Below are 226,627 nucleotides of genomic sequence, written 5' to 3'. Positions count from 1 at the left end.
AGTTGGTAGAACACGATTACAACTGGGTGGATCTACTGCAGCAATTTGCTAAGGAAAAAAACAGTTCTCCCGGTGATATATATAGTACATTGTAGCATTCATCAACAACAAAAAATTATAACGGTTTGGTATCATGTGTTCTTCTGAGCATGCACAGAGTAAATAATGGCTTACCATGCGGCCCGCCTAGCTATAAAAAGTAACCATAAATAGAAGAACAATTGCTAGGCTCACCTTACTTTTTAAGATTGCCAAGAAATTACTAGTACTATCTGATTGCTGCCTGCCATTACCAACTCCATTGTTGTATAATCATGCTCAACATCCTCTTGATTACAATCAAGATTTGATGTGTACAAATATTCCTTTCTACCTAAGACAATTATTCAATGGAACTCTCCACAAGTGATCAGGATCTTGAAACATTTAAGAACACTGTAACTAATATGTGATTGTATGCTAATTAGTGTGTTGCCCTTGATAATTAATAATAGCAATAATAATATATTAAGAATTCAGTAGATAGATTGACCTATCCAAAATCTATTAACTATTGGCCAGCCAGCACTAGCTATAGTAGCCTGCCATGGCTGCAATCTATTTTTTGGGTTCAGTGAGTAGCTACAAGAGCAGCAAATGATTTTCATCAGTGATATTTTACTGTAAGGAGGCTTTACCTTGATGAAAAGAAGTTTTAAGCATTAAATTAAGTCCCGTTTTATTTTACCTAGTGCTTTTTAAGTTTCCTACAAGATTAGCTGTATAGAATATCAGCACCGAGGCACGATCTTTTAACTGAACATGGTTTACTGAGCGTGAATGGATTGCATACTAGATAGAGTGTAAGTACTGAAAGTATTGTATATAACCTTTCTATGATTTGATAACTATTTTATTTCTGCATTGCAGAAGTTCCAAGAAACACTCAGAAAATGATGATATTAGTGAGGATCAGTAGACCAAAACTAAATTAAATATATATAGTAGTTTTAAACCATCATGTTTATTAAATTTCAAGCATCATAGGATTAAAACCTTGCTAGTGTCTGGGAGCACAGCCACCATACCCCTACATCTGAGTCTTACTACCACTGGAACCCCCTGTTAGAAATCCTAGATCTGTACCTGTATTGCACATATGCAATCAGTTCTACAATCGTGATTTTAGCTAGTGATGTATCATTATTGGCAGCAACCAAACTAGAAGTTATGCGTACTACTGTACTATACACCGGCACAATTTAATAGATTCTTCTGATAGACATGTAGAAAATAATGAAATCTAAAGTTACGATTGCAGTAAATTACAGCTAAAATGCTGCCATTGTTTATGATAATCACAGCATGTTGTTGTGTACTGAGGTCATTAATATCCCATTCATATATACAGTAAGCAATAATGGCTCCCTGTCTCACGATAGCAAATTATAACGTGCAGGCTGTGCAATGGCATATTCATGCAGTTTGACAGTCTATGCACATATGAATATCAACCATAATTTATGGCAAATTAACAATTAAATGAAAAACAATCCTTACAAGTTGTTAGGTGTCAGTGGGAGTGTCACAAAAGGTCATGGTCATAAGCCAGTGAGTGACATACATGGTAAAAACCATTGTACATTTACTACCTCTGGTGTTGCAAGAGAGTATGTACATTGGATTGATTTGTTTATTTTCATTGTTGTATGCATGAACTGAATGTATATTATCAACTTTACATAGACTTCTTTTCATGCATTGATATTGCAATGTGTACTATCCATGTGTTTACATATATTGTAGCTACTGGCTTTGTGACACTGATTAATTGGCTTGCTTGTAGTTGTTGTGCTTAGACGATTCACTATCAGTGTTATTCCACAAAATCATAGCTCCTATTCATAGTGGGAGTGTTGTGACAGTGCAACATTCAATGTTGTTTTTAGTAATTAGTGCAATGTATATAGCTATATTACAGCAGGCGTAAATAATTGACATGAGTCTGAGACAAAGACTGAGGACAAGTGTCAATAACTAGATATTCTACACCTGCTGTGATATAACTGTCTTATACCCAAGTAAGGACTGTTGGTTGAAGTATGCAGCTCTGTATGCAAGGTATACTAACAGTACACTGCATTTTAATTGCCAACATTGCACATTTGGTGTTTCATTGATTTTGCTGCAGGTCTGCTCTTTACTATTGACACTTATTTTTGTCAAAGGCAATAATTTAATTCCCTACTGGACTGTATGATAGTTATTTCCCTGGCAATAACAATACAGCTCCTTTGAAGTATGGCCTTACTGAGATATAGTATATCTAGCACATATAGATCACAGTATAGAGAATTATACACATTACTGGTATCTACAACTAAATTAGCAGTGCTAAATCAGTTGCAGAGACCAGTAAAAGTATGTATATAAACAATAGCAAGTAAGTACTGTATCGTACAACATGCACTTTGTCTGTGGTGCTCATGCAAGTATTGGTTATATACAAACAAGTCAACACTGTCTATTATACAGTTACTGCTATAATAATTTTTGCTTGTTTGTTAGCATCATGCATGTCATGAATATGCCATATAATTTCAGCATGTGCAGCACATTAAAAATGTGGCCGTAAATACATATATAGTTATAATAAAATATGTTACGTGCTATGTGCATGCAGCATCAACAAAAAATGGTATGTTTGATCTTTTTGATGTTGTTCATTTGGTTTATTATGATGTATGCTTTTTAGATAGAGCAGTGGATTCTTTTGCTACTAACAACACATCTTATCTCAGCCACCAAGGTATACTATGTTCTACCTGATGATATTTCTCCTGTACATTGTCCATCTCAACCATGTGCTACACTCAGTCAATACCTACAGGATAATAGTACATTATCTTTTGTGTCTGATGTTGAATATTACTTCTTACCAGGAGAACATTTAGTTACCGCTGATATAGTAATTCATCATGTTAACAAGTTTGTATTTACTGGGAGTACTGAAACATTGCCATCATTAAAATGTCATACAGGTGTATTTATTATGATCTACTCTTCCAGTAATGTCAACATAACTCATTTGTCCATTGAAAAGTGTGGAACTGAATCAAGTCGTTTAGCCAGTGTATTCCTGCATGATTGCACCTACTGCAACATCATCAAAGTTAATTTTTGTCCTCCTGTAACGTATAGTATAATAGGGATCAATTTATTAGGAGAATGTTATTTAGATCACATAGTGATCAATTTTGGCATATCATCAAGTGTTATATGTGGCAAAGGGATACTCCTTGAACAGAATGACAATGTAAGTACAAAAAACATAATGAATAGTACAACAACTATCAGCAATTTCATTGTTGAAAATGCAACAGGATGTCCACTATACGATGAAAACACCTTACCATCAGGATTTTTACTTACTGTTAAATGGCACCAAACTAAGTATTCAGCTACTGTTAAAATATACCACTCTTTATTTTACAAAGTTCATTGCTATGATGGACCTACTTTTTTTATATTTTCCTTTACTCATCATTTCAATTATCTGTGCATCGAAAATTGCACATTTTCACATAGTAATTCATACCTACACAACAATTTTGTGTGGAACAATTCAATACCAAGTGCATTATTTGCATTAGCAATTCCACTTGTAAACACAGCAGTCAAATTTAAAGGTTGCACTTTTTATTTGAATAAAGTTATCCCTACAAATTTTGCATTACTTAGAGTTAAAACCAAATATTGGAGATCATATTGTAATCATAGTATAGTATTTGCTAGTAGCATTATCATAGATACCTGCACTTTTGTTGAAAATTATGGAACTGTGTTATATGTGACTGGTATGCAAGAAGGACACCATCATTTAGTAAATGTGGTATTTAATGGGGATGTTTCCATTTTATACAATAGTGAATGCAGTTTGGTAATGGGATTTGATAACGTAGCTACTTATATCAAAGGAAAAGTCAATATAAAAAGCAATGATGCAGTGTGTATATTTATCTTCGCTTCAAGCAGCATAGTAATTAATGGAAATGTTAACTTCATTGACAATGATTGTAAAGTACTGATTGAATTTAATCCAACTACAAGTTATGCTCTAGTAGAAGAACACACTAACATAACATTTGCTAATAACGGAATGTCTCAGTTTGTCTTATTGAAACGGGATATATTTAACAAGTACTGTAACACAAGTTTAAGCAACCCCTATCATTATAACCCTAATCATTACTGTTTATTCCAGTACATTGCATCTAACAACACATCCAATTCTCCACCACCAACTGACCACTACAATATCACCTTTATTGATAACAGTGAATTTGATGAAACTACTATTTTTAATAACTATATGTCTTTATACCATTTCAATGTTCACTGCAAATGGCTGCCTAATGCAGCATATCTTGGCTACCATGCTGGAACTATAAATGAGAAGATTTTTAAAATTCCTGATCATTATGGAGCTTTTACCACTCACACCAGAATATGCTTGTGCTCATCAGATAACAAATACAATTGCAGCATTGATGAAATAGGACCTGTGTATCCTGGACAGGTGTTACAAACAAAGATGTCTTTACCTGGTATCAAAGACATGTCTTTTGTTTACATTGAAACTGCTGCTGCATCTTTACCTAAAACAGCTTGCAAAGTTGCTCATCAAACTGATATGACTAATATGTTAAATGAAGTTTGCAAAACACTAAAGTTCACAATTGTTTCAAACTCTAGCAAAGAATGTGAATTGTTCTTAACAGCACAACCTGATATGCACACTGTCTATGATGCCTTTTATGTAAAACTCATGAAATGTCCAATTGGTTTTATATTGAGTAATGGAGTATGTAACTGTGATCCACTTTTAACAAGAAGTAGTTTACACATAGACACTTGCTACATAGATCATATAGCTATCAGACGTCCTGCTAACAGTTGGATATCTAGTCTCTCATTGACGAACATCACCAAGTATTCTTTATCCACCACCTGTCCAATGGATTATTGTTTGCCACACTCATCAGCACTCAATTTGTCTAATCCTGACTCACAGTGTCAGTTTAATAGAAGTGGTATCTTGTGTTCACAATGTCAACATGGCCTTAGTATGGTATTTGGATCATCAAGGTGTATGAAGTGTACTAATGTACATATTCTCATCACTCTCATAGTAATAGTGGCAGGAATTGTTTTGGTAGTGTTACTTTATCTTCTCAACCTCACAGTTACTAATGGAACTATCAATGGAATAATATTTTATGCTAATATTGTTAGTATCAATGACTCTGTTTTCCTGGTAAATGACAATGTTTTTAAACCTCTTAAAGTGTTTATCTCTTTCATCAACTTAGATTTGGGTATTGAGACATGTTATTACAATGGGATGGACAGTTACGCTAAGATGTGGCTACAGTTATTCTTTCCATTGTATCTGATATTGATAGTTACTTTCATTATCATAGCAAGTCGTTACTCCTACAGAATACAACGACTAACATATACTAGATCTCTTCCTGTACTAGCTACATTGTTCCTATTATCCTACACAGGCATCCTCAGAGCTGTATCAACAGTGTTGTTCTCTTATTCTACCATAACTGAACTACCAAGTGGTCATCAACAGTTAGTGTGGTCTATTGATGCCAGTGTTCCATTGTTTGGTGTAAAGTTCACCATACTATTCATCACATGTCTTGTGTTGTTCTTAATATTGATTCCCTTCAATTTCATCTTGATGTTTACAAGATGGTTATCTAAATTCAAAATGATAAATCATTTTAAGTCATTGTTAGATGCATTTCATGAATCAAATAAAATTATTTATTACTATTGGATTGCAGTGCATATTGCCATTAGGAACATATTCCTTGCATTATATACAGTTAGTGCTAGTATACGATTAACTACTTCGGCCATGCTTCTGGTTTACTTTAGTGCAACAACTGGATATGTACAACCATACAACAGCAAATTTGTGAACATCCAAGAACTTGTCCTGTTAATAAATCTCACCGTATTGTATGGAGTGGGAATCAGTTATCAAAATAAAAGTAGCACATTTTCCATAACTGCTAATGTAATGATCAGTACAATGTTACTTCACTTCAATATAATTGTGTTGTATCATTTCTTCACCTACACATGTCACTGCAACATCATGATGATGTTGCTTTCTGTAAAGAAAACCCTTAAAACCTTGCTTTGCAAAAAGACATCAGATCCTTTACGCAATGTGCCATTTACTGATTTAGAATATTCCTCAATGAACTTACAACTACAGTGAGCATCGTGACTTAGCTACTAGTGGTGACTTCCATAACTTAGCAAATGTTAAAACAAACATACACACAAATACACACATTTCTTTGTCACATGTTTCATGCATTTCCAGTATTAAGTTACTATGTACATACTAATGAGTATATATGTATTTTGCTTATCTTGTTTACCCGGATACCTTGTAAGTTGATAGTATAGTAAGAACAGTTGCATGTATTCCATATTTTGAATAACAGGAACTGTTAATGTACATACTGTATTACTTCTCTAATAAACACTATAGAAGAATCATAAAAGGCCATTCACTCTGACCATGTAGAGTAATCCTCTAGTGGTAATCTAAACTTTGTAGTTACGTGTTTCTGACTTACATATCTATTTAACCAAACATCAAAGTGTCCCGTGAATCAAAAAAGACTGTAACAGTTGCATTGATTGTAACCTTATAATAATTAGTTACAATCACAGGAATTTTAGTATACGCAGATGTAACTGTTTTTGATGCACACTTTATGTACAGCAAATATTATAATTATCACATTAGAGTCTTCACTAGTAGAAGTAAACAAAAAATAATGTCACAAGCTCATTAGTTGCTGATGTTCAGTGGCCCTGTAGTAAGAGTGTCTAAGACTGTGCATAGATACGTATAAGATTGTTTATAAATGTACACACATGATAATCTTACTGGTTTTGTTAATATCCCTGCAGTAACAGCCTCAAGGTTGTGAGAGCCAAAGGGAACAGATAGAGATATCTTTGTCATTCCAAGGAGAAGTAAACTGAGTAAGTTGAACATTAAACATTTAGCTATACCTGTCCATTATGATGATGGATAATTAATCCCACACTATGGCTATACAATTTTAAAGTAGTACTATTGACAGAATTGACACTTAGCCATCATGGCAAACATCAGTTCTAATTAACTGCTAAAGCTATTGATCTTTACACGCCACTAGCTATGAGTGGTGTACCCACGTTACCACAACATGTGTATATACGTAGGTCTTATCAGTGAATTTACTTAATTAGCCAAGCCACTAGTCCACAATGACTTCAAATGCCTCTCTTCTATATTCATGTATTCATGGAATGCTGAGCATGCACATCGTAACTTGTAGGCATACACCACAATATTTAATTAAGTAATTTTAAAAGGGGTTTCTTGAAACCACTCTAAATCCCCTACTGATGAAAGTGTTTAAACCATTTGGATAAATGAAGCTCATTCATTACATTATAATGTTATAGACTTTCGTTCAACTATTTATTAGATTGTAAACTTGTTAATAAAACACTTTAATTAATCAGTCATGTAACTGTAGCACATAGATAGGGCTAAAATGAATGTTACAAAACAATTTAAAGGAACCATTATAAATGTATGTATTTAAAACTATCAAACACCTAAAATTATATTTCCATATAAAAAAATACTGCTACATCAATTTTGTGCTTATCTGTTGGTGTAACTACTGTAAGTAACTTCCATGAAAATGGCAAAACGTTTCCATAAAAGGTTTAAAGTCTGTTGTATGTATACTCTATAGAATATCAAATTAGCTCCTACAACATCGAATACTTGAATTGTCTTTTGCCACATTGAAAAATAACATAGAGAGGACAGGGTCACATATTTCAATAGATATGCCATGGCCACGAGTAATTTTCCTGATATATATGCTTGTGTATGACCTTCAGGTTTGGGAATATATACATCAGGCAACTCCCTCGTGTCTATGGTATAAGTATTACAGTATATACCACTCGTACCATTTGGTAACCCTAATAGAACAGTCACATTGTTATACACAATGTATGTAGCTCATGTCGAGTAGCTACTTGTACTTTAAGTAGCTACTTAATTTTCCTGTATAAAATAGTCTAAAATCTTGTCTCAGAAACCTGAAATTTTCCAGGGGGTATGCCCCGGACTACCAGAATTGCATTCATGTCCGTTGTATGTCTCAGACTTCACATTGCTTTCATCATTTACTGTGGACTGCTATATACCTTTTATCTATTAAAGCTTTACAGTACAAGTGCTGAAGTCCTATACTGTGCCAAATTCATATGTAAATGTCAGTGTTAAGGAACTTTTAAAATTGCTAGCTACTAGATTCATTTTCAGAATCTAAAATTTTCAGTATGTCCCCAGACACAATGATGCCCCTGGATGAATGTCAAGAATGTTTTGATATTTGCAAAGTATGCAGGATTTTTATTCAGATATCTTACGGGTAAGGCACCTACCCACAAACATTGACAAATAAATTGCATAGTTTGTGGATCCCAAACAAATTCCAATTACACAGACCATTGTCTAGCCAACTAAGACAGGATTCTTCAGTGGATAAACACCAAGAATGATATAATAATCATCTTCAGTGATTATTACATCATTCCTTCTTGTTGTTTATCGACTGAGGAATCCTTGGCTAACACTGCATGTCTCACCTCAGTATACATGTAGCAAGAGGTTTGATACCAGCTGCATGCATGCAGTCACCAATAATTCTGGAGCCACCCTTGATAATGATTGCGAATGCCAACTAGCTATTATGGCAACAGTGTTTTAATACCCGACTATGAATGAAAGTACAAGGCACTTATATTTATCTTGTGACTTTAAAACTGAAGTTGCTGTCACTCATCAAAATAGGAAACAAATGCTGGTTAAACATGTACAGGTAGCTCAGGGCTCCACTATCAAGTTTCTGATTGAAATAAAGGCCACAGGGGCACTATAATAATAATAATCAACAAATTATTCGTAACTTGTCACATGTTATCAACAATTACTTGCTACATATCAGCTATATTACTCATTACTTACTACCTTGCTATGTTTGTGTTATGTATTATATATTTCTAACATTACTCATTTCATATTAGCTACACTTTTATGTATTGTTTTACAAGTACACAGAAATATTTGGAATTTTCAACTAGAGTAGGGACCATAGCACATCGATAAAAAGTGCTGAAACAAGCTGGAGTAGTGCATGATATTAAATACTTTCATGTATTGTTTGTTATTACAAGTACACAGAAATATTTGGAATTTTCAACTAGAGTTGGGACCATAGCACATCGATAAAAAGTGCTGAAACAAGCTGGAGTAGTGCATGATATTAAATTACAGTAAAACAATAAGAAGTGTTATATCCCTACTGTGCTCAAGATACCATAATGGAAATGCACAGTAGGGATATAACACTTCTTATTGTTTTACTGTGATTTAATATTGTACACTACACCAGCTTGTTTCAGTACTTTATATCAATGTGCTATGGTCCATACTCTAGTTGAAAATTCCAAATTTTTCTGTGTACTTGTTTGTTAACAAATAATTATTATAACTGGTGAACCCACACATTCCGTATCTGAAATGGCACCGCATGCCCCAATTATCGTCTGGAAAGTAAAGTATCCATTACGCTTCGTTATCAGCTTTGTTCAACCCATTACACAGCATTTCGAATCAACAACTGTTCGAAAAGCACCTCTGCAATCCACGCATACCAAAAGAAATGGTGCCACACGTGCCCCGGTTATACCAATTATCATCTGAAAAGTGAAGTATCCATTACGCTTTGTTGTCAGCTATGTTCAACCTGTTTATTTTTATTTTCCAAAAATGTGCAGCCTCAGTTTGAGGATTAATGCACATATGAAACATGCATACAAAATGTTTTACAATATGATTGATTATGGCCCAGGGATTACTGATTGGTAGAGGAAATTAATAATAATTTCAGTTGGTATGTAATGATTGTTGTTGGATTAGGTCAGGTGGGAGTGAATTCCACAGTCTTATTGATCTAGGGAAGAATGAATTACTGTACTGATTGGTCCTTGCATAGATATGATGAAATCTTTGGTCATGTCCTCTGGTGTTAGAAGTGACAGGGATTAAATCAACAGGAGATATATCAATGAGATTATGAACAATTTTGTAGAGGAGGGTGATACTAGATACTTGTCTGCGGTGTTCTAAACTAGGAATGTTAAGGTTAATGAGCATGTTGGTTATGCTGCTGAAATGCTGCAGCATAACCAACATACTCATTGACCTTAACATTCCCAGTTTAGAACACCGCAGACAAGTATCCAGTATCACTCTCCTCTACAAAATTGTTCATAATCTCATTGATATATCTCTTGTTGATTTAATCCCTGTCACTTCTAACACCAGAGGACAAGACCAAAGATTTCATCATATCTATGCAAGGACCAATCAGTGCAGTAATTTGTTCTTCCCTAGATCAATAAGACTGTGGAATTCACTCCCACCTGACCTGATTCAGCAACAATCATTACAAATTTTTAAGTACCAAATGAAATTCTTATTACTTTCCCCTACCAATCAGTAATCCCATAATCAATCATATTGTAAAACATTTTGTATGCATGTTTCATATGTGCGGCACGGATCAAATTAAACTGTTTGAAAAGCACTTCTAACAAAATAGCCACTATGACAAATACGGACGATTTCTGTTCTTGTTTCCATTACGAAGGGAAACCATCACGTGCTAATGCCAAATTGACACTTTTCGCTGTCAGCAAAGATGAATGGGACACTAAGCAGGACACTGGTACAGAAAGTCCATAAAGAATGGATTGTACATACTGCGGTATGCCAAAAGGCACCTGTCGGGCCGAAGTGACGTTGAACAGTGAAAATATCAAGCCCTTAGCCTTAGTCGTTATCGAGTTACGTTTTGTCTGAAGGCATCAGTCAGTCACTCAGTCAGTCAGTAGAAAATTCCATTAAATAATTTTTTAAGAATTCCGTTACAACTTGTTGAAAGCATTTCGGGTTGATCTGAAAACTTGTTTGGGCTTAGTTTTACCTAACCAATACTGCCTCATCGTCGTCGTCATGGAAAATTGAGGCTGGTTTTTTGCCTACTCCTTTGTGGTCCTTATTATACACTACTATCGTAGTGTATGATTACTTTGTTAGTTACTTGTAACGAAGTACATTTTCACTAAAGTAACATAAGTTATATTACTGTGCTTGTGTATTAGACTAGTAGCTACATTAAAAATTATAAATTTAAAGGGATCCAAGCGATAAAAAGTAGTGAAACAAGAGATACACATTGGTAGCTATTACAGCATAGCTCAGTTGGAAATATCTACTTTGGCATTAAATCCCTACTTTGACATTGAACACAAAATAATTGTTATACCATGCCAAAGTAGGGGCATAGATTATCGAGAGTCTATGGTAGGGATGTCCCACTGAGCTATGCTGTAATAGCTACTATTGTTCATCTCTTGTTTCACTACTTTTTATTGCTTGGATCCTTGCTTCATTTTTAAATTTATAATTTTTAATGTAGCTACTAGTCTAATACACAGGAACAGTAATATAATCGCTTGGATCCTTACTTCATTTTTAAATTTATAATTTATAATATACTAGTTTGTTTAGTTTATTTGTTAAAGCATACAGCCAGCTATAAACATCTATATTATTATTACTGGGCAGGCAGCGTTTACTGATTATACCCAGGGTGAGGGTGGGAAATTACAGTGGGGGGTGGGTGGGGATTACAAGGGGGAAATATGTACAATTAGCTATTTACAAATGATTAGTTAGCTACAATAGAAATAAATTCTTATCAGTGATTTCAATTAATGAGGTCGATAATGAGTTCCAATCAATGATAGCTCTTGTTAATTTTTTTTTTTTTAAGTTTTTTCCCCCGGGCTGGATGGACTGCCCTTGCCTACCACCCCCAGCACAAAGAAAGTACGTGCTGGACAACTGAATAAAAAGGACCAGATTGCTAAAAGTTTAAAAGTCCCTGTGCTCATCAATGCGGCCCATCTCAGGAGAGGCATCAGAGGAGCGATGCGAGATGGACCTACTTCCACGTATGCACATTGTAGCTGACTGAAGTAGAGAAAAAGACTGTGTGCATCGGATAAAAGCCAGAGTCTGACTGTAACTAGTAGAGCCGCGGCGAGATAGATGGTCAGCCAAACGACGGTAGAAAACTATTTCCTCCCTTCCCATACCTCCAGTGGTCGCAAACACAAGGGGAGTGAAGGAGGCCTGCTCAACCTCTGACACGGTCACCATACTCACGTTTCGTCTGTGCTTCATGACCTCGATACAAAGAGGGGACACTGGTGTTGCAGTAGCTCAGTGCATTAGGATGAAACACCCTTACGTCAAAAAAGGCACTTTGCCGCTGCCCCCAGAATCCCCTAGCATATATGTCTGCCCTAGCCTCATCCTGACGGTTGGCAGTCTTAGGTGCAATGGTCTCCCCAGTAAGTGGCTGTAAAGGTGGCTCGAGGGCCACACCATGACATGTCTTGGAAAGCCACTCTGCAGTGATGTTTCGCAAAGCATTGTGGCGAACAAATGTGAGGCCTCCATGTCTGCAAATCATAGCATGATCCGCAGAAAATGGGACCCCACAAATACAGTGACTGGGTATGTTCAGGAGCTTCCGGCCGTATTTAAGATGCAAGGCATCCCAAAATTCTTGCTTCATCAGATGGAATCCCTGCTCTGCTAAAGGCAATGCTGTCAGCCAGGCAGAAGCACCCGGTTCACTGTTCAGGTCTAAAACTCTTTGGGATTGTGACGAAAGATTAGATTTGATCGTAGAAGCCCTCCCCCTCAAAGTAGAGCGACGATCCTGATGAATCTGAGCCTTGATAGAACTAACGTCGGGTAGAGGGGCTAGTAGATTCTGAGCAACAATCAAAGATCTCAGAGAGTGTGTGATTTTATAGATGCAGTAAACTGAGAATCAGCAATGTCTACAGGATTGACAATACCCAAGCCACCTAGGCGGCAGGGTAGAGAGAGCACATCACGCTCTAAGGCAGAACAAGCACCATGGCCAGTGAGGGCAGGGATCAGCTTCAAACTGATGGCATCCTCTAGAGGCTGAAACAGGGGCCCGACATTGGGGATGGTCCTCATGATGTATACCCACCGGCCTATCATCCCATGAGTGAAAGCACAAAAAGCCGCATGAGGACGATTTGTAGCAATCTCAGCCAAAGCAAGCACTTCACTAGACCAAGAACAAACCTTCTTGGCCACAAACCCCTCTGAAAATTCTCGAGAGCCCAATGCAGCCCCAAGATGGTGCTGGCCCTGATCAGTAATCTGCATACCAGTGTCAGCAAAGATAGATTTTGCAATAGTTAACAAATGAGGCTTTACAATCAACACTGTCTTAGATGCATTAGAAAAATACCCAAAATTAGGTCCCAAAGAGGATAGTATCTGCCACCATTTATGCAAAAGTTTCAGTTTCCCCACCGCAGTGGCATCATCTGCAAACCTTACCTGCCCAACACTGGGGACTGCCACACGGAGTCTTTTAATTAAGGGAACCACAGCCAGGGCATACATTGCCATTGCGAGAGGATCTCCTTGAGTTGTTCCTTCACAAGATGGGATTTCACCCTCTCCAACTACAAACAATTGGACTGGCTGAGCATAAGTGTTGTTCAGGATAGTAGAAAATGCAGGACAAAGGATGGATATATTATGTAGGAAGGCAGCTTGGCGATTCACACAATTGAATGCATTAGTAGCATCCACTAAGAGTGCAGCTTCACAATCACTGTCATCAAACATATTCTTCATAGCATGTACAGCAGCCTCAGAGCCAGCTGATTGTCCCGCACAGGTCTGTAATGGGCCAGCAGCCAGTGCAATATCATCGCCTATAACATAAAGGATCGCCTTAGCAACAATTCTACGGGGCACGTCACCAATACCTATTGGTCTCACACCTGGGCGTTTGTCGAGAGATATCAGCCTGCAAGCAACAAAAGGCATCAAAATTGCAGGTTCAACTGTAGTTATGGATAAGCAGCGGGCAACAGAGGCCAAGGCTTGGCACAGTTCAACAGAAGCCTCATTAAAAGAGGTGCACAGACGCTTCCACCCATAAGTATCCACACCAGACAAACCGGCAGCACCATGAGTATTAAGTGCTGCATGCTTGATAAGATCGCCTGTGAGAGAGTCAAAGATTATCGGATCAAACTGGGGAGTGATTGGATCACCAGTAGGATCTAGAAGAACGTCAGGGGTAGCAAACTTTGCTGATGGATGTCTCTCTAATAGAATGTCTCTAGCAGTTCGATATACAGGATTTCCCAATGGATCCACACCACAAGGAATCATTGAGTCTAGTGACAACACTCCACCTTTTGAATCCTCCGACAGTAAACGAAGAGCCATACTAACCTTGCCCTCAGACATTAAATGATCAAACAGACGAGAGCGATCATGGAGCTTCCCCCCTAGTGAATTATTCTGCCTAAGGCGGTCCTGTATACACTGACCCTCACGCAGCAGATCATCAAAAGACCCCTTGCACCATAAATCCAGTCTTCGTATCAAATGAGATGAATGACCTTTAGCCTTGCTGTTCTTGTAAGGTTTTTGTAGAAGTAAAGATTGCATCACAGACACTGCTAACAGGGCAATGGAGTGAAGGGCAGAATTCTCTGCAAAACACTGATACAATCTTGCAAGTTCTTTCACAAATCGCTTTCCAGCCTTGCCAAAGGGTATCAGAAACACATTTGGCTTCCAGTGGACAACTGTTTCATACGCTGACAACATGAAGTTGCAGACAAGTTCACCATGAACATCGCCCCACTGGAAATCAGTGTAGGGTGCATACACAGGTGTTGGGCCTGATGTAGTCTCTGAAGCACATTGCTCACCATTAGTCATGTTGTATCCAGAACAATGTGGACAGACAAAATCATCCTGAGATGCTCCTATCCGGACAGCATCCGGATATGACAACCCTAAGCAGTCAAAATGGTACCACACACAACAACCCTCACACTGTTTATCACAACACAGCATCAGGCGTCCATCATCAACTCCCCCACAACAGCACCATAATCCGTCTGGATCGTCCACAGCTGAACGAGGACAGTCACCCGCTATCGCAGCAGCCTCCTGCGCACGAATGCGCGCACTCCGGCGAAGGGACATAAACTAGAAGAGCTGGTCAAGGTAGAGTCGATTTAAAGCCCACCATGACCTAGAACAACGCAAAGAGAGAAGCCCACCATGTAGGCAACGGAGATACGTACCTCTGATAAACCGTTCACAGTTCCGGCAAGTATTTCCCCGAAAAATGCTACCAGCAGCGTTTAAGCCAACAGAGGGTTCCCCTCGAGCTGCGATCACGTGAGTCAGTTTTTTACTACTCTTGTAAAGTAGCTATTTTGATATGCTGTGGTGTTTGCGCTTGGGTGGATAAAGTGAAGTGGATGGTGGTGGCGAGTATGTCTAGTTGTCCTCAGAAAATGTGGTGGTATCAATGCGGCTCAAGAAGCCGGCGCGCCACACCGTGAGTATATTTACAGGAAGAAAGTAAACGCGATTTCACACCTTTGTAGCTCCGTAATTCCTTATCCGATTGAAACCAAAGTTGCTACAGACGTGCCAGCTAGGTACGGGAGTCCACATTCCATATTTGAAGAAATCGCTCCAGCCATTTCCGAAATACGAGCGGCCAAAGTTAGGGTTTTTTTTCTTGGTTTTTTCTTCTTTTTGCACACTTCGCAAAATCCGCCATAAAACACGAATTCGTGCTCCAATCGGGCTGAAATTTGGCATACGTAAAGGGCTCATTAAGACGAATATCAGTACCAAGTTTGGTAGGAATCCGATGAACATTCACGGAGTTATTACCGATTATTTGCGTAAAATAAGGTCGAAGGTCTGTCACGCCCACAGGGTAAACCGCTTGAAGGAATGAGCTGAAAATTGCTATGTAGATGGAGTAACTATCGTAGGAGTGCCTCTTTGTGGTTTTAAAGGAATCCAGTTAAGGGCCATCGAGATATGACACAAAATCCAACCTGTGTAACAATTACGCGATCGATTTTTATGAATAAAAATCTATTAGTTTTCACGCCTACCAGGCAAACCGCTTAGAGCAATGAGCTGAAAATCGGTGTGTAGCTGGAATAATTATCATAGAAAGTCCTTGCAGTAGTACAGAAGAATCGAATAACATACCACTGAGTTATGATTCCAAAGCCAACTACGTGTAGCACATGCGAGATCGAGATACTCTAATAGAACAGTCACCCTAATAGAACATTCAGCTACGTTTATAACTTAGTCCATTTTAGAATTATATTACATTGCAAATTATTCTGTAGGGAGTTCAGCTACAACAGTTAATCTTATAGACAATTCACTACAAGCAAGTCACCCTGTAGAGAGTTCAGCTAAAAATATGTCGCTGTAGAGATTCAGAACATTATAAGTCACACTGAAGAGAATTCAGTTATAAACAAGTCATCCTGTATAGAATTCAGCTACAAACAAGTCACTGCATAGAGGATTCAGCTACAAAAAAGCTACCCAGTAGAGAGTTTATCTAGATCAGTTACAAACAAGGTACTTTATACAATGTTCAGCTACAAGTAAGTCACTCTGTAGAGAGTTCAGCTACAACCAAGTCACTCTGTAGTACAAACAAGTCACCGTGTAGCTGGAGAGTTCAGCAACCAATCAAAAAACCACTCTGTAAAGAGTTCAGCTATACAAACATGTTATAACTCTATAGAGAAAGTTATAACTCCATAGAGAGATCAGCTACAAGACATCACCTTATAGAGAGTTCAGTTACAAAGAAACCACCATGTAGAGAGTTCAGCTGCAAACAAATCACCCTGTAGAGAATTCAGCTATGAACAGATCACTCTATAGAGAGTTCAGTTAGTTAAAGTCATCCTGTAGAGAGATCAGCTAGAAGGATCACCTTGTAGAGAGTTCAACTGCAAATAAATCACCCTGCAGATAGTTCAGCTACAAACAAGTCACCCTGTAGAGAGATCAGCTAGAAGAAGTTACCTTGTAGAGAGTTCAGCTACAAAGAAACCACCATGTAGAGAGTTCAACTGCAAACAAATCATCTGTAGAGAGTTCAGCCAGAAACATGTTCACCCTGTAGAGAGATCAGCTAGAAACAAATCACCCTGTAGAGAGATCAGCTAGAAACAAGTCACCCTGTAGAGAGATCAGCTAGAAACAAGTCACCCTGTAGAGAGATCAGCTATAAAGAAACCATCCTGTAGAGAGTTCAGCTACAATCAAGTTACACTATAGAGAGATCAGCTAGAAACAAACCATCTTGTACAGAGTTCAGTTGCAAAAAATTTATCCTGTAGAGAGTTCAGCCACCCTGTAGAGAGTTAGAACAAGTTACCTTGTAGAGAATTCAGCTACAAAGAAACCACCATGTAGAGAGTTAGACTACAAACAAATCATCTGTAGGGAGTTCAGCCAGAAACAAGTTCACCCTGTAAAGAGATCAGCTAGAAATAAGTCACCCTGTAGAGAGATCAGCTACAAAGAAACCATCCTGTAGAGAGTTCAATTACAAACAGATAACCCTATAGAGAGTTCAGCTAGAAACAAGTCACCGTGTAGAGAGATCAGCTAGAAACAAGTCATCCAGAGATCAGCTAGAAACAAGTCACCTTGTAGAGAGATCAGCTAGAAACATGTCACCCTATAGAGTGATCAGCTACAAAGAAACCATCCTGTAGAGAGTTCAATTACAAACAGATAACCTTATAGAGAGTTCAGCTAGAAACAAGTCACCACGTAGAGAGATCAGCTAGAAGAAGTTACCTTGTAGAGAGTTCAGCTACAAAAAAACCCATCATATAAAGAGCTCAGCTGCAAACAAATCACCCTGTAGAGATTCCAGCTAAGAACAGATCACCCTGTAGAGAGATCAGCTAGAAGAAATCATCTGTAGAGAGTTCAGCCAGAAACAAGTTCACCCTGTAGAGAGATCAGCTAGAAATAAGTCACCCTGTAGAGAGATCAGCTACAAAGAAACCATCCTGTAGAGAGTTCAATTACAAACAGATAACCCTATAGAGAGTTCAGCTAGAAACAAGTCACCGTGTAGAGAGATCAGCTAGAAACAAGTCATCCAGAGATCAGCTAGAAACAAGTCACCTTGTAGAGAGATCAGCTAGAAACATGTCACCCTATAGAGTGATCAGCTACAAAGAAACCATCCTGTAGAGAGTTCAATTACAAACAGATAACCTTATAGAGAGTTCAGCTAGAAACAAGTCACCACGTAGAGAGATCAGCTAGAAGAAGTTACCTTGTAGAGAGTTCAGCTACAAAAAAACCCATCATACAAAGAGCTCAGCTGCAAACAAATCACCCTGTAGAGATTCCAGCTAAGAACAGATCACCCTGTAGAGAGATCAGCTAGAAGAAATCATCTGTAGAGAGTTCAGCCAGAAACAAGTTCACCCTGTAGAGAGATCAGCTAGAAATAAGTCACCCTGTAGAGAGATCAGCTACAAAGAAACCATCCTGTAGAGAGTTCAATTACAAACAGATAACCCTATAGAGAGTTCAGCTAGAAACAAGTCACTGTGTAGAGAGATCAGCTAGAAACAAGTCACTCTGTAGAGAGATCAGCTACAAAGAAACCATCCTGTAGAGAGTGCAATTACAAACAGATAACCTTACAGAGAGAAACAAGTCACCGTGTAGAGAGATCAGCTAGAAACAAGTCATCCAGAGATCAGCTAGAAACAACTCACCATGTAGAGTGATCAGCTACAAAGAAACCATCCTGTAGAGAGTTCAATTACAAACAGATAACCCTATAGAGAGATCAGCTAGAATCAAGTCACCCTGTAGAGAGATCAGCTAGAAACAAGTCACCGTGTAGAGAGATCGGCTACAAAGAAACCATCCTGTAGAGAGTTCAATTACAAACAGATGACCTTATAGAGAGTTCAGCTAGAAACAAGTCACCGCATAGAGAGATCAGCTATAGAAACAAGTTACCCTGTAGAGAGATCAGCTACACTGAAACCATCCTGTAGAGAGTTCAGAGTTACACTATAGAGAGATCAGCTAGAAACAAATCATCTTGCAGAGAGTTCAGTTACAAACAAATCACACTGTAGAGAGTTCAGCCACCCTGTAGAGAGTTCAGCTAGAACAAGATACCTTGTAGAGAGTTCAGCTACAAAGAAATCACCCTGTAGAGAGTTCAGCTAGAAACAAATCATCCTGTAGAGAGTTCAGCAAGAAATAAATCACCCAGAAAAGAGTTCAGCTACAAACAATGAGAATTTCAGCTACAGTTCAGTTATGTAAGAAGTCACCTTATTAACTACAGTATGTGATAATCATCATTCAATGTTAAATACACAAATATTTCATCAGACAAAAGCTATTCACACTCCTTTGTTCCACAATTCCTGCAGTAAAGAATAAAACAAGTTAAAAGGAAGCATCAAATCCATATGGCCAGTTTTGTGGCTTGCAATACAAAAAGAAGTGATCAAAACAGCCAAGCTGTAAAAAGAGTGCGGCCCCTAAAAAGGCCAAGGTGAAAAAAGATGTGAAATCCAAGGTGGCGGCCAAGAAATGGCTTTGATGGTAGGTTAATGGCAAAAATTTTAATTACGACAATTCAGGTGAATTTGGTGCCGAATCATAGTGGAGGAGGCAATGCAAATTCACCAGAATTTTCGTAATTAAAATTTTTGCCATTAACCTACCATCACAGCCATTTCTTGGCCGCCACCTTGGATTTCACATCTTTTTTCACCTTGGCCTTTTGGGGGGCCGCACTCTTTTTTACAGTTTGGCTTATTTGGTTTAGATCAAGACACACGATAGTGTGTCGTGCGGCCCAAGAAGCCGGCGCGCCACACCGTGAGTATATTAACAGGAAGAAAGAAAACGCAATTGTCACACCTATGTAGCTCTGTGATCCCTTATCCGATTGGAACCAAATTTGCTACAGACGTGCCGGCCATTTATGGGAGTATACATACCAAATTTGAAAAGAAAATCGGTCCAGCCATTTCCGAGATACGAGCGAACAAAATTTCGTTTAAAATTCTTCGTTTTTTCTTCTTCATCTTCTTCATTTCGCAAAATCTGTCATAAAACACGAATGCGTACTCGGATAGGGCTGAAATTTGGCACACGTGAAGGGCTCATTAAGGCGGATCTCAGTACCAACTTTGGTAGGAATCCGATGAACATACACGGAGTTATGACCAATTATGAGCGCAACTCTCTGTTTGTCTGTGGCGCCACAATTCCCGAACATTTTTACATCTATTTAGCCTGTTGCCTGGCAGTTCTTTGTGGGAGTTGAACTCTGTTTCATGCTCCCACTCCCTGCAGTTTGGTCGGTAGTCTGCTGAAGGGCTTTCTTCTTAAGGCCCCTGTCCGGGGGTTTTGCTGTGTGTATGCTGGCGGTCCATGCGGTGTTTTTGTAGGTCTGTGTAGGCTCTGTAGATTTAGCTGCTTTTTCTTTATTCTGCTTTTTGTCATTTATAAATTAAATTAGGTTTAACTTCTAGCTAGAGATCGGGGAGGATGGGAGTGCCATTAGGGCCGGTGTCACAGTGATATATGTTAGAACTATTTTGTTAGAACTATTATGTTAGAACTATTATGTTAGAACCTTCTCTTAGAACTATTTTACCATTCTTAATCCGATACAATTTATCCTGCTTGTTGAGCTCACTTAGCCTGGCACGTAGTTGTTTGTTCCGTATTTGCTCTTGTGGGGTTAAGTCAGGTGTTATAAATACTTTAGTGACACGAGTCGGGTGCTCCTTCTTATGCAAGTTCAACCTGTTGCGGAGAATTTTAAACTTTTCCTCTCTTGTTGACAAAGTAACTTTCGTGAGTCTGGGCCTTCCAGTCTGTTTACCAATCCGTGTTACATTACTGATGTGAGCATTAACTCCAATGTATTTATTAATCTAATCAAAAACAGCCAAGCTGTAAAAAAAGGTGCGGCCCCCAAAAAGGCCATGGTGAAAAAAGATGTGAAATCCAAGGTGGCGGCCAAGAAATTGCTGTGATGGTAGGTTAATGGTTACATTTTAATAACGACAATTCAGGTGAATTTGGTGCCAAGACCAAGCGGCACCAAATTTACCTGAATTGTCGTTATTAAAATGTAACCATTAACCTACCATCACAGCCATTTCTTGGCCGCCACCTTGGATTTCACATCTTTTTTCACCATGGCCTTTTTGGGGGCCGCACTTTTTTTTACAGCTTGGCTGTTTTTGATTAGATATCACTTCTTTTTGTATTTGTATACTGCAAAGCCGGCCTATGGCTGGCTTTGGGGCTTTTTTAACCCATGTGTTTTTTTCTTTACTACAGGAAGAAGAAAAGAACTTAAAAGAAGAATTTTAGTACTTAAATTATATTTGATTTTATTAGTAATTATACAAATTATATACATATATTTATTACATGCCCATTATTCCCAACAGGATATTTTTTTGCAGCTGATCTCTCTACTGGGTGACTTGAAATGTAGCTGAATTATATACAGGATGGTTTCTTTGTAGCTAAACTCTCTACAAGGTAACCTATTCTAGCTGGTCTCTCTACAGGGTATTTTGATTCTAGCTGAACTCTCTACAGGTGATTTGTTTGCAGCTAAACTCTCTACATGGTGGTGTCTTTGTAGCCGAACTCTCTACATGATGGTTTCTTTGTAGCTAAACTCTCTATAAGGTGACTTTGTCTAGCTGAACTCTCTACAGGGTGATTTTTTTGTAGCTGAACTCTCTGCAGGGTGATTTGTTTGTAGCTGAACTCTCTACATGATGGTTTCTTTGTAGCTGAACTCTCTACAAGGTGACTTCGTCCAGCTGATCTCTCTACGGGGTGATTTGTTTCTAGCTGAACTCTCTACAGGTGATTTGTTTGCAGCTAAACTCTCTACATGATGGTTTCTTTGTAGCTGAACTCCCTACATGATGGTTTCTTTGTAGCTGAACTATCTACAAGGTAACTTCTTCTCTACAGGGTGATTTGTTGTAGTTGAATTCTCTACAAGGTGGTTTGTATGAGGCTGAACTCTCTACATGGCGGTTTCTTTGTAGCTGAACTCTCTACAGAGTGATTTGTTTGCAGCTGAACTCTCTACATGATGGTTTCTTTGTAACTGAACACACTACAAGGTGACTTCTTCTAGCTGATCTTTCTACAGGGTGAATTGTTGTAGCTGAACTATCTACAAGGTAACTTCTTCTAGCTGATCTCTATACAGGGTAATTTGTTTGTAGTTGAATTCTGTACAGGTGGTTTCTTAGTAGCTGAACTCTGTACATGATGGTTTCTTTGTAGCAGAACTCTTTACAAGGTGACTTCTTCTAGCTGAACTCTCTACGGGGTAATTTCTTTGTAGCTGAACTCTCTATATAATGGTTTCTTTGTAACTGAACTCTCTACAAGGTAACTTCTTCTAGCTGATCTTTCTACTGGGTGATTTGTTTGCAGCTGAACTCTCTACATGGTGGTTTCTTTGTTGCTGAACTCTCTACAAGGTGAATTCTTCTACCTGATCTCTCTACAGGGTGATTTGTTTGTAACTGAACTCTGTACAAGTGCGTTTTTGTGGGTGATCTCACTGCAGGTTGATTTGTTTGTAGCTGAACTCACTAAAGGGTGATTTTGCTTGTAGCTGAACTCCTTGCATTGTATCTAGTTTCTAGCTGACCTCTCTACAGGGTGATTTGTTTGTAGCTGATCTCTCTACAAGTTGATTTGTGTGTAGCTGATCTCTCTGCAGGTTGATTAATTTTCAGCCGATCTCTCTACAAGGTAATTTGTTTGTAGCTGAACTGTCTGTAAAGTGATTTATTTGTAGCTGATCTCTCTGCAGGTTGATTTGTTTTAGCTGAACTCTCTACAGGGTGATTTACTTGTAGCTGAACTCCTTACATTGTGTCTAGTTTCTAGCTGATCTTTCTACAGGGTGATTTGTTTGTAGCTGGTCTCTCTACAAGTTGATTTGTGTGTAGCTGATCTTTCTACAGGTTGATTTGTTTGTAGCCAATCTCTCTACAGGGTAATTTGTTTATAGCTGAACTCTGCACAAGGTGCTCTTTTGTAGGTGATCTCACTGCAGGTTGATTTGTTTGTAGCTGAACTCACTAAAGGGTGATTTGCTTGTAGCTGAACTCCTTACATTGTGTCTAGTTTCTAGCTGATCTCTCTACAGAGTGATTTGTTTGTAGCTGAACTCTCTATAAGGTGATTTGTTTGCAGCTGAACTCTCTACATGGTGGTTTCTTTGTTGCTGAACTCTCTACAGGGTGTTTTGCTTGTAGCTACTCTCTACAGGGTGATTTGTTTCTAGCTCATCTGTCTACAGGTTGATTTGTGTGTAACTGATCTCTCTACAAGCTGATTTGTTTGTAGCTGAATTCTCTGCAAAGTGTTTTGTTTGTAGCTGACCTCTCTTCAGGGTGATTTGTTTCTAGCTGATCTCTCTACAGGGTGATTTTTTTGTAGCTGACCTCTCTTCAGGGTGATTTGTTTCTAGCTGATATCTATACAGGGTGATTTTTTGTACCTGACCTATCTTCAGGGTGATTTGTTTCTAGCTGATCGCTCTACAGGTTGGTTTGTTTGTAGCTGAACTCTCTACACGGTGATTTGCTTGTAGCTGAACTCCTTACATTGTGTCTAGTTTCTAGCTGATCTTTCTACAGGGTGATTTGTTTGTAGCTGATCTCTCTACAAGTTGAATTGTGTGTAGCTGATCTCTCTGCAGGTTGATTTGTTTGTAGCCGATCTCTCTATAGGGTAATTTGTTTGTAGCTGAACTCTCTATAAGGTGATTTGTTTGTAGTTGATCTCTCTGCAGGTTGATTTGTTTTAGCTGAACTCTCTACAGGCTGATTTGTTTGTAGCCGATCTCTCTACAGGGTAATTTGTTTGTAGCTGAACTCTCTACATGGTGGTTTCTTTGTTGCTGAACTCTCTACAGTGTGTTTTGCTTGTAGCTGATCTCTCTACAGAGCAATTTGTTTGTAGCCGATCTCTCTACAGGGTGATTTTTTTGTAGCTGACCTCTCTTCAGTGTGATTTATTTCTAGCTGATCTCTCTACAGGGTGAATTTTTGTAGCTGACCTCTCTTCAGGGTGATTTGTTTCTAGCTGATTGCTCTACAGGTTGATTTGTTTGTAGATCAACTCTCTACAGGGTAATTTACTTGTAGCTGAACTCCTTACTTTGTGTCTAGTTTGTAGCTGATCTCTCTATAGGGAGATTTGTTTGTAGCTGAACTCCTTACATTGTGTGTAGTTTCTAGCTGATCTCTCTACAGGGTGATTTGCTTGTAGCTCATCTCTCTACAAGTTGATTTGTGTGTAGCTGATCTCTCTACAGGTTGATTTGTTTGTAGCCAATCTCTCTACAGGGTAATTTGTTTGTAGCTGAACTCTCTATAATGTGATTTGTTTGTAGCTGATCTCACTGCAGGTTGATTTGTTTTAGCTGAACTCTCTACAGGGTGATTGCTTGTAGCTGAACTCCTTACATTGTGTCTAGTTTCTAGCTGATGTCTCTACAGGGTGATTTTTTGTAGCTGAACTCTCTACAGGGTGATTTGTTTCTAGCTTATCTCTCTACAGGTAGATTTGTGTTGATTTGTTCATTGCTGATCGCTCTAATGGTTGATTTGTTGTAGCTGAACACTCTGCAAAGTGTTTTGTTTGTAGCTGATCACTCTAAAGGGTAATTTGTTTGTAGCTGAACTCTCTCCACAGTGACTTGTGTGTAGCTGAGTTCTGTGTAACTGAATTCTCTAGAGAGTGACTTAATTGTAGCTGAATTCTCTACACAGTGCATGACTTTTTTATAGCTGAACTTTCTTCAGTGTGACTTGTAATGTTCTGAATCTCTATAGTGATATATTTGCTTGACTCTCCACATGGTGACTGTCTTCTTGCTGAACTGTCTATAAGATTAACTGTTTGCAGCTGAATTCCCTACAGAATAACTTGTGATGTAATAAAATTCTATAATGGAGTAAATAAATTAGCCGAATGCTCTATTAGGGTGACTGTTCTATTAGAGTATCTCGATCTCGCATTTGCTACACGGAGTTGGCTTTCGAATCATAACTCAGTGGTTTGTAATCCGATTCTTCTGTACTACTGCAAGGACTTTCTATGAAGATTATTCCAGCTATACACCAATTTTCAGCTCATTGCTCTAAGCGGTTTGCCTAGTAGGCGTGAAAACTAATACTTTTTTATTCATAAAAATCGATCGCGTAATTGTGACACAGGTTGGGTTTTGTGTCATATCTCCGTGGTCTTTATCTCGATTCCTTTCAAACCACCAAAAGGCACTCCTACGATGGTTACTCCATCTACATAGCAATTTTCAACTCATTCCATGAAGCGGTTTACCCTGTAGGCGTGACAACAAATCGATCTTGTTTTACGCGAATAATCGGTCATAACTCCTGAACCATTCATCGGATTTGTACCAAATTTGATGCTAGGATTCGCCTTTGGACTCCCTTTCTGTGTACCAAATTTCAAGGCGATCGGAGTACGCGTTTGCTTGTTATAGCAATTTTTGCAAGTGTGCGAAAAGACGAAGAAGAAGAAGAAAAAAAAAACAAAGAAAAAAAAACGAAACTTTGGCAGCTCGTATCTCGGAAATGGCTGGAGCGATTTCCTTCAAATTTGGAATGTAGACTCCCTTGGCTGGCGGGCAACTGTGTAGCAAATTTGGTTCCAATCAGATAAGTGATCACCGAGATACAAAGGTGTGAAAATGACGTTTTCCTTCTTCCTGTCAATATACTCACGGTGTGGCGCGCCGGCTTCTTGGGCCGCACGACACACTACCGTGTGTCTTGATCAAGGATGTGACATTCTGAGTATCTTCGTTCTTCCGAATACTGGCTTCCGTTGATGTGGATTCTGGAAGGTTGTGCACAATCAAATTCAGTTTCCGTTTCTCCCGTTCCTTTTCTTCAGATATGATCGCTGCAGTCATTGATGCTATTGATTCAACAGTTACTTCCTTTATAATATACTCCACGTCTTCAGGCACAATATAACACATGCTCAAAATCTAAGTTTATCCAATCGCTATGCATTGTTCACGTGCAGTGAATTAACGAGCGCGATTATTTTGTCACGTGAGGACGCATAGTTGCCATGGCACTAGTATTATTGCAAGAAACCAGCCGCTTTTGCCAAGCCTACAGCAGAAACAGCCGTGGATGAGGTAAGTTAATCTGAGTGCAATGTGAAATAGAGTCTAAAGCAGTTATATGGGCACAATGAGGAGTCTATGACATTTATATACCTTCAGGCCCTTAGGCCACTCCAATTGGTAATTATGTTTCTGGTCCTTTGAAAATGAGTCCTAGGTGCGGGCGGGCGGAATTCAGCAACAAAGCAACAATGAAGTGACTGCTCAATTAGAGTACTTTTTGTGATTTACTGACTGTTCTATTAGAGTATATCGATCTGTATTATGCACTATGTCCATTTCTTGCAGGTTTTCACTGATAAAATACAAATTATGGTTAGATTTAGCATACTTGTTGCAGCCCAATAGCTATTTGTTTCTGAAATCCAGGTTTTTCAAAAAGCTGATGCGGGCATTTTACTCATGTATCTCGTGTATTTCTGAAATTTAACATTCTCCAAAAAAGGATGCGGGCGGTTGACCAGAAACATAATTACCAATTGCAGTGGCCTTAGTATTGCCCTTGCTTCACTCGTGTGCCACAGTCCAGGCCTTCGGGTTTATAAATGATTATGATTATGATTATGATGTGATTTGGGTTGAGGCTTAGAAGCCTGTACACCCATTCAATTACATACATATACATACATAAATTAGATGCAATGAACAAAAATTAACTATGAATATAATTATTACATTAACATAAAATTAAATCTATAGTCATAAAAGTAATTATCTAGCTATAGCTGATTTAAAATTATTTAATAAATGTGACTGGGCCTACAAAAATAGGGCATGTGGGCACACGATTTTTTGCCAACTTTTCAAACTTTCATCACTCATAACTTTTTGTAGCATTATGTGAGCTACTGTATGGCACTGCACATTTTAGCTATTAAAAAGCATTTAATTGGCTTTATGTTGCAAATTACAGAATACAATTGTACCGTTCCAGTACTGAGATATGACCTGTAGAGTGATGGGGTGTAGTTAGTGCCAGCATGGTAAGTGGGTTAGTATTATTGACCCGTTTGACCCAGTGACCCGAATAGTAGTCCAGATGGGACCCGGATCTGACCCAAATGTGACCAGGTTTAATTAAAATAGAGGCGTGCCCCAAGAGCTACATTAAAAGTCCACAAGTTCCACTAGTCAGCCCTACATTTTTTTACACTATAAAAATTGTTTGCAGGAAGTGAGTAGCTACGTATTATCAAGTGGGCGTGGCTCCAAGCACGTATTATTACGTGGGGGTGGCTCCACGTAAGTTTACATGCAGCTACAGAATTTCCAGAAGTTAGTTACCTACATTTCAAGTAGCAACATGGATCTGGTGATGCATGCATGTCCACAGAGAAATGCTGGCACAATTCCGATAAGTTGCATTGGCGTGGCTCTACATACCCCGCACAGACAGCAAAACATATTCCTGAATGGTGGGTGTGGCTCCACGTAAGTTTTTTGAGTGTTTACAACTGCATTTCCATCAATACAATCGAGCTTGTTAACTTATAGTCACACGTGAGTTCATCCGGGTCAAACCCAGATATTGGATAAGACCCACTTGACGCGGTGACCCAAATAATCCGGATGACCCAGCCCACTTACTACGTTGGTTTGTGCCCACATGTCCTGTTTTCGCAGGCCCAGTCACAAATATCATAGACTCCACATTGTGCCGTATAAGTGTTATTTAGCTTGTACAGTGTATGAAGTACACAGTGGCATGATAGCTCTTGTACACATTACACACTATGCAGTGGTTAGAACAACACATAAATCAGCTCGGGAAACATAAATGATAATATTTATGAAACACAAAAGAATACAGAGACTAACTACAAGCTACCATGCAAACTATATGAGTAAAATACAAAAAACTAATTAAACTACATGCAAGCTACATAGCTACATTATGTAAATCAGGTCGGGAAACGAAATTAAACTAGCTATATGCTACTCGTAACATAACTATAATACGTAGTTTGCAAGCCATGCAGTGGTTCCTGACACCAAATATTTACGATTCTACCCTAGCTATACCCAGTGCTGTGGAATAATGATTCACTGCTGCATTAGTATACAAAGCTAGCTACACATGCTAATGACTGTGGAGTCATCTTGTAGATTTTGTGATTGCCCGGACCACTTTTGGTCAGGCTGTACCAATTTTGGATACCAAAATCGATCCAAAATTGGTCTGGACGGACTAATTTTTCCGTGACAGGTCTTCAAGCAATGTATGGTACCAATCTAAAAATGACCTTTATGTTACATACTAACTATATGAACTAAGTTTCATGCTATTATCAAAAAGTGCACAAAACTTTCCTTTTAGAAATAAAATGATCGAAATATTTTAAAGGTCAAAATGGAATCATTAGACCTTTATAAGATTTTGATCTTCATGAAATTAATAAGGTTTTCAATAATAGGGCCACTGAGTAATGGGGATAATATATTATTATTTCCAAGGTTTCAATGCTCTAGCGATAGTAACTAACAAATGCATTTTATTATGATCATGTATATGAGCAGTCTGTGTCTGTATAACATTAGTCAGTTACTAAAGTCACCAGTAACTAGTCCTTCACGATACTCATTGTAATTGTAAGCACGTTCAGGGATATTCAGCAACTGCACGTTACATAAATGATCCACCTTTTCTTTGTAAATCAAACTTTTAAGCCTTTTTTCCATGATGAGTAATGTCATGATGATATTAAAGTGACATGTGTAGGTGAAGAAATTGTATAACACATATAGACTGAACTGAAGTAATGTTGTAGTGACCATTACATTAACAGTTGTGAAAAACATGTTGCTATTAGACATACCGTACAAAATAGTGAGATTTGCTAACAGAAAAAGTTCCTGAATATTAATAAATTTGTTTTTGTATGGTTGCATATATCCACTTGCTACACAAAAGAAAACCAGAATTATTGCTGAAATATTTAGTCGTGTCCCAGCACTCACAGCATACAATGCAAAGAAAATGTTCCTCATTACCATGTGTATTGCAATCCAATAGTAGTAGCTGTCATTGTGTGATCCTTGAAATGCGTCTAGGAATGGTTTGAAGCAATTTATCATTTTGAATTGAAATAATGTTCTTGTAAATAACAAAGTGAAATTAAAAGGAATCAATATCAAGAACAATGCAAGACATGTGATGAACAGGGTGGTAAACTTTACACCAAACAATGGAACACTGGCATCAATAGACCACACTAATCGTTGATGACCACTTGGTAGTTCAGTTATGGTAGAATAAGAGAACAACACTGTTGATACAGCTCTGAGGATACCTGTGTAGGATAGTAGGAACAATGTAGCTAGTACAGGAAGAGATCTAGTATATGTTAGGCGTTGTATTCTGTAGGAGTAGCGACTTGTTATGATAATGAAAGTAGCTATCAATATCAGATACAATGGAAAGAATAACTGTAGCCACATCTTAGCGTAACTGTCCATCCCATTGTAATAACATGTCTCAATACCCAAATCTAAGTTGATGAAAGAGATAAACACTTTAAGAGGTTTAAAAACATTGTCATTTACCAGGAAAACAGAGTCATTGATACTAACAATGTTAGCATAAAATATTATTCCATTGATAGTTCCATTAGTAACTGTGAGGTTGAGAAGATAAAGTAACACTACCAAAACAATTCCTGCCACTATTACTATGAGAGTGATGAGAATATGTACATTAGTACACTTCATACACCTTGATGATCCAAATACCATACTAAGTCCATGTTGACATTGTGAACACAAGATACCACTCCTATTAAACTGACACTGTAAATCAGGATTAGACAAATTGAGCGCTGATGAGTGTGGTAAACAATAATCCATTGGACAGGTGGTGGATAAAGAATACTTGGTGATGTTCGTCAATGAGAGACTAGATATCCAACTGTTAGCAGGACGTCTGATAGCTATATGATCTATGTAGCAAGTGTCTATGTGTAAACTACTTCTTGTTAAAAGTGGATCACAGTTACATACTCCATTACTCAATATAAAACCAATTGGACATTTCATGAGTTTTACATAAAAGGCATCATAGACAGTGTGCATATCAGGTTGTGCTGTTAAGAACAATTCACATTCTTTGCTAGAGTTTGAAACAATTGTGAACTTTAGTGTCTTGCAAACTTCATTTAACATATTAGTCATATCAGTTTGATGAACAACTTTGCAAGCTGTTTTAGGTAAAGATGCAGCAGCAGTTTCAATGTAAACAAAAGACATGTCTTTGATACCAGGTAAAGACATCTTTGTTTGTAACACCTGTCCAGGATACACAGGTCCTATTTCATCAATGCTGCAATTGTATTTGTCATCTGATGAACACAAGCATATTCTGGTGTGAGTGGTAAAAGCTCCGTAATGATCAGGAATTTTAAAAATCTTCTCATTTATAGTTCCAGCATGGTAGCCAAGATATGCTGCATTAGGCAGCCATTTGCAGTGAACATTGAAATGGTATAAAGACATATAGTTGTTAAATATAGTAGTTTCATCAAATTCACTGTTACCGATAAAAGTGATGTTGTAGTGATCAGTTGGTGGTGGAGAATTGGATGTGTTGTTAGACGCAATGTACTGGAATAAACAGTAATGATTAGGATCGTAATGAATAGGGTGGCTCAAACTTGGGTAGTCATCCTTGTCAAGCATATCTTGTTTCATTAAAAAGATCTGAGACATTCCATTATCAGCAAATATTATATTAGTATATTCTTCTACTAGAGCATAACTTGTAGTTGGATTAACTTCAATCAGTACTACACAGTCATTGCTATTGAATTCAATGTTTCCTTTGATTAATAAGCTGCTTGAGGAGAAGAAAAATATACAGAATACTTTATTACTTGTTATATTGATATTTCCTTCCATAGAAGCAGCTACATTATCAAAGACCATTATAACAGCGTAATCAGTATTGTATAAAATAGGAACATGCCCAATTAACAACACATTTACTAAATCATAATTTCCTGCTTGCTCACTATTCACATGTAATAGAATTCCATAATTTTCAATAAAAGTGCAAGTATCTATAATAATGCTACTAGCAAATATTCTACTTTGATTACAATGTGATCTGCAATAACTTGCTGCAACATGAATTAATCCTTGGTGTCCAGTAGAAAATTTATTTAAATAAAAAGTACAACCTTTAAATCTGATTACTGTATTTGCAAGACGAATAACTACTAAAAATAGCGCACTAGGTATTGAATAATTCCATAGGTTGTCCTTGCTTATATAAAGGTTAATGTTTGCAAATGTGCAGTTTTCGATATGAAGATAATTTAAATTTACATTTAACGATGATATAAAAATAAAAGGTCCATCATAGCAATCAATTTTATGAAACAGAGAGTGGTGTATTTTAGTAGTAGCTGAATACTTTCTTTGACGCAATTTAATGATAACTAAAAATCCTGATAGTAAGGTGTCTTCATCATATAGTGGACAACCTGTTACATTTTCAACAATGAAATTGCTGATAGTTGTTGTACTATTCATTATGTTTTTTGTACTTACATTATCATTCTGTTCAAGGAGTATCCCTTTGCCACATATAACACTTGATGGTATTCCAAAATTGATCACTATGCGATCTAAATAACATTCTCCTAATAAATTGATCCCTGTTATACTATATGTTACAGGAGGATAAAAATTTACTTTGATGATGTTGCAGTAGGCACAATCATGTAGGAATACACTGGCTAAACGACTTGATTCAATTCCACACTTTTCAATGGACAAATGAGTTATGTTGACATTACTGGAAGAGTAGATCATAATAAATACACCTGTATGACATTTTAATGATGGCAATGTTTCAGTACTCCCAGAAAATACAAACTTGTTAACATGATGAATTACTATATCAGTGGTAACTAAATGTTCTCCTGGTAAGAAGTGATATTGAACATCAGACACAAAAGATAATGTACTATTATCCTGTAGGTATTGACTGAGTGTAGCACATGGTTGAGTTGGACAATATACAAGAGAAATATCGTCAGGTGAAACATAATATACCTTGGTGGCTGAGGTGAGATGTGTTGTTAGTAGCAAAAGAATCCACTGCTCTATCTAAAAAGCATACATCATAATGAACCAAATGAACAACATCAAAAAGATCAAACATACCATTTTTGCATGCAGGTGGCATGTAATATTATGGCTGCATAAATAATGTCATGTATTTATGGCCGAATAAACATGGGCTGCACATGCTGAAATTCTATGACATATTCATGACGTGTGTGATGCTAAACAAACAAGTGAAATATACATGTATATAGTGTTGACCTACTCATACAGTGTACACTACCAATACTTGAGTACCACTAAACAAGGCAGGCTATGCATGCTGTACAATTATAATTATGTAAGTCACAATGCTTGCCTGTTATAGTAATATTTTTACTGGTCTCTACAATTAAGTAATTTAACAGCAAATAGCAAGAGTACCTATATCACCTCAGAATCAAGTAATTAGTCAATACTTAGCCTGTAGCTGTAATCTTAACAAATGTAAAGTTTAATGATCTTCATGTAGCACAATCATGCAATAAGACTCTGAACATCACATCAACCAAATCAGCAACAGCAGTCGCTGTTTGGCAAGCTAGGTACATTGACCAGAGTAGTAGATACACAAAGCAGGGGTTGGGGAAGCTGTAGACATTAATTTATAAAAACTTTATTACAGTATGGCTTTACTATTCGATTACAAGCATAATAATGCTGCAAAATACATTTTACTGATCCAAAATCTGGATCATAGTGATGCAGTTGGAATCGCTGTCCACCACCTGTGATAGAACCAAACATTTACGGGATTTCAAAATAAAATATATATAGCCTATTACTTATAATTTCTTGTAATCTTGTCAATATACGTAGTATCTAGTAATCCTTACGTAAGTTGGATAATACAGTGCAACTCATAGATGTCACTATCCCAGCAGACCACCACCTAAAGAATATGTATGAAAAGACAAAGGAAATACCAAAATCTTAGTTGAAAGGCTTTGGTGTAAGAAAATCTCTTTTACATCAATGCTTTGTGTTGAATTGCTTGAACTACATGATCTGTCCAATTTTATTTTCATTTGCAAAGACTTAAATAAATTACATTAAACTGAGAATTCACTGTCAACAAAACTTTGATACAGAATTTGTATAATTAAGTTTTGATTGTGTGCATTGTCATTATGCAGCATTAGACCATTTCTAGTGAAAATAGTGACCAATAAAATAGATAAATGATGAAAGTTGAGAAGTTATATTACTAAGTTCTAGCTGAATGGAGAGGAAATCATGGATCGTAGAGTGTGTGGCCCTTCAGTACTTGTCCACAGATTGAAAGCCGTTTGTGAATCAGTAACCACCTGGTCTGGAATTTCTTAAGCTTTCTGCATGTTTGTGTTATTTAGTGCATGCTATCCACATGGCACATGCACTATATATTCTGCCAGCTTTGTAATTGAATTGAAATTATTTGCTGCAGATATATCCTTACAATGGTTCATTATCAATGTTGACATTATTAAACAAAATAACAGCTCCTATTCCTTGCAAGAGTGTTGTTGAAATATTTATTACTATAACATTCAATGTTAGTTACTTCATAATGATAAGTTTATTGTACACATAGATGCAATGTTGTTATTTTGTATGTATATGAAATATGAATTAACAAACTGAGATGCACACAGTAAATATGCAACTCTTTTCATGTTAAAATAATAATTACAGAATATGATTTTCAAGCACAAGATTATCAGCACTTTACACAGTTTATAATGAAAATTCGATATAACTCGTGACTGGATCTGCAAGAATCTCACATGTTAGCAATAAACACAATGCATGGGAGAAATATTTAGGAAATTCTAAAAATTCTGTAAATTTTGAGCTCTTGTTTTGAAATGAAGGAAGGTGCTAATGGTAAAAGCCTTGCAAACATCATGATCCCCAAAGCAAGAAGAGTTCCAGAAATTTCATTTTGTGTTAGTGCTCTCAAGGAGATGGAAGATATGGGCATTAGTCTGCCTTAAAGTTATATATATATATATATATATATATATGTACCACTTTCACGCCTCAGATCAAAGAAAATCCAGTGCATATATATCACCATATCGCACTGACTCAAAATGTTAACGATATATGTGACCGGATTTGCAAAAAGGGGTTTTTCACACACATCCAATTCTATGAACTTGGAAGCCCATAACTCAGTGTTCAAGGAAGGTACAAACCTGCAATTTTATACATCTTTAACCTATGTTGGTACTCACTACTCACCAAATTTCAAAGCAATTACTTTTTCCAATCTGAAGTTATGAATAGCCAAAGTTCGTAAATTAGATGTGTGTGGAAGACCCCTTTTCGCAAATCCGGTCACTTATACGCACTGTTACCAGTGCATATATCTCATTAACTTGAGACATTGCACGCCTAAAAGGAGTGCACACTATAATCTAGAAATCATCAGATTTCTTTGATGTTATACTGTTATCCTCTTCAAGCTGTGATTGTAGGATTAAATTCTGCCAAACAACCTGTGATTGTGGGATTCAATTTTAATGCATCTTTTTTTACTTTTGTAAATGTAGCAATTAAAGTAACATAGTCTCTTAAAATTGCTATATTAGCAAAATAAAATCAAACTACTGTTTGATGTATTAAAATTGAATCCCACAATCACAGTTTGTTTGGCAAAATTCAATCCCACAATCACAGCTTACTTGGTTCCCTATGTGGAGTAGGCCAAAGAGTGAGGGGGCCAGGCCAGCTGTGAGTTGAAGACAAAAAAAAGAAAAGAAAAGGTAGCAGCCTGCTTACAATAGCTGCTCTCCACCAATCATATCTCCTTATTTATAACTACACATACGTACTAAGTAGCTTCTACACTGCTCTGAATACTGTGACTGCTCTATTAGAGTATCCAGATCCTGACTGTTCTATTAGAGTCAGTATCTCGATCTTTTCTTGCAACACAGTGTCCCATAAAAGTGGGGGGGGGGGGCATGCCCCCCCTGGCCTCCTGTCTCCACCGCCTATGCCCTATATAAGAGAAGGGTATAGCAACTAAAGATTTTACCAATCAGGTGGGTCTATATGCTACAGTAGAACATTAGTTAATATACCACAGGCACTCATGCTTTGCCTGTATATACACACTTGCACTTGTGCCTGTGGCCCTCGTGCTTGTGCATATATATCAGGCAAAGCACTCGTGCCCATGGTATAACTATTACATATTTATAATCTGGTTGATGGATATGAAAATCAATGCTATGTCTCTGTCCACCTTCACAAACTCACAACTACCAAATTAAACATTTTGCTAACATTACCATGGAATTGTGACAATGTACATGGCACTGTAAAATTTAATTTACATAATTACACTTTAATGGTAGTGTACGTTGGCCATTCATAACTTTTCAGGTTTAACTTGTAAATACATATTTATAGCATTACAGCCTGTGTACACATTCTACTGTCAATTATCATTGGTAGAAGATTACAAATTTCCATTTGAGTTTACTTGCAAATTGATACTAACATTCTTTAGATAATTATTAAGAACAATAGACACTGCATGTCCATGGAATATCACTATTAACATCGGTAGCTATACAGCTGTATACTTAATATGAATTATAACAGAATTTAATTCAACAAAGTTGACAGGATCATGTAATATTCTTTTAAGTGAGGAAAGAAACACATTCTTGACAAAGCATTTTTGCCATGCTGTTGATCAAATGAAGAATGGTACGTATCTGTGTTGGTTTTACAGCTCCAAATAAAACACATAATTTTATTCAAACTATGCTACGTATGTACTAACTATAATAGTTCCAAAATTGGTAGAACTGTGTAAATTGTTCCTACTTTTAGCCCAAAACACTAAAGCAAGCCTAATTGTCAGTGTTTCTAACTGGAGATGATGGTTTTTAAGTATCAAAACCACATCGCATATAAAGGGATAGAACATAATATGAGTGGAAACCATCATTTTACATGTAAAGCCATTAATAACATGCCACCTTACATAATAATTCTTGCATTGTAAACAGGAAGGAAACAATGCTCTTGCAATATTCCCCTATAATTACTGTTTGCAATGTTTGTAATATAAATACCACAGCCAGCCATATTATTACATGGTTTTAAAAGTGACTGTATCAATCATCATGATAAAATGTATACTTCCATGATAATTACATCATAGTGCACTTTTTTCAATATTGCCTCAGAAACCATATGGGATGAAATCAAAATATCAAATGACTTGTAGTTTGTACACAAGTAGTAGTAATATTCTTTAGCTGAGTATGTATAGTAGTAAGTTAGGAACATGCATTAACTTGCATTGTTCCTTAACTGTCTACTGTACAATAAATGGATATGTTTCAGATTTCCAACCTCATTGCTCCCTCCCACATGTTTAGGTAACAATTTAGCACTGAGTATTAAACAGAACAACTTTTAATCTTTTATCATATGGTCTCCATATCATTGATGATAAGCACCACTGCAGCCTTCACCATTGGGAAAGTTTCATAGTCATATTAACTATTAACTATGCACTGTAAATTCAGGATTTCAGATAAGTACAAAGTGACCCAAATTTTTATCTGCAATTCAAACGACTGATTTTTTGGTAGGAATGACCCAAGGATGTACTTGTTCATAATATTAACTTTGTAAGATATAGTCATATCCCATGGTTACTTCAACCTCTAGCCAAGTGTTTGAAATAACCTTGCTGTCATTGTCATTTTAACCATCTGTTGTAAAAATAACTCTCCTCACAAAATATTTGTTTATTAATTTTATTAGCTTGTTTGTTTGTTTGTTTACATTAATTACTGAGTAAGTCATACTAGAAATAACATACATTAATCTATCTATGGTGCATATTCACAGTAATAATTGTTGCATACTGCATCTTAATACTTTAAACATTATTATCTTATAGAGTTTTAAAATTGGATATAAAACCTATGTTCTCCATGTTGACTTTTGATTGTGGGATGTAACATTATTAATCACAAATGTTATAATGACCAGTATACCAATGTAAATTTAACCATGTAGCAGTTCATCTAATCTTTACCATAGTAGACTTGACAATACACACTGAAATTACCTAAATACATGTAGGTTAAACCAACATCCTATGTGAACGGTTATAATCTTCCCTAGCTATTTTGACTGATGTAGTTCAAATGCTTACCCCAGTCACCTTTAGATGATCATTTTAAACAAATTTCTGAAGTTTAAATTTACCCATGGAGGTCAAACTGATCCATTTGAATTTACTGTGTAACTGTATGACCTTCAGTTATTAAACAAAATGGAAAGCACCTATTTTTAAATTGAAGACTACAACCACAATAATTATACAGTCTCAATAGTTGTGTATAATACTATTACATGATGATTTTACCGATAGCAATAACAGATACATATTTAATAGAATTGAAATTCTAAATTGGTAGTTTGTGATCCATTGAATGCAATGGATTACGTTTCTTCCTAAATAAACATGACACTACATAATTGAAAGCTTAAAATTAATTTTAGTTTTGCTACTATGTACTTAAGCCTCCACTCTTGGTACATTTACTATAATTTTCAAATATTTTGCATCAAAATCACAGATGCTCATCTACAGTATTGTATGTTATACAAAAATTGGCATTGGTAGTAGATGTTAGTAATCACAGGATGTGTGCCATTCTTCATCTTAACTGCAGCATCTACACTCACTAATACTGCAAGTATATACTGTAGGTCAAAATTTTGATGAGCAGATTTACTTTTCATTGCACATGCCGACTATAATTTTATGAAAATGTAAACTACTGTTACAGCAACAGTACTCTGCAGTTCAGATTTTTCTGATGACACTAAGTGCTTGTCAGTATAGTGTGAATCAGAAACAGTTTTAAAATACAGTATATAGTAGTAGAGCAACATAGTACATAAAAATGATTTTGTGCACTTGGTGAGAAATGCATCAAACTTGGTATTCTAATGATTTTATGGATATAAAGCCATTGTATATTATTATTTGACTTTACAATTTTTAAAATGGGAAACTCACCATTTTCCCTGAAGTCTTAGTAGTATGAAGTCACATGTACTTACCCATTAGTAGTTTACTTCACACCTCAGGAGTGCAAAGAATTATAACGACTAATAAAAGTGATCGGAGTGAAATGAATTTTTGACTTTTAACAAAAGAGTTGTTAACACTTTTATTTGGAGCCATATTTTAACAGTGTAAAATAATGCCTCAGGGAGATAAAAAGAAATGCATTTAAAGACCTCCAAAGGTCAAGTCTGTTATGGTACCTATGTATATAAAAATTTGGAATGTCATGCGTTAGATACAATTATGTGAGTCATGCAGTCTTAAATGTCACATTTGAAAACCTAAATAAGGCATTTCAATCTGTCATTCAGCATCACAGTGATCATAATTTGTAGGGTTGGTAATGAAAAGTGAACATCTCTAGATCCTCCTCAAACTCTGGGTGATTAATCCTATTCAAGTCTACCTCAAAATCTTATACAGTAATTCCCTTGCTGTTTTTGTAGCTCACGTTGTCAAGTTTCATAATTTGGCTGGGTTTTGAATAACTATAAAGATAGGCAGCGGCGGCAGCCGCAGTAGCAGGAGCACCAGCACCAGCACCACCACCAGCAGCAGCAGCAGCAGAGATACCAATCAGGGGCGGATCTAGGATTTCAGAAAGGGGGGTGCTAACATGAATGGTTGGTTGGCTAAGAAAAGTGACAACTGGTTAATACAAATAGCTATAGTGTGCAAAGCACACTCAGCATGCGGAGCATGCTCTATCTAGGGGGAGTCGGGGGCATGCCCCCACAATTTTTTTTTGCAAATTTAGCCTATTTAGTATTAAATTTAGTAATATTTTTGACTGAAAAATAATGCCACTTTGTTTAAGTGATTCACAATGCCTGTAAAGCATTGTGAGTCATCTAAGTGTAATAATGATGAAATGACACCATTATTCCAGAACAGTAATACTAGCTGTCATATAAGGGCACAGCCAGTAACTAAAACTCTATTCTTTACATAAAGAACAGGATATGAATATCAGCTATACATGATCCATTAATTTTGTGTTTGAAATACCTTAATTTAGCGGTACATTAAATTTAGCAATTTAAGCATTTTGGTTTTTGCTAATTGATTACACGAATTAATAAAATTTGTACTAGTAATAGCATGGGTAGCAGTGAAATTTGGGATAAATATCACGAGTGTTGTATTGGAAATGGGGATAAATTTCACGAGGCGAAGCCGAGTGAAATTTACCATTTCCAATACAACAAGAGTGGTATTTATCCCAAATTTCACTGCTACCCATGCTATTCCCAGTTAATACCATACTCGCTGCATATATGCATGCTGTGCATTAGCATTGCTATGTACGCAATTTGTCAGTATGTACTAAACATGCGTCAACACTAATTGGCGCTACATTGTTAACATAAATTCTAGCCAATGAAATTACAATTACAACTTTTTCACTGCTGTCAGTGAAATACGGGATAAATTTCACTGCTACTATTGAGACTTTTGTATGGGCAGTGAAACAGGTATGGTATTAATATTGTAAATTCATCAATATAAAAGATCACTAAATGTAGTGTATTGCTTGGCTTAAGGTATAGCTAGTGTGCTTTACAGTCTCATGGTTCAAACTGTAACATCCAAACAGTAGCAATGAAAAGAGGGCTTGAGAGGGCAAGTATACACTCACCATGCAGTGTGTAAAGTACACATGTGTAGAATTTTCCAGCTAGGGGGCCAGGGTCTGGAGTGATACTTCCTCTGGAAATTTTTGGAACATAGCTATCTACAAGGTTGAATCTGGAAGTTATTTTTATTGTACTGAAAGATTGTGGGTACAAGATGGATGAGTGTAGTTGTAAGCAGTTTTAGAAAAACAGAACAAGCTAGCTACACTTTCACATGCTATTGGATTATAAGGCAATACATAATAGTGGATTGTCAAAGACAGTACATAGGTCGATTGGATCTTAAGGTCATTGTAGAGATTTAAAATGCACACAAAAATAACTTCAACTTTGTATACTGTTCTGCCGCTATTTCAATCTGACTTTTTACAACCATTGTCCCATCACCATATTATTAATTTTTTACAACATGAGTCCAAAGTCACTTACATATACAACTAGTTTTTAGCCACAAATAAGCCCCTTATAACGTGACAGCATAAATGCTGCAGTATCATTTAAGCTTATAAAGTTGAGCTTCAGGGGGTTTGGGAATGCAAACCCTGTATGACATTAAATTTTATTGATGCTAGATTCAGATGGAACTTTGGTACTGATAAAGCAAAAACAAACAGTTCTCAGATGTTACAGCCTTGTTAACTGTATACATGCTAAGAAATTAACTGTTTTACTTAAGCATGTCAACCCAAGCATCAAGTTTGTAGCAACAACTGAAAATACCCACTATAATATTACACCATTTGACAGAAGTTGTTCTCAGAAAGTGATTAGTATATGGCAGGATGTTTGGAGCAATGGTAAGATAGCAGTGCACAGGTGAGTAACAACTTCTTGAAAAAAAAACATTATGATGGATGTTCTATTAGAGTAGTTGACTGTTCTATTAGAGTATTTCGATTTTTAGCAGCTTTTAGGTTAAGTGTCATACCAAAAGTATAATTTGAACCCCTCTTAGTAATTCTAAGTAAAGATTAGCTATTCTCTCTTCTCTTTCCATCTTTTCATTGCCATGCATACGTATAAGATACAATTGCATCTATACTGCAACTTCTAGAAGCTTCCTAGCTTGCACATGGTAAAAATTTGAAGGGGGTGCTTCAGCACCCCAAGCATTCCCCCTAAATCTGCCCTTGCCAATGGCAGATTCAGGATAGAGCATTTGAGGCAAATGCGCTCCCCCCCCTCCCCCAACCCCCTTCCTTTGTGGAGGAGCCATAGCTACTCCTTTTGATTTGATTGAAATACGTATTAAATCTTTTTTTCTTCTGTTACGTACAGCATTTTAAAACTTTTGTCAGGCCAAAATCACTTCAGATATAAAAACATGCATATTTTGCAAACTCACGTATAGCCAAAGTCAAGCAGCTGTCAAACTGTCCCCAGCACCTTCATGCGCATTAGCTAAGCACCTCTAACACAATTATCGTGATGCTGGTGTTAGAGATATTCATAGCCTTTTAAAGAGCTTTTAAGATTCCACAGCTATATGCAAAGGACCATTTCAATTCTATTTGTATCTCCAACTAGATGTGGAGACCAGACAGTTGAAGCATACTCAAGTGTAGGGCAGATGTAAGTAGTGTAGCAAACTGACTTGACAGACGGTTGGCACTGATTTAAGTTTCTTTGCAAGAAGGCTCTAGTTGAATTGGCTTTGTTGGTTTTCTTGTTAATGTGTTCAGACCATGAGAGATTGTGTGTAATAGTAACACCGAGGTATTTTTCACTGTTGCTTTGTTCAATAACTGAGTCACAGATTGAATATCTTGATGGTAGCGGATGTGTCTTACGGGTGATAGTTAAATGTATACATTTGGAAGGATTAAAACTCATTAGCCATTTCTTTACCCATTCAGATAAGATGTCCAAGTCTCTTTGTAACATTGTTATGTCTTCAGGTGTGTGAATAATTCTATATACTAAAGTGACATCTGCATACAGCTTAACATTGGATGAAACAGATGAAGGGAGATCATTGATATATAGTAAGAACAAGAGAGGCCCCAGGACTAGTGTAGTGGTGTGCGATATCAGGATTTTTATTTCGATATGATATTGATACGATATTGGGGTAAATATCGAAATTTCGATACAATTTTCGATAATGTTTAAATGTGTGGGTGTTGTAATTGCGTGGGCGGACGATATTTATAAATATGCTTGAAATACAATTTACACACTAAAACTATTGCATAAAACTAATAATAAGCCTAGAAAACTGGTAGACAAGTTTTTAAAGTGGCTAGATAGTACAGAACCAACCTTCATTTCTAGCGTGATTGCGCAATCACACACTAAATGCTGTAGATTTATCGAAATATTCTTCGATATTTCGATAATTATTGCAAAATATTACCTTTTCGATAAATATCGAAATCTGCTAAAGCAGTATCAAAAATCAATACGATAGCGATATCGACAAAATTATCGCGAAATCGATATTTTTTCGATATATCGCACACCACTACCCAGGACAGAGCCCTGGGGAACACCTGACAGTACATCAACTGAGCTACTAGTAACATTATTCAGTACAACCTTTTGTGTTCTACTTGTGAGAAAGTCTTTGATCCATTCAAGTACCAAGTCTCGAATTCCATAATGTGCAAGTTTTACAAACAGGTGCTGATGTGGTACTTTGTCGAAGGCTTCGGAGAAGTCTAGTAATATGACATCGATTTGTTCTCCGGAGTCAATATGGTGTGAAAAATCTTCAATAGTGGTGAGTAGTTGGCTTTCACATGAGTGGTGTTTTCTAAATCCATGCTGCTAACTAGAGAGTATGTTGTGAGTAGAGAGATGCTTAAATATGTGACTGTAAATGACATGTTCAAAAATCTTACAAGGGATACATGTCAGTGAGATCAGGCGGTAGTTAGATGGATCTGTGCGGTCCCCTTTCTTGAAGACAGGAGCAACCAGTGCCTTTTTCCATTCTGAGGGAACTTTATGCTGTTTCAGAGAAGCTTGGTACAATAGTGTAAGCATGGGAGCAACACTATGAGCGGTTTCTTTTAGCAGTCTGGGATAGATTCCATCTTTTGGCCACAGGCCTTATGCACATCTAGACCACATAGTAAGGAGGCAATTCCATTTACTGTAACATTGAGAGGATCTATGGAGGGATATGGAGAGCTATCTAAGTTTGGTAAATTGACAACATTTTCCTTAGTAAACACAGTTGAAAAGTAATTATTTAAAATATTTTCCCTAGATTCATATGAAGTATATGTTCCGTTGCTGTCCTTCAGAGTTGGTATACCAAAATTCTCTTGTCTTTTACTTTTAATGTAAGACCATAGTCTCTTGTGATTGGTATCATAGTCAGGGTTGGTGAGTTGCTGGAGATAACGATTGTGTGCCTTGCGGCATTCTTTCTGAGATAGTGTCTTAAGGGAACGATAGGCTGACCAGTGTTTTAAGGGAACGATGAAGGATAGATCGTGCATCCGGGGAACACGATCCATCCTTCATCGTTCCAACAATGCTTCCCCGGAAATGGGCCATATTGCTGGCCCTAGGTACTTTTAATTGTCCCCTTTCAGTTGTCCAGCACACTTGCTCCTTGGTGCTGGGGGTGGTAGGCAAGGGCAGTACATCCAGCCCGGGAAAAAAAAAATAGGCTGACCAGTCAGATGCTAGACCAGTGGTACGTGCTTTGTTGTATGCTCGCTTCTTTCTTATTTCGTGGCTTATTTCAGTTTCCACTGTACTAATAATGCTAGTAGCTGGCTTCTTTTAAGAAATTCATGGCTTGTACAAGGGCGGATTTAGGGGGAGTGCTTGGGGTGCTGAAGCACCCCCCTTCAAATTTTTACCATGTGCAAGCTAGGAAGCTTCTAGAAGTTGCAGTATAGATGCAATTGTATCTTATACGTATGCATGGCAATGAAAAGATGGAAAGAGAAGGGAGAATAGCTAATCTTTACTTAGAATTACTAAGAGGGGTTCAAATTATACTTTTGGTGTGACACTTAACCTAAAAGGTGCTAAAAATCGAAATACTCTAATAGAACAGTCAACTACTCTAATAGAACATCTATCATAATGTTTTTTTCTTCAAGAAGTTGTTACTCACCTGTGCACTGTTATCTTACCATTGCTCCAAACATCCTGCCATATACTAATCACTTTCTGAGAAAAACTTCTGTCAAATGGTTTAATATTATAGTGGGTATTTTCAGTTGTTGCTACAAACTTGATGCTTGGGTTGACATGCTTAAGTAAAACAGTTAATTTCTTAGCATATATACAGTTAACAAGGCTGTAACATCTGAGAACTGTTTGTTTTTGCTTTATCAGTACCAAAGTTCCATCTGAATCTAGCATCAATAAAATTTAATGTCATACAGGGTTTGCATTCCCAAACCCCCTGAAGCTCAACTTTATAAGCTTAAATGATACTGCAGCGTTTATGCTGTCACGTTATAAGGGGCTTATTTGTGGCTAAAAACTAGTTGTATATGCAACTGACTTTGGACTCATGTTGTAAAAAATTAATAATATGGTGATGGGACCATGGTTGTAAAAAGTCAGATTAAAATAGCGGCAGAACAGTATACAAAGTTGAAGTTATTTTTGTGTGCATTTTAAATCTCTACAACGACCTTAAGATCCAATCGATCTATGTACTGTCTTTGACAATCCACTATTATGTATTGCCTTATAATCCAATAGCATGTAAAAGTGTAGCTAGCTTGTTCTGTTTTTCTAAAACTGCTTACAACTGCACTCATCCATCTTGTACCCACAATCTTTCAGTACAATAGAATATTTGGTTAAAAATAACTTCCAGATTCAACCTTGTAGATAGCTATGTTCCAAAAATTTCCAGAGGAAGCATCACTCCAGACCCTGGCCCTCTAGCTGGAAAATTCTACACATGTGTACTTTACACACTGCATGGTGAGTGTATACTTGCCCCCTCAAGCCCTCTTTTCATTGTTACTGTTTGGATGTTACAGTTTGAACCATGAGACTGTAAAGCACACTAGCTATACCTTAAGCCAAGCAATGCACTAAATTTAGTGATCTTTTATATTGATGAATTTACAATATAAATTTTATCAATTCGTGAACTGATGTAATCAATTAGCAAAAACCAAAATGCTTAAATTGCTAAATTTAATGTACCGCTAAATTAAGGTATTTCAAACACAAAATTAATGGATCATGTATAGCTGATATTCATATCCTGTTCTTTATGTAAAGAATAGAGTTTTAGTTACTGGCTGTGCCCTTATATGACAGCTAGTATTACTGTTCTGGAATAATGGTATCATTTCATCATTATTACACTTAGATGAATCACAATGCTTTACAGGCATTATGAATCACTTAAACAAAGTGGCATCATTTTTCAGTCAAAACTATTACCAAATTTAATACTAAATAGGCTAAATTAGCAAAAAAATTTGTGGGGGCATGCCCCCAGACCCCCCTAGATAGAGCATGCTCTGCATGCTGAGTGTGCTTTGCACACTATAGCTATTTGTATTAACCAGTTGTCACTTTTCTTAGCCAACCAACCATTCATACGTTAGCACCCCCCTTTCTGAAATCCCAGATCCGCCCTTGTCGTATCAGCTTTTGCTCAACTCCGTTCAATGCGCTATGTACGCCGCCATCTTGATAAGTAATTAAATTACGTCATTTAAAGTATCGGTTGTTATCGGGCATTTATAGCTTTACCGATACAAGTACGATACCGCCAAAATAGGGCCGATACCAATATTAGTATCGGTATCAGTGCATCACTACTATGCACTACATGACTATCGTAATTAGTGTCCGCAAACCGAAAAATCGATATCTTCAAATTAACTTACACACTATAGCCATGTGTAGGGGTAGGTCTAATCAAGAAAACACTAGAGTGGCAGCAAATTTCGTCCATCTCTTGTAGTGAAAATAACACAAAATACCTTGAATTCGATCGATTTTTCGACATTGTAATTTGCAATGTTATTCTTTTGGGCCAAAACTCGCTCTCAAGCTTTGAGAGGTTGTCCACTCTTACTATGGAGTATAGGTAGTTTAATCCAAATTGTGTTGTGTATTTAAGGAGGTTTTAGAGTCAAGACCACCATATTTATTGATAGCTGGTGACTTTAATTTGCCTGGCATTGATTGGAGTGATGATAATTTTTCTGGCAATTCGTATGAACAGGAATTCTATGATACAGTACAAGAATGTGTTTTATTTCAGCATGTTAATGAGCCAACACGTTTCAGACCAGGTTCATTCCCCCATGTACTAGACCTAGTACTTACCAATGAAGAGAAAATAGTAAAATCCATCAAATATTCTTCTGGGCTGGGGTTGAGTGATCATTTGTGTTTGAATATTTCTCTTCATGTTCTCCAATAACTATCAACCAGTCCAGCAATGTACTATCTTACAATTTTAACAAAGGGGATTATATGAAGCTTAAAAGCCTCCTTAACGAAACTGCCTGGTTAACGGGATTACAGGATCTAAATGTATGCCAGTCTTGGAATTTTTTTATGCAACGTTTTAAGTCTGCTATGGAATGCTCTATCTCAAGGTACCATAAACCCCAATGTAGAAAATTACCATATACTAATCATAAAGTAATTGATCTTAAACATAAGAAGGAAACATTATGGAAAAGGTTCCGTAGAACTGGCAATCATTTAGGTTTACTGAAGTAAGAAATTCGCTTAGACGCCTTACACTTGACTTGAGATCTAAGTTCGAGATGAGAATTGCTAAGGAAGTGAAGACCAACCCTAAAGCTTTTTGGCGATATGTAAATTCTAAGGTCAGAGTTAAACCCTCCATTCCTACCCTGGTTGATGAGTCACTTAATGATACTGAAGCAGCAACTGATGAAGGTAAAGCGAAAATATTGAACAAGTTTTTTACCAGCACATTTACCAGAGAATCCATGGATAACATCCCTGAGTTTCAAGACCGTGACTTTGTAACTAGTCTCGATGGCATATCAATTGATGTAGGCATTGTAAAAGAAAAGTTGTGTGATTTAAATTCTAGCAAAGCTACTGGACCTGATGAGCTCCCCCCCAGAGTGTTGAAGGAAGCTGCTGCTGAAATAAGCATACCTCTGTCTATAATTTTTAGGGAAGTCATTAAGCGAGGGTAGACTACCCCCAGACTGGAAAGTAGCAACTATTATCCCAATTTTCAAGAAAGGAAACAAATCTTCACCCTGTAATTATCGTCCTGTAAGTTTAACATCTGTTGTTTCCAAAGTTTTTGAATCTATTATTTGTGAGGGAATGTTAGAGCATTTGTTTAACAACAATTTGATGTCACCATGTCAACACGGATTCCTCCCTCGCAAGTCTTGTATGACACAATTACTGTGTGTACTTAATGATTGGACAGAGACTTGGACAGTGATAATTCAGTAGATGTTTTGTACCTTGACTTTAAGAAGGCTTTTGACTCTGTTCCTCATGAAAGGTTGCTCAAAAAGATTTATGCATATGGTTTTAGAGGTGATCTGTTTAATTGGATACAAGACTTTTTGAAAGGACGCAGACAAAGAGTTTCTGTGAATGGTTCAATGTCTGGTTGGAGTGATGTAATAAGTGGAATACCTCAAGGATCAGTCTTGGGTCCTCTCTTCTTTGCAATTTTCATCAATGATCTGCCATCTTCATTAAGGAATAAAGTTCTTTTATTTGCAGATGACACAAAAATATATTCCAGCATTAGTCGTGCTAACCTAATATCCTCCCTGCAAGGTGATATTAATGCTTGCATTGAATGGTCAGTAATGTGGCAGTTGCCTTTCAACATTTCTAAATGTAAAATACTACATATAGGTCAGTTTAATCCAAGATATTGTTATAACATGGATGGGATGGACATTGTTAAGGTAAATGAGGAAAAGGATTTGGGGGTGTTGATTGATTGCAATCTCAAGTTTCATAGTCAGTGTTCGGCAGTGGTTAATAAAGCTAATAGACTTCTTGGCCTTATTAAACAGACCTTTTCAGATATTTCTGTAGATTCATTTACATGTTTATACAAATCAATAGTACGTCCTATTTTAGAATATGGTAACTTGGTTTGGGGACCTTACTATAGAACAGACATCCAAAAATTAGAAAAAATCCAACTGAAAGCAACTAGAATGATCAAATCTATAAGAAATCTTGACTACGAGGAACAATTGAAAGTACTTAACTTGCCATCATTACATTATAGACGTTATAGAGGTGACATGATTGCTGTCTACAATATGCTACATGATAAGTATGATATAGACCATTCTGATTTTTTTACTTTTTCACCCATTACCCATACCAGAGGTCATACATTTAAGCTATTTAAATATGTTTCAAGAACAGATGCCAGGAAATATTTTTTTTACAAGGAGAGTTGTTGAACCATGGAATAATTTACCCCAAGAAGTAGCAAGTGCAGCATCAGTTGATGATTTTAAGAAATTGATTGACCAATATCAAGACACACGATAGTGTGTCATGCAGCCCAAGAAGCCGGCGCGCCACACCGTGAGTATATTTACAGGAAGAAAGTAAACACGATTTTCACACCTTTGTAGCTTCGTGATTCCTTATCCTATTGAAACCAAAGTTGCTACAGATATGCCGGCTAGGTAGGGGAGTCCACATACCAAATTTGAAAAAACTCACTCCAGCCATTTCTGAGATACGAGCGGCCAAAGTTAGGGTTTTTTCTTCGTTTTTTCTTCTTCTTTTTGCACACTTTGCAAAATCCGCAGTAAAACACGAATGCGTGCTTGGATCGGACTGAAATTTGGCACACTTAAAGGGCCATTAAGGCGAATCTCAGTACCAAGTTTGGTAGGAATCCGATGAACATTCACGGAGTTATGAACAATTATTTGCGTAAAATAAGGTCGAAGGTCTGTCATGCCCACAGGGTAAACCGCTTGAAGGAATGAGCTGAAAATTGCTATGTAGATGGAGTAACTATCATAGGAGTGCCTTTTTGTGGTTTAAAAGGAATCCAGTTAAAGGCCATCGAGATATGACACAAAACCCAACCTATGTCACAATTACGCGATCGAATTTTATGAATAAAAAAAACTATTACTTTTCACGCCTACCAGGCAAACCGCTTAAAATAGTGGGCTGAAAATCGGTGTGTAGCTGGAATAATTACCATAGAAAGTCCTTGCAGTAGTACAGAAGAATCGGATTACAAACCACTGAGTTGTGATTCCAAAGCCAACTACGTGTAGCATATGCGAGATCGAGATACTCTAATAGAACAGTCACCCTAATAAAGCATTCAGCTACGTTTATAACTTACTCCATTATACAATTATATGGCATTGCAAGTTATTCTGTAGGGAGTTCAGCTACAAACAGTTAATCTTATAGACAATTCAGCTACAAGCAAGTCATCCTGTAGAGAGTTCAGCTACAAATATGTTGCTGTAGAGATTCAGAACATTATAAGTCACACTGAAGAGAATTCAACTATAAACAAGTCACCTTGTAGAGAGTTCAGCTACAACAAGTCACTCTGTAGAGAATTCAGCTACAAACAAGTCACTGTGTAAAGGGTTCAACTACAAAAAAAGCTTCCTAGTAGAGAGTTCATCTAGATCAGCTACAACAAGTTACTTTATGCAATGTTCAGCTACAAGTAAGTCACTCTGTAGAGAGTTCAGCTACAAACAAGTCACCGTGGAGAGAGAGTTCAGCAACCAATCAAAAAACCACCATGTAAAAGAGTTCAGCTATACAAACAAGATATAACTCTATAGAGAGATCAGGTAGAAACTTAACAGATCACACTATAGAGTAGTGATGTGCGATATATCGAAAAAAATATCGATTTCGCGATAATTTTGTCGATATAGTCGTATCGATTTTTGATACTGCTTTAGCAGATTTCGATATTTATCGAAAAGGTAATATTTTGCAATAATTATAGAAATATCGAAGAATATTTCGATAAATCTACAGCATTTAGTGTGTGATTGCACAATCACGCTAAAAATGAAGGTTGATTCTGTACTATCTAGCTTCTTTAAAAACTTGTCTACCAGTTTTCTAGGCTTATTATTAGTTTTATGCAATAGTTTTAGTGTGTAAATTGTATTTCAAGCATATTTATAAATATCGTCCGCCCACGCAATTACAACACCCACACATTTAAAAATTATCAAAAATCGTATCGAAATTTCGATATTTACCCCAATATCGTATCAATATCGTATCGAAATAAAAATCCTGATATCGCACACCACTAATAGAGAGTTCAGCTAGAAACAAGTCATCCAGACTGAGTAGAGAAATCAACTAGAAAACATCACCTTGTAGAGAGTTCAAATCACCCTGCAGATAGTTCAGCTCAAACAAATCACCCTATAGAGAGATCAGCTAGAAGAAGTCACCTTGTAAAGAGTTTAGCTACAAAGAAACTACCATGTAGAGAATTCAGCTATGAACAGATCGAGAGTTCAGCTACAAAGAAACAACCATGTAGAAAGTTCAGCTGCAAACAAATCAAACTGTACAGAGTTCAGCTACAAACAAATCACCTTGTAGAGAGATCAGCTAGAAACAAGTCACTGTAGAGAAATCAACTAGAAGAAGTTACCTTGTAGAGAGTTCAGCTACAAACAAACCATCATGTAGAGAGTTCAGCTGCAAACAAATCACCCTGTAGTGAGTTCAGCTACAAAAGGATCACCCTGTAGAGAGTTCAGCTACAAAGAAAGTACCATGTAGAGAGTTCAGCTGCAAACAAATCGAATTGTAGAGAGTTTAGCTACCAAGAAATCACCCTGTAGAGAGTTCAGCTAGAAACAAGTTATCCTGTAAAGAGATCAGCTAGAAGAGGTTACCTTGTAGAGTGTTCGGCTATGAACAAACCATCATGTAGAAAGTAGAATCAGCTGCAAACGAATCTCCCTACAGAGAGTTCAGCTACGAGAAGATCGCCCTATAGAGAGTTCAGCTAGAAGAAGTCACCTTGTAGAGAATTCAGCTGCAAAGGAACCACCATGTAGATAGTTCAGCTGTAAACAAATCATCCTGTACAGAGTTCAGCTATGAACAGATCACCTGGTAGAGTTCAGCTAGAAACAAGTCACCCTGCAGAGAGATCAGCTAGAAACAAGTCATCCTGTAGAGAGACCAGCTAGAACAAATCACTTTGTATGTAGAAAGTTCAGCTACAAAAAAAATCACCCTGTAGAGAGGTCAGCTACAAACAAATCTCCCTGTAGAGAGATCAGCTAGAATAAGTTACCTTGTGGAGAGTTCAGCTACAAAGAAACCATCATGTAGAGAGTTCAGCTGCAAACAAATCACCTGTAGAGAGTTCAGCTACAAGAAATTACCTTGTAGAGAGTTCAGCTACAAAGAAACCATCATGTAGAGAGTTCAGCTGCAAACAGATCACCTGTAGAGAGTTCAGCTACAAACAAATCTCCCTGTAGAAAGGTCAGCTAGAAGAAGTCACCTTGTAGAGAGTTCAGCTACAAAGAACCATCATGAAGAGAGTTCAGCTGCAAACAAATCACCTGTATAGAGTTCAGCTACAAACAAATCTCCCTGTAGAGAGATCAGCTAGAAGAAGTTTCCTTGTAGAGAGTTCAGCTACAAACAAATCACCCTGTAGAAAGATCAGCTAGAAGAAGTTACCTTGTGGAGAGTTCAGCTACAAAGAAACCATCATGCAGAGAGTTCAGCTGCAAACAAATCACCTGTAGAGAGTTCAGCTACAAACAAATCTTCCTGTAGAGAGATCAGCTAGAAGAAATTACCTTGTAGAGAGTTCAGTTACAAAGAAACCACCATGTAGAGAGTTCAGCTGCAAAGAAATCACCCTGTAGAAAATTCAGCCACAAACAAATCACCCAGTAGAGAGATCAGCTAGAAGATGTTACCTTGTAGATTGTTCAGCTACAAACAATTCACCCTGTAGAGAGAGCAGCAAGAAGTCACTTTGTAGAGTGTTCAGTTACAAAGAAACCACCATGGAGAGTTCTGTAATAAATATATGTATTAGATATCTAATCAAAAACAGCCAAGCTGTAAAAAAAGGTGCGGCCCCCAAAAAGGCCATGGTGAAAAAAGATGTGAAATCCAAGGTGGCGGCCAAGAAATGGCTGTGATGGTAGGTTAATGGTTACATTTTAATAACAACAATTCAGGTGAATTTGGTGCCAAGACCAAGCGGCACAAAATTCACCTGAATTGTCGTTATTAAAATGTAACCATTAACCTACCATCACAGCCATTTCTTGGCCGCCACCTTGGATTTCACATCTTTTTTCACCATGGCCTTTTTGGGGGCCGCACCTTTTTTTACAGCTTGGCTGTTTTTGATTAGATATCACTTCTTTTTGTATTTGTATACTGCAAAGCCGGCCTATGGCTGGCTTTGGGGCTTTTTTAACCCATGTGTTTTTTTCTTTACTACAGGAAGAAAATAACTTAAAGAAGAATTTTAGTACTTCAATTATTTTTGATTTTATTAGTAATTATACAAATTATATACATATATTTATTACATGCCCATTATTCCCCACAGGATATTTTTTTGCAGCTGATCTCTCTACTGGGTGACTTGAAATGTAGCTGAACTACAGGATGGTTTCTTTGTAGCTGAACTCTCTACAAGGTAACCTCTTCTAGCTGGTCTCTCTACAGGGTATTTTGTTTCTAGCTGAACTCTCTACAGGTGATTTGTTTGCAGCTAAACTCTCTACATGGTGGTGTCTTTGTAGCCGAACTCTCTACATGATTGTAGCTGAACTCTCTATAAGGTGACTTCGTCTAGCTGAACTCTCTACAGGGGGATTTTTTTGTAGTTGAACTCTCTGCAGGGTGATTTGTTTGTAGCTGAACTCTCTACAAGGTGACTTCATCCAGCTGATCTCTCTACGGTGTGATTTGTTTCTAGCTGAACTCTCTACAGGTGATTTGTTTGCAGCTAAACTCTCTACATGGTGGTTTCTTGTAGCTGAACTCCCTACATGATGGTTTCTTTGTAGCTGAACTCTCTACAAGGTAACTTCTTCTCTACAGGGTGATTTGTTGTAGTTGAATTCTCTACAAGGTGGTTTGTATGAGGCTGAACTCTCTACATGGCGGTTTCTTTGTAGCTGAACTCTCTACAGAGTGATTTGTTTGCAGCTGAACTCTCTACATGATGGTTTCTTTGTAACTGAACACTTTACAAGGTGACTTCTTCTAGCTGATCTTTCTACAGGGTGAATTGTTGTAGCTGAACTATCTACAAGGTAACTTCTTCTAGCTGATCTCTATACAGGGTAATTTGTTTGTAGTTGAATTCTGTACAGGTGGTTTCTTTGTAGCTGAACTCTGTACATGATGGTTTCTTTGTAGTTGAACTCTTTACAAGGTGACTTCTTCTAGCTGAACTCTCTACGGGGTAATTTCTTTGTAGCTGAACTCTCTATACGATGGTTTCTTTGTAACTGAACTCTCTACAAGGTAACTTCTTCTAGCTGATCTTTCTACTGGGTGATTTGTTTGCAGCTGAACTCTCTACATGGTGGTTTCTTTGTTGCAGAACTCTCTACAAGGTGAATTCTTCTACCTGATCTCTCTACAGGGTGATTTGTTTGTAACTGAACTATGTACAAGTGCGTTTTTGTGGGTGATCTCACTGCAGGTTGATTTGTTTGTAGCTGGACTCACTAAAGGGTGATTTTGCTTGTAGCTGAACTCCTTGCATTGTATCTAGTTTCTAGCTGATCTCTCTACAGGGTGATTTGTTTGTAGCTGATCTCTCTACAAGTTGATTTGTGTGTAGCTGATCTCTCTGCAGGTTGATTAATTTGCAGCCGATCTCTCTACAAGGTAATTTGTTTGTAGCTGAACTGTCTGTAAAGTGATTTATTTGTAGCTGATTTCTCTGCAGGTTGATTTGTTTTAGCTGAACTCTCTACAGGGTGATTTACTTGTAGCTGAACTCCTTACATTGTGTCTAGTTTCTAGCTGATCTCTCTACAGGGTGATTTGTTTGTAGCTGATCTCTCTACAAGTTGATTTGTGTGTAGCTGATCTCTCTGCAGGTTGATTAATTTGCAGCCGATCTCTCTACAAGGTAATTTGTTTGTAGCTGAACTGTCTGTAAAGTGATTTATTTGTAGCTGATTTCTCTGCAGGTTGATTTGTTTTAGCTGAACTCTCTACAGGGTGATTTACTTGTAGCTGAACTCCTTACATTGTGTCTAGTTTCTAGCTGATCTCTCTACAGGGTGATTTGTTTGTAGCTGATCTCTCTACAAGTTGATTTGTGTGTAGCTGATCTCTCTGCAGGTTGATTAATTTGCAGCCGATCTCTCTACAAGGTAATTTGTTTGTAGCTGAACTGTCTGTAAAGTGATTTATTTGTAGCTGATTTCTCTGCAGGTTGATTTGTTTTAGCTGAACTCTCTACAGGGTGATTTACTTGTAGCTGAACTCCTTACATTGTGTCTAGTTTCTAGCTGATCTCTCTACAGGGTGATTTGTTTGTAGCTGATCTCTCTACAAGTTGATTTGTGTGTAGCTGATCTTTCTACTGGTTGATTTGTTTGTAGCCGATCTCTCTACAGGGTAATTTGTTTGTAGCTGAACTCTGTACAAGGTGCTTTTTTGTAGGTGATCTCACTGCAGGTTGATTTGTTTGTAGCTGAACTCACTAAAGGGTGATTTGCTTGTAGCTAAACTCCTTACATTGTGTCTAGTTTCTAGCTGATCTCTCTACAGGGTGATTTGTTTGTAGCTGAACTCTCTATAAGGTGATTTGTTTGCAGCTGAACTCTCTACATGGTGGTTTCTTTGTTGCTGAACTCTCTACAGGGTGTTTGCTTGTAGCTACTCTCTACAGGATGATTTGTTTCTAGCTTATCTCTCTACAGGTTGATTTGTGTGTAACTGATCTCTCTACAAGCTGATTTGTTTGTAGCTGAATTCTCTGCAAAGTGTTGTGTTTGTAGCTGACCTCTCTTCAGGGTGATTTGTATCTAGCTGATCTCTCTACAGGGTGATTTTTTTGTAGCTGACCTCTCTTCAGGGTGATTTGTTTCTAGCTGATATCTCTACAGGGTGATTTTTTGTAGCTGACCTCTCTTCAGGGTGATTTGTTTCTAGCTGATCGCTCTACAGGTTGGTTTGTTTGTAGCTGAAGTCTCTACACAGTTATTTGCTTGTAGCTGAACTCCTTACATTGTGTCTAGTTTCTAGCTGATCTCTCTACAGGGTGATTTGTTTGTAGCTGATCTCTCTACAAGTTGAATTGTGTGTAGCTGATCTCTCTGCAGGTTGATTTGTTTGTAGCCGATCTCTCTACAAGGTAATTTATTTGTAGCTGAACTGTCTAAAAGGTGATTTGTTTGTAGCTGATCTCTCTGCAGGTTGATTTGTTTTAGCTGAACTCTCTACAGGGTGATTTATTTGTAGCTGAACTCCTTAAATTGTGTGTAGTTTCTAGCTGATCTCTCTACAGGGTGATTTTTTTGTAGTTGATCTCTCTACAAGCTGATTTGTTTCTAGATGATCTCTCTACAGGTTGATTTGTTTGTAGCTGAACTCTCTGCAAAGTGTTTTATTTGTAGTTGATTTCTCTACAAGGTGATTTTTTGTAGCTGACCTCTCTTCAGGGTGATTTGTTTCTAGCTGATATCTCTACAGGGTGATTTTTTGTAGCTGACCTCTCTTCAGGTTGATTTGTTTCTAGCTGATCGCTCTACAGGTTGGTTTGTTTGTAGCTGAACTCTCTATAGGGTGATTTGTTTGTAGCTGAACTCCTTACATTGTATGTAGTTTCTAGCTGATCTCTCTACAGGGTGATTTCTTTGTAACTGATCTCTCTACAAGTTGATTTGTGTGTAGCTGATCTCTCTACAGGTAATCTGTTTGTAGCTGAACTCTCTATAAGGTGATTTGTTTGTAGCTGATCTCTCTGTAGGTTGATTTGTTTTAGCTGAACTCTCTACAGGGTGATTGCTTGTAGCTGAACTCCTTACATTGTGTCTAGTTTCTAGCTGATGTCTCTACAGGGTGATTTTTTGTAGCTGAACTCTCTTCAGGGTGATTTGTTTCTAGCTGATCTCTCTACAGGTAGATTTGTGTTGATTTGTTCATTGCTGATTGCTCTAAAGGTTGATTTGTTGCAGCTGAACACCCTGCAAAGTGTTTTGTTTGTAGCTGATCACTCTAAAGGGTAATTTGTTTGTAGCTGAACTCTCTCCACAGTGACTTATGTGTAGCTGAATTCTGTGTAACTGAATTCTCTAGAGAGTGACTTGATTGTAGCTGATTTCTCTACACAGTTCATGACTTGTTTATAGCTGAACTTTCTTCAGGGTGACTTGTAATGTTCTGAATCTCTATAGTGATATATTTGCTTAACTCTCCACATGGTGACTGTCTTCTTGCTGAACTGTCTATAAGATTAACTGTTTGCAGCTGAACTCCCTACAGAATAACTTGTGATGTAATAAAATTCTATAATGGAGTAAATAAATTAGCCGAATGCTCTATTAGGGTGACTGTTCTATTAGAGTATCTCGATCTCGCATTTGCTACACGGAGTTGGCTTTCGAATCATAACTCAGTGGTTTGTAATCCGATTCTTCTGTACTACTGCAAGGACTTTCTATGAAGATTATTCCAGCTATACACCGATTTTCAGCTCATTGCTCTAAGCGGTTTGCCTAGTAGGCGTGAAAACTAATACTTTTTTATTCATAAAAATCGATCGCGTAATTGTGACACAGGTTGGGTTTTGTGTCATATCTCCGTGGTCTTTATCTCGATTCCTTTCAAACCACCAAAAGGCACTCCTACGATGGTTACTCCATCTACATAGCAATTTTCAACTCATTCCATGAAGCGGTTTACCCTGTAGGCGTGACAACAAATCGATCTTGTTTTACGCGAATAATCGGTCATAACTCCTGAACCATTCATCAGATTTGTACCAAATTTGATACTAGGATTTGCCTTTGGACTCCCTTTCTGTGTGCCAAATTTCAAGGCGATCGGAGTACGCGTTTGCTTGTTATAGCAATTTTTGCAAGTGTGCGAAAAGACGAAGAAGAAAAAAAAAAAGAAAAGAAAAAAAAACACGAAACTTTGGCAGCTCGTATCTCGGAAATGGCTGGAGCGATTTCCTTCAAATTTGGAATGTAGACTTCCTTTGCTGGCGGACAACTGTGTAGCAAATTTGGTTCCAATCAGATAAGTGATCACCGAGATACAAAGGTATGAAAATGACGTTTTAGTTCTTCCTGTCAATATACTCACGGTGTGGCGCGCCGGCTTCTTGGGCCGCACGACACACTATCGTGTGTCTTGATATAATTTGTACATTTACTGATAAAATCAGAAATATTTAAAGTACATCTGCTTCATCTTTTCTTCTTCCTGTGGTAAAGAAAAAAGGCAGGTTTAAGAAGTCCCAAAGCCGGCCTATGGCTGGCTGTGGGGTATACAAATACAAAAAGAAGTGAAATCTAACCCAAAACAGCCAAGCTGTAAAAAAAGTGTGCGGCCCTCAAAAAGGCTATGGTGAAAAAAGATGTGAAATCCAAGGTGGCGGCCAAGAAATAGCTGTGATGGTAGGTTTATGGTAAAAATTTTAATAACGGCAATTTAGGTGAATTTTTTGCCAAGACCAAGCGGCACAAAAATTCACCTGAATTGTCATTATTAAAATTTTTACCATTAACCTACCATCACAGCCATTTCTTGGCCGCCACCTTGGATTTCACATCTTTTTTCACCATAGCCTTTTTGAGGGCCGCACACTTTTTTTTACAGCTTGGCTGTTTTGGGTTAGATTCATCTAACACTATGTATAAATGTATGTAATTAGTCTACTTGTACTTTTTTTACCTGTTGATCAGGTGTAACAGGCTGTTTAGCCTTATAAATTACCTGTAATAAATAATAATAATAATAATAATAATTTAATACAGTTAATTAATATTTGGTAGTGATGTCGCTCGCATCGTCGATCGGCAAAAAAAAGGACGTTTCGTGATCTGGAGCACAGTAGACTTGCACGAAATACTGCAACATTTACTGCAGTGATCACCTCCAAGTCAAGTACCTGTGTGCAGAATATGGTGTGGATTGAAGTTTATGATGCCTTATGTTGTTGGATGTTGGATAGTAGTTGGTATATGCCATCCACGTGTATCCGGTCATACATACATAAGCGTATAATGTGAAAAAATGTCTTTATGCTTAATGAGAAGATTTTACGCCAATCTTCTCATTAAGTACTTAATGGCAAGCTTTTACGCTAAAGTCATTGGCGTAAAAAGCATTATGGAGTCACTATATGCACTACACATAAAGGGAAGATTTTACGCCAACTACTTAAAATTCACTAATTACAGGATTATCCTCACCAACACTATAATCACGTGATCCACACTACTCAAAACTATCACGTGATCTACAGCAACGTGACGTTCACATACTGTACACCTCCGTGTTCCATCAGCTTACATACGTAGCACTCCTCAGTTCTTAAGATTATCTCCCTGATATGTTGTTGGATTGTTAACCCGCTAGATGATCGCAGTCATGGCCACAGTCTCAACGTTCACAGTGTGCTTTACTAAGAATAAGTACTTCATGCGCATGCGTCACGTTTGGCGCGATACTAATTACAGATACTGTATACGCGGTTGCAGTTGTACACCGCTAGCAAAGAGGCTAGCAAGGTGTCAGGCTTTCACCTTGCGTTCATTTACTGAGCACTGTGGCAGTGACTATGGACCGAGAGTGTGATAGCTGTGGAAAAGGCAGTGAATTAATCTATTGTAATGACTGTAGTGAAGACAGGTGTGATGAGTGCCATAGCCTTTGGCACCGGTCAGGATGTCTTCTCCTTGTTAATTTCATGTATATAAGCTCAAAGTTGGTATACCCAGCTATGTGTTGTGCATCGTAACTCTTGCAATTCACTAAAGCGCCCAGGGATTTGACTAAAAGCATCTCAAAATCCAATCTTGAGATAGCCATTTCACCATTTTTTGACTTTGTCTTACAATCCAACTACGTAGTTAATACAGCCAAATATAAAATTGAATTGCCTTAAATTGCAATAAACAAGGCTTGCATTGTGTACATAATTATTTACATAGTTCTTAATTTTAAACATTAATCATTTAATAGTTATACCATGGTCACGAGGGATTTGCCTGATTTATATGCCCAAGCCCGAAGGTGCAGGCAGGCAAATCCCGAGTGGCCATGGTATAAGTAATATATACCACTCTGGTATGCTGACCTAATAAGTGAAGGAAGACAAACCTGCATTCACCACATTACTTTTATAAAGAGGCTTGCAACATCAACTGTGGGCACAAAAATGAAATGATTGTGAGTTTCACTGGTTGTAGTGATGCCATTTTAAACCGAATAACCACATTGCGGATGAATAAAGCAACTTAAGGTGCTCAAAAAACACTTAGACATATAGGTTGTGAATGTTTGAGGCATCTTTTCATGCAGTTAAAATGTACTCTGTAGAAAAACAATCCCAACGTTACAAAAATGATTATTTAGTGATGCTTAGTAACTGAGCTATGCAATACTGACTCAGACTCACTCAATTCTTTTTGCTCACAACAATGCCCCTAACTAAACCAACATGTTTAACTCAAACCCACAATACAAAACTTTAAGCAGCTGTAATTCAAGCCTACAATGCAAAACTTTAAGCATCTCTATATAAACAACCGAAGGGAACTAATGCTTTGTAGCTGTCTCAGCATCAAAGGCAGTTGTGGTCAGGGCTATTGCCCTAACTACAGGGTGATATCTAGATATCGCCCTATGGTCAGGGGAAATATGTGATATATAATCCTGTGGTTTCCTTTGATCTGAGGTATCAAAGTGGTATATAGCAATATACACCCCCCACTGCCTAGTTCGGGTGAGATATTGGAGAGTATAAAAAGCTGTATGGCTTCATATGACCCTGTATTAAATAGGTAAGGCCATTATGAAATCTCTGCCCTTCATCTAGTACTCAGTTTGTGGAGATCATGTGATTACAAGGGTTGGTGGGGATAATCCTGTAATTAGTGAATTTTAAGTGTTTGGCGTAAAATATTCCCTTTATGTGTAGTGCATATAGTGACTTCATAATGCTTTTTACACCAATGACTTTAGCATAAAAGCTTGTCATTAAGTACTTAATGGGAAGATTGACGTAAATCTTCTCTTTAGCTATAAAGAAGTGATCGTCATAAAATCTTCTCATTAAGCATAAAGACAATATTTATCAAAATACGCCAATGTCTGCATAACCGTTTTTTAGTCAGTGCCGGTCTCCAAACCTGATGGGTGGGGTGTGTACGGGTTAGGATGCGCCAAGTTGAGATGTGCTAGTTCACGTCTGAGAGTGCCCTTGGGTGGCACCACTGAATTTTTATTTCATAGCATTTTGACAAATCGATAAAAATCCTGTGAAAATTACCTATAAAACGTAATGGCAGATCCAGCATATGGTTTTTGGAGCAAATGCCCCCTGTGGAGGACTTGATCAAATACTAAACCTTATCAGGCCAATATCACTATATATATCACTGCAAACTGACTCACCCGAAACCTAAGTCGAACCAGCTGTCAAGCAATCTGGCCCCTTTTCTGTCTCACCTTATTTGCTACAAGTCATTTAAGTCTTAGTCCTTGTAATCATTGCTAGGTTAGGTAATCCTAAGGCTGCAGTACATTAGACCTTCAGTGCTGGTCATTGTAAAGTGTTAATAACAATAAATACTTTAGGTTTAAGGAAGAAAAGCCATCCATCCCTCCTGAAGGAAAACTGAGTGTGGCCCCGATTAGACATTGGGTTACCTGTAATTCGAATCCTGGGGTTGGAGGGATTTTTTTCCTTACTTTGGCCCCTTTTCTGTTACACCTTTTCAGCTGTAAGTCATAAAGTCTAAGTCCTTGAAATTAGGTTACTAGGTAATCCTAAGGCTGCAGCACATGTTGCTGTCAGACATCACTGTAAAGTGTTAATAACAATAGGCACTCAGCACCTTTCGGGAGTATTAAGCACCTCTAAATAATTATTGTTAGAGAAACATTCATAGCCTTGTGTTGCAAATAGTTTTAAAGATTTCACAGCTATCTGTAAAGCCCAAAATGGCAAAATCAACAGTAAGGCACTTAATAAGAGGTGATTATACAATAAAGCAATCAACAGGAGAATCTGTTCTTTCAACCAACCTAGCTAGCTACAGCTTAGCTTGTTTGTGCACCCCCCCCCCCCCCCCCCACTACCTCCTGGATCTGCCCCTGAAATGCTATGAAGGTTCATGAAGTGCCCAATTCATTGGTAGCAAACAAAGGTTTATTGCAATGAAATTCATATGGTTTGTTTTTAGGCCACCCAATGAAAAATCAATTGTGACTTTTCACGAGTTTTTTTTAATGAGCTTTAAGCTCCAGTATCTACTACTAAGTACTGGGTCCACAGGTGCCCCACCCTCTATTACAAGTGTGCATATTTACTGTAATACTGATTATTGATTCAGCAATTACAATCACGAGTACAATCAAGTACAACAATCAATATACAGTAGTAGTGTCCATGTTACAATAAGTGCGCATGCATATAGTTTCATGTGTACATGTGTAATAAATACATACATGTATTTTACATCTCTCCCCTCTTAAATTATAATGGTACAACCCTCATACACGTACAACTATAATAGAGTCAGTTAAAATTGTCAATTAATACTTGACTGGCATTAATATTTTGATGATGATGATGTGGATTACACCAAACTGGAGAGGAAGGGTTGTCATTCACTGGCTATTGTTCTTCTAAAGTCAAGTCATCAGACAACATTATTGATGACTCAGCTATTTTTCATAAATGATCCTATATAGTGGAGGCAGATGGTCTGTCCATGCTCAGTTTTAATCTTGTATGACACTGGGCCAGAGTACTTCACAAGTCAACCATTTTCTTCTTTGTAAAATCACTGCAACTGGCATAATACATAATACAGTGTCACTCTCCTGAAATCTCTGATGTACTAAATGAGCATCATGGGTTTGTTTTGATTGATTTTGCTCCTGATCAATCTGGCATCAATGTTAGGCTTCAACAGGTGAAATTGAGACTTCAAAGTATGGCCCATCAACAATAATTTATTGAGCAGTAGACACACTTGTGGTAGTATGTGCAGTGATGAGGTAGTAAATAACAACCGAGCCATTCATTGTGCCAGTTCCTGCTTCTTCAAACCTTGTGTCACAATCTGAACTGCTTTCTTGGCCAACCATTGCTGAATGGATGATACGGAACACTTTTCCAATGCCTGATACCATCACTGGACAGAAACTGTTAAAATTCAACACTGACAAAACAAGATCCATTTTCTGTTGCTACAGTGTCTGGCAAAATAAACCTCTCAAATGCTAGTTGATGTGGAAGTGTGCTTTGGAAAACCTTCTATCCACTTGGATCCAGCATTGATGACCACTAAGAATATGTGTTTAATAAATGGACCAGCAAAGTCCATATGTAGGGTTTAGAAGGCCATGGTAGAGGGCTCAATGGGGCCACTGCGTGGGAGGTTAGCACTAGTCATTTGGCGATCTGTGCAACTCTTCACCATTTCTTCAATGTCCTCATCTATTTTGGGCCACCAGATTACTGTACGGGCCAAAGCCTTCATTCTAGCCATACCTGAGTGTCACAAATGTATAGCTCTTGCAGCATGACCTTATCTAGGTACTAATATTCGGGTACCCCACATAATGCAACCCTCAAAACAACGTAGTTCTATTCTGCATGACCAATATGGCTTCAATTCTGATTGGGTACAATGGTTTGTCCCTGTTGAATAAACTAAACAACATGTTGTAACACTCTATCTTTGGTAGTCCATGAATGGATTTGATCACTGGTAGTTGGGGATACAGATATCTGTTCTAAGGATAGGATCAATTCTGGTGGAACTGGTAGTGTTTCAATTGACTCAGGGAGCAGCAACCTACTCAATGCATCTGCATTACCATGAACAGTAGTGCTACGAGCAGTAAATGTATACTCATACTCAGCTAGAGCTAATTCCCATCTCTGAATTCATCCAGATGCGTGACTAGGAATGTCTTTGTGCTCATTATTAATTTTGTCAGATGCAGGTGGTAAGCAGTGATATTCATTTTGTGTTTTGTAGATTTCCACAATCAGAAATTAAAGCTACTGTACGAATGGCAGTATCACAAAGCTGAAAGTTGATGCTACTAGTACTAACAAAACATTAAAACAACAAACATCAACTGCATGATGAAATGGTCATACGTAAGTTAATAACATCATTTGTATATGGCCTTAGTATTGGTTGAGACTAATGTTCACAGTGATTAACAAAATAATGTGACCAGGACTGTTATACTGCTGTAGTACACTCACTTGTGATACTAAAATTGATCAGATATTTCATGCATGCAGGCTAAGCCTTTACCATACTTAATCTTAACCATAACAATACCATACTCCTAAGGTTATTACAATAAGTCCAACTGCAACATGGTGAACTACCCAAATTAGTAAAGCTGTGTATGTGCAAGGGCTGGGAATGTGAGCATGACTGTATAATTTTATTGCCATTATGTTGTATTATAATCAAGCACCTTTAATAAAACATTGCTATTTATTGCAAGTGTTGTATTTGAGTTCTTAGATACAGTATATACCTGTGATTGTAGCACCACAATTTGCTTTGTTTTCTAATTGTCCCTTGCATATTGTGCCTTATATATAAAACTTGCTTTCAAGTAAAGTTTACATAAACTACATACAGTAGTATCATACTAAAGCCATTACACTGACCCTACTTGCTGTTTAAAAGAAATGCTTTTTTGAGATATTACTCATTCGCTACAAATTCAGTAGCATCCTAAACTACAACCACAAGTAGCTGCCATATAAAACGAGCAAAGTTTCACTGCATTAATTCCATCTTACTACAGATATAGAGTGAATTAGATTGATTTTAAAGGACTGGTGGATGGTTGGCCAAATGATTGTTAGTGCTGATTCTGCTGCATACCAAACACTAAAATTCTAGCACAGCCCTGTAGTCACATTTCTGGACTTCAATGTGATTCTTGTATGCATGTAGCAGGTGCTAAATTGTTGCATGACACTCTGAGGCTTCTGTTTTTCCTCTTTATCCAGATAACTTGTGTAAAACAATATTAATATAATTATCTATTTGCACTCTATACCTGACATTCCACTTACATGAATTGCTTCTAACTATTGTTATATGTGATTCCTCATGTTACAATAAACACATACAGTCTCATCCATGATAACCAAAATATTATTAGCAAATCAGTAAGATCACTTTGGTTATCATGTGTGTACATTTATAAACAAACTTATACATATCTATACGGTCTTATTTAGACACTCTTACTACAGGGCCACTGATCATCAGCAGCTAATGTGCTTGTGACATTATTTTTTGTTTACTTCTACTAGTGAAGACTCTAACGTGATAATTATAGTATTTGCTGCATATAAAGTGTGCATCAAAAACAGAGTTACATCTACATATACTAAAATTCCTTTGACTGTGACTAATTATTATAAGGTTACCATCAATATAACAGTGAATGGCCTTTTATGATTCTTCTACAGTGTTTATTAGTGAAGTAATACAGTATTAATTTAACAGTTCCAGTTATTCAAAATTTGGAATACATGCAACTGTTCTTACTGATATACTATCAACTTACAAGTTATCCGGGTAAACAGGATAAGCGAAATACCCTATAGCTAAATGCAACCATATGCAAATCCTACATTCGATATCCAATATCTATTGTGCAATACTAATATCACATCTTTATTTAATTGTGACCAGATCTGCAAAAAGGGGTCTTATAGCCTTTCCAAATTTCCACATTTGACAAGTCATAAGTCAACATGTGTTAAATCTATTGTCTTAAAAATTACATTCAGGAATAGTGCTATATTAGGAGCCTGAATGTCAGGCTGGTACCATACTCACAAGTTAAGATATGGATTGCCAAGTACATGCAATTGGAAAGGCCATAAGACCCCTTTTCGCAGATCCAGTTATACAGAGCATTATGTTCATAATAATCAAAAAAGAAATAATATATACAATTTATGTTCTTGTCTCTACTGAAATGTATACATGGATGTAAATATAGTAGTCATATCTACTTTCAGTTTGGTACCTCATTTGCAAATTTAGTTTACAGTCATAAAGTTGATGCAATTGGAAAATTTATAAGAGTGACTTCAATGTTGACTACATATGAGACCAGAATTTGCAAACCAATTTATACATCAGACAAAATAAAACGAAGCACCACCTGTGGATAGCAAAACTACTATACTATTAGTTATATAAACTACTCGAGGCAGGTTTGAAGAGCTGTATTTTCTGGGTGGTGTGGCAAGCTCAAATTAAAGTTATGGTGATTCCTGGCTTTGTATAAAGACCTAGCTTATTGACAATAAGTGATGCACTGGTGGAGGATGGTTTTGTGCTGACTCTGCTGTATATCATCAGTTATGTAGAATTTTAATTCTGTGAACCAAGACAGAGTAATGTTGCATCTATACTTCCACTTTTAATTCCTATGATTAAAAATTACAAAGTTACATCAATACAAATAAAGTCTTAGTTGATCCACGGAACACTGATGTTTGGCTTAGTAGAAACACATAAATACAAAGCTTAGACTACCACTAAACTAAAGGAATACTGTACATGCATGGTCAGAGTGAATGGTATTTAAATATAGCTACTGTATATTATGTTACATTAATGTTTTTCTATAGTGTTTATTAGTGAGCAGAAGTAATACAGTATGTATAACAGTTCCAGTATACAGTATTTAAGATGTGGAATGCATGCAGTTATTCTTACTAACAATATCAACTTACAAATTATATTATTTGGGTAAACAGGATAAACAAAATAGTCTAAAGATTTATGAAACCCTACAGGTGACAACATGAGCATATCTTACATGTTTGGTTTATTGTATATACCAAAGAATTTCTATTGAACAATATTGTATCATTACATATCAAAGTCTTTAGAGCATCATATTAGTAATAATAATAATGTAATTATTAAAAAAGATTGCTATTGTTTTATTATAATAAGTGTTAATTGTTGCCATGTATTATTATGGACCGAAAGCATACATAGTTAAAGTTAGATTACAATTCTACCCACTTCAAATAAGATTGGAGTCATATCTTATTTTTCTTTTAACCACACAAGCGTTTAGTGCAATATTCAAAAGTTCATTGCAATTCTATAATAATTGTATTTGTGATGACTTGACCATAGCTGTGAGGTGTATTGCACTTGTATACATCCCTACTCCAAAGTCAAAGAAACGTGTTGATAAACCCTGAGGTGAAGCAGATGGGTTATAAACAGTAACTTCTAATGACTGAGGAGGAGGCATGTATATAAGTGTAATACACTGAAGTGAGCCATGGTTCATATGATATACTGTACATGTGTCTGAATTAACCCACACTACTAACAAACCATACACATGCAACTGCACAGACTAACTTAATAACACATTGTTATTGAAGCACTTACTTTATTAGCCATGAATAAACTAAAGTAGTAAGCATGTGTACAACTCTAATGTCCAATTCAATTAAGTACCACGTCCAGTGCTATATGTGACATCATGCCAGATGCATGTCTACAATCAAACCACTAATCTGTGACGTTCTTCAAAAGCAACAAACTATATCTTCTTCTCCAAGTCCACAGGTTAGCTCTGGCTCGGCTTTACAGAACTATAACCAAAAATCAACCTTGTGAAGTGTCACTATATTAGAGTAGGTACCACAGTTTTATCAAAGAAATCTGATTGCTTCTGACTAAACAAGAAATGAAGGTACACTGTAGTATATTAAAAGTATACTCCCTTCTAGGAGGGATATAGTTTTGATACACTACCTCCATTTCTCGTTAATACATTCCTGTGCACTGATACCAGTATTTATATACACCTTCTTTTCCCTTTGAAGGGAGGCGTGAAAGTGGTATATTATCTTTATAGCTAGCTATTAAGAACCATACAAGTATTTGAATCAAATCTAATTCTATCATTTTTTCAAAGATATCAGATTAACAAAAGTATTTAAATTACACTTACTTATTTTACTTTACAAAGGTATCAGATTTACACAGGTATCTGTGAGAAGTACACCTTAATAAGTCTTTTACTTTTAATCTTTCTTGTACTGCAACTATCTTTTCTATATGTGGTTATTCATATGGATACCTCAAATCCCTATGACAATGCCAGCCAACCTGCCACTGTCACAGGGTGCTTCATTATACAGTACATACATACTACAGTACATACATACTACAGTACATACATACTACAGTACATGGTATACGTATTTGATGAATTGGTGCATACTGTATAGTGACTAACAATGTGCAACTGAGGACTTTTAGAATGAGTGGCAGTATGTACATGCAGCACTTCAGTATGTACATGCAGCACTTCACTGTTCTCACTGGTGAATTTTTTAATTGTAAGGCAATGCGCTGTCAACTGCCATGTTGTAACTGTATCAAAAGTTAACATCTCTTATTTCACACAGATCTCAAACATGCATGAGGACAACATTAAAGCAGCTGTCTTCTACTGGACATCAAGTACGACATTGTAGCAGTGTTCTTGGTATTATAATTGTATTTGACTGAAAGTTGCATCTGCATACCTGTACCTATTGGACATCCATCCATCGTATCACCTCTGGAAAATACCATGATATGGTTAAACTGGCATTTATAGTAGCTAGAAGACTAGTACTATTGAAGAACAATAATATGTATTTGTATACATGATTGTAAAGATGTCACTGACCATTACTGTCAGTGAATTTAAATCACTATAAAGCAGCAATAAAGCAATACTATAAATTACTGGTGAGATCCTTATTGTAACTAATGATTTTAAATAATCTCATTTTCCAGTGAGATTAGTGGCAAAAACTTACAGACATGATGAAGTTGTTTTACAGTTACTGGCTTTCTTGGTAACACGAAATGCCAACAGGTTTCTTGATCTGGTAATACCATTAATGTCCATACAGTATATACACCTGTAGCCACATACATATGTGTATTCAAAACTAGTGGTGTTTTATATGTATTACATTTATTAATTTTTATCACAAAACATTATTTTGACACTTCTTTTTGAGCACTTGCTTAATGCATCTATTGGCTGATGTGATGTTCAAGTTGCAATTTGGATACACATCTACAGTGTCACCAAGTATCTAATACATTACAGGGTCCCCACAAAGGTAAGTTAAAGGGATACCATCAGATGTGTAAACAAGTACACGGTGGCAGAAGAAGGAAATGTTATGATTAAAAGATACTTCTCCAATTAAGTATATGTAGGAGTTTTACAAAGAGAATTTATTTTTACATAGAATTGTCATACAGTACCATCATGGATCATGGAGGTTTGGGTTTTTCTGGCCAAAAATATCACCCAAAAAGCAACTTCACCATATCTCCCTAGTACCTTGGAAAGCCCAAAAATGCCTTCAGTATGACCCTAAATGTTTCTGATACATTACTACAAAAACTTTATTAAGTGGAATTTCTACTGACTAACTACCTGCCGGATCTAATGCCTTCAAACAAGCATAACTCGATAAAGGCTAAGGATATGGGTTGATTTTTTTACTGTTTGAGTGTTTGATGTTGCTTCAGCCTGACAGGTTCTTTTGGCATACTACAGTATGTACTATGCATGCATCATAGACTTACCTTTGTCCTCCTTTTTTACTGACAAACAGAGATGTAGCGCAATGGCTTTCCTACATTTGTAAATGGGAATTGTCCATATTTTCCGTGGTGACTGGATTGATTTCAGAGGCAATTATCCTACTAACAGTAACTGTTCTTCATTTGTGATGGCTGAACTTACAGTAGCTGAGAGTGAAGCGTAATGGCCACTTTACTTTCGAGTCAGTAACTGATAGTTGGGGCTCACCTCCAGATGAAAAAATTAACTCAGGTGCCATTCTTTCTTTTGACGTGGTATGTGCAGGTTCACCAGTAATAATAATGGTAAACAAACAAGTATAAAGAAAAATTAGGAATTTTAAGAATCATAGAAATAAAAGTAGTAAAACAAGGGAGGTCACCTACATCTGCAGCTGGACATTTAATCCTTATTTCAGCCATGGGTACAGACTGAAGTTGGGATTACATCTTCACTAGTATATTTGTAGGTGTAGACAATTTCACTACTTTTCCTGACCAAACTTAAAATCCCTAAGTTTTGTTTCTATATAGGCTCTGTATTATATATCAACCTTTAGTGAACCTGTGTGTGTGTTCCATTATCAACAAAATATTAATACCTCTGTGTCAGGTTGGTCATAGTTTATTAATTACAATAAAGCCTTAGACATTCTTACTATAGGGTTTCTGAAATACCTACAAGTTTTATTGTAATTTGTTTCTTGAGAATAGAACTTGTTTTCATGTGAATAAAACTTGCTTTCAAGCACAAAGTCTATAGAAACTACTATACATAGAGAATTATTTTGAAGCCATTACCCACCAACTTCACTTACTGTTCATTTATCATAAAAGCTGAGTTTCTGATGATGTTGATTCATTCACTATAAAATTAGTAGCTCCCTGAACTACCACATGTACAGCATATGAAGCAAGTAAGACTCCACTACCATTTCTCTCAAATTTTCTCCAGGTACTAAATTGTGAATCACAACACTTGCAAAGGATATTGAACATCCAAGTAAAATGGAGCTACATCAACGATATAAATACAGAAGTCAGATGATTGGTTTGGTTGATACATGTAAATGCAAAGTGTAGATTAATGAGGAAAATTGTAGTATATGGCCTTCAAATAGATTCATGGTTATTTTTTGTATAGTAATTATTAGCAATGCAAGCAGAAATAATACCACAGAATTATGTTAGACATTGGCATACAGAAAATTGTTAACAAAGTATGCAGGGTTTTATTCTGGTAAGAGACCTGTACAAAAGTGTCTTATTGGTGAGACACCTAGCTGGCCACAAACTTTGACAAGCTAATTGCATACTTTTGCAGGTTCCTAATAAAATTCCAGTCACACAGGGTATCATCTAATAACTAAGACATGCATTGCCATAAGATTCTTCAGTGGATATATTCCCCTCAGAAACTATGTAATAACCACATTGGCTCTGCGTCATTTCTGTCTTGGTGATTATTACATCATTCCTTTGGAGTTATTTATCCACTGCAAAATCCCAGTACTGCATATCTTACATACTGTACACAAACAGTACAATAGCACAGGTGTAGACTGTAAATGGCTTTTCTCACCATCGCATTGATTTACAAGTTATCCGGGTTAAAGGGATAAGCAAAATGCTTTGTATAATTTTTGTGAAATTCTATAACCATAACAAACTCTACATGTATGGTTTGTCATGTCTCATGCTACTGTATCAAAAATTATTGTTATCAACAAGCTCTGAATAGAGTGTTATATTTATAATATTCAAAAGATTTTTTAAGTAGTGGTTTTTAGTATGTATGTATGTATATATATATATATGTACATAATTATAATAATTGTATAGTTGAAATAACACAGTAGTTCCCATGAATTGAGATTCTGTCTGCTTCAAAGCTAAATCCATGTATGGAACAATAATGGCCTAGTACTACCATTATTGGAATTTATGTTTATGGTGCCTGCTGAATGAAAAAAAGTGACAGCAGTGTACAGATTTTAATTTAATATCAAACAGGGTAAACTCAAGTAATGAAGTAGCTATATAGCGGTATCTCAGCAATGAATTTCTTGCTAAAAATACTGCATAATGTTCCTACTATATAATCAAACAACTCTATGGTTTTCAATCTAAATTCATGCTAAGTATGTAACACTGTATTTTTTTCTTTGTGATAATACAGCTGTATACTGTTTGCATAAGACCTTATAATAATTATAGTACCGGCCTGTATGCACTTTTCCTCCTATCACAAAATTAATTACAAAGCACAATACACAATAATACAGATTGTCATCTATCACCTCATAAGAAACTAGAACCTTGTAGCATTCTTAGCTAGATCAGCATGATATTATATGGGTTACAGAACTGAACCAACTCTATGGCTTCACTCTAACGACTGAATTTATGATACCAGTAGAACACTGTACCATGCTGTAGTATTACTAGACTTAATACCATACCTGTTTCACTGCCCATACAAAAGTCTCAATAGTAGCAGTGAAATTTATCCGTATTTCACCATAGTTTTCACTGACAGCAGTGAAAAAGTTGTAATTGTAATTTCATTGGCTAGAATTTATGTTAACAAAGTAGCGCCAATTAGTGTCGACGCATGTTTAGTACGTATACATAGTGACAAATTGCGTACATAGCAATGCTAATGCACAGCATGCGTATATGCAGCGAGTATGGTATTAACTGGGAATAGCATGGGTAGCAGTGAAATTTGGGATAAATACCACTCTTGTTGTATTGGAAATGGTAAATTTCCAATACAACACTCGTGATATTTATCCCAAATTTCACTGCTACCCATGCTATTACTAGTACAAATACAGTATATATGCTGTAGATGTATAGTACTCTGGCTCCTCCCTGCACACTCATCGAAACATGCACACTATATTCAGATCTTACAGTTTTTCTGCTTGGTGCTTTACAGTCCAGTGGCAATTCTAGACCTGAGTCACCTGACCTACTGTGGGGGGCCAAGTAGGGCACAGCATAACTATTGTTGTATGGCTGTAATATAAGGCAGAATTTCAGGGGGATCTAAGGGTGCAACCCCCATCTGCAGGATTTTTGCAATTTGAAGGTATGAAAAACAACCTAACATATATGTTAAAGCATGAAAAATGCTACAGATATCAATGTAAATCTATACCAAGCCTGATCTATACTGCAACTTCTCTCCAAGGTATTTCAAAACTTATTCTTTAACACAGCCCCCCTTAGAATTGCCTATGCCTCAGTCATTTGCAAGTTGATTTATAAGTCACTTGTTGCATTAATATAATTAAGGAAAAACAAATTCTGATACGGGTTTGTAAAAGGAGTTTTCCACATACAACTCTTCCAATTTAAAAATGCATATCGTCAATTAGTGTAGCATGCACAACGCAAAAAAATCGTTTACTTTTTATAAACTGTGAACTTTACACATTAGTATAGTACTCCCCATGACATGTATTTTTGATATTCACACACATTATAATTATGTATACAGCAACACAGTTTCCGTAAACAATGCTCCTGTGAGACCCAGGTGATATCAACCATACATGAATAATGGTGGACAAGTGCATGCAATCTTGCTAGTTTTATAAGGCTTTTGATACTGTTCACATTATCTTCTTATGGTATACGTATGTGGCCGATTGTTAAATTGGATTAGTGCCTTTTAAACTGATACAAAGCAAATAGTTCTATTCAAGTCAATCACAATCAGTGTTATCTGGAGGTTCTGTCATGGGACCATTAGTCTACATTAATATTGCAACAGTATGATCAAGTTGTAATGTTTTGCCATACAGAAATATCAATTTAAAAGAACTTTGCAAGAAGATTTAAATGCTTTATTCCAGTACACAAGAAGTGGCAAATGAAGTGAATGTGAGTGCTTGAGAACATCAAACAAGTCTAACTTACCTGATAGCTACATGCTGTATATAGACAATACTACAATATAACATATTGAACATGTCATTGAACATGCTAAGTGCACCTGTATGTAGCTTGGAGAAACTATAGACCAAAACTGAACTGGCACAAACACATTAACAATATTGTCAAGAAGGGAAACTCTGTTCATGGTTTGCTGCAACAAAACTTAAGAAACTGTCCAATGACTGTGAAGGAATCATGTTATCAAGTTTAGCTACTTACAACCAGTATGCATCAGTGGTATGATCGCCACACTTACAGGTAGATATTGATAAACTAGAGATGGTATACGAAGATAATCAGCAAGATTTGTACCAAATATATAAGAGAGATATGCTATATTAAAAATTAATGATAGTTTACTTTGTAAAATAGAAGGACAGACCAGACACAAAACTGATTGTTCATTACACTTTGATGATAATACGTATACTCACACTAGTAACACGTAATATATTTTCACGTGGCCATTTGATATAGCCTTACACAAGAGTGGATACATATAAATACTACTTTATACCATTGTCAATCAGTCTCTGAAATACTCTACCAAGAAATTGATGGTTAATCAAGGCATACTAATCAAATTTCAAGACAAATTACATATATACACACACACTTGTAGTTAACTAATTAACAGTTAATGTACATGTATATACAATGATACAATCTAGATTATTATGTACAATATAATACTCCACTTAAGAATGCACATCAAACATAATATAGCTAATATTGTTCAAAGTTGGCTATAATATAGCTACGTAAGCTAGTGCATGAATGGAGAACAATTTTAGGTGCATTGTTACATAACTATTAAAAGAATACTGTACATCTTCAGAGCTATGGGAAATGCAAGCCCTGTGGCATTTTCCTGTCAATGTGTGGGAGGATCACGTTTTCATTTTCCATGTGGCATACCAATAATTGTTATTAGCTACACAATTGTACTGTATATCTACCCTAACAGTATACAGCCATGTATATAATTGGGTAGATACAATACATGACTAGATAGCTGATGCAGTAAAACAGCACCACATAAGCAGCATGATTGTGGTGATTCAGGGGCAGATCCAGGGTCTGACAAGGGGGTGCACTGGGGTAGTATGTATAATTATGGAGTAAGGTTATTTATTTATATTTATATTATTCAGCTTTGCTGATGTGCCCAGGAAAAAAAAATTACAAAGATTTACAAGTATTAGCTATAGCTAGCTAGCTACAATGATTTAGGAGTCTATTGTAATGAAAGGAGTCTCAGCCCCCCAGAAGCTGAAGCTGTTGTATATATTCCAGTACAATGTACTATAGTTTTTGAAATAGATATGTTTCAGGACTGAAGTTTTTGAGAGAAGTTTTATGCACAAAAATCTAAACCATACTACTTTCTAAGTAGACTTCATTGATCGAGAGTTGTGTATAGAGATAAGTGACAGTAACAAGTACACGAAAAAATTTGAAATTTTCGTAAGAGTAGGGACCATAATACATCAATAAAAAGTACTGAAACAAATTGGAGTAGTCCATGATTATTAAATCACTGTAAAACAATAAGAAGTGTTATATCCCTACTTTGCTCAAGATACCATAACAGAAATGCACAGTAGGGATATAACACTTCTTATTGTTTTACTGTGATTTAATATCATGGACTACTCCAACTTGTTTCAGTACTTTTTATTGATGTGTTATGGTCCCTACTGTAGTAGAAAATTCCACCCCTTTACACAGCATTTCGAATCAAGAACTGTTCGAAAAGCACCTCTACAATCCACGCATACCAAAAGAACGATCCACAAGACAGTACCATCCACTGCACTACATCTTACCACATGTATCTACCACAGCACACCAAAATAGTTATTTTTCAAAAACAATTAATGATTGGAACTCTTTACCAGTAGATCTTATTGAAGTTGCAGATGCTGACATTTTTAGAACCGGACTACAATCATTATTGTAACTGTGTTGCATGTATTTGGGCAAATCTGAGCACACCAGCAGGGCTGACTGCTCAGTAATAATAATAATAATCATAATCAAGAAATCGAGCCGCGCGCCCCAATCATATTAATTATCGTCTGAAAAGTGAAGTATCCATTACAGGAGCGGATCCAGGGGGGTTTCAAGGGTTCCATGGAACCCCCCTTTTGAAAAGCTTCTCTCACTCGAGATACTCTAATAGAGCAGTCACAGTAGTCTTTTGAGGAGCAGTGTAGCAAGCTATATATCTAGTTATAAATAAGGAAGGAAATATAGTTGGTGAGGTGGCAGCTATTGTCAGCAGGTGATGACCTTTTATTTTTGGTCTTCAACTTATACAGCTAGGCTGAAGTTGCAATTTCAAAGTGGAACCCCCTTTTTAAAAGTCTGGATCCGCCCCTGCATTATGCTTCGCTGTAGGCTATGTTCAACCCGTTACACAGCAGTACGAATCAAGAACTGTTTGAAAAGCACCTCTGCAATCAAAATAGCTACTATGCGAGCTACTATGAAAATACGGACAATTTCCGTTTCGAAGGGAAGCCATCAACATTGTGCCTGTGACACAAAGTTTTCTGTTGAACATTCCTTTACATGCCCCAAGGGTGGCTTTCCATCAATTCGTCATAACGAGCTCGAGATTCGGGATTTGACACAGCTAGTTTACTTACAGAGGTCTGTCAGGTGGGGACTATTCTACGGAACGGAACGGAACGGAACGGAATGATGGACTAAACCACGGAACGGAACGCTTTCTCAAATTGAGCTTGCAACTTACCATTGCTGAAACTTCCCTTATAAGTTAGCAGTGGCATCTCCAGTGGGTGATTAAACATAAGATAAAAAGAATTAACGGATCGATTGTGGGTTTTTGTTGGTTGTCATTAGTAACGAAGTATTATTGTGGGATGAGCTGTATCAGTGATGTTCATCCATACGGAAGGGAACTTTATTTGAGCTGTTTTTCTTATTTAGACTTTAGAAAACAGTCTGGGCCGGTCTTTCAAGTCATAAGTCAGTGTATAAATAAAGCAAGCAGGAAGATACTGGTAACAGGAAAGAACCAGCTGAATTAAAACTTGAAGAATTTTGTGCAGTGTATGAGGAGCAAATATTTTGACAGACCGCAAGGAGGGTATATTCTGCAAACATCACTGAAGTGTATGCATGGAGTTATTTATATATTAACAGCTGGTGCAGTGGACTAATGCCGTATTCAATAGTGAGCTGATTTTATCTGTTGCACCATTCAAGGATGTGTCTGACTGCTAGCCTTGAATCAGGCTAAATGCCAAAACTCCAAGATCAGCCAAATCTCTATTATAAGCCGCATGTGAAACCATGCCTGTAGCCACCAGGCAAATGTGATTTGGACCAGGATGTGTGTGTAATTTCAATGTATCTAGTCAGACCTGAAATGGAACACACATTAATTACATACCACCTAAGAATCCTAGGATTTCTTAAGTGTAACATTTCACATGCTTCACTTCAAACAAAACAGGTTAAATTTGTTCGTCTATTTTCAAGTGATTCCCAGTCCAGCTGGTCCATGAAATTACAATGGGATCACATGTATTTGTTACAGTGTGGGCTGTCCTGTGTTGGATCTACTCTAGAGTTGAAATTTCAAGGTAGACTCACTGCCAATGTACTGACACTAGTACTATTGTAGCATGTTTAAGTGGAGGACAAATGAAATAGTAATGCTAGATTATTTATGTATACAAATTTTTCATAATGAAATTGATATCCCATTTTGATTTTTACTTCCACTTTGCAACATATTCAAGAACAAGAAGCTACCACACTTAATCTCCAACCACTGTCATTAATTAACCAAGATCTCACTAGTCTGTAATTCACCTTACTGTAGTGATTTTATTGATTCATCTATATGTTTTCTTCATTTTCCTTTGAAGTTGTACCAAGAGTTCATAATAAGGTGGAGAGTGTCTAACTTGAATGCATTCACCAAACACCCTGCTTAAAGTAACACCTCGGCCTTATTTCAGAACAAAGGCTTTACCTTCTTCAGCAACACTAATCAACAGTTTTCTATCCCCCAGTAAAGGCGTTGATTTGATGAAAGGTGAACTTTACGCAGGGTGTTTGTACAGGCCATACTGAGAGTTAGACACTCTCCCCCATACAAATCAGTATTACGAACTCTTGGTTGTACAGTATAGGTAAACAAAGATAAGTTTCTCTCCCATCTTATTCTACGTTTTCTATTGACAAGGAAAATTCAATTATTTGTATACAGGCTCAAAATTGAGAAAATATAAAGTGAATTAATATTATACAGTCAGTTTGCTTTTGGATATTTAATGTCTCCAACCACAACAAAAATTCGATGAATCCATGCATCTCATCACTGGTCGTCTGAACATTCTGAAAGTGATACCTCACTCAATCAACCATATATTCTGTCTATTAGACTGAATAAAGTCATGATTACCTAAACAATCACTTAATTAATGTTTTATAATTACTCTATTCCATTTTCCTGGAGGTTCCACTGATAAAATGCAATTTCAGCAATGATAGTAGCTAGCCAAGCTGCAAGTTGATTCAGAAAGCATTCCATTCTGTAAAATAGATCCCATCCAGAATTCAACTCAGTACTCAGGCTGAGATATCTGACAATAGTCCACTACTCTGTTAATGAATCATTGATGTTCACACAATATAGCCTCCTTGAGGTATCTGAATGTTTGCTCCTCACACACTGCACAAAATTCCTTTAGATTCTGCTTAGACTGCGTTGATTCAGCTTGTCACCATACTTGTTTCCTTTGTAGTGTAGCTATACACATACTGATTTATGCCGATTAGAAAGGCTGGGCCTCAGACTGTACATTCTAAAGTCAAGTAAGTAAAAATAACTCACATACTAGTAAAAACAAGTCACGCATTAAGTTCCCTACTTGATATATCCGAAGATGAACACACTGAGTCAGCTATTCCCACAATTAGTACTTCGTTACTAATGACAACCAACAAGAACCCACAATCGATCCTTAAATTCGTTTTATCTTTCTTGGGGTACGTTTGATTACCTGCTGGAAGTGCCACTGATAACTTGTACAGCAATGGTAAGCTGCAAGCTTCAATCTGAGAAAGCATTCCGTTCCGCAGTTTAGTCCATCATTCCGTTCCATTCCGTTCCGTAGAATAGACCCCACCGGTCTGTCATGAGGTTGAAGTGGGGCCCCATTTACAACCAGTCACTGATGAGCAGTTTATTTTAGCTTCTTCAAACACCGAAGATGGAGCTCGTCTTGACATTTCAACAAAATTTAATGGTTTTTTAAGATGGTCGCTGTGAGAAAACCTACATTGACGTAAAAGTTTTCAATCCTCACGCTCCAAGTAATCGAACCACCAATGCCAAGAGCATTTACAGAAAACATGAATTGAGTAAGAAACGTTTATATGAAGCTCGTATCCGTGAAGTTGAACACAGCTCCTTTACTCCTTTAATTTTCTCAGCCACTGGAAGAATGGCTAATGAAGCAACAGTTTTTTTACAAGCACCTTGCCTCCCTGCTATCTGACAAGTGGGACACAAATTATGCAGCTGTAATGGGATGGGTGCAGTGCTGCCTATCCTTCTCACTTCTGAGGTCTACAATCAGATGATTAAGGGGATCTAGATCCTCAAAGGCCGTTTTGGTCATTTCTTAGGAACAGCACCGATTGATCTTAGGCCACTCCAAATAAATTCTCTGTTTCCCGTCCTGGACTCACGCATATTTGCATGCGGGCGGCCGGTCCATTTCCATTATTTCATTATAAGATTGGCTAGCTTTTCAAGCCATTATTTGCCTGGCACTTCCAAAAAGGTTGCATAAAAGCATGCTTAAGCTTGTACCTTCTTTGTAAGTTGCAAAAATAACTCAAACATGAAGTTTGTGCTGACTTGATAGCACTGCTGACACGTGAGCTGACACTGTTTCAAAATAGCTTTTACTGAACCTATCAGTATGCAACAATAACCGGAAAGTAATGAAAGAATACGGAATAATGGAATATTTAGAGCTGGCAGTTACCAGAAGCGGGCGGTGGACGGGAAACAGAGAATTTATTTGGAGTGGCCTTATCCAGGTTGAGACTAAATTGCCACCTTTCTAAATGGTGACTGTCATATTGTGTTTGTTCTTGTTTTTCTCTTTGTATTTGTATTGGTTTATTTGATTTACCATGCGAAATTCGTCTAGAGATACTTGGTTTATATTCACTGTATTGTAGACGTCAAAGGGGAGATCTAATTGAGACCTACAAGATGTTGAATGGTTACTATGACATCAACCCTACCTCATTTTTCACTTTGAGTAATACGGATACCATCAGAGGTCACCACCGTAAACTCTTTAAATTTCGATCTCGGCTGCTAGTGAAGCATAATTTTTCACCAACAGAGTAGTTAATTTGTGGAATTCTCTTCCAGCAGATGTTATTTCTGCACCAACCGTGGCATTGTTTAAGAAGAATCTTGATGATTTATGGAGAACAACAAGATATGGGCACTCTCAAAGGCCTGCGGCCTAGCTTGACAGTCTTGTACTGCCAAGCAATTTTTGTTCATTAATAATAATAATAATAATAATAACGTCATAATTACGCTAACTTCAGACCCCCCTCCCCCCTCTCCTTAACGTCACACTATAAAAACAATGCATTGGCAATAGAAGCACAAAACATCATATTCTTTACCTGAAAACATAGTCTACAAACAGTATAGCTGCTTAATCACGTCAATTCCTCTATTCCTAGCTGTTTACACTATAACTGCTTTAATAAAAATTTATAACGTCATGGCCTGAACCCTCCCCCCCCCTTAACGTCATTCTGACGTTAAGCGTACCAAAATCAGTTTGGAGATGCCCCCTAAGTCCATGAAGAATGCATTGTACGTAATGCGGTATGCCAAAAGGCACCTGTCGGGCCGAAGCGACGTCGAACGGTGAAAAAATCAAGCCCGTAGCCTTAGCCTTTATCGAGTTACGCTTGTCTGAAGACATCAGTCAGTTACTCAGCCAGTAGAAAATTCCGTTGGATAAAAAATTTTTCTCATCGTCGTAAGGGAAAATTGGGTCTTGCAGAAATTTACTTAAAACGCAAAAATTACCATACCCTTTACGGGAAAATTTTAAGTAACCAGCGCCATTATACTTACGGAGTAACTTTAAGTTATGTGTTCCGTCTTCATTACGGGGAAACTTTAAGTAATCATCTCCGTCATCTTTACGGGAGAATTTTAAGTCATTGCGTCACGTGATCTTAGTTATCTGCAGTTGTGACGTGTCTGCCTCCCACTGTCACGCAATCCGTCCCATAAACAGTACCGTATTTATTAGCTTATTACTGGGCTGCTCCAAATCAATTTTGGTACCATCGCGCACACCCTCTATGCACTAACATAACTAACTTAGTACTTTTGACAATCTACATAACAGTAGTAGACTACTAGAACACTAGCTTATCCGGTCTCCTTAACAATGCAATATAAACAGTGGCATATTTTGGAACACACTCACCCTCCCTTTGTAGCTCCCTACCCTAAATGAGTTTTGTACTATTAAACCTGCACATTCCGGTGCTATGATATCACCACCATGCATAACTGCATGATCACCACAATCAATTTGATTCTTTCACAGCAAATCTATTCCGTGAGCTCTCAGTGTACACCGGAACTACTGACTACTGATGACGTAGTAAATAAGGCCTGCTCGTCTACTATAAAACCGAGTAGCTATAGTTAGCTGTTTTCAGTATACAAGTGTCGGTTGATTTAATTTCGACCGTAGCTAGCTAGATACCTAGCCGAGTAGCAGCAGCGTCTTGCAGTGTAGCTAGTCAGTTGCTGCATGCTAAAGTGTATGCATGAAAATGGAACTACAAGTGGGCTTGACGATTTTATTGTGTCTAATTAATGGAATGTGCTGCATACCTCTGGCGGAGTTTTTTCCTTATACGGGAGACCAAGTAACGGAGAGAATAACTACTCTACAGGATGGGGATGACGCTACTTCTGCTACAATAGGGACTGAAGAGGCGTACATATTGTATGGAATACCCGTGGGCAGTTTAATTGTAAGTCTAATAAGGCCCCTATTTGGTTATTATTAGTTTCTCATCCAGCCTTTCTAATTATTATTATGCGGGCGGGAGGGTATTACCATTATGCCATTATTTTATAATATTAACACACTGATGTACAGACCTTGTCCAAATTGTCTTTCTTTCTATAAACATTTCCTTCACCAGCTGATTCTAGCTACTTTTCGTGATCGCCAACTGTTTTTCGACAGTCAACTGAAAGCCTGTTATGATGAAATCGATAGAACACGATTGCAACTGGCACTGCGGCAATTTGCTAAGGAAAACAATAGTTCTCCTGGCGATATATAACGCATTGTAGCGTTCATCAACAAAAAATTATAACAGTTTGGTATCACGTGTTCTTCTGAGCATGCACAGAGTAAATAATGGCTTAACATGCGGTAGCTTAAGAAGGATGCGGGCGGTGGATGAGAAACTAATAATCACCAAATAGGGGCCTAAATGGGATTTAGCCAGTGAGTGTGCATATATAGCTGAAAGCGAAGCGGCCACTTCACTTTCGAGTCAGTAATTGATTATCGGGGCGCGCAAATTGTCTGTACTTTTGTGGCAACTGGATTGATTGCAGAGGCGCTTCTCCTACTGTTTTATTCATTTGTAATGTCTTGTAAAGCCACCCGGCTTCACTTGATAGCTACAGTAATTGGGGTGCTGAAATAGTCCGTATTTTTTGTGCAGGGTGACAGAATTGACTGCAGAGGCACTTCTCTTTGTTGCGCATTGTAGCTAATGGGCTGAGCATATAGCTGAAAACGAAGCGTAATAGCCACTTCACTTTCTACTATCGGGGCGCACGAATCGTCCTTTTGTGGAAACTGGATTGATTGCAGAGGTTACTGTTCTTCACGGGTTCTTCATTTGTAGTGCTGCTGAGCATAGCTGAACAACCGGGAGTGTAGCTCAGTAAAGGCCACTTCACTTTCCAGTCAGTAAATTGATAGTTGGTGCACATGTTCAGATGACAAAAACATTAACTTATGCGCTGTTTTATAATGCAGTGTGAGTGGGTACAACAGTCACAACGATGTTACAAATAAGTACTAAGGAAAATTTATAATTTTAAGTTTGATTAGGGATTGTAGAAAAAAGTAGGGAAGCAAGGGGGGTTGCCTACACCTGCAGATATACTAGTCAACATTTTAAATCAGTCATTGGTATATTAATTTAGCTAACAATTACACATTCACTATATATCTACAGGTGTAGGCGACCTCCCTTATTTCCATAATTTTTCTATGATCCCTAATCAAACTTAAAATTCCTAATTTTTCCTTATACTTGTATGTGTTTTATACCAAATGTGTATTTTGTACCATATGCGTAAACATATACGGTACAACCATATGTGTATGGTATGGCAATCCATACCACATGAGTATACTCAGTCAGAGGCGTAGCTGAGGTGAGGACTGGTAGGGCACAGGCCCAACTAATCAGTTTCAGTGCCCTACCAACTCAGTTTGCAGAAACTAGTCAAGTGAGATTGAAATACCCTAATAGAGCAGTCACTCTACAACAGTCAAGCATACATAATTATTAGTGTTATAGTAAATGATTAACTGCTTAAATTGTTCTAAAATTCAACTTTAGAGGGTCTAACTTCAAATATTTTCCTGGGGTGCATGCCCCCAGATCCCCCGAGCATTAGCATGCAAAGCATGCTGTGTAGCTTTACACATCATGATTGCTGTAGGTGCCCAACCAATCCTTCAACGCTAGCTACATCACTGTACTCAGTATAGCCTGTCATCCATAATATAACTTAATGCTGGTAGATTTACTGCATATACATCATGATACACGGATAATAGCAGAACAGATGGGGATTCATCTGCTTAAAGGGGCCAAAGCCATGCTGCAGCCAGTCCGAGCTAAAGTCTCTGTTCAGTGTCAAGATCAAGTTACTCTAATAGAGCAGTCACTAACTCTAACAAGCAGTCATTTTAATCGGGGAAATACCGTCAGCCAAAGGGGCTGTTTCTCAGCTAGGCCCTGAGAGCACAACAAAACAATACATGCAGTAGCTATACATCTACACTATTATAATACTCAAATCAACACTAAAATAACAACCAGTTAAAATTAGAAGGTAGCTAAGATGCCTATACATAACTTATACATATAGTTAATATATTATTGATGATAATTGGAATGTCTGAAGTTTGTGAAGAGTTGGTTGGACCTCCCCTGAAATTGCACTCCTGAAACTGTTTTTCACCCGGACATCCAATCTCCCCTTTTTACCGCAGTCAGCTGAGCTGTCATACATTCTGGCTATTGAGTGGTCAGTTGACCCACTGATTGTAGAGCTGCAATATTCTGTGATAGCTAACAGTCCAGATGTGTCTCCCACTGTCCTTAGCGGTTTATCTGCTGCTAAGACTTCAGTTACCAATGTCCTCTCTGCTACATTCAAGAACCATGCACATCATGATTTATGTCGTACTCATGTTGATTATTGGGAATCAAAATTTGAGACATTAAATGTTCGAAAAAATTTTTTAGACATTGTCATTCTGGAGCAAGCGGTCCTTTATGGAAGAGATTGCTGTATATTGTATAGCCTCCCTGAGAAACAGCTGTCTTTCTTACTACATGCTGGTTGTGATACTCTACCAGCTTCTATGAACCTGGCTAGGTGGAACATCATTACTAGCCCCACAACAAACCATATCTTGACTGGATGTCCTGTTGCTCTTGATCAAGGCATGTGTACCTGAAGACATGATTCAGTCCTACAGGCTCTTGTTCACGGACTCCAACAGCACTTACCTGACAATTATAAACTCTATGCTGACCTTCCAGGATATCTTACTGGTGTCTGCCCTATGGTAATGGAGCATAACTCTTTAAGGTTACGGGATAGTGAGTGACTGTCAACAAAAACTTTTTACGTAATGAAGGTGGGCTTGGTGTTGTTGTGTTGTGTATCAGCTGGTAGCAGGCTTAAATTGTTGGAAGAATAATAGTGTGCTGACTGGACAGGTACAAGGTACAAGAAAACACACGTAACAGTACAAGATAACATAGAAACAACCCACTTCGCAACTGGCGCACCTGTAAGCGCATGCGTAGTTTTGCTGACTAATGGTGATATTTTCCTGAACCAAACATCAGGACTCTCAAACTAGTTGTTAACATTTTGCATACACAGACTGCTAGTTTGGCTTCTTGTCTAGGGCCTGATGGAGCCATTTGTTAGAAATAATGTTTCTAGTGCTTGTGATATGAATTTAAAAATTAATTTTGTGACCACAGTGTCTTGCTTTAGGCCATATTGTAGCCATATTTCAGCAACTAGACACATTATTCACAAATCTTCTTGTCAGTCCCTCACAATTGATGTTCTTCAAACCTTAGAATTGTTAGTAAGTTCTCATGGTTCTTCATTGGTCTGATTTTTGATTCATAGTTCTCACTAATTACATGGGGACAACTCATGTTTCCATAACAACATTTGAATTCCATGTCAATTAATGAGAATTTAAGAATGCATAAATATATGATAACAACGGATTAAGAAAATCAAAACCCTAAATCTTGAAAAATAATCAATAGTGTACATGTGGGTTTGCACTTGCAGTATACCGTAACCATAATATTCTTGGCCCTATTCCATCAGTTCTCACCAAGGCTGCCTTTGTGGCATCTAGACTGACATTAAATACAGGGAAGATACTGTAAAATCCAGTTCTACAAGAGGACTAGGCACATCCAAGGTAAGGTTGTCAGTATCAGTCAAATTAGTAAAACTTCAAGACAAAAAATTATTGTTAAGGTTACGGAATAATTTAAAATGCGTGGGCGGAACAAATTACAAATTAAACCTCCAAGCAGGGATAAATAATTTCAACAACTGTGTTGTGTTAGCAATACAACTAATTGTGCTTGTTTGTTTTTACTACAGAACAACGACTGTTCTTGAGTGTGTGGTCCACAATAGAGCGATGTTTTATAAAAACGTGCAGCGCCAAAAACCAGACTAACAGATTACTGAATCCTTATAATTTCAACACAAGTGACTAAACAACTAAACTATCTAGGTCCTGTGGAAGCGATTTTTTAAGTTACTGGTTGTATAGACGTTTTATTGAACTTTTAGTAGTTTTTTCGAGTGAAACAAGCTCTTTGAAGGCTTGCATCTGAGTCACTGGGAAGAAACACGACAAAAACGCTTCCACAGCACAGGACCTAATAAATTTAATATACAGTATCACTATGCCCCAGAAATACCAATAAAGCCTACAGCTTTTGCTGTATTTGGCGGCGGAAAAACATGGTAGTGATAGCTGGAGCTGAGCGATGTATGGGCTGGCTTACTTGTGTTACTACAACAAATTGTAGTGTTCCACCTGCCTCAAACTACACTGTAGCTACATAAAAACATTAAATATGAAGGGCTTCACCTTCATTTAAAACTTTTCACGCTGCTAGACTGGTTTTATGGGCTTCTCAAAAGTATCGATAGGCATTCAAAATTTTGAATGATTGCCCGTGACTATACCGTAACCTTAAACAAGTTGGCATTCTGCATGTACCCTGCTCCCATGCATCTCACACATTAAAACGTGTGACTGTTATATTAGGGTATTTGACTGCTCTATTAGAGTACCTCAATCTATCAAGGAAGTGTAAGAAGTTCCTGCTAATGTCAGTGGCCTATCCACATGCACCCTCCTTGGGAGTCCTTTTATTCCTCTGACTTAAAAAATTACTTTTAATTAGGTTACCCAGCATACCTTGGCTAGGTGGGTGAGTATCTTCCATTTGGTGTGGTGGATTGAATCCGGGACAAGCAGTCAAGAAGAAAGAAGTGTGCATGCGCGCGTGTATGTGTGTGTGTGTGTGTGTGCGTGTGTGTGTGTGTGTGTGTGTGCGCGCGCGTGTGTGTGTGTGACAGCATAGCCAAATAGCTAGAGCATCGGCCTGGTAATCGAAAGGGTATGCCAAATTGGTGTTGTTTTTTCCTTGAGCAAGAAACTTTAATCACATTGCTCCAGTCTACCCAGCTGTATATGTAAATGGGGACCTGGTGGCCTGGGAAAGAAGCCCACCCAGCTGTAACATTAATATGTAGGTACCTGCTGTAAACTGGGAAAGCAAATACCAACTGTCCATGTCTTGCACAGTGGATGAAGATCCAAGTGGCCCACACTTTTTACCTGTGTCCTGTGAGTACAGGTTACTAGTCCTGTGCCATGCCTCAGTAGAATTTGCTTGTAGCATTTAAGTAATTATAAGGTACATGCATGCATGCAGCTAAAATATAGGTCTAGGGTGCTTCTGTTCAGAGCACCTCTTGAGCTGTAATGAAAGAAACTCCAATTAAAATACATAGGAACAAGTTGATGTTATGTTAAAGGAAAACCTGAGCTATAATTTTGTCATTACCTCAGGTTCAAAGCAAACTGTTCTGTGTGGTACTATATACAGTATATAGTCCTGCCTTCAATATAAAAAATAAAGTGTACTTTGCACACAAAAGTGGGCTCTGTAACACCAAAATAGCACACTTTGCATAGGCAGCTCCAGGATTTTTGGTGACTGGTTTCTAATCAAGAGCATGCATAGCTAGACTTTTGGTGAAAACCATTAAAAAAGGTAACTGCTTGCTGAGAATAGCTGCCCTCCACTAACTATGTATTAATATCACTGATAAAGTACATAAAGGTCCCTATTTGTAGCTACATAGCTTGCTACGCTGCTGCTTTGAATACTGTGACTGCTTTATTAGGGTGATTGACTGCTCTATTAGGATATCTCGATCTGAACGCGACCAGTTTTAGGAAATCTCAGGCCCCCCTGGAGCCACCCCTGCTTTGGCATTACAGAACAAATTTTTGTGTGCAAAGTACATATTATTTTTTGGAGTGTTCAGGAGGATTACTAGTAGCTACTAATCCGTAGTAACCTGAGTATACTCGTAGTACGTAAACTGAGTAGGCATATTATGTTATTATTATTATATTATTATTATTAGCACTTTACATAACTATTTATACCGGTAGACTTTGTTATATGTGCTTTGTTTTTGAGTGTGTGTGTTTGTGTCTGTTATGAATCTTCATATTCTTGCTCTATAACTCTATAATAGGTGAGTGTCAATGGTGGAATAACTCTTTGTCCTTTAGCTAATGTCATATGCAACTCAATACCATTCACAACTAATGCTTTACCAGTAAATGGACTTCAAGATGGATTACTTGGAGTATATTGGGCTGATATAGATACAACAGGGACTGGACATGGCAATGTCTATTACCATCAGAGTGATCCACTTCGGCCTAATAATGCTGTGCTTAGCAGAATTAACGAGATTGTAAATCGAGCTTTTATGTTTGATGCATTTGCTGCAAATGACTTCCTGATAGCAACTTGGGAATCTGTTGGATATTTTGATGGAAAAAACAATAAGGTGAACTAATTTTCATGTATAATGAATATAAGTAGCTACCAGGTGTGGTGTCATGTGATAATTGTAACAATGATTTAAAATTACCAGTTGTTATGTTCAAGAGTTGATGATGATGATGATTATTATTATTTTTATTAAAAAATATCAAACAGTACAGTAGTACTGTTTAAGTAGGGATCCCCTTGAAAATTTTTCACGCCATCCAAAATTCCACATTCAAAACGTATCCTAGAGACGTTTTACATGATGAAAATCACCTTTACGGAATAGTACTAGTCTACAGTATATAATACAGAACAAAACACTTACAGGTTGCCGGATGTAGAACTTTAAATTAATCACCAAAGCTCGAATTTTAATCTCGCTGACTGCCTCACTGCCTCCTTGACCACAATCGCAAGGCTAGAGGCCAAATGAAGCAGCGTACAGCCACTATTTTATGCCACAATAACAAACTCACCATTGGGATGTGCTTTTTGGGATTCCGACGAGTGTAGGCCCTCTGCACCTTGAATTTTTTTTAATCTTCAATCAGGCTGCTCAGTGGCGGATCCAGGATGGGGCATTTGGGGCAAATGCCCCCCCCCTTCAAGAAATTGCATACAAGATCGATATACTCTAATAGAGCAGTCAATTACTCTAATAAAGCAGTCACAATGTTCATGAGGCAGTGTAGCTTACCTATGAAGCTACAAATAGGATTTTATTTTACATAACAGACGTGATATAGTAGGTAAGGATAACTAGCTATTATTGTTGTGACCTTTTTTTTTTTTTTTTTTTTGGTCTTCAACTGGTTTTCAGCAAGTTTTTTTGGTCTTCAACTGTTTTTCAGAAAGGTGCCCCCCCTCTTTCGAAACTCTGGATCCGCCCCTGCTGCTTGTCTTCTTCATCCAGGAAAGCCATATTGAGACGTTAATTTTCTGTATCAATGCTTTCTTTCAGCAGCATATTTAGATGCCATAGAATTATTTCAGAGCTTGATTTCAGTAGCGCTTTATTACCGGCGCTACTATAAGAGGTACACTTGCTAGGTATCTACAACTTCACGATTGGGATCTGGTTTGCAATAGGTTTACGACCTTGCCCACCAATAAAGATCTAGGTGGACTAATAGCGAAAGAGTACAGAGACCCCACCTCTTAACAATCTAGCTATTTTCTTAACAGTTAACAAGATGACCTCACTCCTTATTGGTGTAGCTAGCTGCACACTCCTTGACTGACTCGAGATAATATACTCTAATACAACAGTCACTCTAACACAACAGTCATGTATGAAACAAGGTACATTGTTCTGGTAGACATAGCGCTTTTTATAAGAAAAAGAAGCAAGCACAATATAAAATTAGTATATTACACTGTTGTTCTGAAGGAGACAGGTGACCCTCAGTAACAACAAGATAGACAGCTGGAGGCACACAGGGACGCTTGGATCTTATTATTATTATTATTAATACTTTACAATACACTAAATGCATTGATGGTCACCAACAACCTGTATTGGCAGCCAGAAAAAGTTAATTAAATACAAAACTTAATTACTTAATTACAAAACTAAAGTACTGAGAAATTGCTAGATAAACCTACGTTATAACAATTGCTGCATCTACAACAAAAATGATATGTACAGGAATTGTCAGCTGAAAAATGGAGTATGAAGTGTTGATGTAGATACTTGTAGATGTTGGTTTTAATGACTGACAATGACTGGATAGATGATAATTTATTCCACGGTCTTGATATTCTGTTGAAATAGAAGTTCCTAGTGTAATTGTTGGAAGTATAGACATGATTGAGTTTATTGGATCTAGAATGTAATCCCCTGGTACACATTACTGAGGAGTGCAGCAAGGAGAATCCCACCCCATACTACAGCGAAGCCTGCATGCCCATAATCACAGAATATGGGAAACTCCACTTCTCACTGAGAAAATGGGCAATATGTTTATAAGTGATGGTATTTGCCTTTCCCATACCTACAGATGTGGAAAATACAAGTGGACTACAGTAATACAAGTTACATTGTAGCTAGCTGTGCCACAACAAAAAACTAACCAAAATAGGTTTTTTTTAAAAAAACTGTTAATGTAAAATGAAGTAGGGATCTATGCAATTAAAAGAAGTGAAACAAGAGATGAATGATGATATTACAGCATAGCTCAGTGGGAAAGTCCCTACTTTGGCATGCTAGCTATTATTATTTTGTTCAATGCCAAAGTAGCAACTTCCCACTGAGCTATGCTGTAACACCATCATTCATCTCTTGTTTCACTACTTTTAATTGCATCCCTACTTCATTTTTAAATTAACAATTTACTAGTCAGAATCAACACATGCATCTTTATAAATGCAGTATATGCAATTTATAAACTAGATAAAGTCTTTAGCCAATCAACTTGGCAGCAGCTAGCTCCTGAGAGTTGAAGAGCTTGGTCTGGATCTCATACAAAGCACTACATATACCAATGTGACAACCTACCCTTAAGGCATCTTCAAACAATGTCATAGCCAGCACTCAAGAGCAGTGTGTATGCTGGCAGAAATGAAATGCATGCACACACAGGCAAGGGAGCTTAACTGACATCAGTAGTAGAGCGGCTAAGCAACAAATTTTGATGAAATCATTCACTTTGTGATAAAAGCACCAACTTTTCTGTGGAAGTCGAGTAAGGTATACTAAATCATTTGAGATACAGTGCCATGTCAAAATCTTGCCTTTAGGGCATGTTTTGAAACTTTTAAACTAGGTTATAAGCCCATTTGTAGCTGGTAAGGAAACCATACAAGTGCATTCAAAACCTTTGTTTTGGCTTAAATAATATGAATTTATCTCAAATTTATAAGTGTAATCAGAAAATCTTTCAAAATGTGGTAAAGTAAACTGTTTTTAAACACTTCTAATGGAACCAATATTTAAAAATACAGGTACGATCCAATAGAAATAATGTATTGCACATCTATAGCTTCATATACCGTGACCCTCCATGCTTCTTAACAGGGAAAGCTAGTGACCTGGATGAACACCTCACTTGATCAGCTTTTGGATATGACCATCACTTGCTTGTCTATTCAGATGCAAAGTTTCATTGCATTTACTATTGAGCCCCAGCTCAGATCATTTGTATGGCTTCCCAAATATTGACTTTACTTTTCAGGTTCTTTGAATGTGATATGATTAGTAATTTTAATGGCACCGTGTCTAATATGAAATAGTATGAAGTAAGCAAATGTTGTACTAAGTTTGGTGCTTTTATCAAAAAGTGAACGATTTTTTCGCTTAGCCACTCTACCACAGAAACAAATCACATTACTAAAACAGTTAAAATGTAACTTACACAAAACAAGTGAGCTATAATTGATCTGTTTATATTGTAAGTGTGAATGTCTCTGTAGGTGACTCAGTCAAGAAGTAAGGCAGCTAAGGCTATGCATGACAAAGTGGTGAAGGCTGCATGGCACAATCAGCATAATATGATCACAAATCAAGGCAATATATCACAGACAAAGTGCCGGTAATGTCATGTTACTGTCTACGCACTATGTGCATACACAACATACACTGTACTGAGCCATAGATGACATACTGAAGATTCACATTAAAGCAGTAGCATATGCAGCGATGTATCATTGGCAACACTGATGGTGGAAAATCATTCTACATAATTATTAGCAGTACTGTAGGCTCTGCAGCAACTTGGGACTCACTGTGCCACCTGAAACAGCACTAAACACCTGTACTAAACACTTCTACTAAACACCTGTTGGGGTAACACTCTTGTGCAAGCCTAGCCTTTTGGTGACACACCTTCCTCTTTGGATAAATTAGATAATAAACAAATAATAAATAACAAATAAAAAATTTAATTGTAAAACAATGAGACACCAGCCACAAATAATCTGTAGTCTGAATCAAAATCAGTATGGTTATTTTGCAATGTAGGTGTGACATGTCTCTGAAGAAGTGACAGCATGATGGTGAAGGCACAACTGGCTAAGAATCCCAATCAAGCCAGAATATGGCGCAATGAGCCTTATCTGCAATTATGTCATAACACAAAATGATGAAAAGACTTTAAAGAGTGGGGTCGTTTGTGTACAGAATGACATTGAAAAGGATAATGCTTCCAGATGTTCCCTGCAAAGAAAGCTAGAGAAAACTATGACGAGGCTTATTAGTAATTTTCCTATGTAGAGGAATGCATTTTTACTCTATTCAAAAAATTCTTAGGTCTGGTTGTGTTCTCAAAGCAGATCTAGGACTTATCTAGAAGCACAAAAATGCGTGCTCTACATACGATAATACCATACCTGTTTCAGTGCCCATACAAAAGTCTCAATAGTAGCAGTGAAATTTATCCCGTATTTCACTGGTAGCAGTGAAAAAGTTGTAATTGCAATTTTATTGGCTAGAATTTATGTTAACAATTAGTGTTGACACGTGCTTAGTACATAGTGACAAATTGTGTAACAACGCTAATGCACAGCATGCGTATATGCAGCGAGTATGGTATTAACTGGGAATAGCATGGGTAGCAGTGAAATTTGGGATAAATACCACTCTTGTTGTATTGGAAATGGTAAATTTCACTCGGCTTCGCCTCGTGAAATTTATCCCCATTTCCAATACAACACTCGTGGTATTTATCCCAAATTTCACTGCTACCCATGCTATTACTAGTACATATAGTTACGAGAGTTTTCTCCTGTGTTCTTCAGAGAAAACATCTTAAAACGTTATCCCATCCAATGGCTCTCTGTCCAAAGCACAACCACTTTTTTGGCCATTTTTCATTATGATGTAATTGGAGATAAGGCTTATAGCCTCTACTGTGGATGCTGGTGTGTGCCAGTACATCAGCGGTATGGTACAGTATTCGCTTAGTAATCAGTCTGTAGTATATACATACACAGCAAACAGGAGATGGTTACACATTATTGTACAGTATATGCAGCAATACATAAGTTGTTGACTGTCGATTATTGGAAATAGTATATTTTCAGAAAACAATTCTTTTTAATTAACATTCATTTTCAATTAAATGAAAGAAAGGGAAAGTCTTTTCCTTGCTCAAACAGTGAGCAGATAAGCAAATCCTCTCCAACCCTCTGAAGATGAAATTGTCATTACCAATGTAGCATTACCACGATGAACATCAATAGCAACCTTCTAAATCGAAAATCAAGTGGCCCTGTTATCCCCAGACTGCTCCATACCCTGGAACCTATCTGCTGTACCAACAAATGTGCACATGATCCCCAAGCGCCAAGGGTCTCTACACGCAGAGGGGAGAAGTAAAAAGATAGAGTTAAAGAAGAATATTTCCTGATCACAGCTGACACTGCAGTGTTTGCCAGCCAGCTGGCACTACTTGTGGAAATTAGATGGGCCAAGGATGTCAGAACAGGTAAAACCATAATCTATTCTATTGACCTTAAAAATCACTTGAAATCAAGTTTGTTTGCATTAGGTTCAGCATCTTGATTAGCCCAGCAGTCTTAGACTCTCCCTGTGATGTCACCACAGTATAAGAGACATCTACACTGGCCCAGACCACACCTGAGTAACAATTAACATAAATTATTAATATTTACAAAAGTAGTGTATTGTAAGGTTTCCTTTTTCAAAAATGAAAGCGATTTCATGGGTATTTCCATGATTTGATTTTCGATCATGTGAGTGCCTATTTCCTACACAATGCATTTACTGGGTGAGATAGCCGTATTGTTAGGTATCGTTGCTGCTGAGACAGTTTCACCAATTTATCAACTATTCTGGTATTTGTTCGCAAAAATTGCATTATTTTGGCCAATCTCAGGATATATATAGTACAACCCTGTAGATGGCTCAGCCAAATGGCCAATAAGCTTCAATTATATATTAACTGTACTCCACATGCAGTTACTTACCTAGTACTGGTCATTCATTGCTGACCCATGGTGTAGTTGCTGTTCTACTTGTCCTGTGCTCTAGAGGAAGAAACATTTTGTCTGTTGCCAAAAAGCTGAATAGATTGTGCTGCCACCAGAAACTGACAATAAAATCAAACCACCGATACTTTGAGTTGATGATAGACTACTTGAACAATGTTGTGAGAGTTAATATTGTGGCACACAAGGAGCCCTATGAACTGCTGCAACGAAAAAATAATCATGCCACACATGACAATAGTTAGGTGGTTGATTGGTGGGAGAATATCGATTTTTCACATTGTGAACCCTGGCATAGTTTAAGGTTCAGGTTTCTGATTCCCTTTACCACAGGCTAATTTGTTGCCTCCCTGCAGGTCTCTAGAGGGATAGTTGAATCATAGATGTTAAAATCATTTGTATCCAGCATATGAGCACTTACCTACAAAGTTAGCACAAACAATTAGTAGACAAGTTAATCGTCAGAGTTAGTGTAGACCTGCTAATCTTCTCCTTCACATGATCTGTATGATAGTGGGCATTATAGAGAATTACACATTCGAACAGGTGTGTAATTGTTATACATTTGTGCCTTTTGTACAGGCAAATCTATCCCCGGTTAATACATGTGTGTAAGCTACGTAGTTATTATTCTTTATGATGCATTTTTAACCACATTTCATATTATCAAACGGTACAGTCATACCGGTTAAGTAGGGATCATGATGAATGTTTTGTGCGCCGCCTAAAATTGCACCTTTAAAAGTCATCCTACAGACATTATACGTGGTGAAAATCACCTTTATGGAATAGTACTAGTCCATATAATACTTAAAACAGCATTACAAAACACTTACAGGTGGCCGGATATAAATTTTTTTAAAATTGCCAAAATCTCCAATTTTAGTCTCACTGTGTCACTCACTGCCTGACCACAATCGCAAGCTTAGATCCCAAACGAAGCAGTGCACGGTCACCATTTTATGCCACAACAACAAACTCACTGGTGGGATGTGCCTTTTGGGGTTCCAACGAGTGTACGCCCTGTGCACCTTGTCTTTCCTTTTATCTTCAATCAGGTTGGTTGTCTTCTTCTTCAAGGATCGAAACCATACCGAAGCATTAATTTTTGTATCAACACTTTTCTGTAGACACCACAAAATTATTTCAGAAAATGCTTATGCTGCTGAAAAAGTGGGATGCTTATAATTTCAAGTGTTGCACATGAAACATTAAGGCTGCTTAGTTGTCACTTCGACTTTTGCCAATGCCTGGACTGCAATTGACAAAGAGATTTGAGATGGACTGATATTCGATGGCTTGTTCCTCTGAACACATAGACCCAGCCACTCAGTGCCGGACAGCGAGTCAGTGCAGTGGAGGATCTAGGAATTTTCAGAGGGGGTTTCAGGTTCAGGAAGTTTTCAATCACTTAAGTAATTAGCTATAGTCCAACTGGGGTTGTTAACTCAGTCTTATAGCTCAGTGGTCTGTAGCTACATAAATCTATAAAAAAATCACTCTAAAACATTGTTTCATAGTTGATCCAGGTCTTTGCAGAAAGTTTTGAAGCAAAACAACACTAAAATGATAATTATTTTTAAAGGCACTAAACACGCTTCAACATCGTAATGTCATTTTTAGTGATTTCAAAGGTAAAAGTATGAACTTTGGCCAGTAGAAAAGGTCCCAATGTGATACACTATACATAACTGTTGGTGATTTTATCACTCACACAAATGGTAAATAAATATGAGGCACGCGCACTTTTCAGAGGGGGTTTCAGCTGAAACCATTGCAACCCCCTGTATCCGCCACTGCAGTGATTCATGTGATTGGATAGAACTCAAGTGGAAATTGCACTCCTTCATCCTGTTAGTTGAGACTAAGCTCCAGACAACTGAAAGGGCCTGTTTGTTTGAACAAATTCCGGCCAGGGTCGCAGTGGGGTGAATAGAATGCGGACCATCATACTGAAACAGGTCATAGATCTGAGCGCCACTGCAACTATGATCAACGGTAAGCTATGCACACTACTACGAGCCTATGTGCTTCCAGTTTTGGCACAGTACATACTTTAATAAGCTGTAACTAGCTAGCTGTGCTACAACAAAAAAATAAACAAACTAGTATTTTAAAAATTGTTAATTTAAAAATGAAGTAGAGATCTATGATGGTATTACAGCACAGCCTGATGGGAAAGTCCCTACTTTGGCATTGAGCAAAATTATAGCTAATTTGCCAAAGTAGGGACTTTTGCATTGAGTTACTGTATGCTGTAATACCATCATTCATCTCTTGTTTCACTACTTTTTATTGCATAGATCCCTACTTCATTTTTAAAATAACAATTTTTAAAATACTAGTTCTTAGTACTTGAATATTTACAGGAATGTGAATAGCAAAGCCTGTATAAATCCTGATCTTATGATCAAGACACATGGTAGTGTGTCGAGCGGCCTAAGAAGCCGGCACACTACACAATGAGTATATTGACAGAAGAAAGAAAATGAGATTTTCATGCATATGTAGCTCTGGTGATCTGTTGTTTAATGGAAACCAAATTTAGTGTAGAAGTGCCCACACAGTAGGGGAGGCAACATACAAAATTTGAAGAAAATTGCTCTAGCTATTTCCATGATACAAGCGGCCAAAGTTTTGAGGTTTTTTCTGCATTTTTTCTTCTACTTCTTTCTTCTTTTCACACACTTTGCCATAAAATACAAATGCATACTCCGATCAAACTGAAATTTGGCACACTTAAAGGTAAGGGGTTATTAAAACGAATCTCAGTACCAATTATGGTGGAATCCCAATGAACAATCACGGAGTTATGACCGATTATTCATGTAAAATAAGATCAAAATTCTGTCATGCCCACAGGGTAAGCCCTTGAAGGAATGAGCTGAAAATTGCTGTATTTATGCAGTAACCATTGTAGGAGTGCCTCCTTTTTGTGGTTTAAAAGGAATCGTGATAAAGACTATCAATATATGACACAAAACACAACCTGTGTCATGATTACGTGATCGAGTTTCATGAATAAAAATTCATGCCTACTAGACAAACCGCTAAGAAGAGTGAGCTGAAATCCAGTATGTAGACATGTACATGGAATAACCATCATAGAAAGTCCTTGCAATAGTATAGAAGAGTTGGAGCAAAAGCCACTGAGTTATAATACAAAATCCAACTAGCTACATGTAGAAAGTGTGCAATCTAGATACTTTAATAGTACAGTTGCCCTATTAGAGTATTCAGCATTGTCAGTAAGTTACTCTATTAGAGCATTTAGCTACGTAATAAGTCACCCAGTAGAGAGTTCAGCTATGCAACAAGTCACCCAGTGGAGAGTTCAGCTATGTGACAATTCACCCATTAGAGAGTTCAACTAAAAACAAGTTACCCAGTAGAGAATTCAGCTACAAAAAAGTCACCCTGTAGAGAGTTCAGCTACAAACAGGTCTCCTAGTACAGAGTTCAGGTGCAAACAAGTCACACATAGAGAGGTCAGCTACAAACAAATCACTTTGTTGAGAGTTCAACTACAAACAAGTAGCTCTGTAGAGAGTTCGGCTACAAGCTAGACACAACAGAGAATTCAGCTACAAACAAGTCACCAAATACAGAGTTCAGCTACAAAAAGTTATCCTGTGGAGAGCTCAGCTACAAACAAATCAACCTGCGGAGAGTCCAGCTACAAACAAGCCACCCTGTAGAGAGATCAGCCAAACAGAAGTCACCTGTATAGTTCACCTACAAACAGATCACCCTGCAGAGAATTAATCTACAAACAAATCACCCTTTCCATGGAGAGTTCAGCTACAAAAAAGTCATAATGTAGAGAGCTTAGCTACAAACAATTTAACTTGTGAAGTGTTCAGCTACGACAAATCACCCTGTGGAGAGGTCAACTATAAGCAATTTACCTTGTAGGCAGTTCAGCTACAAACAAGTCGTCCTGTAATAAAAGAAGTGGAGAGTTCAGTTACAAACAAATCAACCTATGGAGTTTTCAGCTACAAACAAGTAGAGAGTTCAGCTACAAACATACCACCCTGTAGAGAATTAGGCAACAAAAAATCACTTTGTGCCACAAGTAAATCACCATATAGAGAGCTCTGCTACAGCAAGTCACCCTTTAGAGAGTCAAGTTGCAAAAAAGTCATCTTGTAACTAGAGTTGAGCTCCAATAAATCACCCTATAGAGAGTCTAGCTACATTGGAATTCACTCTGTTAGAGAATTCAGCTACAGTACCAACACATTATCTTGTAGTTGTAGGGATTTCTGCTACAAGGCAGCCAACCTGTATTATGTAATAATGCAGTATTATTTTAAAATGCATCATTATAATATTATATGTATAAACAAAATACAAAAGAATTCCATTCTTGATCTCTTCCTTCTTTCTGCAGTACAGAAAAAAAGACAAGTAAAAAAGCTCCAAATAAAATACAAAAAGAAGTGATATCGATACAAAAAAAAACAAACAGAAAAACAGCCAAGCTGCAAAAATGGTACCGTCCCAAAAATCCAGGGTGTAAAATCCAAAGTGGCGGCCAAGAAATGGCTATGATGGTAGGTTAGCGCCAACAATTTTAATAATGGCAATTCAGGTGAGTTTGGTACTGAATCTTAGTGAAACTTGGAGAAGGCAACACAAATTCACCTGAATTGTTATTAAATTTTTTGCCATTAACCTACTATCACAGCCATTTCTTGGCCACCACCTTGGATTTCACATCTATTTTCACCCTGGCTTTTTGGGAGTTGCACCTTTTTTTACAGCTTAGCTGTTTTTGTATAGATTGTGAATACAAATGGCCACTTCTAGCTTCAATAACTTTCCATGCAATATAAATATAGGTTATCTGGCTTTGTTCCCATGAGTTGCAAGATTGTTACAAGACTGCAAGTGACTTGCAAGAAACTTGCTAGAAAAGGGACATTGCAAGTTTCTTGGAAGAATGGTGCAAAACTTGCAAGAATATTGCAAGTTGCTTACAAGCTAGGATTGCATTGCTTGCAAGAATCTTGTAAGACTTGCAAGAATATTGCAAGAAAAGGGACATTTTCCGTACAAGAATCTTGCCTGAGCAAGTCTTACACATGATTTCTCCCTGGGCTGTGCTCATTAGATTGAGGGTATAGTATTTATCAAGACTCACGATGGTGAGTCACGCGGCCAAGGAAAGTACTTCTGTGAGTTATTTACACAAACGACTAACTCTAATAGAATGTGCACACCTAAAACTTACCTTTAAATCATTATTTTATAAAAAAACCTCCTGATACAACAAAACCTTTGGTATATCGTTATATAAGCGTATTACTAAGTAAGTAATCCCTGTTATATTGTAGTAACACCGCATGAAATTTTGCTGAAAACATCGTATTCTTCTCCTCCTTCACATACTCGTTAGCATGAGCCGCCCTTTTATTTTTACTCTTATATCTTACACTGTGATAGTTCCACAGTCTTGGGTTTGCTATCACAAGTTCTTTGGCTAGTTAAGTTTCTTCAGCACAAATCTTGGAACTCCACCTCTCTTGCGAGAACCACCATAAGCAATTTTCTCAATGTTTGATTCATTCACTCTTGCGCTTCATGGGACAATCTTTGATATGTAATTAAACATATGGAGTAGTTTCGCTAGATTATGACCTGCCATTTTTCTGGGAAGTGGTGAGTTAATATCCATAAGTGATAATAATGTCGCCTACGCTAATTGCTGATTTCTTTTAGAACCCTATCTTAAGTTTAAGACACCTCTAACTACAGTAGCGTTTATTTACATTTGGTGAACTCAGTGTAAATTCGGCCGTAAGTGTCAATGCTAGGTAAACATGATCAGTGTAGTGAACTCAATGAACTTGCTATCGCTTGTGCTATTCTTGTAAGTGTTTGTTATTCAGTTGTTATTTAATAATGTGTCTGAAGTAGCTAACGCAGCTCACAGTACAGCTTTGTTTGTGCATTTCAAGGGACAATCCAGTATAATAAGAATTTTTGGGCACATTCTCACCTGCCGGGAAATGGCCTTTACTCAATCTGTTCACTGATGGTTTAAATGGTGCCAAGAAGCCATACCCTATTGAGGTTGCAACACCAACAAGTACCTGCCTACTTGTACCAAACTACATTCTTTGGTTTTGCTACTTTGCTTGGCAGCACCCTTTTTTTACAGCCCAGGGCTGTTTTTGTGTTAGGATTAATCTTACTTCCACTTGTAAGGAAGCGCATTCCATTCTTTGAAGCTTCTTTGAGAATAAAAATGTTGTTCCGTTACACCCTGTTCACACTACCCTCTAACCCGGGTAGGGCACGGCATGACTCGAAACAAATGCAGTGTGAATCAATTGAGTCATGCTGAACCGGGTCCAGCACAGCATGACAAGGAGAGGTGGGCTGGCACGGGATAGCGTACAGTGTGAACGGATTCCGAGCTGGTTAACAATATAACTTGCCATACAGTGAGTATATTCTACCTCTAAAACTGTTCTTCAAAATGGCTACGACGTACAGTAGTTCTGTTAGACTTTTGAGACAATTATGCTCAAATGATGCATTAATATTCCTGGCGAAAGGAACACCTAATAGCTTAAATATGGCAGCTATAACATTGTACGACTTATTTCAGCTGGTTCTACAATTCCTCACTACAATTCTAGTGCCTTTATATTAAGCGCCTAAATAATCAAAAGCTTGTGCGCTTGTCTTAGCTAACTCATTATTATTATTATTCGGCACATGCACTATCCGCGGCAAGCTCGTGTCAGATCATGGTCAGATGCAGTAGTGTGAACAAGTGCCAACCCAAGTTCAATAACCTGAGTTGAAAACACTCTGGCTAACCCGGGAGAGTGTAAACGGAGTGTTACTTTGTTTCAAAAGGAAAGGTTTGAAAAACTTACAGTAATATTCCAGCAAAAGCAATCGACTTACAGAAAATAAATGGCAGTTTTAATTTGAATTGATATTAATATAATATATATATATATAATTATGTTTATTTATTTGTTTGTGCCACTTCTTAACAGGTCAACACATTCCAGTGTATAGTAGCCACAGATGGACAATCACGTTCTTATGCTATTTACTTGTATGCTGATGATATGATAGAGTGGACTACTGGAGATAATGATGGTGGAGTTGATGGATTGGGAGGAACTCCTGCATGGGTTGGAGTAAACATTGGAAACAACTTACTTAGTATTACTGGATCACGTACTAATGACATCATTAATATTGGCAGTAGGAGTAATATTCCAACAGGGGGTAATCTTAATACGAAAGGTGTTTATGTTATTCGCATCAGTGATGGAGTAGTACCAACAAGTGAGCATTAATTAAGTTCTTCATCATTAATTTTAGTGAATTTTTGGTAGCAATATATTATGCTAAATGTATGTCATAAAACTTACCCAAAAATTGCTCAGTAGGGAAAAATCAAAGTTACATTACTACAGTGAAACCTCAGTTATTCAAACCCCTTGGAACCAGGGGTGGTCCATAAGTCTGAAAAATCCATATCTCTGAAACTGTAAATCAATGACAAATAAATAAATAAATAAATAAATCAGTATTTTCAACTACCAAATAGAACAGTCGCAACTCTAATAGAGCAGTCATTCTGCAGTGTGGTTAACCGAGAATGCGGATAAGTGGGATCCAGATAATTGTATTCACCAATGAGTATTTACACTATCAGACTAGCTATTGGTTTTGTACCTCGGCAATCCTCAATCTATGTACTGCATACAAGCCTAGTTTTGAGAGATACTGTTCTGATTGGTAAGGCAAGTTTGGATGGCATTTTCTGTAGAGTTTGCAACTACTTAAATTATCTGAGTTTCTTTTTCTTATAGATACTAGCTATGTACAAATTACTGCAAGGCAGATACAAAAGTCTTTGTTTTTGAATGGACTATAAGAGAATTTCAAATCACTTTTACAATCATAATATCAGTTGTGACCAGATATACTCCTTTTTCATGTACAAAATTTGACCCTTTTAAAAAATTTATACAGTCTCAGTGCTTCAGATTATCTGACATTTTGTACGAGTCAATGCATAGTTACATTATAATCCATGTAAAAAAAAACAAAAAACAACCAAGCTGTATAAAAGGGTGTAGCCTTCAAAAGTCTGCATGGGTAAAAAATGCTGTGAAATCAAAGATGGGCAGCCATGAAATGACTGTAATGATGTCAGTCACTATTTAATTGATTTTCTATTTCTTATCAGCTCCTGCATGCCTCACATATTTCCCCATTATTGAAGGTGTTAACCACTATTTGACCGAATAACAAAAATATTGAGCATAAACAGTTCTGTAGATTACTGCACTCATATTATAATTATTAATTGCCTTGTACACTGTAGCCAAGAGATCCTCACTGAATTACAAATTTGTACAACGAACCCTCAAATATTAGAGTTAGAAAAAATTTTCAAGTACAATAAGAAGTTAGTTGAAATGAACTGCCATGAAGGACCACCTCTAAAGTGCACATGGACCATAATCTTGTGGTGATTTAGACTTCAGTTACCCAAATAGCTGCAATACAGAGAGTGATGTATGAAAACAAGTCTAGCAGCTAGTAGAGAATAATGGATAACGGTAATGATCCACATGCCGAATTTGAGTATTTTCTGGCGAGAAACAGAAAATCATCAAAATTAGTGACCTTAATGTTAGATATGTCTTATGGGTGGTCATAAGTTATGGAATCCAGTCATAATGCATGGCTAAATTCTCCTATCGAAATTAGATAACTCAAGATCTAAGGCTTACAGAATCATGATATCCTAAAGTGCACATTCTGCACCCTAATACACAAATTTTGGCTCCTCTATACATCTATTACATTGTCTTGATCTTTTGAAACACTTCCTTTCGTTACATGTAAAGCCTTGTTACCTTCCATCAACTGAGGAATCTACTGTATAAAGACTTCTGCATACCAATAGTGACATTAAACCATATTATTTGCAATGCTTGACTGAAGACATCATTTTGGTTGTTTAATTAGTCAGATAAAAATCTGGTTAAATAAAAATAATTCATAGAAACATTCTGAATGCATTTCAAGTCACTCTGAGAACATTAATTTTTAGTATTATAATATAAATAATCAATAATTACTGCCAAGTGGGTATGAAAGAAATATTGTAGTGGTTTAATTTCAATTTTATTTAGTGGAAATATACAACCTTACACTGTTAAAACTGAGGTGGTCATAGCACATTTAATCAGCAGCACGCCCATGGGATGTAGGCACACTTTCAGTATATGGTATGTAAAGCACACATGACAAGCGGTGTGACTGTATATTGGTGTACATGGCACTAAGATTTGTTAATGAAAAGTCATTTTCTGCTATTATAAATGATCCTACTGTTAAAAATTAGGTATTTTGTGGCATCCCTTATCATTTAGAGGTAGTAGGATGGATAGCAAGTCATCAATTTTATTGAATTTATGTATTATAATTATAATTATAACTATAAATTTATTTTGTGCTAAGCCATTGCTCAGATAACTCAAATTGATGCACAAAGTTGGTATGTTTGTATCAACAAAATTAATTTCCATTAACTCATAGAATTTCCATTAGATAAAATACGTCATCAGAAACCAGACAACAGTACAGAAATGAAAATATTGTGAAAGAGATGAAAATTTGTGCACTAGTGATCAGTGGGGGCCAGAACACGTCTTAGGGTAGAACATGTAAGCCTTAGTTGAATGAAATTAAAACCCACAATCATACTCCAGGCTTGGTGGTATAGGTTTTATATACATTTTGAAAACAATGTTTAAGTAGAGATTTGAATGCAGTACGTTGCGGACTGACTAATAGTGCTGTTTGTAGATTGTTAACATTTCAGGAACGAAAGTGTAGTCTTTCACAATAATACATGATACTATGACAAGTAGTTGACTTTGATAATAAAGCTGTCACATGCTACCCTGCCGGCTGTGGGTGCCCGCACCTGGCTTACCGAAAGTGTTTTCATAAAAGCGTGTGTACACAGGTTCTAATAGTTCTTGCGTGTCGACAAATTTAAAGCGGAAGTCACATGTGGTAATTATAGTTTGAAGTTCAAAAATGAATTGATTTGATTGGTCAAAATTCTATGCATGTGATTTCGTTTGTTTTTGTTGTCACGCAAGAAATATTAGAAGCTGTGTACCTACTTATCTACCTATGTTTGTCTGTATGCACCCACGTGAGCAAAATCGTTAAATAGCAGCTTCTACGCAAGAAGTAAAAGCGAAATGAAGGCTGTACTAAACTTCCGCACAGGTGAACTTTGCTCTGAGTTTGTTTCTTTTCAGCAGTCTGAAATACGGGTTTAGCGACTCTCCTCAGACGTTGTGAATTACCTTCCCTTCGGGTTTTAGCTACAGACGTTTAACAATTGAGAAACAACAGTGCTAGCCCCGTAGACTACCAGAAATAGCCTATCTATAGGCAGTGGAAGGGGGGCTTGCCATATCACGCCGAAATTATCCTTCTTGAAGTAGGGCTGAAAACCGTGATAAAGATTGAGATACTCTAATAGAGCAGTCACTCTAATAAGGCAGTCACAGTATTAGAGCAGTGTGTAGCGAGCTATGTAAGGATTTTTGTGTAGTTTATCAGCTATAAATGCGTAGCTGGTGAACCTGAGTGAACAGCTATTGTCACTGAGCTGGCCGTGACCTTTCTTTTTTTTGGTCTCACCTTACCAAACCAGAAACAGTGTAGTGCTTCGGTTCATTTCTGCCCCTGGTCAGCCCCCCATCATATCAACTACTTCCTCCACCACTGAGCCTATCCCTTCGAGTTGGGAAGGGGGCGTATCCCTTATGTACATGAATGAAAATGAAGAGCAACTCTGAGGCTTTGTCAAGGGAAAAAACACAATAGTCCTATAAATAGTTTAGAAGATACTTCTGTGCATAATTATGTTGTTAAAAGCGGTTTGTTTACCAAACGCTTCCTTGGCAATGCATAGCAACATAATTGAAAACTTATGAAAATTTCATGAATTACGAAATCCGAGAATTACAACTATATATTATTGCATAACCAAAAACCTATTGGTTAATTCCAGATGAATTAGCTAGCTGCATGGCGCCTGGTTTTAGAAGTAGCACAACATCAACTTGTTTCAGCTACACATGTATGATTACACTATTATTAGTGTGACTAATATGGTGTGCATACTACTGTTATAAGAATGTGCCAGTTTGGACAACAGTATCACACCTGTGTTAGTGTGTTGTGACCACCATTGCATTTACAGTGTAATCTATACATAATTGTATCAGGCAACCTGTGTGATTAGGTATATATGTATGGGGTCAGTATATAGCTACCACTGCACTTACTACTACTGAAACATGATTTTGTACTTTAGCATGTGAACATAATGGAGTGTACAATGGAATTGGTGAACAAGTGCAAATCAATTGCACTACCAGGTGTACTTGTGGATCTACAGGAGATTTCAACTGCACAACACAACCCTGTACTTATGATGGACCACTTGCCCGTGCTCATAGTGACCCCCATTATGTAACCTTTGATGGAACATATTATAGTTTTCATGGAATTTGTGAATATATTCTCGCTAAACCATGTGATGGTGATGACTTTGTGATCTCTGCTAAGAATTATCGTTGTAGTTCTTGGAGTGCAATATCATGTGTACAGTTTGTGAGAATAACTATTGAAAGCCTAGAGATTTTATTGGAAAGAGTTAGCCAGTCTGAGTTAGGAAGGGTAACAATCAATGGAATGGTACAAATTAACACTGGTGATGGGTACATCTATCAATCAAGCAGTGTAGATGTTAGTCGATCTGGAGGGCATCCTTTTGTGTTTCTTAAAACACATGGAATCAGAATGTCTTGGTATGGAGGGTCACATTATTTAATGGTAAAAACATCAACATTAAATATTGGACAGTTGTGTGGATTGCTTGGAACATACAATGATAACAGTGATGATGACTTTGAAAAATCAGATAGAACTATAACTTCTACTGTAACTGATTTTGCTGCTAGTTGGGTAGTGCCAGATCTTAACACTGCAGGATGCAGTGCAACTAGTAAACGAAGTACTAGAAATGCTGAAGTCTGCTCCACCGATCCTGCTATTGTATCAGAGGCACAAACACAGTGTGCATTTATTAGGCAACATCCCTTTACTCCATGTAACAGTGTAGTAGATCCATCAGAATTTATTGCTGATTGTGAGTTTGATTACTGCTGTACTGATGAAGCAGACCGGGAAGAATTTCGTTGTGGTGCATTAGCCACTTATGCTAGTAAATGTGCTGATGTTGGGTTGGTAATATCAAGCTGGAGATTACTTTCTAACTGTAGTGAGTTAAAAGAATTGGTCATCAAAGTGTGTATGGCTATTGTACTTTACGCTGGTACACAAATGTGTAGAACAGACTTTGGGTCAAATAATAGAATATTTGTATTTAAATAGGATTTTTGTGTAATACTGTCTCACCTATCAAATCATTAAAAATGTCCTTTTCTTGGTTGGGGACTCTAACTCCTGATATTCAAATTATATTGCTTATGATCAAAAATTCATTTGATTTTTACAATTTTATTCTGATAAAAGTATTTGAAGTAATTATTATGCATATACAAATACAAATACATCCAGTTTCTAGCTACAAGTATAATATCCTCTAATATGATGAAAGAATTACTGTCACTTTGCTTATTATCCACTCAAGTTCTGGAAAACCTGTTGGCTAAACTAGCAACCCAATTTTGTGTGTTGGCTTTGCCATTAAAAGACATTTCAGTATTGCACTGAAAACATTTCAATCTGAGAGATGCAGGCTAATGGATAGAAGATTATTAGATGCAATCAGTAGTGTACCCATATACATGCATAGAGCTAGCATGTTGCCATATTATTTAATACTGTAACAGCAGTTTACAGTAAAAACAAAGATGACGACATAATGTGTATAGATTAGAAGATAATATGTGTACAGTGTAGAAAGACAGTTAAGTAGTTGGTCACTTGATATACCTCATTGTAACAAAATAGCTTGGAAACTATTTGTATGTACATTAAAATACAAATGTATTCGACAAAAGTATGTGAAATTGTATTTGTATTTGGAAAATTTCTACTATTTCTATTTGTAATTAAATACTATGCACTGTATTTGATCCCATGCCTGCTGTAAAACAACAAAAAACTTGATATAAAATGGCAACACAGAATTTAAAATTTATTAAACTAAAAGTATATAATTGTAACAGCAAATGTAGGTACTAACTGTCTCATAGTTCTGATGAATATAAAACTATGGATCCTTATTGCCGTAATATTTTGCTGCATGGAAAATTTCTTATAGTAAATAAGTGGAAAATTGCTGTGTACATACATTAACACCACAGTGTTATAATTATAGAGGTTAAAGTTTCTTGTTGTTTAAAAAGTATATATTTAGAATGCCCCAGAGTTGTAACTGTTGTGCCAACACTGCCAGTTATATATCTCCATGGCTTCTACCTTGTGATTGCTAATTGTTAGCAGCAAACTTTTCAGCTTTTAACAATGGAAGTACCCCAAACACAAGAAAACTTGATAGATTGTTTCACCCTTACCCACATCACCTTTCATTTCATCACCTCAAATTTAATAAAGGCAAAATTTAAGCAAATGCACCACAAGAGACAATAGTAAAAAATAGTAGTATTGGTGCCTGTCGGCAATTTGTACTAATTTTCATTATTTTGTATAATGCAGAAGTAGGCTTAAAATTAATGACGTAGAAGTCATGATCAGTTGCGGATCTAGAAATTTTCAGAGGGAGTTTCAGGTTTCACTCAGCCTAGGTGTAAGTCGAAGACCTAGAAAGAAAGAAAAAAAGGTCACTACCTGCTGTTGAATGCTGTAATGGTGATTTCAAATGCAAAGTATGAAGTTTCACCAGTAGAAAAATCCCACTATGTATAACTTGTGGTGATTGTTTCACCCACACAATGAATTATAAATAAATTAGGGGCACACACTACTTTCAGAGGGGTTTCAGCTGAAACCATTGCTATCTGCCAATGGAAGTACTTTCATTTTACAAGAAAGTTACATAAATGACAAACCAAGAAAGTCAAATATTTGTTTTAAGGATAACTATCTTACATGCTACTGTAGAGACAAGCTACATATATATTATATTTTATATAATTGTGACCAGATTTGCGAAAAGGTACCTTTTTCACAATCAAAATTACTCATTTTTTTAACTTTGAAGCTTTGTAACTTTTTGATCATGGCATATAATAGCCTGAAGGGGTCAAGTGTTACATCAGTTTGTTTGCCAGTATGTAAAATGTGTGGAAAAGGTACCTTTTTGCAAATCAGGTCACATAAATTATATTATGTACACTTTACGTCAATTGTATCATCTGTTTTCCAGCAATTCCATGTCCAGCTGGGATGGTATATCAACAATGTGGACCATTATGTCCTCAGATATGTGATAATCTTGATCAGCCTTGTGAAGGAGGATGTACTGAAGGCTGTTTCTGTCCTGTGGGACAAGTACTACTTGATGGAGAATGTGTTGAGCCATTACGTTGTACAGGTATCTTCCATACCAAGACATGTAGAATTTTACAGTACAATTACAAAACAGAAAATTATGATTCGACTATAAAAACTTCATTTGCTAATAATGTAGCAATCATTATTTCCATAAAAGAAAAAAATAGTTTCTATCTAAGCACTACTTAACTGTTATATATATGATAGAGTAATTCCAATGCCATTCCCATTATAGTCTTGAACATGCATGTTAGACTTACATTACTTAGACCCTTTTTGTGGTGGATTGGTGGATTTTCGAGACGGCTAAGTTATTTAGACTGTTTTCATGTTTATTACACACACCTGCACTGGTAGCATTGACAACACATCAATTTATTTTAAACTCATCATTGTTGTTATGGATGGAGTAGTGGCTTGTTTCTACTAATTGACGATAGATTTCTTTGTTAAAAGCAGCTGTCAACAGTGTTAAGGTACAACAACTACATACAGGGTCTAAATAGGTTAGGCTTCAGATCACAGGGGTCTAAGTAATTTAGTAACCCTCAGGTCCTGTAGTAGTGCCTGAGCGACTAAATTACTTAGACCCCTGTGGTCTGAAGTCTAACTATTGCTTAGATTCACTGTATAGGCCTGAGTCAAATATGCTCAAATTTTTGCCCAAAATGCTTTCAGGAATTTCCCAAAATTTTTCACATATTATGCTCTTCAAGTGTTCCCATTATGCTAGCATTATGTTCCTGGGTTAGCAATGTTTCTTACAATTAACTTCGAACATTTTAATCAGTGAATGCTCTATTAGAGTATTTCACTAGAGAGTATTAATCAAAGGAGCTATGTACAATGCATTCAAGTGCTCTATCTACTGAATGCTCTATTAGGAAGCATCGATCTATTTTCATAGAATTAAGTTTCACCTAATATGCTAGCATTATGCTGGGATAGCACTGCAACCTATTATGCTTTTATGTTATGTTGAAATACTTGACGCAGTCCTATCACTGTACTTTAAGGCTACTGTAATATCATTTGTGATATACAAATGAAAACCTGACCATACATAGACACAATAATATTATATCCTGACATCTTTGTCAATACAATAATAAATGTCAGACCACAGGGGTCCACAGTTAGACTTCAGACCACAGGGGTCTAAGTAATTTAGTCGCTCAGGCACTACTACGGGGCCTGAGGGTTACTAAATTACTTAGACCCCTGTGATCTGAAGTCTAACCTATTTAGACCCTGTATGTAGTTGTTGTACCTTAACACTGTTGACAGCTGCTTTTAACAAAGAAATCTATCGTTCCTTAGTAGAAATTAAACAAGCCACTACTCCACCCATAACAACAATGTCAGATATATAATTACTATTAAGATGCTAGCAGAAAAAATTGAATTATGGTGGCATTTTTATATCACAGTACTGTATAAAATTTATGCTGTCTTCAAACTAGAGGTCTTTTGAGGTGAAAATCAATTAATATTCAAATAATTGAAGAATTTCTATAATTATTACACAAGTATTTTAAACTAGAGTAGGGACCTATAAAAAGTACTGAGGCAAACTGTATCAGAGTAGTGTACATGTGTAACGTCCAACTACTGTAAAACAATAAGAAAGCGAATAAATATCCTTACTGTGCTGCAAAGGTTATTATAATTCAAATGCACAGTAGGGATACTTACTTCATACTGGTTTACAGTAGTTGGACATTATGCACTACTCTGATCCAACATGTTTCAGCACTTTTTATTGAGGTGCTACATTGTCCCTTTGCTTTTCTAGTTTAAAATTCCTAATGTTTACTTACACCTGTTTGTGAAATTTTAAAGTTTTGACCACTAATACCCTCGCATATACATATCACAATTCTACAAAAACAAGGCCATGATTTGCAGTGATCATGAATCTAATAATTTATTCATAGAAGTCCACTTACAGACTAATTCATTTACCACTACATGCAAGGTTGCAGCATTCTAATTAATAATAGTCCACTTTGTACATATGCTTTGTGCATACCATTCTACAAGCAGTCCATTTCCTGGTGACAGGAGGCATCTCACCTACAATGGAAACAGCTCACTAGATGAACTTCAAAACACATGTATTCCTGACAATATGTTGATGCAATAACATAAAACGTGTTACTTGTAGGCTTGAGTACATTATTCTTATTTTTTTTCACCTGTTATTCTCAAAATTATTCCTAAATATTCCTGGAGTAATTTCTGGAATTGTAATAGTCAAATGGATATTCTTCTGCAGCTGAAAATGTAACCATTTGCAAGCATAAAAACTAAACGTAAAGATTGAGATACTCTAATAGAGCAGTCACGACTAAACTTGTCTGACTGTTCTATTAGGGTAAGTGACTGCTCTATTAGAGTATCTCGATCTTTTTGTCTGTTTTGTGTTAACAATTATTGTGGATGTTCCTTTACGAATTTTGCGAAAATGTGTAAATTCTAATTAATTACAGAAGATCACCCTATCATTACGGAATTATTCCTGATTCTTTTTACCACCGATTATTCCTAAAAATTATTTCGGCATAATGTACGCATGCCTATTCACTTGAAGATGGAAGCCGCTATGGTAAAAGCAAGACAATAGCACATGTATCGTATGGCTATCAATATGCCAAAGGTTTCTTCTTAAGTGAATTCAAAGCATTTCTATTAAAGAAGTAGTGCCATAGCTGTAGCCACAGTTTTGCTACACTTTTACTGAACACATACATTTGCATGGGCAAGCAGCAGAGGGACCAAATTTCCAAAAAATCTAGTATGAGATTTCAATTGAGTAAATTTTTCAATATTTTAAAGATTTTATTTCAAGATTATAAAACAGAATGTCCAAAATATTTGACTCATGTGATGTTAGAAATTTCTGTTAAATTATTTTACAAAAAAATCTGTAGCAATATGATGAAAACATTTCAGTCAGCACTTTGGTCTTAATTTTACCCAAACAATACTGTCATTTCATCATGGAGGGAAATAGAGGCACAATTTTATCATGGGCCATGCCGAAACCTTCATCATCACTACTATACAGTACTACCATACTGTATGACAAGTGTAAAGAAATATAACAATGTCATAATAATTTTGAGTAGGGATCATAGATTCAACAGAGTGTTCATCTATGATCCCTACTCTCTTGCAACTATATACAGTATGTTAGAGTTGTCATTTAATTTCTAGTTCAGTCTTATTCAGAGCCTATAGCCATGACTGAAGAAGGTATTAAATATTCATGTAGTTGTAGATTACTATTCTTGTTTTTCTTTGCAACTCATTTATATTTTCCTTACTCAACTATAAAATTTCTAATTGTTTCCTTGTATATATTTGTTTGTGTACCTTTTTTATGACGTAATTATGACTGAACAGGTGTACCAATGTATAGTGCACCAAAGGAAGGCAGCCAGAGATACAGTAACCATTATAAATATTAATTTTGACACATCCAACTCTAAATTATCGGAAGACGATGTGGTTATTCCACTTCATTTTCAGCTTTACTACACCAGCTATGCAGCACTGTACACAAAGAACAGTACAAAGAGTGCCTCTGCAATCACTACAGTAAAATGATAGCAAGTTAATGCACACACCAACTATTAACTGCTAAGAAAAGAATTGACTATTACATTCTGTTCTATCTATTTATACAATTATACAAATGAAGAACAGTATGAGAAGTGCCTCTAGAAATTTTGATTGTTTTTCTTGATAGCTAACTCCACTGAAGCTAATCAACCCCTATATGGTAGTGGAAAAAGAAATGAGATACAAAGGAGGTAAGGTAAGTCCATGATAGCTGCTGCGGTTAATGAAATCAAGACACACGGTAGTGTGTCGTGCGGCCCAAGAAGCCGGCGCGTAACACCCGTGAGTATATTGACAGGAAGAAAGAAAACGCAATTTTCGCACCTACGTAGCTCTGTGCTTCCTTGATGAAACAAGACGATTTTTGCTGTGGACATGCCCCCCAACTGCAGCACTCTACATTCCAAATTTGAGCGAAATCGCTTCGCGCGTTCCCGAGATATGCGACTTCAAAAATTGGCTGAGTTTCTTCGTTTTTTTTTTCTTCTTCTTCTTCTTCTTCTTCTTCTTCTTATTTTTCTTTTTCTTGTCGCACACTTACAAAAACTGCTATAAAACTCGAACGCGTTATCCGATTGCCTTGAAATTTGGCACACAGAAGGGGGGTATAAAGGCACATCTCGGTACCAACTTTGGCTGGAATACCATAAACAGACAAAGAGTTATGAGCGATTATGCACGAAAAATAACACCAATATGTTGTCACGCCTACAGGGTAAACCGCGTATGGGAAGAAGCTGAAAATCGGTGGGTGAATAGGTTAACTATTGAACCTCAAACCTTTTGTGGTTTGAAAGAAATCGAGCTAAAAACCAGGAAGATACAGCGAAAAAATCAACAGTGTGTAACAATTACGCAATCGAGATTAGCTAATTTTTAATATTTTTATTTTATTATTATTATTATTATTATGCTTGCCACGCCTACCAGGTAAACCGCTTGGGGTAATGCTTTCAAAATCGCTGTACAGATGGAGTTATCATCTTAGAAAGGCTCTTCAATGGTGTAGAAGAATCAGACTTAAATCCACGGAGTTATAACACGAAATCCAACTTGGTGTAGCAAGTGCGAGATCGAGATACTCTAATAGAGCAGTCATCCTAATAGAGCAGTCACCCTGAACAGAATTAAAGAGATCAGTTAGAAATAAGTAACCTGTATAGAGATCAGCTACAAACAAATCACCCTGTAGAGAGTTCAGCTACAAACAATTCACCCTGTTAAAACATCAGTTAGAAGAAGATTTCTTGTAGAGAGTTCAAATACAAACAAATCACCCTGTTGAAAGATCAGCTAGAAGATGTCACCTTGTAGATAGTTCAGTTACAAAGAAACCACCATGTAGAGAATTCAGCTACAAACTAGTGACCCTGTAGATACATCAGCTAGAAGAAGTTACCTTGTAGAGAGTTCAGCTACAAAGAAACCATTCTGTAAAGAGCTCAGCTGCAAACAAATCACCTATACAGAATTCAGCTACAAACAAATCACCCTGTAGAGAGATCAGCTAGAAGAAGTTACCTTGTAGATAGTTCAGCTACAAACAAATCATCCTGTAGAGAGATCAGCTAGAAGAAGTTACCTTGTAGATAGTTCAGCTACAAACAATTCACCCTGTACAGAGCTCAGTTAAAAGAGGTTTCCTTGTAAAAAGTTCAGCTACAAACAAATCACCCTGTAGAGAGATAAGTAAGAAGAAGTTACCTTGTAGATCGTTCTGCTACAAACAATTCACCCTGTAAAGAGATCAGCTAGAAGAAGTTACCTTGTAGAGAGTTCAGCTACAAAGAAACCATCATGTAGAGAATTCAGCCGCAAACAAATCATGTATAGAGAGTTCAGCTACAAACAAATCTCCCTGTAGAGAGATCAGCTAGAAGAAGTTTCCTTGTAGAGAGTTCTGCTACAAACAAATCACCCTGTAGAAAGATCAGCTAGAAGAAATCACCTCGTAGAGAGTTCAGCTTCAAAGAAACAATCATGTGAGAGTTCAGGTACAAACAAATTGTCCTGTAGAGAGATCAGCTAGAAGAAGTTACCTTGTAGAGAGTTCAGCTACAAAGAAACCATCATGTAGATAGTTCAGGTACAAACAAAATCACCCTGTAGAAAGATCAGCTATAGAAGAAATCACCTTGTAGAGAGTTCAGCTACAAAGAATCTATCGTGTAGAGAGTTTAACTACAAACAAATCACCCTGTAGAAAGATCAGCTATAGAAGAAATCACCTTGTAGAGAGTTCAGCTACAAAGAAACCATCATGTAGAGAGTTCAGCTACAAACAAATCGGCCTGTAGAGAGATCAGCTAGAAGAAATTACCTTGTAGAGAGTTCAGCTACAAAGAAACAATCATGTAGAGAGTTCAGCTGCAAACAAATCACCTGTAGAGAGTTCAGCTAGAAACAAGTCACCCTGTAGAGAGATCAGCTAGAAACAAGTCACCTTGTAGAGAGTTCAGCTACAATGAAACTCCCATGTAGAGAGTTCAGCTGCAAACAAATCACCCTGTAGAGAACTCAGCTACAAACAAATATGCAGTGAAAAAGATCAGCTAGAAGAAGTTACCTTGTAGAGAGTTCAGCTACAACGAAACCACCATGTAGAGAGTTCAGCTACAAACAAATCACCTGTAGAGAGTTCAGCTAGAAACAAGTCACCCTGTAGAGAGATCAGCTAGAAACAAGTCACCTTGTAGAGAGTTCAGCTAGAAGAAGTCACATTGTAGAGAGTTCAGCTACAAAGAAACCACCATTTAGAGAGTTCAGCTGCAAACAAATCACCCAGTAGAAAGTTCAGCTATGAACAGATCACCCTGTTGAGAGTTCAGTTAGAAACAAGGAATCCTGTAGAGAAATCACCTAGAAGTATCACCTTGTAGAGTTCAGCTACAAACAAATCACCTGTAGAGAGTTCAGCTACAAACAAATCACCCTGTAGAGAGATCAGCTAGAAGAAGTTACCTTGTAGGGATTTCAGCTACAAACAAATCACCCTGTAGAGAGTTCAGCTACAAAGAAACTATTCTGTAAAGAGCTCAGCTGCAAACAAATCACTTGTACAGAATTCAGCTACAAACAAATCGCCCTGTAGAGAGATCAGCTAGAAGAAATTACCTTGTAGATAGTTCAGCTACAAACAAATCACCCTGTAGAAAGATCAGTTAGAAGAACTTACCTTGGAGAAAGTTCAGCTACAAAGAAACCATTTTGTAAAGAGCTCAGCTGCAAACAAATCACCTGTACAGAATTCAACTACGAACAAATCACCCTGTAGAGATCAGCTATAAGAAGTTACCTTGTAGATAGTTCAGCTACAAACAAATCTCCCTGTAGAGAGATCAGCTAGAAGAAATTACCTTGTAGAGAGTTCAGCTACAAAGAAACCACCATGTAGAGAGTTCAGCTGCAAAGAAATCACCCTGTAGAAAATTCTGCCAGAAACAAATTGCCCTGTAGAAAGATCAGTTAGAAGAAGTTACCTTTTAGAGAGTTCAGCTACAAAGAAACCATTCTGTAAAGAGCTCAGCTGCAAACAAATCACCTATACAAAATTCAGCTACAAACACATCACCTGTAGAGAGATCAGCTAGAAGAAGTTACCTTGTAGATCGTTCAGCTACAAACAATTCACCCTGTAGAGAGAGCAATTAGAAGAAGTCACCTTGTAGAGTGTTCAGTTACAAAGAAACCACCATGGAGATTTCTGTAATCAATATATGTGACCGGATTTGCGAAAAGGGGTCTTCCACACACATCCAATTCCGTAAATGTTGGAGACCATAACTCAGTGTTCAAGTAACATAATTATTAACCTGAACATTTCACCATGTATTCAGCTATAGTGGTGCTCACCACTGCCCAAATATCAAGGCAATAGCTCTTTCCAATCTGAAGTTATCAATTGTCAAAGTTGGCAAATTGGACCCCTTTTCGCAAATCCGGTCACATATGTATTATACAGTATATATAATTTGTACATTTACTGATAAAATATTTAAAGTACATCTACTTCATCTTTTCTTCTTCCTGTAGTAAAGAAAAAAACATAGGTTAAAAAAGTCCCAAAGCTGGCCATAGGCCGGCTTTGGGGTATACAAATACAAAAAGAAATGAAATCTAATCCAAAACAGCCAAGCTGTAAAAAAAGTGTGCGGCCCTCAGAAAGGCTATGGTGAAAAAAGATGTGAAATCCAAGGTGGCGGCCAAGAAATGGCTGTGATGGTAGGTTAGTGGTAAAAATTTTAATAACGACAATTCAGGTGAATTTTTGTGAAGCGGCACAAAAATTCACCTGAATTGTCATTATTAAAATTTTTACCACTAACCTACCATCACAGCCATTTCTTGGCCGCCACCTTGGATTTCACATCTTTTTTCACCATAGCCTTTCTGAGGGCCGCACACTTTTTTTACAGCTTGGCTGTTTTGGATTAGATAGTACTTCTCAGGCTGAAGTGATGTTATGAAATTAAGGACGTAGCCTTGCAAAACATTATTTCTAGATTGTCAGAAGCTATAATATGCATTTACAGAGATCATAACATTGATGTTATAACTTGCTTGTGAAGTGCTGTACTGTAATACTCAAGGGCAATACCACAGGAAAAGAGAGGGGTGGGACAATTTTGGCAATGAGCAGTATACAGTGGAGTTTGAAGTGCACAAAAGACATGGGTATTATATCTTTCTTTTTTTTATGTTTATCCTCCTATTCTTGGGTATGTGGGCAAGCCCGTTAAGTTCTTAGATTTGAAAATCTCTGTGACAGAAGTGGTTTCATTGTGCTGTTCAAGGAAATTTAATAGCTTGTTGTAGTTATTAAAACATTAAAGTGACAGTTCAGTTAGAATATCTTGTAAAAGTATTGACCCTTCCTCTCTATTCATTTTCTACAGCCTGTGTACTAATGGATGTGATATACCAACAAGGAGAAGCAATACAACCAAACTGTTCCACAAGATGTGTTTGTCAGAACAGAGAGTTTGTGTGTGAAACAATACCATGTGTAGCTGATGGTGCTACTTGTACAGTGTCTGGTTATTCACATTATCAAACATTTGATCTCCGATTCTTTAATTTTCAAGGAGATTGTGAATATATCCTCACTACCCCCTGTGATAGTGATGAGTTTATTATCACTGTGAAAAATGGTGCACGTGATGAGTTTGTGTCTTCTATTGATCAACTTACCATCACAATTGCTAACACTGAGATAATCCTAGGAAGAGGTGACTATGTTACAATTAATGGTGAGAATAGGACTCAGTCTAATGATGGTGTCATTAGTACTTCAAGTGAAGTACAAGTGCTAGTGATTGGTGGAAACACACATGTAATTCTTCTTGCTCAAAATATCAGGATATTCTGGGATGGAATGTATTATATGGAAGTCACTGTGTCTACAACATGGCAGAATAGACTATGTGGACTATGTGGTAACTACAATGATGACAATTCTGATGATTTCATCACTTCTGATGGTACACCAACCTTTGCTGCTAATGAGTTTGGTACTAGTTGGGTTACTGGTAACACGTCTAGTTGTGGTCTCCTTACTAGAGCACCATTTTGTCTTGGACAAACCAGAACTGATTCAATTAATACTTGTAATCAAATGACGAGGAATGAGTTTGCAGATTGCACCGCAGCAGTTAATCCAAACCCTTTCATCATTGCTTGCAGTTTTGATTACTGCAATTGTCACACAAATCAAATGGAGTGTTTCTGTGAGAGTTTTGCCACATATGCTTCTGCTTGCAGTAGAGCTGGAATCATCTTGCCTACATGGAGAGATCATTTATGTCGTAAGTTACTATTGCTGTATGTTGTGCACTTAAATTTTGGCCAGGTGAGCATAAACTACACCTCATCACAAAGAGGTTATAGTACCTGCACCAGAGCACCATCAGATATTTCTACAGTTTCTTCAAACTAAGTGCCTCTAGTAGTTGAAGTAAGAATTTTGTACCTCCTTCCTTAAATCTTTAATCTTTTTGCATAATTTAACAGTTGATTGGTGACTTGTACAATTGTATAAGCACCTGCAGAATATGTCATAATAAAATTATGTTAGAAAATAATATGTGGATAAAAGAATTAGGAATAATGGGATTATAATTAATTTTATATTAAATTTTACCTGCAGAATAATATAAATTCTCTTGCAGTCACCACTCAAACACTGCCAGCAGAATTCCTACACAAAAGATCTAGATACTGTAATGTAGCATTCGCCTACCCTAATAAAGCAGTCACCCAAATGTGTTCTATTATATCAAGAGTTCATAATACTTATATATTATGAACTCTTGATAATATCAGGAGCTTATAATATGAGCTCCTGATAAATTAATGCTACAGTTTATACTTGCTTTTAATCACCTCTACAGTTGCAGATGCAACTTGCCACATTTCAAGAGTCACTATAGGAAATTTTCAATAATACAACCAAGTACTAAGAATAATAAGAAATATGGTTAAAATTATGTCATAAATAAATTAATAATAATGTTTTCAAAAACTACAAGGCCTACAGACATGTAATAACTGGGGACAGATTTGCCTGTGAATGAAGGCACAAATATGCTTGTCTGTGCTGATAACTTGAACAGATGCAGAATTCTATATAATGCCAAGGTAATTAATGACCACATGCACCCAAATTTAGATTGCATAAAGGACAAGGAGAAGATAAGCGACCATCCACAGAGTGGATGCAGGAGAACCAGAGGCCAATCAGTGTTACACATAAACAACAACATTACAAATATATTTTGATTTCAGTATTGTTGTACTAGCATATGCACTCCAAACAAATAACCAGGGCCGCCCAGAGAAATTAAGGGGCCCAGGGCAAAGAGTTAAAGTGGGGCCCTTGACCCAAGTTGTAAGGTGAAGACCAAAAAAAAAGAAAAAAAAAAGGTCACCTCCTGCTGGCAATGACAATTACTACCCATCACCAACCATATCTCCTTATCTATAAGCTTGCTACACTGCTCCTCTGAAGAATACTGTGACTGCTCTATTAGAGTATTTAGATCTGACTGCTCTATTAGAGTATATCGATCTTTTAAACAGGTATTCAGGGGGCCCTTCATGGGGCCTCCTGGGGCCCGGGGCAAAATGCCCCAGTTGCCCCCCCTATGGGCGGCCCTGCAAATAACTGATGCCAGATGCTGTGCTCGCAAACAAGAGAAATATTTTGAATGTCTGTATTGTACATTTTGTATACTTCATCCTTCACCTGCCTTGCTAGCTGAATTATTTTCCACCTTTACTAGTGCTAATAACTTGCAATAATTGACACATTGCTGCCTACACTACAATTGGTATATAAAATTATAATTTAACAATGATGTAGGATTCCAGGAAAATCCCTACATTGGAATGTTATTTGTTTAATGCCAAAGTAAGGACTTTCCCACCAAACTATGCTATAATACCATCATTCATCTCTTGTTTTACTACTTTTTATTGCACCAATCCCTATTTTATGTAATAAAATGTACTAGTTTTTTTTTTTTTTTTGGTATGGCATACAGCTATACTTGGGTGACTGTCCTATTAGGGGTGACTGCTGTATTTAACTTGAGTCAGTCTTTCAGCTACTATTTCTTATTTTCACTATACTAGCATTACATAACTACAGCTAGACTAACAATAAGGGGTGTGTTAATTGTGATCTCATAAATAGATCAATGCTAGATCTCTATTAATCTATTTATGGGCATGGCCTCCATCTAATCATGAGAATACAGTACCTGGTGTTAGCTGGAGAAGCAAATTCCAACTGTCCATGTCTCACACGGTGGGTGAAGGTCCAGTAAGAGTTCAGGTGCCCACACCTTCATCTGTGGGATGTGCACTGTAAATTCAAATGGGTACAAATGACCCAAATTTTTGGGTTGTTTTACCTGCAATTCAAACGACCGATTTTTTGGTAGTAATGACCCAAGGATGTACTTGGTTATTTTAACTTTGTAAGATATAGTCATATTACCCAGATGCCCTAAAGTCTCTTCAACCTCTAGCCAAGTGTTTGAAATAACCTGCCATCATGGTTATTTTAACCATCTGTGGTAAAATTAACTCACGTCACAAAATAATTATTTGTTTATTTGTTTGTTTACATTAATTAACAAGTCAGTCATCATTAGTAATAACATACATTAATCTATCTATGACACATATTCACAATAATTGTTACATACTGCATCTTAATACTTTAAACATACCTGATCTTATAGAGTTTTCAAATTGTATATAAAACCTATGTTCTCCATGTTCACTTTTGATTGTGGGATGTAACACAAATGTTACAACGGCCAGTGTACTGTAAATTTAACCATGTAGCTGGTCATCTAATCTGTGCCATAGTAGACTTGACTATACACACTGAAATTACCCAAAAAAGTTATTTCAACATCCTAAGTGAACAGTTATATTGACCTACCCTAGTTATTTTGACTGAATTAGTCCAAAAGCCAACCCTAGTTATAACTACTTTTAGATGGTCATTTTAACAAAAAAGTTTGTAGTTTAAATTTACCCATGGAGGTTGAATTAATCCTTTTGAATTTACTGTGTGGTACAGCCTCCTGTGGGTTACTAGTCCTGCCCCAGGAATATTTGCCTGTGCTTACCCCTAGCACCTGACAGGTGTCACAGTGCTGGCTCACCGGGTAGGCATGATCGTGCTAGCATGGCAGCTAAAAACTTTGCTTTGCTTTTTTGAATGTAATATTACGTAGATTTATTTGTGCTCATATAGCATTTGTATAATGTTTTTTAGTACAAAGCAAAGGATTTATATGCACTAAAATTAGACCAATATGTATATAGGTGGCATCATTTATTCTCTTTGCAGCTGCTCAATGTCCACTTGGATCAAGCTACCAACAATGTGGTCCACTCTGTCCCCAATCATGTGATACCACAAATGAAACTTGTTATGGTGGATGTGCTGAAGGTTGTTTCTGTCCTGAAGGACAAGTGATGAACAATCTTCAAGAATGTGTAACTCCTGAACTATGCCCTGGTAAGTTTATTTGCTGTCATTACAGGGATGCACAAAGGGGTGAAAACCTGTATAGCACAGGCTTAAAATATTGACAGTTACCAACTGTTGAATTCATAAAAAATGTCAGGCTCAGTGGTCTCAGAAATCTTACTACTTCTGCTAGCGCTTAAGAATTCATACTGTACATGTACCACCCAAGACTTGTAATTCTCTGTGTATAACAACATGGCTAAAATTTGTGCTTGTGTGCTTGTTCCGCTACCTAGTATACATTAGTATACAGACTTTACTTTGATGTGTGATGGTCTCTTATTTATGAAAACGCCTGATATGTGGCTAGGTCTCTTTTGCTAAGACACCTGGCTCAATAATAAACCTTGTTTATACGACTAAAATGATACCCACTAACATAATAGTAATTGTAATTATTTGCATCACCTTGGATCTTTAAATCCTTGAAGTGTTTAACTACTAAATACAACACAATTGATTATACATTTAATGTATGGCTAGATCATTTGTAGTAAGCAATTTTGTAGTAATATTGAGTAGTTTCGTTCTATAGTTTGTATAATTTATTTAAGAGAACCTATAACATTAGTGAGAATGTTTACTAGTAAAGTGGCTCTCTACCAATCTTTCATTCATTAGTATTTTCAAGGCAATATTACTACAAAATTGCTTATTACAAATGATCTAGCATTAGGGAGGCACTGTCGGAGAAGATAGCACAGTAGACCTGAGAGGGACAAAGTTTTACTTTTCATAACTTAGGTTGGCTTATCGTGTTGGATAAGGGACACTTACATTCTAAGGCTCTAGCTAATATCGCCTTAAAACAGTTAGACTTGATCCCCATGTTTGAATCTAATAACATTTTTAATAGTTATTTATCTAAGCCTAGTTTGAAAAGCTTGCATTAACACAGGAAATTAGTTGTCTGAGATGAAACCTGTTACTCAGTGCTTTTAAAATAAAGTGAGAAAGTATTGTTACTAAAATGTATTTTATTAATTGAATACTCTATTACAGTAGTAACAACTGTTTATCTAGAGTTATTTAATGCTCCTTTTGATCTTGGCACCAAAAAAATCAACTTTCTTCAATTTCCTCATTAGTTTATACATGTAAAGTGCATAATATATATAACTGTTATTTTTGCATATCCATTGTCTTTCTGTGCTTCACTACAGGGTAAATAATTTCCAGCTGGCTTTTAGTATGAATATTCCTATATGTCCAAGGGGACAAGGAAAGGCCAAGGACAAATATTTCTTGGCTTGCTCTGATTTACTTACAGTTTGCTGTAAAACATGCCATTTTAGGCAATGCTTTCTTAATGGTTTTCACATTTTTGAAGCAGTCAGATAAATAATCACTGTGCAATATCTATATCTAAACACACACACACACACACACACACACACACACACACACACACACACACACACACACACACACACACACACACACACACACACACACACACACACACACACACACACACACACACACATGTATACTGTATACTTTGCACACTCACACATTAGACACACACATACAGATATATGTATGCCACACAAAAACACATACATATACAACAAGCACATCTTAAACCAGGTGCATTTTAATTTTGTAAGACACCATTAGTCATTATGCCTTTCTTCACATGCAGTATTAGGATGCCATGTTAGTCGATTCTGTAATGATGCTAGTACTACTATACAAGCTAGAAGTGCTACTGAGTGTTGTGAACTTGGAGGGAGATCTTATAATGATGGTGATGATTGTATTGCAGCATGTGGAGTAATTGGTAAGCTTAAACTTTGTATGCATAAAATTTAACTTTCTCATCAGAGGGAGATCCTCATTTCACTGTACCACTGCTAACAAAGGAAGTGCTCTGTTACTCCATCCAAGGATACTCTGGATTGGCATTCAACTTGATCTACAATAAAGATTTTGTTATCAATGCTATGTTTGTGGATACTGAAGGTGACACTAGTGAGGCTACTTGGATTGGAAAATTGGCACTCATTCCACAAAATACTAATAAAACTTATGCTGTAATTCTTGACTCTGTCAATCAGGAAGTACAAATAATTGGTGAAGGAAATTTGATGGCTGCAACGGTTAAACAAATAATTTTCACAGAAAATGGAACTTTAAAATTTACTCATGTGGTTCAGAAGCAGGGTGGTAATCCTATTATTCGTGTGATGTATACTAAGCCTCAAGCTAAATTTGATGTCACCTTCTACAAGAATCATCTCAATGTGGACTGGAGTTTGAACTATGATGAGCTCCATCATTCACATGGACTAATGGGTATGTTATACATAAGGCTGCACTTAATAATAACAATATAATTGAGGTCACCTGATTATAATACCTATTAGGCTGGCTTAATCACTGAGCATAATGCCAGTTTGATTGGTGTAACTGCTAAACTAGGAAACAGCAGATTTGCACATGTTACATTTAGTAAGTTCAAGCTACTCTTATTCACAGTCACTGAGGATGAAATATCCTAACAAAACATACATTGGGTACTTTCTATAGCAGCACTGAGCAGCCAAGTTTTAAAAGTTCAGTTTCTAAAAGTAGAATGCAGTGGAGAGTAATTGGAGAATATTTTAGTTTCTCTTACTTGAAAAGCACTCATTCAGATCATAATATACCTTGTAGCCACTCCATCCTCCAGGCTGCTTTTCTGGAGTGTTTATTTATTTATTTATTTATTTTAATACTTTACAGATCAAATTAACACATGTACAGAAAGATTGGAGAAATCAAGGGTGAAAAAAATCACAAGATCTGAGGGTCAGCTGGCAACTAGTGCCAGTTGCTCTAATAACTTACTACTTACTTACAGCGTGTTTACACTAGACGTAGAATTCGAGCTATTGTGGGATAATTCAATCCGGGCCGATTAGCGCTTCAGTGTAAACACATGCCGAATCGAGCCATGCAAATTCGAATGGGGCTACCTACCTGAGGTGGTCCAGTTCGATTCAATTCGACTCACATCTGCGTGTAAACAGTTGTGACCTTGCAGTTCGATTTAACTCTAATAAACGGAATAAAACTACGGACAGTTACAGCTAAAATGGTGACTGTAATGATGATAAGAAGCAACAGCGAAGTATTTAGGCGATGATAAGGAAACACAGCTTCAAGAACAACACAAGGGCTCAAAGCAAACATGTACGCGTGCGAATCGATAGGTAACTAACTACACGGAGTTGAGAGTAGTCGCCAACATCGAAGCCAACACTTTAGACTTTATCATGCCTACTAACCTGGCGATTCAGAGAGCACAAATCCCTTTTATCTCTATCAACAACCTTTACTTCGATGCAAATTATGATTGTGGGTTTACGTTTTTTTACAGATTGGAGCGGGCTCACCTTCATAGTATAAACAGGGCTCACAAATCGATCTGGATCGCACTGAAGCGATCTCATCCAGAGCGATCTGCAGTATAAACATGCGGTTACTTAGTGTTGTCTTTGTGAATCAGATACAAACTTCATGGGTGTATTGTTATTATTTCATAAGTACTGATGGATTTCCCAAAGCTTTTTTGTGTCTGTCTTCAATATGCATGCAGCTGTATATCCTAAAAGATCGAAGATCATGCTAGCTACTGTATGAATTAGTACTGTACACTGGTGTGCAAATAACTGGTTATTAACCAGTGTTGTCTAGGTCACCCAATAACCAGTGAAGAAACGGGTAGGTGGAAAAGGCAGATACGGTTGGACGCGGACACGGACATGGACATGGACACGGACATTTTCAAAAAGCACTTTTACATTTATGTAACAGTTACTTTTCATACCTAATGCTGTTTTTACAGCAGTCTTCGCTTCGAGACCCAGGCATCGATCCTTTCATAGCGCTTATCCATTTATAAGCGCACGTGCGAAGGACTGGACCAGTACTCCACAGCATGCCAAAGACCATAATGGTGTTGTACACATGTTCTAAAGTCTAATACAGAGTTATATAGTTGTAGAGATTAGCTTGTATGCCCCATGCAACTTAGCTTAGCAGGCCAAATCCACAATCTTATGCCTTTTAGTATAAGGCGCAGGCGCTTATACTGAGTGTTGAGGATTTCAAGGACCTGGCCTACGAGATTAAGTTGGGACATGCTAGATTAATCTCTGTGACCCTGAATTAGATTTCTAGAGCACGTATACAACACTATAATAGTCTTTAGAGTGTGCTTATAAATGGATAAGCGCTATGAAAAGATTGACGCCTGGGTCTGGAGGCAAAGACTGCTGTAAAAACAGCGTTAGGTATGAAAAATAACTGTTACATAAATGTAAATGTAAAAGTCCTTTTAGAAAATGTCGGTGTCCGTGTCCGCGTCCGACCGTATCCGCCTTTTCCAACTACCCGTGGAGAAACCATTAAACTGGATATTTCCCACCCACTTGGTAAACCATACATTACCCCTGCTGACAAGTGTTAACATCATAACATAACCTCAAAGCATGTGTAAATATGTGATTGTAATAACTGTTATTGCAAGACAGGATGTTGATGGTCACTTTGGTACCACCCTAAACCTTCCAGCAGGCTTGTTGAATACACATTATGTCTGCCCATATACACACAAACCAATTAACCAGTTATTGCCAATTATTGATAGGCAATTAACCAGTGACAAAAATTTTGTAGGTGTACAACACGAGTATGAATGCTGAAATAGGGAGTGTATAAACAGTGGAATGGACTAATGGAATGGACTAATGGAATGGTGGAATACTGGAATGGTGGAATACTGGATGAATTTTTTAAAGTTCAATATTATTTTTTACTTCCAAATAAGTACAACTCCTCCCCTTAAGTATGAAAAAAATAGGATCCCTCATTGAAGTCAGCTCATTTAGCATACTTTTCCTCACCACAATATTAGTATGACTTATAACTCGGTACTTTATTACTCATCTGGACTAACTGTCTTAATGAAGGTTCAGTGTGCAATGTGGCATTGCCACAGCTTGCAAGGTAGTCTTGTTCACTTTACCCAAAGATTTTTTTGCATAGGGTTCTAGGTTAGTGGTAAACACCTTGTACAGGTTCTGCCTTCTGTGTTCATGCCTAACTAGTAAAGAATACTTCAATATACAGTGGATGTACGTACTTTAAAGTGTATACATGTAATCAGCTAGTAGCTAGCTAACTTTTTATCACTTGGGAACAAGGATTAAGTTAGGAGTCTTCTTGGTATTCCCATTAAACTGCTATTGTGCATGTTCATAACTGAATTTACAGTACATTACATTGGTAACTTTGTCTATGGTGAGGTGAATTGTGCTAAAAGAGTTGACTTCAAGGGGAATCCTATTTATTTACTTACTTAAGGGGAGGAATTGTACTTATTTGGATGTAAAAACTGATAATGAACTTTTAAAAATTCCATTCACCATTCCTGTATTCCACCACTCCAGTAGTCCATTCCACTGTTTATACACTCCCATACTGAAATGTTAAATATAGTGGTACAAAATATTACACTACAGCATTTACACACTCTTCATTCTGCGTATTAACAAGACACATATTAATTTGTTGTTTGCTGCTGTAGTAAACACTGGTCACAAAATTAAATCTAGTAAGTGATACAGTTGGCTTGCTTATCCTACCACAGTAATTTAGCTAATGGCTACCATAATTCACCTCATTTTCATGCAAAAATCATGCTCCTTTTAGTCCTTCATGCTTCTTCAAGAAGCCCATGCATTAAAGATCAAAATTCAACTAATTATGATGTGAACATTCTGGGCAAAGTGGTCTTATTGCCATGTCAAGAAATGGTAGTTTCTTGCAGTCAGAAAGTTGTTGCTCACTGATGCGCATTTTCAAACATTTTACACAATTCCTTACTTTCCAGAGTTTCCCGCAGTACTTGAGTAATCAACTGCAATGGATTCCACAATAATTATTTTAGATAGCTTTAGATTGTCTGTAGGATGCAAGCTCTAATAGGGTGGAGGTGGAAGGTGGGACAACACAACAATGAAAGAGATATATGCATAGGGATGCCATGTTGGCAGGGTAAAACTGGCTAAAATTAAATTTACAGCACAGATCGTTCAACACCACTGAGCTATATTGTAACATATATTTTCAACAAACTCCTGGTGACTAGAACTCAATAATCTCTTGTACTCTTGCCACCGGACTTGCAATAAGCAGCAAACAGAAACAGACCACTTAACCCAGCTGATTATGATAGCAAAATGTTATAGTGATAGTGTTTTCATGTATAGCTTTGTCTTTGCAGCTAAAAATCAAGCTTGCTGCCATGGTTGATAAGATTGGTTTCTCAAACCCAGTAACATGTGCATATTTGTCATATATATGTACCGTATATGACCGTATTAAAGCCGGGCTCAAATACACGCAGGGGCTCAAATATACGCCGGGTACAGCTAGGAGACTGTCATAATAAACGCCGGGGCTCATTTAAACGCCGGGGCTCATTTACAGGATTTAAAAGCCGGGATGCTAATGATATGCACTGAAAGGGGTTCTAAACTCGTGTCAGCTGCTAACTATACAGTGATGTCTCGTCACCAGTCTTATGATGTCTTGTCTTGTTCGACTATGCCTTCTCTTCTGGTGATGGCCATAGCGTATTTATCGTGGTCATTGTCATCTTTCCACCCAACTTCCAATGTTTCACCCAGCAGAGGAGTCCAATTGGGTTTATGTACGTGATGGGCTATGGATTTCGTATTTCGTAGGTACTTGTACTGACACCTGTCATTCTCAATGAGTGGCTAGTAAGAAATAAACGCCCGGGTCCAAATTAACGCCGGTCTCGTTTAAACGCCAAGTCAAAAATGATTTATAGGAAATAAATACCCGGGCTTCTATACGGTCATATACGGTATGTTATTTTGATTGACCAACTGCAGTTTCAGCATCTTAGGTGCCAATCAGGGATGGATATAGGGTTTGGTAAAAGTAGGTGTACCTGGATTATGTGTGAGCACAGGGAACTGTGGTCATAGTCCGCTTTCTGCATGTTTTTTGTTACAGTTATGATTTTCGTAAGTAATTTACTTAATTAGTAATTTTGTTGTGGCTTTAAAACAACAGAAATTTGCAGCACCATACCATAACAACACATGTTGGCCTCCTACATAATTTTTTGCACACTTGGAGGATTCTTATTATACTGTAATCTGTGCATGTGATGACTGTTCTATTAGACTATTTCCAGCTTTAGTTTGGGACTAAAGGACAGGTGAGAAGAGGGCACACTCCCCTTATGTTTCCCCACCACAATATTATTTGAGTCACTGAATTGGTTTGATTGAGCTCTAATGTATAATTGTAAGGGAAGAGAAGAGTGCACTTGCACCTACCTAGATACGTCCCTATCAACCTACTATGCTTTTAATCTTACTGAGCTACGTATTTATGCAGTGCTAATAATCAGTTTACAGCCATAACCTCAACCCACATCTTGCCTATATATGCTATTGGATTGTAACCCAGGTGTATGCAAGAATTTTGCAAAGGGGTTTCCACTACAGCTAAGTGACTGTTATATTAGAGTAGTTTATATTGCCTGACTGCTTTATTAGAGTATCTCGATCTTTTCACCAAAACCATAATTCAGAATAATTCCAGAGATGCCAAGGTTCACAATCACTTAGGAGTGAAATTGCTCTGATCAGACATAGATTTACGATTAGTGTGCTACACAGCCCCCAATGTTATCTTAGGAAGGCTCTGCACAAAACTTGTCAAGTTATCATGCACAAAGCAACATGCAAGTAATTATCATTTACAGGATGTAATGGTGTAATGCATATTAGCTGGTAGTTCCTTATTACATAAACAACTTGATGCATCTATTATATTAGTGCAGTAGGATAGCTAAATTAGCTTCATTTACTTTTCCTCAAATTCAGCTGCGGTCACTTCATGTCTAGCTCTCAATTTTAGATACAACCCATTACACAATGAATGGTACGTACTGCCACACACTCCATCTCCTTGTAAGCCTGCCAAACTCAATCTAATGCCTACTTTAGTGCTATTTATAACTTAAATGTTTACAAATAGAAGCAAGCGCCTATAAGTATAATAATTATTACTGTATTCAGTTATAAGCGCATGTAGTTAGACTTGGCTTGTAATTGATGGAAAATGTTGAAGAAGAGTATGGCCACTCTGCAATGCGTGAGATTAGCAGTTCCATGCATGTGAGCGTGAGATTGTATGCAGTTGAGTGAGACTCACGCCCAATGAGTGAGACTCACGCCCAATGCGTGAGACTTGGTATGTCTGTTAAATGCTATAAGTGTTGCTATCATGTGGGAAACTACTATTTAACGAAGATAAAAGTTTACAATGTGTCCTATTCCATGATAGATTTTAGATTCTGGAAACCTAAAGTTTCAATTTCTTTATGTTTCAAGTAGTGTGTAAAATCCAAAGGGGTTTCCTGAAACCTCTGGAAATCCCCCTCTGTATGCCCCTGGTAAGTGTAACCAGCTGCAGTATATAAAGCCAGTCAATATAGTATGTATACATTGGACTGTGTTATGAAGCACTGATTTAATATACTCTAATATAGCATTCATGTCAGGCAACTGTATGGGGTATGCAGTTTTACAAACATCAATTTACAGTATGGCTGATATACCTAGACATCTTTTGTGCCTTAACATTATACCTACATAAATAATCAGTAGATGCTTACAACACACACACATTTAAGATATGTGGTCGTATAATTGTATCATTCATTCTGCAGGTCAGTTTATGAAGAAAGGAATGAATATTGATACTCAGAAGAAAATGTTGATATATACTCAGATGGCCGAGATCCTGTTCCAGTTACTAGGGATTCTGCTATGACTGGCAAGTTGTGCTGGAAGGCTAATAATTATGGCCACCAGGGAGAGGGTTTGATTGAGGGTAACATACTGGATTATGTGGTACCAAATATCCTTGAAGTTGCTGACAACCTCAAGAAGTTCATCCAAAATAACTAACCTGGTTATTGGACACCGAACTTATCTGCAAACAATTCTATAGGCCTACACAGTTTGATAGTTTTAGGTTTTGTTGTACTAGGTTTTGCTGTACTAGGTTTTGCTGTACTAGGTTTTGCTGTACTAGGTTTTGCTGTATTTTGCGTATTATGTTAACTGCACACAGAAATTTGTACATGCTTTATGAAATGATTTTCGTTTGCAGATAAGCTTGTAAAAGAAATTTAGATATGTAAGCACATGAATTGGGCATCTGCATGAGCACATAAATTTTACCTTTTTGAAATCCAAAGCTTGATTATACATTATGCTATGGCCATAACATCTGTGACCGGATATGCGAAAAGGGGTCTTATAGCTTTCCAAATTCCCAAGTTTGACTGATCATATAACTCATCTTATTTTCAATTTATCACCTTCAAATTATAATAGTACTATGTTAGGGGTATATAGAGACAAAAGTTCAGTGTGGTACCATATTCACAAGGAAAGTTATGGGTTGCCAAGTACATGCAATCGGAAAGGCTACAAGACCCATTTTCATAGATCCAGTCACATTTTAGCCCTCATTAATAAATTAATTCTTATAATACTAGTCAGAATGCAGATATTCTATTCTGGTTCTAGCATTCTATTCTGTTCTGGTGTTAGGTACTGTATACCTCAGAAACATGGAGGTGCAAAGAAAGAGCCAATTTGTGGAAACTGCATGGTCTTTGCAGGATTTAAACTCGCAGTAAACTGTAGAAGATTTTTGTTCAGTTTTCATACCTTTCACTTAATTGCCGTATACCATCAACCATTTTGGTCAGAGTTATTTTGTAGTGCAACATTTAATTATTAATTGTTTCACTGACCTTCCTGCTTCATCAGCTGTCAAACCAGTTAATCATATACACATCATCACCTTGATTTTTAATGATAACATTATTATAGACAGCCACATATCCTCCAAGATGGTCATTTGGTGTAAATGAAACCAGGAACCTATAAATACTGCAAAGTACTTATGAAACACATCAATGATCAATCCCCAAATACCCAATATATTTTGCCCCATCTTTTCTGGGGGGTAGGTAACTCACCCTATTTCGAATTCCTTGCACCTGGAACCTACCAAACAACTAAAAAATTTACTTACATCCCCCAAAGGTTATACTCTGTATCCAATCACTGTAGAAGAGTAGGGTAGTTAAAAGCAAAGAGCAATATGTGACCTGATCTTGGAAAACCTACCTTTTTGGCACATTGGTCAATTTTCTGTTTTTTAGCTTAAATACAGTACTGGGTATTCATCTATCTTTTGTCAAAATTTCAGCTTAATATCTTGAAACATTCCTGAGATATGGCCAATTTACTCTCCTGTACATTACAAACTAACTTTTATGGTAATGTATTGAGTTCTGTGAGTGATTAAGGGTGACAAATGGTGACAAATCACTTTGTTTACCAATAATTCCGTTTTTACCATCTAGAATACTTTAAAAGACATTTCTAATAGTTTAATGAAGTGTTCTTGGTACATTTCTGCAATTAAATCCCATGTATTATTGTCTAAGACTAAGTTTTAGCCATTCCAGCACCTGAACAAATCACCCAATTTGTAAGTTAATTGTTGTCCCATGCATGTGAAATTACTACATGGTCTGATATAATCATCCATATCTCCTAAGAAAAAGAAGCTATGGGTGTGAAACTTCACAGCAAGAAAGTTTAATAGTTGCTTTATCCAAATGTGCAAAAAAAATTAATATTGAAAAAATTGTTGAAAGTTTCAATTGAGTTTTCCCAAAAAGTTTGCTTGTGCCCAAAAGGTAGGTTTTCCAAGATCCGGTCACATATATCAATTCTCATTGACTATTTATTTTTTCTTCCATATATAGAATTGGCCTTGACAGATCTATTGTCAGTGCAATTATAGAAATAGACCCTGTGATTTGGGATTTCTGATACTCCTAATATCAGAATCACAGTATAGTAATTTATGGTTAATTAAATAAAATATCATTAATTAAATTGACCACAGTTATATTACTGCAACTACTGTAATAAGTCAGTTTTCACCTATTAGAGGTTCTCAAAAACTAATAAAATCAAAATCATCTTCTGGAATTTCTAAGCCTGGACTTTAGCTTTCCTGTTGTTGTACTTGCCTCCTGTAGGTGAAATTGCTCTGTAGCTACAGAATAGTGTCAAGTGCCTTGCTACAAGGATTTACAAAGGCAAATATAAGATGAACAGAAACTGAATAAATGATGCACCAACCAGAACATTTAACTGTAATGGTATTTAGCAATTCACTTTTGTCAAATAGCATAAACATAGCACCAAATATTTGAAAAGTAGTAGCTACTGTATTAACTCTTGAAGATTATTGATTTTTACTGCTCAGTACATACTACCTTAGTTTATGGTAGATCATGGTGCACTTTCTCACAAAAGTTATGCCTATTAATATTATAGAACTTATTATGATGTTGATGGTTTCATGCAATATTGAAAGTAGAACTACCACATTCTGATCAATAGTTGTATTTTTGAATGGTCCTTGAAAAGCATCTATTAATGGTCCAAAGTGATGGACATATTTGAACCTCATCAGTGGTCTGGTAAACAACAATGAGGTATTGAACATTAACAAGAATAGAAACAAGAAGAAGAAGCATACACTAATCAAAAGTGACTTCCATCCAAATAATGGAATAGTTGGATCAAGTAACCAAAGATTTTGGAACTGTGACTTGGTATAGTGATGATGGTAGTGTACAAAGGTGCATTAGATATGGTTTGCAGCATACTAGTATATGTAAAAGTAAGCATAAACAAGGTTGCTAGCACTGATAGTGCTCTATTAATTTTAATGTTAACCGATAAAGTTTGGTAGAGTATCTGATGACCAAAATAAAAGTGATAGCAATCATCATCAAATAAATGGGGAATTCAAATTTTATCCACATTTTAACATGCATGTTCATCCCATCATAAACAAAATAAACTGCAATTGGAACACTTTTTACACTGGTTGCAATTGGATCCAAACACTACACTGTAACTTTCAACACATTGTGAACACAAGAGACTGCTTCTGTGATGTTGACATTGAGCACCTGGATCATTTAAAGATATTATATGGTATTTTGTAGGCAATAGTCAATAGGACAGTCTGTGGACACTGTATATTTATTAGTTGAGTTGTCTATTGCAGTCCCAAATATGTAGACATCAGCTAACTATCTCACTGTTTGATTACTTATCCTACAATCATAATGTGTTTTCTAAGATCAGGATCACTGTCACACATTCTGTGTTGTAATGCAAATCCTAATGGATATGTAAGAAGGTGGACATAAAAGACATCGTAAGCAGTATATAAGTTTGGCTGTGCTATGAGAAATAACTCACAGCTTGACGAGCCTGTTGGCTGCTCTTGCAAGGTCAGTAATAGTGTACATGTTTACTTTGTGTCTGATGGAAATGTGCTTCATGCTACCATAATCCCAGAGTTTGCAATCAGAGTTTGGCAGGTTGTCATTGTATGTCTCAGCATACAAAATACCTAATTCTTCCTTGTTATTTGGCAGACACAAATTCATAGTCAAATTTTCACCAGGATATACAGGGCCTAATTGATCAACACTACAATTGTAACGTGATGATGGTGGACATTAACTAACTGTGGTGTGATCACCTAACTGATAATATAGTTTGATATTATTGTATCCAATGCCAATAATTTTACTATGCACAACTAATGGATTGATGTTGTGGATTGCTGCACTAGGAGCCCATTTGCAATGGGATATCAAATGATCTGTTGGGATAAAAATGTTGAAGAATGGAAAATATCTTACATTTACGGACAGCCCAGGTGAGGGCAAGCATCTCTAGTTCAATAATAGCGTACATAGATTCAGCATATGATAGGAAGTGAGATTCAGCCTAGTGTCCATCCATCATTTGTTTTCTGCTGGAGAATGAATAGCTACAAGGGCTTGTCTGCTAGCATCTGTGCTTAGTTAGGTTGGGTGGTCAACACTAAAGGAAGACAAGAGTGTTGGTATAGTCAGTGAGGTTTTGATTTTGAAGAAAGCTTCATCATGTGCAGCAGACCACAAGAACTCATTCTTGGTACCTAAGAAGGGTCATAGTGGTGACAATAGAGTAGCAATAGTGTCAGTGCTGGAATATGCAAATTTTACAGAGGTTGAGAGGTACGCAGGTATGAATATTATATATAGACAAATGCAGGTTTGGACAACTCAAGGTTGTGTTTGGTTGTCAGTTACATAGTCCATCTCTCAGTATCCAACAGTAAAGTTTTGTACTGACCTATGCTCCTTTATCAGATTGGCAGCTACAAACAAGTCACCAGAGAGTTCAGCTGCAAAAACGTCACAATAATAGAACTCATGATCAACTACAAATATATCACCCTGTGGAGAGTTCAGCCACTAACAAATGATCCTGTAGAGAGTTCAGTTACTTACGTACAATCCAATCATCCACTAGAGAGTTGTGCTACAAGTAGATCACCTTGTGGAAAATTCAGCTACAAGTAAGCCATCATGTAGAGAGATCAATTACCTGTAGAGTTTAGCTACAAACAGGTAGAGAGTTCAGCTACACCTAAGTCACCCAGTAGACAGTTCAGTTACAAACATTCAGCTGCAAAGAAGTCACCAGGAGGTCAGCTACAAGCCATTCACCAGATAGAGATCTCAGCTACAAACAGTTCACCCAGAACAGAATTCAGCTACAAACAAGTCATCTGATCACTAGCAACTACTTTTGTAACTAACTTGCATAATCGATTAATAATAAATAATTATTAATATAACTGGTTGCATAGTAATTTGTAATGAGGAACAACTGTCCAAAATTGTAACAAGTTAGAATTGTATCATTACATGGTTACATTCTGAAAAAGTTGTATAATTATAAACAAATGTTCAACTGCTGTAGATCCTCTTTCTCCTTCCTGTAATAAAGAAAAAAGACAGATAAAAAGTAAGGCCTAGGGCCTGCTTTGGAATATATACAAATATATACAAAAAATAGCCACACTGTAAAAAGTGTGACTCCAAAAAGAAATGTCAAAAAAGTTGTGAAATCCAAGTTGGTGGCCAAGAAATGGAAGGAAAGGACAAAAAATTTTTTTAATGACAATACAGGTGAATTTGTTTCTGAGTCCTAGTAAAACTTGGAGGAATAATTGTTGTTAGAATTTTGCCCAATTATTTACCATCACAGCCATTTCTTGGCTGCCAACTTCATTTTTTTCACCATGACTGTTCGAGGGCCACACCCCTTTTTACAACTTGGCTGCTTTGGATTAGATTGTAATGCTAATTAAGGTTCAACAGCTAATCTGTTAGTTACATACGCAGTTAGCTAGTGCATGTTCACAGTGCATTTATCTCATTAGCATCCCTCAGCCAGTGCAATAATAGTAGTACACTGGTTTTCCTTAGGTGTGAAATAAATTTGCATGTTGGGTATAGCCTTATATTATTATTATACAATAAGTCATGCATGTACAATTAATACAGCTCACTTAGATAAATTTGTGGTATATGGCATCTCACCCATATGGAATAACAGCTTAGTATACACAATAACCAAAATGAAACTAAAATCTACATGCTGTGTAAATATGTGGTGTTGCAGGGAATTTTTGTTATATAAATGGCAGCAAAAATTACTATTAGTGGACAAATTATGGGATGATAAATATTATCATGTCCTTTTTGAAAGAGAAACAGTTTATAGTGTGTGTATTCTTTATGTGGGCATGAAATAACATATGAATGCATTTCAACACTTTATTGGTCGTGCTGTTTTTTTTTTGTTTGTTTTTTGTTTTTTTCTGTAGCAAAAGTATAATCAAACATTGTTCCAGTTGTATGTGTTCAGCTTGTGGCCTTATACTTGTGCCTATAATATACTTCTTACTTCATGCCATTGGTTGACGTAATCACTGGGGTTTATTTCTATATGGACCCTGGGCAACTGATTGTATAGTTGCATGCTATTAGCTGAATGTAGAACATGCTGGTGGGACTTACAATGTACTGCCATATAGGCATTTCTAGTTTCACAACATCTAGTGTGAAAAAAATTAACATGACTACAACCAATAAAGTCATATTGTACTGGTGCACATGTCGTGTGTAACAACCAATATGATACATGTACAGTTACTTGGCTGTGAGCAGCATGTATAGCTTTGCTTTGTTATAATAATCTAGCAACAGAATGTCTTTTCTTCGGATTATGCATATAGTTTGTATGCAGTATAGCATGCACATTATCATGCACTGTTTGATACAAAATTAATGTATGTGATGATGCTAAACATTCTGTGCATGCCTACAGTATACTTTTGTGTTCTATACAGATATAGCTGTATACTAGCAGTACCCACATGATGATTGTAGTTTTTATCATGAACCACGATAGTGGGTTCATAATAGGGATCGCAGTGGAATTTTTGAAAGTCCTAATAGAGCAGTCACCTAAAACCAGCCTTAGAAAGCAGACTCGAGCATAAAACAATACTCAGATGGCTTATTATCAAACACTGAACTCAGAAAAATGGTGATATAGCAGTAAAAATGGTTTAAACGAGATTTAGAAACATTCAAAAATTGCAAATTTTACGCGAATTGTTCATCATGAAGCACGATAGTGGGTTCATAATAGGGATCGTCCATGTTTTTTGCAAAAATCCTAATAGAACGCATGCACACCTAAAAACCACCTTGAAAAGCATCCTTCAGCTCAAAACAACCCTCTGGTGTTTCTTTGCAATGAGCAGGGCCGCCCAGAGAAATTAAGGGGCCCAGGGCAAAGAGTTAAAGTGGGGCCCTTGACCCAAATTGTAAGGTGAAGACCAAAAAAAAAAAAAAAAAAAAAGGTCACAACCTGCTGGCAATGACAATAACTACCCATCACCAACCATATCTCCTTATCTATAAGCTTGCTACACTGCTCCTCTGAAGAATACTGTGACTACTCTATTAGAGTATTTAGATCTGACTGCTCTATTAGAGTATATCGATCTTTTAAACAGGTATTCAGGGGGCCCTTCATGGGGCCTCCTGGGGCCCCTTTCAGGCTGGGGCTTGGGGCAAAATGCCCCAGTTGCCCCCCCCCCCCCCCCCCCCCCCCTGTGGGCGGCCCTGGCAATGAGTATAGGTCCACTAGTAAGTAGCTATCATGTGAAAAGGAAACAGTATGTGTATTTCAGACAACACTGAAATTTGCCAGTTTGTTCATCAGTATTATTATTATTCATAATTATTCTTTCACAAGCATAGCGAAGTTTACAAGGAGAATCCTGGGATAAAAAGTAGCAAGGCTTGCTGAATGGATCATTGTGCGTGTCCATGACCTATTTTTGATTTCGTTTTCGGATGGAAACAGCCCAAACCGGGCCGTTTCTTCTTGCCAAAACGCATTACGCTCGAGAAGCCATACAAGATCACGATCAGAGTTAGTTTTTTGGTGTGCGCTACTTGTGGCCAATAGAATCCGTCTTTATTAAACTCAGTATAGGCCAGGAAGCTTAATCTGGGCTGATGACTTTGTTGTAAGGTGGTTTTTTTCGCTCCGTAATTATTGTACGTGGGCAGGTTATCCAGATTAAATACTCTAATAGAGCAGTCATGTAAATACTCTAATAATGCAGTCAAGTGTATAACACCAATCCTTGCACTGAATTTGACAGCTATTAAAGGTACCAGTAATGTAAATTGTAGCTCATATTGGGACACTCTCAGTCTGTATGCACATTGCAATTTGATCAGTTTCATGTTTGTACTGAAACGTTGACAGCGTTACTATGCAGAATGCAAAATTACACTATTCACCACAGTCTTCAAAGAAATCCATGTTAATTTGTACACATGATATTGTAATCAATAGTGTGAGAAGATATTGCTGAGGAGATGATATGTTCCAGCAACTTGCAGCAAATACTAGTCAATGATATAGGTCTATAGTTCGATGGATTAGTACACGGGCCTTTCTTGTATACTGGTGTTACATATACCCTCTTCCAGTCTGAAGGGAGTTCACCCTGATGAATAATGCAGTCAAGTTTATAACAACAATCCTTGCACTGAATTTGACAGCTATTAAAGGCACCAGTAATGTAAATTGTAGCTCATATTAGGAGACTCTCAGTCTGTATGCACATTGCAGATGATCAGTTTCAAGTGTGTACTGAAATGTTGACGGTGTTACTATGCAGAATGCAAACTTACACTATTCACCACAATCTTCTTCATAATCCATTACTGGGTTAATAAAAAGTACACAAACTAGATGAATAAAAAATTGGAACTGAATTTTAAAATGGGAATAGGGATCGCTGAAAAAAGCTACAAAACAAGAAGGGATCGCTGGGGTGGTAATGTAAACCACAAATCCCTATTTTGACTCTCTGTCGGTGGTAATGTAAACCACAAATCCCCATTTTGACTCACTTCAAAATGACAGAGCATGTAACTAAAGATTTATGACAGAGAGTCAAAATAGGGATTTGTGGTTTACATTACCACCCCAGCGATCCCTTCTTGTTTTGTAGCTTTTTTCAGCGATCCCTATACCCATTTTAAAATTTCCATTTTTTTATTCATCTTTATTATTCATAATAATATTCTTTCACAGGCATAGCTAGCGAAGTTTACAAGGAGAATCCTGGGATAAAAAGTAGCAAGGCTTGCTGAATGGATCATTGTGCGTGTCCATGACCTATTTTTAATTTCGTTTTCGGATGGAAACAGCCCAAACCTGGCCATTTCTTCTTGCCAAAACGCCATTACGCCCGAGAAGCCATACAAGACACGCTCAGAGTTAAGTTTTTTGGTGTGCGCTATTGTGGCTAATAGAATCCGTCTTACTTAAACTCAGTATAGGCCAGGAAGCTTAATCTGGGCTGATGACTTTGTTGCAAGGTGGTTTTTTCGCTCCGTGATTATTGTACGTGGGCGGTTTATCCAGTTAAATACTCTAATAGAGCAGTCATGTAAATACTCTAATAAATGCAGTAAAGTGCATAAAAACAACCCTTGCACTGAATTTGACAGCTATTAAAGGCACCAGTAATGTAAATTGTAGCTCATATTGGGAGATTCTCAGTCTGTATGCACATTGCAATTTGATCAGTTTCATGTTTGTACTGAAACGTTGACGGTGTTACTATGCAGAATGCAAAATTATAGTATTCACAACAGTCTTCATTATCGATCAAATAAATCCATGTTAATTTATACACTTGATATTGTAGTCAATAGTGTGAGAAGATATTGCTGAGGAGATGATATGTTCCAACAACTTACAGCAAATACTAGTCAATGATATAGGTATATAGTTCGATGGATTAGTACAAGGGCCTTTCTTGTATACTGGTGTTACATATACCCTTTTCCAGTCTGAAGGGAGTTCACCCTGATGAATAATGCAGTCAAGTTTATAACAACAATCCTTGCACTGAATTTGACAGCTATTAAAGGTACCAGTAATGTAAATTGTAGCTCATATTAGGAGACTCTCAGTCTGTATGCACATTGCAATTTGATCAGTTTCATGTGTGTACTGAAATGTTGACAGTGTTACTATGCAGAATGCAAAATTACATTATTCACAACAGTCTTTATTATCAATAAAAGAAATCTCATAATCCATTACTGGATTAATTAAAAAGTACACAAACTAGGTGAATTAAAAATTGGAAATTTTAAAATGGGAATAGGGATCGCTGAAAAAAGCTACAAAACAAGAAGGGATCGCTGGGGTGGTAATGTAAACCACAAATCCCTATTTTGACTCTCTGTCGGTGGTAATGTAAACCACAAATCCCTATTTTGACTCTCTGTCGGTGGTAATGTAAACCACAAATCCCTACTCACTTCAAAATGACAGAGCATGTAACTAAAGATTTATGACAGAGTCAAAATAGGGATTTGTGGTTTACATTACCACCCCAGCGATCCCTTCTTGTTTTGTGGCTTTTTTCAGCGATCCCTATTCCCATTTTAAAATTTCCAATTTTTAATTCATCTAGTTATTATTATTATTCTTCTTATTATTCATAATATTATTATTCTTTCACAGGCATAGCGAAGTTTACAAGGAGAATCCTGGGATAAAAAGTAGTTAGGCTTGCTGAATGGATCATTGTGCGTGTCCATGACCTATTTTTGATTTCGTTTTCGAATGGAAACAGCCCAAACCGGGCCGTTTCTCCATTACGCTCGAGAAGCCATACAAGATCACGCTCAGAGTTAAGTTTTTTGGTGTGCGCTACTTGTGGCTAATAAAATCTGTCTTTATTAAACATAGGCCAGGAAGCTTGATGACTTTGTTGCAAGGTGGTTTTTTCGCTCCATGATTATTGTACGTGGGCGGGTTATCCAGATTAAATACTCTAATAGAGCAGTCGCTTAAATACTCTAATAATGCAGTCAAGTGTATAACTACAATCCTTGCACTGAATTTGACAGCTATTAAAGGCACCAGTAATGTAAATTGTAGCTCATATTAGGAGACTCTCAGTCTGTATGCACATTGCAATTTGATCAGTTTCATGTGTGTACTGAAATGTTGACAGTGTTACTATGCAGAATGCAAAATTACACTATTCACAAAAAAGGTCCTCAAACAAAAAAAAGGAAAAACCTCGGGAAAAACACAAAATTCCTTGAGTGGGAATCGAACCCGGGACCTCCAGTGCTTGAGCCCAGAGTCCTACCCATTGTGCTACGTGACTCCCAGCTACCCAACTCCCTTAGTTTCTACCTTATATATCTCCGAGTGGAGTAACTTCTATATAAAGATATTGAAGGTGAAGAAGAGACTAAAGCTGAACCCGACCCTAACCCTAACACTAGAACTACTTTTCGCGTCCCCTAAAGTTGAATGCTCGGGGCAACCTACTAGACGTGTTCCCTAAAGTTGAATCCTCGGGGCAACCTACTAGACGCATTCCCTAAAGTCGAATACTCTGGGCAACCTACTAGACGTGTACCCTAAAGTCCAATACTCGGGGCATAGCATACTAGTGTGCATGCTTGATAGTGAGAAATCTAGTGGACTGCCGGAACAAATCTAGTGAAGACAATACAAAAGACTGTTTTGTTGTCATCAGTTCACCTACACTGTTAAAATTCAGGTGTAATCAAAGCACCTTTAGGGGTGTCCAGTTGCATGTTTAAAAACAACTCCCTTCAGGTGTTAGAAAAGGTGCTGTAGTGACACTTGGAGGGTGTGAAAGAAGAGTGCTACGGTGCTGCAAGAAATATAACACCAGAATGCAAAGGTGCTACAAGAGGTGTAAATTCAGGGTGTATGGTGGGGTACACTGCCTTCATTTTAATTTCCGACACTTTCGTGGGGGGTGGAGCTCCTCTTATCCCTACATTTTCATTAATGGTTTATTCTGGAAACACATATTATGACCTGTGAAATACAGTAATTCAACAGGATTACAAATACACTTACTTGCTTGTCTTTCTACACTTTGTACGTAAGTTGCAATTTGTACTTATAACGTAACTACCAGAGAAACTTTTACTTGTGGCCTTGTAGGTGCAAAGGGTGTTCCCATTACACCTCATCAATGAAATGTACTATCAATGCTGCCTACATGCAGAAGTGCAGCACTTCATGCATAGTAAATAAGTTTCTTTTAGCACAATGGAAAAACATTTATACAACTATTGTTTGGAAAATAGAATCCAAATCACATATTAGAAGTTTTGAGATAAATGGTTTAGATTTAAAACTATTATAACTTGCCAAGGCACGCATATGAAATTTACACCAGAAATGCATCAATTTATTACCTTTCAGGTAATTGTAGAGTTCCTGCCAAATAAGAAAGAAAATGTGATGAATTTAATGAGCAAGCTAGCTCACTACAATAAAATGCATATTTGTGCATATGTGGTCAGCTCTAAATGTGATATGCATAAAATGTACTTGAGTGGGGTATATAATGTGTAGGAGATGATAGTTCACATTTGCTATTTAATAAGGCAAATGTGAACTATCATCTCCTACACATCATATACACCACAGGAGTGCACGCTAACACATTTAGAGCATATCATGTACACACAAATACACTTTTTATTTTAGCAGAGGTAGTATCACGGCTCCTCACAAAGGGTGGAAGGTGGGATGTAGAGGAATGAGAAAAATATAGACCATGATTGAAATCCAGACATGCATGACGTTACAGAGCTGTGCTGGCTCCTTAGTACCCAGAATATATGCAGCAAAATCAACACAGAATATTAAAATAGGTAATCCACCAATTCTTGTCAACCCAAGACAATCAACCTTACCAAGGCCAGAAATTTCCATTGAGCTTTTGACACCACCTGCACCATTAAAACCAGCCTCAAGTAGTTTGAGCTCAAAACCATGCACTACTATGGTAGTGTGGCTACCGTGACATTTGATTTTGCCTGATGTGCAAATTGTAACAGTTTTGTAAAATCTGACACTGTTGTAACTATTATGTCCACTTTAAACTGCAGGTGTTTATCTTGCATGATAGTTCAGGACAGGTGCAGTTGTCATGGGGGCCAATAAATCATTTGGCCCATAAATTAATTGCATTCAATTGTTTTTTCCACACTTCTAAGAGTGTTAGTAATTGTATGCAATTACAGTCACAACATTACACCCTATCATGAGGTGAAAGACCTCTGTTTGGGGTGTTCCAATGAACAATTAAGGAAATTTACAAAATAGTAACACCCAATGGGTGTGACTATAAACCTCTTAAGGTGGTTATTATTTTCAAGGGTGTTGCAACAACACCCCCCTTGATTTTTAGAAAATTATAGGTGTTATGGTAGCACCTAAATTTTAACAGTGTAATTAGACGTTATTTAAATGTAACTTTATAGTCACTGTACTTGGTTTTGTATAGGACTTTTATTCCAGTTGTACACTGTGTGAAAATCAAATAATAATAGCTTAATGCTTCCACTAGTAGTGATAGAATTGACAGGTAAACAAGGATAGTCTTGGGTGGCCAGACCGCTTTTTTCTCTTTGTCATTGGTAGGGTCCGCAATGCAAAAAAACGATATCCTCCAATCATCTACCTAATTATTGTCATGTGTTAGGCTAAGTGTAACTGGAATAACACCAGCGTAGCAGTCAAGGTTGTCACTTTCTTCTGTTAGAAAACGATACAAATGTCTTAAAATCATGCGATTTTTTATTACAGCGGTTCGTAGGGTTCATCGTATGCCACAATATTGACTCTCAACATTGTTCAAGTAGTCTATCATCAACTCAAAATATCGGTGGTTTGAAGTTCATATGCATTAGGTTCAGCATCTCGATTCGCCCAGTAGTTTAAGATTCTCCCTATGATGCCATCACAGTATAAGACACACCTGCACTGGTACAGAACACACCTGAGTGAACAATATTTACAAAAGAAATGCACTTCAAGGTTCCTTTTAATGAAAGCGATTTCATAGCTATTTCTGCAATTTTAATTTCGATCACGTGTTTGAATTTCGATCACGTGAGTGCCTATTTCATGCATTGGATTACTCTGTGCGTTTACTGGGCGAGATAACCATATTGTTAGGTGTTTATAACAGCGTTGAAACCGGGTCGGGTCATCCGGGTCACATTTTCTCCGGGTCATCCGGGTCTGACCCGGTTTACAATTTATCCGGGTCTGACCCGGATTGGATCACATAAACGCTATCGCGTAGCTTTTTCGTGAGCCACGCCCACTTATCGCAATACCAACATACGCTCAGCCACGCTCATTTGTTAGTAAGTGTAGTATGTAGCACGAAATTGAGGGTATCTATGGTGAGGGGTAGCTATTGTCAGTAGGTGAAGACCATTTTTTTTTTTTTTTTTGGTCTTCAACCTACAGCTAGGCTGAAGTTGCAATATTTACTCAACACAAATCGAACGCTCAAAATATAGACTCTTTCGCTCGCTCGAGACTAGCCGTGTTTCGGCTTTAATTAATCCGGGTCACATCCGGGTCAAATCCGGGTTTGACCCGGATTGCTATGCGGGTCAGTGGGTCATCCGGGTCAGCAGTAGTGACCCGGTTTCAACGTTGGTTTATAAGCTTCCTATCCTTGCTGTTGGAGACTGTTATTCTAATTTATCGATCATTCTGGGTTTTTTTTTGTTTTTTTCGCAAAAATCGCGTCATTTTGGCCGAATTTCCGCATATAGATGGCTCAGGCAGATTGCTAACAAGCTTTAATTATAACCATACTCCGCATGCAGGTACTTTACCTAGTGCTGGTCATTGCTGATCCACGGCGCAGTTGCTGCTAGTGTCATGTGCTTCAGAAGTAGAAACATTTTTGTTTGTCGCCAAAGGGCTGCACAGATCGTGCTGCCACCAGAAACTGGCCAATAAAATCAAACCACTCGCGATACTTTGAGTTGATGATAGACTACTTGAACAATGTTGAGAGTGAATATCGTGGCATACAAAGAACCCTACGAACTGCTGCAACGAAAAATGACGTAATTTTAAGACATTTGTATTGTTTTCTACCAGATCAGAAAGTGACAAACTTGGCTGCCACGCTGGTTTTGTTCAAGATACACTTAGTCTAACACATGACAGTAGTTAGATAGTTGATTAAAGGACATCGAATTTTCGCGTTGCGAACCCTTCAGTGCATGGGTAGGGAGAATACGACAAAGAGAAAAAAGCGGTGTGGTCACGCGGGACTAGAAGGAGGAGGGTGGATGATAACGGAGTAACAATAACACGTTCTTGTCCGCACTGTATGCAGGTAAGCCCGGCCGCGGTAAGGTAAACCATGACATAGTTATTCTAAATAGCTAAAGCAGCATAAACCGGCAGCACAAAATTAATTTTTGGGCGTGGCACCCATTCTAACTTTGTTCAAGGAAGTAAAATTATATTGTTAGCTTAGATTTGTTGTAACTAACGTTTACTCTCTGAGGGTTTACCCCTCCTGGATGTAACTAGCTGTATCGATATTCCAGTAAATAATCATAATCATCGGTTAAAATTTGGCGTTCATCGTTTATTGGCAAATATTGCAGTGCTGGAATAATAGCAAATTGATGCTATAAAGCTACTGTAGCTACTCTACTGTTAGTTGACTGGAACCACACGAAAAAGGTAAGTTATATAGGTAGTAGCTAGCTAGCTAGCTAGGCAAGGTAGATCATGTTTAATATGTTTGTTTGTCATTCGGCCATGATCAGTAGCTGAAAACGGCAGAAACTTTAAAATAAAAAAAAGACATCATCTGAGGTGATTATAAGGAGAATTCCTACTGTCATGTTCCAACTATATGATACACTGTATAGCCCTGTACAAGTGTCTAGTTATGATTTAAAACTAGACAATGGTGTCATCCTAAAAGTAACAAATGCATGGGAGTTTCCATTGTTCACAATTACAATCCTTGTGCTATAAGCACACCTATCAATTTCACACTCTAGTACCCTCTGACCCTCTCCTAAAGGTATTGTGATCATGGTCATGGGGAGTTTTGATGTGAGTGTGGTAGAGATTAGGTTCTAACATTCTGGAGGTTGTCAAATATCACAAATTATAACAACAAGAGTTGATAATATGAACTCCTAATGACAGCATATCATCACATCTTAACTTGCTTCAGTGAAGCAGCATACATAATGAAAAACAGACAGATAGTCTAGCTTATCAGCACTACATAGTAAAATCCTTATGGTATAATGGGTGTGATATAAACATGTGTGAATAGTAGGAATGGCATTGTGAGAATGCGTGGTGTAGGCCAATGTTGATATGGTAGGTACATGTTTACAGAATCAGTAATCTTCACAGGATCTTCAGGATGCCACGCAAGTACAAAAGTGAAATTGATGTCATCACTGAGATGTACTCCAAGCTGTCTGATCTACCCATTGAGTTAATGAGACCAGCCCTGAAGACGGTTAGTACAAGTGTACTCTAATACATGGACACCACCAGCTCATACATAACAACAGCAAAGAAGTGATATTAACATCAGCATGTCATTTTTAAGTTGTTGGCATCATCACTGCAGCCAGTTCTTGGCTGCTATCTTTTAGAAACTTCTAAACCCTAGTATTATACATGTGTATAGAGCTTGGCTGTTTTAGAATAGCTGCTAGTGTTTTGTTCAGTACATGGGTCAATCTATACTGTTTTGATCACTAAAGTTGTATTTGTTTCTACATGTGATGTATTCAATTGATAGATAACAAGGAGTCTTAAACATTGCAGTGTGCATAGAGGGCTCCTGCCATAAATAATTATCACTGGTAGTTGTTGTCATTACTGATGATGTTTATGAACAGGCTAAACTTATTGGTGCTGCACACAAGGCAAAGATTGACAAAAAGTCAGACAGAGATGCAGCAATGTACATACTTGATGAGGTGATCATTAAGAGTTTACAGATTGACATTCCTGACAAGTTTGACACATTTGTGAAAGTGCTGATCGAGTTTGATGATGATAACACTGCTGTAGTGTTAGGTAGACAGCTAATGGAAAAGCTACCTTCTGACTCACAAGCTCGTATCCAACAGAAACTGCTAAGAGATCAATCACAAAGGGGTCCACCCCCAGGGGGGTTCCCCCAACTAGGTTATCTACAACATCAACCACATTACCAACAGCCAGTTTGCCCACAACCAGGATATTCAAAGCCAGCAGGTTACCATCCACAACAACCAGGTTACCAAAGTTACCCTCCAAAACAACCAGGTTACCAAGGTCACCTTCCACAACAACCAGATTACCAAGATTACCCTCCAAAGCAACCAGGTTACCAAGGTTACCCTCCACAACAATCAGGTTACCAAGGTTACCCTCCACAACAACCAGACTATCTCCCTTTTTCTCCTATGCCAGGTAAGACATGTGTACATGTTGTTGACCTCCTACAATTACCTTTAATATTAAATCTAGAAATTTCTTAATTTTTTTATCTAAGCACATACTGAAAATAGCAATGCAGGTGGTTGGGCATATTTATATCTTTTTAACTAGGTAGCTTAATAGAATAGTTTACATAGCATTCACTGCCATTCAGCCACCAGTAAAAAAGTTATTGATGTTTCAATTGGCGATGTGGATGGGGATTAGAATTAAGTTTATTGGCCCAATGTTCTTTTCAAATTTTGTTACAGAGAATAGACAGCAGAAGTGCCAGGTACTGTCTAATGTTTCTTTAAAGTGCATTTTAATTAAACTTTGCTGCTTGTGTGGTATAGTGACACTATTGTATACCTATATGTGCAAGGGGACATATTATTGTGTTACATAAGTTATTTTGTGGTTACATGGCTGTCTGCAAAATTCTCACTTTCAAAATTTTGTGATTATCAGGATGCTATTTAACATAAATAAAAAGAAATGAATGAAAATAGTAATGAAAGAAAAATAATTTAATATAATATAAACAAGTGACAAAAAAATAATACTCAGAAAATAATTTGTCCAAAATATTGCATACCGTAAAAATTTGTATGTAATCTACCATACACTACCTCTAGTGCAACAAGTCACTGCTTTGACTGGTGACTTAATATGTCAGTGGATTGTAAAGTTGTCAAGTGTGCTGTATAAGTGTTGTACATACTGACAAACATTGTGGTGGTATTAATATAATTATGTGACTGGATTTGGACCAAATCGCACATTGGAAGTTTCGAGATAAACAGCTTTAAAAAAATTCAAGCCAGCATAACTCTCCAAGGATAGCAAGCACGCATATGAAATTTACACTAAAGATGCATCAATCTGTTACCTTTCAGAATGCTTGTAGCTGCTCATAGAGTTTCCCGCCAAATAAGATAGAAAATCTGAGCAGTTGGACAAGCAAAGTAGTATCACGAGTGCTCACAAGGGGTGGAGGGTGGCGGGGTGGACAAGGGGTGGAGGGTGGCGGGGTGGACAAGGGGTGGAGGGTGGCGGGGTGGACAAGGGTTAGACCTCAAAATGGAGGCAGACCACGATTGGAGTCCAGAGACGAGATTACAGGGCTGTGCTGGCTCCGTAGCGGCTGATTTGTAGCAAAATCCACAGAAAAACGTCTGGCCAACATTATCAGGCTGTCCACCAGTAAACCACTGATTCTTGCTAAGCCAGGTCCTTCACAAGGCCTAAAACCGCTATTCGAGTTCTACACACGACCCCTGAAAGGACATCTGTTGAAACCAGCCTCGAGTAGTTTGAGTAGCAGTAGCACTGAGTGTCAAAACTGGTAATACGATAGTGTAGCTATCCACTGGAGGTGTTAGTTTGATTTTGCCTGATGTGGGATTTGGATCGGTTTTGTAAAATCTAATCACACATACAATTGTACCAACAGATGATGTGATGAGGGTAGAGACATTCTTAAAGGATTCAGGTCATTTGGGTACTAGTCAATACGCTGCAGATGATCCAAAGACCAATGCTGTCTGTCGTATCAGGAATGGAGAGTGAGTGGTTACAGCCTCTGTTGAGTGGTTGTTACTTGTTAAACTCCACCACGAGGAGATATCATAGTTATTAACCTGATATTGAGGGGAGCTGAGCTGTTTATAACTAAATATTTTGCAATTGCAGGTGGAATTTATTATTAGTTTTTTTTATCCCATAGTTGTGTATGTGTCATTATAGGTGAAATAATCACTTATAAAAACAGTCTTTGTTCAAAACCACTTCATGGTTAACTTTTTCTACTGTGTTTCAACTACTGTTTTGGTATATGGCTTCTGTGAGATGGTAGTTGTTGTTCTTTACAGGATGATGGGCACTGGATGGGTAGCTAGCCTGACACTGGAAGGCAGGAAGGTGACAGTGTTGCTAACTAACAATCATGTGCTAGGAAAGTTGGAAACTGCTTGCTCAGCAGACACAGAGTACCAGTTTGCATATCTGTACAAAAACAGTGAGATGAACCCTGCTGTCATCTATGGTGATAAATTAATCCCAAACAATCCAAAAGATTTTTATACTTGTGGTCAACAGGATAGAGTAAGTGTGTGGGAATTGTGTGGCATGGCATGAACTGATGTAATTTTGTTTTTGAAGTCTTAACAATGTTGAGTTACTTCATAGTTTGTGTTTTGAAAAATGAACTGCCACTAACAGAAGTGAAGAATGTTGTTTAAAAATTTACTATGTTGTGTTTTGTGTAGCAACATTTATAATTAATAGTTACCATGGCCACGAGGATTTTCCTGATATATATAACCAAGCCTGAGGGCCACAAGCCCAAGGGCGCGGGCATATGTATCAGGCAAATCCTGAGTGGCTATGGTATAAGTAATATATATACCACTCTGGTATGCTCACCTAATAGGTGAAGGAAGACAAACCTGCATTCACCACATCATTTTTATACAGAGATTTGCAAACATTGATTGTGGGTTCAAATTGTGAGCACAAAAAAGAAATATTTGTAGGTTACACTGGTTGTAGTGATACCATTTTAAACCAAATAACCACTTTGTGGATGAATAAAGTAACCTAAGGTGCTAAAATAAACACTTAGACATATAGGTTGTGAATGTTTGAGGCACTTTTTCATGCAGTTGAAATGTACCCTGTAGAAAACAATCCCCACATTGCAAAAATGATTATTTAGTGATGCTTGGTAATTGGATTATGCAATACTGACTCACTCAATTCGTTTTGCTTCACATCAATGTTCCTAACTAAACCAACATGTTTAACTCAAACCCACAATGCAAAACTTTAAGCAGCTCTGATTCAAATCCACAATGAAAAACTTTAAGCATCTCTATATAAATAATCAAAGGGAACTGATGCTTTATAACTGCTTCAGCATCAAAAGCAGTTGTGTTCAGGGCTATATCATGATATCGCCCAAACCACAGGGTGATATCTAGATATCTCCCTGTGCTTAGGGCAATATGTGATATGTAATCCTGTGGTTTCCTTTGATCTGAGGTGTCAAAGTGGTATATGTACCTACTGTATTTGACCGGTTAATAGCCGCAGCTACTATAACTTTCAGCAAGTAGAACCATGCGGCTACTATTCGAAGGCGGCTACTATCTGGGGGCGGATATTATACAAGCCACGGCTATTAACCGGTCAAATACAGTATGCGTACTGCTGAGTGTTGACTGGTATGTTATTGTCACTACAGAAGGGTGGGATCCTATTGGACTATACTCTTGTCAAGGTGTACGATAAACCTCTGATTGACACCAAGCTAATTAGCGGGCTGGATGGACAGAAAAGGTCGATATATGATTGTCGGTTTGACCTGGATAATATTACTGAACCAGCTAGTGTCACTCAAGCCGAAACAATTACCATTCATCATCATCCTAAAGGTGACATTTTAAAGAAATCCAGCCAAGGAAGTCTCAGTGTGGGTGAGTACCTGCATGAGATACCTTAACAGAAAATCATACTATCAATATACTTATTAATAATGTCATAGGGACTTAGTTGAAAAGTACATAGCATTACCTCCTCTTCACCAAATCCCATTAATTTTTATGGTTTTACACTGATGGATAAAAAGTCCCAAAATGAAGTTACAATGGAACCTGTCTACCTTCAGGCCAACATCTCTTGGCATAACCATAAATAGCTAGGTAGTGCTTTAAACAGATGGATTAGTGCACGTGTAAACTTCTCAGGTAATTTAAAGTTGGCTTTTCTACCCTTTCTATACAGGTGGCCACTAAGACAGGTTCAGGATTAAAGCATACCGTATTGTAATGACTTGGTTGAATTTTGCATCTTTACGCATGAGTAGTACCACAATCAATTTTATGAGCTTTAACATTGTTTTCAAGCATTGAGTAGTGGTGGATTTGAATAGTCACTGTAGTGATTTTTGGAGCTAAGATAATAAATGCTGTGGCATTTTTACCAAGTAAATATAATAATAATATTATATTGCATGAAATTTAGAGGCACTTCATGTATGTTTCAATTACTGCATGACTGGATGGATGGTGTTTTTCCTGTTAAATCAAATTAATGTTTTACAGTTGAGTGTTTAGGTTAATCATGTGGAACTCACTCTACATTTGTCTTAGATTGCTGAGTGAAGTGTATTGCATACCCCCGTATGACAACAAATATTTGCGAAACTAATATTTGGCGATTTGCTATAAAAATGCAGTTGGCGAAATTTTAATTTGGCGAAATGCTCTCACAGAAAAAATTGGCGAATGGCGTAAGTACGATGCTGTTCTGACTCGCTTTAAAGAAGATTCGGGTCCTGCTTCCATAGACGCCTACTGTACTAGAATATCTGTGCTCCAATTTCTTTCGTGGCCACACCCACTTTCAGGATTATTTGCTGGCATATTCGCCTATATCAATGGCTGCGCACGAATTCATGTCTGCAAGCTTACGTGGAGCCACGCCCACTAATCGAGTACAAGTTCTAGTCTAGTCAGTAAGCCACACCCATTTGCATGCGTGGAACCACACTAATTTACCAGTTTCAGCAGAAGGTTCGTCGAAAACCTACTTCATCAACTGCTTGACCCAAAGTTTGAAAATAATATTGACGAAATTTATATTTGGCGATTTAGTGACGAATCGCCAATTCGCCAAATTTAGTTCACCGCCAAATTTAATTGATATACGGTATATATCAGTCTGGTTTTTCAGTCTTTGCAATTTCAAAACACTTTCAGCTACTTGGCAGATACCTATGCTGTAGTATATACTGTCTATGGTATTATTGACAGGAAGAAATAAAACACAATTTTCATGCATACATAGCGCCATGCTCCCTACTTGCAATGAATTATTTTTGTACCGCAATTTCCGTCCACCTACTGTACCCTACTTACTAAATTCCAGCAAGATTGCTTATGAAGAATCAAAGATGGCAGCCATTGAAATGATGTTATTTTAATAATGCACAGAACCGGGCCATTACTGAAATTTGTTGTCATTGACATTATTGTACTGTAGCTATTTCTTGGCTGTCATCTTAGACTTCACAACTTTTTCACCCTGGCTGTTTGGGAGGCTGCACCCTTTTTCACAGATTTGCTGTTTTTGATTAGATATCATTTCATTATTTTTGTTTTTGTATATATTTGTCTTCTGTAGTGATCTTCTCTGATTTTTCTAGTAGCTAAGCAGAAGTATAATAATTATTTTAAGTGACATCTATTATTTTATTTAATGTGCATGCATTCAGAGATCTTTGTGTCCAATTTCTTTTCACAAGCTGTGAAACATATCCATTTACAGCATCACATCATGGGTTCCATGTGTTGTCTATCTAGTAATTAGTAAAAGGGCACACATTTGAAATGCAATTGGTAGCTATGCACTGTCTGTATATGGTTGGTTTCTGCATTATAACTCATTGATATTCCATTAAATTACCGAAGGTTTGTACATTAATAGTGGAATATTCCATTAAATTACTGAAGGTTTGTACATTAATAGTGCACCAATGCATGCAAGAAAATTCAAGTAGTTTGCATAAGCGGTTTAGCCAGTAACAGTAGGCCTGACAACAAATCGCACCATCGCTGGCTGCTCTATTTGAGTATTTAAATTGTGTGATTCTTGCATGTTGGGTATAGCCTATTTTATTTGACTTTTCATAAATGTTTTGTAGTACTCTAATAGAGTGCACACTAATACAATGCACATAGCATGTTCTAGAACAATCTAGAATTTCCATTGGTAAATGTATGAAATTACATAAATATACGTAGAACTTGTAGGGCCACATAAACTTAATTATTAGTTTCTCATCCCCAGTTACATAGCCATTTTTCTTAGGATTTTTTGCACCACTGGTGGTTAAGGAAGGCTAATTAGCACCTATTATAGTTGGTATCTTGCTAGAGCAGTTTAAGAAAATTGCATTTTGAGCAATTTTAGCTAGTTAGTACAGCTACCTAGCTGGTAAAAAATAAAATCTGCCCTCCCGCACTGCTACTACTATAGGATAAGAAACTGATAATTATGTTTATGTGGCCTAAGGAAGTGAGATGATCAACTAACAACAGTGGTGCAGTGTATAGGTGTAGAACCCTGGACATTTGTTCGTGCACAGTTTTTAAACTTCTTGGTGACTGTTCTATTAGAGAATCTCAGTTGCCTAGATTGCTTGCCTACTATACATGGTTGGCGTGTTTGTCATATCTCAATGGTCTCAGTTTCCTTGATTCATTTTAAACTACTTCTACAGTGGTTAATCTATTTGCAAACTGAATTTCAACTTGTTCCTTGAACTGGTTTACCCTGAAGGCCATGACAAAAAATCTCAAAAAAATTGCACATAACTCCCTTGTTTTTATCTTATTTGTACAAAAACTTTATTATATATTTTATCACTGTGCAATACCTCAAAATTGAGTTAAAAGCACACTATAGTTATAAATTGCATAGTAAAGATTTAAAATGTTCTACACTTGATGTATTGATTAAGGATTCCGACACTTTTAAAGGGAAAATGGAGTTTTGGTAGGAGTTGATTCTGGCGGTAAAAATCTCAGTTGGTGCCCTCTTGTACTATGAATAGGTGATTGGAGACAGAGAATGTCATCTGTGTTAATTTCTACTAAATTATTAACAGTCTTGTACAAAATAATTATCAATTTTGATTCATTTCTTCTCTCTGCTAATTTAAAAGTCTTATAATCAAGTTTGTATAACATTTCTGTAACACTAGCTTAAGCTGAGTAATTATTAGACATAAACCTCACTGATTATCTTTGGACAGCTTCTACTACATCACCATTCCTTTGAGTATATAAAATGGAGGCCAGATGGCAGAGGCATATTCTGGTAATCATACTGTTAAAACATCTTGCTTTAATACCAGTTGGACAGTGCTGTTTCACTTTGTTTGCTTTAGTGGTAACAGTCTTAACATGATCATTCCATGTGAGATATTCATCAATCGTTACACCAAGATGTTGAGTTGATGTACTGTGCTTAAAATTTCTTGTCCTAGAATATAATATAAGGTTACACTTGTTGGATACCCTGAAGAATTTTCACACTTTGCTGAATTTAATAATAGCATGTTACACTTTTTGGCCCAATGCTTAAGAGAGTAAAGATTAACCTGTAGTTTGTGGCAGTCATTTACTGTCCTGATGGTTGTGTAGAGCAAGACATCATCTGCATATAACTTAATCTTACATCTAGCATTAGTTGGTTAGCCATTTACAAAGCATAAGAAAAGTAAGGGCCCTAAAAACTAAACTCTATAGATGAGCTATATTATTATGTTGTTACTTCCCCCCAAATTTTGAAGTAAAGCAACTAAAGCATGTTCGAGTTATGGTTATTTTGATATTTCTAAGTGTGCAAAAAGAAGTCACAATAAGAAGAAAAAAATGAAGAAAATAAGACGAACTTTGAGCATATCTCCGTGATGTCTATATAGGCAGACTCTCAAGCTACGGATATGTGAAAATGGCATTGTCTATAGCTATTATTTTGGAGTGTATAAAAGAAATTTAATTTACAAAAAACAACTATACAGACATAATTTACACACAGTTACAAAACTGAAGAAGTCAGTCCAGTTTGTGTCTGAACCAGCTCAACTGAATCTGTCAAAACTGGTCGACAAGAACTGAGCAGGAGCCCCTCCACATTTGATGGCAGAAACGCAACAATGAGAAGGACACTTATATACACACTTGTCTGTCACACATCCACACTTGGCCACAGTGTTGTGTGTCTTGAATTTTGATACTGCATAACCCTAGAGGTCCATGTTTCTCCTTGCACAATCTACTGCATGCATGTATAGCTAGTTACCCGCACTCACTCAGCACACATTAACAGTGCGCTACTGCCAAAATTGATATTCTTTTTGCAATAAACCGATACTCTACAATTTATTTTTATTTACAGTTATATGCTTATCTTAAATAGACAATGCAGGGATGCATTTAAGGGTTCCTGCAGCCCTTTTAAAATTTTACACTGGGTTCAGCTTACGCGTAGTGACTTTTTTAAAAAAAATAGATTTTTTTGTTTTCAAGGCTATAGTTGAGTTTCAAACTGTGCTGGTTCGATTAACTGATGTCTAATCTATCAGGAAATGAAATGATGACTTATACAGGACATCGATTCGCTATGCTAGAGCTAGCAAAAGAAGAAGACCTGGGCAGAGCACAAAAGCCTGAGCCGAAAAACGCCTTTGAGATGAAGGAAGCTTTTACAATTAGCTATGCTGGTTTGATTCGTCGTACCAAGTTACCTGCACAGTAGCATGCTGCTCGTTTTATTGTGTCAGATTACCGCAGATTAAGTAGTATATCACATATCCTAAATTCACTAAAGTTAAAATCCATAGTGTACCACCATACAAGGCTTCGTCGCTTGATCTTCTATAAGATTGTCAATCACCTAGTAGAGCTTCCTATCCCCAGTTATATTGTACATTCTACAAGATGTTTACGAGGAAACCAGGATAAATTCATCAAACCATCTGCTACTGTTGATGCACACAAATTTAGTTTTTACCCAAGATCAATTACCCTATGGAATCAACTACCAATCAATGATATTTTTTCCCTAAATGATTTTGATAGTGTTCTTCAATCAACACTGACACATTCAATGAAAAACAGTAATTAATAATCTAAAGACATTGTTTTTATACTCAAACTTGTGAGTTTTACAATCATAAATATATATATATACAACAAAATTGGCTTTTGTAGAAACAGCCATTTGAGACTTAGCTACAGTTAGCAAAAGTTTGAGAGCCGGGCCACAGGAGTAATTGTCCTTAATGTCCTGTCTGACGTTGAAGAAAGGCTGACAGTGATGGTTCACCAAAAGAAAGGAATTTCAACTTCACTCCGAGGCTACTCAATATACGTTGTATTACAGAAGTTAAAGAAAGTTTTTGTGAGTTAACACCAATCAACTGGGGGTGCGGATCCGGCAAATTTTTGTATGGGGAGTATGCGTAGTTTCCAATCCCGGGGGTATAGTATCTATGGTATGGGAAAACCACAAATTTCAAAATGTCATAATATCATGATCTATATAGTCTATCATTTTAAAATTTGAAGACGCTAATTGTGAGATTCACACCTACAAATAATCAATTGAATTTGTTGTTTTCCCACACACTATTTATGTGATCAACCAGAAGAGACAACTGTTGCCTCCTCTCATACACAACGTATGGAAAAACGACAAACTTTAAAATGTTATATCTTGTGGCTATACACGTATATCAAAACACGGTAGTGTGTTGTGCGGCCAAGAAGCCAGCACGCAACACCCGTAAGTATACTGATTGACAGAAGAAAGAAAATGAGATATTCGCACCACCGTAGCTCTGTGCTGCCTTCATGAAACAAGACGAATTTTGCTATGGACATGCCCACTAACTTCGGTATTTCACATATTAACTTTGAGCGAAATCACTTTTAGCGTTCCCGAGATATTCGACTTCACAAATTGGCTTAGTTTCTTTGTTATCTATTTTTCTTTTTTTTCTTCCTTTTTCGCACACTTACAAAACCTGAATGATTTACCTTCTCGAGTACGCTCTAAAGTAAAGTTGTATGCCGATGATGTATTACTCTACTCCTACATTAAATCTGAATCTGATTGTCATGCATTACAAGAAGACCTAGATGCTCTCGCACAATGGGCTCGCATTTGGCAGATGGAGTTTAACCCCAGCAAATGTGAATTCTTGAGTTACCAATAAGAAAAACCCCTTTGTCTTTAATTACTGCATTGAAGCTGTACCTATTGCCCAAGTTGCTCATACTAAATACCTTGGTGTAACAATTTCAAGCAACCTTTCATGGAATGAGCATGTCCAAAGGATTCCAAACAAGTAAACAACTTTTTGTATCGTAACTTAGTACACAAATGTCCTACTCACATTAAATGTAATTTTTTTTCAAGATTATGGTTCGTCCAATCATTGAATATGCTGTGTCTGCTTGGGATCCCCACACCTTGTTGAATATTAACAAGCTATATAGAATCAATCCAGAGAACTGCTGCTAGATTTTGCTTTAATGACTTTTCAAGATATTCAAGTGTTACTAACATGTTGTCTTCTCTTAATCTACCATTATTACAGGCAAGAAGAACCCAAGCTAAATTAAGTACTTTTTACAAAATAATTAACAGATATTTGATTGTGCCTACAGATAATCTTACCCCTAAACTTTCAAGTTTAAGGAGTGGCTACTATCACCAACCAATGATTTTAATTGATGCATACAAATTTTCCTTTTTCCCATCAACCATCAAATTATGGAACCAACTCCCTACTGATGTAATTAATTCCTCTACCACTAATGAGTTTTGTAATAACTTAAGTAACTTTTATGATCACACCTGTGCGTTATAATCTTTTGATTGCTGCACAGTGAATATAATATAATAATAACCTGCCGTAAAACCCGAATGCCATACCCGATTGCCTTGAAATTTGGCACACAGAAGGGGGGTATAAACATCCAGTTGGGACAAATTCCCCCCTCCCTCAGTGGAAGAGCCATAGCTACTTCTTTTGATAGAAATAATTATACTATACACCTCGTCATGGTTGTCAGACCTTATATAAAACTGCATATTATCACCATTTAAGTACAAAGTCACCTGAAACTAAAGTTAAAACAGCTGTCAAACTGTCACCCAGCACCTTAGTACGTACTAAGCGCCTTTAAAATAATTATCGTATGGCTGGTGTTTAAGACTTACATAGCATTTTAAACAGCTTTTAAGACTACACAACCATCTACAAAGACGTAAAGACAAAAATCAACCTAGCTACTAAAGAGTGATCATTGCTGCTTAAAAAAATACAGCAATATGCTCTCCCCAACTACCTACAACTTAGCCTGTTTGTGCCCCTCCCCTTGCCACATATCAAAACTTGTGTAAGATATTCCGGATTTCCGAATGAGTTACGCCCGTTTCGTATAAAATAACACCGTCCTCTAAACAAGGCGCCATGACTTCCGCGTACTTTGGTTGACAGACACGAAGTTTGGTTTATCAGATTCCTTGATGAAAGGCGATTCGATTCATGTATAAGTTCTTTGTGTAGTAACGAAGGGGAAGCTAGAAAGGAGCCTTGTACCGCGAAATTTACGTGTTCAGAATGCCCGTAAAAACACGTGTTTTTAAACATATTTCTATAAACTAACCTGCTCGCTAACCTGTTTAACAATTTGTACGGTCGGAGTCTTATTAAGCATCCTTTGCTGCGTAGAATGATACCAAATTTAGCAAATTTGGTTGAGGATAACAACTTGTAAATTGGGATTTTCCCGGCTAGATAATTTAATTTTCCAATAGGTTAATGTATGGAGCACGTATTATGTCATCATCAGCAGTAAATAACTGTCGCTATGGCGACATTTTCCCATTTATACAGTCGGAATTGGATAGAGAAATTCAAGGGCTTTCTTTTATTGTATGGTTTGCTGTAGAAATTTTGTGAGATAAAGGTTGTAAATTAATGTTTTTGCATGTAGTGTAAAATACATGTATTTTGTATTGGACAACAAATGACAAGGAATGATGAGATTTTATGATCAGCCTGTTTTAACAAGTTGAAGTTTCAAAAAGGATATCAAACAGATATTAGATTTATTTAATGCATAATTCTTAAATTTTAAAGGTTTAACCCAGTGTTTGACAACTTTTAATGTTGACCACCTGAAAATGCTTGATTTGACAAATCCCATACATATGTTTTGATACGAGCTCCTGGATCCGCCCCTGATAAAGGCGCATCTTGGTATCAAGTTTGGCTGGAATACGATAAACTGTCAAGGAGTTGTTAGTGATTATTCACGAAAAATAACACCAATATGTTGTCACGCCTACAGGCTAAACCGCTGATGGGAAGAAGCTGAAAATCGGTGGGTGAATAGGTTAACTATTGAACCTCAATCCTTTTACGATCTGAAAGAAATCGAGCTACAAACCACGAAGATACAACGAAAAAACCAACAGTGTGTAACAATTATGCAATCGAGATTGGCTATTTAAAAAAAAAAAACACTACTTGCCACGACTACCAGAAAACCGCTTGGAGTAATGCTTTGAAAATCGCTGTACAGATAGACTAATCATCTTAGAAAGGTTCTTCAATGGTGTAGAAGAATCAGACATAAAGCCACAAAGTTACAACACTAAATCCAACTTAGTGTAACAAGTGATAGATCGAGATACTCTAATAGAGCAGTCATCCTAATAGAGCAGTCACCCTGAAGAGAGATCAGCTACAAACAAGTAACCTGTATTGAGATCAGCTGCAAACAAATCACCCTGTAGAGAGATCAGCTGGAGCAAGCCATCCTGTAAAGATATCAGCTAAATACAAGATCATCTTCACCTGTGCTGGAAACAAATCACCATGGATGTGGAGAGATCAGTTAGCAATAAGTCGTCCAGTATAGAGTTCAGCTAGAAACAAGTCATCCTGTAGAGAGATCAGCTACAAACAAATCACCCTGTAGAGAGATCAGCTAGAAACAAGTCACCCTGTAGAGATATCAGCTAGATATATAAGTTACCCTATAGAGATCAGCTATAAACAAATCACCCTGTAGAAATATGTGCTGGAAACAAATCACCATGTAGAGTTCAGCTAGAAACAAGTCATCCTGAAAAGAGTTCAATGAGAGTTTCAGCTACAGTTCAGTAAGAAGTCACCTTATTACCTACAGTATGTGATTATCATTCATTTTTAATCAGACAAAAAGCTATACACAAATTGCTTCTTTTGTTCCACAATTCCTGCAGAAAAGATTTTTAAAAAACAAGTTAATAGGAAATACCAAAGCCAGTTTATGGTTGGGTTTGTGGCTTGCAATACTAAAAGAAGTGATATGTAAACCAAAACAACCAAGCTGTAAAAAAAAAGAGTGCAGCCCCCAAAAAGGCCAGGGTAAAAAAGATGTGAAATCCAAGGTGGTGGCCATGATGGTAGGTTAATGGCAAAAAAATTCAATTACAACAGTTCAGGTGAATTTGGTGCCGAATCCTAGTGAAACTTGAAGGAGGCAATGCAAACTCACCTGAATTGTTGTAATTAAACATTTTGTCATTAACCTACCATCACAGCCATTTCATGGCCGCCACCTTGGATTTCACATCTTTTTTTACCCTGGCCTTTTTTGGGGACCACACTCTTTTTCTACAGCTTGGCTGTGTAGATATACTATCCTTTTATAATTTGGAGATGTTACTATAGACATTTACCCCCTACAAATATTGTAAAATTCGGGTTGCTAGGGGCAACTTTTGTTATTATAAAATTCATCCATTGCAACTGCAACCACTCAATATACTCTTACTGAAAAATATGGCAGTGTGCCATTGAGGTTATGTGTGATGTGAGCTGACAGAAGGACCATGCGTGCATGCTGTACAATCCTTTTTGTACTGAAATGTTGGGTCTAGTCATTGCATGCATCGAACAATACTTCAAACAATACCTTATATAGTGTTACTGGTTGTAGTATAGTTGGAAGTGCTATAACTATACTTAAATAATACTTCCAACTATACTACAACCAGTACAACTATACTACAGGCTGTATATACAACAACTGCAACCACTACAGCTACTACAACCACTGCAACCAATACAACTACTACAACCAGTATATACAACTACTACAACCACTACAATCAGTACAACCAATAAATACAACTACTACAACCAGTACAACTATATACTACAACTACAACCACTGCAACTATTATTGTATAATGTCCCCACTAATTTCCACTGCAACCATTTCATGGTTGAAGTTTATAAAGTACAACCACTGCAATAGTTGTTATCTTTTTATTGCCATATTTGTCATGTAAAAGAAAATATAACAATAAAAAGTATAATTATATTACATGTATGTCAAGCTATTAATTTTTACATTATACACTAAGTAGGTAACATAGTGAATCACAGTAATCAAGATAGTTTGCATTTGTTGGCGATTTAACTTATACTTTACACATCTATGTATCCTTCATAATTATGTGTCTGGGCCTGCGAAAATAGGGCATGTTGGCACAAACTACAACCATTCATGCTACAGGTCATATCTCAGTATTGGAACAAAATATTTGCATTCTGTAACTTGCATCTTAAAGCCAATTAACTTCTAACTATAAGAGCTGATAATTGCATTGCCATAGCAGTATGGTACAAGTAGCTATGATTGATGAAAGCTTGGCAAAAATCATGTACCCACATGCTCTATTTTCATAGGCCCAGTCACATAATATTATGTAATGCATTATAATTTCATTGATTCTACAAGTTCCACTATTTGAATCACAAAAGTATATCTGTGTGTCACCACATTTGTATAGAGTTTCTACACAGTAATAAATAAAATTAAGTGACTCACCTGAAGAATGTTGTGATTGCAATTTCAGTCCATACTTATAAAATATCCATTCTTTTCAGGGAGGTTTCATCCAATTGTATTAAACTTTTGTTCAGCTTTCAATAGAACATCATAATTATGTGACCGAAACCAGGCTTCCAGATTTGTGATTTTAAATGACCGTAACTTGATGTAGGAGCAAGCTATCACTTTGAAATTTTGACCTGTATTTGCATAATGCAATGAAAGAATTGTGTGAACCCAATACCTTACTGACTAGTCATGTTATGAGTGGTTAACTTTGAAGAATTGAATGTGTGTGGAAGCCTAGTTTTGTCAAACCTGGTCACATATCACCTTTTACTGTACCGACACAGATTTCATCCATGTGTGAAAATCATGTATTCTTTCTTCTTTTTGTCAATATACTTATATATCACATGGTGTGTTCTGCCAACTTCTTGAGCTGCATGATGCATTATTATGTGTCTTGAATGTAAAGGTAAAACGAGATGGATAATGAGTTTAAAGAGGTAAAATAGTTATTGTACTTTTAAATCAGCTTCTGGTGAAAGACCACTCTTCAAAGTGAGGAGGCAGTTGTCTCTTCTGCCCTGATATAATGGACTAGAAACTAAATATGATGATTATATGTACCTATTTCCAGAGTTTTTAGAACGTGTTGTCTCATTATTGTAATTATTAGGATATCTGCTCTGTTATTGGTGTGATACTGATGAGGGCTCATCAGGGGCACCAATTGTCAAGGTAAAAGATGAGGAACCTCGAGTGATTGCACTACATAGAGGCGGCAGGGTTAAAGGTGTAACAATTAAAGTCAACTTTGGAACACTGATTACTGCCGTACTTGATGATGTGAAGGGAAAAATGCCCAGCAATTGTAAGTGGTGTACATGTGCATGTGTGATTGGTTAAAATTGTCACTGTCTCCATAGTGATGAACATTGATGAAGTATATGACTACCTGGCTAAAACAGTAAAGCCATTGATGCCATAGTGATCATCAAAGTGACACTACTTAGCTTTGTGCATTTTGTTGTGTTACAATTACTTGTGTTGTACATAAAGCTACTTATGATGCAATGCACTCTTAGTTATTTACTTGAGTGAAGCTGAGCATGACTTGTCATGTGCTGTTTGTTTTAGTACCTTCCATCGTGAGTGAGCAGGGCCACCCACAGGGGGGTGGGGCAACTGGGGTATTTTGCCCTGGGTTCCAGCCTGAAGGGGGCCCCATGTGGCCCCATGAAGGCCTCCTTGAATATCTGTTGAAAAGATTGATATACTCTAATAGAGCAGTCACAGTATTCTTCAGAAGAGCATTGTAGCAAGCTTATAGATAAGAAGATATGGTTGGTGAGGGATAGCTATTGTCATTGTCAGCAGGTCATGACCTTTTTTTTTATTTGGTATTCAACTTACAGCTTGGGTGAAGTTGTGATTCAGAATGGAAACTTCCTTGCCTCTGGGGCCCCACTTTAACTCTTTGCCCTGGGCCCCTTAATTTCTCTTGGCAGCCCTGTGAATGAGCTCACCATACTGGACTACCATACATACTGTATCATGATCTATTGATCACATAGTAGTTATCCTACACAGCTACCATACAGTTCCAGCACACCACTGGGATATATATAATATAAGGTGTAAACCCTGCTTCCACTCTATATGTACAGCTCACTACTAAATGCATAGCAAATTTAGAACAAATTTACACAGTACACATAGTGTCACCATCATAAGAACACAGCTTAAAATTAATTATTGCAGCTTGAAGCTCTATTATAATATTATACAACAATAGTCTCATCAGGCTAGACTGTATTTTTTCTTTTGTCTTTTGGTCAGGGAAAAAGACAGTCTGTTAACATGTTCAATAGTTAGTCACACAGCAGCTTTAATCACTGTTAATTGAAAGACCTGCTAATGGATTGTGAATAATAATATCCTCAGAGTGTATTCATGTGATTGCTTCTCCATTGCACTTAGTATATCTTGTAAGGTTTCAGGTTGAGATTGAAAGGCTTGAGGCTAACCAATTCAATTTCCATTCATCAAGAAGCTTGGACAGCTGCGCGACTAGCCATTGGACATGTTACCAGACTGTCTTTTTTCCCAACCAAATGAAAAAAGAAAAAAGATGGCCTGGACTGGCGAGACTAATTCGACAAGTGATTGTGTTACAATTTAACACTCTCAATAGCACCTTGACATATGTGACCCAGTCTGGGAAAAGGGGTCTTATCGCCTTTTTAAAAGCATTGAGAAATTCCGGTTTTAAATATTTAGTATGTTGTAGCTCACCAATGGTTGAAGCTACGTGTACCACATTGTCACACGTTTTACACCAATTCCCTACCTTCCAAAGCATCCACTGTTCAAATAGCCAGCAGCTAAGTTTCCTGCCATTTTAGATCATTTTTAAACCTAGGTTGGCTGCATCAGGCAAGCTCCAAAAGAGGAGAGAGGCAGGGGCCCAGAAGGAGGGAAAGAGCTTGAGGCTGTTTTAAAACTTGAAAAGGAAGGCATAAGGATCAATTAGGCTTATTGGACATTCAGGTCTCAAAACTGGCTTAAATGAAAGGAATTTTACAGAATAGGTCTTTATTCAATGCCATGGAGCTGTACACCAAGATGCAGCCACCCCCAAGCTGACCAGAGCTCCATTAATGCCCCACGCTGCATATATGGATAGCCACTGTGTTTGGGAAAAGCAACCAGCAAAACCTGACCTCTCAAGTCTAGCTGATTTTGATTGTGAAATTAGATAGTTTATTCATGTAGCTTTATGTTCTTGGTGAAAAAGTGAATCTGTTGACATAGGCCATAAGATCTGTATTCCCACACTGGGTCATATATTATTTTGAAATACATCGAGTGATTAGCCAATAAAATTAGTAATTTACTTGTTCGTCAATGAAGCTTGAAAAAAATCTGCACATATAGTACTAATCTGATTGACTAAAATAGTGTGGTGTGTTTCTATTGAAAGCATATATGTCCATCTTGACAACTAGTGTTACCATAGTGATAGATGCCTCATAGCATAGCAACAAAATGGTTGCTAGATAACCATTGCTAAAGTAAATTCACTTTGTTTGGACTATAGCAACAGTTGCTAGACAATGGTTGCTAAATGTGATCAACTTTTTGCAGCTGCTATTCTTCAATTTCTGTTACTTAATAACTGTTGCTATGATTGTTGGATTAATTTATAATACGATGGCTGGCTGTTGTATTCGGGATTAATTATAGTTCTCACATTGTAAACAGGAAGGAAATAGTGCTCAGCTTCTCCTCAGACTATTTTACTTCCTGTTTACAATACTGCACTAATAATCAGTGTTGGATGTAACACGTTGCATAATATTACAAGTACACAAAAAGATTTGGAATTTTCAACTAGAGTAGGGACCATAGCACATCGATAAAAAGTACTGAAACAAGTTGGAGTAGTCCATGATATTAAATCACTGTAAAACAATAAGAAGTGTTATATCCCTACTGTGCTCAAGATACCATAACGGAAATGCACAGTAGGGATATAACACTTCTTATTGTTTTACAGTGATTTAATATCATGGACTACTCCAACTTGTTTCAGTACTTTTTATCGATGTGCTATGGTCCCTACTCTAGTTGAAAATTCCAAATTATTTTGTGAACTTGTTTGTTAACTTTTTTTTTGTAAATAATTTATTATGACTGGTGAACCCACGCATACCGCATCTGAAGAGGCACCGCGCGCCCCATCTATAATTCTCTTAGACTCAAAAATGTCATTTACACCTCATATCAATCACGTTATCTCTACAGCAACAAGGATGCTAAACTTTGTTAAACGTAACCTTTATAGATGTTCTGCAGAAACTAAATGTTTAGCCTACACCAGTATAGTGAGACCACTGTTGGAGTATGGATCGGCAGTATGGGACCCCTACTTGCAGAAGGAGATACAAAGTATAGAAATGGTACAACGACGTGCTGCTCATTGGGTCAAGTCATACTACTGATATAACAGTAGTGTTACATCTATGTTAGCAGATCTACAATGGCCATCACTTCAACACCGACGATATGTGACTAGATTAAAAGTATTCTACAACATTGTTTACTCCTCATCAGTCTTAACAGTCCCAAATTATTTCACCAACACCACATATCCCACCCGCCACCACCACCCCTTCCATTTTGAGATTCCGTTTGCTAGAACAGATCATTATAAATTCAGCTATTACCCCAAATCTATCCGTGATTGGAACAATTTACCAACTGACACAATAGAATCCCAATCTCTACAAGTATTTTTAGATAAATTATAACTGACTCTCATCTATGTGATTTGTAATGTTTTTTCCTTACCTGAACATATCAGTTTGTAACTGTGTTTTCAGTAATCATAATCATAATCATAACCATAATCGTCTGAAAAGTGAAGTATCCGTTACGCTTTGTTGTCAGCTATGTTCAACCCGTTACACAGCATTTCGAATCAAGAACTGTTCAAAAAGCACCTCTACAATCCGCGCATACCAAAAGAAAGATATCGTTCCGCGCGCCCCAATCATATTAATTATCATCTGAAAAGTGAAGTATCCATTACGCTTCGCTGTAGGCTATGCTCAACCCGTTATTCAACCCGTTACACAGCAGTACGAATCAAGAAGCACCTCTGCAATCGAAATAGCCACGATGAAAAATACGGACGATTTCCGTTTCGAAGGGAAGCCATCACGTGCTCGCGCCAAATCGACACCGTTCCCTGTCAGCAAAGATGAATGGAACACAAAGGAGGACACTGGTAAGTCCATGAAGAATGCATTGCACGTACTGTGGTTAGTCTCGCGTGGTCAGACCGCTTTTTTCCGTATATTGGGTGGGGAAAAAAAGGGTCTGGTGCAACTCCAATAGCTGTTTACTTCTGAGCCGTCCCCACATTCCGGGGACGCTAATTGAATAACATTGGTCACAAAGGAGGTGCCATGACGTCAGTAAAACTATGAATTATTCCTACACTCCTGCTCCGGTTGTGAGTCTTGTTACACGATGAGGATTAACTTTCAAGACGCTATAAAAGAGACATCGGAGCAAATTAAGATTCGTTTAAAGGATAAACAGATCTCTAGTTAACTTACTGACGTCATGGCACCTCCTTTGTGACCAATGTTATTCAATTAGCGTCCCCGGAATGTGGGGACGGCTCAGAAGTAAACAGCTATTGGAGTTGCACCAGACCCTTTTTTCCCCACCCAATATACGGAAAAAAGCGGTCTGGCCACGCGAGACTATACTGTGGTATGCCAAAAGGCACCTGTCGGGCCGAAGCGACGTCGAACGTGAAAAAATCAAGCCCGTAGCCTTAGCCGTTATCGAGTTACGCTTGTCTGAAGGCATCATTCAGTCCCTGTACTTTTCATTACCTGTGTCCTTGTACCCGCTGCTCCAAGACTCCTGCACCAACCAATTATAATTATTTGTAATTATTATATATGTATGCATGTATAGTTTTTGTGGTTAAGTAGTTAGTGCTCTAGGCTACCAGTGCAGGACACTGGTACTGTAGTCCTTCAGAATTGTATGTCTCTGTAATCACTGTAGCCTCTACTGTATGTAATTCCAATTCTGTAAAGCAATTATTAAATTAAATTAAATTAAATCAGTCAGTTACTCAGTCAGTCAGTAGAAAATCCCGTTGAATAATTTTAAAAAAAAAATATTCCGTAGCAACTTGTTGAAAGCGTTTCGGGTCGATCTGAAAGCTTGTTTGGGCTTTGTTTTACCTCACCAATACTGCCTCATCGTCATAAGAGAAACTCGAGGCTGGTTTTTGGGTGATATCATTTTGTGGGCCACGCCTACTCCTTTGTGGTCCCTACTAAACAGTTACTATCGTACTGTATGATTACTTAAGCAGTAACGAAGTAATATAACAAGCTACATTTCTTATGCTAATGTATTATTAAAGTAGTGCGTTACTACTTGTTACTGTAATATTATTACCTAACAAAGTACAAATGCATTACTTAACTAGTGCGTCACTGTAATATTATTACACAACATCCACCAGCTACATCTCCTTATTTATAACTACACATAAATAGCTAAGTAGCTTGCTATACTGCTTCTCTGAACACTGTGACTGCTCTATTAGAGTATCTAGATCTTGACTTCTATTAGAGTATCTCGATCTTTTCTTGCAAAACATTGTCCCACAAAACTTGGGGGGGTCATAGCCCCCTGTCTCCACCGCTTATGATACGATACAATTCATCTCCAACTTTCATGGTGAGGAGTTTGAGATATAGTTAATCGAGAAATGATTAGTAACACACCTTGCTACTGATCATTTCTCGATTAACTACACACTGTTTTATCATATGATCTTTTTATCATTTAAAAATTACTACTTTTGGCTGTAAGTACAAGCCTACAGACCTTTAGTACACCATATGAATTGTCAATCTTGTATCTGTGTGTAGGGTTTCCAAGTCAAAATAGGAAGGTGCTTCCTTTTGTTGTTTCTGGTGACTTTCACACAGACTGACCTTTAAGATAAAGCAAACAAGTACTAATTTATTATTGGATTGCTTGTAGCATTGGGTATCAGCATAAGTTCAACACACAAAAGCATACAAAAGTGGTCACATGACCAGAAATATCATAATAGTTAAATTGGGCAGCTTATTAGAAAATCATTGTATTGTAGGGTGACCGAAGTCACAATTAGTGTATTTTCTTGCCTTATAATGAAGACTTCTACATCTTGTAGTGTTATAGCACATCCTTTATAGCCGGCTGTAATGGAATTGTTGGCCACATGACCACTTTTTGGGTATTTACAGTTAAAACTGCACTGATATTGAAAGTAATAGACAGTTTAATAATATATTAGTACTTGTTTGTTTTATCTTAAGGTCAAACAGTGTGAAAATCATCAGAAACAACGAAAAAGGCTGAGGCATCATCTTATTTTGCAGTGCAAATCCTGTATGAAGGGATTCTTGGTCACGTGACCACTTTTTTGATATTTACACGTTAAAATTGTGCTGATAGCAACTGCTGCAAACATTCCAATAACAAATTAGCACTTGTTTGCTTTAACTTGAAGGTAAATCTGCAAAAATCTCCAGAAACAACAAAATGAAGCACCTTCCTATTTTGAGTGGAAACCCTACTGTGTGTGTACCTAAGCTCATGCTTGTGTGTGTGTGTACTACAAAGCATTAATAAATAAATAAATAAATAGCTATATCATTATAAGATTGTGACCTCCAGTAACTGTATTGGACAGGTCAACTGGTCTGACACCTTTAAAGTAAGCACCAGTGACTACCTTCCCCTCGACAGTGCATTTTTTAAAGTTTTCAAGTATTTTACATACAGCATTGATTAGCTACACTGGCTTGAAAGATTACAAAACAACACAAAACTTACGCGTAATGCACACGAAAAAGATTTTCATGATGATCAGCGTGTGGACAACCTTCATTAGAGCTCGGATGACAGACCAATTGCAAATTTAATGCGAGTTGTTATTTTGCGCAAAGGTTCTATTGCCAATATACAAGATCTAATTTTTATAGTAACAGAGTAATCAATGACTGGAATCCATTACCCCAATCTATGGTTGATTCTCCCTCTGTCAATGATTTTAAAACACTGCTGGACAGACACTACAGTGATTGCTTATTTGATTTTTTATAGCAATTAGAATAACTAAGTAACTTAGGCAAACCCTCTATTGCTTTACTTCAACTAACCTGCCCTCTAGACTCAGAACACAACATTCAATCTGCTAGGTCTAGAAAACAAAACAAGGCTGAGTATCATCAACTACTTGTGGAATTTGATCACTTAGAGATCCCAAACTATTATAAAACTTGAAATTAGTGTGTTGGGTCACTACCTACTTTCTTCCATTCAGAACATCAAGAACTTTATTGACCCTGTACAACTTTGTGTAACCACCAAATCTTTCATCCGAAAGATCCTCGACAATGCTGCTCGTCAGTGTGAGACATGTTCACAAAAGCTTTTCTTGGCCAGGAATTGTAGTGATTGGTCAACCGAGCACTTACTTAATTTTTGTCTTGTAATTATGCTGTTGTTAGTATTTTTTTATTTTTTTTTACATGTACACACTCCTTGCCATGCCCACAAGATCCCATTTTGCTTGATCTGACTGTGGTCGCACGAGACCAAGGACTAATAATGTATTGTATGTATCATCATAATTACTAATGATGGTTCTCTCTCTCATAATTTGTTTATGGATGTACAGGCATAAGCCTTTATCCTTAAAATACAAAACACAATATACAGAGATTTTTTTTAATTTAAAAATCTGGGATATTAGCTATACTAGGTTGAAGCCAATCTTCAGTAGAAGTACGGATATTGATACATCATCATTGCTTACCGACATCATTCACGCCTCCTTTGTGCCCAATCTAATCCAATTAGCATCCCCAGTGACTGGGGACGGGTCAGAAGTAAACAGCCAGACTTTTTTCTCCTACCCAATAAACGGGAAAAAGTGGTCTGACCACTCGAGACTAGTTCCACCATTTGAGAGGCAATTGAAAATAGTGGAAAATTTAAAAACTAAAACTGAAAATGATTGAGAAATAATTGAAATTGGTTAATGCTAGTAAAATAGCTACTAGTGCTCACCTCTTTACAATGATATGATCACTCATTATAGTGACCATTTAAATTTAATAGATTCTCAGAGATGGATCCAGGAGCTGGTAAGGGGAGGGGCACAAACAAGTTCAGATTCACACCATTAATCAAGGGCAGATTTAGGGGGGTGCTTTGGGGGCTGAAGCACCCCTCCAAAATTTTTCGATGAGCAAGCTAGGAAGCTTCTAGAAGCTGTTAGTAGTACAGGTGCAGTTGCATTTTATTCACATGTATGGGCAATGAAAAGATGGAAAAGAGCAAGGGGAATAGCTAATCTTATCCAAGAATTACTAACAAGGACTCAAAATTATTCTTTTGGAGTAAGTCTTACCTTAGAAGCTGCTAAAATTGAAATACTCTAATAGTCTAAGAACAGTCAACTACTCTAATAAAACAACCATCGTTAAAACTATAATTGTGACTAGGTTTGCGAAAAGGGGTCATCCATACACATCCAGTTCTGTAAACTTGAGAGACCATATTTTAGTGCTCAAGTTACATATTAACCTGACATTTTCACCATGTATTCAGCTATGTTGGTGTTCACTTCTGACCAAATTTCAAGTCAATAGATTGTTTCAATTCGAAGTTATGAATTTTCAAAGTTGGCAAATTGGATGTGTGTTGAAGACCCCTTTTCGCAAATCCAGTCACAATTTTCAAGAAGTTACCAGAGTGTAAGCTGAAATTAAACCTTTTCTTCTAGACCTGTGCACTGCTACCCTCACCATTGTAACAAACATCTTGTGATACACCCATCACTTTAGGTAAAAGATTTATACCTTTAATGTACTAAATTGTATTAACATCATTCTATTCTGAAAATAGCTTTTTCTGTCAAATAGTCCAAGTTTTTTAGGCTCTGCTACAAACTTAATTCTTGGGTTGAAATGCTTCTCTTGCAAGTAAAACAACAGTCACTGTCTTACATAATAGTGAATTTCGTAGCATTTATAAAGTTTACAATTAAGGCTGCAACATCTGAGAGCTGTTTGTTTTTGTTTCCCTTACTTGACATGTTACAGTTATCTAAATCTAGCAGCTTCTGGAGTTTGTGCTATTAAATTCCTTGAAGTTCAACTTTAAACTTAAATTATACTGCAACTTTTATGTCGACATGATCATTGTGTGCTGGAAAAGGGGTTAGTTGTGGCCAAAAACTAGTCATATTTGTGGACTAGTTGTAAAACAATTATGGTGATGGATGAATCCATAATTTTAAAAGTTAGATTGAAATAGCAACTTGCACCACAGAACAGTGGCGATATATGAAGTAGATCCATTCCTGTGTTTAAATTATTCTCCTTGACCTTACATTCAATTAACTATACTTGCTTTATACTCTTTGACAAGTCACTATTATACATTTTCTTAAAATCCAATAACAAGAAACATTTTTTAAATTAAAATTACTTCCAACTGAACTCATTTATCTTGTGCCCACATTTGGTTAAAAATAGCTTCTAGACTCAATCTTGTGATAGCCATTTCCAAAAATTTCCAGGGGAGTATGCCACCAGAGCCGCCTAGATGGAGAATTCCATATATGCTGAGTGCACATGCACTCCACACACTGATGAGTCAGTCTACTTGCCCTCTCCACTCACACTTACCCTCTCCACTGTTTGGACAGCTAGTGTAATTTGAGCACCATGAGACTGTAAATTATATGCTTCAAAACACTAAATTTGATCATGTGCAGCTGATACCCATATGTTCCACCACTAGTTCTTTAGGATGTTAGCTAGTCTAAGATTGGATTTTAACTACTGGCTGTGCCCTTTAGTTTTATATTGACAAACTGTAGGGGAATAATGGTATCATATTTGACCAGATTTTACAAAACCGATCCAAGTCACACATGAGGCAAAATCAAACTAACACCACCAGTGGATAGCTACACTATTGTACTAGTAGTTTTGACACTCAGCACCACTCAAACTACTCGGGGCTGGTTTCAACAGACATCTTTTCTGGGGTGTGTGTAGAGACCTGGCTTGGCAAGAATCAGCAGTCTACTGGTGGACAGCCTGACAATGTTGGGCAGATGTTTTTTGTGTAGATTTTGCCACATATCAACCACTAAGGAGCCAGCACAGCCCTGTAATCTTGTCTCTCGACTCCAATCATGGTCTGTCTCCATTTAATAGATCTAACCCTTGCCCACCATGCCACCCCCCACTCTTCACCTCTTTGTGAGCACTCATGATACTACTTTGCTCATCCAACAGCTCAGATTTTCTATCTTATTTGGCAAGAAACTCTACAAGTACTGGAAGTGGTCTGAAAGGTAACAGATTGATGCAACTTTAGTGTAAATTTCATATGCATGCTTGCTATCCTTGGAGAGTTATGCTGGCTTGAATTCTTTAAAACCATTTAGCTATCTCGAAACTTCTAATGTGCAATTTTGATGTTTATTTTTCCAAAATCCAGGCACATATAAACAAAGTTACATCATTTTCACTGAAAATTACTACCAATTCATTCTCAGTAGGCCGTACTTACAAAATTTTCCTGTGGGGGCATGCCCCTACAGTCCCAGACTCCCTAGATAGGGTATGTTCCGCATGCTGAGTGTGCTTCACACTCAACTTTTTTGAAGCCACATATATTTATGTCCATAATAGCACCCCCCATTCTGAAATCCTAGATCCGCCCCTGATTAAAAGGGAATCACACTGAGACAATCTGTTGTAGCTGATATACACATCTGTAGCTGCAAAAAAATCACCTCTTTGCAGTATTTCACTGTTGAATTGTGTCACTTAGGCCATTGCAGAAAGTTGTGAAGTCTGAAAAGGTGCTACAAAAGCTATTATAAAAGCAATTGCCACACGATAATTTTTTATAGAGGTGCTTAATACACATGAAAGTGCTGGTGACAGTTGGAGTTCGATTTCAAGTTAAATTTGTAGTAAAGTGAGGTAGCGGTATGTCTGCCTTTTAAGTTAAAAGGCATTTATATTAATTCTTGAGGAATAAACTGATATCGGCCTATTACTGGCATATCAAAGTGATAGCTGTAGTTATTCTTCCTAAAAGAATAGGGCAGGGGGGAGGTATTTGCCCCATCCTGGATCTGCCATTGAGCAAGGACGGATTCAGGAGCTGGCAAGGGGAGGGACACAAACAAGCTAGCCTCGATTATGCCGGCATAATGGGCAAATTTCCGTCACACTAAATATAACACAAATTCAATGGCTAACCTGTTTTGGATGGTGAAATGATTCTTGATAACGAGTAGCTAAGCTGGGTCTTAGCTTCAAGTTTGCACTCGACGGAATTCATTGTGGGTTTGAGTTTTAACTATAGGACGCATGTAGTCATGTGCCAACTAGTACCAAGGAATGGCAAAACAGTTTAGGTGAGTTTCAATCATTGTATTTGGTATTGTATAAAGCGTCTCATCGTCTGATTTTGAATAAAATGTGATATGATGATTATGATTATTGGAAGCTCGATTGGAATACAATACAATAGCTCTGATGATACATAGTAAAGTTTGCGGTGAGCAGGGGCGTAGCTAGACGTTTAGTGACGGTAGGGCCTAGGTGGGGCACACCTTCGCATCAAGCCCTCCCATGCAATATAAATACACGACATACGAGTGCATCTCACTGTGGACTCTTACACATCTATATAGAAATCTTATTAAAGAGCATGGTTGTGCCTAGCTAGCTAAATATACTGCTACACTGCTGTTTCTGCAGCTAATCGACCCTACAACCTACGCTATTGCTCGGTCAGCATGCAATTTTACCTAATTTCTTCTTCCACATCTCTCACGAATTAACTCTTGATCCAAATTTTAATCGGCTAGCAACATGTCACACATCAGCACTGCAGTGTTGGAGATCCGCTTAACCACAGCGGGCATTAAAAGGAATGCGTAGTAGTATGTGCCTCATCATCTTGACAATCTCCTTAGCATCATAGGTCCAATCACTATCAGCTCACTATTCACAACCTTTTTGCAGTGAGCATTAAAATGAATACTTCATTTATTAAACCTCTTGCACGTCTTCTTTCAAGAACACCTCACTCAACACCTGTCAGATTAGTATGTTATCACCTTGACTTGATATAATCACGATGTGTACAGCCTCATTTTACTGACACCTTCCCTACAACTCACACATTTGAACTCGCGATCATGTGATAGTGGGCATTTAAAGGAATTTTAATTTTCTTTGTCTGCTGATGTTAGTAATAGCGAAATAACAAGAAATTGTATCTGCAGCGATGATATTCATATAAAAATCTGCATGGTAGCGTTGTGAAAAATCGCCGCGCGTCGAATCACGTGACTTGCAACATTTACTGACGGTGGGGCACAGGCCCCAGTGTAGCTACGCCACTGACCAGATAGTGTCATGCAGTGCGCCGCTTACATTATAATGTTGTTGATGCCAGTTGATGCTAGCTGAGATGAACAGAGTTGCAAACAGTAGAGATTTCAATGCAGTACTTGATGTTGCTGTTGATGTGGTTAGAAAAGAAATCAAAACGGCAATCTGGCAGCAGTGAGCTCGAGCAGTAACACCTCCCGGCGAATACAGCACGAATCCGGCGAAACTAGAGCTATCAGTTTTAATAGCAAAGCAGCTCGTCACAGAGTTAACTTGATTTGAAAAACCTCAAAATCGAACCTCAAGTAGACGTTTATCTTCGTGCCGCGTGGTCACACCTCGGCTCACACCTGCAGTACCACGTGGAAACGCATTGCTATATTGTGTTTAGTATCCGGAAATATCCGGCATTTTTACTCGGTGAGATTTCAGATTTCACCAAAATATAAGGAAGATTTCAGAGACGGCCGACAAGATTTCAAGCTTGTTGCGGGCCCCTCGACAAAGTCTCAATGCTACTCTTCATTATTTTTCGTTCGCGTACGTAAGGGATACGCCCCCTTTCAACTCGAAGCGATAGGCTATTCCTGGTAGTGTACGAGGCCTGGATCGTTTTTTTTTCAGTTGTTAAACGCCTGAAAACCTCAAAGGGAAGGTACAGTAGTTTACAAAGTCTGAGGAAAGTCGCCACACCCGTACAGTCCGCCGAAAAAAGAACCACCTCAGATGGGGTTTCCAACTCAAAGTAACAAGGTGCTTCCTTTTGTTGTTTCTGGTGATTTTCACACAGACTGACCTTTAAGATAAAGCAAATAAGTGCATGCTAAGTTATTGTTGGATTGTTTGTAGCATTGAGCATCAGCATAATTTTAACATACAAAACATACAAAAGTGGTCACGTGACCAAAAACATCATAATAGTTAAATTGGGCAGCTTTTTTGAAAACCATTGCATTTTAGGGTGATCTAAGTCACAACTTTCTTGCCTTATAATGAAGACTTCTACATCTTGTAGTGCTATAACACATCCTGTATAGCTATAATGGGATTGTTGGCCACGTGACCACTTTTTGAGTATTTACAGTTAAAACTGCACTGACATTGAAAGTAATAGATAGTTTAATAACATATTAGCACTTGTTTGTTATCTTAAGGTCAGTCTGCATGAAAATCATCGGAAACAATGAAAATAACTGAGGCATCATCTTGTTTTGCAGTGGAAATCCAATACAAAGGGATTTTTGGTCACGTGACCACTTTTTGGATATTTACATAAGTTAAGATTGTGCTGATAGCGACTGCTGCAAACATTCCAATAACAAATTAGCACTTGTTTGCTTTATCTTAAAGGTAAATCTGTGAAAATCTCCAGAAATAACAAAATGAGGCACCTTCCTATTTTGAGTGGAAACCCTACCTCAGAGCAAAGTTCACCTGTGCAGAATTTTAATACAGACTTCATTTTGCTTTTACTCCTTATGTAACTTGAAAGCAAGAGTTGCTTTTACCGATTTTGCTCACGTGGGTGCGTACGGACAAACATAGATAGGTAGGTAGATAGGTACACACACACGTTTTATTACGAAAACAATTTCAGTCGGCTGTGGGCGCACGCCTGGTTTAAAAATGCACCAAAAAAAGCATAATGCATTACTGAAAAAATTAAGTAATAGTCAGTATTGGATAAGTGTAATGATGTAACTATGTAGTGATGTAATAGATATATAAATACTATTAGTATTGTATGATGATCAACACCTCTTTTGTAAATAGCCACACATGCACATGTAAAAGTAGGTCACATGCTTTTGTCAGTCAGTTGAGTTGTGAGTTATTGGTAACAGCAACAATTGTTACAGTGGCGTAGTCGGCAGGATTGCCGTGACGAGACACGACCGACTCGACCTAGCTAACTTAACCTCCCTCGCAAAATCTGTGGTACCGTGGAATATTATGATTATGATTATGATTAGATACTGGAAAGACAGCACTCAGTGCTGGTTACATCCAGGAGGGGGGGGGACCCTCAAAACAAAAAGGGGGTTAATTACAACAAATCTAGTCCAAAAATACAATTATTAAACTGTTCTAGTGACTCTGTATCGATGATGTGATTAGGGAGGTTATTCCATTGCTTGATAGTTCCTGGAAAGTAACTCTGTTGGTAAGCAAGTGTATAGCTTGATAACGGTACCTGGAAAGGTCGAGTGTTATACTCTTCGTGTCAGTTGTTGTTTTGTCTTTTCCTAGATAAGAGATATACGCCGCCGTGGGAACCAGAAATGAGTCAGGACGACGAACGGGCTAGTGCCAGTGCCGGTGTTTCGCGTCCCGTGGTATTGCCAGAGAAGTTTAGTGGTGGAAATGACTTCAGTGAGTGGATCAGTCATTTCGAAGGGATTGCTGCTATTAATAAGTGGACTGAAGAAGAGAAGAAGCTGTGGCTTGGAGTACGGCTGACCGAAAAAGCTCACGTGGCATTCATACGACTTCCAACTGAAGCGCACCAGTCCTATGTGGCACTGAAGTCGGCGCTCACCGAGCGATTTGAGCCTACTAGTAAGGCCAATGAAATTTGATTAGCAGTTTCGCGTCATCGCCCGCATGCTTTTGATATACCCGCATGGAATTTCATTATTGGTATTTCAGATTGAAATACTCTAATAGAGCAGTCACTTTTACTCTAATGGAGCAATGAGCTATACTCTAATGGAAAAATCACTTGTTCTATGGATTAGTAACGTATTTTAGCTATTTAATGCAGGAGTAATCAATGTAGACTCACTTTTTTGGCAGAAATCTTCATGTTTGGGATGTGTGTTGTGCCTTTTGGAAAATAATGAATAATGAATAATAACCGCCAGCCCGTATCAAATTTTCAAAAATCTGAGCGAGAAACTGGTAATCAAGTTTCATTGGCCTAAGCAAGAAGTATTCAAGGCAGAATTTGAAAGTCGTAGAAAGAGCAACGCAGAGAGTTGGGGCGATTTCGGAGATGAGCTGTTACGATTAGTGACAAAGCTTTCCCCACCCTTGAATACAAGGCTAAAGAACAGTTTGCTCTGTCACGATATCTGGATCAGCTAGAACCAGCAGAAGTGGCCTTTGGTGTGAAACAACGCAGGCCCAAAACAATGCAAAGCACAGTCTTTCCTATGGAATAGTGATGGGATGGCTGAGATGTAAATTGAGCTTCTCTTTGTTGAGGTCTGCAATTATGTGCATTCGCGGTGCCAGGTCCAGTTTGCGCTGTCCCATTGCTGAGGCACCGATTTCCGTGCAGGTCGCTGAGACCCATATGTAAGATAATTTGTTTTTGTTTATTATGTACTGTTTTATCTTATGTCATTAATTTAAAAAAATAAAATAAAATAAATGAAGCAGTGAGCTCAACTATAGAACTGGAGTCCTACCTTACGAAACCGAACACTCGACGGAATTCCAGCAGTGTTTCCCACGTACTGACTGATGAGAAACCAGTGGTTGAGAGCATCCAAGCAGTGCAACGAGACCTGGTTGGGACAATGCAGAAACTGGCTGAGAAAGTAGAGAAATTGGAACTAGATGCATCTCAGCGTAGATACCAGCCCCCTAGGCGTGGAAGAGGATCACCACGGAACCCCAATGCCCCTATTATCTGCAGGAAATGTAACCAGCCTGGACACTATGCCAGGGGATGTGCTACAAATGTCAACCAACGAGGACCTACAGCTGGAGGAACTTGGACCTATGGAGGACTATATGTTCCAGACATGCAAGGTGTAAATGTTAATAATGTTTCAAGTTATTTCGTGTTGGGGAAGGTGTTTGGTAGCCCAGTGTCATTTTTGGTAGACACTGGAGCTGGGGTATCACTACTTAGGGGAGACGTGTGGGATAAGGTGGTACCAAGTAACTATAAGAAAAAATTACAGACAGCTAATAGCTTGGTAGGGGTAGATGGAATCCCTCTCCAACTTCGTGGAACTGCTTCAGTGAAAATCTCAGTAGGAAACCTTACCATATGTCACAACTTTGTAATTGCTGATAAAATCACTGCAGAGGCTATTCTGGGTATGGATTTTCTAGAAGAAAACAAATGTGTGTTGGATTTATTCAAGGGGGAACTATCACTGAAAGATCAAACAAAAATACAGCTTCAACCTCACTCTGTAAGTCAGCTGCTAGGCTGTGCTAAAGTTAATATAGTGGAAACATGTGACATCCCTGCCACCTCTGAGGTTGAGGTTATGGCCAGACTGTCCACTGAAGATAACGATCACACATGGGTTGTAGAGACAACAGATTCATCAGTCCCAGTACGAGTGGCAAGGGCACTAGTACAGCCAAAACATGGCCTTATACCAATACGAGTCATTAATACAAACCTCATCCCAGTGAAAGTTTATAAGGGGTCTACTGTAGCACATGCAGATACCTTAGATGAGTCTGCTATCAGTATTGTGTCAGAGAGTGCTATATCAGAACCAAGTAAGCTTGCATCACCAAACATTCCAGAAAGTCTGTTACCAGAGAACCTTAAAGATGAAGAAAAGGAACAACTTGTGGCATTGCTAGAGCTTTACAGTGATGTAATTGCAAATGATGAGCACGATGTAGGATGCACTAGTGTACTACAACATAGCATAGACACTGGCACTGCTACTCCCATTAGACAACAAGTTCGCAGACTATCTTTGCCAGCAAAAGACGAAGTGAAGAAATTATTGCAAGACATGTTGAAAAAGCATGTGATTACTCCATCAACCAGTCCTTGGGCATCGCCCTTTGTGTTAGTACAGAAGAAAGATGGGTCAACAAGATTTTGTGTCGACTATCGCAAAGTCAATAGTGTTACTCGAAAGGATGCATATCCCATTCCTAAGATTGACGAGACACTAGACACTCTTGCCAGGGCTAAGTTGTTTTCCACACTGGACCTTAGGAGTGGCTACTGGCAGGTGGAGGTGAAACCAGAACATCGGGAAAAAACTGCATTCTGCACGTCCGAAGGGCTATTTGAGTTCAATGTTATGCCCTTTGGGCTCTGCAATGCCCCAGCCACCTTTCAAAGACTTATGGACTCAGTGTTAGCTGGACTACATTGGAAGACCTGTCTAGTGTACATAGATGACACTATTGTGGTAGGGAAGTCATTTGAAGATCACCTTTGCAATTTACAGGCAGTATTTGAGCGCCTTCGAAAAGCTGGACTCAAATTGCAACCTCGCAAGTGTCAACTGCTCCAACAGAAAGTTACTTACTTGGGTCATGTAGTATCAGCTCAAGGAATTGCCCCAGATACAGAGAAGACAAGGAGACTCAACCAATGGCCTACACCACAGTCTCCCAAGGAAGTACAACAGTTTCTAGGGTTGGCAAACTACTATCGATGCTTCATCAAGGACTTTGCCTCCCTAGCTACACCCATCCACAGATTAACAGAGAAAGGAACTCAGTTCAAATGGACCAAAGAGAGTGAAGCAGCCTTTAACGCTTTAAAAAAGAAGTTAACTTCAGCTCCAATTCTAGCCCTTCCTGACTGGTCCAGACCTTTCATAATTGACACTGATGCTAGTGATACAGGTATTGGTGCTGTGCTTTCCCAATTGCAAGATGATGGAAGGGAATGTGTAATTGCATATGCCAGCAGGCTATTAACCAAACAGGAACGTAACTACTGTGTGACAAGAAAAGAGCTATTAGCAGTGGTAACGTTCCTTCAACATTTCAGACAATACCTCATTGGAGCAATGTTCACTATCCGTACTGACCACAGTGCTTTGACTTGGCTACAAAATTTTAAGCAACCTGAAGGCCAATTAGCAAGGTGGCTGGAAAAGCTACAAGAGTTCCAGTTCACAATAGTTCACCGCCCTGGTAGAACTCATGGAAATGCAGATGCCTTGTCCCGACAGCCAATAAGACATTGTGGCAAAGATGCCTTGATGTACACAATTGTACCATCAATGCAGTGTCCATGGCAGCACTTGGATACACTACTGCGGAACTTTCTCAGGCCCAAACTGAAGATTACAACATTAGCAGACTATTGCAAGCTAAACAGCAGAACCAACGGCCATTAATGAATGAATCTAATGGTGAGAGTTTGGAGTATCGCCGCCTTCTCCAACAATGGGACCAACTTATAGTACAAGAAGGTATATTGTGGCAATTATATGCTCAACCAAGAGAAGATCTTAGCTGGAAGCAGTTGGTTGTTCCACAAAAGTTTCGTTCTGACATACTTAAAAGCCTACATGAGGGAGTAACAGGTGGACACTTGGGTCAGGAAAAAACTCTGAGTAAACTCAAGGAGAGGTTCTACTGGCCTGGACATTATAACGATGTCAAAGATTGGTGTCAAACATGTGTGGCATGTGTTAAGCGGAAATCTCCACCAACCAGTAGTAGAGCTCCCATGCAGACCATAACAGCAGGCTACCCAACTCAGGTCATGGCTGTGGATTTGCTGGGGCCTCTCCCAGAGAGTGAGAAGGGAAATTCATATGTGATGATTACTATACTAGATGGATGGAAGTCCTAGCTATACCTAACCAAGAAGCCTCAACTGTGGCAGAGAAGTAAGTGGATGAGGTGTTCCTAAGGTTCTCACCCCCTGAACAACTACATTCCGACCAGGGATGCCAGTTTGAGTCCACTTTGATGGCTGAAATTTGTAAGATTTTACAAATTAAGAAAACCAGGACTACACCCTACCATCCCCAATGTGATGGGCTTGTTGAACGCTTTAACCGCACACTTCTAAGTATGCTAGCAACTTCTACCGAGAACCATCCCTTTGACTGGGAACAGCAACTTAGAAAGGTATGCATGGCCTACAATACTAGTGTACAGTCATCAACAGGCTTTACCCCTTTCTACCTCATGTTTGGTCGCCAAGTTAGACTACCTATAGACATCATTTATGGAACAAGTACACCTGAGAATGAAGGTCAGGGAGTGAGTCAGTATGCAGCATCCCTTAAAAAGAAAATGACAGAAGCATTTGAATTGGTATGTGAAAGTACATCAAAGCATCACATGCACCAAAAAATATTATATGATGAGAAGATACGTGGCAAGCCTTACAATGCTGGAGACTGGGTCTGGCTTCATTCACCATTAGTTCTAGAGGAAGTAGTTGGAAGTTACATTGCCCATGGAAGGGTCCATACAGCATTGTTAAGAAAATCACAGATGCTACCTACAGGTTTCAGCATTTACAGAAACGAAGAGAGAGGCAGGTTGTTCACTTCAATCACTTGAAGCCGTGCTCAAAGCAAATTCGTCTAGAAACTTCTGACCCATTAGTGACTGTACCAACTCCTCCAGCTCCTACAGATGTCCAACCAGAAGATCAAAATGATATCGAACTAGTTGACTATCTAGATGATGTTGATCAGCTTGTACCAGAGTCAAGTAACACAGAACAACCCAGTGAACCTCAGGCTAGACGGAATCCTAGTAGAGGCAGGCACCCACCTCAGCGGTATTCTGATTATGTGCAACACTAGATTGATCTGTAGTGAGCCACCTTATTTAAGAGGGGAGTGATGTAATGATGTAACTATGTAGTGATGTAATAGATATTATAAATACTATTAGTATTGTATGATGATCAACACCTCTTTTGTAAATAGCCACACATGCACATGTAAAAGTAGGTCACATGCTTTTGTCAGTCAGTTGAGTTGTGAGTTATTGGTAACAGCAACAATTGTTACATAAGCATAACACATACTGCACATTTGTGAGATCTCATTCCTTCTTCTACACACAACTGCTCTAATTAGAACAATTTAAGGTTGAATCACGTGACTATAATTATGTAATACAAAACATTTAAAAACACAAATATATACTAATTTGTTAAGCATCAATTATTTGTGGCAAACACACATTCCCCACCCCAACTTCGGTTTTTCTTTACATCAGAGTTAATTGTCAATATTAACCACTGCCAATTATGCTAAAGTGGTTGATCTGCTTATTACAGCACAGGGGCGTAGGGAGGGGGGGTTCAGGAACCCCCCCTGTAATATTTAGACTTCTGCAAGCAGGATCCTAACACACCATTTAGTGTGGCAGGACAAAATGAGTGAGCAATATAGTGTAATGGCACAGCACAATTGATAAAACTTACATTCATCTCTCAGGGAAGGATTTACAGAGGTAACATGAGCCCTCTTCAAAACTTGTTAAAAAGATCGATATACTCTAATAGAGCAGTCAGGTATATACTCTAATAGAGCAGTCAGGTATACTCTAATAGAACATGCATTTAAATATCCATGTCCATATGAAGTTTTTCAGACATTCCAACATTAAATGCAAAACTTAGCATGACCTTATACTGCTATAGCTTTGGTGTGCAGTGTTTAAAGATATAGAGCTCCAGTAATTTATCACTTGTGTTATGCAAAATGAATTCATGCTATGCATATTTGTATAGTTATATTGTTTTGATTGTCATTTGTATCAGTGGATTCATGGCTCCTATACCGCAGTGAGATATAACCATCACTTACAGATTACTATATCTGTCTCTATGTGTTATGCTGTCTGTTTCCACTAGGTGACTTTATCTAGTACTACCTTCATCCCAGGGGCACTTAATGCATCATAATTAATGTACTTTTTGCATAAAATATAGCAATTTGCTGAGTTTTGATTTATTAAAATATTGAAAGTCTCTCAGCGGCTGGGGGCTGCGCCCTCAGACCCCTGCTTCTAGTAACTCAATGCTGGTGCTGGAACCCCCCTTCAAAAATTCCTGGCTATGCCCCTGCAGCATAGCTACATGTAATTAGCTATTCTACTCATAACAATATGGATCCCAGCAGTTGATTTCATTTTTAACATTTGCTTTTGTAAATCATACCAATCAAAACACGTTCTATGTAATTTTTTTCGATTTTCCACATAGCATGTTAACACATTAAAGGTATTATATTAATTAAATGTAGAATACCTTTCTCCAGTTGATAAACTGTATTATGAAGAGTAGGTTTGTTATTATGTAGCTAATTACTGTATGTATAAAATTGCATATTGTAGTGTTACACCTATATTTATGAAAGTGCATGACAATAGCATAACAAAACCATATTATCATATATAACCTAAAGGTTTAAATCAGTAATATTTTCCACTTGATAAGTTTTCATGTTTCTAACTCCACCATAGTAGTTACTTGTAATGGTCGGTCATCACTATCATCATCATCTGACATCAAAGGAGCTACCTCATATCCATAGGAAGATGGTGGCTTATTTCCTATACATCTATACAATTATTTTAAACATCATTATACACTGTGTACTTCAGTGACCCCTAGCCTTACGCATGCAGTACAATTATTTTCAGTTTACGTATACATTTGCATAATAAGGACCACACATTTCCCACTACGAAGCTTACACATTTTTCACTCTGTTGCTGCAATAAAAAGCACTACAATGTTAATTGCCTATCATTGGATGTTCACATACTAGTAGTACAATTATGTGTATAGCTAGCCTACGTATTAGTTAGAATGCAAATAACATTTCTACACTATTTAGAGACCAAAGCAGATTTGGGTGAGGCTACCCATAAACTCAATTACCAAGGCCACAGGCCGATGTGATTAATTGTGGGTAGCTAAGCCCACATTGTCTGAGGGGCTCAAATAATGTAGAAACTGATGTTGGCTCATTCTAAATGATTTGGAAAATTTCTTGAATGAAATAGGTAATGAAAGAGTGAGAGAAAGTGGCAAACTATGAATGCTAGCATTGGGATTTATCCTAAAATCAAGTTGATCTTGTCAATACCATTGTACACTGTACCATTGTGGCTACCATTATGTGACAATAGTGCCAGTATCAAGTAGTTACTGTGCCAGGCTAGAATGACTCTTGTCCTGTCCAGAAAGTAAGCTTAAAGAAGTAAACTATGGGTGGTAGCATTGAGATTTATCTTTCAAGTTTATTGTGTCAGCACCACACCATGACATCAATGTATTGAATGCCTAGATCTGAATGCTAATAATGTCTGCCTTGTCCAGAAAGTAAGCTAACAGCAAGGATGTTTTGTTTTTGGCTTTGCTGATTTTTGTTTGATGAATGTAGTGAACAACCACCAGCAAGACCACAGGTTAGTAACTATTTAGTAACCCCACCACAGGTTTCACACTAGATTTAGTAACCTCATGCAGACATCAAAGGAAATATTATGCAAAATTTTCTCATTTCTGATATTACATTAGAATGCCCCTACTCTCCATCCACATTCTCTACAAACTTATACCAGAAAAACAGATGGAGAAGCTACAATTTCCTTTCTACATTATACAGACCCTTACAGCAGATAAAAGTTAGCTATCCTCAGTTTTACTATAACATTTTCATGCTATCGTTTGTCACATGTACTGCACTGTAAAGTCAAAAGCAACTGCAGCATTAACTGCTCTATACCCTTTCTGTTTTTTTTTGCATGTTCCTCTAGACACATTCCATGTTTCTGCAGGAAATATAAAAGCTGCCTCAACACAATAATTTATTAACACATTAGTTTAATATAACACTTTTAATGCCAGTAGCATGATGTTACACAACACCTGACGACAGTAGATAAACTATACTTTAAGAAGAGTCAACTTACCTGCAGCAACACTTCACTAGAATGATAACAGTTATCAGAATCACAATAGCTACAATTCCAGAAAACACTCCACCAGCTATTACAAATATTGTAACAGACTGGTTGTCATCAACACCATCATTGGTAGTATATGGGACTATACAAATGAACATGTAAAAAATCAATTTTATACATTACAATACTGTACATGTGATATAGCACAAGAATTCTTTTTACACGTGGGTGAAATTCCATATTACATTTGCATACAGACACTTAAATCAATGGATATACACCTGAGGTGTATACAGCTAGTCATATTAACACATGTCATACCATCGATGGGATGACTATCTACGATGACAGAAGATGGTCCATTGTTTGTCACTCCCACTACCACTGAATATCGTGTGTCATTATCCAAGTTAGTGAATATAGCAAAGCTATTATTAGCTACTGCTACAAGTTGTTTCTTTTCATCGTAGATATCAATATACATGAGCACTACTCTATAATATGAAAATCCTTGAGCAGCAAAAAGATTTAATGGAGTCCAAGTGACATTGATTGTTGTAGAATTCAACCAGTTAGCTTGTACATTCTCTGGTGGTTTAGTTGGTGTTAGTTCTTCACTGAAGAATACAACATAATCACCCAATACTCCCATACCAACACTGGTGAATGCCACTACTCTCACTTGATAAGGAGTACCTGGGACTAGAAACAGTAAAGTTTGTTATGGCGTTATGATCATATTTACTCAATGACACTCACTCAGATTTTGAATGGTGTAAGTTTTAGCATTGCTCTTTGCCTTAGCTTGCACTCTGCTATTGTCGTCCTCATATATTTGATACATCACTTCATATGATGTGATAACTCCATTGGGTTGTAGGGGTGGACTCCACATCACTATTACTTCTGAATTAGTGTTGGTTGATTTGATAACATGAAAATGTACTACTCCAGGAGCTGGGTAGGAAGGTTTGAAAAAAACATAAATAATATAGGAAAAGTGTATAAATATCACACAAAGCACAAGTGCTTGTGTTATAACTTGTACAGATGGATGAAGTGTGGGAATACAGCCATGTTTTGTGAAGTATGTATAATGGACCACAGTTTAGTGAACTATGCATGACGACTATAATTTTTACAGCCATGATAGTGTTTTCAAGCAATACGTGGGTAAAATCTCTACTTTGGCATTGTACAGATTATACCACAAACCACAAAAACAGGGATATAGCTATGGAAATACATTAGTGTTGCACAGACAATCAGATCGGTTATCGAAAAAACCATATATCAGCTAATACCACATAGCTCTACAGCCACATACAGCCATCCCCAGGCTACAGAGCTCCATTGGGGCCCCAGACAACTTGTATGGATCACTACTGTGCTTGGGAAAAGTAGCCAGCAAAAGCACACCACTCAAGTCTAGCTGATTTTTATTATGAAATTTGATAGTTTATTAATGTAGCTTTGTGTTCTTGGTGAAAAATCAAATCTGCTGTCATTGGTGATAAGACTGGTTTTCCCAGACACATATGTATGTGCATGTTGGTATCACTGTGTAGTTTGTCTGTTGCAATATTAATATAATTATATTGTATCACACTTCACTGAGAAATACTGTATAAAATACAACTATTAGTGCACTGCAATTAGCCAACAATGCTTGGAAAATACTAGTGAGTAATGCTTAAAATCCAGCCTATTATCATCAAAAGTATGTTTTCAAAATCAAGATTATGCTCAAGAGGCAAAACATTTAACTGCTAGAAAGTATTTTAACTGCAGCTGACTGCTGTATTAGAGTATCTCCATCTTATTTCTGTATATAAAATATAAGTATATTATAGGTTTGTTTTACTAATAATTGCAGTGTGTTCATTAATTGGTTTCTTCTTTGCGCACATATTCTACATTTTTATTAAAAATCTTTAAAATCATCCTACCATGATGTTTGGGTTTTGCTAGCCTATCACACTCTAAATACGGAACATCAGAAATTGATGCAAACCTAATCATGATGTTCCTACTTAAGTAATATTGGCACTAGTGATGCCACGATATATCATAATATATCGAAATAATCATGATAGAAACATTCATGATAATCGTGATAGAGAAAAATTTATATCATGATAAACAAATTATTTAGTGAAAGTGACTTTATAATTGAGGAAATTTCTCTGGCAACATATGGTAATGCATAAAAACAAGTGTCAACTTTGCCAAATCGCTGCTATAAATTGATTGAATAAAACTTAATCTGTGAAATCATTAACATATTTTAATATATCGTCACTATTGTGATGTAAGTCCCATGATATCGTGATTATCATGACATTAAAATTTTCATATCGTGGCATCACTAATAATTGACACTTCACTATATTTGAAATCTAAAACTGACTTACTTGATTCATTTGATCTATTCATCATTACATTACTGTTCCCACTTGTTCCTCCATCATTAATAGCAATAATGGTCACTGTGACTAACTGATATGGAGCCAGTCCAGTAATATCATAGGATTGCGTCTGCAATGCATAAAAGTGGTTGTAAATTTTCATCCTAACATAAATACAGTTTACATGTACATAATATGAGCATACCATCCTTCCATTATAATGAACATCAATTGCTGCATCACTGCCATAATCAATGTGATATATGATAGTGTAACTGTTCAGTACTCCATTAGGTTGTGTTGGTGCTCTCCAGGTTACACGAACTGAATGAGTATCAATTGCAGTGACTGATAGTATCACTGGAGGATTGGGAGCTGCATGTGAGAAAGAATCTGAAGCAAGCAATACTAAATACTTACTTACTGAATCTATGTAATTTTTTATGTGACCAGATTTGCGAAAAGGGGTCTTCCACACACACATCCAATTTACAAACTTTAACAACTCATAACTTCAGATTGGAAAAAGACATTGGCTTGACATTTAGTTAGTAGTGAGCATCAACATAGCTTAGTGGATGGAGAAAATTTAGATTTTTCTTTATCACTAAGTTATGGTATTTCAAGTTCATAAAATTGGATGTGTGTGAAAGACAGTAAGGCCTTTTGCAAATCCGGTCACATATGATTATGTGCTAGTGTATACCTGGATGAGTAGTTGTTACAGTGATGGGATCAGTCCTTGGTCCATATAATCCATTAAAAGCATATATTGTACAGTTGTATGTAGTGAGTGGAGTTAGTCCAGTAACTGTCCCTTGTGTAGCAGTACCAGTGATTGTAGTACGTATCTGTACATGTATGATAATGAGGTAGTAAAACCAAAGGGATGTGATAACAACATTCCATATATGCAATACAGTATGTTTGTAGTTTAAAGCTATCGTTGTTTTATTAGTCACAAATCAGCATCACTTTAATTAAACAAGCAATAACTAACTACAGTACCGCCCAGAGGTAATGTTACACTCGCAAGTAGTTGATACTCATGTAGCCAATTTTCAACCCACAATTTCTTTGGCATGTGTGTGCTAACTAACTCACCATGTGTAGCCACGACACGTGCACTCCTTCAGGTAGCTGCTTTAACCATGTGCCTTTGCATGTGATGTATTCCAGTCGTGTGTTGTGTCGAGTCGCGGCCTGGATTTGAGCACTTGTGAGGGATTGTAACATTACTTCTGGGCAGTACTGTACATGTAAAAGTATTGCTTCATTAGATACCATCCAATCAGGACATTTCGTATAATAGAAGAGAGACACAGAAATGTTGGTGGTGTGTTGAATACAGTAGTACACCAGATAAATACTGTCAATCATACAAATACAAACTACTATTGCTACACTGCCATAAAACTTGCATACCCAAGAATTGGTTAAGTCATTACAGGTGATCATATGCCATCTCACTATGCCATTAGCTTCTGCAAAATTCAGAGCCTTCCAACTGAATGTGATGGTAGTCGATGTGGTAGATACAACACTAAAGTTCTTAGGAGCCATGTTTGGTGGCACTATAAATGACAAAGCATGGATATAACACATACTTTACTGAGTAGTACTTGCAAAACATTATAAATACATAATAATTATAAAGCTTGCTGTAATTATGCTTGTGGCAATTGTTCTCAAAACTTTCATGATTATTTTATTCCAATTTTTTCCAAAAACAATGTTTACATTATAGCATTTGTATTCTTAATGTATACTGATTATTCTCGAAATTGCTTCAAATTTTGTAACGTTTTATATCACTTTTGTAATCAAACTGTTTAGCAATACTTTGAAGAAGTAAGGTTCACTAATTAGGCAGAAAGCCATTTTAGTTGGAAAAATACTGATAATAATTAATGATAGAATCAAGAGTTCATAATATACAATATTAAGGAAGAGTGTCAAACTGCCAATATAGCCTGTACAAACACACTGAGTAAAATTAGACTTTTGAAAGTTTTGATCCGATTGACACATTTACTGGTGGAAGGCAAGTGTTGATATGTGTTGAGATGGTGAAACCTTTGTACAAACCAAGGTGTTGATATTCTATCTTACTGGTGTATTTGCTGGAATGTACTCCTGTTGGACACTCTCTCTTACTACTTTATATTATGAACTCTTGATAGAATAATGAATTATTCCATTGATCAATCTACTATAGAACAAGTGACTGTTTCGTGACCTAAATTAAGCTAATTGGTATAACTATCTGGAATCGATTACCATGGGGGATCCAGGCTTTAAAAAAGGGTATTCCACTCTGGAACATGGTAAGCATTTTGGATTCCCCACACCCCTCCTTTTAAAGAATCTTCATATTATTTGATAAGCAGCTGACAGGCTCATCTTGAAGTCAATACAACCAAAATCAGTTTGTCTGATTCTATGGAACCATTTGAATCCCCTGGATCTTTTCCTGGTTGCATTTCTACTAATAAAGATTAATAAGCACTAAACAAGAATCTGCTGAGTAGTACATCCTTTATACGTCCCTGTGATTCACCTGATATGTCCTCTCACCCTTGGGTTTGTGGCCTTTGGGTTTGTACATAACCCTGTCAAGGATCGCCCAACCCTCAAAATAGTCAAACATTACTATTACACAGACAGTGTAAAATATCATTTGCTTGACTTAGCATTAGGTTAGTGTTAGGTCAAGCTTTGATGTCTTTTTTCACCAATTGTAAGTTCTGTCTTCTGAACACAGAACCACTTTATTGATTTGTATTCATAAAGCAGAAAACAAAGGATGGCTGGGCTGAAAGTATAGGTCAATAAAGGATGTTACTCTGGGACTTTCCTAAAATTATATTCTTGGTAATTACTTTTGCAACTATCCAGGAGGTGCTGTTAATAAACAAGTACTCACATATGCAGTGTGAATAGCATAAAACTAAACCCTTTTTTGTTACTGTACATTACGTACAGGATGATAAGAGTACTCATTAGTACAATTACATTAGATTTTTCAGTCTATATACTGTATGCACTTACTGTATGTACCTTGATAGGTAGTTGTTACAGTGATGGGATCACTCACTGGTCCATCAGATCCACTAAAAGCATATATTGTACAAGTGTATGTGGTGTGTGGAGTTAGTCCAGTAACTTCTCCTTGTGTATCGGTACCAGAAACATTTACCTACCATCACACACATAGCAGTGTTACACATTAAATGGTGTCACACTTCCTTGAAAATTATTGTTGCTGGGGTCATAGCATGTGATAATGTACCAACTTACTACTCTATCGTTGTCTGGTGGAGTGTTCCATGTGAAAGTTATGGTAGTTGGTGTGATAAAGACAGCTGTGAAACTCTTAATAGGGTATACTCTTTGTGATACTAAACAATTAGATTAACCCACAATCACACTTGTAATGATAGAGACTGTGTACTATACAGTAGGTATATTATACTCTTGATGTATTCCTGAAATCTCAACATGATACCATTATACTTTTAGTATTGTTAATGTATGATACATGTATCATCTTAGTTCAAAAAGAAATGTGCGTTTTATTTAAATCGCAAAATTAAAGCTACCAGTTTGTTCTACAGCTAGAAACAGATTGTTTACTAATAGTCTGATGTCCAAAAACTGAAATGGTTTGAGTGAGACAAAAACAAAAAAAAAAAAAATGTTTCAAAGACAATTTATTTCCTCTTGTGTCTCTATGTTTGAATGCATACAGAAGTCTGCAAGGTGGTCAGGAATAAGTGATATTTTCTTATTGATTTCTTTCATACGCTAAAAGAACTGCATACACTTCTATATTTGTCTCTTGACCACACCCTCATGCTGTACTTCATTTCCTTACAAAATGCTAGCTAAATGAAGGCAATTAAGGTTAAGCCAATTTTGTCAGCTTATATTATGCCTATGAACAATGCTCAAAAATCAATCCTATAATTAGAGTTTACTGTTCTACTTTTAATGGAGCATTTCAGTATTCACTGACTTAGATATTATCTCAAATTTGTTATCTGTAAATAATCAGCCAAGAAATACAATATTATTATAAATTTTTGATATCATTTGCAATAGCACGTTGTGTGTACATTGTTGGCTTTCTTGGCATACACAATGCGTGCTACACTTCAAGTCAAATTCTTGAAAATCGTCCTATTACGTGTTATTGTGCTAGCATAATGCTTGGCATTTTTACTATGCTATTTTGTGCTTGAGGTATGTCAACAAAATTGGCACAAGTCTAATGATGATACTGATAACTCATATAATGGTATTAGCAGCTAACTGCTAAATGTGATCAAACTTGATCTTGCATTAGCAAACATTAAAACTAAAAAGTACTTTGAATTTCCACCAGTGATGTATGCATGCAATTACAGTATGTTCAAAACAATACCACAATTACACAAAAATAAAACTCATTATTCAATGTTACTCTATATTAAGCAAACTGGTGTACTGTAACTGTTTTAATGCTACGTAAATCAGGTTATGTGTTTGATTTGGGATGCCACCAAACATTTGTGAAGGATACTTAAACTTTATACTTTCATTTGTTATATAATATAAACAGTGGAACCTCCCTTAATTAAAGGTCACCTGAGTTGGGCGGTTGCCTCAACATAACAGCCACGTAACTACGGTCCAGACCAATTCCCGATCAGTTTGTACAGAAGTAGTTTGCATTAAACGGTCACCTCTATAACACGTATAACAGCCAGCGTTAGCAGTCTCAAACAGCACCTCGCTATACAAAAGACTTCGCATAAAGCAGCCAGCTATAGCCATTACAGTGAGTAAATTAGCTGCACTACTTCATATTTCTGTAATACGGAAAAGTTATAAACTCACAGTATAGTGTGACCACTCCATGGCTGCTTCTTTGTGTGATTCTAATTAAAGCTCACCCCACTATCTTGATTCCTGGATTTGTAATTGTTTAGTCATAGATTATCTATGGTTTAGTTAACATTAAAAGTTCACCGTCTTTAACAAAGTCCCTGTTTTTACTTCACAGACTTTGTAGCTAGGAATCATAATCAGCTAAATTGCTGTCCGGCTCCAAACTCAGAGTAGCTTCAGGCTCTTTTCTGCTAATTTGTCTGCTATGTAAGTAGCTAGGCGGTGTACTGGAGTGTAGCTAAATGCATTTTTATGTAACTAAACCCGAGTTTATAATATAAGTGCCTGGAACCTTTGTTTAAAGGCCAAACCTCGGTTTATGGCCTATGGCTGCTTTATGGAGGATATTGAGTTAGGCAGCCACCTCTCTATAAAGGCCAAATATTTCTGGCCCGAAGGTGACCGCTTTAGACAGGTTTCACTGTACCATACTACTGTGTATTTAACAATACTTAAGAGACATTGGTACTAATGCTGAAACGATTAATCAGATATTCGACAATTCAGTTGGTATGACATTATTCGATTTGTAAACACACTATTCAATATTTGTTAGCACTGCAGTAAGCTGTGATCATATGGATGAAGCCAACCTAGAAACTTGAGAAGCGACATTTTCACAATGACAAATTCTATTTTAGAAAAGATAGAAATTGCTCTCAGGCTTTACCTTATTGCCCAAGAAAGATATCAGTGCTTATTCATGTTAAAAGAATAATCGACTAATATTCATTTTAGCACTAATTGGTACTGTTAATTACCTGTATCAACTTCAAATATCCACACACCAGGATTACCCACATTACTGGTCTCAGTGAGACTGAGAATATCTTGAGATAGTGATCCAGGAATGGTGATGAAATTGATACCATCACCAGCATTAATTCCAGCCACAGCTTCACCACCACCCCACTGTAAGTCCTTATACAGGAATATCACAAAAGATTTAGATCCACTGGTAGCAAGCACACACTGAAATGTGTTAACCTGTACATACATACAACACATTAACTACATGTACTAAATAACCAAAACATATTTGTATTGCATCCTTTAATAGCACTGTTGTGTACAGAGGTATAGCAAAAAACCGGGCCACCAGGGCCTGGGCCCAGGCATCAGTAATAATATTTATTCAAGTTACTCTAATCAAAAAAATTCAAAACAAATAGTTACTCTAATAGAGCAGTCAAGATCGAGATAATCTAATAGAGCAGTCACAATATTCAGTAGTGTAGCAAGCTAGTTATGTGTAGTTAAATAAGGAGATATAGTTGGTGGAGTGGTGGAGGGTAGCTAATGTCAGCAAGTAGTTACCTTTTTCCAGCTTATACTGTAGCTATGCCCTGGCATCAACTAAAAGTCTGGCTACACCCCTGGTTATGTTGTAGTACAGTACTGCTCAAACACAGTATTGTACCTGCTCACATTGTTTTCTCAAGTAACAAGTATATAGACTTGAATGTTTTGCGAGTAAAGTTGTATTTGTGCCTCACAGAATCACAAGTAGATTTGCTAGCATGAGTTTTTTACTCATGAGTCATCTGCTAAGGAAGTGCAAGTGTGTGATAAAGTGTTCTCTAACATGCATGTATTCCAAGTGTATCTGTTTACCTACGTAGCTAGGTAACTAAGTCTCAGCTGGCTAGTAGAGTTTATTGCAGTGGCAGTCTCGATGGCAACAGAACAGACTTCCCTAACTCTACTATATCGCCAAACTATCGGTTACCTGTTTGGGTGTGATTCTACCTAACCAACAGATTAAGGATAGAAACATAATATCAAGTTGCTATATCTGAATTTTCACAGTCAGGGTAGCTATATAGCACCACATTGTTATATTAGTACATGTAATATAGAGGTATTCAGAAGAATTTGATAACACACATATTATGGGAAGCTGTTACATCATACTAATAGCCAGGGCCGCCCATAGGGGGGGGGGGGGGGGGGCATTTTGCCCCGGGCCCCAGCCTGAAAGGGGCCCCAGGAGGCCCCATGAAGGGCCCCCTGAATACCTGTTTAAAAGATCAATATACTCTAATAGAACAGTCAGATCTAAATACTCTATAGAGCAGTCCAGAGGAGCAGTGTAGCAGGCTTATAGATAAGGAGATATGGTTGGTGATGGGTAGTTATTGTCATTGTCAGCAGGTTGTGACCTTTTTTTTTTTTTTTGGTCTTCAACTTACAGCTTGGGTGAAGGGCCCCACTTTAACTCTTTGTCCTGGGCCCCTTAATTTCTCTGGGCGGCCCTGCTAATAGCTATGACAATTTATGAGAAATATTGGAAAACATGCAAAAATATTAGAAGCATTTTGAGACTCTGGATGTATGAATTAATTTAACATGACCTCAAAAATGGTTGTTAGAGGCTGTTTTATAAGGAAACGGTGTAGGATGGGTGTTTGTTAGTATGTGTTATCAACAAAGACTATCCAGCTTTATATTTTTTGGAGAAGAGTCAGTAAGTAAGTGTGCTGGAGTCACCAAGAAGTTTTAGGCTAAATTAATGTGAAATTTGTCCTGCAAGCCACAATTACATACACAGGATACTCTGCAGACAATATATATAGATATATAGTGTTTAACAATATACTCGTTCATTAGGAACTTTTCACTAATGATTTTCAAGATGCTAATAAAACATCCCATGTTTATACATCAAAAGTTCACAAGTGTCCACAAAACAATAAAACGTCATGGCTATTCCACACGACATAATGGTGTCCCATAAATATGCATATTCCCTGATTTTTCTGAAGACCTATGTAGATATAGTATACTATTTAGTAGCTACTGTCAGAGCACGTAGCAAGTAGTACGGTATTCGACCACAAACATCCCAAACTAGGATATAGTACAAAGGACCTGGTAACATCAGTGAGTGTTTATACTAGGGTTCCACCAATACAGAAAAATACCTACCGATCCGATACCAATACCTAGCAGTTATTTTTCACTGATACAGATACCAATAATTGCCATAAAATTTACACACCTCTCAAGGTAGCTATGTATGGCTGCTCTATTAGAATGTTTTATTATGCAGTGACTGTTCTATTAGAGTATTTTGATCTTTTTCATGCAAACATAGTAAGTAGCAGTTGCTCAATGTTGAACAAAGCAATTCCTGCACCTTTTATGCTAGAATAATGCTCAACACTACTTCCAGCCTGTTATGCACTTGTCAATTTCATGCCCCACCACCCCCTGGCTTGGTGGGGGGGGGGGGGGGAATACAGGGGATTTGGCAAATCGTGGTGTTAAATTCCCCACTACTGGGGCAAAATCGGCTGTCAAATCCCCACTATGTCCCCACCCCCTAGTAGGGAATTTGACACCTCAAACATGACTAAGCGTATATTTCATGCATGCGACTAGTAATTAACTTCGTATACACCTGTAGCTAGTAAAATGCAATTTTATTATTTAGAAATGCAACTACTGAAAATCAGTCAGTGAATTGGACAATTGTCAATAGACTCTTTCCAAAAGTACGTCATTGCTATGGCAACATCTTTCCGCCATTTTGAATGGGACCACAGTAAATAATCTTGATTGCACTCCTTTGAAATCTGGTGTTGACAGCAGCTTGAACAGAACTGTATTATTGAGGGACAACCCACCAATACCTTCAGGGTGGCAGAAGTAGTGTTTCTGGTTAAAGGCAGCTGGTTATTATGGCTGAACAAGGCATGAGACATTGACAGCAGTCAACAACAGTAATTGCTTTGTCAGAGGTTTTGTCAGCCCATACAATTAAGTTTGCATGATCAGCTACTGCTACAGTCACTATTATCAGTACAAGAGCCAGTGAGGAGTATAAATGGTTTCATTTGGGTCCTCAGCTTATATACTGTTTCAGCAAGTAGCTACCATATTAATGTGGTTATTGAATGTATGTATAGTCAAAATGCAATACTTTTATTCACATGTATATACTCATTTCAGAAGCACTATAAGGGTGTGCAACAACAGTTTCAGAATCAACAAACTTCGGTTTCTTATTATATAGTACTTTTAACAGCTCATTGGACAATCGTGATTGAAGTGGAAGTACAACCTACTACAGTGGTACCAATCACTTAAATGTTTGCCAATACTCCCATTTATATTTACACACATTTAAACTCTCAAGAAATTAGGATACCTCTCTACTAAGGATACTTTTCCATGGTCCCATTTGTATTCATTCAGTTGATCCCAAGGTGTTCACGCAATCACACCTGTGTAAGTATACAGTGTTTCATATGAAAAGAATTGCGGCCAATGAGATCCAAGTATTTTCACTGTATAGTACAACATTCACGTGTGACTACTAGATATATGTCAGATTATAATGTGTGCTATACAACTATCAAATACTACACTTTACAAATCTGCTAAGTATATAATGTTGGTCATACTGACTCATGCAACCTCCCTGATTATCAATGGCAAGTCATATTATCAAAGAATATAATACCAGCGGAGTGTTTTCTCATCAAAATGTTTTTAAGGTCTACATGGTACTGTATCAAGGATGACATCACTGGATATCTCTATGGATTAAACTTAACGCTGAGTGACATATGGTTAGAATTTGTGCAGTGCAGGTATCCCATTGTGAGAGAGAAGATCTCTAAACTGTTCAGTCAATTAGACTTTATGTCTATAGCACTGTCTAGTAACTGAGTCTAGTTAGTCAGCTACCACTGTACTGGACGATACATACTAAGGCCAGGCAAACTTGATTACTTGTTTCTCATCCACAGATTTTTGAATTTCCATGCAGGTGGGAGGTCATTTTCTATTATTCATTATTAAAGAAAATGCTCTAAATCCCACTGCCTGTTACTATAAAGATTAGCTAAAGCCTCTTACTAGCTAATATTTATGTTTTACCACCATTTCTGAGGTGCAAGGGACGTTTGCTGTGCTGTAAAATAATAGCCAGACTTGTTAGCATCAAAATACGTGTGCGCATGATCGATAACAGCAATAATGAAATAAGAGGCGGTGGGATAAAAAGGGATACGGGCGGGGATGAGAAACAATTAATCAAGTTTGCTAGGCCTAACGTATGAACCTTTCACTTTCACAAACATACATCACTGTACGTAACAATAATGTCACATAAGGTGGCCATGCATGCAAGCTACGTACATGGAAATGTGATTTACCAGTTCTTACAAATGTACCATTAACCACTGCACACTAACTACAATGCCTTAGTTACTTGACAAGCCATGTTATCTGAAATGATGTACCCACTATACTGTTTGCTGCAGCAGCCGTTTCACCTCAAATGTTGTCTCTGTCTCAGAAATTCAGTTTACAGCACAACTCAGTATCTGTCTTATCAGGACTTCTGGACTTCATGAACTCCCGGTCTCCGTCCCTATCCTTAGTAAGACCAAATGGGTTGCACTGAATCGATCTGCTAGATTGAAACTTCACACAAAATGTAGTATCTACGGTCTGTATATTCCACTCCTTGTCCTTATTCACAACGATTGTCACGAGTAACAATTTATGCTTGTAGCAAACCCATGGAGAGTGGAAATTTGACTAAATTACACTGGCCATCATCTTAAATTTCATCAGAAGCATCCATGGTTTCCTTTTCTTACTTCTTTTCTTTAAAATACACCAAAGAAAAATGAAACAACTTTGCTGCAAAGACTGAATACGCCGGAGAATATGCCATGTGCATGGCCCATTCAAAATGGTGGCCGAAAACTGGGTGTGGTTTTGGGACAAGAAGCGATGTCAAATCCCCACTTGGGGTGTTGGGATGCCCGGTGGTGGGGGGGGGGTGGGGCATGAAATTGACAAGTGAATTATATCTTAAATTTTGCTAGCATAAACATTTATGATGATAGTTATGATGATAGTTATGATGATGATGATTAGCACGAGTGGCTATTAATTGGTATCGGAATACCTAAATTACAGATACCAAAATGCCTAATATCGGTTCCGATTCGATACCGATCCGATTATTGGTGGAACACTAGTTTATACCAACAATTATTCCCTATGTGGCTACAGTCTAGGGCCTTACCTACATCACAGCAAATTGCATGAACCCACTACCACTACAAGTCACACCTTGTTTCATCTGGGAAGTTGTGAAAGGATATCTTTACTTCCCTTCCATCAATGGTAATTAGTCTCTTAAAGCATTAAGGTACACAACACTAATTGTGTGGTATTAATATTATGCAGCTAGTCAGCTTCAAATCACATAACTCACCACAGGAACTGGCCACAATTAAAATGACGGAACATTGTTGCTATGAAGGTGATGTAAGTTTGGAATGCGTCTATTGGAACTGATTGCATTGCTTAGTATTACATACAGTCACCACTAATATAGGTAATGTAATCTTTACTGAGCTATATCCATACATAGTGTAGCCAATAGTGCAACTATATACAAATAGATTACCTTGTCAGTTCCACTAGGGTAATAGCCTACTCTATCCCATGTTACAATTAGCAAGTTCTCAATTGATACATCTGTAGGATTATAAAAGGCTGCTCTTATTTCACTGGTTGCTCTAGCAAGGAGACCAGGATCAGTGCTCTGACGATAGTAAATATTTCCAGTTCCTCTGATGTCAACATCAGCCCAGTATGGTGCAATGATCTTATAAGTTCCAGTAAGAGGAAATGGATGTGTAGTGTGCTCAGAAAAGGTGTAATCAAAGCTAATGATTCCATTGACATTCACCTACAATATGTAGCTACATGTGTTCACACTTTCAAGCACACACACACACACACACACACATACACACACACACACACACACACACACACACACACACACACACACACACACACTGGCTAAGGATATGGGCTTGATTTTTTCACTGCTTTGTTTGACATCATTTCGTCATGAGATGTGCCTTATGACATACCAATGCATGGATCATGGACTTACCTTTGTCCTCCTTTGTGTCCCATTTCGTTTTGCTGACAGCCCAAGGTGTCGATTCACAGTAGTGCAATACATGGCTTCCCTACATTTTTAACAGGAATCATCTATATTTTCCATGGTTACTGGATTCATTGCAGAGGAACTTCTACTACTGTTATTCATTTGTTAAAACTGTGTAACAGACTGAGAATTGGTGAAATCGAAGCGTAATGGCCCTGCACCTTTCAGTTAGTAATTGATAGTTTGGGCACATGTTCAGACGAAAAATTAACTCTGGCACCACCCTTTCTTTTGAAGCAGTATGCAAGGGTTCCAAAAAAGTAAACAACAAGTATAACAACAAGTATAAGGAAAAGTTAGGATATATAAGTTTCATTAGGGATCATAGAATAAAAAAGTGAAATAAAGGGATACACCTGCAGATATACTTGTGAACTTTTAAACCCGACTACAGTCTATACCCATGACTGAAGTACGGATTAATGTTCACTAGTATATCTACAGGTGTAGGTGACCTCCCTTGTTTCACTTTTTTTTCTATGATCCCTAAAATTCCTAATTTTTCCTTAGACTTGTTACATTACAAAGTTTGGTACATACATACAGTATATACACACGTACGTACATATGCTTTCTTGCTGGGGTTTGTAAAAAGTGTAAAATCTTGAGATAAGTAGAAAGCTCCTGAGTTTCCATCATCACTTACTGATAATGACTGACTATCCCCAATAGGGTAAAGCTACAGTAATGGAATGTATTGTGTAAACGTTTGAAAAAAAACAGCATACCAGTTTAATATACACTATAACTCATACTTACTTTCTGAACAGTCTCACAGTGTCTACCATCATAAGGATCACTACAACTACAAGTAGATGTTTGGTGAAAATATGAACAAATGCCATTATTGATACAAGGAGATGGTTGACATGGAACTATAAGAATACAACATGATAACTTGAACATTTACATGTTCCAGGGGACAGGATTGGCCATGCTCCCCCAATTTTCCAGAACAAAACTGATTTTTAGATGTTAGACCGACAGTACAAAAAGCCATATAACTGTGTGTATGTCTACTAGTAAAAAAACATACCCTTGACCTTACCAAAGCTCTTGTGAGCTATAGTACTGTAGTAATCTACACTGCATGAAATAGGTTTAATAGGGCACTTGGATATTGTGCTACAGTACAACAGCCTACTAGTACCAGCCTCTCAGATACAGAGTATTCCAGAAAAGTCTCGGTAGGAGCATGTATCAAAATATCTGTGAGAGACTTATTGTCAGGCCACGCCACAATTGACACTACAGTAGGGTAGGTATAGAAAGTGGACCAGGGACCAAGTACCAGAGACCCAAGGTGACCCAACTTTTCTTGGAATTTTATATACATACTTCACAATGTTTATACATTCTATTGTATTAGATACCTCTGCAATGCAGTCTTGCAGCTTTTTCTCCATCATGGCACCTCTCACAATGTTTATATAGATCAATCAGAAATATATGTAACTCTTGGTTTTGCAACTGACTACAGTAGGCCACTCACGCTGCACAATTACTGTACCTATTTATACTAGTTTAGTACACTGCCTTGCCACTAAAGTTCAAAAACGTTGTTGAAACAAATGTTGAATCGAAATAGCTTTAATAAAGCGATCACTGCAGCAAGACTTTGCGCATCATGTATAGGCAAACACATGTCAGTGTTACCAAGCCCTTGATTAATTATAATACCCCCAGTTGCTAGAGGTATGAAAGATGAGAGCGAGTAGCCTATGGCCCTATGCTAAGCAGTACTGACTTGTAGGTACTCATAATTTCTTACAGACATCGTGTGAGGCACCATGACAGAGAAAGTGTGGCGGTTACACAAGACTACACGTTGAGACTTGCAGAGGTACCAGGTACAAGTACACTATGTACATAAAATTCCAAGAAAAGTTGGGTTCCTTGTAGGTCCCCAGGTCCAGAATCCATTGTTCATAACAGTGACATGTGACCAACAATTAGGCTCAATAATTCTACTTTTAGATTGCATCCCATAGGTGATAATTTTAACATTTTCTGGGGGTACACATGCCCCCAAAACCCCCTATCAGGAGCATGCTAAGTATACATATTGCACACTATAAGAAAACATTATGATACCTGTAAATGGTCCACCCAACCCAGTTTGGCTAGAGCCAGTCCTGTGTTCATATACGTACAGTACCGTATGTTACCTTGAGATTTAGCATTCTCAAACTCACTCTGACCATACAGATTAACAGCAGCTACAAACACAAGAGCATCATTGAAGTAAGGTAGTGATATTGTGTGTTGGTTAGCTGGAACATGATGATAAAATTTTCCACTAGAGTTAACTCTCTGTACAATGTACTGGTAAATGATTCCATTACGAACAACTGGAGGTGTCCATGTGACATTGATCATTCCATCAACTAGTGTTAGTACTGCATCTTGAACTGGTGAAGGAGCTGGAGAATAGTGTACAGATAAGATGTAGTGTATATAACAGATTTGAACATACCTTGTGATGGTAGGTCAGTGACTAGATCAAGTTTCATTCCAGCTGAAAGTGCATATGTATCAGTACCACTAGATCCATATATGATAGCTCCAAATTTAACACTGCCTCCAGAGAAAGATAGTGTGTGTCTACCAGAAGGAAGACTAAGAACAGTATAGTAAGTGTTTGAGTTAACTGTCTCCCAGTTCACAGTTGCAGGATAGTTATCAAGCAATATTGGGTGGACATTAGGATTAGTTTTCATAACAGTTAATGCAACACGACTGTTATTTGTATTGAAGACATAGTGATCTTTAAACTGGTCAACTGCTGGTATGATAGTCATAAAGGTAGTATCTTTGAATTGTATGATTAGAATATTCTCATCAGAATTAACTATGCAGTGATGATGAGTAATGGATAAAACAAAGTGTTGTCTAAAGCCAAGATGGTAGTTGTTACTCTCATAGTTGATTCCATCACTAGTACAGTTAATTGACACACTAGCACCAATATCAGATGATATCAACTTGAACATGTTTCCTATCAACACACTGACATTGGTGTGTAATACGAAACTGTTCCCCCATGAATTGAATGGAGGTATTTGCTCAATGAGAACTGAACAATTGTAAGTACTACCTGTAGCACAATAGTGACCAGAATAAAATGATATTGCTTTATTAGCAGTTACTCTAGAACCACTAAGATCTTCACCACTGGTAACCATCACTGACTCTCCAATATCTAGTGTAGTACTGTACTCTTCTCCATAGGAAATTTTAAACTTATTAATAGTTACATTTCTACTAGGAGCTATCCTAACCTCCACATTGTTAGTTAAAGCTGTAACTCTGAAGAAACTACCATCATTAGACAGTGTAGATACTGCGTAATACACAAAAGAGTGGCTGGCTTGTGGATTTACCATCAACATAAGACTATAATGTTTAGCTTGCGTCAGTGTGTTGGTGAACTCTGCACTTACCACTACTGATCCACTAGTTACTAAGTACATTACACTACCACTGACTACTGTATACGAATCTACCACTATGGGATTAATACATGTTGTACAGCCAAATAGTTGACAGATTGGAATTGTACCAATAGAATGTGGGATAATGTGTAACATGACACTGATGCTATTATGGAAACTGACTCCTCCAAATGACTCTAGATTGTGATCACTTCTGTATGTAGCTAATAGAATTCATACTTTATTAGTGAATAATACAGTACTATAAATACACTTACCAGGTAAAACATTTCCAAATGTATCTAGATCACTGATATCTATGTACATAATATACACAAAGCATTTCAAAATCTTATGCACATTTTGTAGTCCTTCAGAGGAGGTTGATCACAAGGTACCAAAGCATTTCTTCTCTTGTATAGCTTTGGAGCTTCGTGTTCATCCACATGCGGTTATCAACCATGATTAAGTATGAGAAATGGGTATGCGCTTAACAGGTAATATGCGCTTAATATACATGTGCGCTTAACAACCAGACTCTACAGTAATTGGGAACAGTACACTTGGACAAAATATGGTACAGTTATGTAAGGAATGTTTTAAAATGAACCCACTCAGGCACCACAATTGATCATGTGTGTGACATTGTAAATTGCTAGATTATATGAACATTTACTGATTGCCTGATCAGTAAAAATTGAAGCAATTTGGGTACTTGAGATAAACACTCCAAGCAAGATGACCAGTAATTATCACTTAAAGCACTGCCTATGTGCTCATATTAATGAAAAATACAGCACTCAGGGGATGTCTTGAGACTAATACAGCACTTAGTTTTCCCATGCACTGCATTAGCCCTCAACCCCCCCAGTGGTATATTTTCCATATGCACGTGTGGAGGTGCTTTATCTATATCATGAAGTATAATTCTTGACCAACCTTGAAGTACACTTGACCAACCTCCTCTGATAGCCAACATAGTTATTTCAGTTAGTATACATGATTACTTCGTAGTACATACGTACACAGTCAGTTTTTATTAGAGCATGCAGCTAGCTGCTACAAGTTACATTTATCTTATATGTGATAATGAATTAGCACTCTTGTAGTGTGCAGTATGTATCATTCTGGTTTAGTCCATATTCAGCTGCTAAGTTCATTGCAATAGTTGAAAATGTTAAGTCTTGAATTGTCATCAATAACAGTGATTTTGATGAAAATTGGTTAAACGATTGTACTACATTGTGCAATCCTATACATATGTAATAAAAAACACTATATGTATTGTGTAGTACAAACACAAAATGGATAACTTCTTGAAATAAACATACTGCAGCTGCACATACAAATAATACAGGGCATGTGGTACAGATGACACCCCATCACATAACAAGTCATATAGGTGACTGGAAAATGACCCAAATCTCATATTAGAAGTTTTAGGGAAAGAGATAGACTTCAAAATAGAGGCATACCATAACTAGTCATGAGATACGTAACAGGCTATGCTCTTATTTCACCATGTATTTTGTAGGACATGTCATGAGGTCACATGCAGGAAAAAAGATTTGCAATTTTACTGAAAGTGTTTTAATAACGGAAATCACAAGATTATACATGTAGATATTCATGATAAGCATTACATCAAAAACTCTTGCAGGCTTTTCTCACTGTATAAGTTTTGATGAGCATGAGCAATTGTCATAAAACTATGTTGTTAATCTTACCAAGTTCTGCTGTGGGTGGAATCACAGGTAACTCATTATAAACTAGTGGAGATTGTGATACTACCTCATCAGTTGGAGGACATGACATTATCCAGTTATCACTAGTTATCACAGCATGTCCATCTTGACATCCATATAGCTGCCCTGTTAGTGAAGATATTAATACAGATGTACAGTAGTGTGATAGATAATTGAAGTGCATGATGGTAATTAACAAAGATAGCAGATACAGTATACATATGCCAGATGTGAGCTCAGTGTATATAATTATGTAGCTACTGTATGTAACAAGGAAATAGCTAAAAGTAGTGAAACAAGGAAGGTTGCCTATACCTGCAGATGTACTAGTAGACATTTATAATCTCTAATTCAATTATGGTTATAGTCTGAAGTTTATGGATTTAATGTCCACTAGTATATTTGAAGGTACAGGCAATCTCCCTTTTCTCACCACTTTTTAGCCATTCCCTTGTTTCACTACTTTATTTTCTTTGATCCCTAATCCAACTTAAAATTCCTACTTTTTTCTTTTAATTGTTTTATTAAAGCTTTACAGCACAAGTGCTAAAAGGTCTGTACGACACCTGGTCCTACAGCCTGTATGTTTAAAGTTACAGAAAGGAGAACAGAAATCCATGACTGGACCTGGGAAACCTAATTTGTGAATCAGCATGTATGGCAACTTAGCAGATAAAAGGTAACTTTGAATTTTGTACAGTACAATGCACAATAATTAATTGGCAAAATATTCATTTGATGAATTTTCTTCAATTTGTAAACACTGTATGCTAAATTTAATTAACTCTTGTTTACTGTACAATACTGCATGTTTTGATGTTCAAAGTACAGTAATGATCAGCTGATAAGCTGCCCCAAGTGTGCCTTGCAGCGCTTATGGGTTCCTATTCTGTTGTGACTTCTATATACTATTATAAAAACAATATTGAATGAGCATGTGTTATTTTTACATGTACTCATTACACCATTAACGTATTATTACCTTCTCTAATGAGAGCATACTGAGCACTGTTGTTTGCTCTATACGAAGTTTGTTCCACACAAAGTGCATCAACTGTGCTTTTGTTGCCAAGGTAGATACCACAAGAATAAGATGCTTTGTATTTAACTCCACTGACACATATGGAAGTATTTGTGAAACTGTCCACTTCATCTGCTGACTAAAGAATACAATGTATGATCATGACATAAGATAAACTGGTGATGTTATGTGGCTTAAGAAACTATGCAGTGTGCCATTGACAGGAACAACAAAACAGTCAACAATGCAATTTCTGCACATTTGTAAATATACTTCCTTCTCAAATGATAGACATAAGTTGTAATTTTATGCCAGGTAAAAAGATGTTCTCATGACAAGGCTAAATGTGCTGTAGTTGCGTATTTCAAATTTTGAAATATGCACAATTATTTCTCTTCTTATAGTTAACTGTTGTTGCACACTTCACTGGAGAATCAAGCCAGCATTTATCATAGTTGAGTTACATGTACACCTGGCTGAAGGTACCATTTAGTTACGTAGCAGTTAAATAAAAATTAAATTTTATAGAGACTTTTTGAAGTGTTTAGAGTCACTCAGGGAGGTATGTTTGGAACAATACTGCTCAGCTATTGCGAAGAAAAGTTTTTGTGTGATATTATACTCTTGGACAGTAAAGCCCAAACCTTAATGATACATCAATACCATACTCTAGGCTTAACTATTCACCTAATTACAATGTCTTTAGTTAGTAAAATAGCTACTAAAAGTGCAAAAGAGAAAATAAGAAGCTACGTATGTAGCAAGGATCAATACAAAATTAATGCTGAAAGGAAGATTGTAACCTAGCATTTAATTTATATGAGGTGACAACCATCCTTGTATCAGTGTGTATTATTGTACTGATCCCTAATACAGTAGCTAACTTATTAAACAATGGCTTGTTAAAAATTTTTTGTTGTACATCTTGTCAATAGTGAGCACCAACATTGTGAAGAATGGTTCAATGGCTCTAGATGTATCTAAAATGTTTGACAATGAAATCATTGTAGCCACTTGGCTACCACCTTCTATTTTACATTTTTACATCCTCTTTTCTTGAAGGCCACACCATTTTTCAGCTTAGCTGTTTTGACGTAAATTACAATCAAAGTAAAAACATACTATTGAGTTCTCAGCTCGACAATAGTGTTGAACCTTATAAGCAATTGCCACAGGACAGTGATCAAATCCAAGCCATATAGAGCAGTTACCCTGTGGTTTAAATGTCAGAACAGATACAATAACAATGCTGCTTACACTGTACACTGTACCTTGCTTAAATGGTCATGAGTACACATTGGATTACTGTCATTTACATCACACAAGTACGGATAAATGGTAATGTTTGAACATGGATGAGTTAAAAATGGACATCCCAATCCTGTATGTACATATGTAAAACACCGAATACATCTAATAACAGAGCATTTTATATTCATTGTGGGTTACACAAATTCTTGAAGTATTACAACATTACAACTTGTGTGCAATATCAATTGTTGATGTACCAAGCTCATTGTAAGTAATAGTTAGAACTCATATTAGGTGTCTTTGAGGATTAAAAACCTGAGGTGACGTAAATAATTACTGAGGTGCAACCGAGGTGATTATTGACATCACTGATGGTTTTTATATCCTCCAAGATACCTATTGCGAGTGTTCAAGTGTTTTAGACAATGGAAATTTCACAACTTTTTTCACCCAGGCTTTTGAGGGTCGCACTCTTTTTTCAGCTTGGCTGTTTTTGAGTAGATACAATATACATATAAGTAACAGTATGTATCACACAATTTACTCACCTTTTCCCCATGTCAAAGGAACCTGGTTCAGTTCATGTAATGCAGTATAGTTAGCCTTGTACCATCTACTATCTTCTAACAAGGCTACAGTGAACTCACTCAACACTTCATAATCACTGTAATAATGTACATTATACAATGAGATTATACACTATTGTGAGGTTACTTTGATTTGTATCCATTCATAAGTTCATGGCTGAGTGTCCGCTTCTCCCAGTGGGAGCTACAGAAACATACAGTGTCAAGACACTCTTTTTATGTGGCTAAAGAATCTGAAGTGCCACACTGTAGGGGTATATTGACAGATATAGTAAAAAGAAAATGTAACTTTTACAAACACGTAGCTCTGTGAACTTTTATCTAAATGGAATTAGCTTTACAGTGCAGTTGTCTGGGGAAGTCAGCATACCAAATTTGAAGGAAATTGCCGTAGCCATTTCCAAGATAGAGTGACCAAAGTATTGGGTTTTCTTTTCTGTGTTTTTTCTGATAATACACTGTGTAAAAATTGTTATAAAACACAAACATGTTGTCTGATTGGGATGCAATACACACATACTGGAGGCCTAAATGTTAATATGTAGCAGTACCAATTTTGTACAAATTCTATGAAAATTATATTCCTTGAGGTATGACCAATTATTCACATCAAAAAGATCAAATTTTTGCCATGCCTACAGGGTAAACTGAACAAGAAATAAGTTGAAAATTAGTCTGTAGATTAAGTAGCTATCATAGGAGTACCTTTCAGTTATTTGAAAGAAGTCAATATAAAGACTATGAAGATATATAATGATTATTTGCCAGGTAAACCATCAAGAAACATCAGTACATAGGTGGATTGATCATCATAGAAAAGCCTTCCAGTGGTTCTGAAGAAATCACATTAAAAAATTAAGTTATACTGCAAAAACCAACTACTGTACATGTAACAAGTGATCAATCTAGATACTCAAATAGCGCAGTTATCCTATTAGAAAATTCAGCTGCGAACAAGTCCCCCTGTAAAGAGTTGAACTACATCACAAGTCTCCATGTAGACAGCTCAACTCTACAATAAGATAGGAAGTTCAAATACAGTACTTGACAAGTCACTGTGTAAAGAGTTTAGCTACATACAAGCAAGTCACCACATTGAGAGTTCAGATGTTGCAGGTCACCCTGTAGACAGTTTGGCTATGTTACAAATCACCTTGTAAAGAGTTCAGCTATGTAACAAGCCACCCTATAGACAAAGAAATCAGTTACATAACAAGTTCAATGCCCTGATGAAATTTTTTGTTACCATACTATTCATGTATGGAACAAGTCACCCCATAAACCATTCAGTTACTTAACAAGCCACCCTGTAGTGCATTCAGTTACATCAGTAGATTTTAGAATGTTCAGCTATGTGATAATTCTGATTACAGTCCCAAATTTGTTTCAGCATACAGATACCACAATAATTCAAACAGACATACAGATCACAAATTAAATCTTCACTCTTCTTTATTCCTGTAATAAAAAAAATGACAAATACATGTAGAAGGAAACACCAAAGCTAGCCAGTTTTGGGGTATGGCCTTGCAATAACAAACAAGTGATATCAAAACAGCCAAGCTGTGAAAAAGGGTGAGGCCCTCCCAAATAGTCAGGGTGAAAAAGATGTAAAATCAAAAGTTGCATAAAAGGAATGTCTTTTTATAGTGCCAATTGTGTGATTATTAAAAAACGATGTGCATTAATATTACAAGTACTATACACCAAAAAAATTTGGAATTTTTTTTCAACTAGTCTAAGAGTAGGTACTATATCACATCGATAACAAGTACTGAAACAAGTCGCAGTAGTCCATGATATTAAATCACAGTACAACAATAAGAAGTGTTATATCCTTAATGTGCTCAAGATACTGTAACGGAAATGTACAGTAGGGATATAACACTTCTTATTGTTTACTGTGATTTAATATCATGGACTATATACTCTGACTTGTTTCAGTACTTTTTATTGATGTGATATGGTCCCTACTCTAGTTGAAAATTCCAATTTTTTTGCTGTTACAGTACTTGTTTGTTGACTTTTTTTGTAAATAATTATTATGACTGGTGAACTCACCCATACCGCATCTGAAATGGCACCATGCACCCCAGCTTGTTAATTATCGTCTGAAAAGTGAAGTATCCATTACGCTTTGTTGTCAGCTATGTTCAATCTGTTACACAGCATTTTGAATCAAGAACTGTTCGAAAAGTACCTCTGCAATCCCTGCATACCGAAGGAAATGGTGCCCCGCACCCCAGTTATATCAATCATTGTCTGGATGAAAAGTGAAGTATCCACTATGCTTTGTTGTTGGCTATGTTCAACCCATTATGCAGCAGTATGAATCAAGAATCGTTCAAAAAGCACCTCTGCTAACAAAATAGCTACTATGAATAATATGGACAATTTCCATTACGAAGAGTAGCCATCACGTGTTACCAACAAATCAACACTTTCTGCTGTCAGCAAAGATGAATGGGACACAAAGGAGGACACTGGTAAGTCCATGAAGAATGCATTGTACGTACTGTGGTATGCCAAAGGCACCTCTCGGACCAAAGCGACGTCGAACAGTGAAAAAGGCATTCCTATAGCCTTAGCCGTTATCGAGTTACGCTTGTCTGAAGGTATCAGTCAGTTTCTTACTCAATCAGTCAGTCACTAGAAATTCCGTTAAATAATTTTTTTTAAATTCTGTAGCAACTTGTAGAGGTGTACCGATGTGGGTTTTTGGCATGTACCGATATCCGATATTGATGCCACCAAAAATAGCCGATACCCGATCCGATATTTGCATTATAGTTAAAAGAGTACATTTACCTACCCTACAACAACATGTGCATGTATTCATTGCCATACTCTGCCTGTGGTATACAGCTTGGGTTTCTATTGTGCAATCCAGACAATTATAGGCACCCACAAACATTTTTATGTATACTCCCATGAAGCCTTATACGGATATTTCTGCATTACTCTACATTCTAATGGTTTGTGAGAAAACTGGTACAGCAAGTTTCCTTGGTTATCCTGTGGGTACTCTATAACTGCTTCATTTATAAAGACTGTGATAAGTTTTCCAGTAACAGACAGTAGAATTGCTTGTATTTATATGGCTTCTCATAGCGTAGTGTTTGTTTCAGAGTGAACAATAAGCCACTGGCACTAAAGAGCCACATGAATAACGTAGAAAACCAATGCACAATCCATTTATGTACAAACTATTGCTAGTGTATAAATTCGGTAGCGATATCGGTCCTCCTGCTTTTCTGTACCGATACCAATATTGGTAAAAATTACCATATTGGTGGCCGATATTATAGCCGATCCGATTATCGGTACACCTCTAGCAACTTGTTGAAAGTGTTTCGGGTCAATCTGAAAGCTTTTTTGGGCTTAATTTTACCTAACCAATACTGTCTCATCGTCGTCAGGGGAAATTGACGCTGTTGTTTGGGTGATCTTATTTCGTTGGCCACGCCTACTCCTTTGTGGTCCCTACTATACAGTAAATATCATACTGTATGATTACAGCTATTTTTTGGCTGCCACCTTTGATTTTGTATCTTTATCCACCTAAGGTTTTGGAGGTTTTCACAGCTTGGTTGTTTTGGTATAGACTGTATATACAATAACCGTGGTGAAAAATGAAACATGCGTATATAAATTACCTAACAGTTCCTGATCCTCCCTCATTTTCTAGGTAAACACCTTCAGTGTCTTCACATGAATGATATGATTTACCAAACTCCACTGTCTATTACATAAATTACAGCATAAGAAAGAATTAGTTAGGAATGCAGCAAAACTAAATGAACATGAGTCAGTGACAAACATCTATTGTAACATCTTTATTGGTGTAGCCTCAACATATACCTGCTGTTTCAGTTACTTTTACTTTCGTGGGTGCACCCTGTTGTGCAGCTAAGATTTTACATGAGGATTTATTCATTTTCAACAAAATGTCAGAAGTTTAAATCTCAACATTCAACATCGATTCATGTAGTATTACTGTACATGAGTGATTTAAGTTATCCTACGTATGTAGAAACATGAACTGAGGTGTTGAAGATCATGTGAATTATAATGAGGATTGAAAAACCGTTGCTACATGTAAATGACTCACAGTAGAGGTCATTTTTGCTATTGAGGAGGTCACTTTTACTTTCTTTACTGCGTAACTCACTACCACGAGTCTTGATCTACATACAGTTTTATAGTCATTAACAAACCTTAGGGCCTGTGAAAATGCTGGTATCTCCATATGGTCCATTAATACTCTTGGCTGCACTATAAGTAGCTCCATATTCATTAACATACCTTATAAAAATTATGAATATACAATTAATATACAATTAGTAGTGTATTCTCACTTATCAAACAGACTTGAAGAAATCCCAGTGCATGTATCATTTCATGCATGAAAAGGTTTTTCATGGCTTCACTCTTACTTTGATAATCTCTCAGAGCCTACACATAAAATCATGACAACTTAAGACTACAATGATACGTATGATTTAAAAAATTTAATTTGCAATGCATTTACCAAAATAAAGTTTCACTGCAATTATTAGAATCACATAATATTAATAATTTACTGAAATACTTTAATAGAGCAGTTAATACAGTCTGACATACTCTAATAAAATAGTCACCTTTTGAGCACAGTTCCTGTAATTTGAAAGCATGATTCTGAGCTTGATTTTTGTTCAAATGCATAATAGGTAAACGTTTAAGCATAATAGGCCAGAGCCCATCTACTATTCTTACCCACAAAGACAAAATCAGTGAATAGTGAACCAAAAACATCAACAGAGCATTTACTGCTGTATAGATAATAATAAAGAGTTTGAGATATGTATTACTATTATGTAAGGTTTTCGGCTCACATGTACACATATTACATAGCACATATGCAGATAATAATTAAAATGCACACATGAACAAGACAAAAATTAATACTAATGCAATGGGCACATACACACAATACTATGTAAAGTCTTACCGATGGGCATAGGTTAAGGTATCCAGCCACTGGTCTATCATTTCCACTGATGTCTAACATACAATGTGAAGCATAGGCTAAGGTGTTTTCATGACAACTAGCTACAGTATACATAAGAAAAAAAGGCATTAAACATATTCACACAAATGCACTTGTAAGCTAATTGTGTACGTGCGTGTGTATGTGTGTGTGTGTGTGTGTGTGTGTGTGTGTGTGTGTGCGTGTGTGTGTGTGTGCGTGTGCATGTGTGCGTGTGTGTGTGTGTGCGTGCATATATGTATGCGTGTGTGCATGTGATAGCTATATCATGGCCACGAGGGATTTGCTTGACATGTCAAATCATGAAAGTTACGGCCCACAGGCTTGAGGGGACGGGCATATATAACAAGCAAATCCTAGTATCCATGGTCTTAACATTTGCAATCAAGTGTGACAACACTTGTGAAGGTTTTCCAGAAGTGGTTAAGATGAAGTAATCATGTGACAGTGTGATTTTACTCACTGCTTTTCCAAGCATGTCCTGTACTTGGATAAAGTTAGGGATGCGTTGATTTCTCAGGCAAATTTTTGGCATAATGGGTTGAGCAAAATGCTGGCATAATTGGTGCAATTTTTGTGGAGAGGACATAAATATTGCACAAAAGATTACTCTAATAGAACAATCACACTCGATAAAATATACACAACACCTAGTTAATTGTTACGAGAAGAGTATAACGATTGAAATACCCTAATAAAGCAGTCACATAAGCAATTGTATAGCTAGTTTCTTGCTATATATGGTAATTCACATAAGCAATTATATTGCTAGCATCTTGCTATATATGGTAATTCACATAAGCAATTATATAGCTAGCGACTTGCTATATATGGTAATTCACATAAGCAATTATATAGCTATAATCTAGTAAGAGCAAGTGCAGATCAAGATACTCTAATAGAACAGTCACTTTAACATTAAATTGTAGCTTAATAAAGTTATATGCTGAGCAAAATAGATAATTCTTGAGCAAAACATGAAGCATAATAGGTGAAAAAAAGAATTGCTAGAAAGAAAAATAGGTGGAAAAAAGCAAAATAGACTGGTCCCTAGATAAGGTCTGGTTATTTATGCCTAGATCATATGCTGACAAGTGAATTTAGCCTTTGTGTGTTGATAAAGCTCATTTTTTACTTATTTTAAAATTTGTTATGACTGTATCATGTGATCCATGCAACTTATAAAGCTGAAATTCGGTGAATGCGTGTAGCCTGGTGAGTCATATTGAGTTTTTAGGTAGAATGTTAATCACCGAAGAGGTTGATAATTTATATACAGAAATGAACATGTGGTCTATAACATGTGTTAGTGGTTGATAATCCTGTTTTACGCAGTCTCAGTTTAATTGTGCATACCTTAAGGTTACGGAATAATTTAAAATGCGTGGGAGGAACAAATTACAAAACCTGCTTTAAACCAAGCAGGGATAAATAATTTCAACAATTGTGTTGTGTTAGCAATACAACTAATTGTGCTTGTTTGTCTTTACTGTAGAACAACGACTGTTCTTGGGTGTGTGGTCCACAATAGAGTTAATGTTTTATAAAAACGTACCGCCAAAAACCAGACTAACAGATTACTGAATCCTTATAATTTCAACACAAGTGACTAAGCAACTAAAATATCTAGATCCTGTGGAAGCGTGTTTTTAAGTTACTGGTTGTATAGACATTTTATTGAACTTTTAGTAGTTTTTTCGAGTGAAACAAGCTCTTTGAAGGCTTGTATCTGAGTCACTGGGAAGAAACATGCCAAAAACGCTTCCACAGAACCTAATAAATTTAATATACAGTATCACTATGCCCCAGAAATGCCAATAGAGTCTACAGCTTTTGCTGTATTTGGCAGTGGAAAAACATGGTATATAGTCAGTGTTGGGAGTAACGCGTTACTTACGTAACGCGTTACGTAATATTATTACTTTTGTTGTAACAAAGTAATATAACGAAATACGCTATAAAAGGGTAATATAACGCAAGTTACTTTACTTACGAATGTAACGCGTTACCGAAGTAATATAGTTACTGTAATGAGTCTAATATTACGTAATATTATTACTCCAAGTAACGAAGTTACTAATCTCATTAGTTATCCTCTGAGTAACGCCTAGCCACAACGAAGTAACGAAGCCTACTGAATGAAGCTTATTCATCAGCTTCTTACTTATAACCAAGATTTGCACATTGTCCAACAACGCAGTCATGTCACGTGGTAAGGTGGTAGTTTCACACATGACAGCTTAAGGCTGTGGACACAAAGTAATATAATATGTAATATTATTACAGTTACTTTATTTTATGGGTAATATGTAACTGTAACTAAATAGTTCAGTTGTGGTCACAAATATGAAGGGCTTCACCTTCATTTAAAACTTTTCACGCTGCTAACTGGTTTTATGGGCTTCTGAAAAAGTATCGATAGGCATTCATAATTTTGAATGATTGCCCATGACTATACCGTAACCTTAAGAACAATGTGACCAACAGGTATATGATAATAACAAGAGTTAACAATAATCCAACAACTGAATGTGTTACAGTATAATACTCTCAATAGCAGCTTGATGTATTATATTGAAATGCGTCAAGCGATTAGCCAATAGAATTAGTATTACAGTTTGTCAAGGTCCCTTGACAAAAATCTGTAATACTGATTTGATTGGCTATAATAATGTGGTGTGTTCCTATTAGAAGTAAATGTCCGACTTGACAACTAGAGTTACCATAGTGATAGATGCCCCATGCATGGCATAGCAACAATATGGTTGCTTAGCAAGGTAACCTTTGCTAGGGTAAACATCATTTTGAGATCATAGCAATGGTTGCTAGGCAACGGTTACTAAGTGTGATCGGTGTATTACAGTGGTTATTTTTGAATTTCTGTTGCCTAGTAACAGTTGCTATGGTTGTCAGATTAATTTGCAATAAGACGGATAGCTGTGGTATTCGGGATTAATAGTTCTCGCATTGTAAACAGGAAGGAAATAGTGCTCGGCTTCGCCTCGCACTATTTTACTTCTTACTGTTTACAATGCTCGCACTATTAATCTCGAATACCACAGCCACCCATCCTATTACATATACTAATAATAATATGCATCAAACAGTTCTTAATGTTTAATAACAGCCAATGCACACTACCTTGGAGTACAGCATGATACTGCACAAAATAAACTGCAGTGTGAATGCATCCTGGCCAGGTATAATTGCTTCTATTGGCCACAACAGGCATTTTCTGCATTCTAAAAGTTGGGATAAAGGTATTCTACAATGTGACTATAATGTACCATAAGGCATGCTATGCTTCTGGTAAGCTCCCAGCTGTTTTGTTCTTACTACTATAATTAAGCAGCTATAACACTTAATTGCTTATTCTTTGCTTCATTGCTACAATTTCAGTACAGTTTTAGCTCCTAAACAAAGAACATTTTATTATACATTGTGTGCTTATTCTAGCTCATTATTGTCCGGCACACACAATCCCAAGTGCATGCTTTCTGGTAGTAGTGTGAACAAGAGGTGACTTGAGTTAGATAACCAGGATTGGCCTGAGTTGAAACTAAGTGTGAATGGGGTGTAAAGACAGTCTAAGGCAGTTGTGAATGTTACGTGTTTATGAGATTCACATAGAGTGTTAATATATACTGTAACAGCATTGTCAATGAATTATGGGATATTTGGCATCACCTTGTTCCACCAGTACAGCTTTTATAGGATATTGTAGTTATGTACATTGTACTATATACCCATGTATTTACTAGCACTAGTGCAAAATGCATACCTTACAAGCTAGCTATAGTATGTGTGATTGTTCTACTAGGATTTTAAGTAATGCCTATTCTATTAGCCATTTTCATGCAAATGCAATGAGTTGCATTTTTATCCCTGCAGCAATTATGCTCAATGCCATTTCCAGTCTGCTATGCCAATTTTGCTAGCACAGTATTTATGAATGTGATGACGATAATTGGCACAAGTTTATTGATCTGTACTGGAGCAAAATTAACAAACAATATCTATCAATATTGAAACAGCAAAATTAATATTGGCACTGATTTGATACCAATCTGATTATCGATAGAAGAGAATCTATAGATGTGCCTTGGTTACACCTACGTATACAACAAAATTTGCATGTTTAACTCACATGAAGAAGTAGCTGATATAAACAGAAGATAGTCAGCATTAGGAACTCCTGAGCCATTGGGACCTTCCGTAGTACATGATCCACTAGATGATGTACAAACCTCTCTGGTACCAATGTATGAGAGTGGAATGGTAGCAAGTTTACCACAACTATAATCGCTCTGATGTAGTAAGGATGATTTACACTTCCCTTCATTGGAGCCATAGGACCAGGTATCACAACTTGGGGGAATGATTAGGTTACCCTGTACTGGGTGGACCATTAGAATACTCTCAAGAGTCTTAATACTGTCAGATAATACACTGTTAGGTCCTCGTACATATGAGTCAGCACTAGAGTCTACATTGGTATATTCCAAATGTATCCTGATGTTGGAATAGTCCACTGAAGATTGTCTTTTGTTTATCTTTCTTCCTGTCTGACTAGCAAGATCCACCATGTGTGGGTGTCTCTCTGCTATCTGTATGAAAATAACACGAGTTCTGTTTATAGCCTTAGGCTGTTTACCCAGACTGTATCGTAGTTATCATATTTGTAGTCAATGTATTATATATACATACTGAAACTGAAATAACAGGAAACTAAACATCCTGTTAAATCATTTCCTGCCACTCCTCTAACTACCCTGCTGTATATGCATATTGTTCATTTAAATTTTATAGCTATCAGTAGTAGCTATTGCATAACATTTCAAACATGAAATGGAATTAATACATACATATAAAAATTATATACATGTATTATGCAGTCACATTTTACAAAGTATTGTGGTACCATTATTATATTAAGTTGGCAAGACTAAAAGTTGGTATTTTGGTATGTCAAAAATTTGTAGGATAAACGTTTCTCTAATTTACTGTGCAGTCATCTGATCATTGAACAATTTTAATGTCTTGGAGAAAAATTTAACTTTTACTGTTTAACCATAATACAGTAGACCATGATATGTGACCGGGCCTGCGAAAATAGGGCATGTGGGCACAAACTACACCCAGTCACACTATAGGTCATATCTCAGTATTGGAACTGAATATTTACATTCTATAACTTGCATCATAACGCCAATTAAATGCTCACTAAGAGCTGAAAATTGCATTGCCATAGCATAATGGTACTAAGAGTTATGTACGATGGAAGTTTGAAAAAGTAGGCAAAAATCATGTGCCCAACATGCCCTATTATTGCAGGCCCGGTCACATATACAGATGCTTCTTCCAGGACAAATTTCACTCTCTGTAAATTACAACTGGTGAAATAGCCCTGCACATGTAATATTTGTAGTGATATAGTGAGGTGACTAGTTTGTCACAATGTGCTACTGTACCTGTAGACATTCACAGTATAAGAAGAACATAGTTGGTAAGGAACACATTAATTTTCATTCAAATTTACATTCAAATAATATCACCAAATCCACTACACTTTAGTCCCACCAAACTGGCATCATTTACAATGATCAAAGCTGTTTCTGACATGAGTACTGCATACCTCATAATTTCACCACTTACGGATAACTATAGCTAGATCGAGATAGAGCAAAATCATTGCCAAGATTTCAAGATCTCACAATTAAAAACGTAAATTTCTGTGTTGCTAGTTATGTGGCTTTAGAATTTTGTCCTTGTAAGCAGAAATGAAAATTTCAAGATTTCATTTCAAACAGTAAGATTTTATGCCTTTTGCTGACCCCTCAAGCTACATACTGTCAGGGTAGTCACTTCTATACTGTCTGTTGAACCGGATCAAGATTCGATCAAAGGGCTTTTGTACAGTGGATCAAGTGTTCAAGACATCAACAAAAAGTGGCAATCAAGCACCTTTGAAAGCAAACTTTTAGCAACATGAGAGGCTTTAACAGTTGATGCTCTTTTTTAGGTGAAATCAAGCGATCAAGGCAAAATTTTGACGATCAAAATTCTTGCTACCCCTTGTATGACCATGCTTCATGCTTTGTTATTTCTTCAACCTTCACATGCAAAATAAAATGCTAAAACTGCTTTTACATTCAAACACCACTGCACACTCAATGTGCAAACATATACAATACGTATCTGTTACAGAAACCTTATTTCTACAGTACGTAGCTACAGCAGAACTGCACCCCGGGATTTAAAAAAAAGATAGTTGCATGTGCTGTAGCACACAGTTTGTGGGGTGGCACTGCCGGTATATACGCAGCACAATGACAACAAATGAGCCACTAGAATAGCCACCTACCTTGTCATGAATGCAAACTGGAGGGCTATGACCGATCGCTTTCCTTCCGTGGAGGGGACCAAGTCCGATAGCAACAATCATCAACTAAAGGCAAAATGAATACAATTAAATTAAGGGAATTACACACCAGCACCGTGGTTCATGTATACGTTACTAAGGGGAGTGTCCGACGATGAAGCCATAATAATAATTTTATACACATACATAGTCCATGCACATCAGTAGCTACGTAGTTACCTGTAACAAAACTTCGATCTTAGTTGTCATGATCTAGAGTGAACTTTGCTTTTTCACTCGAATTCTCTGCCACGCTAGTCTATACTCTCCTGGAGGGCTGGGACTAGACCGGATATTGGTGATTGAAATCACGCTTATAGACGGGTTGCCTTTTTAAGGCGTGGTCGTTTTACCGTAAATTTTCCGCATACTTTCCGAGTTCGCTAAGTCAAAAATGTATTACGGCTAATGGAGAAAATGAACGTTTCGGTTAACTTTAGCAAGCAAGCAAGAGTTAGCCAGTCTTCAGAACAGAAAGTATGTTATAGAGAAAGGTTCGAGCTATAACATATCCAGCATGTAAGGTGAAGGCTGAACGAGAAGATGATTTTCTCTCAATCTAGGGTTCAGTTTGGAAAGCGATAAAACTCGCTGAAAACATTCTTTGTAAGACTTTGCTACTACTTAGAATGATAGACTGGATGATTGTAACTCACCTTGTACCTTTGAAGAATCAAAAACGTTTGTCAAACTATATTTTAAAATGGGTTCAAGTTTTTTGTTGACTTTTTGACCAACATTGTAATCATGCGTGAAACGGAAAGTCGCGTTTGCTCGCGTTACACAAGGGACACGTCCTAAATAGGCAACCCGTCTATAGCTAAATTGGCTCCTAGACTAGACTTACAGGCTCAGCCTACACTAAGCCGTATGTTGTTATATATTTCTGTAGATGTAGATAGTTATTTATTAGGGAAAATGTTTATTGCATCTAATTAATTTATGATGTACAGTAATTGAATGGGTGTACAGGCTTTTAGCCTCAACCCAAATCACATCATAATAAAAATTATCATTTGGCATTCATGGTAATATCTTGAAATGGATTGAAAGCTTTTTGTCTAATAGAAAACAACAAGTTGTACTAAATGGTCATCAGTCTTGTTCCGTACCAGTTACTAGTGGTGTGCCCCAAGGCTCCATGCTGGGGCCTCTACTATTTACAAGTTTGTGAATGAAATACCATCAATTGTGTCAAGCCCTGTTCTAATATTTGCTGATGACACGAAAATTTTTCGTGTCACTAGAAATAAGGATGACTACACCATGTTACAGAATGACTTGGATCTACTCCACAGATGGTCACAACAGTGGCAATTGAAATTTAATGTTATTATCATTACTATCACTCCAATACAGATGTCTGAGAGGTGACCTAATTTTCCTTTATAAAATTCTTAATAACTACTGTATATACTTCAACACAGATTTTACTAATTTATATACTTTCTCAAATATCACCCACACCAGGGGGCATCAGTTAGAGTTGTTTAAGGAATGGTCAAGATTGTTGTGTAGATCAAACTACTTTATTAATAGGATCACCGATGATTGGAATAGCTTACCTACTTACGCAGTAAATAGTACCTCAATTAATACTTTTAAATCGTTGTTAGACAGTTATTTACTAGATTCAAGATTTATTTTTGTATAATAGCATAATACATTGCATTGAACGGCTATACAGGCTATGCCATTACCCACATTTAATCATAATCATAATAAAAAAAACTTTTCTTATAGCTTAGTGTTGCAGTGTGGTGGATAGGTATGCAATTAGGGGTCTGTTCTTAGCTGGTAAAGTATAGATAAGAGTGCACTGGTGAAGCCCTGAATTCAAAAGGCCACAGCTAAAAGGTTATACAATCAAAGGTTGTTCAATATATTATTAACAATGACATGACAATGAAAGCTGTCATAAGTTGATTTACTTTATAGCTTACATCATAGATCTATGTTTACATGCAGTTCATTTTGTCTGGCACTTACTTCTTAACCATGGCTGGCTTTTTATTGCAAAGGCTGCAGCCGCTGTACCCCTTTGGCACTTTGGCATGGAATAGCATAATAGCTAGGTACTGGCTGGATATATACTTGGTTTATTATTGTTTCATAGCTACAGCACATTATTTCTGTATACTATAGTACAAGGGATCATTAATGGTGGACTTACTGTACCTGCAAAATTTATTGACCAGCCTCACAATACAATCCGGTGGCGGATCTAGATGGGTTTCTGGGGTTTCGATAGAAACCCCCTTTTAAATTTAGCTCAGTGGAAGTCTAAATGCATAAACACTACAATTTGTCATAGCAAACAACTATATACCACTGTATTTCAGTAGCATGCATGCAGCTGCACTTAACTGACACCATTTATAGCTATTTAAATCCTCAGCAACACTTCACCTTTTATCTCCCACTGCATTAAAAATAAAACTGCTCAGTATTTACTTGACTGCTCTATTCGAGATACTCTAATAGAGCAGTCAAGTAAATACTCTAATAGAACAATCAAGCTACAGCTTATAGCTAGTCACCATCTTTGCCCTATATAGTTAGCTATAGTATTTAAAGTTATAAAGCAATGGATTTATTGTAATTTCTAACTAAAAGTAGCCTAAAATCCAATCTCAGAGCTTCTAAAATCTCTAAAATTTCTGGAGAAATGTCTTATTTAGCTATACCAACTTTCAGAAACCCCCTTTTAAAGATCCTAGATCCACCTCTGCAATCAAACCCTAATAAGGCCCAACTGCAGCTCAAAACATCTCCAATATGTATTATATGCTGGTATGAATTTTAAAGTGTGAAAACTGGTGTTATCACCTATTTAAAAGTATTGAGAAATGTCAGTGTGTTGTAGCTCAAGCAACATACAGTATATTATACATGCACCAAACTTTTACACATATTACTGTAGCTACATCAATTCCTTAGCTACCTTCCAGAGCATCCACTGTACAACTAGTTAACAGCTAACTTCCCACCATTTTAGTTAAGTCAACTGTATCTGGTGAGTTCCAAGGTTTTGGGGGTGGAGGGAGTTGTTTACAAAACAGAATGCTTTAAAAATAACAGGTAAACCCATAGTGATAAATTAGGCCAAAATATCAGCTATTTAGGCCTCAAAACTATAGCTAGCTAAAATGAAAGACATTAATCAACACAGGTCTTTATTCAACATTGTGATGTACGTAAACTTGGCCAGAGGCACCATTTTATACATGTAGCTTGGTGTTCTTGGTGAAAAATCAAAACTACTGTCACAGGTGATAAGCATATTCCGAGATCCATTCACATCAAATTATTGTAGTTTTCTACTGACCAGCTGCAGTGATGCCTTCAGTACTCAATGGCTAACGCTTATATGTTTTTCACACAGTAACTTCAGCTGACAGGTGTCTTTTAACGTACCACAGCATATTCATGGACTTAATTATCTTTGACCTCTTTTGACAGAGCAAGGTGAAGGTGTTGATATAAAATAGTGCATCAGTGGCTTCATGCATTCTGTATAAAAAAATATGATGGAAATTGTCTATAATTTTCACACCAAACTATAAGATCAAACTACTGTAAGCAGTTTGAGCTTCACATAAACCATGAGTATAGCTGTCAGTACCATAGCAAAACCCAAAATACTAACTCCATATTTCACTGCGTATTACTCGTCTTTAATCCGTCTTGGGACCATTATTCAAGTTCTGTCGAAATTTGCATAGTAATGGACTACTGCTATGACTGGTAATCTAGTTTAGGCTGTACTTGAAACAATTTGCTCCAAGATGGAGTAAGACTGAGTAAATACAGTACAGTTAGCATCAGTATATTATGAATTTTGTTGTGTATTATGGACAAAAATTACTGTAAGTGAAAATACTTTACTCATTAATAACTAGTTGAATTATGTTACAAAAATGTTAACAAAAAGTGTAAGGAAAATTTTTATATTTACAAGATAGTTGAGATCATTACAATACTTAATAATTTGCACTTCAGGTGATGTATCACCTTTAATTATTGCACTGATCCCTATTATAGCATCACACATTATAGGTATGTCCACTACAAGGCCTGGCCCATTAAAACTGCCATACCCTAATAGAACAAAAAGTCAGTATATAACTAGTTGGCTAACAAAAATCCACCCCAAAACACCTTCGTTGTAAAAAAGGCACGTCCAGGTTAAGACTTCATGATAGTAAAAATAACTGGTAACTTAAAGAGCAAAAAAAAAAAAAAAAAAAAAAAAAAACTTAAAGAGCTGATATCTGGAGCAGCCAAGAAAGTTTTTTATAATCCATGCAAGAACACCTTGCATGGCTATAAAACAAGTGCACCCATGAAAGTAACTGGCAATTGAAATAGCTGATATCTGAAGCGGCCAAGAATGAATGTTGATATACAACTAATTGGAATTAACAAAAAGTTTAACATTGAACCTTTATCTTTCAGCTGTGTTCTACATTCACTTTTGCTGCATCATAAATTGATTAACTCTAATTGTCTGGTAATTTGGCCCGCCTTTTTTTGCTCTATACCAGCGTTGTAAGTGGGTCAGTACTATTGACCCGTTTGACCCACTGACCAGAATAGTAATCCGGATGGTGACCCGCGGTTTAATTAAAATTGAGGCGTGCCCCAAGAGCTAGATTAAAAGTCCACAAGTTATACTAGTCAGTCCTACATTTTTTACACTATAAAAAATTGTCTGCAAGAAGTGAGTAGCTACGTATTAACGTATTGTCTGCAAGAAGTGCGAGTAGCTGTCGCTGGTGTTATCTAGTCTGGCGTAGCCGACCCGCGCGCGTAGCGCGAGGGTCTGGTGACAGCCGCATTAAGTACCTGTGCCAGCCTTACGGAAAACTGGTGCGTCAAATCAGATCGCTTAGTGACCAATTAACAACATTCTATGACGTTATTCCGATTTGGCCACTGATTATGGCGAGCTTCTTATGTCTTTTCTACAACCAGCACAAATGTAAGGGTTTGTAGAGGAAATAGACGTCATTCAAGTACAAGTACAGTAGCTGTCGCGCTCTGTTACCGGAAATTGTCCAAGTGTTTCGCGCGTATTTTCAAATCTAATTGCATTCCATCTGCACAGGTACTGAATGCGGCTGTCACCAGACCCTCGCGTTACGCGCGCTGGTCGGCTACGCCAGACTAGGTGTTATCCGGTGGCAAGGGCATATACATTCCATCAAGTCCGGGAAAAAAAAGAAAAAAAGCTACGTATTATCAAGTGGGTGTGGCTCCACATACGTATTATCAAGCGGGGGTGGCTCCACGTAAGTTTACATGCAGCTACAGAATTTCCAGAAGTTAGTTACCTACATTTCAAGTAGCAACACGGATCTGGTGATGCATGCATGCCCACAGAGCACAGCTGGTACAATTCCGATTGTGGGCGTGGCTCTACATACCCCGCATAGACAGTAAAGCATATTCCTGAATGGTGGGTGTGGCTCCACTTAAGTTTCTTGAGTGTTTACAACTGCATTTCCATCAATACAATCGAGCTTGTTAACTTAACTTATATAGTCTTGAATCTTCTCTCCTCCACGAGGCTCTTGACCAATGGTCTGCTGAATATCCTATTCCCCCTGAAGACCGCAGACATTATCAACATAGTTGGGACGAACTGCTTTACGAACACCATTTTTCATCTCTTTTGGACTCTGCCTCTGATGCTAGAACAACGGCTCGTCTAGACGTCTACTGTCAGTTTCCTCCTCAGAGTCTGGTGCGTGGCTTGGTGCTCTATCTGTACCTTCCTTGGGCACTAAGCTGGACAATGAATCTTTGAGGATTGCTCTTGGTCTACGTCTCGGTGTTCCCATCGTTGTCGAGCATACGTGTGTTTGTGGCAGTAAAGTTGATGTTTTTGGAACTCACGGTTTGTCTTGCAGGCGTATTGGAGGCCGTATTCCTCGGCACGCTGCAGTGAATGAAACTATTCGTCGTGCTCTGGTGTCTGGAGGTGTTCCTGCTGTTTTGGAGCCAGTCGGTGTGTGTCGTAATGATGGTAAGAGGCCAGATGGCATGTCATTGATTCCTTGGTCACGGGGCTTACCCTTGCTCTGGGACTTTACCTATTCAGACACCCTGGCCCCATCTAATTTATCTACTTCTGCAAGTGGTGCCAGCCGGCTGGCAAACTCTGCAGAGTCAGCTAAGTGCAGAAAGTATTCTTCTCTGATTCCATCATTTCACTTCTCCCCTTTATGTGTTGAGACCTTGGGTGCTTGGGGATCATGTGCACGCTCATTAATGAGGCGGATAGGTTCCCGGGTGATGGAACAGTCTGGTGATAATAGGGCCACCCAATTTTTGATTCAGAAGGTTGCCATTGATGTTCAACGTGGCAATGCTGCTTCTGTAATGGCAACAATACCATCATCCCAGGACTGGGCAGAGTTTGTCTTTCTGCCCACTGTTTAAGTGTTTATTTATATTATCATTGTCTTAGTATCTTAAAAAAAACAAAAAACTTATAGTCACACGTGATCCCATCCGGGTCAGACCCAGATATTCAGAGTGGATAAGACCCACTTGACCCGGACAAAATGTGACCCAAATGACCCAGATAATCCGGATGACCAGGCCCACTTACAACTAGTGCAGCGGTTTAGCCTCAAAAATAAAGAGGAACGTTCACTTTGTGATAAAAGCATAGAATTTGGTGGAGATGTAGAGTAAGGCATTCTGAATCATTGCAGGATGGGTACCACCCAAATATAATTTAATTTAGTGGATTATTACACAATAAAAATAAACCATTAAATACCATTGATAGGACAGTATCATTTCAAAAATGATAGATCAGTAGACACGTACATTAATTTACATAAATTGTTTGCTACAATGGATGCAGTTTATGAAGTGATATATCATACCTGTATATGGGGACCTGGGGACAAGCATTGAATTTACTTAACAAGAATTTACGTTTCTTCCTGAATAGAATGGGGATGGAAACGGTCTGAAAATGGATTGCTTTCTATGTTTTGTTGCAACTTCAAAAGGTCTTGTCAAGGACTATGCAAATGATTCTGAGCCAACCTGTGCTGTTCAACCCTTTTTGCATGTGTTACATGTTGAAGTATTTCTTCTTTTGTGGGTGAAATATTTATAACTACATGTACAGTTGACAAAGAGGTTTGGCATGCTCCATTACATTGTTTGGCTTCAGATACTTTAAGTAAAGCAAAACAACATATTACATCTTTGCAAGAATCTCATCAGTTCAGAGCACAATCACTATTAGGAGCACTATAAAGGTAAACCAAATGTTAAATTTAACATTTGAATATCCCATGCAGATTTTCTCCCACTAGCAAGTGCTGATGTAGTGTCAAATGGATGGAAGAAAGGCAAAGCATTTGCCTTTTCATAACCTAGTTTTGATGCAATTATAATTATTTATATTATAAAGGTAAATCTTTAAACTCCCATTCCTCTGTCAAACCCAAATCGTTTGTTGGGGCAATTACTAAACTAGAACATCAGTGTCCATATTTAGTGGACCATGTCTTGTAGCATGAGCAGCAGGAATTAACAGTGTAGTATCAGTCACTTCATAGTTCCAAGGTTCAATTTCTGCTATCAACTCTGAGTGCTAACTTTGTTCATTGAAAGATCTCTGTTAAGATGAGTGGTAGCTAGCTATAAATTACTTTGTGGTTAACATCTACATTTTGTGTTTGGAGAAATATACGTAGCAAAGACATTTCTCTTCTTTAGTATTATTGTTACTCAAAAGGTAGACCAGTTCTAAGTAATTGTGTTATCATCTTCTGGAATCTCCCCCAGCCTTATGAACGTATTGTTTGAAGAATAAAGATCCAATACAATGTCTAGCCTCTCAACATCTGCAAACAAATTGGGAACCAAAAATGGCATCAGATTGTTGTCCGCATATTTCAAAATATCTTGATATTACCAACAGCAGATTAGACTTGACTCATTACCTAATGTAAGGATTTGGTGAGCTTAAGCCAGGTGATTGATGGAGAAAGTACAGGACAACTTTTGAGAGGCTTTAAAACATTTCTGATTTAAAAGCTGAT

General features: G+C 37.3%; 4 protein-coding genes and 1 long non-coding RNA gene across 5 annotated transcripts; 2 read left to right on the top strand and 3 right to left on the bottom strand.

Annotated features, from left to right (window-relative positions):
- Positions 1-13,911: 13,911 nt before the first annotated feature.
- Positions 13,912-218,853, bottom strand: LOC136246729 (leishmanolysin-like peptidase). The gene is made up of 5 exons (XM_066038296.1): positions 218,733-218,853; positions 218,496-218,579; positions 216,279-216,738; positions 212,095-212,193; positions 13,912-13,940 (listed from the first exon to the last, which is right to left on the bottom strand). Exons 1-5 carry the CDS (start codon positions 218,760-218,762, stop codon positions 13,912-13,914), a joined length of 702 nt encoding a protein of 233 aa, XP_065894368.1. The 5' UTR covers positions 218,763-218,853.
- Positions 77,543-78,146, bottom strand: LOC136250292 (uncharacterized). Its single transcript, XR_010698489.1, has 3 exons — positions 78,025-78,146; positions 77,893-77,951; positions 77,543-77,826 (listed from the first exon to the last, which is right to left on the bottom strand). It is a non-coding gene; the product is annotated as an uncharacterized lncRNA (long non-coding RNA).
- Positions 80,869-129,903, top strand: LOC136264541 (von Willebrand factor-like). Its single transcript, XM_066059314.1, has 10 exons — positions 80,869-81,064; positions 87,189-87,509; positions 100,462-100,759; positions 104,835-105,803; positions 107,877-108,044; positions 116,527-117,435; positions 120,498-120,668; positions 122,326-122,463; positions 122,508-122,978; positions 129,445-129,903. The coding sequence occupies exons 1-10, from the start codon at positions 80,909-80,911 to the stop codon at positions 129,546-129,548; spliced, it is 3,705 nt and encodes a 1,234-aa protein (XP_065915386.1). The 5' UTR covers positions 80,869-80,908; the 3' UTR covers positions 129,549-129,903.
- LOC136250286 (uncharacterized) lies at positions 144,567-162,187 on the top strand. Its single transcript, XM_066042473.1, has 8 exons — positions 144,567-144,850; positions 145,544-145,652; positions 146,041-146,599; positions 148,062-148,173; positions 148,480-148,711; positions 149,853-150,084; positions 161,762-161,956; positions 162,012-162,187. The coding sequence occupies exons 2-8, from the start codon at positions 145,554-145,556 to the stop codon at positions 162,071-162,073; spliced, it is 1,491 nt and encodes a 496-aa protein (XP_065898545.1). The 5' UTR covers positions 144,567-144,850; positions 145,544-145,553; the 3' UTR covers positions 162,074-162,187.
- LOC136241922 (uncharacterized) lies at positions 183,052-211,986 on the bottom strand. Its single transcript, XM_066033307.1, has 27 exons — positions 211,977-211,986; positions 211,539-211,557; positions 211,320-211,407; positions 210,759-210,844; positions 207,230-207,286; positions 207,064-207,179; positions 206,536-206,645; positions 206,387-206,476; positions 205,226-205,403; positions 204,226-204,369; positions 202,777-202,815; positions 201,541-202,722; positions 201,233-201,487; positions 199,824-199,939; positions 199,630-199,743; positions 198,510-198,794; positions 192,835-193,060; positions 190,391-190,542; positions 190,202-190,340; positions 188,567-188,715; positions 187,848-187,992; positions 187,347-187,516; positions 187,148-187,271; positions 185,493-185,690; positions 185,055-185,435; positions 184,740-184,875; positions 183,052-183,379 (listed from the first exon to the last, which is right to left on the bottom strand). The coding sequence occupies exons 1-27, from the start codon at positions 211,984-211,986 to the stop codon at positions 183,259-183,261; spliced, it is 4,830 nt and encodes a 1,609-aa protein (XP_065889379.1). The 3' UTR covers positions 183,052-183,258.
- Positions 218,854-226,627: the final 7,774 nt, after the last annotated feature.

Source organism: Dysidea avara, chromosome 1 (genome assembly GCF_963678975.1).
Source record: "Dysidea avara chromosome 1, odDysAvar1.4, whole genome shotgun sequence".
Classification (NCBI taxonomy): domain Eukaryota; kingdom Metazoa; phylum Porifera; class Demospongiae; order Dictyoceratida; family Dysideidae; genus Dysidea; species Dysidea avara.
This window is presented reverse-complemented; position numbering and strand designations above follow the sequence as displayed.

Excerpts from the sequence above, each read along its gene's own strand:
- LOC136264541 (XM_066059314.1), top strand. The coding sequence starts at position 80,909 with ATGTGCTGCATACCTCTGGCGGAGTTTTTTCCTTATACGGGAGACCAA. Across the intron at positions 105,804-107,876 it reads GAGATTACTTTCTAACTGTA|CAATTCCATGTCCAGCTGGG; the intron begins GTGAGTTAAAAG and ends TCTGTTTTCCAG. Across the intron at positions 122,464-122,507 it reads TGCAGCATGTGGAGTAATTG|AGGGAGATCCTCATTTCACT; the intron begins GTAAGCTTAAAC and ends CTTTCTCATCAG.
- LOC136250286 (XM_066042473.1), top strand. The coding sequence starts at position 145,554 with ATGCCACGCAAGTACAAAAGTGAAATTGATGTCATCACTGAGATGTAC. Across the intron at positions 148,712-149,852 it reads CTTGTGGTCAACAGGATAGA|AAGGGTGGGATCCTATTGGA; the intron begins GTAAGTGTGTGG and ends TTGTCACTACAG. Across the intron at positions 150,085-161,761 it reads CCAAGGAAGTCTCAGTGTGG|GATATCTGCTCTGTTATTGG; the intron begins GTGAGTACCTGC and ends TGTAATTATTAG.
- LOC136241922 (XM_066033307.1), bottom strand. Across the intron at positions 202,723-202,776 it reads ATTTGGAAATGTTTTACCTG|CTACATACAGAAGTGATCAC; the intron begins GTAAGTGTATTT and ends GAATTCTATTAG. Across the intron at positions 193,061-198,509 it reads ACCCTAGTGGAACTGACAAG|GTTAACACATTTCAGTGTGT; the intron begins GTAATCTATTTG and ends ATGTATGTACAG.
- LOC136246729 (XM_066038296.1), bottom strand. The coding sequence starts at position 218,762 with ATGACAACTAAGATCGAAGTTTTGTTACAG. Across the intron at positions 216,739-218,495 it reads CAGTTTGCATTCATGACAAG|ATAGCAGAGAGACACCCACA; the intron begins GTAGGTGGCTAT and ends ATTTTCATACAG. Across the intron at positions 212,194-216,278 it reads TATATCAGCTACTTCTTCAT|CTAGTTGTCATGAAAACACC; the intron begins GTGAGTTAAACA and ends TGTATACTGTAG.